Source organism: Haemaphysalis longicornis, unplaced genomic scaffold, assembly GCF_048455015.1.
Source record: "Haemaphysalis longicornis isolate Haplotype H1 unplaced genomic scaffold, Haemaphysalis longicornis Haplotype H1 scaffold_1, whole genome shotgun sequence".
NCBI classification, from domain to species: Eukaryota; Metazoa; Arthropoda; class Arachnida; order Ixodida; family Ixodidae; genus Haemaphysalis; species Haemaphysalis longicornis.
Genome location: NW_027526203.1, coordinates 25,752,024 through 26,040,381, shown reverse-complemented (window position 1 = coordinate 26,040,381; position 288,358 = coordinate 25,752,024). Strand labels below are relative to the sequence as shown.

The following is a 288,358-nucleotide window of genomic DNA, read 5'->3' as shown; positions in this document are numbered from 1 at the left end:
GATCGCGAGACGGGGGTTGAAACACTGGCTCCCCCGTGATTAGGAGCGCCAATCGAACTGACGAAACCTGTGCCGGAAAAATTTTGAAGCGGTACGAGTTTTGAGAGAGCATGAGGATGGAAGCCTCCTCACGGCATTGACGAAGGATTTTGTAGAGGGGGATTCGTGGGCCATGTATATAAATTTATGCGACACTGATGTCATCTTATCGGAAGTCATAATACCCTTCTTCACCATATCCAGTAGTAAAATAATGAGATTCGCCTTTTCGAGGTTTAATAATAGTAAAAGTAATACATGTATTCCATTTATTCATTTCAATCAAGATATTGTTCCTGATATGTATCGCACCGACATCCGCACGTTGTGGTGGCTCATGAGGAGCGATATGTCTTGAACATTACAGTCAGGACAGCAAATATTTTAATAACATTGTTTACCCCATTTGAGGCATAAAATGAAATATTACCCACTTAAACAGTAGCGAAATAAGATGGAACTACGAGCATTTACGAATTTAGGGAATGGAATGACACAGTCGGGGCAAGCAAGCACTGAACAATTAATTTCAACAAAATGGTGGTAATTGTCTTTTCAAAACATGTCCGGTCACAAAGAATGTTTGCTCAGGGAAGGATTTGAATGACCTCGAAAACAGGCAGTATCTGTTGGCTTATTACGTCCAAGTTCACACTTGATCCGCAACTCTGCCGCACTTCGCGCTGGGCAGATAATCTGGCGCTGGCGGTCACCGAGCTTGGTAACTGCGCTTGGGGCGGCAATAGTTCTGCGATGCTCAAAAGTTCAAGGCGCACCCAGCGAATCCTTTATATATACCACGCTATTGAATCTGTGCTGCAGTGAGTGTTCCGACGATGGCACCGCGCTTAACTCTTCCGGAAAGAAAATCCATCGCTTTGATGGGACGCACGATGTCCCAAAGAGCCATATCTGCGGCAACAGGGCGCCCATTGCCAACGGTCAATAGAATTGTTCAGGCTTTCGCTAAAGGAGGACCACTTGCCGATGCTCCCCGTTTTAGGACCCCTAGAGCGACGACCGATGAGGAGGATAGGCTGATAGTAGCAACGGCAGTAGACAACCCTTTCCTCAGCGCTCGCGAAATTCGAGACATGCTAGGGTTGGACGTTTCAGCCCAACTCATCCGGTCGAGACTTCACGAAGCCGATATAAAAGGGAGGATAGCTGCACAAAAGACCCAACTGGAAGCAAAGCACCGGGACCAGCGGATGGAGTTTGCTTCTGTTGTAGAAGACTGGACCGCGGATAACTGGAGGGCCGTGGTCTTCAGGGACGAGGCAGCATTCTGAACCCGTTGGGACCAGCAAAAATGGGTGTGGCGTCCTGATAAATGCCGGTAAGAATAAATTTTGCCTACTGATATAATTGCCCTATTGGGAGGTTTAACTCGCCGAAGCTTCTAAAGCGATGAGGCGCGCCGTAGTGGAGAGCTCGTATGGATTAATTTTGACCCCCTTAAAAAGGATCTTGAACGTGCGCCGAAATCTCAAACACACGGGCGTTCTCGCTTCTATTGACATACGACCGCTCTTTCCTGAACTTAATGTTTACATGCTAGACATGCATCACAGTTCTTGCTGGTATACTAGGTTTTTTACCACCATCAAGCAGGTATGACGACAAATATGTCTGGAAGGTGCGCTCCAGCGGCCGGACAACAGTCACCATGTGGGGGGCAATCAGCTACCAAGGTCTAGGACCGCTCCACAGCGTCACAGGACGGATGACGGCAGCAGCCTACGCCGACATAATTCAGACTGTCTTTCTGCCATACGTGCTGGATGGACCGTTCCCGGACGGGCTGTATTATTTCCAACAAGATGGCACGTCAGTTCACACCGCCAAAGCAATTCAAGATCTCTTCGAAAGCCTTGGGATAACAAACTTGTCATGGCCTGCCAGAAGCCCGGATTTGAACATAATAGAAAACGTGTGGGGGTTGATGAAAACCAATTTGTCTAAACAACCTGGCCTATCAACCTCAGACTCTGACGAGCTGTGGATCGCCATTGAGAGAGAGTGGGAGCGCCTCCGCACTGACCCGAGTTTCGTGGACGCGCTCTACGACTCTCTTCCCGGAAGGATTCAGAGCGTAAAGCTGGCTCGTGGAGCACAAACAAGGTACTAGGTTTCTAGTATCACCGTCATGCCCAGCGCAACGTCCTGAGCACTTGCACGCCAAACGGGTGCACGGACTGTATAACCCAAGTCATCGCAGACACAAACCAGTCGACTACCCCCGCTTCTTCAGAACGCTGACGTCAGCTCAGGACCTTGCAGACTTATTTAGACTGCATTTAGGTGTTTCATCAAAGTTCAAAGCTTCCACCTATAGTTCATTTGATCAGCCTTGGGTGATGGCCTAACAGTGTGACGTTTAGCAACTAGAACCCACAGGGCGGAATCATCCGGTCCTTATTTTCTTTGTGCGAGCCTAGATTATATTTCAATGTTCTTTATGCTACCATATTCCGAGAATTTGTTTGGTTCTGAATAAATAACTAAATTCAGTATGCTCTGACATTTTCTAGGTGTGAAAAACAAGCAAAAATTGCCGAAACGCCTCGCTGACGGTGTTTTTCAGTGCCTGGACATCGGTCAATGAAAGCTGGAACACTGCCTCGAGTTTATTGTCGTTGGCCTGTCGGCGGTGACGCGCGAAGCCGAGCGCCGATACGCGATAATGGTGCACGCGATACCGCGCACCGCATTGGCAGAACGATGACGCAATGTACAACTGTGCGCCAAAGCTAATGCAGACGGGAAACTAACGCTGCGCGCTGTAATGCAAGTGATCTCCGATATGCTTTCCCGGCCCGGCCTCGCAGGCAGCGCTTCCAACGGCGAAAGAATGTGTGGAAGCCAAGGCGACGGGCGCGACGGGCACAGCGAGCAGGGACACGGCCGTCGCGCTGATACGGGTCGCGCATGCTCACACTCCCCGGTCTCAAACCAGGCGCTATCACTAGATGTCTCCCGCGCAGTCCGGCGCACGCCGCTCGAGCGTTATAGACAAGCCTTTTACCGACTGTACATTTATTACTCCTATTGCATGTGTTAAAAAACAAGGATATTTTATAAATTCTTGACCACTCGCCCTCCCGCGTCCAATATTTGCCATATTTGGTCCGGCCCAACGCTACCTCCACTAGACCTCTCCAAAAGCTTGACGATCTAACTAGAGTTGTTTTACGTGCGGGTGTAAATATTGGTGCTCCTTTTGCCTCACGCGCTATATGAACCAAAATTATCCTTGCTCGTCGTAGTAACAAACAGATCAGGACACAGATCGGCCGTCGTCTTCGCTAAGCTAAAGAAACTGCTCCTCTCATAAACGATTAACTACATTTTTTCTCGATCCCAAAATAAAGTCTTCGCTTTCGTATATAGGGTGTTAGGTATAGTTTACCTAAAAGCAAAATGTTATCAACGGCATATCTCCCTGGTGAAAGCAGCAATCAGCGGGAGATACAAAACTCTTTCAGCATTTTATCTTGCTTTAGAAGCTGACATACAGTTTCAGAACAATATTACAATTCGATCTTCAATGTGCAGTGAGTTGAAACTTACTCGGAAGATATTCACAAATCTTTTTGCTCGTAAAGACATAGTAAGAACACTTGTGATTGATCGCGCCTATGAGCGGTTTGTTCCCCACCAAAAAAGCGGGATGATAGCCGAGGCGCCGGCTAACCAAAGCTGTTTTTCGATATCGTACCAGTAAGTAGCTTTGTAAATCTGGATCCGCTTTTTTATTCTCAATGCTAGGAATTGCTTCTCCGGCAGTTATTATGGTGCTTCGTCCTTGTTTTTTTGAGCGCTTCTGTATTCCACCACGATGAACACATACCAAGCGCCGTGTTGTCTACTTCTTCCTTCGTCCTTGTTTTTTTGAGTGCAAAAATAACTACCGGACGGTCTACTCCATCTTGATTGACAGCAACGCGATGTCGGAATTGCGTTTAAATTTATTAGCCTGGGCAAACGTTAGACACGACGCTACCACGTGCCTTTGGGGGCCGCTGTGGCTGTGAGCGGCCGCCGGTACTCGCGCGACCGCTTCCGTTTTATCACCTACGTCACGTCCAGCCGCCGGTAATGGCCGCCTTTTTTTTTTTTTTCCAGTTACGGTTCCGGAAATGTCAATTTTCACGAGCCGTTGGCGTCACCCGCATTCTTGTTTGAAATGCAGTATTTTGAATTTCGCATTCCTTTTATGTGTACTATTAGATAAAATCATCTTTACGTTGTCAGAAATTCGAGTGTAGTTGAGCGCAGCTGGAGGCAAAAGCAACCTCCATCGTCACAAAACATTAGTGATTATGTAAGGATAAATCAGTAGATAAAAACGACTTACAATTCGCGGACTCTCTTGTGTGTTGGCAATTCGAGCATGAGCTTCCCAAAGCCAGGGCCGCATCTGTCCTTGCGGCATGTTGCCGTTGTTGCGACTCAGGCCCCGTGATTATACACTGCTCTCGTCGGTCGCTGCCCAGAAAAAAAAGCGGCCGTGGACTGAATGGTCAGGCTTTAGGTGTGACCGAGGTCCAAGATGGCCATTGGGTATTTGATTGATTGTAGGTTTTAACGCGCCGACGCAACGCAGGGGATGAGGCGCGCCGTAGTGGAGGGCTCCGGATTAATTTTGACCCCCTCGGGATCTTTAACATGCGCCTAAATCACCATCGGGTCTTTGTTGCTCTCGCCACCACCGTCTACCAGGGGCAGGGCTGGTGACCACGTTTAGGATAAAGTCTGAAACTGGCTCGGCGAGACGCAGCGTGCCCTTTTTGTCGACCTGCTGTTCCCCAATTTCCTTGGTTAGAAATAAATACAGCCGAACAAATTTGTGTAATCGCGGAGGTGAAAACGGACCTCTTTGAGAAGGGACACGCAGTACGCTCAATCTGAGACCATACAATTATCCCATACTAACAACAGCCTCTCGGGCTCGACAGAAACGCGAAAAAGAAAGAATGAAGGTGTGACGAGCGCCAGAGAGGCATACTTTGCTGTGCGCCTGACTCACAAATCCCATTCATCCAGCTAAACCACACATTTCGTCCAATAAGTTGACCATACGATGCAATAAGTTGACAATAAGATGCATTCGAATTGGGTGTACGAAGGTTGGTGATCAGTTAGCAAGGTCACGGGCCGGCCAGTGATGTACTGGTGATAATGGGTGCGCAAACTACCGCAAGGCCATCCTTGTCAAGTTGCGAGTAGTTTTTTCCCTGCGTTTGCCGAAGTTCGTGACGCGTATGCTATTGGGGCCTCCCTGCTAGACTTCTTTTTCTGAACAAGAATTGCCCCAACTCCATATGGTGACGCACCTACAGACAAAAGGAGAGGCTTCGTCTCATCATAATGCGTTAGCACCATGTAGAGCTTTTCCCCCCGTCCACTGCGTTTTTTTTTTCTCAAGAAACTTGTACAAGTTTGCTGCAACAGTATACAGTAATCCCTCGTTATAACAAAATCGCTTCACTCGAAATATCGTTTTATTCGAAATGTCTTCTGGTCCCAACCCAAACGCATGCATTTTAGACCGCTTTACTCGAAGCGCACGAAGAGCTGGACCCGCTTGGAGCGAAGTGGCGAGCGGAAATGTCGCCGAGCGGCGGAGACCCAGCGGCGAGTAAGGTGGTCAATATGGCGGGTTAACAAGCTGGTGTTTCCCCTGAGATTTTCTCGAGAAGGTCAGGCTCTATTTGCACCATCCGATTTAAAACAAACGGTCCAAATGCATGGTAGGGTGATTGAATTTTGTTCATAGACATTGTTCAATGGCGTGGACGCGACGGTGCGTGAACACTGACACTCGTAGTGTAGACTTTGAAGTGTCGTGGAGAGCGGGGAGCCCAAAAACTGTTGTGTTGAGAACTTCATGGCTGCACACCTTTGGAAAAAATTGCCCGGTAATCATGCAAAGCCCCTAGTGCAAAACCAGTCAGTTTTCATGATTGTGCTGTGTACCCACAATGAGCGGTTATTTGTTTTTTGAGCTCAACAAACACAACGTCAGATTCTTGGAATATGCGGCGCTGTCTAGCGCGAAACTCTCGTACCGTTCCGTGAAGCCCCCCCCCCCCCCCCCCCCCAAATTGGAGCGGGGGTTGCTCGCGCCCGGCAAGAACATGAAACAGTCAAGCTCGCTGCCTTTTTTTGCACCTGAATAAAGGTCTGCTACACTGAATACGTTTTGTTTTAATTCCTCGCAGTTGTGGCGCAGTTAAAGCTCAACTACGTTAGTTTTCTCGAGTGGTCGCTTATATCAAAATACCGCTGATAACGAAATTTTTCGCCATCCCGCTGACTTCGTTATAACGAGGGATTACTGTATATTTTCTATCAACGCCACAAGGCCTAATAACGCTTGTAGACATATGCCGTATCCGCCGCGGTGGCTCAGCGGCTAAGGCGTTGCGCTACTGAGCACGAGGTCGTAGGTTCGATTTTCGGCCGCGGCGGCCACTTTTCTGATGGAGGCGAAAAGCAAAAACGCCCGTGTGTACGAGATTTCGGCGCACGTTAAAGATCCCTGGGTGGTCAAAAGTAATCCGGAGCCCTCCACTACGGCGCCCCTCACCGCCTGCGTTGCGTCGGCGCGTTAAACCCTACAATCAATCAGACATATGCCGTCAGTCATTTTTGGTGCCTTAAAGATGATTGCACCCCTTCCTTGGTCGTGTAAACACCGTGCACGGGCATCAATTTTGTGCATCAAAAACTCGAATGAGTTGCTGCTAAAGCGGCGTTTCTCTTGCTTGAGGGGCAGACCGTTCTCATCTATCCTTGACAGGAATTTGTCTAGACGTTGCGCTTGCCTCTTGATGCCCTTCCCGCTGATAATAATAGCGCGAATGTAGACGCTAACCCCCAGAACTCCGCTCAGAGTCGTTCCTAACACACTAGAAGATGGCCGGCACAGCGGATATACTCCAAGGAAGTCGTTTCGCCTTAAACAGGCCTTTTGTGGCCTTTAGGTTCGTCAACAAGTTGGTAAGCTTGGTAGAGGTTCAGGGTTGGGACGATGGTTTCCCGACGCAACCAACCTTACAAATACATCCGCTATCATCGGTAGTGGATACGCCGTCTTCTTGACCACCGCGGTAACGGTCGCCGCCGCAAACGCAAACGTTTCGTCTTCATCGCACCCACATAAAGGCGTGGCCGTTTCGGCGTGCTGCGTTGCGCTCCAAGATCCATTGTTTTAGTAGACGGTCGAGCTCTTCCCTGATGTCTTGCATTGGCTGATGATTCCCGGCTGCGGCGGCCGCTTTTATGATGGAGGTGAAAAGCAAAAACGCCCTTGTGTACGAGATTTCCGTGCACGTCAAAGATCCCCAGGCGGTCAAAGTTAATCCGGAGTCCTCCCCTACGGCGCTCCTCATCGCCTGTGCAGCGCCGGCCCGTTAAACCCTACAATCAATCAATCCATTGGCTGATGTCTTGCCCTGATGTGCTGCGTTGACTCAGTAATTTGTTTTGTTGGTCCCATGGACGCGAATGTGCAGGGCTGAAGGCCAAGCACACTCTAGAAAGTTACAGCCAGTTCCTTTCATCCCCAACCAAAGTATGTGCTCCTTCGCCTTGCACACCGCGCGAACTTGTGCAGAACCGAGGGAACGGGGTTTACGAAGTGCGAAAGTACAGGGGCTCCTCAGATATCTTTGGGGCGTTCTTTGTCTATGTTTGGCGGAACGTAGCCTCGCTATAATTAGGGATCACGTGGCACCCGCGTCAACTTCGAATTTTAGGGCCCTTCTCTCGACTCTCACGTCAGCAAGAAACTTAGGACGGCGTATTCTTCGGTTGACCGTAATGTGTCTGCTTAGAGGCTGTGCATTGACACGACGTTCCTCGTCTGGTTATGGATTTTTGCCTTTCTTCTTCCAGCCGATGCAGGCGTTCTTGATGCGTCCTTTTTTGCAATAATACCGCATTGCACTGTCCTGAACTTGAAGTGGCAGTCTTGAGGCAACCACCACATCGATAGCTGCGGCGTTGCTTGGGGGAAGCTTTGGTCACCTCTGTAACTTAAGCACAAGCTCCAGGCGTATGCATCGATCTTCCGCGTGATCTCCAGCAGCGCGGGAGGATGCTCGGTCGCGTCTCTCATCAGGCTCTACAACGCACTCTGCGAGGGATTGCTTCATTACAGCCTGCCTGCCCTCGAGCCTCTCACAAAGACCAACTCACAGATTCTAGAAGACTTACAAGTCAAAGTGCTTCGTGTGTGCCTTTAAAGGAGCCATGAAGAGAAAATACAACTTCGTGTAATTAGCATCTCACTCGGCTCCATTACAGCCCCAAAAGATGTTTTTGACGAAAAAAAGCAAGAAGCATTTAAAAACTTTCAAATTTTGCGCACAGTGACGTGTTATGAGCAAGAATGACGTCATACGGGCCAACAATAAAACATAATTGGCAGTGCGTTAACTAACTGCACGTTAGCATTCAAGTGATGCGGTCAAATGGAACTAGAGGCCCCATTAAAGACGTCCAGTCGTGTCTCGTCGCGATAGGTCAGTTAGGCGGCCGCCAATCGCACAAACAAGGTTCCGTGGCGTCATAGAAAAGTTGCGGGAAATTGGCTAGGGGGTCCCGACTGCTTCACGCGTTTTCTTTAATATCTCCGTTATTTGTTCGAAGATTGCGGTGATATTGGTATCATTGTTATCGGGACTAAACAGTCTTTCTAATAAACCCAATTTGTATTTTATCTTCATGGCTCCTTTAAGGGCCTAAAAATGCGTCAACCCTTGGGACCCTCAAGGAGAGTACGCGCCTCGCCTCTTTCCAACTGGCCTCTGCCAGCAAGAACTCATCCGTGCACGCCTGCGGTTCGTAACCAGGGCTATCAAACACCCGCTGGTTTGTGTCTCGGAAGCCAAAGTACGTGCCATGTTACCACCAGTGAGTGCACCAGAGTCCACCAAAGTATACCGAGTCCGCCATGGACATTTGCCTCCTGGAAAATACAGCTCCTGGCATTCAGAGCGAAGCCAAGTTGCCTCTGCCTGCTCTGAAATTTTTCACAATGGAGCACATTGCCGCTACCTGCCGAAATTACTCGCATTTTTACGGACGGTTCGGTGACGGATACATCGTTTGGCACAGGAATATGGATTCCATCAACACTCGCACAAAAATTTCCGCAAAACTTCGCCGGTCGTCACTGAACTGACTGCCCTGCGTGCTGCAGTGCAGCACAGTTGCAGCACAGTTGCAGCACAGTGCAGCACAGTGCAGCACAGTGGAGCAGCATGGTGCAGCACAGTGCAGCACGCGCTGCTCTAGTTGAGGAATGGGCAATCATTACCGACTCCCGAGCAGCCCTTCACCACCTAATGGGGCAGCCGCATGAGCAGCGCGTTCAAGAAATTATTAATATGCACACACGGGCGTTAAATAGTCATAATGTTATTGCGCTGCAGTGGCTTCCAGCTCATTGTGTGGTGGCTGGCAACGATGAAGCCGACGGAGCTGCTGCTTCCCCGCATTGCAGCTCCGTCGGCTTCGTCGTTGCCAGCCACAAGATATGGAAGCCACTGCAGCGCAATGACATGGTGGAGCGGCTCTTGCTTCCTCGGTTACTAAGAGCTCACAGCGTTCGCTGTAGACCGACCCCAATGAGACTATGTATACGTGCCGCGGCACGCGATAGATCCAGACAGCCGATTTCGGATGCCAACCGGTCTCTGCAAGCCAGATATAGGTGTACTGCATCGAATAACGCTCAATGTGGCCTACACTAAACATTTTCTTTGTATACTTCGCCAGACTTCCTCCTCCCTGAACGTGACCTGTGCAGTTCACGAGGACCTGAAGCACATTCGGTGCGCATGTCCTCGCAACGAACTTGAACGCACCTAAAAGCTTTCTCTTGGCCTGTTCGTGTCCGATCAGATCTCTTTGCGGAATCATCTTGGGCCGCGGTCACAACAGGAATGGCATGTCGCGCAGCAAAGGTGCTCATAACGTTCCTCCGGAACACTGGACTTGACCGTGAGCTGTGAACCCTCGGACAAATAACTTGCGTCTGATTGTGTGTGTGTGATTTTCGTGTGTGTCAGCGTGTTTGAACAGTCATGTGTACGTGAGAGATCTTTTTATACCTTTTTATATCACCTTCACCCCCTTCTGCAGTAGCAAGTCGGGCGAATAGCCTGGCTGACGTCTCCTGCCCATTAAAGAGCTTTCTCTCTCTTCTCTCTCTGCGGAGCTTGGCCCTCCCTGAAGACCTCGCCGCTTAGTCGACAAACTTTCCTATGACAGAGCCAGGCTGAAAGCACCTTGAAACGACAAATCCTTTTCCGCAAACAGTCCCTGATGAAGGTATTCATCGCTGATGTCGCAGAAGGACCGGTCGCGAAGCATGACGTCTTGAGGCAGCATTGTTGGACGTTGGAACGGATGTTTGTCCTTCCACCGGCGGTGTCGGTATTGCAGGCGTTGTCGTTCCCATCCCGAAGTTGCAGTCGGCTGTGCAACTTTTGAGTGCTGCGACGTATCTGCTGAGAGATTCTTCCGGCTGTTGGCACCTTCACTGGAAGACGTGCCGGCTGCACGGGTGTAGCCCGAAAGAACCCATTCCCGTTTGACCCCTTCCCGTTTGAACCCATTCCCGAAACGCCCTTCCCGCTTGACCCGTCCCGTGTGCGCCCGTTCCCGAAACGACCTTCCCGCTTGGGCGCTTCCTGTTTCAGCCCGTTCCCAAAACGCCCTTCCCGTTACAACCCGCTCCCAAAGCGCCCTTCTCATTTGAACCTGCATCGTTCTAACTCATTTGTATTTCTGAAAATATGCGCTATCGTCTTCGAAACTGTTCTCCAAAATGGGCTTACAAGCAACGGGTCATGCACTGAAAACTTGTATGCAGGAAATTTTCCGGAATCGACCGATATTTCCGGCCGATAAAAGTTTCTGAATGCCTTAGGCCGATACTGCCCTTTTGACACAAAATTTGTAGCGGCGAAAGTGTGCTAGAAAGATACCCAATATCTTGAGTAATGCACGGATTGGATTTTTCTGCAGTTGGTGTTCGTACGTGAAGCAGAAATTTATTTATCAGCCACTCGTATGCTCATTGTTTGGAGCGTAGCTTTGTCTTCGGGTTCGAGAGATCTAGATCAAAGATGTCCGTAGGAGAGACTTTAAAAAAGGCAAAAAGATGTGCATAAATTTGAGAATTGGCTACTATTGCCTTTCCTGCGTGAGTAATGGGCAGATTTTTTATTTATTTACCGATACTTTACGCCCTGGTCGGGCTCATGCAGGAGTGAACATAAACCACATCAGTATTGGTTGGCGTAGTTTAAAAACGCCCAACACAAATAAGTAAAAGACATAAATATGTTATAGACGCGAAGAGGTCCGAACGCAAAGGGGCCCGAACAACGATATGCATTCGTAATGTATTCCAATTTTAAAACACCACGATTCAACCAGAACACACATTTCCAATACGTGGGGAAAATTCTTCTAACGATACCGAGTTCCTGTTCGTTCAGGTAACTTATTCCAGTAAGAAATTGCACGAGGAAACAAAGAGAACTTTCGAATAGTAATTCAGCTGATTGGCTGCCTAATATTCTTACTATGATGTCTTCTCGCTAAACGTCTGAAAGGCCCTTTGAGGTAGTATTCCCGCGACAATTGTAAGTTTCTGTAGTAAAAAAATTTAGGCTAGAGACGACCCTGCGCTGCTTAACTTTCTGAAGGTTTGCTCTATTATGCAAATTGAGTATACTAGAGTGCCGAGAATAAACAGAATCAATAAAACGCAAAGCTAAGTTTATAATTTTCGCCACTTCTCATGACTGCGATTTTTTATAGCCAGATGTGACATATGTATCCAGATACATAGGGTTACTTTATTTTTATACATCTTTTTATCTTTTATAGTTTTCATCTGTTTCTTTTCGACATTGATGTACACTTGCGCTATTATAACGATTAAATGTGTTAGTCCGCCAAATACGATTTCTTTCAAAGTGAGGGTGTTTTTGCGATTGTTTATTTGTGCTTCCGCGGCGCTTTTCTGGGCTTTTTGATTTTATCATTTTTGGTAACGGAGTATCAGATAGTTTTGATTTATTTAGTTCACTTTTAACATTTGTTGTCTTTTCTGGAAGGGGGGGGGGTTCAAATACTTGTTTTTATTAGTTATTTACTCATCCTTTGAGGAATATCTTGAAGCTTGAGTTAAAGTTAGCTCTAGAGTGTGGATAAATATATGTTTGTGTATAAACCTTTGGTTGATCGTGTGTGTTAGTAGTTCCTCCTCACACTCTTTCGGTACACGGCCATGATGGCGTCGTTTTAATGTAATAAAACTTGAGGGCCTGGTGTTTTGGGGGTGGATCTAAAGAAGCTAGAGACGAGAGTCAGTCGACCTAACAAGTGCAAACGAGGGCAGACGCAGGGCGACCCTCGCGAACTAAATATATTTAGTTAAGTGCATTTAGGTATTTTGCTGTTTTCGTTTTCATAAGCAACATGTTTGTTAATTTGTTAATTTGGTAATTTGTTAATTGGTGTGTTAATTTAAAAGATTTATTTGTTCATTTCTTAATTGTTAATTTGTTTGTTAGGCTTTGTTAATTTAAAAGATTAAAATATTTGTTAATTGGTATGACTTGAATTGTAACCAAATGAAAAACAATATGAAAATGTTTTTACAATGTTTCATAGACATAGGTACGTTATTCCGGGAGCGGACTAAATAGGAAAATACGAAACGGGAAGGTTCTTTCGCCCCGGGTTGAAATGGGAAGGAACAAACGGGAAGGTTGAAATGGTAATGGGTTCAAACGGGAACGGGCCAAGTGGGAAAGGGCGAAATGGGAAGGTCGTTTTAACCGGGTTGAAACGGGACAGAACAAGCGGGAAGGGCGAAATGGGAATGGGTTCAAACGGGAGCCTCCCGGCTGCACAGCTTGAAAAGCCTTGGATTGAAGTGCTTCTGGAGAAGTGTGGCCATGTTGCCAAATCTGACTCTGAACGGTGCCGAACCGAGAAGGCGCGCTTGGTGGATCGTCGAAACGTCTCGCCAGAAGGCGCGCTGAGGCTGCTGGAGCGGCTGTGCGTTTCTCGCATCGGCGTACACAACACTAGTAATTGAGGAATCGTTGGATTGTAATCAACCCTTTACGTGGAATTTATAAATGACGAAAAAGCTTTTGTTCCAGTAAAAAACTCCCCCCACCTCCCCGAAGGGGATCGTGCGGAAATGCGAATGCATTGGGTGCACCGATGAGTGCGCTTCGGCAAGCAGTCACGGAGAAAGGCGTGCGCTCCACTGCATTTATATATATTTTTCCGAGTGCAGCGAGCGGAGAGAGGGTACGCGGAGAGGAGAGAGAGACCCGCGCAACACGCCCACCCCGCGCGCGAGCTCTCTCCGCCGAGCTCCGCGATGCGAGCGCCCTCACACGCCCGAGCGCGCTCATCCTCTCCACTCACTCTCCGCTACTCCGCCCGAGCTCCGCGATGCGAGCGCCCTCACACGCCGAGCGCGCTCCTCCTCTCCCCTTGCCCTCCGCTACTCCCGCCCGAGCTACCACGCGCTCCGGTTGCTAGGCGCGCCACAGCTGTTTCTAGGCGCACGCCGGCCAACGCACGACAACCCCCGACTAAGAAATGCATTCGCATTTAAAATCCCTGCAGCGATGGAAGCATATTGTGAGTAAAGGAGACGTGCATACATGGGGATCCTGGAGGATACATATTCTAGGAATGAAAGGTACAATGTCGTTTCTAACAAAAGAGGGAAATGCCCTATGGGCCTCGTGCTCTGGTATGGTGGCGTCACTGATGATGATGATGATGATGATGATTAGCGGCTTCTCCTTTGCAACGGGGTGGCGTTGTACAGCGGCCTTAGTAGTAACTCCACTGTACAATCACCTCGCCAAAAATTACAAAAAATAAAAAACGAAATAAAAACACCTTTATAAAATTTTTGTGCTAGTCTCACTTCTTTGTTCGCATGTCTTCACAGATTGTTCTCTGCTCTTTTCCAACCAACACTCTAACCTTCTTTTAGTAACCTCCACTGCTGTCCAATTCACTTTTCCGTTAAACTTAAAGGGACACTGAAGTGAATTTGTCAAGCTCCCGTTTTAGCTTGCACTGCGTAGACTGGCTCAAATTAACACACTTCTCATCGTTTATCCGGTGATAAGTCGGTAATTATTTTATAAAACCCAAAAGAAGAACAACTACCATGCGTGGTCTGCGGCGGCAGCCCCAACTAAGGGCTGTGACGTCGGAAGGAGGTGCACCGTGATTGTACGATGTCCAAGGTTAGCATTCAAGCAAGTTTCGGTTTCGGTTCTGTAAAACAACATGCTTGACATCCATTGTTATCTTTGCGTGGGCATTCTCGATATCTCAATAAACGCCATACCGCGCTTCTTCCATGTTGTCGGCTGTAAAAATACCAAGATAAGCCTCCCAGGACGGCTTGGAATCGTAGCAATCACTAGCCGAGGCCTACGCAGTGGATGAACGCCCTCCGCGTCACCGCAGGCGCTCAAAAGCCCTGCGCTTTTCCCCCACATTTAGAGCTTGCCTCACTCATGCCTGTATCGTAAAAAGCGTGTTCGCACCAAGCCAAGGGGCTGCTGATTCTGGTCTGCGCCCACTGCCCGCAAGCAGTCGGTACTTCTGGCAACAGCATGCCAACGAGAACTCGATAGCGCGTGCGTGTCAGTCTGCGGGCGTTCTGCGAACTCGCTCGTGGCGCAGTGAACGTTATGGCCAAAAAATGAGGAACCCAGCATAAAAAACATCGGCCGAAAGTGAAAAAATCAACTGACGAAAAAACTAAGAATGTACCCTCAGAGATTCGAACTTGCGACTTCCAAGATAACAAACGTAGCGCCCCAAACCACTCGACCACAGGCCAGCTTTTTTTTTTTACAATAACTGGCAGCGTGGGCACATTTGTGGGGCTATGGAGAGGCCTCTGCATAGCGAGTGAAGGCGAGGTGGTCATACTGCACATGGATTGCTCGTGTTCTTGCTGCTCGTCGTGCCTTTTTATAGGTCAGATGTATGTTACGTGTAATTGGAGCCACTCTGATGTGTTGTCGAATGGGTCCAGGAATGCGTGTCTTCTCGTCTTGCTGTTGTGGGGTCGAATACCCTAGACGGCGGAGGGTCACTCTTCCTGTGGTGGTGAGTTGGAGGCGTGTGAATTGAGAAATTCGGCGCGCTTCTTGGATTTTTTCCCACGTATTTTGGACGCCCAGTTGTAGTAACTTGTTTGCTGCCGTTTTAGGTGGCAATCCTAGTGCGGCTTTGTAGGCTTTCCGTATCGCGGTGTTCAGTTTGTTTTGTTCGGAGGGTTTTAGAGCTAGGTAAGGAGCACCGTATGCAATCCGGCTGATAAGGATGGCTTGGATTATGCGCAGAGTGTCTGATTCTTGGAGGCCAAATCTTCGGTGAGAAACTCGATGGATAGGATGTATTAATTGTGAGAGAGTACGTTGGAGTGGCAAAATTGTTTGGACACCCGACCCGTCTTTCCGAATATATAGTGAGCCCTATAGAATTCGGAGGTGGGGGACGTTAAGAACGGGTTGATTACTGATGCCGAGTTCAGGATCCGGTATAGCGTTGGCGCGCCATTTAGGTGTTCGTTTACATAGTGTAAGTAAGGCAAATTTTTCGGGCGCACATTCCAACCCCCGGGCTTGCAGGTATTGTTGTGCTACTTGGATGGCACTTTGGAGGGCGTCTTGTTGCTCACCTATGAAGCCTGTAGGAGTCCAGGGTGTGAGATCATCGGCGTATAGGGCGTGTCCCAGGTTGGGGATAGTTGTCAACAGAGGAGGTAGATCCTTCATGCCGATGTAGAACAGTAGTGGAGATATCACTGAGCCCTGCTTTAGGCATAGTTTGGAAAGCGTCGGAACACAGCTGCCCGATTCCCAATGTTGCAGTGCGATTGGTTAGGAATGAGGCAATGTAGTCGTACAGACGTTGGCCGCAGTTACTGGAGGCCAGACCTTGGAGGATTGCTTAATGAGTGATGTTTTCAAATGCTCCTTTGATGTCTAGAGCCAGGACCGAGAATTTGTGATGATTTGTAAGTTTGTCAATGATATATTCTTTCAGTTGAAGTAGAACATCTTGGGGTGAGAGATGTGAGCGGAATCCATACATCGTATCCGGGAAGTAACCGTTGTCCTCTATGTGGGGTGAAAGTCGGTTGTGGACCATGTGTTCCAGGAGTTTTCCAACTCAAGAGTTTAAGGAAATTGGTCGTAACTTTTTTGTATTTAGAGGTTTTCCCGGCTTAGGTATGAGGGTTATTTCTGCGTGTTTCCATTGTGGTGGTAGGGAGCCAGATGTCCATTGATTGTTGATGTACTGTAGTAGGTTTTCAAGGGCTATTGGGTCGAGGTTGAGAAGTAGTTTGTTCGGAATTTTGTCTTTTCTTGGGGTGGTGTTTGTTTTGAGGTTACGCACTGTGGCTTCCATTTCGGCTATTGAGAAAGGTTCATCTAACTCTGGATTTGGGGTACCGGTGTATGGTGGGATAACTTGCTTTTGGTTTGCCGATGTTGCTTTGAGGGGTTTCCCTAATTCTTGTATGAGGTCTTGCTCAGTGCCTGGATGGTTGTGTATCATTCTACGTAGTTTATGCGCCGTAGTCGCTTTGGATTCTTTTGTTCCCATGAGGGAGCGGAGAAGATGCCAGGTGCGACGGGTTCCCAGGGTTCCTTTAAGTTTATTGCAAAACTCAGACCAGTTTTGCTGACTTAATTTACGAGCGTAAGTATCTGCTTCGACCGTGAGTTTGGCGAACCGAATCCGGAGCTTACGGTTTGTTTTGCGTTTTCTCCATCGTTTAAGGAGTCCGTTTCGGGCTTCCCAGATGTGGAGCAGGTCGGCATCAATGGCTGGGTTATATTCAGTTAGCGCTAACTCTTTGGTATGTTTGGAGGCTTCTGTGAGGAGCTGTGTGGTCCATTCTTCTATATCGTCAATGGGATCGGTGGGGAAGTTTTCACGATTTTTTTAAATGCAGAGCATTTCAGTAACTCACGATGTCACCCGCGTTGGCGTCCGTAGTCCGCACGCTCACTGCGCATGCGCGTGGAGTCGAGGCGAAAGCGAACACATCTCTCGCGAGGGGCATTGGATTGGATTCGAACACTCTCTCGCGAGGGGCATTGGATTGGATTCGATTGGATTGGCTTGGCTTGGCTTGGCTTGGATTGGATTTGGATTGGATTGGATTGGATTAAAGTGGATTGTGTTGGATTGTGTTGCGTCATAGCCGCGGCACGTTGCGTCATCGCCGCGGCCGGCAGACGCGCTTGGGCCGGTGCATGTGCAGTACTCTCTCTTCCGCGGTTTCCTCTCCTTCGGGCGCGCTGCGCATATAACCGGTGTGCCGTTCTCCGGCCAAGCAACATCCGCGGTTGGCTCTAACACCTAGAGTCCACGCCGCTTTACAAGTACGCCAACGTCGTCGACTGGGACCGGCTTACGCAGTCCCCTCAACGTATATAAGCGGCGGAGCACGCGTTCGGAATTCAGTCAAGGGCGTCTTTGCATGGCTTACGCTTGACGTGACGCTTCGCTTGACTCGAGTAGATGCGACGCATTTACTCGAGTTCCCCCCGTGGGAAGATGCGGGCGGCTTTTTTTCTAGTCAACAGAAAAGAGTAAACCGCAGTCACGACCGTTACAAAATCTATAGAAACAGCCGAAGAAGTTGCTATCGCCCTAGCCGCTACCACTTGCGAAGACTACACAGTTATGCTGACAGACTCACAAGTTGCATGCCGCAATTTCCTGATCGGATGAATACCTCTACCAGAATTGGCTATACTAAAACAAATTAAATGACTTCCTGGACTACAGATTGTCTGGTCACCTGGCCACGAAACCAGTCGGCACACGCCGCTGCCCGCGCGCATACACACCAGGCCGTTTCCCGAGACGGCGATAAACTACAAGATTACATCCTCTAGCCTACGCTCCTGAGAAAATACTTCGACCAACTCTCCCACTTCCTTGCGCGGGCGCCAACAATACCAAGCACCCCACCCACACCTATTCAGAACCGAAGATACAATACTCCGACGACTACAAACCAACTTTTACCCCCACAATACCCTACTCCATGGATTGTACCCCCACCCTCTACCCCGCATCTTGCAAATACTGCCCCTACCCTGGCACGCTATACCATCTGGTATGGGGGGTGGGTTAACAGTCAACAAACCCCTTTCCTTACTCCTAATCCCTAAAATACATACGAGCAGTGGGTGGCACAGCTGACAAGCTCCGACCTCTCCTCCAAGCGTAGCCTGGTGGAGAGGGCCCGGGTGGCCAGCGCAGGCCCGGGTATCCCGGACTAGAGGAAACCCCCCACCAGGCGGGTGCCCAGACATCAGCACCTGAGGCTCGCATAAATAAAGTTTATTCCTCCTCCTCCTCCTCAAACAATAACTTTATTTACACATAAATATACACGTTATGCAGACGATTACACATGGTTCAGGAGCAAGGTAGGTATAGCGCTGGCCTGTGGCTTGGAGGTCGTCCACAGGCCAGCACCTTGCAAATATAAGTTATATAATGTATAACCAGTTTACACTTTTATTTAGTTTTAGCATTTCAAGCAGCTTAGGTGACTATTTGTTGTATAGCGCTCGTGCAGTAAGCGTCACCCAAATTTCCACAATACCTCACGTCTCGCAATTGCATTTCTTAGACGTAAAAGCGTTCGCAGATGTAATGTGCTGCTGACCGCTGTGCTTGTTCTCCCAGCGGAAAAAAAGTGCTTCCTGCTTCCTAGTTTTACACTGTACGGTAAAAGTATCAGTTGATTTTATTTCCTTAGTACCTATATTGACTTTGCTGACTCTTCTACCACCTTCAAGTGGCCTTAGATTTTCCTACTATCGTACCAGTCAGCGACGCTTGTGATGATGATGATGATGGTTTGTGTTTAATGGCGCAAGGCCGACGAGGGCAAAGAGCGCCAGAGAAGTTATTTAATGAAAAGAAGTGATTACCACAAAAGGTTGGTATAAAACGTGTAAACTGGACATAGTAAGATCAATAAAGATGATGGTGATGGCTGGTGTATAGGGCCAGATTTCATGATGCGTGATAGGAAATGAGGTTTAAAAACTTGACGTCTGACAAATATTTAAAAACGCGTTTCACAGAAACCATGGCATCGTCACCTAGAAACAGGGATGGGTGTAGGGGAATATATTGTCTGTACAGTTGTCTGAAGTGTTTGTGTCGTGTTGTGTCAAGTGCCTTGCATTGTATGAGTATGTGGACCACGGATAGGCCCTCCCCACACCTGCTACACAGGGGTCTTGGAGATCCCGTGAGCAGGTGCGAGTGCGTCACATGTGTATGGCCTATCCGTAATCTAGCTAAGGTAACTTCAATGTGCCTGTTGTGTGAGTCAGTTGTGTATGGTCCCAAGTGTGGTTTTATTACGTGTAGTTTGTTGTCTGTCTGTTCGCTCCAGTCTGCTTGCCAAGTTTTACGGAGTTGTTGTCTAATGTGTGGCTTGAGGTCTGTGTACGGTAGTGTTGCCATGTCTACTGTGTTTCGGAGTGCAGCATTGGCGGCCATTTCATCCGCCACTTCATTACCGCCAATGCCAGAATGGCCTGGCACCCAACACACAGTCACCCCAAGGTTTGAGGAATAAGCTACTATAATTGTTTTGAAGACAAGATTAATGACATGGTTTTTTGATGACTTTCCGGATGATAATGCACGGACGACGCTCAACGAATCTGTATAAATGACGGATGTAGGAATACGATGTTCAACTATGTGACTTACAACCAGAAATATGCCATATCCTTCTGCCGTAAAAATACTTGTATTAACATTCATTGTTCTACATGCTTCAAAATTGGGCCCATGCGCAGCACAAGACACCGCAGTGGACGTTTTAGATGCATCGCTGAAAAACTCTGCAGCCTTGTATTTATCCTGTATATACATGAAATGCTGCAAAATCCCAATTTTTGGTGTCCTGTTCATATTGTATTTTAAGAAAGACAAGTCACATGCAACAGGACGAAGATGCCATGGTGCTACAAGATCGGTGATAGATGACTTGAATGTGTTTACAAAGGAGACCTCATGAATAGTGACCTCGTCCCTTACTCTGAGCGAGAAGGGAACAGGAATGGATGGGCGATTTAAAAAGAGCTTTGATGTGGATGTATCATTAAAAACCGGTTTAAAAGGATGGTTGTCCATTGATGAAATTTTAGAGGCATATAACAAGTCAACATAGGTTCGCTGGTGTGATAAGCACCATTTGTCACACTCTGCGTAAAGACTCAGTACAGGGCTCGTACGGAATGCGCCACAAGAGAGGCGAAGCCCCAAGTGAAGCACTGGGTCGAGCATTTTAAGTGCTGTTTTAGTGGCTGACCCATACACAACACTCCCATAGTCCAATCTAGACCCCACTAGGCTTCTGAAAATACGTAACAGGAGTTGCTTATCCGTTCCATATGACTGGTGGGACAAGATTTTAAGAATGTTGAGAGCCTTTAGACATTTATGTTTCAATTGTTTAATGTGAGGGATGAACGTAAGCCTTTCATCCAACACCACACCTAAAAACTTGTGTTCCTTCCTCACAGGAATCGATACGCCATTAAGGATAATGTCTGGGTCCGGATGGATCCCACGCCTCCTGGAGAAGACAACACAGGTGCTTTTTTCTGGGTTAAGTTTAAAACCGTTCTTGTCTGCCCAGCTGGCAAGTTTTTTGACACCGAGCTGGACTTGACGCTCACAGATGGACATATTACATGATTTAAAAGATACCTGGATGTCGTCTACATACATTGAATAAGAAATTGTAGGTGGCAGTGCCTTCCCAAGGGAGTTCATCTTAACTATGAACAGAGTGCAGCTTAGCACTCCACCTTGCGGAACGCCGTTTTCTTGCACATGAACTCTTGAGAGTGCGCTACCTACTCTCACGCGAAACGTTCTTTCGGACAAATAACTAGCAAGGGTGTTGAGCATATGGCCCGAAACACCGAAAGATTTTAGGTCACAGAGGATCCCATAACGCCAAGCGGTGTCATAGGCCTTCTCAAGGTCAAAAATACCGTTGTGCAAAACTGCTTGTGAATGAAGGCGTCCTTTATATAGGACTCGAGCGCGACGAGTTGGTCGTTGGTGGACCGCCCCGCCCTGAAGCCTGCCTGGCAGCTCTCGAGAAGACCATTGTACTCAAGAAAGTACATGAGTCTCCTGTTTATCATCTTCTCGAGGAGCTTGCACAGGCAGCTTGTGAGGGCGATGGGCCGATAGCTAGCGGGAGAGGAAGGGTCCTTTCCTTCCTTCAGGAAAGCCACTACTATGGCCTCTCTCCAAGAGCGAGGAATGTGCCCCGAAAGCCATATGTTGTTGTATAGATGTAGGAGTGTTTCAAGAGTGTCTGGGTGTAGGTGTTGTATCATGGTGTATGTGATTTTGTCTGCACCTGGAGCTGAAGGCTTACATGCGTTCAGAGCAACCTTCAGCTCATGAATTGAAAAAGGAGAATTGTAAGAAGTGTGCGACTTGTTGTTATCACGCAGGGACTTCTTTTCTATAGATGTCTTGTGTTTCATGAAAGTTTTTGTGTAGTGTGCTGAACTGGACACGTGTTCGAAGTGTTGTGCAAGTGTGTTAGCCTGGTCTTCCAGTGTGTTCCCTGTTGTACTAACAAGGGGCAGGCTGTGTGTCTGTTGTCCTTTTAGTTTTCGTATTCGTGTCCAGACTTTGTGTGTGTCGGTGTATGAGTTGATAGAAGTGAGGAAGGTGCGCCAACTCTCCCTTTTCGCCTCACGACGCACTCGCTTCCCAAGAGCCTTTGCCCGTTTAAACGAAATGAGGTTATCTGACGTGGGGTACCGGCGAAGGACACCCCACGCCTTGTTCTGGGCCTCTCGCGCCCGCCTGCAGTCCTCGTTCCACCAGGGCCTCCTTGGGTTGCGGGACGCACTGGAGGCCTGGGGCATAGACTTTTCGGCGGCGTCGACTATGTGCGCCGTGACGAGTTGGGCTGCTTCCTCAACGTGTAGGTGTTTTATGGTTGTGTGGTGTAGTTTAGATGTTTCTGTGAATGTACTCCAGTTTGCTTTTGATTCATTAAACCTGTTATGGGAAGATGGACTGCATGGGCCTTTACCTATGTATGTTAGGGATGTGGGGAAGTGGTCACTACCATATGGGTCCGTGCCCGCGCCCCACTCAAGACATGGAAAGAGAATTGCAGAACCAATAGCCAAGTCGAGATGTGAGTACGTATTATGTCCTAAGTTATGGTATGTAGGCTGTTTTTGGTTGAAAAGGCATGCTCCTGAAGATGTAAGAAATTTCTCTATCAGGCGACCTCGGGCATCCGTTCTGGAGGAGCCCCAAAGAGAGTTGTGTGCATTAAGGTCGCCTGTTAGGATGTACGGTTCGGGCAGCTGGTCGACCAGCGCCTCGAAGTCAGAGCTCAAAAGTGTGACATCAGGAGGAATGTATATGGAGCATACCGTTATCAACCTATTAAAAATTATTGTGCGTATTGCTACAGCCTCAAGGACGGTGTTGAGAGCGACAGGGTGGCATGCTAAGAATTTCCGGGCTATTATGGCTACACCGCCCGAAGAGTGTGTGCAGCCATCCCTGTCCTTTCTGAAGACCATGTACCTATTTAAGAAATTTGTGTGCTTGGAATTCAAATGCGTCTCCTGAAGACACATCACACTTGGCTGATTAGCATGCAGTATTTCGTATACATCGTCAAGATTTTTAAGAAGGCCTCTACAGTTCCATTGAATTATGTTTTCTCTTCCCATTATTTAGTGTGAAAGCTACTGGAGTGTGTGTGTTTGTTTATGAGTCGTCTTTCGGGGCTGTGACTCTCGCCTTTTTTGGCTTGTCGGGAGGCTTTGGCGTCGGGACGCGTTCCTTGCGCTGCGTTGCAGGCAGGAACAGCCCGACATCCATCTCGTCGTGGGATGTCCGAGGGGTGCCCGACGGACCGGGCCCCCTGGACTTGGCCCCCTCTCGGGAGCCCTTCGTTTGAGCCGCCACCGTCGAGGGCGTCCGGGGCGCCAGAGGTGGCACAGGCGGTGCGGTGGCGGTGGGAACCGGTGCGGGGCCCGTGGTGTCCATCACCTCTGTACCCTCCAACGCACTGGAGGGCGGGGAGACAGAGGCGGGAGCGGCACCGGTCCCGACGGAAGAGGTTGCCACCACAACCGCTGCTGCCTCAGCAAGCGGCGTGGTGGCGGGTTGGGCTGCCAGAGGCAACCCAGGGGGGGGGGGGGGGGGGGGGCGAGCGAGGGACCAGGTCAGACTCGCTGAACTGGGTCCCTGTGGAAACGAGACGCCGCTCCGCCCCCCGGCGAGCCGCGTCGGCGTACCTCCCCAGGGGGAAAGAGGCGAACCTCTTTCGCGCCTCTGGGAAGGTGATGTTTTCAGTGACTTTGATGTTGATGATTTTCTTTTCTAGTTGAAATTTTTCGCACTTGCGGGAGTATGCCGCATGCGGCCCCCCGCAGTTTACACAAGTCAGAGTTTCGGCTGAGCAGTTTTCGCTCGGATGATCGTGCGCCGCGCACTTTGCACACGTTGTTCGGCCACGGCAAGAGTTCGTACCATGCCCGAACCGCTAGCACTTAAAACAGCGCCGCGGGTTCGGGATGTACGGACGGATGGAGCAACGGATAAAACCTGCATTGATGTGTTGTGGAAGAACTGCGCGGTCGAAAGTCAAGATAATGTGTTTGGTGGGAATCTCCTTGTCGTCTCTGCGGATAGTGATGCGTCTCACGGCAGTGACGCCCTGATCCTTCAAGCCGGCAAGGAGATCCGCATCCGTTTCGTTCAGGAGGTCTGTCTCTGATATCACACCCTGCGAGCTGTTGAGGCTCCGATGGGGTGTGACCCGGATGTCTAGATCAGCCAGTCTAGTCTGAGCTAGAAGCTTCGTGGACTGCTGCTTGTCATTTATTTCGATGAGGAGTTCACCGGACCTTTGTTTTTTGCACTTATATGATTTTCCTACTATGGCTTCAAGATACTTGGCGATCAAGAAGACTGACTGAGATGCTAGAGGGTGGGTTGGAATGAGCGATTCCATCACAAGAAATCGAGAAAAATTATCCGGTTCAGGAAATGTTAAAGATGGCAATTGGGGAAAAGATACTTCGGTGCGGCCCCTTTTCAGGGACCGATCACGTTTGGGGGGGGGGGGGGGGGTTTGAAAATGCCATATAGCATAGTATAAAAGCAGGGAGACTGGGGTACTTTCTTCTTTGACCTTACCCTGGTAGCCAAAGAGGTCCCGGAGCTCCCTGCCTGGTGAACAGACAGGGAGCCCATCCGCCGGAGCTTGACCTGGGCTCCGACGGCCACCGTTCGTGGTTTCTAACCCTCCACCTATAAACACATCGCCACGGTTGGATCCAGCTTATGTTTGGGGGCTCGGGGTCCGTGGTATCGCCAGTACCGTCACCAAGATTGCTCAAGGTGCCCCGTGCGGGGCAGCGACGCTTGTGCAGCGCTTGTGTGGAGCGACCTGAACTTGGAGCTTGATACAGTGTACAAACTAACAAAGTAAAGAAAGGCACATTCTTCCATTCACAAGCGTGTCGTGGCTTAGCTTCAACTGAGCGAACGAATTGCGACGACTCGTCGGCGGCAGGCGGACTAAACGCTGGGCCGACTGGCTCTGTCGGAATGTCGGCGAGCCGTGCAGTAGCGCAGTCAAGCCAAGTCATTTCCTCCGGTCGTCACGCGAAAAACGCCACAGAAAATGGGCGAGGATGCAGAGAGGAGGACAGCATTTTCGAATTGATTTTTCTACTAAATAAATTCGCGTAAACGCACTCAGGGTGGTCGAAACATATGGCGTATGGACTCCGGACTACAATTTTCGCTAGTAATCCCGCAATGTTTACATATAACTTCAGTGTCCCTTTAAAGCCAACGGCTTCCGGAAGCCATGGATCTCTCCCTCACTAAGGACTAGACGGATACTTTTGCACTCCGTTACAATATGTCGCATGGTTTCTGGCTCCCTGCCGCAGCCTGCGCACAGGTCTTCCTGTGCCGGCTCACGGATAAGAGTTTTGGTCCGCAAGCGTTTCAGCGCCATTTTGTGGACAACGAAGGCATAACTTCTGAATTCCGCGCGAAGACGACGTCCCGAAGAATGGTATTCAGCGCAGTACGATTATCAGCAAGAGAAAGAACGAATGGCCGCTATTCTGTTGCAATGTGATGCGAACAGCCAAACGTTACTTTAATAAACAGAAAATGGTTCGCAAGGGCGACAGAAAAGCGGTTCATCACACCAAAACCTAGTTGTAGGGTGGTGCGACGATAATTGGAACACTTTAAAAAAAGCCGCCCGCATCTTCCCACGGGGGGAACTCGAGTAAATGCGTCGCATCTACTCGAGTCAAGCAAAGCGTCACGTCAAGCGTAAGCCATGCAAAGACGCCCTTGACTGAATTCCGAACGCGTGCTCCGCCGCTTATATACGTTGAGGGGACTGCGTAAGCCGGTCCCAGTCGACGACGTTGGCGTACTTGTAAAGCGGCGTGGACTCTAGGTGTTTGAGCCAACCGCGGATGTTGCTTGGCCGGAGAACGGCACACCGGTTATATGCGCAGCGCGCCCGAAGGAGAGGAAACCGCGGAAGAGAGAGTACTGCACATGCGCCGGCCCAAGCGCGTCTGCCGGCCGCGGCGATGACGCAACGTGCCGCGGCTATGACGCAACACAATCCAACACAATCCACTTTAATCCAATCCAATCCAATCCAATCCAAATCCAATCCAAGCCAAGCCAAGCCAAGCCAAGCCAATCCAATCCAAGCCAATCCAATCGAATCCAATCCAATGCCCCTCGCGAGAGAGTGTTCGAATCCAATCCAATGCCCCTCGCGAGAGATGTGTTCGCTTTCGCCTCGACTCCACGCGCATGCGCAGTGAGCGTGCGGACTACGGACGCCAACGCGGGTGACATCGTGAGTTACTGAAATGCTCTGCATTTAAAAACTTCCTGAGCGATTCACCGCTCTATTCGCGCTCAAACTTCACATGAAGGTCGCATTTTGTGGTCTATTTTGTTTGACTGCGTAGCCTCAGTGAAATCAGACATAGCTAGTTCTGCGTCTTTAGGATAAGAGCCTAGGAAACGCCCCGGAAACGCGTAAGAGACCATTGTCTTCAGCCGGGCGTAGTGATGTTTTACGCAGGTTGTGCCGTTTGCTCAAGCGCTGAGGGATGTCAGCGGTACGCGCCCGTCGTCGCACGTAGCGTTCACGTGACACAAACGACGGCGGTGAGTTGCGGAACTGCCCAGCCGGCCGGCGGTCCGTAGGCGAAGCAGGCGTTGTGCGCTGTCGCTGCACTGAATTACGCGAGCCGCACGCTGCGTTGTATTATACTAGCTAGCCATTGCTAGCCTGGCCAACTGTTACTGCTATTATTTCTTATGGCCGTGATGCGCTGCAAAGCCGTCCGGGCTAACGTACACGGCGAAGTAGCCGTATCTGCATTAATTTGGCTTATCTGGGCATAACCAGCAGCCGTACACTCATCGTAAGTTTTACACATGGGTGCATACCAAGCTGCCTGACGTTACAAAGCGAACCCGCACGCCGACGCCGATAACGCGCGCTCGTCGCTTCGCTTTGGCGCGTCAGGTACGGTAAAAAAAATTGGCGCCAATCCACTCGGTGAATGTGGTTCGAAAGCAAAGCTGTAAACGGCACCCACAACGATTACCCATGCGACATCACATAAATACACTCACGTCGCTCTACAAATCGTGAAACCAGAGAGAGGTGAAATGTACTTAACCACACCCTGTATTACTTCAAAGAGATATTCTTGCTCAGGTTAAATTATTGCATGAGGAATGAACGGTGGTTGGTTGAGTTGTATTGGTGCAGCACATCAGTGGAAACTTTTTTTATAAAATAAAAACTCAAACCCGGTGTGAGACGATCTCACTTCTCCGTCTTTGCCGTAGCGGACGGAAGCGATGAGATCGGTTGCATAGACGGTGGAGGAGGAGGAGGAGCGGGAGGAGGAGGAGGACGAAACACTTCTATTAGGACTTCTGAATGGCCAAAGTGCGGTCCAGGGGAGTGGTTCCTTCTTCACTGTAGCCCATATTCAGTCCGCGCCGCCTGTGCCCTCTCCACCAGTTGAAGCTGGGTAGGTAGAGAGGGGCTGGATAGCAGCATCGCCCATTGCTCTTGTTAGGTAGTTGACAGAAGGAAAGGAGGGGCTCAGGGCTAAAGTTGCACACCCCGATTATGTAGCAGGGTGTTCCTACTTATGAGCAAAATTTACATGCAGCGTCTTAGCGATTCGGATGCATTAAGTGAACACGCGTCCGGTGTGGGAAGGAGCCGGATTATATGAGCCGTAGGGTAGTTTGTTCTCCTATGGAAAGGTCAGGGTAAGCCAAAGGTAGAGTCTGCCTCAGATAGCGATAATTCTGGTTTATGTCCCTGAATGAGACAAGCGGGTGACTGCCCTCGTGCAGTTCCATAGCACTGGGGGTGAAAGTGCAGGCTTGGTGGGTGTATTCGTTGCCTTCCATGGAAGCGCGAGCAGGTGTCCAGATGAGCTGAATGGAACCATTTGGGGAGTGGTTATTTAGCACACGCAGTGCAGGTGGGGACACCAAACCCGATAGGTAGTTCCGTTGGGCTTGTTTGGAGTTTGTGACTACTTTACAAACCCCTGGTTGAGAGCCAAGGCGATGGCTGCCTCTTCTGCTGCCATCATGTCTTCGGTCTTGAGTGAGGCACAGCAAGGAGGTTGGTTGTGGAGGTAGACACGATGATGACGTACTGCTACACTGTATGTTTGGAGGCGTCTGTGTAGACAACTGTATGATCCCCACCGCGGGTGGTGTTGAGCGCTTGAGCCCGTGCTTGTCGGTGACCCTCGTCGTCTGAGGGGTTCATATTTCTAAGCAAAGGGAGCATATTTTTTTCTTGTCGCCAAAAGCCCAGGAGTACATCAAGCGGAGTGATATTTTGTGCTGCCAAGCCAATCTGGTGAAAGATTTGGCAACCCGCCGCAGTTCTGCTCATTCGGAGCTTCTGGATAGAAAGATGACCACATCTCAGTTTTTTAGAGCCCCGTGCTAAGCAGCCTCTCTGGGCGCCCTCATGGGAAGACAAATGGCTTGCTCAACCGCCATTCTAATCATTATATAAAGCATCTTTATGTCCTCCTTGCCGAGAAGAAGACAGGGGGTTGACGTAAGTGATTCTGGAGAAGACGAAAGCTAATCGAAAGGTATCGTAATCCTTGAGGCCTCGCTTCTTGGTGGTAACTCGCCGGATCATGTGTATGATTTATTAATGTTGTGTTTGACGCACTGCAAGGAGATGTTACTCTTGGTGTTGTCCTGAAGATGTAGGCCCAGGATTTTGATGCTGGGGCATGGAGTGATGGCCTGGCCATCAAGGAGTATTTGAATGTGTTTCTTGAGGTATCGTCTGGCGTGAGGGCGGACAAGGGACTTGAAATTTTTTACGCGAACACTGGAAGCCACAGGCCCAGTGGCGTCGTACTAGAAGTGAGACGCCATGGGTTAGTGTGTGCTTCGTTTAATCGCTATCGCGTAGCATTTAGCGAGAATGCAGGGGTTAAAGCCGTAGATGTGCTTTGTCAGTGCATCACTTGTCTTCCCCGCCTCCGCGTGGGCTCTTAGCTAAATCGGTAAGACTACGGGCTCCTGGTTTGTTACTCTGTTAGTTCCAGGTTCGATCCCTGGCGGTGCAGTAAATTCTTTTATTTCTTTCCGGGAGTTTTCTGGTGACACCAACGGTCGCGAAAGAACCCTTGGGGGGTAGAGGTAGAAAGCTTTGCTTTAAAACGCGTCTTTCGTCGGCAGATAACAGCTTTGCTTGAGGCGGGGTGAGTGCGCAGTGCATTGAAACCTTCGAATTTGGTCTTCGTTCTACATCGTATATCAATTCCGGCGTCGCAGGCATTGCATACAACTGTTCCACACTTGCCGTTTTTTCAAGCGTTTGCTCTCTTTTCTCTGGTCATATTTTGGCTAGTTTCATTAAACACGTATTGCGCATATGCACCTATTCACTCTGGGCTGTGTGTGTTCTTGTCATGTTTCTTAGACCACACAGCGGCCAAATATACCTTCGTCAGGTGTCCGTTCTCGGGATGCGTTTATTTCGCGGGCCCGTGGGGCAACAGGTGTGTTTGGGCTTTGTATTACGTTCATTTCACTCTCGCTGTTCGTCCTGATTTTACGAGACAAAGGGATTCAGGCTATGTGAGCACCATTATCATTTTTGTTATACAAAACAATAGCCGAATTGCATTAAGAATGTGCCTAACCAGTGTTCCGCAACTATAAAGACGCATATATTTAGTGTTGCTAATAGCGCGACCGCACGATTGCTGAATAGAATAAGAGAACTTCTTATGCTGTAAATAGGTGGCATGCGCTGGAGTCAATACTACTAGTTGCAGTGAAATTTACAGACTATTCGCAGGTCATCTGTTATTGAAAACAGTTTGTGTACTATTTCCCCTATCCCCTGTGCAGATCTACAGCATGGGTGGCCTACACTGGACGAGGTGCCATCAAGACAAAGCCAACCAGCCAGCTGCATTCGTCATACCAGACCTGCTGTAAGCACTTCATGGCACAGGACTTCATAGATCCTGCCCTCACAGGACTCACAAAAATGGCCGTGCCAACTGTTATCCCAGAGTTATTCAGTTGTATTAATGACTCCCTGCAGTGCTTCTTGCTGCCTCATTCATGCTCCTAGTGGGTACGGCAAATATATTCCATCTTTTTAGCCTTCCCAGTATCACCCGGAAACCGAACGCAAGTCTCGGCAATCAATAAGGCGTTACAACTGCAAAGCCTATCGTGTACACAAGGAACAAACTGATTTTTTTTATCTCTGACGTGCCTCTTCTCGTTAAAACCACTCACAACAGCGTCCAGTCTCCAAACTCCACTCGCAAATTATTGTTGCTGCTAGCACTATCATTGTGAAACAGTGCATCCACGAAAACCCTTTTACAATATGAAGACTGCCAGTGTAAGAGGTCATTTTAAAGGCCTTTGTTTGTCACCGTTCGTGCCGCGTGTTGTTGGAGCGGCCTAGATGGAAGAGAACCATGGTGGGCCCTACGTTGTCAAATGATCTCATAACATTCTCAGCAAGGATGGTTCTCTTGCTGCGCCTTAGAAGTTCGTCGGTACTTAGTGTAAGTGTTTTTTTTTCTGGCGAATTGTGTACTCGCATCGCGGTAAATAGATGCACCTGTTTTAAGTGCAGTGTACGCCAACTGTGTAGTGTGGTGGTCCTTTTTCGAACTCTTTGTTTTCTGGTGAAGAACAGCTTGCAAGTATACGCAGTGCTCCCATGATGTGCATCGTAAATCAAATTGCACTGTAATTCTTCTTCTTGTAATCAGGCAGATAAAATGTATAATGCCATGTTGAATGGACATATGCGGTGTAATCCGCGAGCATATAGGCGGCACAGACACTTTTATGTTCTGTCATAGCACACGTTGGGTTGCGAAACATGCCTGATGTAAAGTGTACTCTAGTAGCATTCCTCACTGCCTGGTGCCTGGTTGTGAGATGCAAAGCATAGTAATGTCAAGTTCAGTTGTGCGTTTGTGCGCGGAAATGATGAAATTGTGCTCGACTGCGTATTCGAAATGGCAAAAATGTGGCACGTGGTACCACAAATGTTGATGCGTTACCTTAACGGGACTCTGTAACGTGTCGCCATTGTCTCATACACAAGAAGCATAAACTGCTTCCCTGCTTCTTATATTATACTGTTCGTATTTACAGCCGAAGACGTGAATTTGTGTGCCTTGATCGAGCCTGGAACCTGTCGCTTGACTACGTACACGTACCTAAAATATCCCCGCCTGGCCCTTTGCCTTTACTGGGAAGGCAACGCTTTGGGAAGCTAACCCGGCTTCTTGGGAAGTTGCACCCTTTCATGGAACCAATAGGAAGTTGATTTTTTTTCCTCTTAACGTTTTTGCGTGTGCATGTCCACACAAATGTGATTTCTGTTCAATTACTGCCACTGATTTGAAGTTGCCCAGAGGCAATAGACTATCAAATAAGAAAAGTCATCGAAGCCTTTTTGGTAAGCAGGGTGCAAGTGATTCCCTTCTTTCATATCCTAACTGGAGAAATTGCCGCAGTAAAAGAATTATCTGCAAAGATTGTGGTTGTAAACATATCCCAGGGTCTAGATTTTGTTATGGTTGATATTTGTGTATGACTGCAAGAGCGCACACAGTCTCAGGGTGTCGTAAATACAAGTAAACCGGTGGATGGCTGATTCTTGCGGGTTCTATGCGTTTTCAATTACCATGACGGTAAATCCTTTGTGTGGTTGTGTTACCTTTACTTGTGCATTTTTTTCATTCCCGGAAACGTGTTTTCCTGTCACTACTGTGTATATTGTCGCTGTTGTGAATTACTCACTGTTTATTATATATGTGCATTTCAAAGAATGATGACAATTTGAACTTGTTCCGTTTAGTGCCATGCCATAAATATTTCTTCATTTATGATGTGTCTATTTTATGTGGCTTGGCAAGATGTGAACACACGACAGAATTCGTAACCCTCTGTAAACGGTACTGTAAATTGGAATTTCACATTTCAAAAAAATATAACAGTTCAGATCTACGCCTCACAGCAAAGCGATGCTGGTAGCATGCGTTAATTTTACCCAATGTTCAGCAAGAAGGACGCAGTAGTTTCAGCACATCCTGACTTACTTGATTCTGTCATCAATCCTGCAACGAAGAAGTCTCCATTTCTTGCCTATGGGCCGCAGATAAATTTAATGAACAAATTCTTGGAGTGGGTTTATTGTTCACTTTATGTGAACACAAACTTGGCAGTGATTATTCCAGTCAAAACAGCGGAATCACATTGTTATCATTCAGTAGCCTCGAGAGACCAAAACATATTTTTTTGTTTTAAAAGCATGCGGACACTAAGCCTGAGAATGATATATTCAAATAAACGCTAACCAATGCATGAAAGCGTCTAAATACCGTACCGATGCCCGTCGCCGTGAGCATCGCTTTCAAGCCATTGAAACTACCCGCTAAAATCGGTGTCTGCGAAACCGAAAGTGAACAGTTTGTTGTTTGTCTGCCCGCTTGGTGCGCCAGTCAATTCGGCCGCAGGGCTCTGTGGGAGTGTCCTCTCGTACTAGTATTTCTTTCTCTATGGGGTGGACAAGGAGACACAATCTCACGGAAACTATTTACATCATGCCTACAGGGGGTGTTTAGGAAGCTTCATTGAAAGAAGTCACGGGTACGGGTGCAAATAACATCGCCTTATTCAGCGATTCGGGATAGTACCTTCAAACAATGATCCAGAAACTGTACTCACAAAGCCTTCTCACATGATTAAAGATAAATATGATTCAGACGAAAGTACGTAGTGTTAAGTAGACAGGCTGAAATTGCCCCCTTCAACATAGGCAATGAAATACCAGAAGAGGAGGATGACTACCTATCTTGCAAGTTGTGAGTGCCTATCGGCGGGGCTGCATTCAGGCATTCTGCAAACACTCCGAAGAAATGAGCAGTAGAGTGCCTCGATCACTACGAAGAAAGTATACAACAAACGCGTACTCCCGGTGTTACTTTTAGCTTGGAAACTTAGGGACAAAAGGCTTAGAGGACGCCTAAGCATATGTCTCAGAGTTGTGAATGCGAAAGCATCGTTGTCGCTTTCTGAACGCCGCTCAGTGCTCCCTCCGTTTTTGCGCTGTGGCTGTCGTGCCGCTGTGCGAGTTCCTCGGGGCGCGTGCTTGTTTGGGGCCGAACAGCACACTCTCATCCAAGTGCACGTGGCGTTGCCTACCAGCGCGGTCCTTTACTTGTGTTTTTATTAATGCTAGAGTCTGCTCGAGCCATGAAACGCTTCGCAGTCGTGTGGGAGCCCTTTTCCGGTTGCAGACGCTAATGGCGGACGCCAATGCTGGACGCCGGTACTTCTAGTTACGTTCTAACGCCGGCTTCTTCGCTCAATGAACCACATAGTCTTTCGCCTTTAAAAAAGATTAGAAAATTGCACTTTGTGATAGCATAGCTTGGGTCCGATTTCTCCGTTTTCGGGCGACGGGCGCAAGCCCCCTTTCAACTTATTGCATTATAGGTTTTGCTAACAGCGAGTTTGAATCACAATGCACCGCATTTTACGGCACGTGAACTTGGCATCTTTGTTCTTTGAAGCAAATTATCGACGCTTCACTATGCACTACTAATCAGGAGCGAGACCAGCACAGTGCTCGTTAATGACCGCCTTGACGAACGAATTGATGTGGCCGTAGCAGCGAATTGCTGTTGGGCTCGCCTGAGGCACAAGGAAACAACCAGAAAAATGTAACATCACCCATTTTTTTCAAGTCAAAATATTACGAGAACTAAATTCGTTGGTTCAGACCCATTAGCGGAATCACGGCACAAGAGCATATAAGACGTGCAAAAGAAGGACTGCAGGCTTCTATTAACTATCACGAGCAAGTTCCTTGTGCATACGTATGACCAAGTCTCTACGGAGGAAGTAGCAAACGGTTCCGTCCTCTTCCACCGCCATCACGATGTCCGGGTCATCGAAGCCCGTCGCCTTTTGTAGGTAAGGGTAAGTAACGGCGTCTTGTAGTGCTCCTTGGGTGGTGTTCGTCGTCTGCGTGCTGCTGGGGCTACCGAGTGAGGGGTCGCGCGTCGCCGCGTTTCGCCCGGTGTCGTTCGATGTGTCTGGTTGTGGACCGGCCTTCTCGCCCGTCTGCTTGCCGCGCTGCTTGCCAGGGGGTGCCAAGGACGGCTTGGCAGTTTTCGGCTTATTGGACACCATCAGGAACAAGCTGCTCGCCGGAGATGGGCGGAAAGGCAGACGGTGCAAGAATGGCCGAGAAACGTTCTGTCCTCCTGCAGTCAACGCTTGGAATGAGCTGACGTGGCAGAGGGCGCTGCTGTTGATTACGATGATGTTGATGATGGCCTCGATGCGTTCGGCAAGGGATAAAGAGTTGAGCGTGGTCCGGTTGGATCTCGTATATAGGTTTCAGTTATTTATTTTCCGAATAGATACATATCCCTCACTCACTCCAGAGAAGAAAATAGGGGCGTATGAAATGAACTGTCCCGTGATAAAAACCCGAATGGCCCAACAATTATGACTTCCTAAAGCTACCTGTCGCAGACACATTGAATAAACTTGTGAATCTCCCCTTTTACGTAACCCAGTTTTGCGGCCCCAAAAGACAGAACAAATGGCAAAAAAAGGGTCAGTCAAATACGGTTAAAGCGTTAAAGGACGATCCACACGACGCAGCAAATAGCTCTTTTGAACCGCGGTCAGCGCATCACGTAAGAGGACATCATCAATGAATGAGTGAGTGATTTATTGAAATAGAAAGTGGAGAGAAGTGGACTGGGGATATTTTGAACTCACTCGAGAATTCACCAGCATACAACCCAGTCCAAAGGAAAGGCCGAGAGGGGGAATGTAAGGGGATGGGTGAGAACAAGTGGGGACAGAGAAAGAGGCAGAAAGAAAGATGAGTGCGTGAGGCTGGCCGCAAGGCGTTGGGCTACAGCTGTTTGATGATGTCGGTCTCCTAGAGGAAGGCCAGGACCAGTCGGAAGGCTTCCCACCGGATGGAGTTGAGGCCCGTTGGGAAAAGCGGGTCCATCAGGCTGTGGCTGGGCAGCCCGAGACGCTGGAGTGCGGCCAGAACCTCAGCTGTCGGGGCATCGTGCTGGCGACAGAGGCAGAGCAGGTGCTCCAGGGTCTCCGAGTTCTGGGCAGTCAGCATAGGCGACGACCGGCGGCCTTGTTAGGACATCATCAATTTTCGCGTATACCGCCGCCCAACAGCGCAAGACCGGCAAGACGGGCTTTTTCTCTCTCCCCTCTTTCGCAGTAAAGTTGATAATTATCATTATGATAACGGACCTTTTTCCAGTAGCGATCTGCGCATGCGCAGGCTGCCGGTCCGCCATTATTGGCAGGCGCCTCGGGCAAAATAAACAAAAGGGCGCCCCTCAGATTTCTGCTAAGGGAGTGGATAGCTGCACGTTTTCTTTTTTTTATCTTTGGACACCTCGTGGTGGGTTCGTACGTCCCCACAATAATGACTTTCTAAGAAAAGGGCAAAGACGTTTGAGGCAGACCATGCTGCCAGCACATGGCTGCCAGTGAGGGGGTAATGAAAAAAAAAAGAGGGGCGCTTTGAACACTGCACGAGAACGTGCGCCTGCTACAGTGACATTCATATGAAAGGTACGGGTGACGGGTCAGTGCGGGAGGGACTGCAGGACCAGGATAATTTGTGCACGAGTTCTCCGAAAGCCAAACTTTCTTGGGGGCGTGCCTTACTGCCATATTTAGTTCGCCGTGGCGGCCGCTAGAAGGACCGGTACTGGAAAAAGGTCCATTTTTTGGGTGGACCACGAGGGAACCTGCGCTAGGTAGGAGGCGCTCCGAACACCGTACACTGATCGCCGCCTAGGAGAGCAGCGCAGAAACTTTTAGTAGTACGGAAGCAGACGATCCGCCCGTTACCGTGAGTGTATCGGCCTGCGCGCGGGTTGCGCATGAGCTGTTTTAACATATTTTGTGCCGTGTTTGTCAGGGGAGAATGCCGCCGGTCGTTTCGCGGTATGGATCTGCGAATTTTCTACGAGAACGTTTGACGGATGAAGGGCGGAAGCCGTGTACAGCAAGCTACGTGTACGACGTGGAGCTCCGCTGGGCTTCCGCAGCTCCGAGTTCATGTTACCCACCTCTGCAAGTAGACAGTAAGAAGCTCCTTCAAATGCAAAAAAATCCAAACGCAACTGACTTGCGCACGGCGAGTTTTAGAGGGGCTTCCCCAACAACCCGCAACCAGCCTGCGTTGCTCGGGTCGGCTCGGATGTTGGGAACTTAAGGCTTAGCATTGTGGCGGATATTTGATCGCCGCTATCTGTACAATTGCGAATGACAAACCCTCACACAACTTTTTACCACACTATCATCCCCTTTCCCGCATGTGGAGCTTTATTTTCGCAATAACTGCATGCGTTTTGAGTCGATCGGTGACAGGCAGCTGCCGTGGCCTGCTTTGATTCTTCCGCACAGGTAGCGCCATCGTTCGGCCACTCACCACACTTTGTAGTCACGACCACGGCCGGATTCGACGCTCCTTTCGCGCGCTCCTTACGGCCTTTGCATTACCGGCGCCGCGCATACATTTTTTTCTGACGGCGTAGTGCGGCGGCTGACCGCACGAGGGCAGCAGCACCTCACTGTAAGTAAGGTCCCTGAAAGAACTAAGGTAGCGCCAACTGCTCCCTCCTTCTCCGCTGCCCTCCTCTTTTTTCTCTCCCCTCACCCGCGGCGCCGCCGTCCCTTTAACTCCGCGGCGGGGCCGCCATATTTGTTGGCCACTTGAGAGCAGACGCCCTCGCTACGCTTCAGGGCGCTCGCTGCAGTTTGCTCTTGTTTTCGCGCCGAAATCGCTCTTTGGTAGCATTTATAGGATTTCTAGAGCCCCGTTTTACCAACAGGCACTGAGTGATAGTGTTTTGTTTTACATTTTTGTCTACAAGGGGATATTTGCGGGGCGGATGCCGCTGGCGCATACGCACAGCGCGGTTTTTGTTTACGTGTGCGGCATTCTGTAACACCTCAGGATAGCTCGTGAATGCGAAAGGATCGAGCGTGGACATTTCAAACTGCGTGACTGTGGTCGTGCAATCACTGCACAGAGGTCTTGCGCACGGTTCGCGGCAGTATACAGTGCGCTTCAACCGCAAATGCCGTAGTTCGAGCGCTGCGCTGGCGTCCTTGCACTCGCCTTTCTTGCGATAATTGTGTATCCTCAGCGGCGTTCACTCTGCGCCCGCTTTTACTAACGACCTACAGCCTACCTTAATTACGCGCAGTTTAGAGTGCTTTGCCGTTTTTGTAGAAATGTTTCCTTCACCTTCATGTCGTTATAGGCTGCTGTGAGTAGACTAAAAACATACACATGCTGTTGTACGTGTGTGCACGTACAGCGACGTGAAAAGCCCCTGCTTCCCCGACTTCGCAGCCGGATACACTAAACTACACTCGCGGCCGTACGTTCATGTGCGAACCTAGTGAAAAACGCAGACTTGTAATTCTGGGAATACGCGCCAGAGAAGACTGCGATCAATCGATCGGGTAAACTGAAATTACAGTCCATCTAGGTACAAATTATGTAACTAGTTACTGCAGTTAATTAATCATGCAATACGTTTTTTACCCGGGCGCGGTCGTTTACAGCCGCTATTAATGGAGGCGCCTGTACAGAATTGTTTTGTGCTGGAATATATTCTGGCAGATTTGTACATTGCACTAACACAGGGATACACCCGAAAGAAATTCGAAAGAGGACCAATGTCACGATGATTATCAAGAGAAAACAATAAATCACAAAAATGAATTGGTGCCAGCAAATAGATATTTTATTGGAACAAACGTCCGTAATGACGTCGTGCAGGTGGCTTGTGCTGCTGACGTGGCTTCCCGTGAGAAAAAATGTTGGGAGTGGCATTTGGGTTTAGTTTTTTTAACGCCAAGCTTCTCCAATATCCGTTGCTCAAGTTGATCCGTGAAATAATCCTATTGAGAAGGGAAAAGAAATGTCGCCACCGAGTTTGAGATGCGCCACAAACACTCCGCAAATATAGGCAATAATGCATTGCAGAAGGGAGTTAGTGACCGTTCTACCGTAGCATGGTCAAATTCGTGTTCGCGCATCTGCTCACTGCCGCGCCCGCTCAACTCGCTACACTAAACCCGTTTAGCAAGCGCTTTGCTGGACAACAATACGTCTGCTGAAAATAATATAGTCGCCCAGTGTGTTTTGGTTCAAATCGCAATGACTGGATACGCTGCGCCATTGACTACTAAGATGAAGTAAGCGCGCACACTGCAAATGTACGGCATCACGTGTAATGCAAACGTAAGTCGTAATTAACGTTCCTCTGTGCATACACGGAAGAAAGGGCGTACAGCCGTTACGGTGCGAATATGCATTTGAAGTGCTCATTCAAACGTGCGCGAATTTAATAAAGCGATAACAGAAATTGCGCATCAAACGTACGTCAACGGTGCGGTCACTATATTAGCTGACCTTAAATTGTTTTACCTAGCCGCAATTTTTTTTTCTCGCAACAGCCTCAATTTGCGCCGCACCGACCAAGCCCATATTACGCAGCAAATCACTCCGATGTCATAACAACGGGATTATAATACCACCCGGGTAGCTAACACACAAAACATGACTTCACGCCAAAAAGAGCGTACACGCACTCGGAACGCACACGATACATGGTCAGACGCAAGCTGCCGTCGGCCAAAACAAGCATGAATTCAGGTGAACAATTCTCGCGTCACGAAACCCTTACGACAACTGACTGAACATGCTACGCCGCTGATATTGATGCTGGAAGTTAAGCGCGCACATGACAAATACACGGCCTCTTATCCAAACCAAAGCTTACGACGGGACGAACTCGGCGCTGCGCGCAATGCCTACTCAGAACAAAGCGTGGACGACGGTCGCGAAGGGAATACGCATTTCTTCGTAAGTGACCGCTCAAGCTCGCGCAGAATTTAACAGAGCAAGAACAAGCATTCAGAAACTTACCTCGCAAAAGAGTGATGGTAGCGTCGGCCTGAAGTATGCCCGTTCAAATCTATGCAACCAAACTTTTCTCCTTTCTGCGTCGCGTTTCCCGGACGGAATAACGAAGTCTTGTGCCCTGCCTGACGATATTCGCGCTGCCTAAGGCACAACACATCGACACCGAGAAGCAACCTAAAACGACACCGGTGCGACATTTTTTCGAAGCGAGCAGCTAATTCCGGTACTGAAGCACGGTGGCGACGGTGGCTCGGAAGCCAGCAATGGCGTCGCAGCGGCGGCGTTGCGCAATGTCCCAGCCGGCGAGGCATCGGCGAGGCGACCCGGCGGCGGAGCAAAAAAAACAAAACCACGTGACTTTTCCCTTGGCCAATGGCGCGCGGCGTTCGCCGGCGAAAAAGAAAATGGCAAAAAACGAAGTAAGAGAGGAGCGCGGGCGAGGGCGAAAGGCGGCGAGATCTAAAGATGGCGCTACCTTAGTAATTTTAGCGACCTTAACTGTAAGCGCTGTAAGCTCCGCCGGCTCCGCGTCGCCGCGTCTCCGGCGTCGCTGTCTCTTTGATTGCCACGTGCGGATCGTCTCATCTCGAACGCGGTCTTCTCTGCAGCTGTTTGTTCGCGGACAGACGCTTGGTGTGTAAAACGTGACTTTCCTGTGCGCGCACCATTGCGCAGACTTGTTCGTCAACGATATGAGTGTTGACTTTTTTTTTACTGCGTTCGATGACCTCGGGTAAACCAGGCCTCAGACACGCTCAGGTATGCTCACTGCAATAGTGTAGCCATGGTTTATTGTTGCGTGCCACTGTGCAACTCACAGCAAGGGAAGACACCGGGTGTGTCGTACCACCAATTTCCTAGCGATGAGGAACTGTGTTCGAAGTGGAGGAAAAATGTTTCACGTGAAAACCTCGTCATCAATGACAAGTCCGGATCGACTGTAGTGTGCAGCAAACACTTCACGGAAAGTGACTATGTTCCCGGATGTCGTATCCGGAAATTGCGTCCAGGAGCCGTGCCCACGGTCTTTGATCAGTATCCTTCGTATATGGCCCCGGCTACGAAAAGGCCGCGTAAAGAACCTGCAGCTCGTGGCCCCTCGGCCACCTCGACCACCTCGGCTCCTCGCCAGCCGACGAAACGGAAAGCGGAGTCACCGCCGTCTACCTGTGGGGAGTGTGCTCCGCTAGAGGAGCGTACTGATGAAAGGTGTAGCACTTCCACGCAAACCAGCAATAACGATGCTAAGCTGGCAAGTCGTTACCTGACGATTGTAAAAAGGCTTCGATCACAGGTTGCCTATCAGCGCTCAAAATGCGGAAGTCTCGCCCAACAACTTGCCAGAGAGCAAGAAAAGGTGAAACTCTTTCACGAAGACAAACACTGCACTGCAGTCAAAAAGATTGTCACTGATGCGCAGAATGGTGACAAGAAAGCTGTTTTTCTCCGCAACCAGATTGAGGTCTAAGGCATGGAGCGACCCAGTTATTCAGAGGAAGTTATAAGAGATCGAGTGCGTGATTTGGCGCTTTATTTCGCCAAAAGGCTACGATCACGCACGAACATCTGACCTTTTGACAGTTCCAGCGAAGTGTACGCTTCAAAGGTATGTGGGTCCCAGCCCAACATCTTCAGGCATGAGCAATGCCATGAGAGAAAGGCTGCTTCTTGAGGCCTCCATGCTGAGCAGCAAGCAGCACATGGCATCTTTGATTGTGGACGAAGCTTCCATTAAGCCAAAGTGTGTGTACGACAGGAAGGCCGACGCTGTTTATGGTTTCAAGGACAAGCCTGCTAACAGTGCAGCACGCACCTCAGGTGAGGCGCTTGCAAACAGAGTATTGTGCTTCGTTCTCCACGGTGTCACCAATTCCTTCAAGATTCCTTGTGCCTACTATGGTAGGGACTTGTTTGCATGGACCAAAGAGGTAATCGCTGCAGTGGAATCATGTGGATTCCTGATTGTCAGAATCGTGACGGACAACTACTCTGCAAACGTAACTATGTTTACGCACATGGGTAATGGGAATTTGTCAACTGTTGTCACTCACCCACACGATCCAAATAGGGTCATGTTTCTGAGTTTTGACCCTTGTCATGTGCTCAAGAACGTGCGCAGCCAATTCCTGGAACGTGAGCTTCATGACAGCATTGGGGTCATCTCTGGAACGTTTGTCCAAAAGCTGTACGACTTTCAGAAGGACAAAACTGTAAAACTGGCACGAAACTTGGCCAGGAAACATGTTTATCCATCAAACTTGGAGAAGATGAACGTGCTTCGGGCAGTTCAAGTATTTTCTCCGCAGGTAACTGCAGCCTTGTGCCATCTCAAAGAGAACCGTGGTGGGGACCCCAGTCTCTACAGTTACAGAGGATCCAGCCAAACCATTTTCTTCATGAACATGATGAAACAGTGGTTCGACGTTCATGACACGATGTACAAAGGGAGTGACCTCAAGAGGCCAATATCTAACGAGGATGACCCTAGACTCCTGTGGCTTGAGAAGGAGTTCACCGAGTACATAAACGAGGTACAAGATGCCTCGCTTGCATCAGGAAAAGGTGCATTCACAGAGCAAACGTTTCATGCTTTGTTGTTTACGTCGAGGGCCACAGTGGACGCAACACGATTCCTTTTAAGAAGGGGTGTCAAGTACGTCTCTACCAAGAACTTCAACACTGACCCTGTGGAGGCACTCTTTGGCCGGCTAAGGTCCATGTGTGGGGGCAACGACGTGCTAGATGCACGTTCAGTGACGGTAGCCCTTGACAACATTGTGAAGGGCAAAGCCCTCTGTTCGAAGCAAATGGAAGTGGAGGACGCCGATGCTGAGGAGCTAGCGCTGAGTGTGCCACAAGAAGTGATTGCAGACCTTGAGAACCTGAAAGGACAGCTGTGTGATCCATCGCCGTCTGTCACATACTCTGGTCTGGTGTACGTTGGTGGATACATTGTGAAATTCGTCAGTGAGTTTGAGTGTGATGCTTGTGTTACGATGCTGACGACTACGAACAAAGCTGATCCTTTGTATGTTCTGTTGCACAGCCAGGACAAAAGTGCACTCCACTACCAAAACCGAATGTTTTTGACACTGTTGGACAACATTGTTACTTTCTTTGAAAAAGCTGCTAGCAAACTTCCACGTACAAAAGTGCATGAAGTGCTGCAACTTCTGGTTACCCCACACCTCGAACAATCACCCATCCTCCTCTGCCCAGAGGGTGTAGACAGCAGCCACGCAAGGCGCACAGCTCGTTTAATTGCGGACAAATTAATCAGACTTCTTCTGGTTAACTACACCAAGATGGTGAGCGATAGAAATGAAAAACCCCTTGCGTATGTGCACAAGCCGTCTAGAAAATATTTCAAACTGTGATGAGTATGTCCTGGAGGATCACTTTACCATGTAACATGCATTTGTGTTATTTGTATTGCTAGCGTGGAGTATGTCATGGAGGTTCGCTTTATTTGTACCATGCATTTGTGTTATTTGTGTTAATTTGTATTGCTAGCGTGGGTTTGAAAGAAAAAGTATTTGTGTTCACCTCGCACAGAAATTGTTTTTTATTCAAGTTCTAGTCAACCTTACGACTAAATAAATATTTCTTTTTCTTTCAGTGAATTTTGTGTGCTAATTACTGTTACTTGTGACAACACGCATGTGCGAAAATCCAGGCAAGCTGCCAGAATGGTTGCGACTGGGTAAGCGGTGCTCCCAGAGGTCGACTATAACCTTTTAACCTGATCGCATGCAACGACCGAGCTAAATTATGTGTATCAAAAAAAAAAAAAAAAAGCTTCCATCTCCAAGAATTCAGGCGCCGCAGTCGGTTCTATTCGTCGTACTCAGCGCTGCGGCGCGCACACCGCGCCTGCGAACGCGCTTGGAGGCGGCGGCGGCGACGGTTAAGGTCCCTGAAATTACTAAGGTAGCGCCATCTTTAGATCTCGCCGCCCTTCGCCCTCGCTCCTTTCCTCCTTCGTTTTTTGCCATTTTCTTTTTCGCCGGCGAACGCCGCGCGCCATTGGCCAACGGCCCGTGACGTAATACCTCGTCCCCGCGTTCTTTGTTTTTTTCTTCTCTTCGCCTGCACTGTCCATTTAAATTCGCCATTTTAGGCTCAGCTGCCTCGGAGCAGGCCTTCGCCAGCGTATAACAACCGATAACAACCGAATACTCGGTCAGCTGCTCGTTTCAAGCAAGTGTTGCGTCCGCGTCTCTTTATGTAGCTTCGCGATGCCGAGTTGTGCCTTCGGCTGCTCGAATAAGGTCAGCGCAGTCACGGCCAGCTCGGCTGTAGCAAGCTGTAATTTATCAAAGCCCGCACATGAATCAATGTTAGCTGTACAGCATGAAAAGGATTCACAATTGCGCTTGTTAGCGTGCTTCTGGCCTTGGAATACGGTAGTTATTATAGAATTGGGCGCTACAGCTAATTGTAAGCTGAGCGCATTCTTTAACTGCGCGTTCTTTGTGCGAGCCTGTTCCAGATATGCCCGACAGGACCGTACTCGAAGTAATTGTGAACGCCAATCGCACGAACATTACTATGCCACGGACGCACTGCCAAAAGTACAGCCGTCTTGGGCGAGGCCAACGAGGAGACGCGAGAACTTTGACCTTGACAGCGGCCTATAAGGACGTGAAGGTGACATATATTTTGCAACGGCGTCAAAGCACCGTAAAGTGCACGAAATAAAGGTGGCATGAATGTCAGTAGCTAATGCGGGGCGCATACTGAGCGCTGCCTAATGATCTACAACTAACGCAAAAAACGCGAACGCAAAAAAGCATAGAGTTAATACTACCGCAAAAAAGCCATCGCAGCGCTCGAACTGCCGCGAACCAAGGTCACCGCGAACCATGCGCAAGCCCTCTGTGCAGCGCTTGCACGACCACAATTTAATCACGCAAATGCAAGAACGGAATTACTGTAACAGAGCAATTTGAAACGACCACGTTCGATTCTTTCGCGTTCACGAACTATCCTGAGCATGCCGCACACGTAAACAAACACCGCGCTGTCCGTATGCGCCAGCGGCATCCATCCCTCAAATATCCCCTTCTACACAAAAATATACAACAAAACAGCCTCACTTAAGGGCGTGTTGGTAATATATGGGGCTCTATAAATACTATGTAACAGAGCAGTTTGAAACGTCCACGTTCGATCCTTTCGCGTTCACGAACTATCCTGAGTATGCCGCACACGTAAACAAACACCGCGCTGTTCGTATGCGCCCGCGGCATCCACCGCGCAAATATCCCCTTCTAGACAAAAATATACAACAAAACAGTCTCACTTAATGCGTGTTGGTAAAACGTGGCTCTAGAAATACTATTAATGCTACCAAAGAGCGATTGCGGCGCGAAAACAATAGCAAACTGCACGAAAAACTGCAGCGAGCGGCCCGAAGCGTTGCGAGGGCGTCTGCTCTGAGGAAGCCAACAAACATGGCGGCCCCGCCGCGGAGTTCAAGGGACCGCGGCGCCGCGGGTGAGGGGAGATAAAAAAGAGGAGGGCAGCGGAGAAGGGGGGAGCAGTTGGCGCTACCTTAGTTATTTTAGGGATCTTAGCGATGATGATGATTAGTGGCTTTCCCTTTGAATCGGGGCGTCGGTTGTCAGCAACCGACTTGCCTGTTTTATTACGTTTACTTGCCCTACTCCCTGCTAACCTATAGATTTGCTTCCTCCCTCCCATCTCTCCCTCTTTTCTGTTTTAAACTCATCGCCCCCACCCCCCTTATTTCTCCCTTCGCTGTTCTAAATTCTCGTCCGCATGATTAGTCCGCTTGCGTACCCATCCCTTCCCTACTTTTCCTCCACCACCACTCCAGTCGCCTCTTCGTCACCTCTATGGCCTTAAAGTTGAGGTTCCCCCTCGCCCCAAATCCCAAAGCCTCCGCCAGCGTCGTTTCCCCCTCACCCCGCGGTGGCCGTATCTCGGTGCAGCTCCTGACAATATGGTCTATAGTTTCCCGATCACTGCCGCAGCATGCACACGTTTCATCCTGCTGCCTGTAGCTACCCGTGTATACCCGGGTTCTTAGGCACCCTGCCCGTGCCTCGAAGAGCAACGCACTGCCTCTCGTATTGCCATAGAATCCCTCCTTCTTAATTTCCCGTTTCTGTGCCCTATAAGTCTCCAGGGTTTTTTTCGCTTCCATTCTCTGTGCCCACTTCGTCGTCTCTGCTGCATTTACCTGCTTTTTAACTGTTGTGTAAACCCCGCTTTCCCCTACCGACTTTCCGTACGGCTTGGTCAGCTGTCTGGTCCTCCGTCTCCACCTCGTGTCCACGCTCCTCAAATACAGGTACTTAAACACCCTCGCGGCCCATTTTTCGTCCTCCATGTCACGAAGCCGCTCCTCAAACTTTATCTTGCTCTGCGCCTCCCTCGCCTCGAAAGACGACCAGCCCATATCCCCTTGTACCGCTTCATTTGTAGTTTTACTGTGGGCCCCTAGGGCCAATCTGCCTACCGCCCTCTGATTTATTTCCAGGCCAGCTTGGGTCTCTGGCTTCATGCACAGAACCGAATTAGCGAAAGTTAATCCTGGTACCATGACCCCTTTCCAGACTCCCCTTACCACCTCGTATTTGCTGTATCCGTAGAGGGCTCTATGCTTCATTATAGCCGCGTTCCGTCTTCCTTTCGTCTTAAGGTGAGCCTCATGCGCCTGCGTGTAATCTTCGCTGTTGTTCAGCCATACTCCTAAATATTTATACTCTTTTACCAATGGTATTTCTACTTGCTGCACTGATACTGTTTTGTGCTCCTCGCCGTCATTAAAGACCATGATCCCCGATTTTTCTCTGCTAAAGGATAGCCCTAGGTGCGTCGATTCTTCCACGCATATATCCATCAAGCCCTGCATACTTATCCGGTTGTCCGCCATCAACAATATGTCGTCTGCATACATTAGTCCCGGAACCCGTTGTTCCACTACCTGCCCGTTTTTCATGTAGGATAAGTCGAACCCCATCGTGCTGACTTCTAGCTTCCTTTCTAACCCCGTCATGTAGATCTTGAACAGCAGCGGAGAGAGAGGACATCCTTGGTTCAAACCCTTGTAGGTGTATACAGCCCTATTGTATGTTACCCCCTCCCACACTATTTGCACTTGGTTCTCCCGGTATAGCTCCCTGAGTAAGCTAATGAATTCTGCCCCAACTCCCTCGTCCTCCAGGATACTCCAAAGCCGCTCCCTGTCTACATTATCATACGCCGCTTTAATGTCCAGAAAGGCTAACCACAAAGGTCGGTTTTGCATCTTCGCCACCTCTATGCATTGGCTTACCACGAATAAGTTGTCGTCTAGTCTTCTGTCCTTTAGAAACCCATTTTGAAGCTCCCCTAATATCCTATTTTCTTCCACCCACTGCTCTAGTTCGAACTTCACTGCCTGTATTGCTAACCTGTACAGCACTGACGTGACGGTTACTGGCCTATACGAGCTTGGGTTTGTCCTGACTCCTTTGCCCTTGTACACTAAGTTCATTCTGCTCATTTGCCACGAGGCCGGTGTTGCCTTTTCTTCTATCCTTGTTCTGATGGCTTGCAGTAGTTTTCCCTTGCTCTTTGGTCCTAACTGGTTAATCAACTCCATTGGTATCCCATCCGTGCCTGCCGCGATATTCTTGGGGACCTTTTCCTCTGCTCTTTTCCATTTCAGCTTGTCCCCATCTATCTCCAGACATTTCGGCCTACCCGCCACGACATCTCTCTGTCGCTGCGGGGCCTCTTCATCCACCTTACCGAACTTCTCCTTGATGATTTTGTGCAGGTATGCTAATGCTTCCTCTCCCTTGAGCATCTGCCCCTGCTCGTTTTCTATAGTACCGCCTTCTGTGGGACTCGTACGTTTCCCTAATGCCTGCACATGGTTCCAAAACCTTTTCGGCGCGTCTCTACCCCTTCCTCGTACTTGCGCAACCCATCGCTCGCTGTCCCCCTTTATTTTCGCCTGCACTAATTGCTGCACTTCCTGTTTCATTTGCTTATACTGCTCCCATTTTAGGTCCACCTGCTCCTGATGTCTCCCCATCCTCTTGGCCTGCCTGTGCTCTCTAGACGCCTGTTTACGCCTCTCTATCGCCGCCTTTATTTCTTTGTTCCACCAGCTTTTGGGTGTTTTTTTTCCTCTCCATCGATTGGCCCCCTCTGCCTTGACTATTTTTTCCTGCATAGTCTTGATGAGCCTGACATATTCCCACTCTTCTCCAGGATTTCTTTCTATGTCAGCCTCTATGCTTTTGGCTATATCCGCAATTTGTTTGTTGTTTAACTTTGTGCGCTGCCCCGGTCGACCCGTTTTTTCGCCCCCCAGTTTCCCAAAACTCAGGTTTATGCGCTTGTGGTCACTGCCCAGACTGTGGCCCCCTTCCTCATCTATGGTCATTCCATCCAACCATTCATAAAGTTCCTCTGAAATAAGGCAGTAGTCAATGCTCGACTGTCTCCTACCACACTCCCACGTTATTTGTCCCTCGCATTTTTGTTCCCTATTTACTATGATCAGCTTCTGGTACTCACACATATCTAGCATTAGATTTCCGTTGAAGTCGGTGTACCCGTCTAGATCTTCAATGTGGGCGTTCATGTCCCCTACCAATAGTACCTCCCCGGAACGTTTCAAATCTTCGATGTCCTTTTTTAGACACGCCACCAGTTTTTCGTTTTGTTCTTTGCTATCCTTACCCGCCCACAGGTAAGACACCCCTAAAGCCATCTCCCTACCCTCCACTATCCCTTTCATCCACACATGTTCTTTACAGTCTTCTTTCACTCTCTTCCAATTAGTCCCCTGCCGTACCAGCATACCTACTCCTCCGCCTTTTCTCAATCCAGCCGTCCTGTTACAACCTTCCCATACATACTCTCCGATTACCGGAGGTTCCTCCAAGTCCCGTAGGTGCGTCTCGGTCACAGCGATATCTTCCTCTTCTAGCTGCTTAGTAATCTCCATCCACTTCTCTCTTTTCCTGCCACCCTGCATGTTTATGTACGCGATATTCAGTTTTCCCCCTCTCTTCTTTACACGCCGTCGTCGTCCCTTTCGTTTACCTGCACCGATCTGCACCGACCCCGCTATCTCCTTTTGTTCCTTGCATTTGTCTACGCCATCTTCGCAAAGGTCTGTGGGCCCCCTAAAAAAGCCACAGTTCGCGCCGCGTGTCGTCTTCCGATGGCTGCTCCCACCTGCCCGTTGAAATGCACTCCGTCACGCTGGAACGCCCTTTTCCGGCCCATCCATCGGACATCCCTGTTGATGTCTACGACAGCGAAACTCAGCTCCTTGCCCAGCTCCCGTATGTCTCGGTTCACCGCTACCACTTCCCTTTCCACATGTACCTCTCTCCCAATTATCTCTGGTACTGTGCTCACGACGACCTGCACATGTGGGCACAGCGCCCGAAGTTCGTTCACCTCCTTTTCTAGCTGCTTGCGCACTCCCGCGCCCCTTCCCTGCAGAACGTCATTGGTTCCTCCTGCGATAATCACTAGGTTCTGCCCCTGCATATTTTCCCACATTTTATCCTTTGCCTTTTCTAACACTACCCTGACTGTCTGCCCCGGGAACACGCCAACCGGCACTCTCTCGTCCTCTCTCACCCGGCCTCTAATCTCCATTTCTGAGTACCGCATGTTGGAGTCCCCCGCCACGATCACCATGCGTCTCTCTTCCTTTTCCTGGCTGCCCCCCGGCGCGGCCACCTGCTCCCGCGCCGGCTGAGTCAGCGCCAGTCCGGGATCGTCTTTCGGTGTGGCGCCTTTGTCCTCCTCCTTTCCCTTCTCGGGGTCAAGCACTTCCGACCCATCTGCCTCGTGACCTGCTTCATCGTTTGTCGGGATGTCACCCTTCGTCGCCATTTTGACCTCCATTTGCGCCAACCTCGCTTCGAGTGCCTTCCTCTGCTCTTTTTCATCCTTCAATTCCTTCTGTAGCTCGCCTACCTGAACTCTGAGCTGCTCCTTTTCTTCCTCGAGCCGGTCGAGGCGCGACGCTAGCACACACACTCTGCACATGAAGTCCTGCCCTTCCGCGTCCTCGACCGACTCGAATCTCGTCTCCTCGAGCGGGTATTCGTGGTCGCACCCCGTGCACATCACACCCGGCTTCTTCCTCTGAGGCATGGTACTGCTCGTCCAAGGCGTGCCCAACTCTGGCTTACTTCACTGCCGCGTTCTCGCGCGCTCCCCTCCAATCTAAAAGTAAGCCGCAACGTGCGATTTTTTCTTACAGCGTCAATTCTTCTTTCACGAATTACTAACGCTTACAAACCGCCACGTGCAACGACCGCGCGACACCTCTGATTCGGTCACTTCCCTACGCTAACAACTACCGCCCCTTTCAACTAACCTACATATCTCTCTAAAACATGGTCACTCTTAAAAAGGAATAATAAATTTGAAACACTTATCCGGTTTCGTCGTCGATGCCTCCGCCGCGCTCTGTACGTCCGCACACCTCGACAGCTCGAACTCCGCGCGCGACGGTGACCTAGCAGCGCCACCCCCAACTTTCGGCGGCAGGCAGCAAGACGCTGCGAAGGCCGTAAGGGGAGCGCGGGAGGAGGAGAGTCGAGTCCGGCCGTGTCACGACGGGGCGATCCGGAAAAAAAAAAAAAAAAAAAGAGGAGGTGGTTTCGCACAGCAGTGGTACACTAAAAAGGGCGTGCAGATTACTAACACAACGAATTCGTTTAGCGCACTAAGGGCTGACCTCTCGAATAGCTCCACCGACGATCAAGCATCACAAAGCTTTATTTACATAGTGGTACATCCTTTCTTTTCTGTGGTGGTACGCCGATATGAGGAAAACAATGCACGTATGCCGGACGGTGCATGTTTTTGAAGGGTAACCACATGCAGATATATGGTGACAAGCGACGTGAAAAACGTGCGTAACTCAATGTGTACAACAAACAGATTGCGTGGGTGAAAGTTTCAAGCGAAAAAAGAAGTCTAGCAGGGAGGCCCCAATAGCATACGAGTCACGAACTTCGGCAAACGCAGGGAAAAAACTACTCGCAGCTTGACAAGGATGGCCTTGCGGTAGTTTGCGCACCCATTACCACCAGTACATCACTGGCCGGCCCGTGACCTTGCTAACTGATCACCAACCTTCGTACACCCAATTTGAATGCATTTATTTTTCCCCACACAGTACACCCCTAAAACATGTAATAGTGGAATACGCTCACAACCAAGCCCTACCACCCCCCTCCACCAATAGCGTATCCAATGGCGAAGGGGGGGGGGGGGAGCGGCTGACCTTACTTCAGCGCAACCCCCCCCCCCCACCCCCCTCCGAAATTTTCCCGGCCGGCGCCATGCTGCCTGTATGCCTGGTACGTCGCCTGTGAACAAAGTCGCATATTCTTGAACAAGCCGCTAAGAAACATTCACGACACAGTGCCTGTGCTACGCATGGATGCTTACACAAAACGAACGCCTCAGTCAGGATGATTGCGAAGGAGGAAGAGGAGTGAAACTTTATTGTATGGTAAGAATAAAAGAGAGTTAGGGCCTGTGGCCCTCCGCACAGGTGCAGTCTCTATTCCGGGACCCCATTGGTCAGGGTGCAGCCCCAAAAGCGATGGCGCCGTTGGGAAAGCTAAGCGCACGGGACGCCAAAGGCGTGCGTTGTGTCCCCCTTATGGACGAAGCCCCTTAGGGGCTCGGGCTGCCAGCGTCTCATGCCGTCGTCTCATGCCGTCGTCTCATGCCGTCGTAGTATCATGTAGTCACGGTACTAAAACACCGGGGCACTCGTTTTCCAAGCCTCGCGCTCGAACGTAACGCGTATTAAACGAACACACCGGGAGACTCGTTTTCCAACGCCTCGCGATAGAACGCTGCGTGCTTCAAAGACACGAAACTTACAGCGAAGCTGTATACTTGTACCCCCAAATGGTTTCACATCCGTTGGCAAAAAACGCCTAGGCGCCAAGAATTACTGCATGCTTCGCCCCTCCCCAGGTTTCACGTTAGTGGAGATGGCTCGGTATTTTTTGCGCGGACGTGTCACCACGCGGGGAATAAGTAGCCAGCTGAGTCATTCTCAGCAGAGGAGGTTGACTCGTCACGGTATGGCCGGCGGTAGCAAGGAGCTGTCGGTACTAACTGGCGGTGGAAAAACATCCCCCTCGCGAGGGGCACGATCAAATGCAGCGCATTTCCGCGGGGGGCGCGCCTGCAAGTCGTATGGATTACGTATTGGTTGTTGTTGTAATTGTTGTCTTCCAGCGTAGACATTGTCGATGAAGTCGCTGGTGAAACGTGCCGTGAACCCCCTGCCGCGGCTATGACGCAACGTGGCGCGGCTATGACGCAACACAATCCACTTTAATCCAAGCCAAGCCAAGCCAATCCAATCGAATCCAACCCAATCCAATGCCCCTCGCGAGAGAGTGTTATAGCGCCAAAATCGCGCCACCACACGAACGCGTGATGTTGACGTCACGATCACGCCACAGACGTTAGCGACCGGAGGACGCGCGAACGGCGAACCGACCGCGGCGAGAGAGCGCGATGCAAGCGCCCCCACCTGTTCTTGCGCGCGAACCGACTGTTGATCATCGCGAACCCAACGCGGCGAGAGAGGGTGTTGCGCACGTCCCCACCTGTTGTGCGCCCGAACCGAACGCGGCGAGAGAGGGCGTTGCGAGCGCAGAGAAGGCGAGGAGGACGTGGGGGAGAGGGCGCACCTGTGGCCGACGGTTGAATGAGTCAAGGATATAAGGCGTGTTCATAACCTTCCATTCTGTGTCGGCTTTGTGGTGCAGTACTCGGACATGGCATGGAGAGTGATTTGTGTATATGCGCCAAATAAGGAAGTGGATCGCCGCCTTTTTTTTGAAAGTTTGAAAGTGTATTTAAACTGCGATAGGCACGTAATATTTCTTGGCGATTTCAACTGCGTCTGTTCGAGCGCTGATAGAGCAAAAAAACCGCCGACACATGATTTGAGTGCGATGGTTTTAAATAGCCTAGTGCATGAGTTTGGCCTGGAGGACGTCGCGTGTGTTCTGTCGAACATGAATGCACCACAGTACACACATTTTCAACGTGAAAGTCATGCAAGATTGGACAGAGTTTACGTATCACTGGGTCTTGTGCCTCTGTGCGAGGCCTACAACGTGAAACCGCTGTCCTTCAGCGACCACAGCATGGTGACGTTTACAATAGGTCAGAAGCAAAGGAAAACTCGCTTTAGCTGGGATACCTGGAAATTCAATGTAAAACTACTGAATGATGAACCATTCACAACTGGTGTAAAGAAAATATTAGAGGAGGCAATCGGAACAGAAAGTGGGTCACTTATCACCGTCTGGGAACAGCTAAAAAGTGACGTTAAGATAAGTGCAATAGAAAGATCGTTCGTCATACGCCATAAAGAAAAGGAGGAGGAAACACAACTACAAAGCCAATTGCACTTCTTGCTAGGCATTGAGGCTCAACAGCCTGGCACTTTTATAAAAGAAATAAGAGAAGTTAAAAATAAGTTGGAGGTCATTGACATAGAGAAGTACAGGGGTGCCATAGTGCGCGCACGCGCAGAGCGACTCTGGTTGGGCGAAACGCCAACCAAACGTTCCCTGAGTGACGAAAAGGGTTATGCGCTAAAGAATGAGATTAAAGCTATTCGATACAATAATGTGGTTTCTAGGGACCCTGAAGTCGTGGAGCGCGCGTTTTTTGAACATTATAAGGAACTGCTGGGAACTGAAAAGCAAGGCAGTAAAGATTACGAGCTAACTTTCTTGCCGTCAATGCAAAAGTTAAGTGATGATGACAGAGCAAGCATGGAGGCGCCGATCAGTTTGCAGGAGATAAATAACGCCATCGACGAATTATCCATAGGGAAGTCACCGGGGCCAGATGGATTGGGAACCGAGTTTACAAGTTCTTCAAAGAAGATATAGCATTAATTTTGTACAGGGTCATAACGGAAGCATATGAATCCAAGAGAACACCGCCTTCGTTCCGGAATAGTCATATTGTGTTAATTCCTAAAACTGATGATCCTGAAAAGCTGTTGGCGGTAGAGTCGTATCGGCCAATCAGCTTAACGAATGTTGATTACAAAATTTTCATGAAGGTTTTGGCTAGAAGATTGCAAGGAGTAATAAAAACAATTGTTGGAACCCATCAAACATGTGGAATTCCGGGACGATCTATTTTTACCAATATTCATGTCGCAAGAAGTGTATTAGAGTGTTGCGACGCTCTAGGGGGCCACGTGGCGATGATCCAAATTGATTTGCAGAAGGCCTTTGACCGTGTTGCGCATAACATTCTTTTCTCAGTGTTAGAACACGTTAACGTAGGATCCGTCATCCTCGAAGGTGTAAAGATGTCGTACACTCAGTGCTCAGCTCGTGTTACTGTAAACAAAAAAGTGGGACGAAGTTTTGATATACTGTCGTCGGTGAAGCAGGGGTGCCCCTTGAGTCCCTTGTTGTTTGCGATTTATCTTGAACCCTTTTGTTTAAAGATTCTTCAAAATGAAAGTATACACGGATTCCGTTTGCACTGCAGTGAAGTTAAAATTTTGTCATATGCCGATGACATCGCTGTTTTTTGTAGTGATAGGAAAAGTGTGAGGGAGGTGGTGAACGATCTAAAGCGATTTTGCGAGTTGTCTGCCAGTGCAGTTAACTGGAACAAGTGCATAGGATTTTGGCATGGTGACTGGCAAAGTAAGCCAGTGTTTTTCGAGAACATGCCTTGGACGACAACTCCGGCCAGGTATCTGGGCATCCCCCTTGAAAACTACCAGGATGCTAGAGAGTACTGGGACGGAGAAACTGATAGAGTTAGAGCGAAATTAACACAATGGGGGGGAAGGGATCTGTCAATGTTTGCCCGTGCATCAGTATGTAATGTGTTTGCTGTTGCCAAGGTATGGTACGTCCTACAGGCGATTTGTATGTCAAGAAGGAACATACAAAAGCTGCACAGAGTGTTTGCGGTGTTTTTGTGGGGCTCAAGTTGGGAGCGCATGAGTCGAACTAATTTGTTTCGCTCGGTGAAAAGTGGTGGATTGGGACTGGCACATTTGTTTATCCGACAAATAGTTTCTAGGTTTATGTTTCTGAGAGATCAGAGAGATTGCTTTCTACGTACTGTGGTACAAGCCCGACTACGTGATGTCATTCCAGACTATGTAGTTTCAACTTCTGAAATGCGATGTGTACGTGTGCGTGGGTTCTTGCGGGAAGTTGTGGATGCTTTTAGGATTTTAAGGGTTAGGTTTTCCTTGGAGTATTTGAGTAGTGTACCGCGAAAACGTTTGTACAAAGATATGATTGATGTGTGTCTGCCTGTTCCGGCTTATCGTCAGTTATATGCAGTGGGTTCAGGAAAAGATGTTCTAAAAAGAGTGAAACGAATGCCAGTACGTTCATCTGTTAAATCTTTCTTCTTTAAACTTCATAGCGGCACGCTTCCAGTAAAACCCTGGCTGCAGGAAAAAGGACTATATGTACACTTATGGACACTTAACTGTAGACTATGCCAAAAGCTGGAAACAATTGAGCACATCTTTCTGGACTGTTGGGATGCGGTGTTTCACTGGGACATCCTCCAACGAACCCTGAAAAAGGACTTACCATTAACGCCTTATGGCATTCGCTTTTTGCCCGTAAACAACGATGGAGGCGTGCCCTATGATATGTTCATGGCACTTAGTCTGCATTCTATGTGGAAAACTCGCATGGCGGTTCAAAATGCCGAAGAGGATGCTCGCACAGTGCGAGAGTACTTCATTGAAAGCGTTGCTTATATAAGAGAAGTTTATCGAGTGATGCCGGAAGAGCCTGAGTGGTTACCCATTCTGGATGTTCTAGCGCAATTTAAGATGTTTTAAGCCACTCCCTTCAGCCGATTGGTGGCTGGAGCTAGTAATTTGTGTACTGTACAGTGCGTGTTGTGTTGTCGCCAAGCAGGCAATAAAGAAAAAAAAAAGCTTTGTGGTGCAGTGAGTAGAGTACCATGTACCTTGCGTTCCGCCCGCAGAGTCGTTGGTTCGAAACCTGGCGCTGGTAAGTATTATTTTTTCATATAGTGTAGGGGGAGCGATGCGGACTACGGACGCCAACGCGGGTGACATCGTGAGTTACTGAAATGCTCTGCATTTAAAAAATTAATACATTGCCGCCAATGCTCTCCGTCGTCATCGCTCGCTTGTGGGCCGCTGCTGACCGGAAAAAAAAAAAACGAGTGACAGCGACGGCCCGTCGCCTGCCGCTGTCGTCGACCCCGGGGGCCCGTGTATAATTTTTTAGCCTGTCGCTGTCGCACACACTATCTGCTAGCTGTACCCGATGAGTTGGGGTTTTTACGTCGCTCGACGCCGCATGCGATCACCCCTTCACCCCTCGCGCTGTCCTCCAAAAAGCGCGCTGCATATCCTGGTGTTCAATGTGGGCTGCCATGGTGGGCAGTCTGGGCTGTGGATGTAATAAATATTCGTAAGGTCGTTGTTCTCCGCGCTCAGCCGCGCAAAAGTTCGCAACGTCAAGATTCGCTGCAACGAGAAGTCGGACTGCATGCCTCGCCCATCGCACCTGAATGCAGCGCTATCGCTGCTCGACCTCGTGCGGTTTCGACGGAGAGGAGTGGAACGTAATATTCGCATCGAATCCTTCCTGATTGTTGCACTGGTAGACACAGGAATATCTTACTTTACATGGCTTTCTGCGGGGAACGTCGCGACAACCGCCGCTGCCGCTAGCGTTCGCAGCCACTTTAGTTTGAGCGTCTGCTGCAGGTACTACCAAAAATAAAATGGCGCTCCCACTACGGCGGCGCTACCTGTCAGTCAAAGCTCCAGCGCAGGATCTGGCAACGCCCGCGTCACGTGGGCGAGGCCGGACCTACTTGCGCCAATAAAGAGCGACGCGCGTACCGCGGCGGTTTCAAAGTGCTTACAAGCACGACACTATATATCCGTATGCTTTTATTTGGAACGCCGATCCAGATAATTTAGCTGCAAAAATATGTGGTGCACTGTTCCACTTATATACTTAATGCGCGCGTGTGACTCTTACTATTGCAATGCCAGCCATCCTTATCACATTCTTTCACGCGTATGGAACTCTGTTTACTGCAAAAACACTGTTCTAGGGACCGCTGGCGGGCTGTATTTGAAGCCCGGTTTGCCTGGCCGCCACTCATCGTGTCGCCTTCGCGTGTACGAACGCCGGCGGCTGCGTGAGCACGCCCGGCACGCTGGTACCGGGTGGGCGTTGAGTGGACGTCGAGAGGCACACCACGGCATTAGCCAGCGTGAGAAACGGCGCATGCACCAACCTTCAGAAGTCACGCACCAGCAGGAAACGGTTGCAGCCCCACAAGCTCCGGCGGCGAAGAATGCACTGGCCACGAACGGTGGACTGGTGAACCGTTGCTTTATGGTACCAGTACATGGCATTACCGACAGAAAGCACTACGCCACAGTATTTTAGAATGCACACTCGCCAATTTCCTCCCTGCAAGTGTAACTGCTGCGTCTTCGCCGATTCTTCAGAGGATAAGAACTGCAGACTTCTTGGCGTTGAACCGGAGGTCCACCCATGTCACCTCAGCCAAGCAGGTTTCTAGCAGGGTCTGCAATTCCTGCGAGCACTCAGCCATGACTATAGGGCCGTCTGCAAATGCAAGTCCTGACAGGTTGTAGAGCTCATCCACCCCAGTAGCGCTATATCTGAGCCCCGGAACCCTAGGCCACACTGGAGAAGCATCCGCTCAATGTTTTGGACATACAGGATGTACAGCAGCGTAGAGACTGGGCAGCCTTGATGGAGGGCCCTAAAGACATTTGGTCTGACTGGGTCGGCTCAAAGTGCGCTGCGACTGTGTTTCCCTTGTACACTCGTTGAACCGTCCGCAGAAGTGTTTCTGGCGTGATGTTTCACGTAATACACTCACTGTAGAAGGCACTCCAATACCTTATCCCACAAGTTTCTCGCTGTCACATTTGATCGCTCAATTTCATGGGCTCCGTGTATTCAGCAACTAAAAGAGCGGCTTCTGTCTTTTGTGCGTATTCTGCGTATGCTTGGCGGAAATTCTGGGGCTGCTCTGTGTCCTCCTTTGCCTAATTAAAGCCCTCTTTGTCGGCCTCTTGCGTTATACCGTGCGGGCTTTACATCAGCTGTCGCCTACAAACCTGAGGGTGACAGACTCATTGCTGACAAGAGCTCTGCGCACCTGCCTGGGTTTACCTAAATTCACATCGACAGTTTGCATTCTATGCTAAACTCGCTTCTTTTACGTCACAGTGCTACAACATCAAGAGGTGCTCGAACGTCTATGCGCCATTTGACTCGGTGTTCTGCGCATCGTTTGGCAGCCATTTCCGCACAGCATGTAACACACCTGCCTCCGGCGAATTTTCAAAGACCTTTCAAGCCAGCATTGGCACCATGCATACCAGCGCCGTGAAAAATACGCATCACGATTCCTGGAATCAGCAAAAAGTTGATCACACCCGCGCTCAAGTTCTTCACACTCAAGTATACATCTTCAGCACTTACAACGGGTATACACACACTTATACGGATGGCTCGGTTCTCCCGGGCTCATCTGCCATCGGCGTGTGGATCCCGTCAGCCCAGTGCACCATCGAGGGAAAAGTAAGCCACAAAACATCCTCGATTGCTACCGAACTGGCAGCTGTAAGGGCTGCACTTGATTACATCAGCGGGCATCATGCCCGGCAATGGGTAATACGTATTCCTCAACTCCCGTAGTGTCTTACAAGCCCTCCGAAAGCTGTCCAACAACCGCAGTCAGCTGGCATGCGAAACTTCCGTAATTGACGCAATGGCAGTGCGCGCAAGTCTTCGCATGCTTCTTCAGTGGCTGCCCGGTCACTTGGGAATACAAGGCAACAGATGATATCTGACGCAGTCACCAGCGCAGGCCACTTGCATGCCTACACGACCCAGCTTCCTTACTTTCCACGCAGCCTCAACAAGCGGTGTGAAGGAGTGCTGCACCGACTGCGCCTGAACGTAGCGTTTACGCGAAGCTTTAGGTTCAAGATAGGTTGAGACGATTCACCACTGTGCCCGACTAGCACCGTGCGCGAGACTATACATCACTTGCTGTGCATCTGCCTTCCACTTGCTGCTGCGTGCAAAACTGCAGCAAGATCCCTGTGTCGTGTACGACGTAGAGGCAGCCTCCAACTCTTTCATTTTTCTGAAACCTGGGCCAATAGTGATGATAGTAACTTGGGGACTGAATGCCGCTTCGCTTCCTACGGGACTCTGAATTGAAAAATCTGTTTAGATCGTCAACGATGCAAGTGTCTCAAGATATGGAGTCTTTTGCTCTGTGATGTTAATATATTTTTCTTTTTTTGGTTTGGTGGTCTTCCCTTTCTTGGCACCATTTAGTTTGTATTTTGATCTAGAGTTTACCTTAAAGATTTCCTTTTCAAATTTCGTTTCTGGAGGGGGAATTAAAAATTTGATAAAATAGTAACAAACAAAATTATCAAATAATGTTAATAACACAGAAGATTAATAAATAACAAAAGCAACAAAAACAGACACACCTAAAAACAAAAAAATGGCTCGTGGTGGATCCAGCCTTGAAAGTCACCACCGTCCCAAAAATTTCGGGGAGAGGGGGGCACCCCACCCTCCCCCGCGTACGCCAGTGACTCGGCCCACCCGCTCAGTCATTTCTTCAAGATGCCCATGAAGGGGCAGTACTTCACGCTGGTTATGGTGAGGGGTCGACAATCCACAATTGTCTCATCTAGTACGCGAGACATGGGTGGTGCCAGGATCCAGAGCCAAACAATGGACCTATCCCGCGGTACGTCACGCGGCGGCCGTGACATCACCACGAGCGCTCGTGCTGCGTATGGCCGGGAGGGTGGTTGGCAAAACATTCGGACCGGTGCGCGGGGCGTATGCAGTGAGGCTGCATTAGATGCGCGCAAAAGTGGAGTTTTTGTTTATGTGTTGGCTTTTCTGATGCCGGTGGGCTGCTGTGTTCTCGGCTACGCAAATCTTGCGAGCAAAATCAACACCATCAGACTTTTCTGAGTCCCCAAAGAGGTAAATTCGGCGTGTATTGGGGATGCGCGCAATATGTGCCGAAGAGGGTGGCCGCCACAGCAGCGACATGATCTGCTCTTACTCATGGCAACATTTCCCATTCTCGAACATCTGCTGTTCTTCAAAGTGCAGTCATACCGTCTACATTGGCACTCCGTGCTGATTAGTGCAATGAAATGATGCTGTTTATCAACCATCTGCTATCATGCAGCATCAGCAGAAATAGTTCTGGGGGTGGCGGGCAGGGGTAAATTTTCTTGCTGCGAAATATTGTCATGTTCTCATGAGGTAGAGTACTGTATTGAAAAGACAATGAATGCCAAACCTGCTTAGGCGATGCGAAATAAATGTTTCGACAAGGGATCCGCGATAGCTGCCCGCCGCCAGATCAACGATGACAAGTTTGGTCGTACGGGGGAATCTATTCAAGACGAACGAAATTCATTGCTCGTAAGTGCAATAAATTTTTACCTTGATAAATTGTTTATGCCTTGAGGATGCGACAAAGCAGAGATGCTTGCCGTGCTCACATGTAGCATCGTTCCTTCGAGACGGGCCGCTCACGCAACTCGAAAAATCTGTTTTCCCTAAGCAAACGGACTCAGTGAATGTATTCTTTTGTTGCGGCCTCCCGACGCTGGTGTATGCAGCGGGCGTACAAGGACATTAACTTTAACTATCATGAAATAATGACTACCGATAATTATTTCAGTGCCACTGTCACAAGCCATATGCACTAACCGTATGTGGCTGCTATGTTAATCTCACAATGACGATGAACCGTTTCGCGATTTCACTGGGGAAAACGTAGAGCACAACATCATCGCAATATTTTTATTGGAATAATTTTTGGCCTCTGCTCTTTACATTTGTTTTGTTGCTGCTTATTTTACTTTTTCATCCTTCCATGCTTTACGTTTCCTTTTTCCCCTCGGCATGACATCGTGCGTACGCCCCTGTCTCCGGGAGACGCAAAGAGGCCAAGAACAGGGAGAGCATACGCTGCCCGAGGCACCATGCTGAGCTTAAGGGGACCTCGAAAGCAATAATAAATGAGCTTTCCTTGGTATGTCTGAACACAAAGAATCTTAAGAAAACATTCTTGGAATGCGTCGCAACAGCACCAACCATCAGAATGCTTCGTTTAGGCTGCTCTGTCTCGCACTGATTATCGGAAAGTGTCACCCGTCAGTTGACCGTACGGTATACGAAAGTGTTGGGGAGGTTGTATATGCGGAAAGCTACATGGAGGTGCGCCGGCCGCAGCTAGAATAGCTGGACCCCCCCCCCCCCCCCCCTGGAATGTAGGCGGCCAGTGAAGGCCCGAACCAACGGCAAATCGTACCTCTCGGGCGCCGCGCGGCCAGGGCGGGCCATTGGCGCAAGAGCGTTCTGCCAACCGCTGCCGCACTTCGCGGCCACCCGTCGCGCATGTGCGGTTTGTGACGTCACGGTGTTTACATACAGGGAGAGGGGTCAGGTGTTTTTTGATATTGGGCACTGGGTTGCTTCACTGTGCCATTTGTGAGCTGCTGCGAAGGCTCGTTTTTTCTGTCCAGGTCCGCCATGTGGATGCACTCTCTGCTGAGCCGGACCGAGCGCAGCCAGACTTGGAGTACACGCAACATCACCGATCGGCCCACTGACTTGGTCCGTCCACTGAATCGGGCTGTTCTGAGCTGACGATGTAATAAGCCCTGACAGACAGAGCAGCCAAGGTTGCTGAGCAGCTGCGGCTGCTGGCCACCCGCCCTGCCTAACAGGGCGCTATTTGAACAAAGTGTTTCTCTCTCTCTCTCTTTAGCGGCTCCTCCTAAAGCAACCGCATAACTGCCGTAACCATTCATTGGTGGATTACCTAGCGATGCTCTGTCGGTGTCACTGGGTTCCACACACTCACAAAACAAACTTTGCGATCTGTCTCCGTAGCGGCGCTGCGCCCTGCTGCCGTCAAGTAATGGGAGGGTTGACGACGGTGAATTTCGCAGCTTGTCTCTGTGTCTTACAGGAGCTCCGTCTTGTTGTCCCGCAGTGCCCACTTGCTAGGGGAGTGGGGGGATGGTGGGGGGGGGAGTAGTGGTCAGATGATAAAGAGGAAGGGGGGAAAAGAACGGAAAATAAATAGACTGGGGATATTATTGAACCATCAGCATTCAACCCAGTCCAGGGGAGGAAATGTAGTGGGAGAGAATAGGATAGGAAGAGAAAAGTAAGAAGTAAAGAAAGGATAGACAGAAGAGGAGTGAGGGGTTGCCACCTTGGGACCACCGCACACGAAACACATCACAGGGCACTGGTCAGTCTGACGTCGTGTGGCATCCGAGACGGGAGCGGTGAAGCGTGGCAGCAAGGCTGCGATGTGAAGTGTTGTCCACGGTGGTCCCGAACCTTTGGAGTTTGCTGGGTGATGATTCAAGCAAATAGGCGGGTACTGGCGAGCGGGAGCTAACGCTCGACGGCGCCCAATGCAGCAGAGTGCATCCTCCCTGTTCTGTGAGAGTGGCAGCAGCAGCCAAACTTCCCTCCACGTGATTGGTGGCGGCAGCGCCACACCCTTTCTCCGGCTCTAATTAGCGCTGAGCGCTGACGCCACTGCTTCCACCCTCCATCATGCTTTGGCTGCTGCTGCGCATCACCTTCTCTCTCCACCCGGGTTTTGGTGGTGGATATTTCTCAGCTGGAAATGACCCCCGTGGGCTAGAGGTAAACAGCATCGCGGTAAAATATTGGGGCTGCAACATGATGAAGCTACACCTTGTCAGTGGAGGGCCACAGATTAATTTATACCACCTGGGGATCTTTAATGTGCAATGAACTTCAGGACCTCCTAAAAACATTGGAATAAAACTTAAGTCGGCCAAATAAGTCATATAAAATATGATAGCAGTAATACTTACAGATAAGAAATCAGCCTTTATGATCAGGCAACATACTTGATCGGGTGGAAGACGTCCTAGCCCAATTTAGAAGAAATAACTGGTGTCTGCTTGGACATCTATAATGTGGAGACCTGACGAAGAGTGGGCCACCAAGGTAATAGAGTGGCTCCCGAGAGATGAGACCAGAAGTAGAAGAAGACCAGTAACTCGGTGGAGGGAGGAAGTGAGGTAATTTGGCAGCAAAGAATGGATTCGGACAGAGCAAGATGGAGGAGGTTGGAGATCAATGGGAGAGGCCTTCATGCTGCAGTGGACATAAAATAGGCTGATGATGATGATGTCAATATAAGCAGAGCAGCAGAAAGTGTGAAAAGAGGTTACAAACACAGTAACAATGCTGGCAGAAGGAAATCAATGTGCACAACCTAAATGGAACTCGTCTTAGAGACAATGATGCAACACTTTCAATTTACACCTATGCCTTGGAAGCGTGCAAAAGAACTGCGGGATGATACAAAAGGGAGGAGTTGCCATGCTCATTAACATGGAACAAGCTGACAGGGAGTACAAGAAGCCTCTGGAGAACACTAGTGGGGGAAAGGCGCATGCAGTAGTGAGGGAAATCACATTGGTAAGAGTGGCTTATCTGAGGACCAACGTCAGGTGGTGGAAAGAGTAAACTGTCTCAGTAAAAGGTAAACTGTTTCACAAAAAAAATAAGCAAGTTCAAACTTCAAGTTTATCAGGCTTGCTTCCAGCAGCATGCCCCCTGGCAGGTGCAACAGCTATTTTTGCTTGTTTAGGCTTAAGCCCCTCACTCAATGCGCTTCTGCCGCTCTGCCAAGTGGGAGCATTTTTGAAATGTGCCGCTTCAGCCTCAGATTCGTCGCCCATACTACGTTCAGCTTTTGTATTTCCTGTTCGCATAATTTCCTGCACTAGAATTTCCCTACTCTACCCGGATTTCGTTCCCTGTGGCTTTGGGTAGCTGAAACAGGCTTTCAAGCACTGTCGAAGGGTGCTACTGCACATCTGTCTTCCGCGTTTTTGTTGCTTTCCTTTTTTAATAGCTTAGTAACACGTGTTGCAATGCGCAGGCTCAATTGCCGGTGGAGTGGTACGTGCGCCGAAGCATCGCGGTCCATGGAAGCAACGAATGTTCAATTCAATATGGAATCTCAGTCAAGGAAAGCGAGAAGCACGGGGGCTGAACCTGGCGAAATCCACTGAGGTGTCACCGCATGCACTGGAGTGGGGTAGACAAAAACTTCGTGTTGTGAACTGTTGTGTGTTATGATGCAAAAAGCATTAGAAACAATGCAGGAATGGTGAAAAATAATAAGTTATAATAATTTTCTTGAAAATTTGGTGAAGGTGCATCATGGTTTACAGTGAAACCCCGATTATATGACCCCCGCATTACGACGGATCAATGCGGTCCCTGCAAACTCTCTATAGAAACAATGCATTAAAAACCTATTATACAATGATTGGTTGCACGTGGTCCGCTAAAACGATGAGGGACGCTAACAGGGATACACTCGTGTTTTTCCCATCTTTTACGCCGCCTTGTCCCGACCTTTATTTTTTAACCCCTGTTCGATACTGCTTCATGTGCAAAGGTAAACAGTTCGCGGCGGGCCCAACCCCTTGCTAAAGAGACTCACACAATCAGGCAAGTACTGGCGGCAGCAGAGCGCCAATGCACAAACTGTGATAAGCCAAAGTTTAGGTGGCATTGAGCCGCCAAACGTGAACACATACGTGATAACTCACGGCAATCTTCATTCCTTTCTTTCTCGCCTTTTCTCCCACCTCCACCTCGTCCTTTCGTTCATATTGCCACCCCGAGGTCGCGGCCTTGGGGGTTTAACACTTTCGCCTATTCCCCTCTCAAATTGTTCGGCTGTGTCGACCTCTACATGCGCGAACACGGAGAGAGAGAGAGAGAGAGAGAGAGAGAGAGAGAGAGAGAGAGAGAGAACCTGTACATTCATCAGGCAGTTATTAGTACCAGCGGTCCAACTAAAACAGTCATCTTATGCAACACGACACAGCGCTAGGCTTTCCACACATCATGTTCAAAAATCCCGCTCCAGTCTCAAGTTTTCTGATTAGCAGTGCCATCTGGCCAGGCATTGCATTAAACCGGATTGCTCTTGATGACTGCTGAAATTCTTTCACCTTAATTTTCTTGTAAACAAATGCTTCTTGGATTTTCACAACTCATCCCAACGTGCAGTTTGAACATGCAACCGCTGTCTATTTAGGTCATGCAGTCATTCTGACAATTTGGCTAACCAGGATGGCAGACAGTGCCACAGCACCTATGTATTAGCCTTAAAAAAATCATACCAATTCAAACAACGAATCAAACCAGAGGAAATCACTAAGGTTTCACTTTTGAGACAAAAATTAATTTTCTCTTGTGCAGCCCAACTTCTGTCCCAGTAAACCAGATTGGTGTAAAAACTGCCCTAGATGGGTAATGGTTGCATGTTCAAGTGTCATATAAGGATATGTGAAGCTGAGCTTGCTTCTAAGTAGATTTGGCAGCTCTGAGATTCATGTTAGTATTTTTGCCCGGGTGTCGAACTGGAACTGAACCTAACCAAAAACCGGAAACGAACCAGTATTTTTGCCAAAACTGAACCTGAACCCGAACCGTTATTTTTTTAAAGCATGCTGAACCCAAACCAGAACTGAACCGAAAAAAAAATGTGCTACCGGATTGCAACTAAACGGTTCAACCATCTACTGTTAATATGGTCATGGCCATTCCGTGATTTTTTGTCTCGCACCATCAATTTTGTAACTTCTCACGCACTTTCCCCTTGACTGATTGATTGTAGGGCTTAACGCGCCGACGCAACGCAGGCAATGAGTATAGCTTCTGGCGCCATTATAAGAAATCAACCGGCAACAGTTACGCAAGGTTCCACTAGATAGGTTCCACGTTCTGCTTGCAACGCACGTGGAGTAGGGAAACGCGGTTCTATAAACGTTGAAGTAGGGCGCCTCGATTAACGCACGTCTTCGCCGTACGGCAGCGTTCGCATCGAGACACCCGGTTTGGAGCAGTGGAACGCGGGAAATTTAAAATGATTTAAGCAAACCTTTGGCGTCTTTACCTTGGGAGGAGCGCGACGCAAGAGGAACAACATGAGAGGTGAGCGGGAAAGCGAAGGGAGGCATTTACTTCGAAAAATCCGATAAAGACTATCGTCTTTTGACGACATTTGCAACGAAAGTAGCAGATACGCGGTCAATTTTTTTAGACCACCTGGCGATCTTTAACGTGCGCCGAAATCTCGTACACACGGGTGTTTTTGCTTTTCGCCTCCATCAGAAAAGAGGCCGCCGCACTTTCCCCTTCAGATCAGTCAACACTATCAGTGCTCTCTTCATCGTGATAACATGAGGAGGGGTATGTGCACCAATGTTGCAATGGTATGCTACTACTGGCTGCGCGAGCAGAATGCAAGGCTGAGCAAGTGAAATTTCACGATCTCGGCAGCCTGCAGCAAATATGAAACATCAAGTTTGCCCTTTCCACACTCTGACTGTGTAAGGGCAATGTGGCTGCAAGGTTTCTGCACTGTGCAATGGCAAAGGCCAACACCCGAAATGTGCATACTTGTTGCATTTCATAATTTTCTTTAAAGAGGTCACACACCAGGAAAGTGTAAATACTTGACAAGTGCGACCCGCAAAAACTGCTCGGTGGCTGAGCCGTTGGCTGTTGACCACAATGAAGCGGGTTCGATCACTGCACCCAGCTGCCATTTTTCCGATGTAGATGAAAAACAAAAACTACCATGTGTCGAGGTTTCGACATGTTAAAGATCCCCAGGGAATTTGATTGTTTTTCGTGCCTGCAATATATGGCATGCCTCATAGCACAGTCCTGAGTAGCTTCAGCGCATCAAACACCAATATTTTTTGGGAAGTCGGTTTCTACGGGAAAACAAAAACGACAGGGCCCATCACATGGTTTTCAATCACTCCGGGCAGAGTTCCCACCCGAGTAATTTCTGCTCTTTTTGCTGCCTTCAGCCATTGAAAAGCAAAACACCAAAAGTTAGATTTTGCTCTCCCTTCCATTTTCCGACCTTTCACAACCAAACGTGTCATCACTGCGAAGGTAGCAAGCGCTGTGGTGGCTGGTATAAACGTCAGTGTTTCAGGACCCGCAGAGCAGACAATTCCCATTTTTTTAACGTATCCAAATAAGGACAATAGATATACAGTCACTCAAGGGTCAAACAATCAAAGCAATCAAACAGTCACCTAGGTGGTCAAACAATCAAATACACAGGTAGAATTTATGTGGCCGCTGTAGGATTTCTTTTATACTACAAGTGATGAAAAAAAAGTACACCGCTGGTATTTAAATGCGTCCCCTGCTAATCTAAGGAGGTGACTTGCCAATACGCAGGCCCAACTCTAGGGGTTTAACGTTAAAGGTGATGGGCATTCCGGAAAGAACATTGCGATTTCAACAAAAAAGAAAAGTATATTCCACAGACAGCACGACCCTTTGCGGTTGCTTTAAGTAGCCCCTAGGACAACATAATGGTTCGGTGGGAAAGTAGGTGATAAATCATCACTACTTCATCTGTTTTCCTAAGTACTTGGGCTTATTGCCTACTTGGGCTACTGTTGCCTTTAAAATTGCACAACTTTTTATTGGGAAGAAGCAGTATATTGAATGAACCAAAATTGTAGTATTTAGTTTTTATGGTCGCTTTAAACTACAAACATTTTTTTCGCACTTTGGTAATAATCGCAGCGGATCCATGGCACGCCAGTCGCTACACAACGACGACGACGAATATGGGAGCTCCTCATGCGGCATAAGCCCACACACAAGCCTGGACAACTCCGGGCAGTTGCTGCGAGGCCTGCGCTCAGGGTTTTCTGTCTTTGCTGGACGGATTTGTGCGTACCTAAACAGCTCTGCTGTTAAACATCGTACGGATGACAAATATCCACAAACCTACCCTGTGTAGTACGCAAATTCTTTACTTTGTGTGAACTAGTTTATTATGACCTCACCAACTTAGCGAAGAACTTGGGATGCTTTAAATCTTCCTCAATGACTCTGAGCTTTTTCCGGATAGGAATTGAAGTTTTCAATGTAAAAATTATGTGAACAGCTTAGTCCTACTTAGGCGGGGCACCAGGAATCGACGTCCTTGTCAGTGATTGCATTCCCTCTTCTGTGTTTCACATTCGATGGACAATAGCGGCGTACACATAGATTCTTGTCATAATCCTTGTGATTCGGTAATAATAACTCACTGAATTGGTTCGCAACCTGGTTCGGGCTGTGGTTTAGTAGAACCAAAACTGAACCAGATTGAAATAAATTCCCCCTAACCTGAACCATACCCAAACAGTATTTTTTTCGGTTCACCACACTGATTTCTGCTCACACAACTGGATCACTTGAGAAGGAAAGAACGAGCTGGTAACGTCGCTTGAACAGCTGCGCCGTCATTTAAGACTCGCGATAATTTTTGCAACTTCAACACGCACATGAAGCATAGTGGGTGGAAAAGTAGGAGCAACAGTGTCGTGACTTAAATTCTGCCTTAGCCATGAAAGAAGGCACAGGCAAACAGGAGAAATGAAGAAGGTGAAATTACAGGATCAATGCGAGTATATATGAAATGATTCTGCATTTATTGCAACTAAAAACTGTGAGCTACAAAGCACATCAATGTTGAGAAAGAGCAAGGGCCCCCCTCAGAGTGCACGAATGGAAGGGAGTCAAAAAATGTTCTTAGAACCTATGATGTACGCATCCTCCAAGTTATTAGGCCAGTCAGTGGTTTTGGGAATATGGTCCACATTAGATGGTGCCATTACTTTTATTGATGCACACCAAAACTCAACAAAGCTAAATGATCCTCGGACAGTTCATGTCCCCACCAGGAATAAAAATACCACAGGGGATAAGAAACAACTCTAAGCCATAAACATCAAAAACAGCAAAATAGAAAACTATGAAATTGCTACAACAGTACACAACAACTGCATGCAAAATGCTCGAAATGCTTGTAATGCGAAATGCTCGAAAAGCAAATCCGGCAGCAAGCACAGGCACGACTGGCCCCGTTCACAGGAGTGGCTCTGGTGACACCTGGGCGTAGACCGTGTCTCCGACCGTGATCCTGCCGGGGGCAACGCGGTAGGTGCTGATGCCCAGCAGAGGCTGCGACTGGTACTGCTGGCGTCCCCTGTCCAACTGGTCCACTCGGTACCTGCCCAGCAGCCCCAGCAACAACGGCTCACTGCAGGGCAGCCTCACAGGGTGGCCACACAACGCCACTATGCACAAAGAGCTCGGCACGCTTACTTGCGCAATGTCGTCAGGGGCTCCTTGTCTGTTCTGACTGCAGCCACTTGGTCAACCGTGGTCAAAATGCACCTGTTGAATGCAACCACAAGTGTGATGAGCACTTTAAGCATTATTCAATAAAACATGCGAAATGTTTTCCCACTTTCAGTCCATTAGCAGCATGTGCCCCTTAATATTTCGTTACCGTGGGGAATTGAGCAATTTTAGGGGACTAAAAACTTTTTTTTTCTTGAAACACATATTGATTAGGCACTATTTTAAGCAACATAAAGTGCAGATGATTTAATACCCTTTCCAACAATACTGGTTTTTATCATTTTTTCACTCATCATAGCAGCGAAAAAAATATAAAAATCAAAATGTTTGTCAAGTTGTCGTAGAAAATGATAAAAAGCAGTTGTGTACAACAAACCACCAATAGTATAAAAAATTTTGAATATTCATTTCATAGGGACCCTTTCAAAAACTTTTCCAAGAAAAAAAGTTGACGCACTGAACAGTTTGCCGGATATATATATATATATTTAGATATATATATATATATATATATATATATATATATATATATAAATATAAAAATGTTAGCACGCATGGTGCCGTGCCATGCTGTGAAGCCCAACCCTCATTTCAAAATGCACAATTTTGGGTGGTTTTCTGGAAGAAATATGGTGGTTTTACATTATCAGTGGCATCAATTGTCACTCATGTATATTGTCTGTATACATGAGTGACAATTGTCACTCTGTATTGTCACTCATGTCTACATAATCAACGAACAAATAAACTCTTTTTCTGATTCTGATTCTGATTCTGAATTTGTCCCCACGTGACGTAAAAACATCTTGTTGATGACTGACTTTGCATTTACGGCCAGCACAGTATTTTGGACAGGAACACGATGCAGAAAAATCTGCATGGAGTCGAAAACGAAACTTGATAGTTGATGCTTGTTGATGTACACTGTCACTTATTTCTTAAAACATAAATATGCAGGTTATTATCAACTTCTGACTCGCTATTGGAGCCCTGCTTGCAGGAATGAGGTGCGATGCGCTAGAATCATGCCCTGCAAGCTCCCACCGAGTAGCTGTTTTCAGCACTATGTTTTCAGCCTCCTGCTTTGAGCACCTCCTAACATTTCTGAAAAGAAACAATACCGTTCTACTAAGAAGCAACACTAGACCTCCGGAGATACCCTTTTATGGAAACGAAACTGGTTGGCGAACAGCTGGCAGTGTGCAAGGCTGGTTTGAAGAGCTCTCCTTGTTGGAACTGATATTTGGCGAATGGGTGTTATCTTTTGACTCGCATTGGAAGTTTTTATCGCAGAAATCGGGCTAGGGCGGTATGAAATCACGAGCGGCATGCTTTTTTTTGAGGAACAGTAGTGTACGTTGAAGGCGCCATGGCAGATAGCCTTGAAGTTGGATAACTGCAGCGTAGCACAAAATATGAATTTCGGAATGCAAAAACGAAACGGAAGCTTTTGTAAACTGTTTGCGAGTGGTCTTGCGGTAGCTACAACACGTACGGCTTAGAACAATGTGCACAAAGGCAATAAAACTGACTAAAATCATAAAACAACATTGAAAACAGGCACTGCTTGATATGTTCCGCCAATTTGAGGTATTATTACTGTCAGAGTACAAACCTGACAATGGAAAATCATATCTTCTGATTCAACATTCTTCCCCTGATAATAAAACCATATGTTGATGCAGATTAATTACAAGCGGCACGCTTTCTTTGGTAGCAGCGATGCGTGATGACCACGCCCCTTTTCCACACCAAGGTGATGCAAACATGTGTCAAAAATCATGTTTTTGTTGAAAAAAATGAAAACAAGACTGATTTTGAAAGGGCGTTTTCTGAGGTAACTCCAAATAGCTTTACTTGCTCCAGAAATGCTTGAATGATATGAAAAGGGGCTCCCAAGGTATCGTTCAAATTGAACGATTTTCAATAGGCACCGTAACTAATGTAGAAGAGGCCATGCAGACAAAACACAAGTTGGGTCCATTTGAAAGATTGTCTCGTTAGAATCATACTGACACCACTTTTAACACACACTTTGCTGAAATAAGCTATATATAATTAGAAAAAAAATGAATGGCCATGCAAACTACTAGCTCATTTCCTGCAAAAGAACCTGTGAGGTTGTATGCCCAGCTGTGCGATTTGCTGAGGTCGGCAAAAGCCAACTCAAATTATGCAGGGTTTATAACCTAGCTGGCCGAATGAGCTATTTGTGCTTAAAGTTAGAGCACATTCTTTTGTAATAGCAGTTAGAATTGTGGGGTGAACAATCTAAGTTATGAACGAACACCTAAACACCAAAGCAGTTAGGGCGGCACTTTGCTGGCTGACACTAACACAGCTAACGCATTGGACTTGTCTGACACAACACTGACCAACTGCCATAAGCGGCACGGTCACTCACGTGACCATGTTTATCGAGTCATAGCTTACGTTTTAGCAAACAATTAGTATGAACCCTAATAAAAATATGGCAGGTATAGGACCTGGCCAGAAGCAAAGTGCGAAGACTGGCACTTCACCCCTGCGATGCAATGGGCTAGTGGTGACTGCCCCCATCCTGCTGAGGTCCATGACTGGGCATGAAAATAATTTTTTTATGCCTTCCTAAAGATTTTATCTTGGTTCAAATACGAAAGATGCAAACAAAAGAAGTGCCTTCTAGCACACCCATCGAGGTAACATGTTGTAAATAAAAGATCCTATCTACCTTGTGCTAAGCTCAGCGTCCCTGATAAATTTAACCTCCCACTTCTGCTGAGACTGGTGCCTTTTATTTCACCATCTTCAAAGCTCTCCTTCCCCTGCAGAGATAAAAAACATACTACTTGGATAAAGATAGCTAATGTCGTCCACAACATGGCATGCCAAGCTAAAATTTTTGTGCGTATTTGGCAACATGCTAGATAGAAGAGAGAAGGCAAGATAATGGCATGAATATTGGGGTGACACAAGCATCGTACCATGCCAAACGTTGCAGTGAAACTCCGCTTCAGGACAAAATTTGCGTATTATCCACACCCCCTCTTTACTTGTAAGGTACACAGTGTCATGTCTTCTTGGTAGATTCACTGTCAAATCTTTTTTTTCGATTTTTCCTAAGTAAACTTAATGTGCATTTTACAATCACGGGTGTGTCAGTATCATGCACATACAGTATATTATGGCTATTGGGTTTCAACACCTGATCGTGGTTACCAGGGAAGACATTGAGTCGTCTGAGGAAGCAGGTTTACTTGTGACCATTCTCTGTTGAGCCCTGGCTAGTGGTGACTGTCCCACCCCACTGGACCCGATCCCCTATCCTGCACAGCTCGCGCCTTGCATTGTTGTAGTTGGGTCATTTCAGATAAGATCGAACAAAGCATGGCTGGTCGACCTCTTCAATTTGCTTGAAAATTTTTTACCTCATTCCCGCATGTATTTAATGTGCGGATTCACAAATATTTTCGGCGGAAAAATTTTTGGCCGGCTGAAAAAAAATTTAGAACCCACCCACGTGGACCCCGGCCGCTACCTGCCCATGCGCCGCGGCCAAATTTAGCGACGTCTACCAAGAAATATACTAATCAGGCGGGAATGGTAATTTTTATGCTTGATCTACGCCTGGTGTACATTGCGCGCCCAAAATATCGTCGGCTAGAAAAACATATATATTTTTTAATAAATTTCCAAATCTTGCTCAGATTGCATTTTGTTGTGTACTTTGCGGGCCAGTATTATCGTAAGTAATAGAGCTAGAGCGTTCAAATTTGAGTGAGGGCTGCTCCTGGCAAGCGCAAATAAGGGCCGTAAATATCGTGTCTATGCACGCTACGGTTAAAAAGTAAATGGCGCACAAGTGTGAAGAAAAAACTAAAACACTCCGAGTTCAGAGGCCTATTAAAAAAAACACTTCTTCGATTTTGCTGAAATTCTCCCCAGATGTTCACCTGTGCATGTACTTCAATGATCATTAAAAACATGTTGCATCATTTTGTTCCTGACCCGCCTACAGCGTGAGAAAAAAGCCTGGTCGGCCAGGTCTTCACAAGATCCTGAAACATGAAACAGTGAGCAACTTCCATTGAATGTGCAGACATGTGATAATTTTTTTTGTACCAAAGGCAAACGATTACTTATTGATAGCATTACAGAGAATTCAGAAGCGAAACTGAAATTTTTATGTGAATTTTGGAACGAAAATAAACAATCTGCGCTCCGCTTAACGTGTACTCTTCGAATAAAAAACGGAGGAACTCCAGATTCACGCTGATTAAAAAAAAAACGCTTCTTCGAGTTTTATGAATGATGATGATGGTTTAAGTTTAATGGCGCAAGACCGACATGGGCAAAGAGCGCCAAATACAAAGTTATTTGATAAGGAGGGAAATCGGATAAAATCAGATAAATACTATGAGCACGTCTGGTGTAAAGGGCCAGGGTGAAGAACGTGAGTGGTTAAAAGATAAATACGGTAGCTGGTGTATAGGACCAGGGGTAAAACTATGGGTGATAAGAGATGAGTTCCAAGAAATGAACTTCAGATAGGAACCTTAAGGTTCGCTGAACAGAGAACATGCCTTCATCTCCTAAGAAGTATGACGGGTGTAGTGGAATATGTCGTGTGTGTAGTTGTGGGAAGTGTTTTCGTCGTGTAATGTCGAGTGCCTTACATTGTATGAGGATGTGGATCACGGATAGGGCCTCTCCGCACCTGCTGCACAGAGGTCTTGGAGACCCCGTGAGAAGGTGCGAGTGCGTTGCATGAGTGTGCCCTATCCGTAATCTAGCCAAGGCGACTTCAGTGTATCTATTACGTGTGTCGGTGGTGTATGGTCCCAAGTGTGGTTTTATTACGTGTAACTTGTTGTCTGTTTGTTCACTCCAGTGTGTTTGCCATGTTTTGCGAAGTTGTTGTCTGATGTGTGGTTTCACGTCGGTGTAGGGTAATGTGGTTATGTCTACTGTATTCGAGAGTGTAGCATCAGCAGCCATTCGGTCTGCTGCTTCGTTCCCGGCTATACCACTGTGGCCAGGGACCCAGCAAAGAACCAGTTCAAATTTGCGTACATACACCGACATAATACCCTTGACTATTAGATTTACAACGTGATTTTTTGAAGACTTTGTTGACGACAACGCCCGCACGACACTGAGGGAGTCTGTATATATAATTGATTGTGGGATGTGACTTTGAAGGATATGATTAACAACAAGAAGTACACCATAAGCCTCTGCCGTAAAGATACTGGTATTGCTGTTAAGAGTTCTAGTGACATTAAGGCCGGGCCCATGCGCCGCGCAGGACACAGAGGTGGCAGTTTTAGAGGCGTCCGTATAAAATTCAGAAAATTGATACTTCTGCTGCAAGTACAAGAAGTGCTGCAGAATTGCACATGTGGGAGCTCGGTTTTTATCTACATGTGTGAAGGATGTGTCGCATGATACAGGGCGGAGATGCCATGTGCTATAAAATCTGTTTGAGAACTTTGTATGGTGTCTAAAAAGGAGACAGAAAGCTCTGACGCTTCCTCTCTAACTCTGTAAGAGAAGGGCGCAGAGAACGATGGTCGGTTTAGGAGTAGTGCAGTCTGAGACGTATCATAAAAAGCCGATTTAAAAGGATGGTGTGGCATAGAGGAAATTTTAAAAGCAAAAAGAAGATCTGTGTATGCTCGCTGACGTTGTAGGTTCCACTTATTACACTCCACATAGAGGCTTTCGACCGGGCTAGTCCGGAAGGTGCCACATGCCAACCGGAGCCCGAGATGAAGCACTGGGTCCAGCATTTTGAGGGATGTCTTACTTGCTGACCCATAAACAACGCTTCCATAGTCTAATCGTGAACCTATCAGGCTGGTAAAAACACGTAAAAGAAGTTGTTTGTCAGCCCCATATGAAGAGTGGGAGAGAACCTTGAGTATATTCATGGCCTTTAAGCATTTATGTTTAAGTTGTTTTATGTGTGGAGTGAACGAGAGCTTTTCGTCAAGGACTACACCTAAAAACTTGTGTTCATTTCTGACTGGAATTGAGACACCATTGAGTTTGATGTCTGGATCCGGCCGAATGCCGCGCCTTTTCGAAAACAAAACACAAGTACACTTCACTGGATTAAATTTAAAACCGTTGCTATCTGCCCAGCCAGCTAGCTTGTTAACACCAAGCTGGACTTGGCGCTCGCAGATAGACAGGTTACAAGACTTAAAGGATAATTGCACGTCGTCTACATAGATTGAGCAGGAAATGGTTGGTGGCAGAGCCTTCCGAAGAGAGTTCATTTTTACAATAAACAACGTGCAACTCAAAACTCCACCTTGCGGAACACCGTTTTCCTGCACATGAACTCTAGAGAGTGCAGATCCAACTCGCACGCGAAACGTTCTTTCAGAGAGGTAACTGGCAAGCGTGTTCCACATGTTACCCGACATACCAAAGCACTTCAAATCGCTGAGGATGCCGTACCGCCAAGCAGTGTCGTACGCCTTTTCAAGATCAAAGAATACTGTCATACAGTACTGCTTATGGAGGTAAGCATCTTTAATATATGACTCTAACCCAACGAGTTGATCGTTCGTAGATCGCCCCGCCCTAAAGCGTGCCTGACAGCTCTCGAGAAGACCGTTGTACTCTAAGAAGTACACGAGTCTCCTGTTTATCATCTTCTCGAAGAGCTTACACAGGCAGCTTGTCAGGGCAATGGGGCGATAACTGGCGGGAGAGGAAGGGTCCTTCCCTTCCTTTAGGAAAGCCACTACTATGGCCTCCCTCCAAGAGCTTGGAAACTGCCCCGAAAGAAATATTTTATTGTAGAGGTGAAGAAGTGTTTCAAGTGTGTCTGCATGTAAGTGTTGTATCATTGTGTATGAAATCCTGTCTGCACCTGGAGCTGAAGGTTTACAAGTACCGAGTGCGACCTTCAGCTCATGAAGTGAAAAGGGGGTGTTATAGGATGAGTTCGACTTATTAGTGTCTCGCAAGGACTTCTTCTCACATGATGCTTTGTGTTTAATGAAAGTGTTGGTGTAGTGTGCTGAACTGGACACGTGTTCGAAGTGTTGTGCAAGTGTGTTAGCCTGGTCTTCCAGTGTGTCCCCTGTTGTACTAACCAGGGGCAGGCTGTGTGTCTGTTGTCCTTTTAGTTTTCGTATTCGTGTCCAGACTTTGTGTGTGTCAGTGTATGAGTTGATGGAAGTGAGGAAGGTGCGCCAACTCTCCCTTTTCGCCTCACGACGCACTCGCTTCCCAAAAGCCTTTGCCCGTTTAAAAGAAATGAGGTTATGTGACGTGGGGTACCGGCGAAGGACACCCCACGCCTTGTTCTGGGCCTCTCGCGCCCGCCTGCAGTCCTCATTCCACCACGGCCTCCTTGGGGTGCGGGACCCACTGGAGGCCTGGGGAATGGACTTTTCGGCAGCGTCGAGGATGTGCGCCGTGACGAGTTTAGCGGCTTCCTCCACATGTAGGTGTTTTATGGATGTGTGGTGTAGTTTAGATGTTTGTGTGAATGTGCTCCAGTTTGCTTTTGATTCATTAAACCTTTTATGGGAAGATGGACTGCTCGGGCCTATACCTATATACGTTAATGAAGTGGGGAAATGGTCACTACCATATGGGTCCGTGCCCACACCCCACTCAAGACATGGAAAGAGAACTGCGGAACCAATAGCCAAGTCAAGATGCGAGTATGTATTGTGTCCTAAGTTATGGTATGTAGGCTGTTTTTTGTTGAAAAGGCATGCTCCGGAGGATGTAAGAAACTTCTCTATAAGGCGACCTCGAGCATCCGTTCTAGAGGAGCCCCAAAGAGAGTTGTGCGCATTAAGGTCACCTGTTACGATGTATGGCTCGGGCAGCTGGTCGACCAGCGCCTCGAAGTCAGAGCTCAGAAGTGCATCATCAGGACGAATGTAAATGGAGCATACCGTTATCAACCTATTAAAAATTATTGTGCGTATTGCTACAGCCTCAAGGACGGTGTTGAGAGCGACAGGGTGGCATGCTAGGGATTTCCGGGCTATTATGGCTACACCGCCCGAAGAGTGTGTGCAGCCATCCCTGTCCTTTCTGAAGACCATGTACCTATTTAAGAAATTTGTGTGCTTGGAATTCAAATGCGTCTCCTGAAGACACATCACACTTGGCTGATTAGCATGCAGTATCTCGTATACATCGTCAAGATTTTTAAGAAGGCCTCTACAGTTCCATTGAATTATGTTTTCTCTTCCCATTATTTAGTGTTGGAGCTACTGGAGTGTGTGTGTTTGTTTATGTGTCGTCTTTCGGGGCTGTGACTCTCGTCTTTTTTGGCTTGTCGGGAGGCTTTGGCGTCGGGACGCGTTCCTTGCGCTGCGTTGCAGGCAGGAACGGCCCGACATCCATGTCGTCGTCGGATGTCCGAGGGGTGCCCGACGGACCGGGCCCCCCGGACTTGGACCCCCCTCGGGAGCCCTTCGTTTGAGCCGCCACCGCCGAGGGCGTCCGGGGCGCCAGAAGTGGCACGGGCGGTGCGGTGGCGGTGGGAACCGGTGCGGGGCCCGTGGTGTCCATCACCTCGGTACCCTCCAACGCACTGGAGGATGGGGAGACAGAGGCGGGAGCGGCACCGGTCCCGACGGAAGAGGTTGCCACCACAACCGCTGCTGCCTCAGCAAGCGGCGTGGTGGCGGGTTGGGCTGCCAGAGGCAACCCAGGGGGGGGGGGGCGGGGGAGGGACCAGGTCAGACTGGCTGAACTGGGTCCCTGTGGAAACGAGACGCCGCTCCGCCCCCCGGCGAGCTGCGTCGGCGTACCTCCCCAGGGGGAAAGAGGCGAACCTCTTTCGCGCCTCTGGGAAGGTAAGGTTCTCAGTGACTTTCACCTTGATGATCTCCTTCTCCTGTTTGAATTTCTCGCATGTTCTAGAGTAGGCCCCGTGGGGCCCCTGGCAGTTAGCACACATGAGGGTTTGCTATGGGCAGTTGTCTGATGGATGATCGTGTTGTGCGCACTTGGCGCATGTTAGTCGACCACGGCAGGCGGTAGTGCCATGCCCAAACCGCTGGCATTTAAAACACCGGCGGGGGTTGGGGATGTATGGCCTGACGGGGCAATGAATGAAACCTGCATGTACTGATTCAGGAACTGTGGAATGGTCAAAAGTCAATATTACATGTTTTGTTAGGATTTCCTTGTTATCTCTACGAATCATGATACGCCTCACTGCTGTCACACCTTGGTCCTTAAGGCCTTCCAACAGATCGGTGTCAGTTTCATTCATTAGATCTGACTCAGAGATCACACCCTGGGAGCTATTAAGGCTGCGGTGGGGTGTGACCCTGATGTCGAGATCTGCGATGCGAGTTTGAGTCAAGAGATTTGTAGCTTGTTGCTTGTTATTCACTTCTACAAGAACTTCTCCTGTTCTGAGTTTTTTGGCTTTGTAGGACTGACCAGCAATGCCCTCAAGAAATTTGGAGATCAGGAAGACAGACTTTGTGGCAAGGGGGTTCGACGGATCAACAGATTCGATTACCAAAAACCTAGCATAGTTGTCCGGCTTTCGGAAACTCGTCGTTGGCAACGGAGGAAAGGATACTTCGGTGCGGCCCCTTTTAGGGGGCCGATCTTTGGATTTGGAAAATTTGGAAGCCATATATCATAGTATAAAAGCAGGGAGACGGGGGTACTTTCTCCTTTGACCTTACCCTGGTAGTCAAAGAGGTCCCGGAGCTCCCTGCCTGGTAGACAGGCAGGGAGCCCATCGGCCGGAGCTTGACCAAGGCTCCGACGGCCACCGTTCATGGTTTCTAACCCTCCACCTATAAACACATTGCCACGGTTGGATCCAGCGTATGTTTGGGGGCTCGGGGTCCGCGGTATCGCCAGTACCGTCACCAAGATTGCTCAAGGTGCCCCGTGCGGGGGAGTTTTATGAAGCTTTCCACGAATATTTTTCTCTAAACGCACTTGTGTGAGCCATAGAAATATCGTGCATCATTCTAAGCACAGCGCAGATACAGTCATGCGGTGGCGAAACCGCTGCAATGTATGGTTAAACGTGCAATCTGAAGGTCTTCGGGTCTATTTTTATAGCTTCCTCTAGGTTTCCGCAACCACGGTCACTCTTTGTCTTACATTATCAACGCTCTTTTTTTGTGCGCACTGCTGCCGTGATGCGGTATATTTGGTTCACAAGATCAGCTATTTGACAAGGTGCACGCGGTCTTGTTTTTTAATTCGCCTGGACGTAACTTTCGTTCGCCTGAAATCAAAGGTTCAACAGAAGCCCGTCCGGTCGGCAGCACACATGGTAAGTATTAAAAACGAACATCGGCCACACACGACCCTGGCGTGGGTAACGTCTCCAGGTAGCACGCCCCTCTTCGGTCCTCCTCCGGACACACTGGTTCAGTTACCGAATTAGCGACCAAACAGGAATGCAAACGCCCTTGAGCCCGGTGGGGTCCGGGACGACACATGTGGGATCTTCATTTTTGTGTTTGAGTCGAGTATTTTTTGGGCTTTTTCAAGCGTATGCGGCGGCGGGGACTTGGCTGACAGAAAGAGCGAAAGAGGGGACTGGAAGAAAAGGTGCTGCATGCGTTCGAACGGTTACAAGTTTTCAGTTCTGTCACACTGGGCGAGTGCCTTGCGCTGCCTTCCCACTATTTGACTACGGTCGCATTTTAATCTTCATTTCATCACTTTTTATTATTCCTTTTAAGTATTCTGATTCTATTATTGTTTTTGTATATATTTAGCTTGTTACTCAGTCTCTTTTGTCATAGTTTTGTGGTTGCAAGCGATGACGTCTGCCATGACTGTCCGCATGCTTGCTTGGGTTTAGAAAAAATCAGGCTGTGGGTAGACGACAATCTGCCACTGTACTCCAAGGTGGCTTATGTGAGTGACGGAGCTGCCAGTCACTTTAAAAACAGGTACCAGCTTCATGAGTTGCGAAAGAGCGACGTGCCTGAAACGCAATGAATATTCTCTGCAACAGGGCACGGAAAGAATGCCTGCGACGGAGTTGGGGGAATCGTCAAACACCAGGCGACACTTTACAACATAAGAGAACCACTAAGAACTGCGATTCAGACGGCAAAAAACATGGTAACTGTGTTGTCTGAGAAGATCAAGGATGTTCACTTCATATACCTCGAGGGGAACTAAGTTTCCAGCTATCGCGAAACAAAAAAAGGAAGAATGGCGAACAGTGGGTGCCTTTCCCGGCATACAGTACTGGCACGTCTGGCGTTTAAGGAAGTCATCAGAAGCAGATATATGCGAACTATACGCAGCGCGGACTGTTTGTGCCCCTTTGAGGAAACTGTGAACATTGATGCAGCAAGCAATGTGTAAATAAACAGCTAGTAGCTGCACGGTATTAATGGGGTGCCGATGAAACTCTGTCATGTCAAACGTTGACTTCGTTTGTGTCACTTGGCTATTCTATTCTCCTTATCTCAAAAAATATTCTGCCCTTTCTACAAAATAAATAAGGGAAATCTGCAGAAAGTCACAATCGTCGTTTTATGTCTCAGCTCCTTGTGACGAGCATGCTTGACAAGGCTCTTTTGCTTTTCAGTGATCCAAATGACGCGAATTTTTTTAATATCTCACGCAATTAAATTAGGAGGAAAATATTCGTGGAAAGCTTCATAAAACTCGAAGAAGCGTTTTTTTTAATGCGCGTGAATCTGGAGTTCCTCCGTTTTTTCTTCGAAGAGTGCACGTTAGGCGGTGCGCAGATTGTTTATTTTCGTTCCAAAATTCACATAAAAATTTCAGTTTCGCTTCTGAATTCTTTGTAATGCTATCAATAAGTAATCGTTTGCCTTTGGTACAAAAAAATTATCACATGTCTGCACATTCAATGGAAGTTGCTCACTGTTTCATGTCTGAGGATCTTGTGAAGACCTGGCCGACCAGGCTTTTTTCTCACGCTGTAGGCGCGTCAGGAACAAAATGATGCAACATGTTTTTAATGATCATTGAAGTACATGCACAGGCGAACATCTGCGGAGAATTTTAGCAAAATCGAAGAAGTGTTTTTTTTAATAGGCCTCTGAACTCGGAGTGTTTTAGTTTTTTCTTCACACTTGTGCGCCATTTACTTTTTAACCGTAGCGTGCATAGACACGATATTTATGGCCCTTATTTGCGCTTGCCAGGAGCAGCCCTCACTCAAATGTGAATGCTCTAGCTCCATTACTTACGATAATATAGGCCCGCAAAGTACACAACAAAATGCGCTCTGAGCAAGATTTGGAAATTTATTACAAAAAATGTATGTTTTTCTAGCCAACAACATTTTGGGCGCGAAATGTACACCAGGTGAAGATTAAGCATAAAAATTACCATTCCCGCCTTATTAGTATATTTTTTGGTACACGTCGCTAAATTTGGCCGCGGCGCATGGGCAGGTAGCGGCCGGGGTCCATGCGGGTGGGTTCCAAATTTTTTTTTCAGCCGGCCAAAATTTTTTCTGCCGAAAATATTTGTGAATCCGCACATTACATACATGCGGGAATGAGGTAAAAAAATTTCAAGCAAATTGAAGAGGTCGACCAGCCATGCTTTGTTCGATCTTATCTGAAATGACCCAGTTGTTCCTTCAGGTATATCATGTCTGCTTGATAGTTCTCTTCATCTGTTGTGTAGTGGGGTAAATGGCCACCATGGATGGGCATCGGTGGGATAGAGTTTTCTACACATCACCATGGGAATCAGGGGAAAAGTATGGTTTTCTGCTATGCTTTGTAACTGGTTGGCTTCTATATAAAACGTTTGGGCGAATGTGAAAATACGTAAAAAGCAGAAAAATAGACTATAAAAGTGTTTATTTCAATAGACAAAGAATAAAAACATACTAGCAATAAAATAAGGCTCCGTTATCTGTTTGTTCTGTAGCTGGAGGGTTAGGGGAACATTATTAGAGTGGAACCCCAATAATACGACTTTCAAAGGACCGCGCAAAAACGTCGTATGACCAGAGTGTCGTATGATCAAGGTATGGGTAAATGCTGTTCTGGTAGATGGTTTCACACAACAGCTGGTGGGCTAAGAACCTAATCAAACTACTATAATTAAACTACTATATTTAGCGCATTCTCGCGTAATTTGGAAACCCCTATCTAAAATCTCATGTTTCAAAAAAAAAAAGAAAAAAATGGCTACTTTGTGCCCCCTCCCCTCTACGGCGCCTGTGCTAGCCCACCAGCCATGCACCGCGTGCCACATGACCCCCATGCCATCTTGCACCTCGCCGAGATAAGCTTGGAAGGCTGACAAGCCCGCGCAGACTGAGAGGGGAAAAGGTGACAGTGTGAAACTGCCAAGGCCAAGTGAAACAAACAATAGTACGCTGCGGCGATGGAAGAAAGGCGGGAAAGTAAGGAACGGAGCGACAATGTGCTTTCAAAGGCACTGCTAAACAGACATCAGGTGATAAATGTGGTAAAGGCCGGAAAGAAAGGACTGTGGGGCAATGCAGAGGTTGAAACAACGCACACGGGGAGAGAAAGAGTCGTGAAAGGAAGAAACTTGAATCCAGTGGGCGAGGAAAGCGGGTGTTTAGTCATCGCCATGGGGTTGCGGCATATGGGTTTTCACGTTCGTCAGCTCTATGGGAGTTTCAAATGCACGGTCCACCAGCCACCTGGACTTCTGCGGCTGCGTGGGGCCATCAAAGGTTAACTCCCACCTGCCAGTACCCGCTTGCTTGCTTGCATCCCTTCAGCAAGTGGTCGGGTGCACCTGTGGACCTTTGCACATCAAGCAGTGTCAAATGGGGTTAAGGATAAAGAAAGGTTGGGACGAGGCAGCGAAGTGGTGTAAAAGGTTGGAAAGATGGCAGCTTATCCCCGCCAGGGTCTGTCGTATGAAGCGGACAGCGTGCACCTAAGCTTTGTACAATTGGAGTTTTTAATGCATTGTTTTTGTTGGGAATTTGCCGGAACCGCGGTGATCCATCGCAAGAATCAGATTGTAGTAAAACTGGGGGACGTATTATTAGGGTTCCACTGTATCTGCGATCACCTGTGATTGGCTGCAGGTCTGATGGGCCAAGCCAGCTGTTACAAAATACTTTTACCTCTCGCAATACTTCACGAAGACACATTTCAATAGTTCAAAAGAATAAATTTCAAAAGAATAAATTAACAGAACAGTCTGCCAATGTTGTGTATGTACAAGAAAACATAGCTAACTGATCAACCGATAGCGAATTACGTGGTTAACCGATAGCTAACCAACACTTTCAGATGAACTGCGTCAGTGTGGTTGGCCAGAGTGCAAATGTTTTGTTGTACGTATACAACATTTACAGACTGTTCTGTTAATTTATCCTTCTAAAAGAATAATAAAATGATTAAAATGTGTCTTCGTGAAGTATTGCGAGAGGTTAAAGTATTTTGTAACAACTGGTTTCACCTGTCAGAACTGCAAAAGGTCACAGACAATCGCAGACAATATTGTTCCTCTAAACCCCCAGCTACAAAAGCGAACAGAAAATGGAGCCTTATATTACTGCTACAGCGTGTTTTTATTGTCCATCTTTCTAAATATATAATTTTATCATTGATTTTTTTGCACTTTTAATATTTTCACATTCGCTAAAACATTTCAAGCCAAGCCAATAACAAAGCAAAGCGAGAAACCATACTCTTTGCGTAGTTCCCATGGTGGCAGGTGGTTGCAGTGTTTCTTCTCTAGTATATCTTGTAAGAAACTATGATTAGTGGTGTATGGACCCCTGCATCCCGTTGGCTGCTACACATATATGATGATAAAAACAAAGTTTGAGTCAGTCTAACTTTTGGCTCAGCCACAATGTGTGTCCATTATAGCTGAGTGTCTTGCATGAGTGTGCCAGTCATAAAATCAAGCTGATAAACCACATTTGGTGCTAAGAACAATGGAATCTCCTATAAATATTCATAACAATCCCCCACAATTAGGACCCGGGTGGTCTCGAGGCAATGAGCCAAGCCTTCCAAGAGTGATGACGAAACCAAGTCAAAACCAAGCTTCGCAATTCTCTGCTGAGATATCAGGCTCGTGTAGTTGGCAGCGTTACAAAGCTGCATCGAAATGTTTCCAGGATTTTTGCCAGTAAGGCAGTAGAAGTCAGCATTGCAGCTTGGTGAACACAAAACTGTGCCATTCATACAGCGTTTACATTTTCTCGTTGTTTTGTAAAACTTGTCAAGGGGGCATTTTCCTGAACAGACTAATGCTGCAGACTCTTATTGACTTTTGAGCCAAACAAATTTAATTCAAGTCATCTCTGCGTGGCTTATAACAGCCACAATAGCACACAAAAGCCACATCAGACACGCAATTACCTAGTGGTGCGATGTGAAACAGCCTGCTCTGCGTCCCTGATTCTTACACGTTCCCAGTGATCCTGCAGAAAATGATGCTTGCTCGAAGGCTCTTCCCGGCACACAACACACACTTGCACTTTTCCCATGCAGTTACACTTGCCTCTGTGTGAGCCTCGCAATTGTCGACGAAGAGGGCGGGCTGGAAGTTGTCCCGCCCAATGTTGGAGCCCGGGGGAAGCCTCGATAGCAGCTCATCCAGGGACGCCTTCGAGAGCACATGAAAGGCGGACTCGTCCTGGCAGGCTACCTGCAGGCAAGGGGAAAGGTCACTTGGTACAACAACAGGCTCACAGCTGATTAACAACTACTGGCTTCAGACTTAAACGTGCACCAGACAGCCAAAGTATGCAAAGAATATGTAACAAACTCTGAGTGCCCACAGTCATCACAAAAGCTTTCCCGAAGTACGTTTTCTCTGAAAGTGGAGCTGGCAGCACTGTTTCGACACTTGTCTCTTCCTGCTGGAGGACGAGAGCCGCTGGAGTGCCGCCATCTCCTTAGCCTTGGGTCAACCCCTTCTCACGCCACACTTTTCGGTTGCTGATAACCCCACAGTGCAGAGCCACACCCTTCTTCATATGCTACTACGACAATAGATAACCGGTCTCAACTGCTCCCTCGCTTCTTGTGCGTTACTGCAGGATCATTTTGCTACTCTCAGCATTTGCAACCCTCTGTGTGCAACCTTTTTTTCTAACAACAACAACAAAAAAATTAAACCAGCCAGGACACTGGCCTTAGAACCAAAGCAAAAGTAATCATTGCCACAGCTTATCACTTTCACCACCACTATTAAAAAAACTGATGGCATAATTTTTAAGCTTTCCTCACATTGCTATCATTGTGTTTTGAATTCTACAATACTACAGTAAAAACTCGTTAATTAGACACCCGTTAATTCGGAAATTCGGATAATTTGGACGGCTCTATTGGTCCCGGCTAAAGCGCATGTTAGTCTATGGGACCAAACCTTCTTTAATTCGTCAGAATTCGGCCCCGAACCGCTTAATTCAGACAAATGCTGGTCTCCTGATCAATGAAGAAATAATTAATGATGTCACGGGCGCCCAGGAAGAAGACGATTCTGACGAAGAGTCATGGGAGGAGGTGCAGCGGCGACCTCATCGCACCTCACGAGAAGTCTCGGAGGCGCTTTTGATATTGGAGGACGTTTGCCTGAGCAGTCCCGACAGTTTGCGTGATGCTGGCACTTGAAAGAGTTAAGAAAAATTGTAATTGCAGCCGGAATCTGCGCGAAAAAGTAGACGACTATTACAAAATACTTCAGCAAATAAAGGTATGCTTCTCCAACGTGATTTTAATGTTGTTTTTCCTGTTCATTCATTAATTCGGCATTCGGATAATTTGAACATTTTTCCCGGTTCCGTGAGATTCGAATTAACGAGCTTTTACTGTATTCCTAGATTCCCCAGAAAAATGGTTTTACACTGCAACTGTTAATGGGACCCCAGCTGCGTTTGGTGGTGACAATAGGCACAAAACTGTAAGGCCACCTTTAAGACAGTGCCTAAGTTTTGAGAAGAAGCTTTGCACAAGTCGGCATAAAAGGATGCTATACTTGAGTACAACTCAATATTTACAACAGAAGTTGCCCCTGCATCTCACCACTGCAGCCGACTGTTTCTCTACATGGCGCAGAGAAGGTGTTATTGTGAGTATTTTTAACGTGATGTAAGATGTTTCCGGGATTTTTTAGATCTAAGCTGCTTATAAACTACAGCAGCGACAACAAACTACTAAGTGAGAAAAAACAGATGATGCCATGCATTAAGCGCTATCTCCTTTCAAAATGCGCATGCGTTGACATCTGGGTCCATCACTTTGGCGGAGTAACACACTATGTGAGCTATTGCCATCTTGTACACGACTACAGTGAGTCCCACCCCCTTGGCTAGTCTCTCTTGTCTCGTTACATTTACTTATCACAGAGCAAAAGATAACTGTTTTCTTTTTATATTTCTTAATTAGGAGCAGTACTATATGTTTGGCCATAAACTATCATTTTTACGGTGCCTGGCATCGCTTCTTCAGCCACCAGTGTAAGGTTAGCCAGGCACTGATGGGGCAGCCACGTAACTATATAGCACATGTGTGCGCTGGGTTCGACCAGCCACACAAAAAAAAGGGAGACAATCAGGTCACCGATGTGCAGATGGGACGCATGTCTCTGCAGGCCGCAAGGTCAGGCGAAGTTGGTGAGATTATTGGTTTTGCATGCAAGCCTTCATGTATGTCATGTATGTTATTTGAAAGAAAGAAAGAAAAAAAAGTTGTGGTTTTTTGGCACAGCAACCTTTCGGTTATAATGCACCAGACGCAGGGTAGAATAGTTATGCGACGGTTAAACAATGTTATTCAAGGTGTTGTGAAGATTAAAAATATTTTAAAAAGACTCAAAGATGCACATAGATAAAACCGGTGTAGAAGGCCAGTGTCCTCAAAAAATTTGAAAACGTTACTAAAATCCACCAACGGTTTATCACTAAGTAAAAGTGCAGGGTGTAAAGGGATGCAAATGGTGTATAATGCTTTGAAATGTCTGATGCGTGCTGCTTCAAGGTGTGGGCAGCTTATTAAAACATGAAGTACAGTAAGAGGATCTCCACAGTGGTCACACACGGGTTTCTGTTCTTTCTGGATCGGGAAGCCGTGTGTGAGCACAGTGTGACCTATTCGCAGTCGGCATAAAATAACCTCATAAAAACGATTTCTGTGTCTGCAACTTTTCCATTCAGATAGGTATGGTTTCACTAGGCGTAACTTATTTTTAGTCTGTCTGTCCCATTCAGTTTGCCAGTACATTGTAATGGACTTTCGTATGGTGTTCCGAAGGTCCTGGTAAGGAACCTTGGACTTTGTTATTGAATGAATGAAAAGTCTTTATTGTGGAATGGCTCTTTGGCCTAATAGGAGGGGAAGAAGGGTGTCGGAGAAAAGACAGAAACAAAGAAAGAAGAGAAAGAAGTGCGTACACACATGCGTGTACACGGTATACATTTGCAATCACATGCGGCGATCGATGCCTGCCTCGTGAGCGAACGCCCAGAGGGAGAGCAGGGTGTCGCGGCTGTTGTTGCTGGGGGTGGTCCATTGATGCAGAGTGCTGATGTGCGGTGGCAGGTACTGGGCACGGAGGTCCCGGTAGCCAGGGCACTCCCACAGCATGTGGGTCACTGTTGGGCACACTTCCATGGTGCATGTGGAGCGGCTCACTATGGGGCCCTGTTCGTGGTCGCTGTCGTCGCTGTCGTCGTCGGTAGCCCCGGGCCTGCATCGGTGGTGGGCCCGCCATTTGGCGAGCACGTCTGCTGTTAGTGCGGCCCCCGCACGTGTCTTGTGGATGAGGACCTGAGCCCCCCGGGGCAGTCCTCGGGGCAGGGGGTGGTGGTTGGTGGGGACGTGCTGCCAAAGGGCGCGCCTTCGCTCCTTCTTGGCTGCCAGAATTTTGGCTTTTGGGTCGGGGTCGTCTGGTGCGGGCATAGTCTGGGTCACCAGGGCGGAGCGGTCGTCCATTAGCTCGCTCGCCAACGCCTGTGCGGCTCCATCGCCAATGCCACCGGCGTGACCTGGTACGCAGTCCACCCTCACCTCCACTCCATATTGCTGGTACAGCACTGTGCTTGCCATTTTGATCCTGTGAGCAAGCGTGCCAGTCCTGGGGGTGCGGCCAAGGATTTTTATGGCCTCTCTACTGTCTGTGTAGATCCCCACAATCTCCCCTGTCTGCCTCAATCCTCGACGGGCCTCCCCACAAACCCCGTCCACTGCACACAGGATGGCGGACAGTGAAATCTGGTCTGGGCTGGGTCGGTGCTCATGCACGTGGATTTGTCTGCATGTGCCGATTGGGGAGATCGCAGCTAGCCTGGCTCTGCGCGTGATGGGGTCCCAGGTGGCTGCTGTGAACACAGAGTTCCGGGTTCTGTCAGTACAGGCAGCTGCTGCTCTACGCTCCGCTTCATGATCCTGCTGATGGCACTTTTTGGAGAGTGGACTTAGTTATTGCACAATGCTTAGTATCGTACTTTGTTATTGCACAATGCTTAGTATCGTATGCTGCTCTATCGACAGTTTCATTTTCTGGAATGCCAATGTGGCTTGGTATCCAACAAAAGACGACACTAACCCCTGCCGATGTAAGGCGGCACAGTCGATTTTTTAGCATACCTACAGCCGCATTCTTTGGACAAGGCAGGTCAAAGCACGTATGGCGCTTAAGGAATCTGTAAAAATTGCCACTTTTATAGTACATTTGCTATTACGTCTTCAATAGCTGAGGTTATACCAAAAACCTCTGCAGTGAAGACACTGCCCTCATCAGCTATCCTCTCAGCTACAGTAACTGCCGACGAGTTTACAAAAGCATAACCAGTGTGACCAGCAGTTTTTGAACCATCAGTAAAGTAGTGGCAATAGCTACTGTATTTATCCTTAAGTGCAAGAAATTCTTGGCGCAAAAACTGGTGTGGAAAAGCTTTCTTGTCGTATTTTAACAGCGACAGGTCACATTTGACAGCACTATAGTCCCAAGGGACTAAAGCGTCCGAGAAACTCAGAAGAGTTGGCGAGCATGTCTTGAAAGAGTACAGAGTCATGTGCTCCTCCAAACGGAGGGCAAGAGGGCGGACCACTCTTGGTTTGTTCTCATAGAGCTTCATGTATGTTATTTGAACAGCACAGAAAAAATATTTCATCACTACTTACTCTAGCATTTTTACTGGGTGCAGCTGCTACGAAAATAGCATGTTTATGAGTCGGATCGAGTCAGACAAGGCCAACTAACACCCTGCCTGGCTTGTTTATCGATCTCAAAAGTGAATGGTGACACGCAATCAGACTTGGGTATCCCACTCAGTGTATCACTTTGATCAAAGGGACGTTGAAGACAAAAGCGAAGTTGGTTTAAGTAGACAGACTGGCATCCCCAGAAAATGAATATGCCAGTATCTGGGGCAGTACCTTCAAAATAACCTCATAAAAAATAAAAAAATGAGGCTATCTGTCGTCCAGCAGAGATGACGTAAATGGCGCCTAAGTGGATGTGCCAAGAGTCACGTGACGAACAACAGAGCGAGAAGCACGCACGTAAGCTCTCAAAGAAACACGTAAAATCTTTCTTTGTACGTAAACCTTCATAAGTCATAAACAACTATAAATGTACAGGTATAATTCAAGCAGCGCAGACATTCGCAAGCTGCCATGCCGCGGCGCTGGTGGCAGTTGTGATGGTTATTGCACGTTCGACGTAATCACATGCCTGTTACCTCCAACTCTACATGTGCCAAGGCTGCGCTGCGTTACCCCATCTGTCGAGCCATATATTTAAATAGAGAGTTTTAGCATAAGCAGCTGCACGCAGAGTTAGCGTAGGCTATTTCTTTGCGTTGTTCGCACGTACGCTAGGAGGCTTGCATATCTCCTTGTTTACTTCATGGCAGCAAGTAGCGCACCGACCCTCCACGGTTACGCTCTTCTGTAGACATACTGTCCGTCTCATAGAACAAGATTTTTGCTCGTGTGTTTTTGAATGTGCTGTGTGGTTTGCACAATGCCCTCACGTAACGCTGAATTGCTGCGACAGCCAGGCTGGCGGCCGAAGCTGCGTGTGTGTTGAGGCCGCGTTCGCTTCACGATGAAATGCGATGACATGCTCCTGCGGGTGGACTGTGCTTACTATGTTGGAATTATCACATGATGATTCAACCGCGCACCGGGTATGTATAGTGCCCGCGATTTTTAAAAAATCTTCTCGACTTGCGCTGGAGTGAAGCGATTTGTTTGCCCCCGTAAATCACAAGAAGCGAGTGCTACCCTTACGACGGCCAGAAGGCAATCAACCGCTCGTTAATTTTGCGCTTTGGCCTCAAACAGCATGCCATGACGATGTGTTTGTTCGAAACCCATTTCCTAATTGACTGGAAGTTGAATAAAATGTATGCGTCAAACCGTATTTTCAGAACATTAAGCTACTAAATTAAAGAAAGTACTTGACAATCTGTATCTTTTATCTGTATTGAGCAATACTATTTTCTGCATCTGGAAGAATATCTCAGAAATATCTCATTACATCAAAACTATATGCCGCTCAGTACATGTATTTTAAGCACCCAACCCATATATTGCGGTACTTGTATTCCGGAAAAAGTTTTAAAGTAACTTTGCTGGCCCTGCTCTGCTGCAGAAAAACGCAAACTTTCAAGCTGCACCAGACGGAACGCGTTTTCAGGTTGAATTTTTTCGCACAACGCCAAAGCAGTGTAAAAAAGCCTGACACCTGTAAGCTTTGCACGAAACGAGTGTATGCTGGTGTATGTTAGCTGAGGTGTAACGCTACTTGTGTACAATTTATGAGCCAAAAAGAAGTTTCCTGTCAGTGTAGTGGCGTGAGTGAGGAACTAAGAGTTATTATTACTTGTTGGCTCGCAGTAAGGTCATACCCGCCACTAGCACACATCACTCTTTTCAATGACTGGAGGGACCAATCAAAGACACTTCATGTATTCACAGCCCATTGAGATAGCTGCATTTCTTCACGGAAATGTACACCAAATTTTTGTTCCACTGCTTTGCTATCTTGTCTTAATCTTGAATTTTATGTAGAATTTTCTTATCAAGCACCTGTACACGAACAGCCAGACATGTGAAGTCCTGACTATCCAAGTTAACTTTTTTTTTCAGCTTTGTTTTAGAAACTGTGCACATACTAAAGAAAAAATTTTGTATTTAGAAATATCGCTTCAATCTGGGGTCAGTTTTTACTGTTCTTTTTCGAAAATATCCTATTTGATTTGCGGGCCAGTCTTTACTATTTGTATTCATTTTCAGTCCCACATTTGACATTACACACTACTGCTAAATGCTCAGATGTGACAAGTATCAGAACAGAGTTCTAAATACTCAAAAAACGTAACTTGTTACTTTCAAGACACCCTAAAGTACAGTTTATGCTGCAATTTACTGTTAAGCAACCACCACAGTAAACATGTACAGCAACATTTCAACAACACATCTCAGATTACATGAATTAGGCATGATACCAATTAGAAAAATTTCCCAGCTGAAGTGCATTGCACCCAACGGGCGTGTCTGTGTGGGGTAGCTTAAAGAAGGAGCTTTCTTATTCTTCTATGCTGAAAACATCTCTCGAAGTACCAACAACTTTGTCAATCTACTTTCTTCCTCTCCGCAGTAAGGAGTCACTGCTGCCTGCTCTTCAAGAGCAAGATTCCTGAAGGAAAAGAACTTCTGGCAAATAGTCGTTGCCGATTCATCGTAGTTTCTATTTATTGGGCTAGATGGTAGCGAAGATATTAAAGGAGCCATGAAGAGAAAATACAACTTCGTTTAATTTGAAAGAACTAGGATTCAGTATCTCACTCAGCTCCATTACAGCCACAAAAGATGTTTTTTAACAAAAAAAAGCAAGAGTATTTAAAAACTTTCAAATATTGCGCCACAGTGACGTGTTATGATACAGAATGATGTCATACGGGCCAACAATAAAACATGACTTTCAGCGCATTAACTGCACTTTAGCATTCATGTGATGCGGTCAAATGGAACTAGACGCCCCATTACAGACGTCCAGTCATGTGTCGTCGCGACAGCTCAGTTAGGCGGCCGCCAATCATACAAACAAGGTTCTGTGACGTCATAGAAAAGTTGCGGGAAATTGGTTAGGGGGTCGCGACTGCTTCACACGTTTTCTTGAATATCTCCGTTATTTGTTTGAAGATTGAGATGATATTGGTATCATTGTTATCGGGAGTAAGCAGTCTTTCTAATAAACCCAACTTGTATTTTGTCTTCATGGCTCCTTTAAACACTAGACTGAAGAACTCCTGGTACTACACGTAGCCATTCACTAAAGGCATGCTACCGTTTTTGGGTGCCAATATCAATGCTATAGGTGTTGCCGATGTGGATGTCAGCCTATTTTCCTCAGGTGGAAACTTGAAAGTCATCAATGCCCTCAAATCTTAAGCATTGTGAGACAGGGGCTTGTTAGCCTGACCAGAATCCTTCAATGCCTTTACTGGTAACGAAACTTCGGCACCAGTCTCATATAGGCACAGAGTCCACCGCTGCAGGCACCACCGTCGCTCAAAGGGCATCCATTGATTGATTGAGTGATTGTGAGGTTTAGCGCGCCGACGCAACGCAGGCGATGAGGCGCGCCGTAGTGGAGGGCTCCGGATTAATTTTGACCACCTGGGTATCTTTATCGTGCGCCGAAATGTCGTACACACGGACGTTTTTGCTTTTCGCCTCCATCAGAAAAGCGGCTGCCGCGGCCGGGAATCGAACCCGCGACCTCGTGCTCAGCAGCGCAATCAAAGGGCATCCAGCCGCCCTGCATGCCGCAAGTCGCTGCAATGTTTGCCCGGTATCTGCATGTGAATGCTTGCTGCGTTTGGTCACCCCACTCTGACTTCACTGCAGTTTTTAACCTAATAGTGAGCAGTATATTGACTAATCATAAACGTACACCTCCTGCATTTTATGAGTGATTTTTTTTTTGTTTTTCTCAGATTGGCCCTGACTTACTCCTGCTATGGCCGATGACTGCACCTGTGTCCTCGGGCTTTAGCGTACCATAATGCTTACTGATTGTTTTTATTTTCCACTGTTTTTTCTTGACGTATTATACTGGCAAAACGAAAAAAGAAAAGAAAACTATATGAACGGAATAAAAAAAATAATGTAAGCAAATATGTGTCGTTCAGGGTAAACAAAAAATAAATCTATTAACTGAGCAACAATGCGCAGAAAACATGGCAGAAAGAGAATAATACTCGAAGTGAAAGCACAATAATGTTGTCAGTTGGGCAACTTCATACATAGTTGGAAGGATTCAATGCACTCCAGAAAGACAAGGGTTTAAAACATGAAATGGCATGATGCACTGTGTCTTTTGGCAGAAACGCTTTTAAAGACTTGCAAATATGAAATTGCAAAGAGAAAATTAAAATAAATCTTATCTTATCTTATAAATTTACTCCTTGCGATGAGAAACACACAGGTAACTTTAAAAAGCTTTTGATGCACCAGCCTGAGCAAAAGGTAGTGCAAATTTGCAAGCAAGCGATTAAAGCACAGCTACTAAGTTGCTGATCAGACAAAATAAGGGTTTAAGTTCAGCGAGTGTTGTACAATGATAGGTGCAGGGGGCTCCCAAAAGGGTACATTTCGGTTGATCACTTCCCTGTCAGTCTGATTTTCTTCCCTTTCCTGCTGGGTATGTTGCTCTCTTCATCACATGCAATTGCAGTTTTTTTTTTCTCCTGAGAAGAAAATGAAGGCGGCGCCGAACAAGAAAGTGAATCACTTAATTAACCGCCATTCCCATAATCTACAGCCAACAGAAGTGGAAACAGTCCGACTGTCGAACAAAACCTGTTCGGCAATGCCCATGTAGGCATCGTACAAGCAATTTTATCTGCTGTAAATTGTATAACGTGCTCTTAGACAATTCGGCGCAGACTCAAAAATGTTGTTTCACAGCTGGTCTTGTTGTCAGCATTTGTGATTGCGGCTTTGACTTGTTTAAACAGGCTGGCAAGCCATCAAACTTTTCTGGAATGGCATTAGTCCTCAGAGATGGTTTGTCGCGCTACAGTGACTGTGCTGCCCATCGCTACGAAGGGCACCCGAATTCTTCAAAACGAAACTGAAACCATCTTCTTCCTACTATCTGCTGCCATCTGGCGTGTTTCCCACCACCGGCAGACAACACTGAGACAAACCCTCGCCCTGGTGGGACTATGAACCCGGGTGTGGCAGCTGGTTGCACACCACTGCCTTTTTACGGCATGGACTTGTTGATTGTAACCACCTTGTGTATTCTAGTTCAGTTCATAAAGTTTCGGTTTTAATCATCAGTTCGGTCGTCATCTACCAGGAAAGCAGGCGTTCTTGGTGTGAGTCGAGGGCTGCCTGTGAGGCCTGCATAGCAAAAATGCAAGGTTTCGTCGCCACTGGATCAACCCACGCTTTCGGACGTCGTCGGAAGTTTATGGACGTTTAAGCAACGCTCCAGTGCTTGAGGATACGTCGTTACTGCAAGGCATCTTTCTGCTTCGCCGCGACAATCGCCTACACCAAGCACGGTGCACGCTACAAGCGCTCTAACTCCCGACGGCACGGCACGCGAAACGCAAGGTGGGCTCATATTACGTTTCTCCGCACGGCGTGCGTCCACGAGACTCAGGCGCTGCATGAAATACGAGCCTTCCCGCAACTGGCATGGACGACGTTGAATCAACATGCCGGGGCGCCAGCGCGGGAGCTGCGAGTGGGGCCAGACCACGGCGATCAGTCAAGCTCTCGTTGAAGGTGAAAGAGCAGTACGAGGCTGACCGGGATGATCACTGCACCGAAATCGACGCAGCTTGGTCAAATGTTGAATGCGTCTTGCGAAAGCTATCGGGCGCGAAGCAAAGGGAGTTTGAAACCACCGAGGACACGCTTCGTGCGAGCTTCGCAGGATATAAAGACGCAGCTGCCAAATACGAAGCTTTCTTGGTGACCACGAACTGTCCTGAAAGCTTACTACAACGCGACCAACAAAGGGAAATCGACGCCAAGCGTGAGGAGCTCGTCATGGGAGGTCTAGACAAGTTCCGTGCGGTTCGCAACACTGCGCAGGACACAATGTCGCAGAGCTCTCGGTCCACCCGTTCCGAGCACTCTTCGTCATCCCAGCAAACCAGCTTGTCTACGATTACCGTAGCGGCGGCACAGGCACGCGCGGCAGGAGAAGCGGCCAAAGCGAAGGTGCTTTTCAGTCGAAAAGAAGCAGCCATGAAGGTGGAGAGGGCCAAACTCGACGCTGAAATCGAGATTCTGCACCACGAAAAAGAGGCAGCTGCGGCAGACGCGCATGCGGGTGTTCTGGAGGCTGTCGGGGAGCAGGATGGCGGGGAGAGCCTTCGTGCGCTCCCCTTGCTTGATTCAAATAAGCGCACCGAGGGCTACGTTCTGGCCCAAGCCACCACACATGACCCAAGGCATGTCTCTTCGGAACCTCGCATGACTGAGGCCGATCACGGAGATGTCCATGATGAAGTGAATGTGCATGCACCGATTGAGGAGCGCCAGACTAGCCGGCAGGCGGATCAGCGATCAATGAACAGCTTGGCCGCAGGCGGCACCAGTTCCGAAATGACCGGCATCGTAAAATTTCTGTGCTGGAAGGACCTCCTGTCAACTAGGATGACACAGTTTGATGACCACCCCAATGGTTTTCGGGCATGGGCATCCTCCTTCAAGGCAATGACGAGTGGCCTCGACCTTTCTGCCCAGGAAGAGCTAGACTTGCTCATCAAGTGGCTTGGGCCGGAGTCATCTGCACAATCTAGTAGGCTACGGTCCGTGTATGTGCAAGACTACGAAGCAGGGCTAAATGCTGTCTGGAAACGGCTGAACGACGCCTACGGCAGCCCTGAGGTCATTGAAGATGCCCTCATGAAGCGTCTAGAAGACTTCCCGAGAATACCCTATAGGAACAACGTGAAGCTCCGAGAACTCGGCGACCTCCTCATTGAACTGGAGACAGCGAAGGCTGACCCATACCTTGCTGGTCTAAAGTACTTGGACACAGTACGAGGTGTCAACGCCATCGTTGCACAGCTTCCACCTGGGCTTCAGGAGAAATGAATGTCGGCGGGATCAAAGTATAAAAAAGACAATAACACCGCATTCCCACCATTTTCATTCTCCTCAAAATTCATTAGAGACGAAGCTGCAATGTGGAATGACCCGATCATACTCCATCAGCAGCATACTTTGTCTGACATCCAACCAAGGAGAAAGAAGCAGGCTTCCAACGCCGTCAAAGGAAAGACAACAGTGTCCTCCAGAAAAACTGATGTGGATTCAAAGCCTGAAAGCTGTTACGCGACAACCCTGAATTCCGACGGACAAAAAGAAAAGGAATTGAGGGACCTAAGTAAGTGGTGCCCCATCCATGAGAGACCACATTCTCTCGAAAAATGCCGTGTGTTCCTTGGGAAGACCTTCGCCGACAGCATCACCTTTCTGCGAAAGCAAAGGATTTGCTTCAAGTGCCTGAAGTCTATGGGCCACTTCTCAAAGCAGTGTGAGACAGGCATTGGGTGCTCTGTGTGTGACTCTACCAAACACCATGTAGCGCTTCACCCGATGGTTACGCGCACATACAGCCCTTCTAAAACTGCAGAAGGAGAAGACAACACTCAAGAGACAGGAGGAAACGTCACTGCTACGCGCACCGAAGTGGGTGACAAGGGCGATCAAAGCAAGTCTTGTGCGAGGATCTGCCTGGTGAACGTAACCCACGAGTGTCAACCGCACAAGGCAGTAAAGGCTTACGCCATTTTAGATGATCAGAGCAATCAGTCACTGGTGACGTCGGAGCTCCTAGATCTCTTCCTTGTTGATGGGGTACCCACAGGCTACACTTTGAGGACATGCTCTGGAATAACGGAAGTCACTGCAAGGTTGGCGAACGGCTTCTCGGTTCAAAGTGTGAGTGGTGACGTCGACCTGAAGCTTCCACCGTTGCTTGAGTGCAATGACATTCCTAACAGCAGGAGCGAAATACCAACACCTGAAGGTGCTCGGTGCTCCCCACATCTCCAGTCGATAGCCTGTTTCATCCCTCCGCTGGAACCGGAGGCAGAGATATTGCTTCTTCTTGGCCGGGACATTAGGGCCCATAAGGTGTGTCAGACATGCAACGGTCCGCACGATGCGCCTTACGCCCAGAAGCACGACTTAGGCTGGGTGATAGTTGGGAATATTTGCATCGGCCGAACGCCGAAGCCAGGTACCATCAACGCACTGAAGACTCACATCTTGAGCAACGGATGTCCATCTCTTCTAGAACCTTGTGACAACCATTTTGTGGTGAAAGAGCACCCTACTCTGGCTTTACCCGGCAAGCATGATCCCACGCTGGATTATGGGTTGGCAGCGGAACCGAAGAACTTTGCCTGTATGCTGTTCCAAACGACTAGTGAGGACAACGAGCTCGCTCCCTCTATAGAAGATAGAGCATTCCTTGACATAATGGAAAACGAGTTCGTCCAAGATCAGTCTAACAGCTGGGTTGGTCCTCTTCCGTTTCACATACCGAGATCCCAGCTGAGCTGCCAAACAGGCAACAAGCCTTGTCCCGCATCCTCGGACTACGTCGCACTTTGCGTAGGAATCCCGAAATGAACGCGCACTTCGTGGACTTCATGAAGGAACTGTTTGTGAATGGCTATGCAGAACCTCTTCTACTGCTCGCTGATGGCAAGGAGTGCTGGTACTTGCTCTTGTTCGGGGTCTACCACGCTCACAAGCCAGAGAAGATCAGGGTCGTCTTCGACTCCAGTGCTCAGTACAAAGGAGTGTCTTTGAACAGTGTCCTTCTCACAGGTCCGGACCTCACAAACAGTCTCATAGGAGTGCTGATACGCTTCAGGAAGGAGACAGTGGCACTGATGGCAGACATTCAGCAAATGTTTTACAGTTTCTTTGTCCGTGAAGATCATCGCGATTTTCTTAGGTTCTTGTGGTTCGAGAACAACGACATGTCAAAAGAGATTGTTGAATACCGCATGAAAGTGCACGTCTCTGGGAATATTCCATCGCCCGCTGTGGCTACCTATGGACTTCGGCGAACGGCTCGACAGGGCTCACTGCTGTACGGGGAGGAAGCAGCAAAGTTCGTGGAAAGAGATTTCTATGTCGACGATGGCCTCAGTCAGTTTCCACTGAGGAAGACGCCATCAACCTGCTGCAAAACACACAGGAGATGCTGGCAACGGCGAACATACGACTGCATAAGATTGCTTCAAACAAGGAGAACGTGCTAAAAGCATTTCCGGTTGAAGATCACGCAAAGAACTTAAGAACTCGACTTTACTGCAGAGACGATGCCCGCGCAACGCAGTCTTGGGCTCCTTTGGAATGTGCGCGAGGACACGTTCGTATACCATGCTCCTCCTCAAGGCAGACCCTGCACGCGGTGTGGTGTTCTGTCCACTGTTAATGGCCTCCATGACCCGTTGGGTTTTGTGGCTCCAGTGACAGCACAGGCAAAACACTTTTTGCGTGAGATCACAGCGGAAGGATACGACTGGGATGCTCCGCTTCCAGCTCACAGAGCGCAAGATTGGGAAGACTGGAAGAGCTCGCTTGGGGCACTGGAAGACCTGCAGATCCCCCGGACTTACGCAACTTCAACAATGCTTGAAGCTGAGCAAAAGGAAATTCACAGCTTTTGCGATGCGTCCACAAAAGCCGTCGCAGCCGTAGCATACCTCAGAGTTGTTGACAAAGAGGGTACGCAACATGTGGGTTTCATAATGGGAAAAACAAAGCTGGCACCCCTGGCCGAACCTACTGTTCCAAAGCTCGAGTTATGTGGAGCTGCCCTTGCAGTCGAACTGGCTGAACTCGTGCAACGTGAGCTGGACATTCAGCCGGATGCAGTGAAGTTCTAGATCGACAGCAAGGTCGTTTTAGGCTACATCTACAATGAGACCACAAGATTCTACGTTTATGTGGCAAATAGAGTGTTACGTATACACAAGACCACATGGTCAGAACAGTGGAAATACATCCACACGAGTGAGAATCCTGCGGACCACGGCACAAGAATGGTGTCAGCGATGAAGCTCGAGCACACGACCTGGCTCAGTGGCCCCCATTTTCTCCTGCAGGGCGATGAACCAGCCCTACCCAATCCAATCAGAAAATCCCATCTCCAAGTGAGGACAGAAAATTACGCCCGGAAGTCAACAAGCTCAGCAGTTACGTCATCCAGGCAAGTCGGTGCGGAGCGCTTCCTTAGGTTTTCGAGCTGGAAAACCTAGGTTCGCGCAGTGGCATTTCTTCTTAGGGCTGCACAGCATGTCAAGGGTCTGACCGCGCAGGAAAGTGCCGCCGAATGTCTTTCTACAGTGAGAACTGTAGTAATTCGTGCTGTTCAGCAGGACTGCTTCTCTCAAGAAATAAGCCTCCTCGAGGACAAAAGACCTGTTCCCAAGAAAAGTCCCCTTCGAAGACTCGACCCATTCATTGATGGTGTGATGAGGTAGAGGACAGTGGTGGTGCGCGCATTGGAGACAGCCTCAACGACGACGAAGTTAAACCGTTAAACGTGGACAATCACTTTGCGGGGGTATGTTCCGGCTAGGTGTCGCCCGAAGAGAACTTGCATAATAGCCGAGGCAATAATGTGACGGCGGAGAATTTGAAGAGAGCGTGTCTGGGTGACAGTGGATGATTCGGGAGAACACGGTTATGAGGGCTACCCACAAGACGCGGTAGCCGTGCTCCACCGAGGCCGTCGTCAGGACGCCCGGAAAACCAGCAAGGCTGCAGTGCCACCCGTGCCTTATCTGTGTCGACCGCGCGTTGAATCGCCGGAATCGACTGTGTGACGTCTTGTCCCCCTCCCCCCCCCGTGTCGATCTACCAACAGCCTCCGAGAACTGGGACTGGCCAACACCTTATCATTGAGTGCGCCCTAACAAGTGAGACGTTTTATCGATCACGGGTGTCCCTTCAAGCGTAACTGTGAACTCTTGATTCCTTTACGCGCATACAGAGCTTGGTGTCTGTAGGATTGACTTTAGTGTTGCAGCCTATTTCTAGCGGTAGCGTACTGTGATATCGTTAGTAGCTCGTCTCGTCTCGATAAATGGCCTAGCCACCAATACCATCACAGATGGGAACGGCCTTGTGCGATTCGGTGGCCGCCTCAGCAGAGGGGATCTACCCAAAGAGGAAAAGCATCCTCTCATCATACCAAGCCGACACCACGTCGCCACGCTGCTCACACGTTTCTACTACGAGCAAGTGCAGCATCAAGGCTGTGGGAACCTGGGTTACGGCGGCCTAGCTTGATTCTCGAGATTCGGCCGCGAGGCTAACTCCGCTGAACACCACCACGGATCGACAACTTGGCGTAGCGGCAGCGAACAGCAAGGAACACAGGACACAGAATTCGCCCACTCCGACGCTTATTGCAATGCAATAAGGGGACGTCGAGCGCGTCGCTCTACACCGCCAAGACCACCTTAGCCAGGACGGGAGAGACAGGCGCGAGGGCGGACAAAGGAAGGCCAAAAAGGAGCGAGTCGTACTTACGGCCGCTCCCGACGATGGTTCGCATCCAAAGAGACTCTCCCTCCGTCGTTCGCCTCGGACCAGGCCACCGGAACTTCCGGGCAAACCTGTCACGTGAGGGGTTCAGCCGCGCCCCCTCGCTCTCACGGGCATCCTCCCGGAGGGGGAAGCGCGCCACCGCGAAGAGAGAAGTACCACCCTTCTCGCCTCCGCGGCGGGCCGAGAGAGATCAGAAAGATGGCGGAGCTCCGCAATCCCCACAAGGCCGACACTTTACTGAAGGAGCAGTCAGGTCAGCTGGTCTGTGGATCATCGGCGGCAAGGGACGCATCTTGTCCATCGTAGGGAAGTGCGTCACGTGCAAGAAAGTGCGAGGCAGTCACAGGAGCAGAAGATGGCCGATTTACCAGTAGACCGGCTGACCACCGAGCCCCCTTACCCCAACGTAACCGTCGATGTCTTCGGACCATGGCTGGTTGTTGCTCGCCGTACAAGAGGTGGAATGTCCAACACTAAACGCTGGGCGGTGTTGTTCACGTGCCTAAGTATTCATGCAGTGCACATCGAGGTGATCGAGGCGATGGACACGTCCAGTTTCATCAATGCACTCTGAAGATTTCTCGCAATCCGGGGACCCGTCAAACAAATCCACTCTGACTGTGGCACAAACTTTGTGGGAGCGTGCAGAGAGATGGGAATCAACCCAAATGATCTGGGAAGCTTGACACTGGGGAAGTTTCTCAACGGAAAGGCTGTACGTGGGTATTCAACCTTCCGCATGGGTCTCACATGGGTGGAGTTTGGGAGAGAATGATGGGTATCGCTCGTCGAATATTGGATTCCATGTTGCTTCAGACGCACCATAACCGTCTGACCCACGAGGCCCTTACGACCTTCATGGCAGAAGTCTCAGCTATCATAAACGCAAGGCCCCTCGTTCCCGTATCCTCTGACCCGGAAAACCCCATCATTCTCACACCAATGGCGACCTTGACGCAGAAGCTGGGAGCTTCAACTTCAGGCTTTGGGGAAGCTCTACCAAGCAATCTGTACCAACGTCAGTGGCACCAGGTGCAAAACTTGGCCAGTGAGTTCTGGAAGAGATGGCGCACCGGGTATTTGACTACCTTGCAACAGCGAATGATGTGGCAGATCGCTCTACCTGACCTCAAGGTCAGAGACTTCATCTTGCTCAAGAAGAAACAGGTCAATTGGTGTGAATGGCCGGTTGGGGTCGTCACTCAGTGCATACTGAGCGCCGACGGGCACAGTCGAAAGGCTGAAGTCAAGACAGCAAAAAACGGGATCGTTAAGATGTTCATCCGTTCCATATCAGACATTGTTCGTCTGATGACTACCTGATATCATTGTGGCGCCCACGAAGCGGTGCACCAGACGGGGAGTGTGCTGCCCATCGCTACTAAGGGCACCCGAATTCTTCAAAACGATACCGTAACCATCTTCTTTCTACTGCCTGCCGCCATCTGGCTTGTTTCCCCCCACTGGCAAACAACACTGGGACAAACCCCCGCCCTGGTGGGACTATGAACCCGGGTGTGGCAGCCTGCACTTCAGAGATGATGAGCTAAGGTGTGGCAGCTGGTCGCACACCACTGCCTTTTTATGGCATGGACTTGTTGATTGTAACCACCTTGTGTATTCTAGTTCAGTTCATAAAGTTTCGGTTTTAATCATCAGTTCGGTCGTCATCTACCAGGAAAGCAGGCGTTCTTGGCGTGAGTCGAGGGCTGCCTGTGAGGCCTGCACAGTGACACTGCATCACCATTGGCAACAAATTCATCCGCACGGATGACGTCAGTGGCGTCTAACTGCTTCTCACACAAGTGCAAATACTTGGAGCCAAAGCAGAAGTCATCCGTTTCTTGTCACGGAATGGCCCAGTTCCATCTATAATGTTGTCCTCCGTTGCTGGGTAAACAGAACAAGGAAACTCCTACCGTTGTAACCTTGTACCCAAGGCGCCAAGCCCGGGACACAACACGTGTTTGGCATCGTCCTTTGCACGCACTAATTAAGTTGCATAATAACAAACAGCGTGAGAAGTTCATCGCATGGCCTTTCCACACCAAAAACACTCCCAACTGACCTCGTCCTTGTCGCCTTGGCCAGCACTCTACTACCCGTGGAGTGCCCTCAAACAGACGGCGGTGCCACCGCGCGGCGGCCAAAGGCAGCATATGAAGCTCACCCTTAGCGTTAACGGAGCAGTTTCATGACCAATAAAGCATTAAAAGACTCCGGCCTGGAAGAACTGAACGGCTGAGTCAACGCAGCACCTTGTGGCCAAGGGTGCATCCACTTGCTGTGCAGATCGCCTGGTCAGCAACAAAACATGCACTTTGCAGCCAGCACAGTCAGTGGCAGAGCGTTCATGCGCACACGAAGAAATGGTGGTGCGGGGTTGAGTGAAGGGGCAAGACAGACCATGTGGCAATACTCAAATAAAGATGTGCTACAGTTTTGTTTGGGTTGTAACAAACTGTTTGACCTGCAGAATTACTGAATGTACCGAATAAGTTGCTTCCCACAGTGCACTGTAACCAGGTCCTTTGAAGTGGTAAGTTACATTACTAACCAGCCACAAACCTTACAGTAGCGTTCAGATAAGGCTTGAATGAGCCCCTGCTTTTAGCAAGGTGAGGTCTATTTAGTTCACCCGCACAACCTGGGCCAGTCCCCTAGATGCTACACTCTCCTACTCACTTTTACACTGCAGCTTGAGGCATGTGGATTGCACATTTGATAAATGCTGAAATCAGTGCGTATGCAAGTGAGTGCGAACCAGGCTCAGGGCATTCCCTGCACTCAAGCAAGAACAGGTGAGAGAGAGTCACAGGACAATCACAGAAGATGTGTTAGAGCTGGTTTGGCTTGTAACAGTCCCAGCATCAAGCTTGCTCCAGAAGGGTAGGCTCAATTGGACAGACACACCATAGGTGGCGTAACATGCCGAGAATACACATACCGGGGTTGGGCAGTTCTTGCCCCGATCGAGGGCATCCTGGTCAAGAAGAATTTTCACGAGGCGTGCGCTGTCACTCTGGAGGTAGTCCCTGAACCACTGTGACGCCTCTTCAGACACCTCGACAGCGTTGTAGCTGAAGGTCCGCATTCTGTGAACAAGATGTGAGCAGTTGGCATTGTACTCACACAGTTTAACTATGGGTGAAAGTTGTCATGTAAATAAAATAAATGACAACCACCGGAGGCTCTGGTTAAAGTAAAGTTTTACAACAATCCGCAATTCACCGTATCAACTCTTAGAAGTGAAAAAAATTTGATTAGTCAAAATTTATGATTTTATGTTGCCTATAAAGGCAGACCAACAGCAGCCTCAGCTGCAGTTCAATGTGACTTACATCTATGAGTAGTCTTAAAAAGGAGCCAGCATGATTGGAAGGCCAAGCGTTATAGGCCAGGTTATGAGAAGGGATGAATTCCAGAATTTTTCTTCAACCGCAAAGCTTCTGAAAAAGCTGCATAGCTTTTTCTTTCAAGCTGCATCGTTGTGTCGCTGCATTTCAAGTACAGTGTAGATGTGGTTATCAGGTACGCACGAACTAAAGGGTGCCTATTTTTTTTTTCTTTGGGTGTCTACGTTTGAGGAGGGCAAGGGGTGCACGCTGCGTCAGATGGCCGATTTCATCCTTCCTTTTTTCTTTTGCGACCTTAAGACGATGCTTCAGCTGCGCCGGAAGATCAGCAGACCCGCCGATAAACCGCACTACAAACGGTATTGTGCTTCGGCCAACCGCATCTTAAGCGGTATGCTTATGCATTGAGGTCTATGGGAGGCAAACCGGTGGTCGCAAAAACCCGCGTTATATCCGGTCCCGCACTATAAGCGGTTACGTTATAAATGGTCTACACTGTAGATGTCAAATTTTCCCTATATTGGTCGTTTAAAGGTTGATATATGAAAGCAAATAGTTCTTTCGGAGTGATCACATGAGCCTGGCAGCATTCATGAAGCGATCTCTGCACTGATGGTCAATTCCAGTAATTGTTTCAGAGCCAGTTTCTTTGCTTTACAGCAGAAAGTGCATGTTGCACTGGTCAATCTGGAGTGTATTCGTATGCTTCACTGGTCCCGTTAGATCATATTGTTCTTTAAAGCATGCCCTTTCTTGATCAGGGCAATGAATTGGAGTTGACTGCAACTCCAAGATATCATCATCATTACTTGCGCTATTGGGCAGCTAAATCTGGCCACTACCTAGTGTTTTCGCATTTAAAGGTCTGTCACAAGGCTGTGGCATGTAGCCCAACGTGCAGCAGTGACTCTTCATACTGGCAACATGCATTATACATGCTATGCATGCTAAAAATATGAGAAGCATTGATAAAATTGAAGTTCATATTATTGGAACCATTAATTTGAAACAGGCTTCGTGATAGGCATCAAAATGAGTGCCCGTCCCTCAAGTTTAAGGTAGAATATAAAAATTGTGTTCAAATATAGTACTTCAGAACAAAAAAGGCGCCATTCATTGGGAAAGTTGCAGCCTGAGCACTGATCCACTTTCTGCATATGAAGGGACACAATGCCAACAAGATTTATGCCGAGCTGGTGGTGGTACTATATGGTGATGAGATTGAGTTTGAGTGCATTTTGAGTTCTGAGTACGTTCTGAGTACATTTTGAGTTTTGAGCACATTTTGAGTTTGAGTACATTTTGAGTTCTGAGTCCATTTTGAGTTCTGAGTACATATGAGTTTTGAGTACATTTTGAGTTCTGAGTCCATTTTGAGTTCTGAGTACATATGAGTTTTGAGTACATTTTGAATTCTGAGTACAAATGAGTAGCCTAGGAGGCACCTATGGTTGGCTGTTAAGTTTCATTTGTCACTTTGGGCTCACAATTCCGGTTACCTGCGGGTACGGCAGCATTCGCAATGCGCATGAACGGTTGGTTGGGAGGTTGGGGGGGGGGGGGGGGGGGGGGGGGGGAGGGCGTCTGATTTAGCGGCTGGGCGTGTGAATAGTAATCGGCTGGTGAGGTCATAAAAAATGGTTATCGCACCTTTTCCTCTTGATGGATCCTCTAAGAAGGTGGGAGAGGGTGGTGGGAAAGCACACGGTGGCGCTTCCTTGCTGGTTGTTCGCCTGCTTCTGTTAACGGTTTTATATGCTAGGGTCAAAAAGGAAGAGGTGAGTGCCGGGGGAAGAGGGGTGCAGCGGCTGTCCCCTCCGCTGTTTCAAATGAGCTGTCAAATGAATTGGCTGGGTGACGCCCGTTTAGATAGAATAATGACCGCATTACGAGATAGACTGGGTGAAAATTCAAACTGATGTCGCTAAGGCATGTAAGGTATCAAAGTGAATGTCCCGATTAACGGAATCACACTAAGTAAATTAAAAATGCTTCCTGTGTATAGTCATCAGGCAGTCATAATAAGTCATAGATTGGGTTAAAATTCAAAATTATGCTGCGAGGGCGTGTGGGGATTCATATTCAAGGTCTATCTCGGGGACAACTTTCTGTGGCAATGCAGTCAAGGCTATGGAGCCGGACCACGCCTTTTCACTGTGCACCTGGAAGTAGTTCAACAAAAATAATTGGCTGGCGGTAACCTCGGCAATTCAAGAATATTTAGTTCCTAAGTTTTAGACTTGCATTGATAATGCCACTAAATTGCTAGGCAGAATATATGAAACAAAGATCATTTTTTTACATTTTCGGATATCTTTGGTTGCGGCTGTCGCCGCTGGCGTCGCAACGGTTCCCTCTCGAAAAAAAAAAAAAATATGGCGTTTTTGTTGACGGCTTTCAGCTATAGTTTCATACTAATATCAGCTCGCCACTTCATTCTCTGCATAGGATTTGTAAAGCTTCGCTGTCTAAACAAGCGAAGCGAGTGGTTTGCAAAGTGTACGGCCAAGTCAGACTGATGCAACCGGGACTCTCCGCCGTTTTCGCAATCTGTTCGGCTAGCCAGTTTCCCGGCGTAAGCGAGCGTGTGCATAAGCATGTGTGCACGCTGCTCTTTCAGTATACCGCGACCGCGCTATGTAAGTACGCCGCACATGCCGGTGCTGCTGCCCAATAGAAGAGTTTACAGATCGGTGCATTTTGTCAAAACTGCAGCGTTTACAAAATTCACTTCTTTTCTGAACGATATAGAGTCCACAGTAGGTCTGAGTTCTCCAGTTCACATCCGCTCGGGCCGTGTCCAGTCAAAGCGTTGGCCTGTGTTTACAAACAAATGAAGCGTGTGGAAGGAGACGCTAATGTTGCTGCATGCTCGGTGATCGTGGTTCAGCGCACTCAACTACGGAGCTTATGCGAAGAAATGAACTGTATCAATTGCGTATCGGTCACGCCGAAACTGAAACCGAAACTAGTTTATTGGGAACTACTTCGTGCAGTAACACAGAGCAGTTAGCTTCCCCCTCCCCCTCCCTCCGTAGCTTTCACTCCATTGCCACAGAAAGTTGTCCCCGAGTATAGATAAGGGGAACAACGTGGGATAAAAATGTGTTATGGATATATTACGACCTAGTCATGGCTAGTCATAGATTGGGTTAAAATTCGAATTCAGTTATAGGCGTGTGGCGTATAAAATTGAAGGTCTCGATGAGGGGAATAACGTGGAACAAATGCGAAAATGCTTCCTGATTATTATCGTGACATAGTCATGGTAAATCATAAATTGGGTTGAAATTCAAAATGACGCCAATAGGGTGTGCGGGGCGTCAAATTGAAGATTGCGATGAGGGAAATCACGTGGTACAAATGTGCGGTATGGCTATATCATGAGATAGTCATGGTTAGTGATTGTTTGGGCTAACGTTCAAATTGAGGCCCCTAGGATGTGTTGGGTATCAAATTATTGGTCTCGATGAGGGGAATCACGTGGGACAAATACAAAAATGCTTCCGGGTTATAGTCATGACATAGCCATGGCGAGTCTTATCTTGGGTTAAAATTCGAACTGACCCCGCTAGGGCTTGCAGGGTATCAAATTTACGGTCTTGATGAGGGGAATAACATGGGACAAATAAAAAAAAGGCTTTGGGGTTGTAATTTATTTATTTATTTTATTTCAACATACCGCAGGCCCTTCAGGGCCCATTGCAGGAGTGGTTACAAAGAATTTAAGTTTTCATCTTAAGGATAACATGTGGGCATTCAAAAGGCAAGAAACAATAAAAATATAGAATACACATGAACAGAAGCATGCTATACAGTGTAAACGTCTAGTCCACAAAAAGAAATTATATAAAACTAAATATGCAATTTTTACTTTTATCACGGGTTAAAATTCTAGATCATTAATGGCTCTTATGAAACACTCTACAGATGTGCTGTTGATGGCGTCCGCCGGTAATTTGTTCCACAGTCCGATGGCTGATGGAAATGAAGAGTACTTATGTGTGTTTATGTTGCTATTAGGTTGCCTGATAGTCTTATTATGATTTGTGCGCGAAGAATGCCTGAAGGGAGCTTGGAGGTAGTTAGTTTGGGGTATTTTATAATGGTCGTGGAACAAAAGATGAAGGAACTTTAGCCTGGATATCATTCTGCAGTCTGAGAGAGTTCGGAGGTCTGCCTGTTTTCGTAGATCAGAAAGACTAATAAACCAGGAGTAGTTGGAGAAGGTAAAACGCAAAGCCAGATTCTCTACGCGTTCAACTTTGTTAACTAAATATTTTTGGTGAGGGCTCCATATTACGTTGGCATACTCTAGAGTTGGCTTAATTAGAGATTTATAGGCATTAAGTTTAACCATTACGGATGCCTGGCGTAGGCGCCTTCTTAAGAAGTTTAGCTTACCTAGTGCTTTACTACATATGTTGTCAATATGGCTTTCCCAGGATAAATTACTAAAAAAGGGACACCTAAATATTTCACCTGGCCAACCTTGACCACTTCAGTATCCTGAATTTTATATTAGAAATTTAAAAGAGTTTTCTTATTGGTGAAACTGATGCTGAACGTTTTGGTTTTGTTCAGTTTCATGCCCCAGTTTTTGCACCACACCTGGATAGAAGTTAACGATTTGTTAAGTTTTAGCAAATCTTCTGTGTTACTAACTGCTGAATACAACACACAGTCATCTGCGAACAGTCTAGTTGTAATAGATGAGTCAACAGAGAATTGGATATCGTTGATATAAGTTAAAAATAAAATTGGGGCAAGGACTGAGCCTTTCGGCGCACCAGAAAATACATCTAGAGTCTTCGAGTTGTGTTCATTTAAAGCAACATATTGTTTTCGGTTTTTTAAATAGCTCTGAATCCATGAGACAACTTCAACTCCTATTGCATTTAGCTTTGTTATAAGATCCTGATGGGGAATGACATCATATGCTTTAGAGAAATCTAAAGAGATTGCATCTAATTGTCCTCTTTCATTTTGTGTGTCGGCAATATCGTTAGTAAATTCAGCAAGTTGGGTAACCGTTGATAGACCAGCTCTAAAATCATGTTGAGGCTCGTAAAGCAGAGAATTAGATTTTAAATGGGTCATAATTGCTTTGAAGATAATATGTTCAAGCATTTTACAGCATGTGCTTGTCAATGAAATTGGCCTATAATTATTAAAATCTTGATTTGACCTTGATTTATGGATCGGTTTTATTTTTGTACAGCGCCAATCATCTGGAATTGTGGAGGTGTTCATCGGGGCTGTGTAAATATTGTACAGGTATTTTGAAGTCCACCCAGCGTATTTAAATAGAAAGTTATTTGTTATGCTGTAAGGGCCAGGAGATTTTTTTAAGTCGAGCTTGCGTACAAGGCTGAGGACACCTTCATCGCCAATATTTATTTTAGGCATAGGGTTATTAATAGCTTAAGGTTTTAAAGGGGTCCTGAAATACCTTCCGCCGATGCGTGGATGTCCTTGTAACCAAATACAGCAATGTATTAGCAATTTCCTTCCGCAAGAATTTTGTTGAAGCGATGAGTATTAGCTGAGAAATCGTAAATAAAAAACCGCGCATTATCGACACGCCGCGCTTCCTCCTCCTTTCAACTTACTCTCCGCTGTTGACGGCGAGCGAGCCTTCCCTCCCATGATGCCGCGGTCCTCGGCGGTGACGTACTTCCGCTATTGCGCTGCTCACACAGCCGTCTGCTACGGGCAAGCTTTGTTGACACCATGAATACCACACTCCGCTCAAGGCTGGAAAAGCGAACGAAAAATCTGGCCCCATGTGTGCGGCGGCCTGGCCTTGCCCTTTCGCGGTGTACGTTGCTGCAGAACTTTGCTATCGGCGGCACGCGACTTTTTATCAGCGGTGAACTCGCAGCCGCACGGGGAGTATCCTGCGCTCGCTCCCTTGGATGCACAGCGCACTGTTTATCCAAAAAGCGCCGTATCAGATGTGGCCCCGCTTGTGCCGGGTCTTATTTTGTGGCGGTGGTAATTCCTGCCGGCGGCATGTGAAAAAGACATTTTAAACCGATACAGAACCCGTGCACAAAACGCCAGTTCAGCTTGGGGCGACGCGTGGTGGAGAGCGGCAACGTTGCCAAAAATTGCTCCGCCGCGGCTCTGAGCTTTCTAGCGCTGGAGCGAGCACCATTTCTTTGACAATATCAAACATCGGTTGCCCTGGCAACAAGGCACAAACCGCTCTAGAAGTCAGTTACGGTTGCGTGATCCCGGTTCAGCTTGGGGCCCCACCTCGCGGCATATGGGCACTACAGGCATACTACTCACTCCCATTTGGAAGTGCGAGATGCGTTTGGCATTACAGGAGGCGATGGTGTGTGTGTTGCGGACGCCTTTGTTTCACGATGAAATGCGACGTTGTGCTTCTGCGGGTGGATAGTGCTTCCCATGGTCTGGATTATCTTTCTCAAGCGGCGTACGACTCAACCTCGCATGGCGTATGTGCAGTGTGCGTGGCTAAAAGCCATCTCGGCTTGTGCGCCAGAGTTAAGTGACTTGCTGTTCGTCCCCGCAAACCGCGCGCGAGGTGAGTGCCGAATTTACGAGGGGCAGGAGGAGGCAACCCATCGTCTGTCAATCGCGGTTCGGACTTGCAACGCATATTGTGACGTTGTGTTCGTTCGAAACGCATCTCTGGATTGTTTGGAAGTTGAATAAAATGTATGCGTCCAACCCGGGCATTCGGCTCAGGGCGTTCTCTGCGATTGCAAGAAAGAAGTGCCACGGGGCTTCAACGCTTTCTTTATGGAACGTACTCAAGTAAGAGAATATTCATGTCGTGTTATGGCCCTATTGCATTCAATACAAACGGTTAAGCGTTTGTTTACACTTGTTTCGTTTGTCGTAAAATGTCCAAGCACTCCGGCACTCCGCTGGCAGATCAGCCGGCGAGCCGACGCTCAGCAGACGACTCGTTTCTTTTCCGGAAGTGCGTGAAAAAGCCGCCCAATAGCAGGATGTCTAGCTCATGACGAACATCTGGGAATCGATGATGTAGACATGTGAAGATGGCGGCGTCCAAAACACGAAGGAAAGGGTGAGAAAAAAGCGACAAACATTGCAACAAAAGTGTGAGCTTTCCGCTGCGCGTAAAAGAGTAATACTTGGCACGGATGATGTTGACGACCCAATCTAACGATTTCGATAGTCAATTTAGTGTGCTCAAAACGCCTTTCAGGGCCCCTTTAAGGCTACTTGTGAGCAAGAACAGGTAAATACTGATTGAAAAAAGCTATTAAACTTTTCAGCTATGGTTACAGGATCAGCCACTGTAGCATTAGGCGATTTTATTTCAGTGACTGAGGTCTTTTCAGCAGATAGATAACGTCAACACTTATGCGGCTTGTGGCGCCTAAACGAAGGCAGCGTGTTCATGAAGAAATGCTCCTTTGCGGTGCGCACTTTGTCTCGCATCTCAGTGATAAGGATTCCAAGCTGGCTTTTGTCGCCACGCTTGAGTTGCCTTTTAATCTTTCTTTTTAGGTGAATTACTTGTCTCGTCACCCAAGGGTATTCCCGGTTAACACGTTGCTTTCTTACCGGTATAAAGTGTGCTTCGCAAAACGAGACAATCGCCTTAAAGCGGGACCACATCGTGCATACATCAGCAATAGCATAGAATTGGGCGAAACAGGATTCTAAGTATTTCAAGATAGCTGCATCATTTGCATGGGTGTAGTCTTTTAAAAAAGGTGGTTTTGGGCTTTTTCCTTCTTCGCGAAGTTGAAAAATGGCAGGTTAGGTTTAGCATCATGTGATAGGAGATACCAGTCTCTACTGTGGTCGTACAATCTTCTAACGAACTACTAACAAGCATAAGATCAAGTGTAGAGGAATACCTAGTGTTATCGGTAACAAGTTATCAGTAAAACTGAAGGCAGTGAACAGTAAAGAATCGGCACTTGAGGTTTCCTTGCCATCATGCATCAGGTTAAGCCAATTGATACCTGGTAGATTAAAATCTCCCGTAATAATTATTTTTGAGTGAGAATTAGTGTGTCGACCTAAGTAATCATGAATTACTTCAATATATTCTGGACCAGATTTAGGTGGCCGGTATACATCCCCCAAAGTAATTGCTTTGTCACAATACGAAAGTTTGCACCACACACTTTCATGGTTGGTGATGTCAGGCATGCGAGAAAATTTAGTGTTGTTTTTTATGGCAACAGCTACACCACCACCCCGTGAGCCTCGATTGTTGCGGAGTAGCTTATACGACGAAGGAACAAGCTCAGAGTCCTGCACACCGGCGTGCAACCAAGTCTCCATTATGACTATATAACATGGGGATTGTGGGTTAAAATTATACTTTCAAGAAGTGCGAATTTATTTACTACGCTGCAAGCATTAGGGCTGATAACTGGGAGAGTTTTTATATTTTCCTGTCATTTGCCTTCAGGAGTTCCTAGGCGTTTCTGTGAAGTCACGCGAATTTTGGTCTGTTCAATGCGACAGTTGTTTTCAGCATCCCAAACATATAGCTTGCCGTCAATTTTTATTTTGTTATAAACAAGCGATACCTTTGCTCTTTTTACTTTATCACCCATGGCAGATTTCCAAAGTTTTGCGGGTGTTTCCCAAACTGTCTTTGAAATATCTTCAGAAATTGAGATGTTGGAACCTTAGAGCTTATTGCAACAGGAGAGAATTTTGGTTTTTTCGGCGAAGTTATAAAGCCTGAGCATGACAGGTTGCTGACGCCCGCTTTGAGGGTAACCAATTCTATGAATTCGTTCTATGGAGGCTACATCGATACCTAATATGTCCTTAAAAATGTTCTTCTTCACTTTTTGTTCCAATGACTGCGTATCCTCCTTCGGATCCTCACTAACTCCGTAAATGACAAGATTATTCCTCCGGCTCCGGTTCTCTAAGTCGTCTATTTTTGCCACCGTATCCTGAACCTGCTTACTAGTTGACTGACAGGTCTTCGCAGATGAAGACAACTAAACCATTCGTCCTGTTTTTGCAGGCTTTGCTGTGCAATGTACCAGCTGCTGTTCACGCTTCAAGTACGGGCCTTATCGGAAGCTACAACGGTGTTAAAACGCTTCGACCTACATGGGACTTGCCTATCTACGATGGACTGGCGCATGCGTGCGGAACCCAGACAGTGGAAGCGTTGACACCCCCCGGAGTGGATTACATAAAACCAGTCTTCACAGGGCCTTCTTGTGGGCACGGCACAACTTCGCAGATGAAGACAACTAAACCATTCGTCCTGTTTTTGCAGGTTAGTAAATTTGGTAAATGTTATAGAAGTGAAAACAGGTTCATTATCGTTGTGCCGTGCCCCGAAGTGCTTGCTACAAATGCTTTGGAGTGTCTTTTGATGTTATTGTTGTTAGCCGGAGATGTTGAGCTAAATCCCGGACCCGAGGAAATAGAAAAAATGCTTAAAGAGCTCATGAAGGAGCAGAAGGGGATTGCTGAAGATATCCATAAGAATAAAGAAAACCAGACCGTGTTTTCGAAGTAACTCGACGAAATCAACCAAAAAATTTCCCAAATAGACACAGTCCTCACAAATGTAGGAAAAAATACGGGAAAGATTGCTCAGTTGAAGGAACAGCTAGCTATGCGAGATGTTTTAGCTTCTCAACAGCGTAAGTTGGCTGACTTTGAGGATCGCAGCCGGCAAAATAACCTAATTGTATTTGGGATTCCTGAGCCACCCAGTGAAACCAATGACGACTTAAGAGCGAAAGTTTTTAGAGGTATATTTGAAAACCGTCTAAATGTGACAGTTAAAACAATTGAGCAAATAGACAGAATTGGGAAAAAATGTGAGGATAAGACGAGACCGGTAATCATGCGATTTTACGACTTCAACAAAAAGGCTAAGATATTCAAGAACTGCAGCAAGCTAAAGGGCAGTGATATTTCCATTGCAAATGACCTCTCACAGGTTACTTTGCAAAAACAACGAAAACTATGGGAAAGTACGAAGGTGGAAAGGGCAAGCGGAATTAAAGTTAAGGTGGTGCATGATAGAATTACAGTGGGAAAAGACACGTTCGTTTGGGACGAAGCCAAGAATTGCAGGGTTAAAATAAGCAAGGAAAGCCCTGAGGCAAATGATTCCGCTTGACGATGTGATAACGACGCGGGAGAGTTAATCTTCATCAACATAAATGCGCGTAGCCTGGCAAATGCGCGCAGCCTGGCGCGTAGCCTGGCAAGAAGGTGTTCGAGCCTGGCGTAGCCTGGCTCGAACACCTTCTTTTCGAATATAACCCAGATATAGTCATTATCACGGAAACCTGGCTGCGGCCAGAAATTCAGGACTGTGAAATCATACCCTCAGCCTATCGTATGATCCGAAAAGACCGCGATACGCGAGGATGGGGCGTTGCTATTATTTTTAAAGAACAAATAAAGCTTGTACCCATGCAAAACAGCCCCGATAATGAGAGTATATGGTGTTCAACTGTTCTGTGTGGAGTACCCTGGGTGCTGTTTACAGGCCACCCAATGCTCCAGTGTCGTTCTTGAAATCAATCCAAGACTTCTTGTGTACTAGTGTATCCAGTAATACTCGATTAATTATAGCCGGCGATTTCAACTTGCCTGGTATAGAGTGGGATAAATTTTTAAGTAGCTCTACCGACATTAAGAATAGTGAGATTTTGTTTGAAATAGCATTCACACATGACCTTTACACAATGTGTCCGTGGTGCGACTAGGGTTGGTACTACATCGGAATCAGTACTTGATCTTGTGTTTTTGGATGGTCGATTGTCTGAATTTGACGTTGAAATTAATGATGGTCTTTCCGACCACAAACTTGTTTTGGTTTCCATAAAAGATGCGTTGCCAGCTAAGGTGGCTAAAAGAAAAACTTTTACCTATAGAAACTTCTCAGGGGCTGATGATGTCAGTATCCTTGATTACTTAGAGATGTCATTGTATTCATTCGATGGGGTGATTGACGTTGATGGGTTGTGGAGCCGCTTTAAAGAAATGGTTAACCATTGCTTGGAAAATTTTGTTCCTTTTCAAGTAAAAACAGTTAGAAAGCATAACCCCTGGATTAATCGTGAAATTATTCATTTAAAATGGAAAATAAAGCGCAAGAGAAAGAAAAAGGACAGGAATCCATTGGAAGTTAGGAATCTTTCGCTTACTCTTAAGCAAAAATTAAAAACTGCGAAGGAAAGATATTTTTCAGAAATGCTTACACAATTCATGAGCGTCTCCCCTCAGCGCTTTTGGCGTCACATTTCCCCATCACAGGAGAATGTCCAGTATATTACCATTAATGAATGCATCATCACTGATTGGAAAGAATTAGCCGAAAATTTTAATGAATACTTTCACTCTGTCTTCGATCGTCTTGCGGAATCATCCGTGGGAACTGGCTCAGAGCTTAATGGTTGTCTACAATCCAATATGTCGAGAGTTGTTCTGTCCGAGCAAGGAATATTGTCACTATTATTGGATAACGACACCGAAAAGTCTCCTGGACCGGATGGTATTCCGAATGAATTTTTAAAGCGTTATGCGGAATGGGTTTCTAAATATTTGCTAATTATATTCGAGGCATCAATGAAGCAACAGAAGTTGCCTCCTGACTGGCTTATAGCTAGAATTGTACCGGTACACAAAAGCGGCAATAGGTTCAATATAAAAAATTACAGGCCCATTTCAATTACTTGCACAATTTGTAAGATATTCGAACACATCCTATCCAAACAAATCTTCACTTACCTGGAAAGCTCAAGTAAATTCTTTCCGAATCAGCATGGCTTTCGACGTAAATTATCAACTACAACCCAGCTTGTTCAGACTATCCATGATTTTGCCAAGCTTTTAAATGAATCAGGCCAAGTGGATGCAATTTGCCTAGACTTATCAAAGGCTTTCGACCTTGTACCGCATGCTGAGCTTCTAGTTAAAATCACTGCTTGAAAATAAATGCGTGCCGGTATCAATGAGCAGCATGTAGGCCTCAATAAGTGCTCCGCTGTTGACATTCTTTTTATACGAAACAGGCAATCTTCAGTCACTTTGTACAATCTAACACAATGCTAAAATAGGCCCTAATTCCTCAGGAACCAGTCATTCTTTCTGCCGACCCCTGAGCCAGTGCAGAAAAAGCCCCTAAAAATTCTGTGTGGGAGCACATTCCATACAGTGATGTTTGCTTTTCATTGTAACGCCGAAGCTCCTAAAACAAAATGCTACATTTTTCCTGCATGACAACACAGCTGTGCCCTAAAGGACATAACCAAATGATGTCTTTTTGTACGACACCAAAGCTGTGCAGAAAAGCCAAACCAATACCTTTCTGCGCAAAGCACTCCTACAGAAAAGCAAAATTACAAAATATCTTGTTTATTCCTCTTTTATGTAGACCCTTGCAAATGATTCAATATAGTGTTGCACCCAATTGGGTGAATTTTTAAATTTTTGTTGTTTCAGGCACTGCAGGCTTGCGGAAAAAATACACTAAGGCAATGACAAAATATAGGAAAAAGAATGCTCTACTGTTTGCTATGAGAAACAAGTACCTAGAGAGGGGAATGATTGACTGGTTTCCTCATGAATGATAGTGTCCAGGGGGGAGGAGAAAGACAGCGGCTGCAAGTTCGACAAGATGGGTGTGCTTGGGTAGCTGAGTTAGCACAGTGGCCAAAGCAGATTTGGTTGACACGGACTGGCCACGAAGCTTTGGGTACACCACTTTTTCTACTAATTCAGCCAAGTAATGTGCGATTTATGGTGATTCATTAAAAGTTGGGATGCCGACTACAGGCCATTCCACCCTGCAAAGGTGGATGACCAGTGAAGTTGTGTAGCACCTGGGGGGTACATATATGCGTGTCCATTGTGTGCAGAGATGCAGCACAGCACTGCAGAGTAAGAAATCGTTGGCAAGTAACACACTTTGAATCTTTTAAATGCATAGCATTTTAGTAACTCACAATGTCACGCGGCGTTGGCGTGCCTTGTCGTAGTCCGCAGCCAGGCCACTACACTATAAAAGAAATAACAGTTTCCGGCGCCCAGTTTCGAACCCATGACGCCGCGGGCGGAACGCAAGGTGCCCGGCGCACTACCGACCGAGCCACGAAACCGACACAGATTTCGATGCACCGAACGCGCCTTATATCCTTCACTCATTTCTGGTTTGTTTCGAAAGCGCCACAAGTTGCCCCGCGCCTCCGAAAGATGGCGACACGGGTCCCGCGATCGAGACATACGACTTGCCGGCGCACCCCCTCGGAAATGCTGTGCATTTGATCGTGCCCCTCGCGAGGGGGATGTCTTTTTACCATTAGATTTTTCAGGAAAATACGCAGCAACATGTTCATTGCACCCTAACACTTCACGACGTCTCTAATGTTGCCAACCACCATCAAGTCATTCTTGAAGCACAGTCTGACACACTGTATGACTGGGTTCCAAATGCCTGCCTAACCTAGTCCCTCTGAAAATTTGCATACGCATCCTTGTGTTTGTCCAATTTACTGGCACGGTACCTGCCTCCTTTCGCCGCACTCTCTACATCGTGAAACTGGTCTTCCTGTTGGGTTCGTCACTTGCGGGCAGCCTCTCAGGCACCTTCACTGCAACTCACTTCCCACCACTGCTGATTACACTCACATCTACATTCACTTCATTTTGCTTCAAAAGGGGCCAGCTCTTTTTCCGAGGCAGCTGAATCTACAATCACATCAAATATAACACACTATGTTCTGCGGACTGCTTCCAAACTGTCGTTTTGCTGTGACAGGTGCCAGCACATACCTTAGTGTTTTTTTTCTGCCTTCTCATAGAGTACACTTGGGACTTGGGACACTTGTGACTCAAATAATGGAGCTGTGGTTACATCACTTGTAGCACTAGCATTATTGTCCTCGGCTCCAAGAGATCAGTACGCAAGAAACAAGCGTTACCATGGCTCAAATCTTTCAAATACGACCAAAAGAAAGCACACACGACACTATTCGTGGGCAGCCTCAGTTGGTACACCGAATTCTTCGAGGCTCCTCACCTCCTCGCGTGGTCGAGCGGTTGAGAGCCGGCCTTTTGTTTTGAAAGTCTGTGGTTCGAATCCTGGCAAAGCCTCTCTCTTTTTTTTTGTGGCGAAGGTTTGATCAGTTGTTTTTTACAGGGTACAGACAGGGTGCCAGAGTACCTTGCCATTCAACCAACAAATGATGTTCGATGGTAACCTCACTATCAAGGCAGCGCTGAAATTTGTTTTGCTTACAATTTGAATTCACGAACGTGCAGTCGGTACGCAACATGAAGGTTAAATCAAGTAGCAAGTAAAGCAGTTGTTCGAGGTGCGTCTTTGTTTATCATTCTATCTTATTTTGTTCTGATTTGACCGTGACGGCTCGAGATGCATTTCGCAGCATTTCAATATTTGCCCGCCAACATACTTAGCAATAAATAAAGATGTCAAGTGATTTTTTTTGCTAAAGCTGAAGTCTTGATAATTGCAGTTCAACAAGCGACAATAACTGCTCATAAACGACTTCAACAGGGTGGCATACGTGTCCAAACGCCCGCCGACGCAGCGACTGGCGCGCAACTTTGCTGGTCTCATGCGGTTACCCGCCCTCTCCTGCGGGCCCGCGCGTTGACGCCGAACGACGCCGACGCTCGTGCGAAGCGCGACTTCGCGTCCATGTGGAAACATATGAGGGGGGAAAAAAGAAAAGAAATACTCGCATCGCACATGATTTTGTTTCCCTTTTGCCTTAACCCGTAGTGGTCCGCATTCGATCTCTGACCTCAGCGAAGGAAATAAGGTCTAACTAGAGAACACGAGGAAAAAAAATACATTCTGCGTCAGGTTAGGCATCGCTAGATTCTTGGCTTATACAGCAAACATGTGATCGTTTTGCCGTCGATGGTTCGAGATAACCACGCTAGTTTTGAGCAACGCCGCTTTCGAGCCACTCTGGGCACTGTACGTCCAACGTATCTTGAATGAATAAAGCTCCGTACAGTTTTTTTTTGCAATCAAAACCGGCATGCATGAAACCAGCTGATCAGACACCATTTGCTGTTGTGTAAAGGTAACTTACAAATGTTGTATTCGTGGGTTCAGATCTCATGATGTAGTAGTTTTTTTTTTGACGTTGTTGGAGTGTTTTAAAAGCTATACTTCACGCCTGTTTTACAATTCACGCGTTGAGAGCAGTCGGTATTGATTTTTGCTCAAACGGCCGAACTGATACCGTTCACTGAAGCCAGGGCCAACGCAGCCATCATTAAAGATCATCTGCAATCGTTAATAATGATTAACAACTAACATTGACTCTGGCCTGTCAGTGGTCAGAAGCCATTTGGCCGGTTGGGTGAAAATCAAAAAAGACTGCTGTCACCACGCATCAGTTGTGTTTCCTCTGGACAGAACTTTAGTGACAGTTGAAATTAAAGCGCCCGGATAAGCTCGCTAAGGTGGCTCAGAGGTCCGAGTGAAACCGACGTGAAAGTTTCGCGGATACGTCCGACGTATTTTTAAGAAATATTGCGGGTACGTCTGATGTATCTTTAAGAAATATTGCGGGTACGTCCGACGTATCTAAAAAATTTTGCGGGTATGTCTGTACGTACCTTTAGACACAGCGAACAAAATAACATTGTGAAAGGAAAAGTTGACTCCCTGATCTGCGAAGAAAGCGCTTTGCACATGCTTGCACCGCCGCGTGTGGAGGTGGCAACCTTTCTACTCTTGACTCTTTTGCCCTGCCATCGTCTGTTCATTATGAGAGCTTTTTTTTTTCGGAAATGGTGTCAGGTTTACCAGTCTGTGGATGCCTAAGAATTGTTGCACGCCACTGTTCAAGTGAGATGCCTCACAAAATGCGGAACTGTGCTACCATGAGCTGCTATCAAAAGAAAACTTTCAATATGACCGGCTGCGAGACATTTTCTTGACAAGGAAGTGGGGTGATTGGGGATATCGAAACGTAAAAAAGACAAGAGGTTGAGATTGCGAGAAAGCATTCTAAGCCGAGTAATACTATTATTTAAAGCGTTACATGTTGCACTAAAATTCACGCAGGCAGAGGCAACAAAGCACCCCAAATGGGACATTCAATGAATTAGGGGAATTCATTCGAATGTCCCGTTTGGGGTGCTTTGTTGCTCCGCTGATGGTTTAATTTGTTCTTAGCTCCAGGACCGTTGCGTCTTTCTTTTACTTCACCGCAGACAATTACACGGTAGAAAGCATACACAAGTTGCTGCTTCCAGCTGCCGTGCCGACTCAGTTTCCGTCCTATCCAACCTACATGTTGCCGTCTCGTGCCAAGGAGAGCAAAACTCTGTTTAGTGCTCTCTCACGTCATCAGTTCACGTAAGCCAGAATATCAGGGGAACCAGTGTTAGTGGCATATAAGAGAAAAAGAGAAATGCCTTTGTATAGAACAACGCAACACTGAACGTGCAGCCAGTAGATACCACTAAGAAAATATAGCTTCGGGCAAGCCTTCAGACTGTCAGAAACACTTGGAAAGTGAATTGAAAGCTGAACAATGCCAGATGACATTTGACCTGGTTACATGAACTGCAGAGACGGAAGAAAAACACGCTGTTTCGAAGTGAAAGTGCAGAGACTAACCAAGTGCTTGGAAAAACAGTTCAGCAATATGGGGACAACCGGGCTGTGCAAGCTCTAAAGACCCTTCAGAATCCGCACAAGGAGGAAATAGGAATGCGGAATTTGTCGAACAGATTATCAACATCGGTGAGGTGCGGCCAACTGTGGGAATGTGTGTTGTCGAAGGGGCCATGAAGACAAAACAAAAGTTTCGTTCATTCAAAAGATGGCCTCGTTAGAACCATACTGACACCACTTTTAACGCCCACTTCGCTCAAACAAGCTATATAATTAGGAAGAAAGGAAATGGCCATGCGACCCACTAGCTCATTTCCCGCAACAGAACCTATGATGTCATACCAGCCAGCCCTGCAATTGGCGGCAAAAGCAAACGCAAATTAGGCAGAGCTTAAAAGCTTGCCCAACGAGCAATTTGTGCTTATACCTATGGCACATTTTTTAGACAGCAGTAAGAATGGTGGGACAAACAGTGGAAGTTACGAAAGCACACATGAACATAGAAGTACCTATGAATACTGCTGTTGGTACTTGGTTTAGCTGCACAGGACTGCGGGGCTTCGGGGTTGTCTCAGACGACACTGGCCAATTGACGCACGCAACGGTGTCTTACATGACATATTTGTCGAGTGAGCACTATGTTTTTCGAAACGATTATTTTCTCCCTGAACAAAAACAAGCCAGGTTTAAATACGGTCAAAAACAAACCAAAGGCAGAAAACGGCTTGCTGCGGTATGGTGGCCTATCTAGATTCACTAACGGTAAACAAGGCTTCACATTCGGCTTCAGAGCAGTCGGTTACTGTGATGTCATTGCAGGCCATAAAGACGTACGATTTAGCGGGGAAATCAAAATTTTAACTTAAATTGAGTAAGTTCTCAGTGAATAAAACATCGTTTGCATCCGGGCAAGTGCGGGGGGCAGTATAAAACACGAAATCTTTCGTATAAAACAAACTTCTACTGTATTTTGTCTAAATGGCCCCTGTAACGGTTACGGTAAGGTGTGGGAAAGAAAACTGCTGAGGCTGCTATGTCGAAGCATGCTACAAAAGTTCGTAAGATCTGCAGGACAGACTGGCGTAACAAGCCTAATAAGGGAATGGCTCTAGGGGAGAGACAATGCTTGCAGTCAGAAAAAGAGTCATGCTGCAGTCTCATTACTCACGAATGGACAACTGTGCAATATTGAAACAAGAATTAGCCTGATGCGTGCAGCATGAGAGGTGGCCCTTTATGCACGAGAGAAGTTAATGGAATGTGCAAGGACTAGCCCACTTTCTGTGCGAGGCAAAAGCTTCACCATTTTCACCGACTCATTGGAGCCTCTAAAATATCTGATGAGGAGCCTAGAGCTGGCAATTCGGCATGTAACGTCGAAGTCACCTGCGCATGGTCCCAGGGCATGCGCGCGGCATCGGTAATGGCACCGCACAGGAGGCAGCAACCTGGTACGTTCCGCTCGTCCCCCCTTGCTGTAGCCCTCCAAGCTGCTCTTTGACCCAAACGAGCAACGCAAGCGGCTAAAAGAGCAAGCGACATGGGAACTGGGGGCGAAGGTGCCGCACAATCCCCTTCCACTTCCAAAAGGGCGTCCACGTGGTATGAAAGAGTTAATCTATAAGGCGAGGACAGCTGCTTCCCTGACTAAAGATGTTCCAGCTAAGCGGTAAGCACACGCCGCTTCAAAAAGAACTGGTGGCACTGACCGCACAGCAGATGCTGACGACACCGATCAAGACGAGGAGGGCGACCACACAGCCACTGTGACATGCTGCAAGTGTGACGCCCGTGCCTGTACAACGGTCCAGTGCCTACTGTATGACTTTCCCAGTCTTTCACCACCGAGGAATATGCACAAGGGTGCCGGCATTACCTCATTGGAGGAATGGACATCCCCACCCCCTCAGCTGGATGCAGCAAGCGCGGTCCTTCCTTTCGTTCGAGTTCTTGCGCGAGGCAGGCCTGACCAGACGACCCTTCCTGCTTTTCCTCTTCCCCAACTGGGCTACGAAGGCCCCTAAATCACCCGGAAAGTTTCACGCTCATTCATGCAGCAGTGTTGATGATCACTTTCATAATAGCTGGCAAAAGCCTTATAAACGCTACGAGTCTGAAGCGCCCAGTAAATTTTTTCATTAAAACTGGAAATAATATAACTGTTGCACGCTGCATCACAAAAAAAAGCCTAAGTCGGTGCACGATTTCATATCGAGGCATTCATTCAAATAGCTCTTCCGTCCCTGCAGATTAGTCTCGGGACGGCTCACCTGCTTCCGTGGCCTTTCTCTGAAAGAAGGGGTCGTGGGTGGCTCTGGGGAGGGATAGAGCGGAAAGTATTCATTGCCCATGGATTTCGTGACTGAGATTTTGAAAGGTGTGCCTGACTGCTGCTTTTTGTTAAAGGCCCCTTACACTACCCCCTCCTTAGCAAGCACTTACGCGACATAGATAGGAGAGATAAGAAAAAGCAGGTAATGAAAACGGCACTCTCACAAGTTCAACTAAAAACCTTCAAGCCCGTCAAAAGGAGTCGCATCACAACAGAATTCCTCAAAGAAGCTCTCTTGGTTTCTGTTTTTTTTTATTTCAAAAAAATCTTCTCTTTGACCAATTGCCTCCTCGGGATGTCGACAAAGACGCCATTGCGGGGAGAATTCGCCATAAAATTAGGCAACAAGCACTGAAGGAAAGTACGCCACGACCCGACCAACCCATTCCTTTGGACATTCTGCAGGGCCTACAAGACCTACTCTGCAAAGTGCAGACTGGCTATGCCATCACGCCAGACATAAGAGACCGGTGGGAATGGATGCGACGATTTGGCAAAGAAAGACCAGACCGCACCATACCCACACCACCACCTTTCCATCCATGAATGCTATGTCACAACAGCAGACCCAGCGTTAAGCACCTTACATGGGAATGCGACAAGATGGATGAAGAAAGGTGGAGACACAAACCACACTATGTTCGGACATACGAAGAGTGGATTAAGCCACAGCAAAACCAAAAGAAAACGTACATGTCCCTCTGGTCTTTCACAAAAGGTGCCAACTTTCTTCAGTGGACTTGCGGGGCAGACATAAAGACACCACCAAGTCACCAGTCGATTCCCTTGGAAAATTACTTTCCCCCAAATGACCTTCACTAAGTGGTTCATGTGCGGGGCAGATGTGTGAAATGAACCCATACCACCTGCAAACTTTTTTCCTCTCTTCTCCTCTTCCCGAACATGAGGCGTTTGACCTCTCCTGTATGAATAAATTAATTCATTCATTCATTCAATTTTTTTTCAACTGCTAGAATTTCAACATGTGGCATGTAAACATAACTGTATGCCGCCACTAAGGAAACGCACCTCGCCACATATACCTCTGAACTCGACTACAGCGTGAGCGATAGACAGGGAAGGCTGACAAAAATTTTTGCAATTGATTCATGCCCAGAGCGACAGAAATGAGCAGTGGCACTGCCTTTAGTCCACTGCCAGCATTGCTAAGGGGACATCAGGTTGAAGCACATGCCTCTGCTGATGTGCCCGTCACACACTGGCTCAACGGGTCTTATGACTCCCACTGCTGCTTGTATACATTGTCACATGGAGTGTGCAGCCAGTGCATGGCATCAAAAGAGGAAGGAATGAGACTGGCGTCGACGAAACTCCGACACTGGCGGACAACACAAGGAGCGAGAGGCAGTCTACGACGCAGATAAAGCGAGTAAAAACATGACCACTAAGACGGTTAGAGAACTAAGCATGATGTACAAAGGGCACGTGAGAAACACATGCTGCGGACTTGCAAAGCCAGAGCAAAGCGTGTGCATCAGGCCGAGCCTCAGGTTCACGAGGGAGAAAGACAAGGTGCCTTATTAACATTCCACACACGAATGCTCAACTATTTGCTCAAATTATACAACACATCCTCAGGAAAAAAAGCTTTTTTTTTCAGACACATTCAAATCATGCACACAATGACCTTGAGCACAATTTCTCAGGTTGATCATGATTGGTGGCATAAGTTATATTTCCAAGCCCTCCACCACAGCATGCCCCACAGCCCAGGTGAAGCTTTGTCACATAAGGCATTGCTAGTAGGGACCCGAAGCCTACAGTAAAGCCCGCTCATATCGAACTGTGCGAGGATTGTAAAATAGTTCAGTATAGCAAAAATTCGATAAAGAAAGTGAAGCAAAAAAAACTTATATGAGGGCAATCTTGCCAACGGAGTCAAGAGCTAACGCTGAGCTCTTACCACCCTGCAGTTCACTATTGATACGACACTTTCTTGGAAAGAAAACAATCATTTACCAATCATTTATTGGGGCAGAAGAACTGCGTGAGTGCAGCCTGCTTCTTGGAGCGCAACGCGTTGCTGGTGACTGCTTGCTCCACGGTATCTAAACAGTCTACAAGCACAAGACTGCTGCCCTCAATGGCACTGTAGTATCGCCGTAGCAGGGCCACGGCAGCGACGGCTTTGCTCGTGCTCAGAAGCAGTACGGAGTCCTCGGCATCTTCGACAGAGCGGAGACAAGCATGGATACAAGCGAATAACGGCGAACCCCGCGAACCGAGCAAGAAGTGCGCACAGCGAGTGGCACGGACTTGAAGTTCGGTGACACCGCAGCCCGCAGCGCCCAATGTATAGCTTTTGGTTCCAATGGCATGCATGCGTGGACCTGGTCCACTTTGCCACGGCCTGGCCACGGCCGGTTTAGACGTGCCCGAGCTCGCGCAGGAGTCGCAAGCGACACCCGCGCCACCACTGCGCGCCGATGTATTGCGGGGCAGCCTGCCACATGCCTAAGGAGAGCGAAAAATCCCACGCGGAAGAGTTGGATTTTTTACCAAAATATACAAGGGTTCGATATAGGATAATTCAATATATCAGTGTTCGATATAAGCGGGCTTTACTGTAATAACCATTGCTTTTCCTCTGTTCTCTTTCACTGCTTGTTCCTTTGTACTGTGCCTGTTCCTGCTTCACAAACTTGCACTTATGTATTGGGATTTCGGTGAGCCACACCCTAAGTAATCAGGGAGTGAGAATGAAAAGCTGGCTTAGTCTTCAATTTGAGATCATAGGACTGCAAATTATAGATGCAACAAGCAGTAAGCCAGCATATGTTGGGGCTTTCTTAGACCGTGGTTAGGGCACAAAACCCTGCGGTATTGTTTTGCTTTCACCAATGGCGTTTCATTGCACTGTTCCTTTACCACAACTTGTATCCAAGGCATTTTGCAATATACAATTAGGTGCAACGAAACTGCAGCGAAAGAACATGCAAGAAAACACACCGGACACCTACTGTAAAAGCAAGACTGTCGAGTGAAACAGGGACATCTAAAAGCTTTAACTATAGATAAACTTTCCTAACTTCTCGGGATACTTTACGTTAACATGTTTAGATCTATTAAAAACACAAACAACACTTACTTTTCTCAAAGCAGCATTTGGTTTTCAACATGGGACCGTTCTCGCACGAGAGCTGGAACCCTTAAGTGTTGAGGTGCTGGTTCCCCCTGTAATACGCCAAGACAGATTTGAGGCACAAAAAGCCTTTTGCATCAGCGTCCATGTAAAGAAGCTGTTGTACACCCAAATTTAGTGTGCTTGAATAATTTACTGCTTTTCTAAGCAAAAAGGTAATGGAATTTAAAGTTACTCAAAGGCTGTTGCCAAACTCTAAAGCTCCCTTACCAAGTGATAGCCACTTCTATACATTTCTTTAATCATGGACTTGTTTTTTTAAGGTGACAAAATATTGCCAACATTAATAACGGCATCTGCATAGGCTGTATAGTCGATGTGCTTATTGCTTGACTATACTATACACTATACTTTAGTCACCACTGCTTCCCTGCACAGTTGATTTTAAACAAAAATCTGTTTTTCAAGACGGGTATGTTAGCCTTGCAAAAGTTGAGTACCCCAGCTGTTTCTTTTTTGTGCACACCTTGAGAAGGCGCCATCCTAACTACTCAGGTTTCGGACTGGTATCGCTTAAAGCTCAACAACCAAATGTTTCATCAAAACTGCAGCCCACAGGCAAGGCTTTTCAAAGTAGCGACAAAATATTGCACTGGCTTTCAACTGTCGCATTTCCCGACGTCAGACACACAGCTGGCAGCGATCCTGTTCACCCTGTCATCTAAGCACTGCCTCCAGGTTTTCCGCGGCTTGTATGTACAAGAGACCAACTTAGGCCCACCAAGAAAGAGCTTCCCCACGTAGCTGTAGAACCCTGTTGTGGTGCTATCAGAGCACACATCTCGGTTGTATGGGTGGTTGTGGTTGCCGGGAGAGGAAAAGGAAAGGAAATGCACAAGGGACATTTTGAGCTCGGCAGGGAGCTTACCTGCAAGGGATATCCTGTGGTACATGTATAGGCATCATGGAGGTGTCGGTAATACTGAGTGTTAAGCGTCTGCGTATGAGATGCACATACAAAGAATTTGCAAAAAAACACTACGTGTTTAGTCTATAAGTGCAACTGTAAAGAAATGCAGTTGTTAAACTCATTGTAATGCTACGGCCGAAGGAAAAGATCAAAGCCGTATGCTGGACGTGCACACAAATGCATTTGAAATGTATCTGTTTTTTTTTCTATGAGGTGCATTTGACAGCACAAAAAATAAAAGGACGCCCACCAATGAGACGACAAAGAAAATAATGGTGAATGGGAGAACATTCGCAAAACAGGGCCCACTACTGTGGTTTATGGAGCTGGCTAGTGCTGGACACATGAACCACTCACGGTGTACCACAGCTCGTGTGTGGTGCAATCAGTCGCACCATTCACCGCAGGTGAAGGTTCTCAGGCTTGGCAGCGTCTTGCATGGCAGGATCAGCCACTAGCTGACACGAGACACTCAGGAACACCTCGAGCGCCAGAAAGGACGAGCCAGAATGTCAAGGACAAGAGTTAGCAGCAAAGCAGTTTGAGCCTGAGCAAAAACAAGCAAGGCACCACGAACTCAGGTCCCACCACAACAGGAAGCCAGAGCGGGATGAAACAGCAGGGCCCTGAAGTCACTTGACCCATCCAGGAGGCCAGGCCCAGGTGGCCAATGGCAAGCGTCTCGGAATCCCGTGGCTCATCGATCAAACATGTGGCACCGAGATCCGCCATTCCAACCATGCCCTGTCCTGGCTGTGCTTGTTCTCCCCAGGCTGCAAGATCTTTTGTGTAGAACCTGCATCACTAATCCTGCATCACTGCATCACTAATATCCATCACTAATGATGCATCACTAATGCTGCATCACTAATATCCTGCTACACTTAGCATGCAACACTACTAGATTTCGACAGTTGCTTACGGCAGAGAACTCAGTCTTGAAATCTGTGTGTAACTTTTCGCATGCCCCCTGTTAGCCCTTATGAATGCTCATGTCGCGTGATTTCACTTTGCAAGTGGTAACGTACTGTATTCATGTATGTGCCCTTTCAGTACATTGAACACTGAAAGCAGCTCAAAGACGGAGTGGAAGGAAGAGACAAACACGAGCACTGCCCGTCCCTCATTCGCGCTGTTTCCGGTGTGTCCAGTTCACACTAACTAGCTCAACATAGCACTCTAGTACGAAGAATTGAACATGCTTGAATTTTGAGGTTGAGCTTTTCTCACCATTCAGGATTGAGAAAGTATTCACATGTATATAACATGCAATTTTTCCAACTAGTCACATGTTCTGCAAAGTCTGCATCGCGCAAATAAAAGCTTCTTTTCCAACCACTGGCCTGGTTTGTTCACAACAAAGAAAACGTTCCTTTTCCCAAACTCTATGTTAGGAGAAAAACAGGGCAAGGGTGGCACATACATTGAAAGAAAAAGTGCAAAATACTGCTTCGACAAAGAAAAACAAAAAAAGCTTGTTGTGGTGGAAAAACCGCTGAAATAGCAGGGACGAAGAAAAAAGCAGTCAACGCTCGAGCACTTTCCCCACCAAGATGAATTCCAACTAGCCCAACTTTTCGTGCTGCGGCAGAGAAGTTCAGGAACCACATGACACACTGCTACGTCACATCAGCCTGACAGGAAACTTCAAGGCGCTTTTCTGAATTCTCCCTGTGTGCATATTACTGAAGCCTCACTTACATCATTCGGTCACATCAACGTGACACTAAGGTAGAAGCTTGGGCGTGTTGGTACGACATTCTTTTGAACAGCGCAAGTAGACGAGAACGAGAAGTGGACAGGACACAGCGCAGACTAACAACAGGCGATTTATTGCACGAAAATACTTAAATACTTATCTCCGTTGCAACAAAGGAGGGGAAGGGGGTGGGCAAGATACACATGGGGGAAGGGGGTAGAGGAAAGATACACATCCATTTTTCGAGCCAACACGGCGGATCACGTTCACTAACAAGATAAAAAGGCGATTTCTTTGTCGGTTAGCATTACAGACAGGCAGCTGACGCACACGTCTTTGTTGGAGAGGATTTCGTAGGCTTCAACTATCTCTCTCGTCAGTCGATTATTGCTTTTATGAATTATATAGCAATCACATACTTTACAGTGTGCGCCTAGATGTCCTTTATCTTCTTTCTTCACATTATTGCAATGCTCCCGTAATCTGTCATTTAGACATCGTCCTGTTTGCCCTATATACTTCTTCTTGCATAATGGTATTGAGAATACCACGCCTTCCGAGCAATCCACAAACTGCGGGCGGTAGTTGTTAGCGTAGGGAAGTGACCGAATCAGAGGTGTCGCGCGGTTGTTGCACGTGGCGGTTTGTAAGCGTTGGTAATTCGTGAAAGAAGAATTGATGCTGTAGGAAAGAATCGCACGTGGCGGCTTACTTTTAGATTGGAGGGGAGCGCGCGAGAACGCGGCAGTGAAGTAAGCCAGAGTTGGGCACGCCTTGGACGGGCAGTACCACGCCTCAGAGGAAGAAGCCGGGTGTGATGTGTACGGGGTGCGAACACGAATACCCGCTCGAGGAGACGACATTCGAGTCGGTCGAGGACGCGGAAAGGCAGGACTTGATGTGCAGAGTGTGTGTGCTAGCATCGCGCCTCTACCGGCTCGAGGAAGAAAAGGAGCAGCTCAGAGTTCAGGTAGGCGAGCTACAGGAGGAGTTGAAGGATGAAAAAGAGCAGAGGAAGGCACTCGAAGCGAGGTTGGCGCAAATGGAGGTCAAACTGGCGACGAAGGGTGACATCCCAACAAACGATGAAGCAGGTCACGAGACAGATGTGTCGGCAGTGCTTGACCCCGAGAAGGGAAAGGAGGAGGACCAAGACGCCACGCCGGAAGACGATCTCGGACTGGCGCTGACTCAGCCGGCGCGGGAGCAGGTGGCCGCGCCGGGTGGCAGCCAGGAAAAGGAAGAAAGGTGCATGGTGATCGTGGCGTTCCAGCGTGACAGAGTGCATTTCAACGGACAGGTGGGAGCAGCCATCGGAAGACGACACGCGGCGCGAACTGTGGCTTTTTTAGGGGGGCCCACAGGCCTTTGCGAAGATGGCGTAGACAAATGCAAGGAGCAAAAGGAGATAGCGGGGTCGGTGCAGATCGGTGCAGGTAAACGAAAGGGACGACGATGGCGTGTAAAGAAGATAGGGGGGAAACTGAATATCGCGTACATAAACATGCAGGGTGGCAGGAAAAGAGAGAAGTGGATGGAGATTACTAAGCAGCTAGAAGAGGAAGATATCCAGGTATACGCTGTGACCGAGACGCACCTACGGGACTTGGAGGAACCTCCGGTAATCGGAGAGCATGTATGGGAAGGTTGTAACAGGACGGCTGGATTGAGAAAAGGCGGAGGAGTAGGTATGCTGGTACGGCAGGGGACTAATTGGAAGAGAGTGAAAGAAGACTGTAAAGAACATGTGTGGATGAAAGGGATAGTGGAGGGTAGGGAGATGGCTTTAGGGGTGTCTTACCTGTGGACGGGTAAGGATAGCAAAGAACAAAACGAAGAACTGGTGGCGTGTCTGAAAAAGGACATCGACGATTTGAAATGTTCCGGGGAGGTACTATTGGTAGGGGACATGAACGCCCACATTGAAGATCTAGACGGGTACACCGACTTCAATGGAAATCTAATGCTAGATATGTGTGAGTACCAGAAGCTGATCATAGTAAATAGGGAACAAAAATGCGAGGGTCAAATAACGTGGGAGTGTGGTAGGAGACAGTCGAGTATTGACTAGTGCCTTATTTCAGAGGGAATTTATGAATGGTTAGACGGAATGGCCATAGATGAGGAAGGGGGCCACAGTCTGGGCAGTGACCACAAGCGCATAAACCTGAGTTTTGGGAAACTGGGGGGCGAAAAAAAGGGTCGACCGGGGCAGCGCACAAAGTTAAACAGCAAACAAAGGGCGGATATAGCCAAAAGCATAGAGGCTGACATAGAAAGAAATCCTGGAGAAGAGTGGGAATATGACAGGCTCATCAAGACTATGCAGGAAAAAATAGTCAAGGCAGAGGGGCCAATCGATGGAGAGGAAAAAAACACCAAAAGCTGGTGGAACAAAGAAATAAAGGCGGCGATAGAGAGGCGTAAACAGGCGTCTAGAGAGCACAGGCAGGCCAAGAGGATGATGAGACATAAGGAGGAGGTGGACCTAAAATGGGAGCAGTATAAGCAAATGAAACAGGAAGTGCAGCAATTAGTGCAGGCGAAAATATAGGGGGACAGCGAGCGATGGGTAGCGCAAATACGAGGAAGGGGTAGAGACGCGCCGAAAAGGTTTTGGAACCATGTGCAGGCATTAGGGAAACGTACGAGTCCCACAGAAGGCGGTACTATGGAAAACGAGCAGGGGCAGATGCTCAAGGGAGAGAAAGCATTAGAATACCTGCACAAAATCATCACGGAGAAGTTCGGTAAGGTGTATGAAGAGGCCCCGCAGCGACACAGAGATGTCGCGGCGGGTAGGCCGAAATGTGTGGAGATAGATGGGGACAAGCTGAAATGGAAAAGAGCAGAGGAAAAGGTCCCCAAGAATACCGCGGCAGGCACGGATGGGATACCGATGGAGTTGATTAACCAGTTAGGACCAAAGAGCAAGGGAAAGCTACTTCAAGCCATCAGAACAAGGATAGAAGAAAAGGCAATACCGGCCGCGTGGCAAATGAGCAAGATGAACTTAGTGTACAAGGGCAAAGGAGTCAGGACAAACCCAAGCTCGTATAGGCCAGTAACCGTCACGTCAGTGCTGTACAGGTTAGCAATGCAGGCAGTGAAGTTCGAACTAGAGCAGTGGGTGGAAGAAAATAGGATATTAGGGGAGCTTCAAAATGGGTTTCGAAAGGGCAGAAGACTAGACGACAACTTATTCGTGGTAAGCCAATGCATAGAGGTGGCGAAGATGCAAAACCGACCTTTGTGGTTAGCCTTTCTTGACATTAAAGCGGCGTATGATAATGTAGACAGGGAGCGGCTTTGGAGTATCCTGGAGGACGAGGGAGTTGGGGCAGAATTCATTAGCTTACTCAGGGAGCTATACCGGGAGAACCAAGTGCAAATAGTGTGGGAGGGGGTAACATACAATAGGCCTGTATACACCTACAAGGGTTTGAAACAAGGATGTCCACTCTCTCCGCTGCTGTTCATGATCTACATGACGTGGTTAGAAAGGAAGCTAGAAGTCAGCACGATGGGGTTCGACTTATCCTACATGAAAAAAGGGCAGGTGGTGGAACAACGGGTTCAGGGACTGATGTATGCAGACGACATATTGCTGATGGCGTACAACCGGATAAGTATGCCGGGCTTGATGGATATATGCGGTGAAGAAGCGACGCACCTAGGGCTATCCTTTAGCAGAGAAAAATCGGGGGATCATGGTCTTTAATGACGGCGAAGAGCACAAAACAGTATCAGTGCAGCAAGTAGAAATACCATTGGTGAAAGAGTATAAATATTTAGGAGTATGGCTGAACAACAGCGAAGATTACACGCAGGCGCATGAGGCTCACCTTAAGACGAAAGGAAGATGGAACGCGGCTATAATGAAGCATAGAGCCCTCTGGGGATACAGCAAATACGAGGTGGTAAGGGGAGTCTGGAAAGGGGTCATGGTACCTGGATTAACTTTCGTTAATTCGATGCTGTGCATGAAGCCAGAGACCCAAGCGGGCCTGGAAGTAAATCAGAAAGCGGTAGGCCGATTGGCCCTAGGGGGCCACAGTAAAACTACAAATGAAGCGGTACAAGGGGGTATGGGCTGGTCGTCTTTCGAGGCGAGGGAGGCGCAGAGCAAGATAAAGTTTGAGGAGCGACTTCGTGACATGGAGGACGAAAAATGGGCCGCGAGGGTGTTTAAGTACAGTTGAACCCCTTTATAAGAGACACGTACCGGGGACCGGTTTCTGTCTCTTATATGAGATGTCTCTTATAAGCAGGGAACCGTGTTTTCACTTACTAATCAGACCCAAGTTCAATGTGGGCACCGTATGACTAAAATAAGCTGAAAAGAATGCTACAGCATGTTGCAAAAGGCTCATTCTAATTTATGTTTGGCCCCCAGAATTTATGAAACAGTTCTGAACCTTTGTTTGCTTCATGAATGACTGTATTTACACCGTTCTTTACAACCGATTCTTCAAGCTTTTTTTCTTTTCACAGTTTTTGGAAGATGAATCGTGGATGTTGAGTTCACAAGCCTGATGAATAGCCAGAGTGCACAGCTTCTTCCGCTGTGTGCTCATGCTATTCATTACGCCTGCAGGACTCAACATCCGCGATGCTTCTTGATTGGGAGCTACGCGAGTGGGAGAGCCCGCACGTGCGGTCGCGCTCAAATGGATGGCAGTAAGCTTCAACCACTTCTGGAAGTTGCATTTCCGCTGGCAGGGCTTCTCATCGTCATTTCATAGCTGACTGAACCACTGTGTGTTTGCTGAAGTTATAATAAATAGCGACTGCAGGAGTCTGTTGTCCACCTGTGTTTCCACAATGGAAGCAACTGCAAAGTGAGTGGTGGCACTGCATCTGAAGTTAAAATGTCTGTTACAAGCGAGGTTGATGATTAAAGTTCAAGGATGACTTGTCCCTTATAACCAACTGTCTTCTACATCTGATGTCTGTTATAAAAGAGATCAATTTAATGGGAAAGATAGGGCAGCCAACCATGTGGGTGAATAGTGTGTCTTATACCCATTTGTCTCTTATAACGAGGTTCAACTGTACCTGTATTTGAGGAGCGTGGACACGCGGTGGATACGGAGGACCAGACAGCTGACCAAGCGGTACGGAAAGTCGGTAGGGGAAAGTGGGGTTTACACAACAGTTAAAAAGCAGGTAAAGGCAGCAGAGACGATGAAGTGGGCACAGAGAATGGAAGCGAAAAAAACCCTGGAGACTTATAGGGCAGAGAAACGGGAAATTAAGAAGGAGGGATTCTATGGCAATACGAGAGGCAGTGCGTTGCTCTTCGAGGCACGGGCAGGGTACCTGAGAACCCGGGCATACACGGGTAGCTACAGGCAGCAGGATGAAACGTGTGCATGCTGCGGCAGTGATCGGGAAACTATAGACCATATTGTCAGGAGCTGCACAGAGATACAGCCACCGGGAGGTGAGGGGGAAGCGACGCTGGCGGAGGCTTTGGGATTTGGGGCGAGGGGGAACCTCAACTTCAAGGCCATAGAGTTGACGAAGAGGCGACTGGAGTGGTGGTGGAGGAAAAGTAGGGAAGGGATGGGTACGCAGGCGGAGTAATCATGCGGACGAGAATTTAGAACAGCGAGGGGAGAAAAAAGGGGGGTGGGGGCGATGAGTTTAAAACAGAAAATAGGGAGAGATGGGAGGGAGGAAGCAAATCTATAGGTTAGCTGGGAGTAGGGCAAGTAAGCGTAATAAAACAGGCAAGTCGGTTGCTGACAACCGACGCCCCGATTCAAAGGGTAAGCCACTAATCATCATTATCATCATCCCGTATAGCAATTTCCGGTGGGGCTCCACTACGTAGAACATATAGCATCGTCCATATAGGGACCGGGCAGCTGGACGGGTGGCGTCACCACTCGGCGCTCGGCTCGTCAGTGGAATGAGCCGGTGCATTGGACTACACAGCCTCCCGTTCTTTTTGTCGTGTTTACTTCGGTGCTTTGTATGTTTTGGTGGCGTTGTGAGCAGACATGCGAGATGAAACGAAGTCTACACAGGTGTGTTGGGTTCTTAGATGCAGTAATGACTACGTAAACTTGTCAGACGCGTGTAAAGTTGGGTATCGGCTGCAATGGCATGATCGCTTTTTGCAGCGACCTGCGCTTGGCTCCACCCGTTCTGAGCTCGAATGAAACTACTATTATTAGTATTATTTTTTTCTTAAATGCACTAACGGCTACGCAAACTTATTGGATGCTAGTAAAGTTGGGGAAGGGCTAAATTGACACGAGCGCTTTTTGCAGCGCTCTGCGCCTGGCTCCACGCGATCTGAGTAGTAATAAAACTATTAGCAATATTAAAATTCCCTTCTACCAATTTAAATTATCTTCGCTGGTTTCAATGTCTACGGTTTCCACGCCAGCCTTAGCGCTGGGATACCTCGATACGTGTGCTTTAAATAGAAAGGCACCTGCATACGAGATGGATTACCGTGTACGTAGAAATGTTGCAGTAGTTTGCACTTTCTGTAACCGTAAGCTTTGTACCTTCGGTTTTGGCGAGCGACACTGTGACAGCATGGGAGCCTGAAAGCCGAAGTGGAAATCCCACGTTTGTGGTGGTCATTTTATCAAGAGCCAAAGTTATTCACCAACTCAAAAGCCCAAGCTACAAACCATCCCTCCTCCCCTTCCCGTTTCACCACCGGCGTAGAATAAATGCTGCCACCGATAGTTAAAAAAAATGTGGCAGTGTTAACGTCAGCCGGTGTTTTTTAATGCTAAAGTATTCTTTACAGAGCACCTAAAAAATCGTGTAATGCCTGGTGAAGACACCAAAAACGCGCGATTAGTTGCCTCAAATATGGGTGCATGAGCCCGAGTCCTCCACCACAGACATATTTCTGACACGCTGAAAAAGTTTAGATTTGGAGAGGGGGCATTGAAGTTCAAAATTAAACAGAAAAATCATCTCGCCCTCCATCTAATGATTATGATGGTTGAACACAAAGCTTTCTTCGTGTGAAATCGAATGGGAAATGGTCAAAGTCAAAGACGCTGCGATTAAAATATTAAACTGCGTGCTTGTCAAATTCGACGCTTAATAAGTCAAAGTTTAAATCCAGAAGGCAACCAAGGAAACCCATACGATAGATCTTTGCGATAAACGATCATCGTCGTTAGACGGAGGTGTGCATGACTTTTCAATCGTAGGTGGCAGCTTGTAGACCGACCGCAGCATTCAGTTGTGAAGCTGAATACAGGTTTCAGGCACCCTCCTGTCTTGCCTCCTTCACCCACGCAGGAATTAGTTTCTGAAAAACCATTTACCAACTAGCCAGCAACCATTGCAATTCTTGTAAAGCAGTGCTTCTCCACGACAAGCAATAACGTTCTACTATCATGCGGTATTAATATTTATTCTATCAACGATTCCCGATGACTGTAGTAAGAGCATTTCTGTGAAATTAAACACGTTTCAGCCGTCGGTAATGAAGTTACGGAAGCGTCGTCCATCACAATTTCTGTTTTGAGGTAAATCTTCAAAGACACCCCCAAACTTTGTCTTTCGCTTGTGCACGACGTCGACGCCGTTTGGTCATCAACTGCCAAAGGCCAGCGCCGCAGCATTCCTAGATCGGTTGCACACCCCGGCTTTGTGGGAGCATTTAGCGGCAATATACTCCTCGATTCGCGAAACTGCATGCAGGCATGAAAAAAATTGCATGAAGCAACGAACTTTCACTTCCAGCTTGACTTCCAGCTTGGCGCATTGAGCGTCGTCTGCTATTTGTAAATACCGAGTATGGGGGTAAATACCACACATGGCATCCCTCGTAAACGTCACATCCACGCTCAAGATTTACCGATTTGAAAAAATGCCCGTGGGGTTACGTACGCTTTGCAAGCCGCACCGCAGAAAAATGACAGAAAGCCATGCACAACTACGCTGTGCTGACCGCCACCGGCATTCCACTGACGAGCGGTTTGCCACGGGCGGCGCTGTCCGCTGAAACGACGGTGGTGCCATACAACGGCCGCCCGGTCCCTATAGCATATGGCCAGGCCTCGCAAGCTTGGACGTTCCCTGGTTTCCCTATAGGCGGCGTAAAAATCGACGCCCCACGTGACCAACCTACAGCGCAAATTTCGACCATCAAATCCACCAGACGGCGCAAGCGAAAGGTTACTTTTGGTATAGATTACAAAACATTCATTCCGTGACTCAAAGAGCCCACACAGTTCGCTTACAATGTGTTATTTAAAAATATTATTAACAAGGTCCACATCAAACATCCGTTGAGCAAAAATGTACGCAACTTTTTACGTACAGCCGACTGGTGCACCACCTCGTTTCTGAATTCGCAACCACAAAGCCGCCAATTCAAATTGAAACCGCTGCAACGGTTCACCGTTTCTATGTGCGCGGAGCACTGGTTTCGTGACTGTTATTGCTGTTATGTGCTTTTGCGTCCATCAGTTGTTGAGAGGACTGGCAAAACACGGGAATTGAGTGCTTGTTGAGTGACAAATGTGGGAAATTCCGCATCGGAAGACAGCTGTCGAGGCCAGAATATTTGATTCTTCCAACAGAAGGTGAGTGTTATGCACTCCGCTAGAAAGACTGTGCAAACGAAACCGTTGTCGCCGTCCTCATTCGTGCCCTTCGTTCGAAATCTTTGCGCAAGTGAACGAGTTGTTATGGCAAAAAAAAAATGTTGTCAAGAAAGCGACGTACAATTGCAGCGATCGAAATGAAATGATGTCCTGGCCTCTGTAAACTTGCGGATGTCAATAAACGATTTGTTCTCACTTGCTGCTCACTGTGGTCTGTGCCAGTCGAGGCCATCTGGTCACCTGGCGTAACATCAGTTCACTAGCGCGGCGCAAGTAAACACGCGACCATCGTGCCAGCCAGGAACCAGCAGGAGCAGCCACGGCCGGACTCGACGCTCCTTTCGCGCGCGGGAGGAGGAGAGTCGAGTCCGGCCGTGGAGCAGCGATACTGTAGCAGCGAGCCGGCGGCCGCCGTGCGAGGGCAGCCATGTTATTAAGGAGCTCAAGCGGCCTGTGCAAAAAGCATCCGCCATGTTTACAAAGCCGTGTTTACAGCGCCATCAAGCGGGCGTACTGGGTAGTTCATGACGCCGCCACTACGCTTTTTCTGGCACTTCAGGCAAAGCTAGACCTTTGCTTCTCTAAAATCCTCCCTGTTCTGTGATATGACATCCAAGTCGTGTGATACCAACCTGTTCGTATGTCTGGGCTTCGGCATTCGCGCAGATGAAGACGGCAGACTGCGTAGCGTATTGAGTGCTGTCTCGGCTGGCGTGCACGCCTTGAAGCTGCAACAAAAGCTACTTGCGTAGCGTGGGTCCTAACACCGAAAACACGGCAAGGAAGACTCCGAAGCCTTTGGAGGGGGCTGGTGGACGCTTCGGTGTAGCGATTTGCGTGGCGTATGTAGCACCAAAAACACAAAGTACCACCATAACAACACGATGAAGATGTAAGGATACTTGAGAGAGCAGTGGTGCGGCGCAAAGTGCTTCTTTTTCACGCTGTATTCTTCTAAATCTAGCCGCGTAGCAACGAGCATGAGCACGCCGAGTTAGTGGGCGCAGCCATTTGCATTAACCAAGTGACTGTAGCTATGACAACAAATAAACAATTAAAAACTTCCTAGACGTGACGTTAGAAGGTCACGTGGTGTGCGTCTAGCGACCTCAGTATTCTAGTTCACTCTAACCACAGAACACTCTAACCTCAGTTAGAGTGTACTAGAAGTTTTAGAGTGGCCCGACCGGTGGCCCGGAGCGGTGCTCCTTTCGCGTAGAAAATAGCGGCGGCGCTGTAGTCAACGACAACTGAAAGCGGCGGCTGGCCGCGCGCACGGCCGCGCGCCCGGCCGTATTGTCGGCGGCCAGGAAACGCTGCTACTGTACGCGCGGAGCGCTTGAAGCTTGTTGCGAGTAGAGTTCCTGTGCTATATAGAAGAACTCTAGTTCCGAGGGACGTCCGACTGTTTAAATATATTGCAGATGCAGTGGAGTGTGAGTAGCGAAATGAGAAATGAAGGCTGTGGCGCATTTTCCGTTAATTTTGCCCTTTCCGATCGACAACAATAAAAAAAATTACGGTTTTATCTACCCTTTGGGGCAGTATTCGTAGCGGATTGTAAATTAAGTAATTGCAGCGACATTTTCGCTATTACAAATTCCCTAATAAAACTTTTTTGCGTGAAACGGCCTAATATGAACGAGTTCATGATTGCTTTAGGATCCTGTCCTTTTTATGCTGCTGGATGGACATAAATATGAGGCCTGGAATGATGGTTTTTCAGAAGTTTTTTTTTATTGTGGGGTAATTTACGTGAGCTGTTGTTATAGCAGTGAGCAGTGGTCCACTTGTAATAATTAGGGATTAGCGTGGTGTTAATCATGCTGTCGCCTGACCCAGCAGAAAATGACACACGCAAGCGAAAAATTGTTTTACTTAAGGATTATCTTAGCTGTTAGCCCAGTTGTCCCAAAACCTTGTTTTTTTGCAACTATTCTCCCAACATTCTATTTTTCGTACTGCCTTTAACCTGGTTCAGTGATTGGTTGATTGATTGATTGATTGATTGCAGTGATTGGTTGATTGATTGATTGATTGATTGATTGATTGATTGATTGATTGATTAATTGATTGATTGATTGATTGATTGATTGATTGATTGATTGATTGATTGATTGATTGATTGATTGATTGATTGATTGATTATGGGGTTTAACGCGCCGACGCAGCACAGAAGATGAGCCGCGCTGTAGTGAAGGGCTACAGGTTAATTTTTTCGACCACCTGAAGATCTTTAACTTGCGCCGAAATCTCGAGCAAAAGGGGGTTCCGCTTTTCTTCTCCATCAGAAAAGCGGCTGCCGCAGCCGGGAATCAAAGCCGCGTCCTTGAGTTCAACAGCGTAATTCAGCTAAGAAAAGTCGAATCATAGAAACAGAAATTTTATTCACAAGTATACTGAGAGAACAACTACACGCACATAAAACCAAAGCAAGACATAGCTAAGATCATTAACAAATTTTATATATTCATCGCGACAAAAATAAAATAAAATGCGGGAAACTATACACAGTCTATTATAAAAGAAAGTTCAAAGTTCAAATAAACGGAACTAGTACTAAATACACATTTATATTGCATTTTCGATGACAACGAAAATGAAATGTAACGCAAATAATCATACACAAAATCTATTCAACAAAGAAAAGTACAAGAACGCTAGCATAGAGATTTATCTGGGACAAAAATACTTTGCTTACATTTTGGGGCCAACGCGTTTTCAGAACTTCGCATGTAATCACAGGACTTGTTTATACTTTTTACATAGAAATGCATCCGTGTCACGACGTAGAACCCAACCAAGTTTGCAGTCAAGGTATCACTGTGCTGGCCGCAACCAATACCGGTGAAGGGGAAAACTTTCCCGATACCGAACGTGAAAGATTAACTCGATTTTGGAATCTCGAAATATCTGTCAAATCGAAACTTTTTTCTCTCCGTGCATATATAATTACCTCCCATAGGCGGTACGCAATTACCCCCATTTCTCTCGAAAAGTTTTTTTTTTCCTAGGACCACGGATATCTTGAAATTTTGACAGAGAGGACACAAGGCAAAGTTAGCACAAGCAGCTCCCTGTTCGAACGCTTAGCTCCCACTACTACGCGCCAAACGCGGTCGTGAATGGCAAATTTAGGCGAAGTACGCGCTGTGCAAAACCGACCTCCCCGTTACCGGAATGCTGTCTGTCGCTTACATCGTTTTGAGATAGCTACATGTGGACAACGCAGCTGATCATGCGGGCGACGAGGAGCCTCCAGAAGTGCCTACAACAGAAGAAACACCAAACATGCAACGTCTGTTTCACAGCACGATAGAAAGTAGCGTTGGCGACCAACAACCGATGTGATGCATTGTGCAGCTTGAGAACGAATGCACTTTATAAGCGACCCCAAACCATCCACCGCCGGCGGCGGCGGCATCCGCAGTGCTCCTCTATATTTAAAAAAGAAACAGCATCCGGCGCCAGGTTTCGATCCGAGGACTTTGCGGCCGCAGCGCGACGCACTACCGACCAAGCCACGGACGCGACGGTGATATCAGTGTTAGTGACGCGCCTTATATCTTTAACGCATTCAAACTACGTCGTCAGCGGCGTGCGTTGGCGACTCAGCGGCGTTATAGCGGCTTGATAACTGCGTGGTGTACACGTGATACTACAAACCCGATGGAAGAGATGGAAGAGAAGGCGGCGAGGCGGTGGGCTGCGGGGGCCGAGCGCAAGCGCCGCAAGCGGGCCGACAACCGTGCATTCGCACTTTCACATTCTCCCCCTCGGGGAAATGCGGGGGAATTTTTGGGATGCAGACGCGAACGAAAAAAGGCGAGGATCATATAAGTTCTTTCTTTTGCAATATTATTTCCCCGCGAATTATTTTCACTTTATTAGGAAAGCATATACTATTTGCAGTGGAGCTATAAGGAGCACCAGCTGTTATATCAGTGACCTGGCCACAAATTTTTGGCATTCCACATATCTTAAAATTTTCAGACAATTTTCCGACTTTGAGTTAACGGGAGCTGTATATCAAGAGCGTTTTCAGAATACGCATCAGGAAATGTGAAAGTATCGTTAGGTGGAAGGCGTCGATAATATGATGTTGAGTCATACTAGTTTAAAATTTTCACAAGCGGAATTACAACGTACGGCGTTTACTCTCTAAATTAGCTGCCCAAAGGCGTAAATTCGATTTCGTGCCACGGCGGCCGCTTTTCTGATGGAAAAGAAAAGCTAGAAACGGCCGTGTGTTCAAGATTTCGGCGCAGGCTAGAGATTCCCAGGTGGTCAAAATTAATCCTTAACCCTCCACAACGGCGCCCCTCATCGCCTGTGTTGCGTAGGCGCGTTAAACTTCATAATCGATCAATAAATCAGCTGCCCAAGCGCCCAGCACCGCAGCGAGCAGCGCAAATCTTGCCGCGCGCAGGCTAGGAGCAGGGGCCGGGAAGCGGCGGCTGTTCAGTGGTTGAGGACAGCAGCGCCGCCGCTATACCGCTTTATTTTCTGCGCGAAAAAAGTCAGTAGTATTAACTCTATGGGGAAAGTCGACCCGGCGGAGCATTGGGAGAGGCCGCCGCTCGGGCCACTCTAAAACTTCTAGTACACTCTACCTCAGTGCCAGAAATTCCGCCGTTCTCTCTGGCGGCGCCCTAATCCCCGGTTGTCTAGGGTGCCTCGATGCGCGCCCGCTCTGCGGAGGGTGGCGCCACTCTTTGAAGGGGTCGCCGCCGCCAAGACCGGTTCTCGGGAGGCGCCGCCGCCATTTTCTTGCATCCCGCCCCCGCCGACTCCCGCGCTAGGCGCGCGAAAAGCGGCGCTCTTCACAAAATCTCTTTGCAGAATGTCTGGGTGCTGCGTTCTCTTGTGTTCTAGCAGCGCTAAAAATCTCTGGAGCATGTTTCGTTTCCTAGAGACCCAAAAAGGCGGCTTCTGTGGACGGTAAAGATCAAGCGGGACAAGTGGCAGCCGACGAAGCACTCCTGCATATGCAGTGCCAGTACCCGGCTTCCAAGCAGTGCAAAATCTATTTGAAGCTATTGTAAGCTTGTCTGTGTGGCTGTTTCTCGATACCAGACGCACGGTTTTACGTGTTTATGTTGGAGGTTTCATCATGCTTTTGCGGCCTTTTTATATTTTGATCGATGCAAACGGACGTGGCCTCTTAAAGCGGGGGGTCGATATAAAACGTGTGGCGCTTTGCATCTTTAGTCATTTCACTTTGTATCACGAAATAAGGCGCTCGTTGTAAAAAGGTGTGCGACCTTTCTCAGTCCCGAAGCGTCACCCCAGGTGCATCACGCTTACTTCCCCAAAAGCCCATTTTTGGCAGTGTGAATGATATATCCCAAAGCGTAAAACTGCATGCGACGCGTTATGCTCGTGTTTCTCCGTGTTGTCTCAACTTAAGTTCTGTTATAAATCTTGTTGTGCGCAAAAATATAATATTTAGGACATTTATTGTGCGCAAAAATTATAATATTTAAGACATTTATTGTCGCTTATCATGCCATAAAAGTAGCGCATGGAGGTGAAAAGAAATGTGTTAATTACACCTCTATTATGTGAATCATGTGGGGATGTGAGCCGATACGCGTGGATGCCGGTTTGTTTGATTGGCTTGATTTCACGTCATTTATTCTTATTTCTCGGGAGCAAAAGGCACCTATATTGACAATTTAGCGTGCAGGCTCACTTTGAAAGATCCTGTTTTGAACAAATCCGTGCAGATGGATGGAAGAAGCTGAAGCCAAATGCTGTGCTAACGCCTTTCCCAATCAGAGGTCGGCATTTACCATTTCATTCACTGCGTGTTTTCGTATAAGTGCGTACATTACTATAAAAATCGGTCCAAAGCAGCGAAAGCCACCCGGAGACAGAACGCAGCCTGAGCCCACATCCAACAATGAAGAGGTGGACAACCCCGCTGAAAAACTTCACGCATCATCAGACAGCGGAAATCCTCCCCGAGTCAACTCATAAGAGACGCGATCGGTATCACAGGAGACGGTATCACAAGAGACGTCATCGGTAAACCTCCAACTCAACAGCCCAGGTGTCGAAGCTTTGAATGTCGAAATTCCAAACTCGACAAATAAAACTCTCACAGCTAGTGAGACACAAGGGGATTGAGCTGAGTTGAAAAAGCAGTTGGCAGACCTGGAAAGAAGATACACCGCACTTCAAGAACATCACACACATGCTGAGAACGCAATTCAAAACCTCAAAGAGCAAGTTCGAAAACATTCGAGCGTAATCATCATTACCTGTATTATAACTGCAGTGAAGTGTGTTCGTATCATTTTGTACATAATGTATTATGTATCAGCAGTGGAGGATGTCGTTCATAACTTTGTGCATAGTGTATTTTTGCTTCAAGGTATTAAATGATTTTCCTACATCCGTGTAAGCCTTTATGTTTAGATTGCAGCCCAAGGACGCTGGTTCGATTCTCGACCGCGGCGGCCGCTTTTCTGATGGAGACGAAAATACAAAACGCCCGTTTGTTCGAGATTTCGGCGCATGTTAAAGATTCCTAGGTGGTCAAAATTAATCCGTAGCCCTCCACTACGGCACCTCATCACCATGTAGCGTAGGCGCTTTAAACCTCACCAATCAATCAATCACGTTCAGATTGCACAGTGCATGCATGACACACTTTGCCGCCAGGCAATCCTATATATGTGAGTACCGAATAATAGTTTCAGTGGCTGTAAGCGTGCCGGACATTCACACTTGAATATGCAGCAGTTACCTTCCTCCGTGTACTCCGCCTACTTTCTGCTATGTTTATATATAAACGCAACGACAGCAAGTTCACGGCGCCGGTATGACACGACGGCGTGAAGTTTTCCGCCGTGTCACCTATCGTAAAAAAAGAAAGGCATTCACCATACCTTCGCTTATCACCTCAAAATAGAGAATCCTTCACCAAAACCTTACTCTTCTGTTCATCTACGCTAGAAAAAGAATGTATATCAAAAGTAAAGCCAAATCAAGCTCACGCTGTTAGCGAGACCAGCACTATCAAGGCGCGTCACGCAGCAAACGCGCGCCCCGCGCTTAGCGTATGCAAGAAAATGGCGGTCGCGCTAGCAGACGACGCGGTCGTCCTCACCCTCAGCGGAGCGGGCGCGCATCGAGGCACCCTAAGGTTTTCCTGTGTTGGCGAGGGCACAGTAAACATTTGTCTACGCACCTGGCAACAATGAGTGGTTTAAAAAGAAGTTGTCAAGACCCTTTGCAAAAAAATACGTGTTGTATAAAGGTGTTTCTGGCTCTGAAATTCACGAGGTCAGAAATAAAGCCATCTAGCTAGGGTGACACTAGAACTTAATAGTGTAATTATAAAAGAGATGATGTTTTTTAGGCTATCTTGCTCGTTCGTAAATAATTTAATGCAAAAATTTTTTTTCTGCGTTTCCCTCGCTTAGGCCACAAATGTTACGGGTGAGTTTACTAGTGGGTTTGTGACCCACTGGGAATTGATCGGTTATTCGGTACGTGATTGGTGAGGTAAGAATGAATGTACCGGGGAGAAGTAGCGAGAGAAACAAGCTAAGTGCATGCTGAATGTTTATCCTAAGCGTATACAGGGGCTCTCAAATATTGAGAATCGCCTTGAGCTAAAGCTTGAAGTCGTAATTATTTGCGCAGCAGCTCCAGGCATTGCCGATTACCGCGTCGTCAATATATCTACTACATGCGCGATGGCAACATTTCCTGGAGCAGCAGCGACGGAGAAATAGGGAAGGGATGGAGGAGGGTGGGCGCGTATTTTTTCGGGGACCCAAAAAGTATTAGCCGCAGAACAAGACTTAATGGACTTGTAAGTAAAAAAAGGGAGCTCAACTGTTTGGACTCTTTATTGAAACAAAATTGAATTAGTATGACTCAATTAACATCGAATCTAGAAAATCATTATTTTTCACTTATCAACTGTTCACTTATCAGCGGGAGAAAAGTTAACTGGCTCTTATCGGAGTGACAACCATTAGGTCATGCATACATTTCGTTGGGAAACTGCCGTAGTCAGTAACTCTGGCCGAAGCGAACCCAAAAGGGCGAGCGTGCAGGCGGAAACAGTACACTGAACGCAGTTTAGTAGGTTTGCGACGCCGCCCATAAAGCTTTGGTCTTTAATACTGGCTCATGAAGTTCAAGCTCCCCGTTTTGCGGACTTTTGTAGCTCGAAGACGCCTTCGTGTAGCAGACGACGCCGAGGTGCGTTTCAGTTCACCTCCACCTAAAACAGTAGTTCGCATCGGCATGGCCATCAAAAAACCTGGGAACTTGGCGCCCCCAAAGCGAACGGGCTGCTGCAATGGGTTTTGGGGCGATAGAGCAGGCACAGTAGGTTATATAGGCCAGCAAAGGTTTGTCATGGGGCCCTATTCTCGACTGCACAAATTGCCGGCAATTCAGGCAATTTTCCGGAAGTCTTTTCTGATTGGCTTTCAATTCTGGTCACGTGCTTCCGGTTGACAAAGTGTTTGTGTGTGCTGTCGTCATTTTGACGTTTCATGTCGTCTGCGGACACCAGTTCTAAAGTTTGCCTTATTTCTCGTTACTAAAGGCACATAATTCTTGGTCGGCAATGAAAAACCAGACAAAATGCAGCGGACATGACAACGTAAGCCTGTCTTTGCTATTCAACAACAATACTGCTTGTAATACACACCCCCTCTGTGATTGGCTGAGAAGGCGTGACGTAATTTAAACAGTTGGCGGGAACGATTACGTCATGCATTGGCAACTTCAGCCTGCGTAAAAGTGACGTAATGCTACGTAACAGCTTGAAAATGGCGGCTGTTTTTGTCGCAAAATACAAGCAAAATAGGGCACAATATTGCCCCGGCTTACGGCGCCGCGAAATGTGCGGCAATTTGCAGCAGGCGCAGTTTCGCATGCGCGCTGTTTAAAACATGTTTCCTACCGAAACAAATTATAGTTTCAACTGCTTCCAATTCAGCGATCATGGAACATACAAATAACATGCAGTATTTTGCTTTTATGTTTGGCAATGAAATAAAAATTATTTGTTTGGCGTAACCGCAACATAAGAGGGCAGTACAAGCCTCTCCATGACAAAGAGAACCCAATGCATGGCATTTGTCCATGCTTGTCTGGGTCACATGATCGAACTCAAGAGAAAAATAACAATGAAAAGTGACTATTTAGTTCATTACAGCGCTGATTGCAGTCGAGCTTGACGAATGAGTGAATCGGCGACATCGGTGTGCTCCGCGGTTATCAGGCGTAGCGCTTCGCTGCTCTTATGTATCATAGAAGCGATAGTCGTGGCCGTCTTTTTCTGTGATCACGCCATAAACTTGTAACATAGCAGCAGACGATGGCGTGGCGGCGGTGGCGGCAGGGAAGGTGATAACGCAACAAAGCTTGCATTGAAGCAGAGAGCCCAGCTATGTTAATAAAAGTGATTAAAAGAAATAAATAGATACGGTAAAAAAATTGTGTGATGTTCTTTAAGCTCGACATCCGCCTTTCGCTCGCTTTTGGATCAACGTTACTCGATCGCCTTGTGGTGTTGGCGGTAAATTTGACATCCAGAAATGTGTTTTTCTTGTCAGCCTCAGCTACCGTCTTAATTTTTATAGTACATGCCAAGTGTTTTTATATCTTTCTTGCACAATATTTAATACCTTGGTAGCAATTTTTATGATTGACTCGTCAAATTACACTGCATGTCGTCATAGCTATAGGTGCAGCACGTCACTGATTGCTTACGTCGTGCCTACGCAAAAAAACATGGGCGAAATGCCGGCAATTTGTGCAGTCGAGAATAGGGCCCATGGAGACGTATATATTCTGCCTACTTGATTTTCAAAAATGACCATTTTGATTCTCCTAAAATATTTTATAGCACTAAATTCTTGTTTAAGAAAAAAAAATGTGCCCTTTAGACATTTTTTTGTAGATGCAAGTAAATTGCATACAAGAAGTTTGGTACTCTAGCAAGATGATGTGTTCGAAAGGCAATTTTTCTAATTCAAAAGAGTGGTTGATGGGATGAACCTTCCGATGAGTTCTAAATATTCCTCACCTTTTAGTACCACTTGGACTTAGTACGTAGTTCTGGGCGCCTTAGTGTTGTTTTTATACGAAGCTAGGGCGCCCTGAGTTGTCATTCCAAAATCAGAGCTTGATTAAAAGAATACATTACATCAGGAGGCGGTGTCAGCCTTCAACCCAGCGTCTGGGGCCCTATTAGCCCTATTCTCGACTGCACAAATTTACGGCATTTCGCCCATGTTTTTTTGCGTAAGCACGACGTAAGCAATCAGTGACGTGCTGCACATATAGCTATGACGACATGCAGTGTAATTTGACGAGTCACTCATAAATATCGCTACCAAGGTATCAAATATTGGGCAAGAAAGATATAAAAACACTTGGCATGTACTATAAAAATTAAGACGGTGCCTGAGGCTGACAAGAAAAACACATTTCTGGAGGTCAAATTTGGCGCCAACACCACAAGGCGATCGAGTAACGTTGATCCAAAAGCGAGCGAAAGGCGGATGTCGAGCTAAAGAACATCACACAATTTTTTTGCCGTATCTATTTATTTCTTTCAATCGCTTTTATTAACATAGCTGGGCTCTCTGCTTCAATGCAAGATTTGTTGCGTTATCACCTTCCCTGCCGCCACCGCCGCCACGCCATCGTCTGCTGCTATGTTACAAGTTAATGGCGTGATCACAGAAAAAGACGGCCGCGACCATCGCTTCTATGACACATAATAGCAGCGAAGCGCTACGCCTGATAACCGCGGAGCGCACCGATGTCGCCGATTCACTCATTCGTCAAGCTCGACTGCAATCAGCGCTGTAATGAACTAAATAGTCACTTTTCATTGTTATTTTTCTCTTGAGTTCGATCATGTGACCCAACAGCTTAATTACTAGGACAAGTATGGGCAAATGCCATGCATTGGGTTCTCTTTTTGTCATGGAGAGGCTTGTACTGCCCTCTTATGTTGCGGTTACGCCAAAAAAATAATTTTTATTTTATTGCCAAACATAAAAGCAAAATACTGCATGTTATTTGTATGTTCCATGATCGCTGACTTGGAAGCAGTTGAAACTATAATTTGTTTCGGTAGAAAACAGGCTTTAAACAGCGCGCATGCGAAACTGCGCCTGCTGCAAATTGCTGCACATTTCGCGGCGCCGTAAGCCGGGGCAATAGTTTGCCCTATTTTGCTTGTATTTTGCGACAAAAACAACCGCCATTTTCAAGCTGTTACGTAGATCTACGTCACTTTTACGCAGGCTGAAGTTGCCAATGCATGACGTAATTGTTCCCGCCAAGTGTTTAAATTACGTCACGCCTTCTCAGCCAATCACAGAGGGGGTGTGTATTACAAGCAGTATTGTTGTTGAATAGCAAAGACAGGCTTACGTTGTCATGTCCGCTGTATTTAGTGTGGTTTTTCATTGCCGGCCAAGAATTATGCGCCTTTAGTAACGAGAAATAAGGCAAACTTTAGAACTGGTGTCCGTAAACGACATGAAACGTCAAAATGACGACAGCACACACAACCGCTTTGTCAACCGGAAGCACGTGACCAAAATTGAAAGCCAATCAGAAAAGACTTCCAGAAAATTGCCTGAATTGCCGGCAATTTGTGCAGTCGAGAATAGGGCCCCTGGGCTAATTGTGTTGCTAGCGCCATGTTGTCCCCTGGTGAGGCTAGAGGAACATTGTTGCGTTATTATTGCCATGGCAACGCTGCCGCCTAATTGGCCTTGAAGGCGTTATAATTGTCATGGCAAAAATGCGAGGGAGCGCAGCTTGCGTGGGAGAGGTGATGCTCTCCTGTCTCATGCCGGTTTGTTGCTGCACAACTGTCTCAAACAGGAGCGCCGACTTCCCTCTCTCCGGCGGGCTCTTAAAGGAGCCATGAAGAGAAAACACAAGTTTGGTTCATTCAAAAGATTGCCTCGTTAGAATCATACTGACACAACTTTCAACGTAAACTTCGCTCAAATAAGCTACATAATTAGGAAACAAGGGAATGGCCATGCGACCCACTAGCTCATTTCCCGCAACAGAACCTATGATGTCATTCGAGCCAGTTCTGCGATTGGCGGAGGCCACCGAAAGTAAACGCAAATTAGGCAGATCGTATACAAGCTTGCCGAACGAGCTATTTGCTCTTAAATTTAGGGCACATTCTTTTTAAAGCCGTAAGAATGGTGGTAAGTGTAAGTTACGAAAGCAAATGTAAACATAGAAGTACCGCTTCGTACTGCTGTTGTTGGTACTGCGCGCACTATGCTTGTTTAGCTGCACAGAACTGCGGGGCTTTGGGGTTGTCTCAGACGACACTGGCCGATTGATTGACGCGACGGTGTCTTACGTGAACATATTTGTCGAGCGAGCACTATGTTTCACTAAACCATTTTCTCCCAGAACGAAAAAAAAGGCAGAAAACGACACGCCACGGTATGGTGGCGCCATCTGAGTTCAGTAACGTAAACAAACGCGCGAGTACCTCAGTGCCAGCGCCAACGTACAGGGTGGAGACACCATTTGAACGGTGCCGTGCCGCTGCAGTTGGGTCAACGTGCACAACGCGTTGTTCTCGTTTCCCACGAGACCCAGCAACGCGAAACAGATAAGATGATTCAAACTTTGCCAGTTTACCCCGTAGCTGCGATAATTTTAGCGCAGTTTTGATTCGACTTGTTTCGGCAGCGAGCGAGTGGACCAAAATGGCGGCGCCAGCGCATACGTGTCTCCACCCTGTACGGCGGATGCGTAAATTGAGGGACCCTAGGCTGCAGAACGGTCGGTTCCTGTGATGTCATTTGGGACCATGAAAACGCATGATTGAGCGGGAAAATCAAATTTTTTACCTAAATTTATTAATTTCTCAGTGAATAAAGCATCGTTTGCATTCGGACAAGCGGTGGGGGCACTATAAAACACGAAATCTTTCGAATAACACAAACTTGCATTTTGTCTTCATGGCTCCTTTAAAGTCCTTCACTCGCGGAGCACAATGTAGATGGCGCAGCGAATGGCGCAGAGCTAGAGTTCCTGTATATAGCTCCCTGCGGGAGCTATATAGCTCAGGAACTATACAGGAACTCTATACAGGAACTCTACGCAGACCCGGCGTTCCCCGTGCGCCGGCGGGCGCGTTGGCGGAACGCATTCCGTCGGCTTTTGTCGTCTCCTTCGGCGACGGTAGTTTTGGGCACTCAGTGCTTTGGGCCTGCTTTGACGCCGTTTCGCATTCATTGCGCACGACTTGATTAACTTCGCACGACTTGATTAACTTATTCGACAGCACCTTCTGTGTAACCAGGACCCGAAGGAATTGAGTGGTCGTACGGCAATGATACGTTAAGGATTGGTTTGAATGGCGGGAAAACAAAATGTAGAGACCACATATAGACATATGGCTGCTATACAAACACTACCTTTTGCGCAGTGCTTGCCGAAAATGCGCCTCCGTTTTGTAAATTTGTGAACCCCAATTCAGCTGTGTTTTAACAGGTTTTACAAAAGGCGAAAGGAGCAACTGGTTCTGATCAATAGCAATTATAAAACTTCCCTCAGCTTTCTCGCAGTTCTCCAACTTACGTCCAAAATGTGCTAGAACACGAACCAGCACTCACACGCTCATCAGAAAATAACAGAAACGCGATAACACCCCCCGCGACAGCCCGCGACGTAGCAATCTGCTCAAGATCAAGGCCCTGACAGTGCGGTCTTTTCACAAGCCTTCATTTCGCGATATTTGAATTCGTCCGGACCCTATATCTCTGTGGTGATGACTCGCAGAAAGAAAAGGTTTAAGGAGCCGGTTGTTTTGCTGGTCAGCCGCTTAAAGAAAAAAAAAAAAAACGCTGGGAACCCTGGTAGGCTCAAAATTGCAGCCATTCAAATCGCAGCATTTTATTTGGAGTCCGCGGCGTTATCGACGAGATAACACGATTGTAGAGCGACAGTGAACATCGGGCGGTAAGTTGCGGCACGAGTTACAGTGAAGAATGCGTTTGATACTCTTGGGTGCCTTGTCAAGCGGACAGTGTTTTTGTATACTTAATACAACAGGGCAGCCGTCCAATTCAGTCAATAGCACAGAAATGTGCATCATTGCCGTTTGCCGATGGAGACTCGAGGGCTCGTGCGCCGCTGCTTTGGCCGTACATGCAGCGCCACCTGGCAGCCTTCGCGGCATATTTTGCGCGTACGGGCCCCAGCGAAGTCAGCCGCCGCCGGTAACAAAGTGTTGCGGAATGGCGCCTGTGCGGGCGAAAAAAAGCAAATCGATGTACTGTTGCGTCTTCGGATGCCATAACAGCTACACCAACACTGCTGGGAAGTTGCCCAAAATCAGTTTTTATTCGTTTCCCTGGAAGCCGTATGAAGAGGAGCGCCGGCTGCGCTGGATTAGAGCTATTCGTCGTGCAAGGTAAACAAGCGCGTTTGGCCTCTGCTGCATTCTCGCCAACCTGCAGCAACCAATCCTGAATTCTAACAAGCTCGACAATGTAAACAGTACTTGACCATGCATACACCAGAATAAACTTCCACACTTTGCCCCAGTAATTGTTGTGTATAATACATTCAGTGAAATAAACTCACCAAGGTGTAGTACGACATTGCAGGTGTTGTGATTATTTACTTTTGTTTTCATTTTCGCTGTCAATGCATCAAACCACTGTAACGAGGCTTAAAGCGGTACGTGCATTTTAAAAGAATAGGCTGAAGTACTTTTGAAACTTTATTCAGACAGAAGTAGTCTGGCGTACAGAGGCCACAGGCAGGCGTACTGTGCCTGACAGCGGTCTACTATGCCTACAGTTGACATTACAATCAAAGAAGAAAAAAATCTCGCGCCAATCCACCCCGTGAATGTGGTTGGAAAGCAAAGCTGTAAACGGCACCCTCCACTTACCCAACCATTTATTACTTCAAAGAGATATTCTTGGTAAGGTTAAATCAATGCATGATGCATGAACGGTGTTTGGTTGAGTTGTATTGGTGTAGCAAGAGTGGAAACTTTTTTTTATAAAATAAAAGTAAGCTCCAACCCGGTGTTAGACGATCTGACTTCTCCGTCTCTGCGCCGCGGACGGAGGCGACGAGATTTGTTGCAGAGAAAGAGGAGCAGCAGGAAGATATACTTCTCTTCAAATTTCTGAACGGCCCAGAGTGCAGCCCTGGGGAGTTATTCCTTCTTCTGTGGGGCCCATATGCAGTCCGTGCGGCCTGTGTTCTGTCCACCCGCTGAAGCTGGGTAGGTAGAGAGGGCCTGGACAGCAGCATCTCCCATTGCTCTTGTTGGGTTGTTGAACGAAAGGTAGGAGGGTGCTCAGGGCTAAAGTCGCACACCCCGATTACTGGGCGGAGTGTTCCTACTTCTGTGCAAAATTTACATTCAGCGTCGTAGCGATACGGATGCATTGAGTGAACACGCGTAGGCTGTGGGAAGGAGCCCGGATTCTATGAGCCGTAGGGCAGTTTGTTGTTCTCTGGAAAGGTTAGGGTAAGGCGAAGGTACGGTCTGTCTCAGAAGGCGATAATGCTGGGTTATCTCCCTGAACGTGACAAGTGGGTGACTCTCCTCGTCCAGCTCGATAGCACGGGACGTAATAGCGCAGGCTTGTTGGGTGGGCGTATTCGTTGCCCTCCATTCAAGTGTGAGGAGGTGTCCAGATGAGCTGAATGGAACCGTTTGAGGAGTGGTTTTTTAACACGCGCAGTGCAGGTCAGGACACCCAACCCGCCTGGTAATTCCAGTAGGCTTGCTGGGAATCGGTGACTACCCTCCGAACCCCTGGTTGAGTGAGAGCCAAGGTGATGGCAGCCTCTTCTGCTGCCGTCATTTGTTGGGTCTTAAGCGAGGTACACACAAGGAGGTTGGTTCTGGAGGTAGCCACGATGATGGCGTGTTGCTGCCCTCGATGTTAGGAGAAGTCTGTGTAGATAACTGCATGAGCCCCACCGAGGGTGGTGTTTAGCGCTTGAGCCCGTGCTTTTCGTTGACCCTCGTCATGTGAGGGGTTCATATTTATAAGCAAAGGGAGCATCTTTAGTTTTAGTCGCCAAGAGTCTGGGAGTACGTCAAGCGGAGTGACATTCTGGGCTGCCCAGCCAATCTGGTGAAGCATGCGGTTACCCACCGCAGTTCTGAGTCGGACCTTCTGGTTAGAAAGATGGCCTTCTATCAGCTCTTCCACCGTGTTATGGAGCCCGTGCTAAGCAGCCTCTGTGTGGACACACTCATTAGAAGACCAATGGCCTGCTCAACCGCCTTTCTAATCATTATATAAAGCATCTCTATGATTTCCTCGACGAGAAGAAGATAGGGGTTTGTGGGCCCCGCACGGGGCACCTTGAGCAATCTTGGTGACGGTACTGGCGATACCGCGGACCCCGAGCCCCCAAACATAAGCTGGATCCAACCGTGGCGATGTGTTAATAGGTGGAGGGTTAGAAACCACGAACGGTGGCCGTCGGAGCCCAGGTCAAGCTCCGGCGGATGGGCTCCCTGTCTGTTCACCAGGCAGGGAGCTCCGGGACCTCTTTGGCTACCAGGGTAAGGTCAAAGAAGAAAGTACCCCCGTCTCCCTGCTTTTTCCTATGCCATATGGATAAATCAAACCCCCCCCCCCAGACGTGATCGGCCCCCGAAAAGGGGCCGCACCGAAGTTCCCTTTCCATCCCTTCCAACAATCCACAGTCCGAAACCTGACAACTATCCTCGATTCTTGGTTATCGAGGCAGTTGACAAAACAAACCCTGTTTCATCCATGTCCGTATTCTTGATCACTAAGTTCCTGGAAGGCATCATCGGAAAATCGTTCGATGCTAAGAAACTCCGTACCGGTGAAGTCCTAGTCAATGTCAAGACGCAGCAACAAGCCACTAACCTCCTTTCGCAAACCTGCATGGAAGATCTGCCCATCACAGTCACTCCCCATCGTAGCCTCAACAGCTCTCAGGGTGTGATCTCGGAGACCGATTTGTTGAATGAGACCGAAGCTGATCTGTTGGAAGGCCTGAAAGATCAGGGTGTAACTGCAGTGAGGCGTATCACCATCAGACGAGACAATAAGGAAATCCCCACAAAGCATATAATCTTGACATTCAACAAATCAAAACTTCCTGAACACATCAATGCTGGCTTCATTAGGTGTGGTGTACGACCGTACATACCTAACCCGCGCCGCTGCTACAAGTGCCAGCGATTCGGGCACGCTACAACTTCTTGTCGCGGCAAAACGACCTGCGCGAAATGCGCCGCACATGACCACCCTACTGAAAACTGTAACTCCACTACCTTCACCTGTGCAAACTGTCAGGGGCCGCACGCAGCATGGTCCCGCAGCTGTGAAAAGTTTCACCAAGAAAAAAAGATCATCCACGTGAAAGTAACTGAGAACATCTCCTTCCCCGAGGCGCGAAAGAGGTTCGCCTCTTTCCCCTTGGGGAGGTACGCCGACGCAGCTCGCCGGGGGGCGGAGCGGCGTCTTGTTTCGGCGGGGACCCAGTACCACGAGTCGGACTTGGTCCCGCCTCCGCCCCCCCCCTGGGTTGCCTCTGGCGACCCAACCCGCCACCGCACCGCCTGCTAAGTCAGCAGCGGCTGTGGTGGCATCCACGTCCGTTGGGGATGCTGCTGCACCCTCTGTTTCCTCCTCTCCACCGGCCCGAAGCACATGCGAGGGCCCGGAGGAGATGGAGCTGGATGAAACCGCAGCAGTTCCCACCTCCGGCGCACCGCCTGTGCCACCTGGGGCGCTCCTGACGCCCTCGGCGGTCGCGGCCAGAACGAAGGGCACCGCAAAGGGTGCCAGGTCCGGGGGGTCCGGTACCGCGGGTACCCCTTCCAAATCAGATGATGACTTGGATGTGGGACCCTTCCTGTCTGCTTCGCAGCGGAAGGAACGGGTCCCTCCATCTAAACCTCCAGAGGAGGTAAAGAAACCCCGTCCAAGAGTCCAAGCCCCGAAAGACCCTACATAAATAGTCACACTCCAGTAGCTCTAATACATAATAATGGGAAGAGAAAATATCGTTCAATGGAACTGCAGAGGCCTTCTAAGTAATCTTGACGACGTCTATGAGATCCTGCATGCTAATCAGCCAAGTGTAATGTGTGTTCAGGAAACACACCTGAATTCCAAGAACACAAATTTCTTGAATAGTTACCTGGTATACAGAAAGGACAGGGTTGGCTGCACACACTCTTCTGGCGGTGTGGCCATAATCGCCCGCAAGTCCTTAGCATGCCACCCTGTCACCTTGAACACAATCCTTGAGGCTGTAGCAATACGCTTGATAATATTTAATAGGTTGATAACGGTATGCTCCATATACATTCCTCCTGATGTTTCACTTTTAAGTTCTGACTTCGAGGCGCTGGTTGACCAGCTGCCCGAACCATACATCCTGACAGGCGACCTTAATGCTCACAATACTCTTTGGGGCTCTTCTCGCACAGATGCCCGAGGTCGCCTTATAGAGAAATTCCTTACATCTTCAGGAGCATGCCTTTTCAACAATAAACAGCCTACATACCATAGCATAGGACACAACACATACTCATGTCTTGACTTGGCAATTGGCTCCGCAGTTCTCTTTCCTCTCCTCGAGTGGGCTGTGGGCACTGACCCATACGGTAGTGACCACTTCCCCACCTCACTCACATACATAGGTAAAGGCCCATGCAGTCCATCTTCCCATAATAGGTTCAATGAAGCACGAGCTAACTGGAATACATTTACAGAGACATCCAAACTACACCACACATCCATAGGACACCTACACGTTGAAGAAGCTACCCAACTGCTCACGGCGCATATCCTCGACGCCGCCGAAAAGTCCATTCCCCACGTCTCTGGTGCCCCGCGCAACCAGCGGAGGCCGTGGTGGAATGAGGACTGTAGGCGGGCGCGAGAGGCCCAGAACAAGGCGTGGGGTATCCTTCGTCGGTACCCCACGTCGGGAAACCTCCTCTTGTTCAAACGGGCCAAGGCATTAGGAAAACGTGTGCGCCGTGAGGCAAAACGAGAGAGTTGGCGCTCATTCGTAACATCCATAAACTCTTACACTGACTCCCGCAAAGTCTGGACACGAATACGCAAACTAAAAGGACAACAGACACACAGCCTGCCCCTGGTTAGTACAACAGGGGACAAACTGGAAGACCAGGCTAACACACTCGCACAACACTTCCAACACGTGTCCAGCTCAGCACACTACACTAGCACTTTCATTAAACACAAACAATTGGCTGAAAAGAAGTCTTTACTTGATAATGATAAGGCAACCTCCTCTTATAACTCGGAGTTTTCACTTCATGAGCTGAGGACCGCTTTGAGCACTTGTAATCCCTCAGCTCCAGGCCCAGACAACATCACATATACAATGATACAGAACCTACACTCTGACACTCTTCTAACACTCCTCCACCTATATAACAAGATATGGCTTTCGGGGCACATTCCTCGCTCTTGGAGGGAGGCCATAGTAGTGGCTTTCCTAAAAGAAGGGAAGGACTCTTCCTCTCCTTCCACTTACCGGCCCATTGCTTTGACAAGCTGCCTGTGCAAGCTCCTCGAGAAGATGATAAACCGTAGGCTCGTGTACTTTCTTGAGTACAATGGTCTTCTCGAGAGCTGCCAGGCAGGCTTCCGGGCAGGGCGATCCACAAACGATCAATTAGTTGCACTGGAATCTTACATTAAGGATGCCTTTATACACAGACAGTACTGCATGACCGTATTTTTTGATATCGAGAAAGCTTATGATACGGCATGGCGTTATGGCATTCTTGCAGACTTAAAATCCTATGGTGTGACAGGTAACATGCTTAATACTCTTTCAAGTTACCCGTCTGAACGAACATTTCGTGTCAGGGTCGGTTCGGCACTTTCAAATGTTCACGTGCAGGAGAATGGCGTGCCTCAAGGTGGCGTATTGAGCTGCACCTTGTTTATAGTTAAGATGAACTCTCTCCGAAAGGCACTGCCGCCAACCATATCCTGCTTGATGTATGTAGATGACGTTCAAATATCTTTCAAATCATGTAACATATCCATTTGGGAACGTCAGGTCCAGCTTGGGGTAAATAAACTTTCTCGCTGGGCAGATGAAAATGGATTTAAACTTAATCCTTCTAAAAGTACCTGCGTTGTATTCTCAAAAAGGCGGGGCATCCTGCCCGATCCCGACGTAAAACTCTTTGGTGACTCGATTCCAGTAAAAAGAGAACACAAGGTTTTGGGTGTGGTGTTTGACGAGAAACTCTCATTCATACCCCACATAAAACGACTTAAACAAAAATGCCTAAAAACAATGAATATTCTAAAAGTCCTGTCTCACCAATCGTACGGTGCAGACAAACAACTCCTGCTTCGACTTTATGCCGCGTTGGTAGGGTCACGGCTGGACTACGGAAGCGTTGTGTATGGGTCAGCCACAAAAACAGCACTTAAAATGCTCGACCCAGTGCTTCACTTAGGGCTTCGCCTGTCTTGTGGGGCGTTCCGTACCAGTCCTGTCCACAGTCTTTATGCAGAGTGCGACAAATGGTGCTTAGCGTACCAGCGAACTTATGTTGACCTCCTATATGCCTCTAAAATCTCACCAATGAATAACCATCCCTTTAAACCGGTTTTTAATGATACGTCCGCAACTAAACTCTTTTTAAACCGCCCATCCATTGCTGTTCCTTTCTCGCAGAGAGTGAGGGACGAGATGACTATTCATGACGTCTCCCTCTTAGACACATTCAAATCATCTCACACTGATCTTGTAGCACCATGGCATCTTCGTCCTGTGGCATGTGACTTGTCTTTCATACAATACAATAAGAACAGGACACCAAAAAGTGGGATTTTGCAGCATTTCATGCATCTACAGAATAAATACAGGGCTGCAGAGTTTTTCAGCGATGCATCTAAAACGTCCACTGCGGTGTCTTGTGCTGCGCATGGGCCCAATTTTGATGCATGTAAAACAATGAATGTTAATACAAGTATTTTTACAGCAGAGGCGTATGGCATATTTCTAGTTGTTAGTCACATAGTTGAACATCATATTCCTACATCCGTCATTTATACAGATTCGTTGAGCGTCGTCCGTGCATTATCATCCGGAAAGTCATCAAAAAACCATGTCATTAATCTTATCTTCAAAACGATTATGGTAGCTTATTCTTCGAACCTTGGGGTGACTGTGTGTTGGGTGCCAGGCCACTCTGGCATTGGCGGTAATGAAGTGGCGGATGAAATGGCCGCCAATGCTGCACTCCGAAACACAGTCGACATGGCAACACTACCTTACACAGACCTCAAGCCACACATTAGACAACAACTCCGTAAAACTTGGCAAGCAGACTGGAGCGAACAGACAGACAACAAACTACACGTAATAAAACCACACTTGGGACAATACACTACTGACTCACACAACAGGCACATTGAAGTTACCTTAGCTAGGTTACGGATAGGCCATACGCATGTAACGCACTCGCACCTGCTCACGGGATCTCCAAGACCCCTGTGTAGCAGGTGTGGGGAGGGCCTATCCGTAGTCCACATACTCATACAATGCAAGGCACTTGACACAACACGACACAAACACTTCAGAGAACTCTACAGACAACATATTCCCCTACACCCATCTCTGTTTCTAGGTGACGATGCCATGGTTTCTGTGAAACGCGTTTTTAAATATTTGTCAGATGTTAAGTTTTTAAACCTCATTTCCTATCATGCGTAATCACATCTGGCCCTATACACCAGCCATCACCATTATCTTTATTGATCTTACTATGTCCAGTTTACACATTTTATACCTAGCTTTTGTGGTAATCACTTGTTTTCATTAAATAACTTCTCTGGCGCTCTTTGCCCTCGTCGGCCTTGCGCCATTAAACACCAACCATCATCATCAAGATAGGGGTTTGTCGTAAGTAACTCTCGAGAGGACAAAAGCTTCAAGTAATCGAAAGGTACCGGATTCTTTTAGGCCTCGCTTCTTGGTGGCAACTCGCCTGATCACGTGTATGATTAGATTAATGCTGTTTTTGAGGCGCTGCAAGGAGACGTCACTCTTGGTGTTGGCCTGGAAATGTAGGACCAGGATCTTGATGCTGCGGTTTGGAGTGATGGCCTGGTCATCAAGGAGTATTTGAATGTATTCCTTGATTTGGCGTGAGGGCGGACGACAAGGAGCTGTGATTTTTTACGTGAACACTGGAGGCCACAGGCTTTAGCACATTGGCGTACTAGAAGTGAGATGCCATGCATTGGTGTGAGCTTCCTTTAATTTTTGTAACTCTTAGCACATGAGCAAGGTGCGCGCAGGGCCCCTAGACGGGCGTGAGTGGTCGTGTGACGCTTTCATGTGGCATTCAGCGAGAAGGCAGGGGGTAAACCCGTAGATGTGCTTGGTGAGTACACCATTTGTCTTCGCGTGTTCGCGTGGGCTCGTAGCTGAATCGGTAAGGCAACGGGCCCACGCTTTGTTAGTCTATTAGTTCCAGGTTCGATTCCCGGCGGTGCCAGTAAATTCTTTTATTTGTTCGCTGGAGTTTTCTGGTGACACCAACGGTCGCGAAAGAACCCTTGGGGGGTAGAGGTAGAAAGCTTTGCTTTAGAAAGACCCGCCGCGGTGGCTCAGTGGCTAAGGCGTTGCGCTGCTGAGCACGAGGTCGCGGGTTCGATTCCCGGCCGCGGCGGCCGCTTTTCTGATGGAGGCGAAAAGCAAAAACGCCCGTGTGTACGAGATTTCGGCGCACGTTAAAGATCCCCAGGTGGTCAAAATTAATCCGGACCCCTCCACTACGGCGCGCCTCATCGCCTGCGTTGCGTCGGCGCGTTAAACCCTACAATCAATCAAATCAAAGAAGAAAAAAGAAAGATGAGAACAGGAGCAACGTTATACAATCATTATAAAAAGACAAGATAGAGAACATGAAGTGTGCTACAGCAGCAAAATAGTGGGCACACACAGGTGGTTGCCTTTTAAAGCAAAGCTTTTTACCTCTACCCCCCAAGGGTTCTTTCGCGACCGTTGGTGTCACCAGAAAACTCCAGCGAACAAATAAAAGAACTTACAGGCACCGCCGGGAATCGAACCTGGAACTAATAGACTAACAAACCGAGTGCCCCTTGTCTTACCGATTTAGCTACGAGCCCACGCGATGACGGGGAAGACAGGTGGTGTACTCACCAAGCACATCTACGGGTTTACCCCCTGCGTTCTCGCTGAATGCCACGTGAAAGCGTCACGCGACCACTCACGCCCGTCTAGCGGCCCTGTGCGCACCTTGCTGATGTGCCAAGAGTTACAAAAATTAGAGGAAGCTCACACCAATGCATGGCATCTCACTTCTAGTACGCCAATGTGCTAAAGCCTGTGGCCTCCAGTATTCACGTAAAAAATCACAGCTCCTTGTCGTCCGCCCTCACGCCAAATCAAGGAATACATTCAAATATTTCTTGATGGCCAGCCATCACTCCAAGCCCCCGCATCAAGATCCTGGGCCTACCTCTCGAGGCTAGCACAAAGAGACGTCTCCTTGCAGCGCCTCAAAAATCGCGCCAATCCACCCCGTGAATGTGGTTGGAAAGCAAAGCTGTAAACGACACCCATATCGATTACCCTTGCGACATCGTTTAAATTCACTCACATCGCTCTACAAATAGTAAAACTAGAGAGAAGTGAAATGCACTTAACCACACCATTTATTACTTGAAAGAGATATTTTTGGTAAGGTTAAATCAATGCATGATGCATGAACGGTGTTTGGTTGAGTTGTATTGGTGTAGCACAAGAGTGAAAACTTTTTTGATAAAATTAAAGTAAGCTCCAACCCGGTGTTCGACGATCTGACTTCTCCGTCTCTGCGCCGCGGACGGAGGCGACGAGATTTGTTGCAGAGAAGGAGGAGCAGGAGGAAGATATACTTCTCTTCAAATTTCTGAACGGCCCAGAGTGCAGCCCTGGGGAGTTATTCCTTCTTCTGTGGGGCCCATATGCGTTCCGCGCGGCCTGTGTTCTGTCCACCCGCTGAAGCTGGGTAGGTAGAGAGGGCCTGGACAGCAGCATCTCCCATTGCTCTTGTTGGGTTGTTGAACGAAAGGTAGCAGGGTGCTCAGGGCTAAAGTCGCACACCCCGATTACTGGGCGGAGTGTTCCTACTTCTGTGCAAAATTTACATTCAGCGTCGTAGCGATACGGATGCATTGAGTGAACACGCGTAGGCTGTGGGAAGGAGCCCGGATTCTATGAGCCGTAGGGCAGTTTGTTGTTCTCTGGAAAGGTTAGGGTAAGGCGAAGGTACGGTCTGTCTCAGAAGGCGATAATGCTGGGTTATCTCCCTGAACGTGACAAGTGGGTGACTCTCCTCGTCCAGCTCGATAGCACGGGACGTAATAGCGCAGGCTTGTTGGGTGGGCGTATTCGTTGCCCTCCATTCAAGTGTGAGGAGGTGTCTAGATGAGCTGAATGGAACCGTTTGAGGAGTGGTTTTTTAACACGCGCAGTGCAGGTCAGGACACCCAACCCGCCTGGTAATTCCAGTAGGCTTGCTGGGAATCGGTGACTACCCTCCGAACCCCTGGTTGAGTGAGAGCCAAGCTGATGGCTGCCTCTTCTGCTGCCATCATGTCTTGGGGCTTGAGTGAGGCACACGCATTGAGGGTGGTTTTGATGGTAGCCACGATGATGGCGTATTGCTACCCTCGATGTTTGGAGGCGTCTGTGTAGATAACTGCATGTACCCCGCCGAGGGTGGTGTTTAGCGCTTGAGCCCGTGCTTTCCGGTGACCCTCGTCATGTGCCGGGTTCATATTTCTAAGCAATGGGATCATCTTTAGTTTTAGTCGCCAAGAGTCTGGTAGTACGTCAAGCTGAGTTACATTCTGGGCTGCCCAGTTAATCTGGTGAAGCATGCGGTTACCCACCGCAGTTCTGAGTCGGACCTTCAGGTTAGAAAGATGGCCTTCTATCAGCTCTCCCACCGTGTTGTGGAGCCCCGCGCTAACCAGCCTCTGTGTGGACACACTCATTAGAAGAGCAATGGCCTGCTCGACCGCCTTTCTAATCATTATATAAAGCATCTCTATGTCTTCCTTGTCGAGAAGAAGACAAGGGGTTGACGTAAGTGACCCTCGAGAGGACAAAAGCTTTAATTAATTGAAAGGTACCGGATTCCTTTAGACCTCGCTTCTTGTTATAAACTTACGACTTGACCAGACGGAATTGCGTCGAACCCTGGACTACCTCGCTTCTTGGTGGCAATTCGCCTGATCATGTATATGATTTCATTATAGCTGTTTTTGAGGCGCTGCAAGGAGACGTCTCTTGGTGCTAGCCTCGAGAGGTAGGCCCAGGATCTTGATGCGGGGGCTTGGAGTGATGGCTGGCCATCAAGAAGTATTTGAATGTATTCCTTGATTTGGCGTGAGGGCGGACGATAAGGAGCTGTGATTTTTTACATGAATACTGGAGGCCACAGGCTTTAGCACATTGGCGTACTAGAAGTGAGATGCCATGCATTGGTGTGAGCTTCCTCTAATTTTTGTAACTCTTGGCACATCAGCAAGGTGCGCACAGGGCCGCTAGACGGGCGTGAGTGGTCGCGTGACGCTTTCACGAGGCATTCAGCGAGAACGCAGGGGGTAAACCCGTAGATGTGCTTGGTGAGTACACCACCTGTCTTCCCCGTCTTCGCGTGGGCTCGTAGCTAAATCGGTAAGACTACGGGCTCTCGATTTGTTAGTCTATTAGTTCCAGGTTCGATTCCCGGCGGTGCCTGTAAGTTCTTTTATTTGTTCGCTGGAGTTTTCTGGTGACACCAACGGTCGCGAAAGAACCCTTGGGGGGTAGAGGTAAAAAGCTTTGCTTTAAAACAGCTATAATGAAATCATATACATGATCAGGCGAATTGCCACCAAGAAGCGAGGTAGTCCAGGGATCGACGCAATTCGGTCTGGTCAAGTCGTAAGTTTATAACAAGAAACGAGGTCTAAAGGAATCCGGTACCTTTCAATTAATTAAAGCTTTTGTCCTCTCGAGCGTCACTTACGTCAACCCCTTGTCTTCTTCTCGACAAGGAAGACATAGAGATGCTTTATATATTGATTAGAAAGGCGGTCGAGCAGGCCATTGCTCTTCTAATGAGTGCGTCCACACAGAGGCTGGTTAGCGCGGGGCTCCACAACACGGTGGGAGAGCTGATAGAAGGCCATCTTTCAAACCTGAACGTCCGACTCAGAACTGCGGTGGGGAACCGCATGCTTCACCAGATTGGCTGGGCAGCCCAGAATGTCACTCCGCTTGACGTACTCCCAGACTCTTGGCGACTAAAACTAAAGATGATCCCATTGCTTAGAAATATGAACCCGGCACATGACGAGGGTCACCGGAAAGCACGGGCTCAAGCGCTAAACACCACCCTCGGCGGGGTACATGCAGTTATCTACACAGACGCCTCCAAACATCGAGGGTAGCAATACGCCATCATCGTGGCTACCATCAAAACCACCCTCAATGCGTGTGCCTCACTCAAGCCCCAAGACATGATGGCAGCAGAAGAGGCAGCCATCAGCTTGGCTCTCACTCAACCAGGGGTTCGGAGGGTAGTCACCGATTCCCAGCAAGCCTACTGGAATTACCAGGCGGGTTGGGTGTCCTGACCTGCACTGCGCGTGTTAAAAAACCACTCCTGAAACGGTTCCATTCAGCTCATCTTTACACCTCCTCACACTTGAATGGAGGGCAACGAATACGCCCACCCAACAAGCCTGCGCTATTACGTCCCGTGCTATCGAGCTGGACGAGGAGAGTCACCCGGTTGTCACGTTCAGGGAGATAACCCAGCATTATCGCCTTCTGAGACAGACCGTACCTTCGCCTTACCCTAACCTTTCCAGAGAACAACAAACTGCCCTACGGCTCATAGAATCCGGGCTCCTTCCTACAGCCTACGCGTGTTCACTCAATGCATCCGTATCGCTACGACGCTGAATGTAAATTTTGCATAGAAGTAGGAACACTCCGCCCAGTAATCGGGGTGTGCGACTTTAGCCCTGAGCACCCTCCTCCCTTTCGTTCAACAGCCCAACAAGAGCAATGGGAGATGCTGCTGTCCAGGCCCTCTCTACCTACCCAGCTTCAGCGGGTGGACAGAACACAGGCCGCGCGGAACGCATATGGGCCCCACAGAAGAAGGAATAACTCCCCAGGGCTGCACTCTGGGCCATTCAGAAATTTGAAGAGAAGTATATCTTCCTCCTGCTCCTCCTTCTCTGCAACAAATCTCGTCGCCTCCGTCCGCGGCGCAGAGACGGAGAAGTCAGATCGTCGAACACCGGGTTGGAGCTTACTTTAATTTTATCAAAAAAGTTTCCACTCTTGTGCTACACCAATACAACTCAACCAAACACCGTTCATGCATCATGCATTGATTTAACCTTACCAAAAATATATCTTTGAAGTAATAAATGGTGTGGTTAAGTGCATTTCACTTCTCTCTGGTTTTACTATTTGTAGAGCGATGTGAGTGAATTTAAGCGACGTCGCAAGGGTAATCGATGTGGGTGTCGTTTACAGCTTTGCTTTCCAACCACATTCACGGGGCGGATTTGCGCGATTTTTTTGAAGGAGGCGAAAAGCGAAAACGCCCTTCTGTCAAGATTTCAGCGCACGTTCAAGATCCCCACGTGGTCAGAAATAATCTGGAGCCCTCTGCTACGGCGCATCTCAGAGCCCAGGTGTAGCTTCTACGCGTTAAACCTCATAATCTGCTCCCTGCGTCTTGTTTTACTTCTTTGCAAGGGCTTTTAGAAGGTGCGTAAAATAAAAACATTCCAGCTTGGGAATGTATTCGTCCAGTAATTTGTCATTTCGTTTAACTTCAACGGTGATGCTTTGTTTTTTGGAATACACAAAAAACAAGGCATCAGTGAGGTTTAATACGTACAGCATCACCATGAGCTGGGTGTAATATTCGTGGCTGCTCTTAAGTGTCAGCTTGTCGTCCACGTATTGAATGAACTTTACGTGGCTGATGCCTTTCTTATAGTCTATGAGCATGCTGTCTGCAAAACGAATGGGCACTTAATTGCGACCAGGCGGGTTGTTTCACCGGTGATAACGAGCCCATCGGGACTGCCACACAACCACGGCTGCTCTGCCACGAGTCCGACCTGCCGAGGAAAGTGAGGCAAGATAAGTTCACATTTGTTGAGAAGTGTGCGGAATGATTACCTTATGTATAGGGAGTTCAATGGCCATGGACAGCTCCCTCCTGGCTTCGGCTTCGGTGTCTCTGCCTGCAAAAAAAAGAAATGTGTTTATGTGGACTGAGGAGTTTCCGCGTGAGAAAGTTTGTTCAGCAAACTTCCCTCTTCTTGGTAATATGACCTCTTTCATGAAAGTTAGTTTATTTACGTGCATTTAGGAACCTTATTTACTGCAAGTAGAAGGGACGGATAGAGCAAATGTTTAAGCTTGTGAGCCCATACGTGAATCCTTACCGTATACTTGCGCCCAGAATGGGCGTGGTGCAGCGAGTGCATTTGCAAGTGCTTCAAATGCTTGCCTCCTTGTTTTGATGCGGTGGGCCGTCGTGCTTGTGATCCGGTACTTCCGCTCTTGGTGCCATCTGCAGCAAAATATGCCATTTTGTATAAAAAACACAACACGCTGTGAAGCATATTAAGGTTGCAGATATAACAAACCTGTCTACAGCACCCTGGCCCCGGGTTAAAAGCGCGATCTCCGCTAACTCCTCCACGCTTTTTTCCACAAACGTTTTGTAAAACGTTTTCTCTCTCTGCTCCACTATAGCGAGCAGGTTACACCTGTTTATTTTCAGGGGTACCGTGCTCACCACCTGCATGGTTAAATACGTCTCTCGCACTTCCCCGAGCAGCGATCTGACCACCTCGACGCCGAGATTGAGACAAATTTCGTCTACAGCGTCCGTCGAAGCGCTGGTTGAATTTTGCATTTTCGTCGTTGCTGCCCTAGCACGCGATCATGTCCGCGAACGCGCACCTCACGCCCGGGAATTGTGCATGTACCGTTTTCGGGCACAGTGGTTTGAGCACTGGTGCAGGCAAGGGGCGACCTGCACAAATCATTCTCAAGTTGAATAATGCAATACAAAAAAGCGCTCGTACTTCAATGTTGAATAACTTGAACTATTCAAGAAAGCGCGCCTTGTGCTTACTTGCAAACAGTTCCTTTATATCCTTCTTCGTGTCCAGGGTCGGTCGCGCAGAAGGTTTTCCCCAAGCACGCGGCAACTCCGTGCAGGATTTTTCTTCGTGGCTGTTTATGTAAACGGCCACCGCCGCCGCGTGTTTGCACCAACCGCGGCAGCCAGCCTTGCAGGAACAGCTGCCTCGCAAAATGTGCCTTGAGTTCGGCGACAACTACATAAACAAAACAAATCACCATGTACGGGAAATAAACACATAAAGGTATCTCCAATACAATTCACTCACCTCCAGCCGCGCGTCGTAGTTGCAATTGCTCTTCATCTGAGGGATGCACCTGGCCACGATTTCAGACGGCGCCGTCTCGCTGAGAATATCTTCTTTAACGCCGTACACGTGGTTGCTGGCGTAAAGTTTGATGCCGCGCCTGAAGCAACTGCCCTTGAAATAGTCCTCAGGGCTCTCTATTTTTCTAAAGCCGCAATACAGCACGCACGATCCGCTTGGCGCCGTCATGCTGGCCTCGCGCGGAGCCGGCCGAGCCATAGAGAAAGACTGGCCGGGCCGCCGAGCTGCGTTGCACGGAACCGGCGGCGACGGCGGTACGCGCAAAAAATGCGGCGCTGTGCGGGAGGGGGCGCCACTGGTTGCAATTCAGTGGCGCCACCATACCAGCGCACGAGGCATTGTTCGTGCGCAGAAGCAGCATAAATAATTAAGAATGCGGCCGGAGAGCGGGCTAACAACAGAGGGTAACTTTTGAGCTGCATCGATTTGTCGTAAGCAGAATCACGCTAGACTGTATGTTGTGGCGTTGCATATTACTCTTGCTCATTCTTTGGTGCTTCTGAAGTCGTCGTCGTTCAGTTGCGTCTCATATCTGCTGGGTTAGTAGAATATTTTTAGCCGGTCTTCATAATGTCGGAATAAACACTCCCTGATAGGGAATAAGCGATCGCCACGTATGCGGTGGCCTGCAAATATCTGCGCCATCTATTGCGGCTGAGCACGGGTGTTTAAATTCCGCGCGTGAACTCATTCCTCCTGCATAGTAGCACAGACATAAGACAGACGTCGCTGCTAAAGAAAAGACGCCTCTGGGGAGAGCGAAGAAGGGAAGAGCCATGTACATAGGCACAGCGACGAGAGGGCGAACGAAGGAGGAAGAGAGCAAAGGGAAAGCTGGGCGGCCGGCGGCGCGTAGACATTATCGGCCCGAGCAAATGATTTTTTCTGGGCCACAGTCGGCGCTCCTCTTTATATCTTGCTCTGTGACTGTCTCTTTCAGGCGGGCCTTCGCCAGAGCTGTCGCCAGCGGCCAGGGTAGGACCAGGGGCGGTATTCTCGTAACTGTCCCTTTCGAAAACGTCCCTTTTGCGTCCCTTTCATCGTGACGTACTTCCGGTTAAGCAGTGGGCCTTTTATTCAAATAGCGTAACTGTTCTTGCAAACGCATTTTAAAGAAGTGAAACCGTATCAGAGTATCTTTTATGTGTTTATTGTTCCGCCAGCGAACTGCGACGAAAAATCATCTGCTCCAAATCGTCTCCACGGCTCCTAGCTCCGCCGTGCTTGCATGGCGTCACATCCGGGTGTTCGCTTTTAGCCAATCAGGGCTCGCTCAAAAGGGACACTTTTGAAAGGGACACAAAAGGGACAAAACACGGGAATACCGCCCCAGGCCTCTCAAGCTCGGACGTTCCTGTCTTCCCTATAGGCGGCGTAAAAATCGACGCCCCACGTGACCAACCTACAGCGCAATTTTCGACCATTAAGTCCACCAGACGGTGCAACCGAAAGGTTACTTTTGGTAGAGAATACAAAACATTCATTCCGTGACTCAGAAAGCCAACAAAGTTCGCTTATTAATGTGTTGTTTAAAAATATTATTAACGAGTTCTGCATCAAACATCCGTTGAGCAAAAATGTACGCAACTTTTTACGAACAGCCGACTGGTGCACCACCTCGTTTCTGAATTCGCAACCACAAAGCCGCCAATTCAAATTGAAACCGCTGCAACGGCCCACCGTTTCTATGTGCGCGGGGCACTTGTTTCGTGACTGTTACTGCTGGTATGTGCTTTTGCGTCCATCAGTTGTTGAGAGGACTGGCAAAACACGGGAATTCAGTGCTTGTGGAGTGACAAATGTGGGAAATTCCGCATCAGAAGACAGCTGTCGAGGCCAGAATATTTGATTCTTCCAACAGAAGGTGAGTATTATGCACTCCGCTAGAAAGACGGTGCAAACGAAACCGTTGTCGCCGTCAATACCTCATTTGTGCCCTTATTGCGAAATCTTAGCGCAAGTGAACGAGTTCTTATGACAAAAAAAAATGTTGTCACGAAAGCGACGTACAATTGCAGCGATCGAAATGAAATGATGTCCTGTCCTCTGTAAACTTGCGGATGTCAATGAACGATTTGTTCTCACTTGCTGCTCACTGTGGTCTGTGCCAGTCGAGGCCATCTGGTCACCTGGCGTAACACCACTTCACTAGCGCGGCGCAAGTAAACATGCGGCCAGCGTGCCAGCCAGGAAACAGCAGGAGCAGCCACGGCCGGACTTGACGCTCCTTTCGCTCGCGGGAGGAGGAGAGTCGAGTCCGGCCGTGGAGCAGCGAGCCGGCGGCCGCCGTGCGATGGCCGCCATATTATTAAGGAGCTCAAGCGGCATGTGCTAAAAGCATCCGCCATGTTTTCAAAGCCGTGTTTACAGCGCCATCAAGCGGGCGTGCCTCGGTAGTTCACTACGCCGCCACTACGCTTTTTCTGGCACTACAGGCAAAGCTAGACCTTTGCTTCTCTAAAATCCTCCCTGTTCTGTGGTAGGACTTGTTTGACTTCGGCATAGGGACCGGGCGGCCGTTGTATGGCACCACCGTCGCTTCAGCGAATAGCGCCGCCCGTGGCGAACCGCTCGTCAGTGGTGGAATGCCGGTGGCGGTCAGCGCAGCGTTAGTGTGCATGGCTTTCTGTAGTTTTTCTGCGGTACGGCTTGCAAAGCGTAGATAACGACAGGGACTTTTTTCAGATTGGTAAATCTTGAGCGTGGATGTGACCTTTACGAGGCATGCCATGTGTGTGATTTACGCCCATGCTCAGCTTTTACAAATAGCAGACGATATGCGCCAAGCTGGAAGTCAAGCTGGCAGTGAAAGTCCTTTCCTTCATGCAATTTTTCCATGCCTGCATGCAGTTTCACGTATCGAGGAGTATCAGCTAAATGCTCCCACAAAGCCGGTGTGTGCAACCGATCCAGGAATGCTACGGCGCTGGACTTTGACAATTGATGACGAAACGGCGTCGTGCACAAGCGAAAGACAAAGTTGGGGGTGCCTTCTAAGATTTACCTCAAAACCAAAATTGTGATGGACGACGCTTCCGTAACTTCATTACTTACGGCTTAAACGTGTTTAATTTCACAGAAATTCTCTTACTACAGTCATCGGGAATCGTTTACAGAATAAATACCGCATGATAGAACATTATTTATTGTCGTGGAGAAGCATTGCTTTACAAGAATTGCAGTGGTTTTTCAAAAACCAATTCCTGCGTGGCCGAAGGACGATAGACAGGAGGGTGCCGAAAACCTGTACTCAGTTTCACAACTGAATACTGCGGTCGTTTTACAAGCTGCCACGTACCCTTGAAAAATCATGCACTTCTCCGTCTAACGACGATGATGGTTTCTCGCAAAACTTTCTCGTGTGGGTTTCATTGGTTGCCTTCTGGATTAACACTTTCACTTTCTTTTCCCAAGCTTCGAATTTGACCAGCACGCAGTTTGGTCTTTTGACCGCAGCGTCTTTGCCAATTCCCATTCGATTTCGCGCGAAGAAAGCTTTGCGTTCAACTATTGTAATCATTAGACGGAGGGCTAGATGATTTTGCTGTTTAATTTTAAACTTCCATGCACCCATCTCAAAATCTAAGCTTTTTCCAGCGTGTCGGAAATTCGCCTGTGCTGGAGAACTCGGGCTGATGCACCCATATTTGAGGCAACTAATAGCGCGTTTTTAGCGTCTTCACAAGGCATTGCAAGATTTTTTTAGGTACTCTGTAAAGAATACTTAAGCAATAAAAAAACACCAGCTGACGTTAACACTGCCACATTTTTTAACTACCGGTGCTAGCATTTATTCCACGCAGGTGGTAAAACGGGAAGGGGAGAAGGGATGGTTTGTAGCTTGGGCAGTTGGGTGGGTGAATAACTTTGGCTGATAAAATGACCACCACAAACGTGGGAGTTCCACTTCTGCATTCAGGCTCCCATGCTGTCACAGTGTCGCTCACCAAAACCGCAGGCACAAAGCTCACGGTTACAGAAAGAAAGAAAGAAGGTGTTCCATCGTTAAGGCTGGCGTGAAAAACATGGCCATTTAAACCAGTGAAGATAATTTTTAGTGGTAGAAATGAATACTAATATTAATAGTTTTATTCCTACTCAGATCACACAAAGCCAGGTGCAGAGCGCTGCAGAAAGCGCTCGTGTCAATGTAGCCCATTCCCAAACTTAGAAGCGTCAAATATGTTTGTGTAGCCGTTAGTGCATTTAAGAAGAAATGAATACTAATATAGTAGTTTTATTCGTTCTCAGAACGGGTGGAGCCAAGCGTAGATCGCTGCAAAAAGCGCTCATGTCATTGTAGCCGATACCCAACTTTAGAAGGGCCCGACAAGTTTACGTAGCCGTTGCTGCATCTAAGAACCCAACACATCTGTCTAGACCTCGTTTCATCTCACATGTCCGCCCACAACACCACTAAAACATTCAAAGCGCCGAAGCAAACAAGACAATAACAACAGGAGGCTGTGTAGTCCAATGCACCGGCTCATTTCACTGACGAGGGGAGCGCTGAGTGGTGGCGCCACCCGTCCAGCTGCCCGGTCCCTATTCGCCGCGAGATCGACATGTAGGTGGCGACAGCGTCGCGCTGCTAGTGTGGATGCTGCGCTGAGCGGGCCCGTAAGAACGCACACTGTGGGCGCGCTTCGTGCCTTTTTCCCGCCGTATGTAGGCTCGAAAGGTGAAAACAAGAGTGATATGCTGTAGTTCGGTTCCTCAACGTTCAGTGCGTAGCATGGAAGCGGCAGAAAGTTTTCATTACTACGCCAAAAAAAAAAAGCGACGACCCATCGGGAATCTCAGAATGGCCGAAAAAGTGACCATGAACTTGTGCTATGGCTTTGAGCCATCAATAAAAGCATAAAAAGAAATAAATCAGGAAGCCTCGATCTCTGAAATTTAGTTTACAACGGCAACCTCAATCGCTTTCACTGGTATGACGCATTCTTGCATTTGCGGGGTGCCCTGAAATGGTGACACTACTTAACTGGCCCGACATTCTTTCTAAGAGCTTGCGATGTTTTTTGTGTGTTCAAAAGGCAACATAAAATTACTGAATTTTGATCAGCGCAGAGATATAAATGTAACCACTCTAACGGGTCTTTTAAATAAAATTTAGGGACTCTGAAGGAAGGTTTGATTAATAATGGTGTCGGATCACTTATTTACGGCTTTCTTCGCAAGTGAACTTGCGAATTGAATTGTCAACGCACGCAGTGCAATCAACATCTCATATTTAGCTAGGTTTTCGCAAAGTGACAAGCAGGTTTACAGAGTGCAAACCAAGCTTCTGGGACCTCACAGTGAGCATCTGTTACGGCTGCTCTGTTGACCATTTGCGTTCCTTTTAAAATCTAGCAGGTGCCTGCAACAGCGAGACTTGTTAGCATTCTTACGTATAAGGTCACTCACGAACCCTAAAGATGGAAAATGAAGTTGCCCTGTTGCAGATGCAGTAAAACATTTCCTTTTTATTTCTCGTTGCGAATCAGCGCAAGGGGTTCCCGGTAGGTACTTTGTTTTGTAAACTGAACATCGCCTTTGTCTTGGCATTTAATTCTCGATGATTGGTTAAAAAACGCAATTCTGTGCATTTCGTTTTTTGTTGTTGTTGTTTTTCGGGAAGGGGGGGGGGGGTCTGCCAACGTTGCAGGAGCAGCGAGAAGAGAACGCATGTAACGCGAAAAGCGAAACTATGGTTATCAGTATTACTTACAATGGAAAGTACGCTAGGCGCCCTGTTCGGTTGCGGTGAAAAAGCAGTACTTTAACACGTATTTTCCAAACTGATTAACCGCCCTTTGGTCCGATATTGTCCAGGAATTGTGGCTCGCCTTTTTAAAAATTGTATTGAAAGCAAGCATTGTGGGAAAAAATTAAAAAACAGCGAGTCATGGCGCACACCCCTCCCACATGTGGGGAACAACGTGCATTATATTACGCGATTAAACTTCGGTCCACCTTACGAGGTTAAGACGTGACCATATTAGACATTTGGTTATGCTGAGTGAGACACATTTCTGGACAAGGTGATGTCGGGATTTGAAAATGATATATCTGAAAATGACACACGAATGCCACATGACAGACGCAAACAACGGCCGCTGATTATAGCGTTTCTAGAGGAGATGCGCAAGCGCAAGCTGGGGTAACTATGTCATTGCTTACTGCCAAACGAGCACACATATTGGTTGTTTTGTCGTGTGCAGCACGCGTCTTGCGACGCACGCAACGTGAAAAAGCAGACGACGCGAGAGCGCCATCCACACTAGGAGCGGTTCGTCCCGCCATCGCCAGAGGCCGACTCTGTTGGCGCTCGGGGCGAATAGACAGTTCATGTATTATAGTGACTTTTTGGCTAGATTTTTGGAGTGTGAGGTCGTGCCTGTTTTTTTGTTTAGTGTGATATGTGTGTTCATTCGCTATGATCCCGTTCGTTTGAGGTTTTGTTTTGTAAATATATTGTGTGGACATCGAATGCCTCAACCCGAGCCTCATTTCTCTGCCGCGTGAGACGCGTGACAGCGAGACAGGACGATAATGTTTGACACACAGCTTGTTTCCTGATTTATGGATAGGCTTGACTCTGGCTGTTTTCCAGTCGTCCGGAACCTGGCCCTCGCGCACCGATTTTGTAAAATGAACATGGAGGTACTTCGACATCCATTCAGCGTATCTCTTCAAGAACGCGTTAGGGATATTGTCCGGTCCAGAAGATTTTCTGATATCAAGGTTCACAAGCATGTTCAATATGCCCTGTTCACTAACAACAATATCGGGAATTCGCGGCGAAATAGATTCAAACAGCGGTAATACAGAGTTGTCACAAGAAAAAACCGATTTGAAATGATCGTTGAAAGCATTTGCAATTCGAGCATTGCCGTGCGTGAGAATACCGCCAACATTAAAAACATCACACTCTTTCGACGTGGGCGAAATGCTCCTCCGAAATTTCTCGGGACACGAGGCCAAGTAATTTGGCAAGGGCTCCCCAAAATAACGCTGATTAGCTGTTTGAATTTGATTTTTCAATTTTACTGAAAGCTTGGCGATTTGTTCTGAATACGTTACGTCCAGACTTCGTTTTTTCTTTAGACGCTTCATCTCCCTTCACCTCAGTGTCACCCTAGAAATCCACGGATTTTTTCGCTTCGGGTTTCTAGTTACCAAAGGCTCAAATGATTCTATGCATTCTTTGAAATGTCCTTAAATCAGTTCCGTAAATTATGTATATCAGTTTCATTATTCGCAAAATCGTCAAAGTTGACTGAAAGAAAATCTATAATAGCAGTATCACCTGCACGATCGAAATTGGGGAAATATAAAAAGGTTAATTTCTTGTCTAAAACTGTGTCATTTGGAGTAAATAGCACAGCATGATGATCTGAATTCCAGGAAATATCTCAGTACTTGCTTTAGGTGTAATTGCCTGGTTAACGAAGAAAAGATCTAGGGTTGACTGAGCGGTACCTTGAATTTTGCGTAGCCTTCAACTAACTGAAGGAGGTCAAAACTGTAGCAAATATCAAGCATAGCTTCACCGTAACGGTCGCGCTACTTCAAGGCAAAGCTTTTCCAATCTACATTAGATAAATTATAACCTCCTGTCATTATAATCCGGTCATTATGCTTAAAGGGGCCCTGAAAGGCGTGTTGAGCACACTAAATGAAGTGGCGCAATCGTTAGATTGGGTCGTCAAGGTCATCTGGGCTAAGTATTACTCTTTTACGCGCAGCGGAAAGCTCACACTTTTGTTGCAAAGTTTGTCGCTTTTTTCTCACCCTTTCCTTCGTGTTTTTGGACGCCGCCATCTTCACATGTCTACATCATCGATTCCCAGATGTTCGTCATGAGCTAGACATCCTGCTATTGGGCGGCTTTTTCACGCACTTCCGGCAAAGAGATGAGTCGTCTGCTCAGCGTCGGCTCGCCGGCTCATCTGCCAGCGGAGTGTCGGAGTGCTTGGTCATTTTACGACAAACGAAACAAGTGTAAACAAACGCTTAACCATTCGTATTGAATGCAACCGGCCATAACACGACATGGATATTCTCTTACCTGAGTACGTTTCATAAAGAAAGCGTTGAAGCCCCGTGGCACTTTCGTGCAATCGCAGAGACCGCCCTGAGCCGAATGCCCGGGTTTGACGGATACATTTTATTCCACTTCAAAACAATCCAGAGATGCGTTTCGAACGAACACAACGTCACAACATGCGTTGCAAGTCTGGACCGCGATTGACAGAAGATGGGTAGCCCCCTCCTGCCCGTCGTAAATTCGGCACTCACCTCACACCCGGTTTGCGGGGACGAGCAGCAAGTCACAACTGTGGCGCACAAGCCGAGATGGCTTTTAGCCACGCACACTGCACATACGCCATGCGAGGTTGAGTCGTACGTCGCTCGAGAAAGATAATCCAGACCATGGGAAGCACTATCCACCCGCAGAAGCACAACGTCGCATTTCATCGCGAAACAAAGGCGTCCACAACCCACACACCATCGCCTCCTGTAATGCCAAACGCATCTCACACTTCCCAATGGGAGTGAGTGGTACGCCTGCAGTGCCCACATGTCGCGAGGTGGGGCCCCGAGCTGAACCGGGATCACGCAACCGTAACTGACTTCTGGGGCGGATTGTGCCTTGTTGCCAAGGCAACCGCTGTTTGAGATTGTCAAAGAAATGGCGCTCGCTCCAGCGCTAGAAAGCTCAGAGCCGCGCCGGAGCATGTTTTGCCAACGTTGCCGCTCTCCACAACGCGTCGCCCCCAGCTGAACTGGTCACCTGATTGAAGCGTTTTGTGCACGGTTCTGTATTGGTTTAAAATGTCTTTTTCACATGCCGCCAGCAGGAATTACCACCACCGCTACATAAGACAAGGCACCAGCGGGACCACACCTGATACTGCGCTTTTTGGATAAACAGTGCGCGGTGCATGAGGGGCATGAGGGACCGAGCGCACGATCGTCCCCGAGCGGCTGCGAGTTCGCCGCCGATTAAAAGTCACGTGCTGCCCTGCAGCAACGCACACCGCGAAAGGGCAAGGCGAGGCCGCCGCACAAATGCGGCCAGATTTTTCGTTCGCTTTTCCAGCCTTGAGCGGAGTGAGGGATTCAAGGTGTCAACAAAGCTTGCCCGTTGCAGACGGTAGTATTACAGCGCGATAGCGGAAGTACGTCACCGCCGAGGAGCGCAGCATCACGGGAGGGACGGCTGGCACGCCGTCAACAGCGGAGAGTAAGTTGAAAGATGGAGGAAACGCGGCGCGACGATAATGCGCGGTTTTTGATTTACGATTTCTCAGCTAATACTCATCGCTTTAACAAAATTCTTGCGGGAGGAGATTGCTAATACATTGTCTTATTTGGTTACATGTACATCCGTGCATCGGCGGAAGGTATTTCAGGACCCCTTTAATATTCAATTTCAAATAATTTTGCAATTCATTCAGCACATCAACAGCAGCGTTTGGGGGCCTATAAATACCTCCTATAACGTAACGGACGTCGTTGTGGTAAGTTTTACAAAAAATACCTTCTATTCCTGGTATATCTGCCATTCTACATATTTTAAGGTTTTCATTAAAAAGTACACAAACACCGCCGCCTTTACTACCCCGCTCATTTCTGTATGCGCTGTAGCAAGACGGAACAAACTCACTATTGTAAACCGAGTCGCTTAGCCACGTTTCCGTCAAAACAGCAATAGCTGGATAATGAGAAAGGATTAATGCTTCTAATTCAGTCGCCTTATTATGAGCGCTTCTACAATTTACATTTAGTATTTTTAATGGGGCGGAGTGCTTGTTTTTTTGTTAATTCGATTTTTTGTTCAGCCTAAAGCGTGACCCTTTTCCTTCGTTCCATGCAAACAAGACGTCATCAACCTTAAGGTTATCATAAACTAGTCTTGTCTTACAGCCGCACAGTATTTCTTCCTCTGAACTTTTCCACAATTGCTTCCGTGTTTCTCGAACTCGTTTGGAAAAGTCTTCCTAGTGACAATGTGCTTCCCTTTAATTTAAATGCACTCGACAAAACGTTAGTTTTTTCCCGGTAGTCAAGAAATTTTATAATCACCGGTCGTGGCCTGTCATTTGTTTTTTTGCCAAGCCTGTGACATCTTTCAATGCCCGTTACCGTTATTTCTAATTTCTACTGAAAAATATATTCCTGTACTTTTGCTTTCAGATCCTCACACTTTTCTTCCGAGGGCTCCTCTATGCATTGTCAATGATATCCCACTTAAAAGCGCTAAAAACAGAGGGTGAACTAAAAGACAAATCTATGCACCTCATCTTTCCTGAGCTCGGAGAGCAGTATGTAGGTTGGCCAGTGTTCAGAAGACATACGTTCTTGGACAAAGTAAAATTCTCTAAAATCTGGCCTCTCGCATCAGTCTTTTCACTTCCCCAAAAAGAAAAGTGGGCATTAAAATCGCCAACTAATAAAAACGACTCTGGCAATTGGTTTAGTAAGTCTTCTAAACCTTGCAATGTTATTGTGAGGGTTGGTTGGAAATACACACAGCACACTGTAATTGTTTTGAACGCTAAAAATGTGGCAGCCACTGCTGCTAACCTAGCTTTCAGTATGTGTTCTAGTCATAGGTCGGAAAACAGAAAGAACTCACTCAAACTCAATCACAATTTTTTTTATTCATGCTGTACTCAATTAAACTCAGACTCAAAAAGTTCGTCTGTTCACAAAATCACTCGTACTCAATCATCAAATACTCATTTGTAATCGTACTCACTTGTACTCAAACTCATTTGTCTTCACGAGTATTTGTACTCAATCAGCACTCATGAGTACTGAATCTGTACTCATGAGTACTCAATGAGTACTGCTGCTCATGAGTAGTACTCATGAGTACTACTCGTTCTGCACTCATGAGTACTACTCATTCTGCACTCATGAGTACTACTCATTCTGCACTCATGAGTACTCAATCTGTACTCATGAGTACTCAATTTGTATTACTCACGAATAATCAACTCATCTGCACTGTTAGCTAGGTCGTAGCTCGAATTAAAAACTAAGTAGAAAAAATAAATTGTTTAATTGATTAGAAAAACACAGGTTACATATAAATCAGGACAGAGGAAGAAAACGTCTGACGCGGTGCACTGTCGTTGGGCGACTTACTGCGCGAAGGCAAGTACATGTGAGAAAGCGAAACGGAACGTAAGCACTCGCGTTGCGTCTCGCGTCTCCTCTTGTTCTCAGGCCGGGTCGGACTCAGGGGAGCTCGGGGCTTAACGGTGCAGCCGTGGCCGTAAACTGCGTTTTTCTGCGTGTCTTCGGGTGGCAGCTTTTGTCGTCCGTTTTCTTGTTTGCACGACTGTTTGCACTACTGTACTCAGGTGTGCATATACTCAAGAGTGCAAGCACTCGCAAAAACAGAATTCATGAGTATTGTACTCATGAGTACTGTGAACTCATGAGTACTGTGTACTCATGAGTACTCAAACTCGTGAGTACTCAAACTATGAATACTGTACTCATGAGTACTCATACTCATGAGTAGTGTACTCATGAGTACTGTACTCACGAGTAGTGGACTTACCCCTGTACTCACTCGTCATCGTACTCACTGTTTTTTCTGGGTGTGTGATCACTCATCATCGTACTCACTCGTGAGTTTGAGTACAAATGAGTACAAATGAGTGTACTCACGAGTGAGTACGCCGACCTATGGTTCTCGTGGTGCGATACGACTTTGGGCAATTATTGCAACACTCCCAGAGAGTCAGCACGCCTGCTCTCGGTCGCAATGGAAGACCTGGTACCTTTTTAGTACGGTTTCGTGCTTAGTGCCCAAGTTTGTTTCTTGAACGCATAAGGTCACAGGTGAGTGTGTGGCCATTATGTCCTTGATGACATTTAGGTTATTCAAAGGGACACTGAAGGGAATTTGTCAAGCTCCCGGTTTTACTTGCACTGCGTAGACTGGCTCAAATTACCAAACTTTTGATCGTTTATCCGGTTGATAAGTCGGTAATTATTTTATAAAGCGGGAAAGAAGAAAAACTACCAAGCGCGGTCTGTGGCGGCCGCACCAACTAAAGGCTGTGACGTCGGGAGGAGGTGGCACCATGATTGGACGATGTCCAGGGTTAGCATACAAACAAAGTTAGGTTTCGGTTCTGTAAAACAACATGCTTGACATCTGACGGCAGCGTTGGATGGGCACTCTCAATATCTCAGTAATCGTCGTACCGCGCTTCTGCCATGTTGTCGGCGGTAATATGCCTAAGATAAGCCTCCCAGGACGGCTTCGCATCGTAGAAATCACTAGCAGAGGAATACGCAGTGAATGAAGGAGCTCCACGTCACCGCAGACGCTCAAATGCCATGCGCTTTTCCCGCATATTCGGAACTTTACTCACTCATGCCTGTATCGTAAAAAGCATGTTCGCACCAGGCCAAGGGTGTGCTGATTCTGGCCCGTGCCCGCTGCCCGCAAGCAGTCGGTGCTTGTGGCAACAGCATGCCAACAAGAACTGGCTAGCGCGTCAGTGTAAAGCGTGAACCGCATGGAGCGTTTTCTGCTCGCGAAAATGCGCCGCGCACGCCACAGGCGCGTTGACGCTGCCACGTCCGCACGCTGCGCGCGCTGCGGCCGGCGGCGGCAACATGGCGGCGGCTTTGGCAGCGAAGTGGTGTCGGAAGCTTGAGTGACCACTTCTAAGCCCTCTCTAAAATTTCGCTCAAGGCACGAACTAAGTTGCTTGTGCAGTAAAAGAGCTTATAATGTGGGTGAAAACGGTACTATGAAACATCATCCCCGCCGCTAGTGAAAACGCCCATTGAATATCTGCTGGGGTGGTAAGCCTAAACATCCCGGACGGAGCCAGTCGGCTGTCTCGAGCGCTTCGAAACCGCCGCCATGAGGCGCGCGGCTCTACATTGGCGCAAGTTGCCAGGCTCCTCCCACTGCCGCGCGCGACGCGCGTCAAAATCTAGCCAAGGCAGATGCTGCCGTGGGCGCGGAATCGCGGACACGGCCGTCGGAAAAACTCACGCGCAACGCCGACGCGCGAGAATCGCGTGAAAAAACGCTCCATGCGGTTCGGCCTTAAGTCTGCGCGCGTTCTGCGAACTCGCTCGTGGAACAGTGAGCGTTATGTCCCAAAAATGGTGAACTCAGGTTAGAAAAAACGTCAGCCAGAAACGAAAAAATCAAGTTACAAAAAAAAGCAGGCACCCTCGGGGATTCGAACTTGCGACTTGCAAAACAAAAATCCTAGCGCTTCAGACCACTCGGCCACGAGCCCTTCATTTTCTTTATTGCTGGTCATTTATAAATAAACAAACACGGTACCGACAAGAAAAGGTACCAACAACGAAATCTGGTTCAAAACATGCTATGCATAAGGCGGCCAACCGAACTCCGGCTTGCCCTTGCCCTTGTTTTCACAACTGCGTGTTGTAACAGTCGTACACAACCCTTACTCTCACATTTTCTTTCTGAGCCTGGTTTGGTCTCACACACCACAAAAACACTTCAGGTTGGCACAACAACGCTGCCGAACCTTTAGTTGGTAGTTAATATTTGTGGGCTTTAAAGGGACACTGAAGTGATATGTAAACATTGCGGGATTACTAGCGCAAATTGTAGCCCGGGGTCCCCAGGCCATGTTTCGACCACTCTGGGCGCGTTTACGCGAGTTTATTTAGTAGAAAAACTAATTCGAAAATGCTGTCCTCCTCTCTTTACGTTCGCCCATTTTCTGTGGCGTTTTCGTGTGACGTCAGGAGGTGCCGAGCTCGCAATTGGCTGCGCTACCGCATGGCTCCCCGGCCTTCAGACAGAGTCAGTCGGCCCAGCGTTTCGTCCGCCGGCCGCCGACGCGTCGTCGCAATTCGTTCGCTCAGTTGAAACGAAGCCAGGACACGTTTGTGAATGGAAGAATGTGCCTTTCTTTACTTGGTTTGTTTTTACATTGTATCTAGCTCCAAGTCAAGGTAGCTTCACACAAGCGCTGCACAAGCGCACATGCGACGCTTCGCTGACTGGTACGCCAGTAGGAAAATATAAGGCCTCTTGAAGGCGGGAGAAGAGTCAGCGAAGTCAATATAGGTACTAAGGAAATAAAATCAACTGATATTTTTCCCGTACAGCGTAAAACTAGGGTGCGGGAAGCACTTTTTTGCGCTGGGCGAACAACCACAGCGGTCAGCAGCACGACTGCGCATCTGCGAACGCTTTTCCGTCTACGAAATGCAATTGCTAGACGTGAGCTATTGTGGAAACTCGGGCGACGCTTACTGCACGAGCGCAATACAACAAATAGTCACTTAAGCTGCTTGAAATGCAAAACTAAATAAAAGTGTAAACGTGTTGTACAATATATACCTTATATTACCGAGGTCGGCTGAGCCGGTCTCGTGGCCTTGTGGTCGGGGGCGCTAGGTGTGTAGTCGCTAGTGTTTTGCAAGTCACGAGTTCGAGTCCCCGCGGGTACGTGCTTTTTTTTTGTAAGTTAACTTTTTCGTTTTCTGCCGATGTTTTCTACATTGAGTTCACCTTTTTTTGGGGCCGAAACGTTCATGGCTCCACGAACTAGTTCACAGAACGCGCGCAGGCTGGCACTGGTGCGCTAGCGAGTTCTCGTTGGCGTGCTGTTGCCATAAGCACCGACTGCTTGCGGGCAGTGGGCACAGGCCAGAATGAACAGACCCTTGGCCTGGTGCGAACACGCTTTTTACGGTACAGGCATGAGTGAGGCAAGCTCCAAATATGGGGGAAAAGCGCATGACATTTGGGCGTGTGCGGGTGCGCGGAGGGCGTCCATGCACTGCGTAGGCCTCGGCTAGTGAATGCTACGATTCCAAGCCGTCCTGGGAGGTTTATCTTTATGCATTTTCACAGCTGACAACATGGCAGAAGCGCGGTACGATGATTACTGAGTTATTGAGAATGCCCATCCAACAACGCCACCAGTTGTGTTTTACAGAACCGAAACCGAAACCGAAACTTGTTTGGTTGCTCACCTTGGGCATCGTCCAATCACGGTGCCCGCTACTCCTAACGTCACAGCTTTAGTTGGTGCGGCCGCCGCAAACCGCGCATGGTAGTTTTTCTTCTTTCGCGATTTGTAAAATAATTACCGATTTGTCAACCGGATAAACGATGAAAAGTGTGCTAATTTGAGCCAGTCTACGCAGTCCAAGCAAAAACGGGAGCTTGACAAATTCACTTCAGTGTCCCTTTAATTACGCTTAATGCACCCATAAGCGACAAAACCGCGTCATCATAATCTTGTTTGGCGTACCCTGCCTTCAGTTTGTTAACATTTTCTGCAAAGTAAGAATCCACTGGCCTGGCATTCTCATCACTGTTTCTGACATCCATTCTGCTACGCCCTATAGCATGAAGGCCGAGGAGTAAGAATACATCGTAAGGAGCCTCATCACATTCAACTTCAAGAAAACGTATGCCTTTCGGTGTCAGAGGGAGGTCCTTTTTTAGAGTCCTCTGGAGGACGTCCCAGAAGAAGACGGCGTCCCAGCAATCGGCAAAAAACATGTTCCTCGCTTTTTGGCTTTTTACACAGTCGACAATCTTTGCCCCACGGCAAAAACAACCCACTCGCGTCAAGCCACGTTAGGACTGGTAAGGTCTCAGTGTGCAATATTAAAAAAAAATGTTTTCACTCCGGCGGGTATGACCATTTTCTTGACGCGTTTGAGCACGTCATGCTTATGACCTCCGAGATATTTCATATACACTGGTTCGGGACACAGGAGTTCTACCACATCACACGATAATCGTTTTTGAAAAAGAGAATTTTTTTTTTTGAAATTTAGCATTTTCAACATTCCTGTCTATTGAAGAATAATAAGAAAAAAATGTGCTGTTATCCTAACAGGTTCAAAAGTTATGATTATTTTTTAACCCCTCCGAGACGCATCCGAAACCGAAACTGAAGGTTTTCGATTCCGCAGCATCTGCCATATCGTCATAAATATTTCTTCTTATATAGGTTACGGAATGCTAATTTGCTTAGGTACACTCTAAGCTTATGGGCACATTTTGCGGGATATTGTACACCTGATTTATTTCAAATTTCCACAAAAGGCAGTGGTTGGCACGCTCTTGTTCACGTTGCGCGCATTTGCGTTGCCTTGCGTTTGTGTCTGGTTGTCCGTGCTTTTTCGTATACCGTTTTACGCTCGTAGATTTAGTTATGGCCTTGCAAGGAGACAGTTATAGTATTTATAGTCTGCAGTTGCAGTTATAGTACCAGGATGGCGTGCCTGACCCCTGACTGTCACCGTGTGATGAAGGCCGCATGTGAGTCAAGTGTAAGACACAAAACAGGCAAAAAAATATGTGCGCTTCAGCTCGGTCAAAAGGAGATCGTGCCGGTTACAAGGAGGGAGCAAGCGATGAGCCTGGCGTATTTTAGGCGCATGGACTGTTTTTGATTATACGTACGATAGATCTAAACCTTCAAAGCCATTTTTCTCAAAAGTCGATTTTTTTCATACGTCAGTTACGCGAACAGTGGTAACTTTGCCTCTAGTAATTATGTTAGTATGACAACTGGCGTGCTGTTTCTTTATATATAGGTCAATGCAATGAAGCAGAATGACTGGAAATTATTGGGAACTTTTTATATTATGGCCAGTTGTGTGAAACCCAAACGTGCCGGATATGAAATTTTTCAGTCTTTTTATGATTACGCAACTTAGCTTGAATATGTGATATTCGTGGATGTTAGTTGTACAGGTTATTGTCATCATTACGTTCCTGCCAAGTCGCGTTTGAATCGCACCTACCATTTTGTAGTTATGGCTGTTCCCGCAATATGCATATTTTCGCGCATTTTGATTTATATAAATTGTTTGCTACACATTTTTAGCCATTTTATTATTTTAAAGTTTCTAACTGTATAAGCTTTACACGCAAAATATATAAATGTAACGTTTAGGCTGCACTTGTAAATTTTTTTTGAAGGTGGTGACCTACCTTAAAAACCTGGAGGACATTACCACCTCGCCCAAAAACCCACTCATTGCGTATCTCTTAATATCTGTCGTAGTTACAATGAAATTTGGCACCGCAGAACCCAATCTGATCTGCATGTACGTTCGAAGAAATGGGTTTGTCTCGTCGCGCAAATATCAAAATCTCGACACCAATTGTCTAACGAACAGGTTCGACAACCCCAGCCCGCCCCCTTTTAACATGCGAAACAAGTTGCTGCGTTTCGTTCGCTCGAAGCATGATTGCCACACGAACATGGCAAGCAGCCTATGAAACTTTTGGATGTTAGCCCGTGTAAAATACAGCGCTTGCATGACATGGCATAACTTTGCTATCAGAAACGTGTTGCAAATTGTCGCTCGGGCGAAAATGGATGCATGCCGGCCGGTCCACACTACCGCTTGCGCCTTCATATCGCGCGCTCTCTCTTGCAATAAAGCGTGTTCTCGCGGTACCTATCGAGCGGTACTCCCAGATATTTTGTGCGCGTGATTGTCCACTCGACCTCTTCGAACACGCCGGGCATATTTTGCCATTCGCCGTGCCATGTCCCTATGCATTTATTCAAGTTTACATTACTGCCTGTGGTTTCGCAAAATCCCTTCGTGACCGACAGAACATTACACACACTCTCCCGATCGGCACAAAATACGGCCACATCATCCGGATACGACAAAACCTTCACCTCACATGCCCCTAGTCGGAATCTACGTATTTGCTCGCTTTGAATAATTTTTGCACACACGTGGTTCTAGGTATAACGCGAACAACAGTGGGGAAATGGGGCAACCCTGTCTGACTGACGACTTACCTAACTTGTATTCGCTCTGATAACTGTTTATTAACTATGAGATTCGTTGTGCAATGCTTATACGCTACTCTGATTCCTTCTGTTATTACCGACCCAAGTTTCACGTATTCCAAAACAGAAAAAAGAATGTTGTGGTTAACTTTGTCAAACGCTTTTTCCATATCGATTTGTAACATTGCCACATTCCGGTCGTCAGCATCGCCACACTCAAGAACGCTCCGGGCTGTGTGAATGTTCGTGTAAATACTTCTTCCTTTTATGCCACATGTTTGATGTGGGCCTACCAACAATTGAACTACCGACTTGACACGTTTTGCCAAGACTTTCATTAGCACCTTATAATCGATGTTTAATAATGTTATGGGGCGATATCCCATCACCTTTATCAGTTGTTCTAGCTCTTTGCTCTTTGGTATGAGGACCGTGTGCGCTCGATAAAACGACGGTGGCAGAATGCCTCTCTGTAAACTGCCTTCAAAGACTACTTGCAGCAGCCCCGAAAGTTCGGTTTTGAACATTTTATAGAAACTAACGTTCAATCCATCTGGTCCAGGCGATTTTCCGTTGTTTAGTTCGTCTATCGCTTGCTCGATCTCTGCCTGACTGATTTGTACTTGTAGTCTTTCCGTAGTGTCATTGTTCAGTTGAGGTAAAAACTTTAAGAATTCCGTCTCGAATTTATCCTTTGGTGGCTCTTTGTTCCAAAAAGTTCCATGTAGTGTCCAGTGAACGCATTCATGCATTCATGATAGCTTTTGTTCTTTCTTTATCGCACCACAATATACTATTCGGCTTATCTCTTGCTTGCGTGCGTAACTCTTCTCATCTACCAGTGCGCGTTTAGTGGGCTGCTCCCCCCCCCCCCCCCATAACTTTTCCCCTCTCGCCCTTATTGCCGCTCCTTTGTACTTCTCGGCATCCTTGGCTTCTATCTCAATTTTGACACTTTTGATGTCCGAAGTGAAGCTTCCGGGCATCTTATTTTTTCTTCCTTGGTGAGCTGGGCCAAGAGGTTTCTAAGCTCATTTTCCTCCTTTCTCTCTTCGCGGCAGACCTGACTAGAGCGTTCGATACCTATCATCTTGACGTTCTGCTTAAAACGTTCCCACGCTTCCCAGCAATTTTCGCTGCTTTTGTCATAATTGTCGCGCATCAAACATTCTCTAACTCTCTTTACAAATGAACCACCCTGAAGCAGTTTGGCATTCAGTTTCCACAGCTCCCAATTAAAATTTGACTTTTTTTTTCAGAACACATCGACAACGTAACCAGGCAATGGTCGCTGAATGACTGTGGTTCTACGTCATAATTATGGCATAGTGGTACAAGCTCTGATGACACGTATATTCGGTCCAGACGCGCATGGCTGGACCCCTGAAAGTGTGTGAAAGCCAGGGTCCCTGCACCACTCAGAATACTGTTTGCGTTGTGTAGGCTCTGCTCAGCGATCTGCGCCTCTAGGAACTCCGCACTTGCATCTGCTAGCGCGTTCGGATTGGCCCTGTCACAAGTGCGATATACACAATTAAAGTCGCCCATTACTATAATGCTTCTTTCACATTAAAAAAAACTTTGTCACTTCAGCGAAGAAGTCCCAGCGGCACTTAGTCTTTGTTTGGGCACACACACAAATCGCCCTGAACTCTTTGTCTCCCAACAAAAAATCACACACGACAAAGCGCCCCAATACACAAGACACCACATATTGAACTATCATGTTAACAGACTTACGCAACCATAAAAAACAGCCTGCGGAATTCCCTAACGCGTGACTCACGCACACTGCGAACATCGGCCACGAGCCAGCACTACGGAAGTGGGATATATAAGGTATATAATGAACAACCAGTTTACACTTTTATTTAATTTTAGCATTTCAAGTACTTTAGGTGACTATTTCTTGTATAGCGCTCGTGCAGTAAACTTCCCCCAAACTTCCACAATATCTCACGTCTAGAAATTGCATTTCTTAGATGGAAAAGCGTTCGCAGATGTGTGGTCGTGCTGCTGACCGCTGTTGTTCACCCAGCACAAAAAAATGCTTCCGGCTCTCTTGTTTTGCGCTGTACAGTAAAAGTTTCAGTTGATTTTATTTCCTTAGTACCTATATTGACTTCGCTGACTCTTCTCCCGCCTTCAAGTGGCATTATATTTTTCTACTAGCTTAAAGTCAGCGAAGCGTCGCATGTGCGCTTGTGCAGCGCTTGCGTGGAGCGGCCCGGACTCGGAGTTTGATACAGTGTACAAACTAGCAAAGTAAAGAAATGCACATTCTTCCATTCACAAACGTGTTGTGGCTTAGTTTCAACTGAGCGAGCGAATTGCGACGACCCGTCGGCGGCCGGCGGACTAAACGTTAGGCCGACTGACTCGGTCGGAAGGTCGGCGAGCCGTGCAGTAGTGCAGCCAACTGCCAGCTCATCTCCTCCTGACGTCACACGAAAACGCCCAGAAAATGGGCGAGGGTGCAGAGAGGAGGACAGAATTTTTGAATTGATTTTTGTACTAAATAATTTCGCGTAAAAGCGCCCAGAGTGGTCGAAACATGGCCTATGGACTCCGGACTACAATTTGCGCTAGTAATACCGCATTGTTTACAAATCACTTCAGTGTCCCTTTAAAAGTTCTCTGCAGTTCCTGTGAACTATGAATGCCATGTTATTTTCTTTGAATAATGGGGTGAAAGATCATGTTTTTGGCCCCGTGATTCAATGTTTGTTTCTTTTTGTATATTCTAGGGAGTTCCGCCGCCATCCGACGTAGATGGTACAGACCCTCCTTCACTCGTATCCATCGTCTCTTGAGAGGCTCGTGCGGCTCGCACAGGTGTGGTAGTGTTAGACCTCGCCGTGTGGGACGAGGCCTGTGAGGCTGCCGAACCGGGGGTCTGTGCATGCCTCTTTGGTGGTGGTGGCTCAGCGCTAGCTGCTTCCACCGGGGGTGCGGGGGGCCTTGCTTCAGCCTCACTTGGTGTGGCCTCAGCAGGGGCCGATGACCGCTGTGATGCTGCGCCCTGTTGCACCACAGTGGAGTATGGACGGGTATGCGCTAGTGACAGTCGCCTCCGTGCTTCGCGAAATGTTACTTTTGCAGTGACTTTCAATGTAACGATTTCTTTTTCTTTTTTCCACGCTGGGCAGACACTAAAGTACGCTGCGTGGTTGCCCTCGCAGTTCACACAAGGGTGTTTCAGCTTCACAGTTTTCAGCAGGATGTTCATGGGAGGCACATTTTGCACAGTTGTCTTGGCCCCGGCAGGTTAGCGAGCCGTGACCGTATCGCTGGCATTTGTAGCATCGGTGGGGATTTGGTATGTACAGCCGGTAAAAGGCTTGTCTATAACACAGCTTTCGTACTCTCAGCCCTATCTTGCCCCGGCGGAGCGGGATTTGAATAAAACTACTGCGGAATTCTGAAGTCTTAGCCCTTCGCTTTTGCCTCCGACATGTTTGGAACGAGTATGTTTCGGGAGTTTTCGGATGTAGCTGGTTGAAGTTGAAATCGCTGTTATAGACAAGCGTTTTACCGGCTGTACTGTCTCGGTTTCATCTTTGTGTAGCCTCTCTCCACGGATTCTGGAAGTATGTTGGATGCGAAGGTAAGGACGATGTGTTTAGTCTGGATTTCTTTGTTTTCTCTTTTGATTTTCATTTTATACACATTTGTGACGTTCTGTTCTTTCAGACCTTCCAGAAGTTCCTCCTCAGACACGTACTTTAGGGCGTCATCGGAGATGACACCGCGGACCGTGTTGAGTGATCGGTGTTCGCTTACAGTTATAGGGATCTATCCAAACGGTGTTAGTCCGGGCAGTTTGTCACACTGGTGTTTTAGAGCAGTTCGAGTAGGAGGTCTCCATAGCTAGTTTCTTGACTTTGTAGCCTTCGCCTAGGGTGTATGTTAGAGTCTTGAAACTAGAAACGGTGAGACGAGTCGTGCAGTTTTTTCTGCGTGATTGGTGTGCACCACGTGGAATCGAGGGAAGTTGACGTTTTTTGCGAAAAACTTAGCGGTTGCATCGGTGCCCTCTCTTTTACGAGATGGATCAGGTGGGCGAAAAAAAGAAACGGTAAAATGAAAAATTTGTTTGGGCATGGTGCCAACCACCCACTATGGAGCCCAACAAGGGGACGCGACAGGAACTCGCGAGCAAGTCCTGCTCACGCCAGCTGCACACCACGACTATAACGTAATATGGCTGAACTCAGGGTTGTCCGCTACACAAGGTTAACCCTTGCCGCCAGGAAAAAGGGAAACTGGGAAAGAACAAGTCGACAGGAAAGTTGTTAGAAAGAAGACAGGAAAGAGAAAGGTGAAGGGGAGGACAGGAAAAGGCAACTGCCGATTCCCCCCGGGCGGGTCAGACCGGAGGTGCCGTCTACAGAAGCGGAAGCCAAAGTGGTGTGCTGCCTTTGCCAAGGGGCCTTAAAGATCCAAGCACTCGGCGTCGGCTCAACCACCAGGATCCTCTTGTCCCCGGTTACGGCGCTGCCACGCACGGCTGGACGGGGGTGCTTGGGGTCCGTGGTGTCGCACAGTACACGCAAACATCTGCTTTAGCAGATGCCCCCTGCGGGGTGTTTGCCTGGGACATCGATACATTTACCGTTGCGTATCGTATTTCTCGACGTACTCGCTGCTCCCTCGCTCACGTCGATTCCCATCTGTGCGCGGGACCCGCCAATTTACCTGCATTGCTCCACCTCTCGATGGCTAGATGGCGAAGACGACTAAGCTATAGAGCGTATTCATATGCATGCAGGCAACCATGCGTGTGCCGCCATATCTGTGGCCAAGCGTCTGTTGCTAGGTGACGTTGTGCGCACGGCCCGTAGATCAGGCCCTCCTCTTCTCCTCCGTGCCTTCATGGCGGTCAGGCAGGTCGCGGTCCGCGATATGAGCTTTTGTTTTCGTGCAAGGCGTGTGCGAGTGGCTTGATAGTCTGTTGCACCGTGATAGCGTTGGTGACGCAAAAATTCATGGTTCCGCTCATGAGTGTGACAACCTTATCTGCAATTCAACCCCAGCCTCTGCGCACACCTACGAGCGAGTGCGAGTGCGAGTCGGTCGGGGCTCAAAGGTTGCATCGTAAACGCATTGGTCGTTTGTCAGCATGAACTGCATCATTTCAAACTGATGCCCACTGAACGCAAAGTAATAACTCGACGCTAAGTACTGTTGAGTACAGTGCGATCTACCAATCGCCAGACCCGTATCAAGTCACCGCCGCTGATCAGCTGATGGGCAGCCGCCGCGCTCTAATGTCACAGGTGAGTTGTTTTGCTGAGTGTGAAACATTTAGCGCACGAGAAACCCAGTGCCAATGTGTCACCCGTGCCATCTTGAGGGAAGCCGCTTGTTGTGCTGTTTTTTTGGTAACGACTCGAACATAAGCAGCAACGTGTTTTCTTTTTGTTTTTTCTCGTGCGGTGATTGGATCGCATGCAGCGATCAATTTACTTCTGTCGATCTCAGCGCAGGGCATGAAGCCCTGTGTTTCGATTGTCCTTGGGTGGAGTGAGGAAACCGGCGAGCATCAGTTAAAGGTCAAAACCTCGGGTACTTCTATCCTGCGCACTTTTGAGGCCGCTATCTTTTAAAGAAATTGCTGTTCGATCACGCCGTCCGGAAACGAACGTCGTCTCAAGCTGTTGTTTTGCGCCAGCAGCGCTTAGCGAAACTTACTATTATGTGTTTTTAGGGGCAGCAGAACTGCCATTTCAGTCTCCGGACAAAACTTGTAGCTTTTGCTTGGTTTAGAAAAACTAATTGTGCCTTTCTGCTTCACCCCGCTATTTAGCCCGTTTTTTCCTTTCTCTTTCATTGCAGGCATATGCAGCTGCTAGAAAAGAAATACGGGGCCCTCACAGAGCTGGTGTGCGTCCTGCGGGGCAAGCCTCAAGAGTGCCGTTTTTTGTGGCATCCGTGAGCAGCAGCAGGTTTAAATACAGTGATGGTGTTTAGCACACTTCGAAACTGATCTACAGAAATATTCAGAAATAAATAGCGAGGTCGACTGGTGCCCTTTTATGTGCATTTAGGTGCCTTTCCAGCTACTGCTATTTCAATTTACTATGACTGTGGAAAATGAAAAAAAAAACATTCTGTTCACGCTTTTCATGTGCTAGAACATTAAAAAAAACATTTTAGTCATGCTCTTCATGTGCTACAATATTTTTTGCGAGACGTGGTTTCTAACCAGGAAATGATAACTCATGGCTATCGCCTTCATTTTGGCTAATTCAACTGTTATGAAATGGTGATCTGTACAGTGAGCACAAGGACTTCATTGACTTATCGGGCCACATTTTGTCACACTGCGAAAAGTTGCGCTTGTGTTCCACTTTTTGGGAAGTGCGTTCATTGCTTAGAAAAGGAAAAGTTCACACATGAATTGATAGGCGTACTTGAAATTGAATGTTTAATGATACATGCATTAGAGACCCTTCAGTTGCACTCCCAAAAAAAGAAATCGAGTATCGAAACCGTGCTATGTAGCAGGGAAGGGGCGAGATGACGTGTTGGTTTCGGTGTGCTTTTAGCCTTTTCATTGGTTGTAATCACATTGGTATGTTTATTCCTTGAATAAACAATCAGTCACAGTTCAGTGCTTTGTCCTGCCTTCGTTAATATTGCTTTGTAAGACCCACTTTTCATTATGCAATACCAACTAGCTTACCAACCCATCTTCTTTGTGCACCACCAAAGCTTAACACTGGTGTTTCCGGGCATCAGCAGCAAGGCTTGTTAACTTGTTTTACTTACACCTACGGTAACTGCTAACAGCAGCTTGGGACACTATTAAAAATGGCATGATGAGAACTTGTATATCAAGAAACATTTTATTACATATAAATAAAACACCCCCCAACAGTTCACAATGTAATTACCCATCAGTTAAATATTAGTGATAGTTTGCAGTAGGTCACAGGAGCACCGATGCAGTCTGTCGATTCTCTGTTGTTGTCACTTCTGCACTACTACTTGGAGCTAAACAGAGACAAGGAGCCTTGCTGGGGTACAAAAAAAAAGTACACCCATCTCCCCGAAGGGAACCATGAGTAGGATGCGGAGCGTCATGGGGGTTCCGTTTGCGTTTCTGTTATGTTTGATTGCGTCAGCGCACTCGCTGACAGGACTGTTGCTTCCATCCTACTTCATCTGAAGAAGCATGGAGTCAAGCGAAGCAAGCGCAGCACTGAACGCGCGCTCCCCTTTATATTCACAGCTGTAGGAGAGGAGACTACGACAGAGAGAGCCGCGCATGCGCACGAGAGAGCCGAAGCGAACGGAGGAGGAGCGCGCGCAGACGGTAGGAGAGGAGGAGAGGAGCGCATGCACAGATGGTGTGCGGACGGTCGCCACCGGTCAACAAGTGACATACCCCCGAGCATAAGACACTCCGCATCTAAAACACGGAAACACCATTTTTTCCCATTCCATTCTGTTTTTGTGTGTGGGTGCTTCCACTTGTAACCTTCCATTCTTTGTGTTACGATTGATACACATAGCCATGCCCTATTGTGCACAGTTAATCTAAAGCAAGGGTGTGAAACACCCGGGCCACATGTGGCCTGCAGACCTTTTGATTTTTTTTTACCTTTTGATGTATTAAAGGATCACCGTAAAACAAATATCAGTGCCTAGATTTTAGTCATCCTGGAGATGAGTACTGATATGTTTCTCGAATGGTAACACCAAATTCCATACAGAAATGACCAAGCATATTTACAATGTGTGGGAAAGGACTTGTTTCGTTCGAACGGCAGCATTAGGTGACCATTTGTTACACCCCCCTCCGCCCAGCCTTTCTTGCATTGCAACCTTCCCATGCGGGACTGAACTTCTTGACTGTGGCTTGCTTGCTCATTGGAGACCACTCATGTCACTAAGACACACAATTTTTTTTGCACAAAACATTAACAACTCTTTAAAACTTGCATACTACGACGACAATCATCAATGTCAGTTTTGACAAAAAAGAGAAAGAAATACTGACATTGGGCAGCATTACAAACACCCTGTATTTTTCGTGAAGACACAGAACTAAGCTGAAGAACGTTTACTAGAGCAGCAGCAGCAGCATAAACTGGACAGTGGTGTAACAACTGACACAAAATAACCTACCTAAACCATTGGAATCAAAATCACGAGCGTAACAGTTCAAAATTGGGCTTGATGTCTGCATCTGGACTTCCATTGCTTTAAGCTCGCAATGGGTGCTGCCATTCACTGCGTGGAATAGCATCACTTTCACATTATGGAAAATTCAGAGGGCTTATTTTACACATTACGGCACATCAAAACTTTCACCGCCAAGATATGAGGTAAATCGTCGGTCAACAGTCCAGGAAACAGCTTTTCATGTCTACAGGAGCAAAATCCTCATAATGTTCTGTTTGAACAGAAGAGTGCATTCATACAGATGACCAGGGCTAAAATCTTCATGACAGAACATAACCGCAAATCACACAATGAAAACCAAAACATCTGTGCATTTAGATACTACAGCGAAACAAAAATTGCATCAATAAGTCAATCATCACGAATTGCACTACCTGGTACAGTAGCCTGTGCAGTGTGCTGTTATGCCCATCGCTGGGTAGTCCCTCAATCATACTTCCAATAAATACACATGGTTTGCGGCGATTTTAAATGCCCACCACACAACATTTTTTGCACACCTTTTACACACCACACTAACCATGCGTTGCATCCTGGCCGTCTTAATGGTCATGTTCGCCTTCTAACCACAGGCATTGGATGCCTGCTGCTCTTTTCACTGTTGCCCAGTATCGGCATTTCATTGCGGCCATTCCCATTCCATCCTCTTCTATGTGGCTAAGGCGTTGTGCTGCTGGGCCCATGGACATTGCAGGTTCGATTCCCAGCCACTTTTCTGACCGAGGCGAAAAGCAAAAACGCCCGTGTGTACGAGATTTCGGCGCACCTTAAAGATCCCCCCCCGCCCCAGGTGGCCAAAATTAATCCGGAGCCTTCCACTACGGCGTGCCTCACCCACCTATTCCCACACAATGAGGGAAACTGCTAGACATTGTTGTCTCAGCCAAACTGATGCACACGGCTTGCTGGAAAGTGCCTATTCGAATGGCACAACTGACTGGCTCAGATTTGCTAGAGCTGCGCACACAGCTACAATTTTGTCTAGCTGGGTGAGCCTCTCGTTGTGCTTCACAGTCACGAGATCAATTGGAATAGTGCTTGACAGGATTCGGTATCGTCCTCTAAGTAGCCCAATCACCCGTTCTACATGAATGCGAACATTAGCCAATTTTCGAGTTTTTTGGACGTCCCAAGCCGATAACTGCGATTTCCCCCTAGTGAAAGCTGGCATTTCTAGCTTGGCTGAGTGGATGCCAACAGCATCACCTATTGTGAATCCTCTGTCAGCCAACACTGTGTCACCTGGTACAAGGTTATTTAAGATGCCGCAAGACTCGGTAAGGCGCTTGTCGCTGGTCCGACCTCGCCAACCCTCGGAAATGAAAGTGACTGCACCTTGCGGCGCGATTCCAATTAGGTACTTGGCAGTATTATGGTGCTTATAACGCGACCATGTTTGCGCTCTAGGAAGAATGGAAGAGGGCCGCTCCAGAAATATCTCAAAACAATCAATAATTACGGCAATATGATTTTTGAATGCATTGCGAAATGAGACTGGCATGGTCTTGCGAAGTTCTTCACGCTCTGGCCAACGTACGAGGCGATGGAGGCGTACATGCATGACGTTGATCCAACGCTCAAAGATTCGCGAGGCTGTGGGTTGACTTACCTAAAAGAGAGAGAGAGAGAAACAAAATCGCGCCAATCCACCCCGTGAATGTGGTTGGAAAGCAAAGCTGTAAACGGCACCCATAACGATTACCCATGCGACGTCACCTAAATTCACTCATACCGCTCTACAAATTGTAAAACCAGAGAGAAGTGAAAAACACTTAACCACACCATTTATTACTTCAAAGAGATATTCTTGTTAAGGTTAAATCAATGCATGAAGCATGAACGGTGTTTGGTTGAGTTGTATTGGCGTAGCACAAGAGTGGAAACTTTTTTTTATAAAATTAAAGTAAGCTCCAACCCGGTGTCAGACGATCTGCCTTCTCCGTCTCTGCGCCGCGGACGGAGGCGACGAGATTTGCGGCAGAGAAGGAGGAGGAAGAAGAAATACTTCTGTTGAGATTTCTGAACGGCCCAGAGTGCAGCCCTGGGGAGTGATTCCTTCTTCTGTGGGGCCCATATGCAGTCCTGTGTTCTGTCCACCTGTGTTCTGTCCACCCGCTGAAGTTGCGTAGGTAGAGAGGGCCTGGACAGCAGCCTCTCCCATTGCTCTTGTTATGTAGTTGACGGAAAGAGAGGAGGGTGCTCAGGGCTAAAGTCGTACGCCCCGATTACGGGGCGGAGTGTTCCTACTTCTGAGCAAAATTTACATTAAGCGTCGTAGCGATTCGGATACATTAAGTGAAGACGCGTAGGCTGTGGGAAGGAGCCCGGATTGTATGAGCCGTAGGGTAGTTGTTCTCTGGAAAGGTCAGGGTAAGGCGAAGGTACGGTCTGTCTCAGAAGGCGCCAATGCTGGGTTATCTCCCTGAACGTGACAAGCGGGTGACTGTCCTCGTGCAGCTCCATAGCACGGGAGGTAAAAGCGCAGGCTTGTTAGGTGGGTGTACTGGTTGCCCTCCATTGAAGCGTGAGGGGGTGTCCAGATGAGCTGAATAGAACCGTTTGGGGAGTCGTTTTATAACACGCAGTGCAGGTCAGGACACCCAACCCTTCTGGTAATTCCAGTAGGCTTGATCGATGACTACCCTCCAAACCCCTGGTTGAGCGAGAGCCAAGGTGATGGCTGCCTCTTCTGCTGCCGTCATTTCTTGGGTCCTAAGCGAGGCAGAAAACTAAAGTAATGATCAATAACCCCGGGACAGCACAGCAGTTTGAGATAGATGGCGAGGCAGTGGAAGTGGTAAGCGAAGATATATACTTAGGCCAAGTTGTGACCCCAGATCCCAACCATGAGGCAGAGATAATTAGAAGAATCAGAATGGGGTGGGGTGCATATGGCAGACATTATCAGATAATGAATAGCAACCTACCATTGTCGTTGAAGAAGAAAGTGTATGACAGCTGCATCTTACCGGTACTCACCTACGGGGCAGAAACTTGGAGGCTCACTAAGAGGGTTCAACTTAAATTGAGAACGACTCAGCGGGCAATGGAGCGGAAAATGATAGGTGTAACATTAAGGGACAAGAAGAGAGCGGAGTGGGTCAGGGAGCAAACTGGTGTTAAAGACATATTAGTAGAAATTAAGAAGAAGAAATGGACTTGGGCAGGGCATGTAATGCGAAGGCAAGATAACCGCTGGTCATTAAGGGTAACAGAGTGGATCCCTAGAGAAGGCAAGCGCTGCAGGGGGCGGCAGAAAGTTAGATGGGCAGATGAGATCAAGAAGTTTGCGGGGATAAATTGGTCACAGTTGGCACAGGACCGAGGTAATTGGAGAATATTGGGAGAGGCCTTTGCCCTGCAGTGGGCGTAGACAGGCTGGTGATGATGATGATGATGAAGCGAGGTACACGCAAGGAGGTTGGTTCTGGAGGTAGCCACGATGATGGCGTATTGCTGCCCTCGATGTTTGTAGGCGTCTGTGTAGATAACTGCATGATACCTACCGAGGGAGGTGTTTAGCGCTTGAGCCCGTGCTTTTCGGTGACCCTCGTCATGTGAGGGGTTCATATTTCTAAACAAAGGGAGCATCTTTAGTTTTAGTCGCGAGGAGTCTGGGAGTACATGAAGCGGAGTGACATTCTGGGCTGCCCAGCCAATCTGGTGAAGCATGCGGTTACCCATCGCAGTTCTGAGTCGGACCTTCTGGTTAGAAAGATGGCCTTTTATCAGCTCTTCCACCGTGTTGTGGAGCCCAATACTAAGCAGCCTCTGTGTAGACGCACTCATGAGAAGACCAATGGCCTGCTCGACCGCCTTTCTAATCATTATATAAAGCATCTCTATGTCTTCCTTGCCGAGAAGAAGACGGGGGGTTGACGTAAGTGACTCTCGAGAGGACAAAAGCTTCAAATAATCGAAAGGTACCGGATTCTCTGAGGCCTCGCTTCTTGGTGGCAACTCGCCTGATCATGTGCATGATTTTATTAATTCTATTTTTGATGCGCTGCAAGGAGACGTCACTCTTGGTGTTAGCCTCGAGATGTAGGCCCTGGATCTTGATGCTGGGGCTTGGAGTGATGGACTGGGCATCAAGGAGTATTTGAATGTATTCCTTGGTTTGGCGTGAGGGCGAACGACAAGGAGCTGTGATTGTTTACGTGAACACTGGAGGCCACAGGCTTTAGCACATTGGCGTACTAGAAGTGAGATGCCATGCATTGGTGTGAGCTTCCTTTAATTTTTGTAACTCTTAGCACATGGGCAAGGTGCGCACAGGGCCGCTAGACGGGTGTGAGTGGTCGCGTGACGCTTTCACGGGGCGTTCAGCGAGAATGCAGGGGGTAAACCCGTAGATGTGCTTGGTGAGTACACCACCTGTCTTCCCAGTCTTCGCGTGGACTCGTAGCTAAATCGGTAAGACAACGGGCTCTCGCTTTGTTAGTCTATTAGTTCCAGGTTCGAGTCCTGGCGGTGCCAGTAAATTCTTTTATTTGTTCGCTGGAGTTTTCTGGTAACACCAACGGTCGCGGAAGAACCCTTGGGCGGTAGAGGTAAAAAGCTTTGCTTTAAAAAAAGTCAGTTTCATGCCACGGGGTGGTTTCTAGGTTCCATCTTACACCAAATCGGAAGGCCAGGTCCTGGATGGGCACTCCAAGCCTCAACCTGACGAGGGTCAGCATGAGCTCCTGGAACTTGCTCAGGGAGTTCCTCGGCCCATGAGAAATGCCCCGTTCCAAGAAGTTGAACAGGGTAAGCAGGATGGCATAGGTTCGCTCTCCAGTGTAGAACTTGATCCGCCTGTCGTCGGATGCCAGCGAGTCCTCTGTCATTTCGAGCAAGTTCTAACGCCCCACTGTGTACTGGAGCGCTTTCCTCAATGCGGCATTCTCTGTTTCCAGGTGGTCAATGCAGTCAGCGGTCAAATCAGTTGGTGTACCGGTTTCCTGCGTGTCTGAAAGAGGGCACAAATCACTTTGCGTGCCATTTTCAATTCTTTAGGTCGAATTATTTTGTGGCGTGTGATGACTAATTCGGAGCTCCTTTCCGGACACGGTGTTTACTCCTGCACCAGCTGTACACACAGTGTCTGGCTGGGCTTCACTCCCTCTTAAGCCTGGAACAAAGTGGTATAGCAACATAACAGTTCTTTTTTTTTTTTAATCCATTTTTGAGAGCACATAGCTTGTTTTTACTTATATGAATGTTATCATACTTACTCAGAGCAGCAGGCGAGTGTGGTCTGGGCAGAACGCTTAATGCCTCGACATGGTCATCTGCAAGCAGCGGAACATTTTTCACTACCACTACGTGATGCACTCCAACTACAAAGCAGCCGACAGTGGTACTGTGTCTGCTTACATGGATGCATGTATGACCGGTTGAAAATCATGCACGCAAAATAAGACTCACCGATAGTGGCCGTGGAAAAATCAATATCCACAAGTTGTTCCAATGATATGCCTGTGGAAAAATAGCAGGCATTTGGTATGGGAAGGAAAGCAAGGAGATACAGGCAGTTCTTTTACCAGAGTCGTTGGCAGCCGTTTCGGTCATCCGGTTGGTGTCAAGTGGCTGCAGCACAGTGATGCTGGAGGTGTGCACTCCGCCAATTGCACTTGTGTGCTGCTGCTCACCAAGTCTGAAAGGAAAAGGAAAATGCCACTGAAAGGTGCCAAAGTGTGAAAATTTTTAAGGCCGGATTAAGAAAAATGAGGCCGTGGCCGCTTGCGCCGGTGGACCACTCTCCACCTTTACCTTTCATACTTTCTTGGTGCCTCTCTTTGTGACTCAGTTTACAGAGCACAAAAACACGTTCGAACGAAATAAGAATGCACGACAAGTGTCCATCCTGTGGCCAAGCACCTTGAAGCACATTGGTTCAGTTTGGTGCATCTCAAGAAAAAAGAACATGCAGCAATTTGATAGAAACACAGGCTGTTTTAAAAACCAATAACTAAGCTCATTGTGTAAATTAATTTCACCTATGCTTGTCCCAAAAAGCCAGTGGAGGGAAACAAAGATTGACAGGTCTCAATAAAGTTAATTTAGTGGGGGCCACATCTCCTTGTTTATATTTCCTTGGAAAAGATTGATTCGGCTAAACAAAGTGGCACAAGGGCCCCACGTATTTTGGATCTGACTTTCCTATTTCAGGCCACTTGAAGTTACGTATGTGTGCACGGCTTCATATATTAGGTAAGTTAGGGTAAATGGAATTCCTTTCCTTGCTTTTACAGATTAGTCCCTGCACTGCATTCTCTTTAGCACACTCTTGAATCGAGATCTGACGACTGTAGGGTATGTAGCACCAGTACCGGCAGACAAAGTGACATCATGAAGGCTGCAAATCCACAGTGAAGCAGCCAAAGTGTGTGATGGATGATAACCAAACCTTTTGTGTTTGCCTTGAAAAAAATCTAAAACCAGTAAACAAGGCTGGCTAGTGTGATAAAATAGCTATTTAAGGTTGTCGTAGCTTTGTTTTGCTCCAGCTCCAGGTAGTCCATGAGCATGGCTCATTGTACGCAGCTACAACGAACGTTTACACAGTAATAGGTCCATGGGGAAGCAGGGGTAAACACCTTATGCGCTGGCCATGCTAAGCGTACAAGGCACAGGGCTGGCTGCAATGCCACTTCAACTTCCTAGCTGTTTGCACGATCGACCTGCGATGGAGCTATCTGTCCCAGTCATGTCCCAGTTGGTTCAATGGTACGAACTGTACGTTCAAAGTAAATTTGGCCGAGGTGAAATTTGAGTGCAGTTGGCCTTTACTGTCGAGACAAAAAAAATTTGCAGGATAAGGGAGATAACAATGCTAAAACTGTACCAGCTTTGTCGGGAAGAAATATTTCCACGATGAGGAGAATGTGTGTGCGGTGTCACAACCACACACATACCCATACTAAAAGTGGAACCCTTTTTTAAAACAAATGAAAATCGTGAGTACAGTGTTCTGCATATGAAAGTAAACTGCTTGATAAAACAAATTCTTTGTCTAACACCAATGTGTGGACAGCAATGCATAGAGGCCTCCTACTAATGTAAATTTCCCAGCTTCCTTTTTCTTTTTCTTGTGAGAGCGTTACTTTTGCTCCCGAAAAAGGACACAAGTTTTTGGTAACTGCAAACGCCTGAAACCTTTGCTCCATCAGCGTTACCCTGTGCATTAGGAATAAGAGCTGACTTGACCTTTCCTGTGCTGGAACATTAGCACTGCAGCAACTGCTAACGTTCTCCACATACATTGCAGTCACCCAAACTGTGGTAGTCTCTCAGCATAATACTACACACTACTGTATGTCATTTGAAGGCTTAGTGAAACAGCTCTCTGCATTCATTATTGTGCAATTGCAACATAAGCTGGAAAGAGCCCCTTTGGTTTTTCTACTAACTCTTGGAAACTGATGTGAAAGACAGCCACACGTTGAAGGAGATCATCAATATTGTTGTTAGTGCAATATAGAGACACTGTTTTTTTTTCACTTTAAACATCGCCCAGTAGGATTTGCATAAGTACACGTACCTTGTTTCTGAAAGAGCTGTTGACTTTACATCACGGCCCATACGCAAGCTTGGTACCCAGTCTGGATGCGAGCAGTCCATCAAGTATGCTGGCTTCCCTGCATGTTGCAATAAGTAATGCTTCAGAACTTTTTACAATAGCACACTCTTGTAACAGGGTGATGGAGGAATACAGTCGCTCCTCGTAGCCAGAAAGCTACCATAATTTTTTTTTTAACTGTGCCAAACTGGAAATGTTTGCCCCAAGTGAGTTATGCGCAACACTAACTGCAAGGAGTGTGCTCTGCAACCTGCTTTATGAAAGTAAAGTCTTTCTCACACCTGGCTACTAGAGAGCGAGTACGAGTCATGGTATCGGCCCCACTGTACAACCGAGTGCCCCTTCAATACTATTCTCTGGGTGTGTGGCCAGTTATGTTCAGTGAAAAAAAAAGAAGCAATTGCAAACTAAGCCTGAAGTGAAGTTAAATTCATGAACTTATTCATTTTCGGACCCTCTGAATCTGTTCAAATGAATTGGTTCTAAATTTCCTAACACATGTGTGGCTTCTCTGCACGGCGTCAGCGACATGTGGTAAAGACAACACAAGCGATGCCGAAATTTTCAAGGACCTTAAGATTTCCGTGACAATTCCAGGTTTTCATTACGTTATTGTAGTATTCTTGCGTATTAAGCACACATAGTTGGCCAAATCCTTGGTTTATTGGAAGCGAGCAGTAAACGTACAACATAGCGCGAGCGCGCTTCTGTCGCTTCTTTCACTTCTCCGCGCATCACGCGCCATCGCTCCTGCCGCAAGTGTTTACATTTGGATTTCGTTAAAAAAAAATCGAACGGCATTCCGACTACGCATCTGTTGAAGAGGACGCAATGGCACGTTTGAGGACTACAACTACGACTGACTTGACTACAAGTGTTGGCGGACGTCACGCCGGTTTCCAAAGAAGACACCGCGAGACTTCCCGCCGAAGCTAATAAGCCAGAAAATGCCGACGTAGACGGGGATTTATCACGGCCTCCATTTCAACCCCAAGCCAGAGCGGCGCCTGAAACAGGCTGCTGAAACACTACACTTATGCACCCTAAAAATTGCAAGTATTAGAATTACAACTGACCATTATTCCACTTTCTCCTGAAAGCTCCAAATGTTTAAACGCCGCTTCGAAAGTGCGCGGACCGGTTTGAAACATTTTCATAAATCGAGTCGCAAAACAGGCACTGTTGGGACAACTATTAACGCTTTGTTCCAAGCAGCGACTCTGGTTGCACTTACCCGAGACGAAGTGGTCACTGCATACTCTGTAATGAGTAGCCGTCCTGTCGCGGGCATGTTCGAGGCGGCGAAACCATTCGTCGCGGCGCTTTGTAGAAAGCTCCAGCGTCCGGCTGCATTGCCCACGGATGATCGCTGGCACAGGGAAGAAGCCGACGTTTCTCACCTTCTCACTCTGTTTTTTTTTTGAATGCGACCTGTTCTTGCATCCAGTGACGATGCAGTTAACCATGACCGCTGGCGACGTCCAAGAACGGTTGCACAATAATTGCTCGAGCACTGCTAGCAAGTGTGCGGGCGAAGGATAGCGCGCTCAGAACTAACGGCACATCGGGATATCCGAAAACCCGCGCCGGCGTTCTAAGCAAGCGCGTATTTCCCGCGCTCCCGTTCGCGCATGCGCGTTCCGTAGTTTCGCCTTTCGCGTGTTGCTGTGTGGTGCCTATCTCTCGTCTATCGTTGAACGGTTGATGGTGCGCCACTAATGCGGTAGACCGTATGGGGGTTTGCTGGCTTAATGGCTAGTCCACCAGCTGTACTGCTCAGCTCTTACGGGCAGAGTTTGGACCAGGAGGCCCGGCAGCGCTACGAAGCGAAAGTAGCCGAGTGCGGCGGCGTATACCCTCTGTTGTTCACGGATGAGGAAACTTCGTTGATTTCGGTGAGCGGGCACCTTGTACCCAAAGTGGACGAATCAGACATTAAGGACTACTTAGTGCACGCCACCGGCTACTTGAAGCATGAAGAATTCAAAGCTGTGAAGTCGCTTGAATCGCACAACTACCTCACCAGTGGCTTCGTGCAAGAACCAAAACTGCGTCAAGTTGCAGAGCACGTCATTGTGGTCACCAAGGTAACTATTTTGGCATTTAAGATCTACACTGCGAGAGGAAATGGTGTTCGCTCCCTCAGTCCACGAAACTGATCATCTTCGTGGACTGGAGGCTCTGAAATACAGAATTAAGATTTAGCACAGCGACAACGTCCGTGTATTTCGCAGCGCTAAATCTTAATTCTTTCATATGTACCAATTCGCCAAGCAACACGTCTGTCTGAAATACATTGTTTTATTATCTTGTTGTCTATCTCTCCTTTGCCTCCCGTATCTTCTCCCCCTTAATTTTTCACATCAGCAGGCGTTCCGCTGTGCACCCCTAGGAACGAGAAATTATGCACTGGTGGACCTTCCTTTACATTGTCTTGTCAGTAAATTCACGAATTTTGCATGTTCTGTGTGCTAAGTCAAATATGCTCATTTACTAGCGGAAGAGGAGCTTCATAAAAATTGCTTTGTAGGACTGCAGCCTTGCCTCTGTTTTTTTTAAAGCCAGCAGACCTCGTGAGATATTTGTCACATTATTTTTCTGGTATCCACCAGAATGCTGCAAGCCATGCTGCAGTCACTTGGTCATATGTGTTGCATGCAAAATGATTCGATGTTATTGTGTTGATAAACATTATTGGAATGAAAGACGACGATGTTATGCCTTTTTCTGTTTCTCTTTAACCAGGTCAACCATTCCCAGGCCCTTTCTGCACGACAACTTGAGCTGTGGCTTCTGATTCGGCGTGATGGTCTTGTGAAGCTTGCCCACTGCACATGCATGGCTGGACTTGGTGAGGCATTCTCACACATAGGAGCTGTGCTGTACTACGTAAAAGCCGTTTCAAAACTCAACCGTGGCCAAGCAAGCACTGATGTGGAAAACATTTGGCTTCCTGCATTCATAAAAAAATGTGCCATGCACGCCACTTTTAAGCATAGACTTTGCATCTGCAAAGTCCAAGAAGAGACGCCTTGACACGAGCAGCCAGCCTGCAACAAAAAAAAAGGTGCAACTGGTGGACAAGCCAACAGACCAGGAATTCGCCTCATTCCTGAAGGAAGTCAGCAGTGCAGAACCGAGGGCAGCCATCTTCTCAGTGACTGAAAGCTACAACGACGAATTCATACCAACTACCGTCAGGTACTCTTCAGCTGTACTTGGAGGCCTGTCAAGAGATAGTCCAAAAGAACGGGATGCCGTAATTGAAGAGTGCCAGAAGTTCTCCGCAAGCTTTGCTGTTGAAGAAGATGTAAGTGCTTATGTATCACCAACAAATTTATTTATTTATTTATTTATTTATTTATTTATTTATGTATTTATTCAATACTGCAGGCCACAGGTGGCCCAAGCAGGAGTGGGGGTGTACATGAATTGTTACATTGAGATAAAAATACACATCAAGAGCAAACATAGAGAAGTGCATTGCACAAAAATGCAAAGGCAAGGGGGGGAAACACCAAGAGATGGACGTGTGATTAAACACGCCAGAGAAAAAAAGAAAAACAAAAGAAAAAGTGTGTTGGGGGGGGGGGGGGTGCTGGGGTGAGGGGTCATTATACAAATCTAGTGAAAGAACTAATCTTGTAACCGTTCAATGAAGGAACGTGCATTTCTTGACAAACATCAGAGTGAATTTTAAAGGGTGATAGTTCCTGGTTGGCCGGGATGAAAGAGGCTGCAAGTACAATGAAGGATCAAGTAGAAATTCGCGGTTCCAGAGTTGGTAGAGAAACTTAAGTCTAGCTAATTTCCGGCGAGCTTGCAGTGTCATTATGTTGTTTAGTTTCGTTAAATTGGTTGGGGAATCATTACGACAGTAACGGTTACAAAAGAAACGTACAGCAAGTTTCTGAATTCTCTTGAGTTTATTGATGTCCTGTTTTATGTAAGGATCCCAAACAATAGCTGCGTATTCTAGAAGGGGTCTTGGAAGGGGTCTTGACATTGGACGGTGAATTCTTGATTTTGTGCCTCAAAAGACCGAGTTTACGTTGGGCCGAAGCGCAAATGGTATCTATGCGTGTTGACCACGTAAGGTTGCTAGTAAATGTGACGCCGAGGTACTTAAAACTGCTAGCTTGGGATATTTGGACGCCTCTAATTAATTAAGTACTGGTATAAAATAGGTCTTTTTATTAGTTATTCGCATCATTACTGTCTTATCGTGATTTAGCTTCATATCCCAGGTGTCGCACCAGTTAGTTATGGCATTTAAGCTGTTATTTAGAGTAGTTTGTCATTTCTAGAATTTACAGCTAAATATAAAAGGCAATCGTCGGCAAATAGATGAATACCAATGCCTTCGTCGACACATGTAGTTATATCATTGATATATAACAAAAATAACAATGGACCTAGGACGCTTCCTTGAGGTACTCCTGAGTTTACTGGGACTTTTTCTGAAATATGACCACTTTTGTCAACAAATTGCTTGCGCATTTCTAGATACGAGGCAGTCCAATTAATTAGTTGATAGAGAATTTTGATCTGATTTAGTTTAAATAAAAGGCCTGAATGTGAAACTACGTCGAATGCTTTGCTGAAATCTAAGAAAATGACATCAATTTGGCTTGACTGATCGACAATTGATGAGAATGTGTGCACGATACTAACAAAGTGATTGTGGGGTTTAATGCGCCGACGCAACGCAGGCGATGAGGCGCGCCGTAGTGGAGGGCTCCGGGTTAATTTTGACCACCTCGGGATGTTCAACGTGCGCCGAAATCTCGCACGCACGGGTGTTTTTGCTTTTCGCCTCCATCAGAAAAGTGGCCGCCGCGGCCGGGAATCGAGCCCGCAACCTCGTGCGCAGCAGCGCAACGCCTTAGCCACTAAGCCACCGCGGCGGGTGCACGATACTAACAAGCTGGGTGGTTGTTGAAAGACCTTTACGGAAGCCGTGCTGAAATGGAGTTAAAATATTGTGCTGGTTCAAGAAATCAGTCAAGTAGTTCGAAAGAACGTGCTCCATGATTTTGCAGCATAAGTTGATAAGTGAAATCGGGCGATAATTTGTATGAACGGCGCGATCACCCTTTTTAAAGACTGGGACGACACGTGCAATCCGCCACACAGTGGGTACAACACCAAAACGGAAGGAAGTGTGGAAGGTAATTACCAGAAATCGAGCAAGTGATTCTGCGTAACGGTAAAAAAAATTGGAATATTATCTGGCCCTGGTGATTACTTTAGCTTTAGGTTGGGAAGCATGGAAACGATTTCCTCGTAACCAATAAAATTTGGACTCGCGTCGGTAGAAATAGATATCTGGTCGATGCTGTGTCGCCGATCAGTGTCGGAGAAAATGGACTGAAGAAGTGATTAAATGCTACTACATCCCCTTCCTGAAACAGGATATCGATTTCAGTTTTTTTAAGTTTACTTGTTAAGAGTAGGAAAATAAAGCTACTGGCCATGAGCACATCAACAGCCTGCTTGGCAGTATCCGAACTGTTTTATTTAAAATGGACCCCTCAAGGCTGAAGTGAGCAACAAAACAGTGCAAGTGACTGGGAACAGTTGCACGATTTTTCGTGCTCTAGGAGAAGCCAAAATAGTGGCAGTGAAGAAAGTATTTCTTGAAAACACTTGTCTTAAAGAAGTATAAATAATTTTGACACCCAAGGGAGAGGGAGATAAACATTTATTTATCGTAAAGGGAAATGAGTAAGACTGGTAGCGGTCAGCCTCCCAAGTCCAGGAGTCCGTGCTGATTCCGGTGCCCGGTCGACCATAGCTTGTTTTCGCTCCGGAGCCGAGCTGGTAAGCACAGACTCGCACTGCTCAGGAGATGGGTTGAGGAAGAGTTTAGGGTTGTCTGGGCATGAAAGCACTATGTGGTAGGCAGTGAGAGGAATGTTGCAAGAGCGGAGGTGATGTTATTCAAGTGCTTAAAGTTTATTTTGTTGGTATCATAACCAACAATATTCACGCAGAATAATGATCTGGTTTTTCATACACGAGGTATGCTTGCTTTGGACTACTATCAGGTACCACCATCTGTTCTTGGCTTCCTTGGTTGTCAATAAAACCCTTGCTAAAAGTTTCGGAAAAAGCCAGCTTGTTGCAGAAATGTTAAAAAAAGAAAAGACTAGCTTGACAGCGAGAAAAGTTGCTACAGTTTTGGGTACTTATTAATAATGTGCAGGTTTGCCGTGCTGTTGAGAAAGCAACAAGAGAGCAAGCCAAATCGACGATATGGTTTGCTTTCCGAGCAGGAAGAGTAACCGCATCCAATGCTCGAGCTGCATGCCACACGTCACTGACGCAACCATATTTAAGTCTCGTCAAGAAGATGTGCTATCCGGAGGCTTCTACCTTTTCCTCTCGGGCAACTGAATGGGGGCACTCCAGGGAGGATGTAGCCAGGAGGCAGTATGTGTCAACTGTGTCATCTTCTCACATCAACTTTGAGTGCACTGCATCTGGGTTGCACATCTGTTCGGAGTACCCCTTCCTGGCGGCATCACCTGATGGGGTAATTTCCTGCGAGTGCTGTGGCAAGGGTGCACTCGAGATCAAGTGCCCTTACACAGCACAATGTGTTGCGGACGTTTGTAGCGGGACGCAGGGTATTTTGACCCAGGGTTCAGGTGGCCGCCTTCAACTAAACCGAGGGCATCAGTACTTCTATCAGGTACAGGTACAGATGTTTGCCACTGGGCTGCGCTATTGTGACTTTGTAGTGTGGACAGTACAAGACTGCCACATTGAAAGGATACAGTTTGACTCTGCCTTTTGCGACGAGATTGTGAACAAATGCCAGCAGTTTTTTGAGCAAGTGTTGCTTCCAGAGATCCTCTTCAAATACTGGACAGGGATGGGGCAACAGCCAAAGGGGGGCGAGGACAAAGACGTGGGGTTCTGCTACTGTGGTGGCACCAGATTGGGAACGATGGTAGAGTGCCAGACTGCAGGGTGCAAAGGAAAATTTTTTCACCTTGCATGCACTAAACTAAAGTGTGTACCAAAAAAGAAAAACTGGCTTTGCAAGGACTGCAGGCCTAGGTACTCTGGAAAGTAAAATACGAGACTGACCACCTTTGCGATGCAACTTTATTTCAGAAGAGCCTGGAGAATTGGAACAAACATGCTGAACTCGCGTTAGAATCTGTATTGCAATCTGTTAAAAAGTTTTTGCAGCTAAGCAGAGTAAGCAAAACAACAAAACAATTTACTATGACAAGTCTCAGAGACTTTTCACTTTTTCAAGTAATGTCTTAAATTTGGTCATAGTTGTAAACATAACCCTTGTTAGTTTGCAGGGAATCTTCATAATAAGTAGCTGCAAGTCTGTTGAATGATATGTGGAACTGCACGTGGATTTTTTAATTTCTTGTTCTCCACAGTAGTGTCAGCTAAAGTGATGGGCATGAACAATGGATGTCATTTTCTTCGAAACAGTCCCTTACTTCTTGTTCTAAAGACATTTACAGGAACGTTAATGTGCACCCATAACCCAGCCAGTGGATATGTCTAGTACCAGTGGTCATTATGGTCACTACCTCCTGTATTCGCAGCATTGATGATTCTTGATTGTAGGGTATACCGCGCCGACGCAACGCAGGCGATGAGGCACGCCGTAGTGGAGGGCTCTGGATTAATTTTGACCACCTGGGGATCTTTGACGTGCTCCGAAATCTCGCACACACAGGAGTTTTTGGTTTTCGCCTCCATCAGAAAAGCGGCCACCGTGGCTGGGAATCGAACCCACGACCTCGTGCTGTGCAGCGCAACGCCTTAGCCACTGAGCCACCGCGGCGGGTTATATTTGCAGCATTGGTAAAACCATTTTGGAATACTGCAACTTGCCAAGGAATTTAGTCCTGTCAGTTTTACCTTGCAATCTGATTATACTCGAATTTTTTGCAGTTTGTTTTTAGTTGTAAATTAAGTGTATCAAGTCATTTTTTTTGCGTGTTTGCCATTCAGCAGAAGACTGCACTTACTGGGCACGTCTCGTATTGATAATCATTTGTCATCAACACATACTGTATTTACAGATTTCTTTTCTCACTCCAACAACTGCATCGGTGATGCAATTTTGTAAGCCTGCAGCTCGTCGTCTTGTTCAGTTGTTATTAACGTGCTATGTTAGAGAAATCACATCAATCTCAATTATCATTTTAATTTAACAGTGTGACATTATTTTGTGTATTTACCAGAAAACTATTACCTGTCTGTATAATGCCTTTAAATGCCTATTTCTTTGAACTGTTTCAACACTTTTCTGTGTATGATACTGTCCAGTTGCTGAGATTTTTTTAGCATGAGGAAAATGCAAATATCATTTTAAGCAGTGACACCACAAATGACATACTGTGTGCTGAACAAACTTTTTCTGCTGTTGCCCACTAACCTGAGCTTTGCAGGCTTTGCTTAGAGACCTACAAAAAAAAATAAGTAGCAGATAGTGAATTTTCACTATTGTAAACGTGATACCCAGGACTCTGCTGGGAAAAACTCGAAATTGTGTACATAGAAGGGAACTTAGTATCTGGCACACAGCATCACTGAAAAGCAATTTACATGCCCATCATAGCTAAAACATGCTAAAATTAACAGACTCACTGCTACATTGTAATTTTTTTTATTCTAAGCATCCCCTTTTACTCACGCCCCTTGCACTTACGGTAGATGCACTTGCGGTTGATGCACAAAGATTTGGAGTATTTAACATTCAATACACCTTTTATTAAAATGGGGTGGGGACTAAGAATTGAGCAAATGGGGCAGTAAAAATTGGAACAATTCATACGGTGAAAGGTGTTGGAGGGCCAGAGGCAGATGTGATGATAGTTCCAGGGTGCTTACTGCTCCTACCCTTGTTCTACTCTCCCCAAGTAGGAGCTGTGCAGTTCGGTCTCCCACTGCTCACGGCTATTAACATTGCAACTTGGTGTGGCTGTGCGAGGACGATGACATAGCATGTGTGCTAGGCCTGCTCTTTCCTGGCACCTGTGGCACTCTGAAAGGGGGGTGGGGGGGACAGCTACTGTTACCTGTCCTGGGTAACAGTAGCTGTAGACAAATAAGCTCTGACACGAATTTGTCTGGAGGTGTCTCCAAACCACAGATTCCCGGGAGGGATACAGGCTCAGGTCAGCCGACAGTGGTTGGAGATATCCGTGTAGGACACTGCTCTGTTCCTGCCCGACAGTGAGATAAAGCCACCGTCCAGATTGACGTGCGCTTGGTCGGTGAAGCCGCAAGCGGCGTTGTGTGCGGATTAACTCCTGGCCATGCCAAAGAGGGCAGCGGTCCAGATTAGATGTAACTTGCTGGTTCGTTTTCCGGGGTCGAAGCCAAAAGTTAGAGGTACGGACGCCTCTTCGGAAATGTGCCCTTGGGAGAAATTTAGGATTGCAGACTTGGAGGTTTTAATTAACAGCGATGCTGTTGAGAAAATCGTTTCTGTATGGTGTCCGCAGCTTCTAAAATACTACAAAAATGCACACCAATTCATGCCCGCGTGCCTTGATACGTGTGCATAGTTTGTCGCGGATAGTGGATAGGCCGCAGATAGTTGGCATGGCCGAGGAAAGGAAGAGGCCGGTGTGCTTCGACAGGCTCGGCGTGCAAAGCATCTGCTAGAGACGATAAGTCATGCTTACAGGGCGGCACAAGAAAACGTCGACCAAAACGACGAGCTCACTCTGGCGTTGCTCAACGTAACGTAATAAAATGCCATCCCGCCGACGTCAACCACGGCACCACAACGACACTAAAACTCAACTTTGTGTCCGTCAATGATCAAGTCTTGCACGTGAGCGCAAGCTTCCCTGATTTTTTTTACTGTTCTGATTTTTGTGAAGGCCACAATTGCAGTGCAATGGCTGTTGCTTCATACACCACTGGGGAGGTCATGTGGGGCGGGCCAGAGGCAATGGAGTTTCTCTGGTTATTGACTACAGCCACTAATATTACGTCGAGAAGAAAATAGTTGGCTGCGTCCCTGTAAACCACATCCTCACATTTAGCTTAGCGTTTGCGCAGGGCTTGGGCCCTGGCCTATCGTCGATCGTCGTTGTAATTGGGGTGCGTTTCACGAGAAGAGGGGGAATGAGGATGCAATCTGAGCGTTGTAGGAATAGCTACTTGTAAAGTCGTGGTGCAAGGAAGGTTAATGTCCAATGTGCTTAAAATGCGACTCCTTGTTTGGCTGTTCGCTAAAGCTTGTGCTGCCTTAACCTTTGTAGAAAGTGTACTTTTGAAACTGATCATGGTATGCAGAAAGAGAGTTTTCCTCCATGTTCAAGAACCTTTCCCACGCATGGAATGGGAGATAATGGCTGGAGAATTTCAATCGTAAGCTTTTTTTCAGGTTTAGGGATGAAAATATTTTTGCTCTTTTCCACTGTTTCGGAATGCGGCCTCTATCCCAACACATATTGAGCTAATGAGTGAGGGCTTCCAAAATGTCTTAACCTAGGTCACAAGCATTTGTTCCTGATGTCATTTTGCCTAAAAGCACATTTTGTTTTGTGCAAAGGGCCGTAATGGCAGCCGCGTACCTTGCCCGAAGTAATGTTGAGGAGGGCATTATTCCGGCTCTAGTAGGGGGGCAGTACCTTGGCAGCACAGCTTGCAATATGAAGATTCTGAATAACCTTCAGTAGTTCTTTGTCCGTGCTACCAAACGGATAGGGAATGACACTTATGGCGAATTCCATTGGGAGAGCAGGAGCACTCAAAAGCACTCTGAAAGTGCTCTCTCCTGAGCAGGCGTGTTTCAGCGGTCGAACAGGAGTAGGAGCACTGTCATCCAGTGGTAGTGCGACACCACTTTGGGTGCTCCGAGAGCAGTTGGGAGCAGTTCGATCTGCTCCCGCTTGAAAAGCGGAGTGAGCACAGTACGAAGAAAGTCACATGACCTTTAACGTCATATCCTCCCCCCTTTTTGTGTGTGTGTGTGCGTGCGTGCGTGCGTGCGTGCGTGCGTGCGTGCGTGCGTGTGTGTGTGTGTGTTTTGCTCCCTTGTATCGGGGAGCGCGGCGGTATCCATCGTGCATTTGCAACTTTGTGGAATGGGCAGCCAGCCCTACGATCATGCGAATGCTTCGCACCGCCTCACGTGCTTTACGCGGCTTTGCTCACACATGCTTTTCCGCAGAGATTGCTGTGATGCCTAAAGGCTGGAATACGTGGAGCAAACTTTCCCGACGAAGTTCGCGCAGCGCGAAATCTCCCTCGGCAGGACGCTGTATATTCGCCGGGCTGAGCTACCATAGTTACCCAATTCTAACGCGCCCCCGATTCTAACGCGCACCCGATTTTCCTGGCAAAAAAACAAACAAAAAACTTGCACCACCGTTTGTAACGCACACGGAACTTTATAACCCAGACAAACGAATGCCGGAGAAATGGGCGATTTATTTCCCAAAGTAATCTCAGTCATCTCACTCCTCGTCGCTTTCCGCTGACCACAACATCTCGTCCTCGGTGCCGCCAAGAGCGTTCGCGGTGCCACACTTCTGAACGAATGTTCAACCATGGTCGATGGGATCGTGGCCCATGCCTCGCACGCCCATCCCGCGAGCTTCTCCAGAGCCGCACGCTTCAGCTGACCGCTCGTTTTGAACGCGTGAGAGCCGCTGCTGCCATTGCACAAGTGCACAAGTGGAATGATTTGACGATTTGTGTGAACGCCGATAGAAAACCATAGGCGCTTGTGCTTCCTCCGTTCAAAAAATTGTTGCTAAACATGGAGGAAGTCTTCCTCCATGTTGCTAAAGGCTTTGGCTCCATCTTGAGATGGCGATGGCGATGGGTGGGACGAAATTTTCGCTGTTTTGGCAGTTCCGGTTTCGTATCCGATTCTAACGCGCATGCGATTTTTCGGCCTATTTTTCCGGAAAAAGGGTGTGCGTTAGAATCGGGTAATTACGGTACATGGAGTGACGACATGGCACGCGCCGCCGCGCCGCCGCTGGGCTGCTCTAAATTAAAGCCCCTACGCCGCGGCCCTGCCCCTAATGGAGGGGCTTTACTCTCACTGAACTCCATGCCCAGAATCAACGGTGCCGTTCAGTAAACAGACCCAGTGAAGGAGCTTCCCACTTTGATTGTACGTCATTTAACGATTCTGCGTGGGGCGGGGGTGTTTATTCTACTAAAATATTCGTTCTCAGTTCTCAAAAACGCTAAAGGCTGAAGAGAGAGCGAGAGAGAGAGAGAGAAAAAAAGAACGGCGCCGGGGAGATTCGAACCAGCGACTACAAGAACAAGTAGCCAGCAGTTTAACCTCTACTTCACCCCGAGAGATGGTGCATATGAGCAAAATAGCCTCTGTTACTTGTTTTTGTCGTATTTTAGAGGCCCTCGTAGTGATACCGCCTGTTCCTCACTCGTCAATCTTGCAGACAGGCCTCATATTGCTGCTACTGCAAGTAATGTAGCCGGATCGCCCTTATTTAACCTGATAAATGCTATCATGTATGCCCATCTCGGCGACACAAGCCAGGACAGCCGGTCGGGACCGTGTTTTCCCCTCGTCGTTTTTTCCTCTCCCACCTGCTCTCCGGGTGCGTGCCGCATTCATGGAAGGTGCAGTGGCCCTGCTCCCGCGGGCCCCCAAGTGTTCTGTCCCCTACTCCTCACTGCACGACACCACTGCTCCTGTTCTCTCAATGGAATTCCCCGTTAGGTTGCATCGATGTGTGGCTTGGCTCTTACCGAGATCGATTAAGCATCAGACGACGTTTCATGTCTTGGGTAGCTGCTTCTCACGCTGCAATCGCAAGCTGCATGCCAATTTTGTCGCAATAACTGAGTATTCTTTAATGTCTTGGTCAAGCCAATCCAGGCGACAAAATACGTTGCAACTGACTTTGTTCTTGCGGAGCCGCTGTTGCAAACCACTCTTGGCCTCCCACATGTGGGGAAGCTGCAAGTCAACCTGGCATTGGTTCCCTGCTTCAAATATATAATTAGTTACCTGCTCAGCATCTCGGCCTAGTTGATCCGCCTTTGCCTTGATGTCAGTTATTATATGTGGACCAATCACCGAGTGGACCAATCACATACGTGGACCAATCACTCCCTTAAGTTCAGTTAGGGCTGCTTTTAAAAGTTTTTTTCCCAACGATAATGGACTCAAGCATGTGATGGATTTTGTTAATTTCTGAGCATTATTCGGAATGTCTGCCGCGAGTGTGTTGACTCTGGGGGACCATGTGTCTCTGAGTGTGTTTGCCGTGGGAGACCGTAGCTGCCCAGCTCACCTTGTTGTTTAGGTTGGTTCTGTTGGCATGGATATGGCCGCCTGTCCTTGATGGTTTTGGCCCTCAGTGCTCGACAGCCGACGACGCAACGTCCAGCGCACACAATCCCAGCTCCGGGTGGAGTTGTCCTTGGTCGCCGGTCCACAGCTCACATTCCCTTGGCTTTGCTGCAACCGAGGAAAGGAGCCCAAATGGTCACTCTCCCCAGATGAGGCCCTAAAGAATTTTTTACTGCTCCTTTCTATTGTCCTCATCCTTCACGAATAGTCACAATCTGCGTATAGAGTGTAAATCCCGAAGTGCTAGGACCTGATTTTAATGAAGCCTGTCGCATGCTTAAGCTCCCAATCAGAGGTCAAGAAAAAAAAACGTTCAATGCATTACTGACCGCTAATCACTAAAACGCTTCAACAAGGCCGAAGCCACATGTAGCCAAAGCAACAAGCACGAAATGAACATCGTACTGTTAAACTAGGCCGTACAGCCAGTGTCTTCTTGGCAGGAGGCACTTATTCATGCGGCAGCATGTAATGCATTTCAGCTGCTGCTTGCATCAATCTAGAGTTTTGCTCCCGTGAGTACACCCCATTGTTTTTCTCAACAGCTGCGTAGTTTAATTTGACCCAATGCAAGTGCAGTTACTAATACGCCTGCAGTGCACTGGCCTTGAATGCAGGATCACACATGCTTGGTGCATTGCTACCGAGGTATGCTGCACGTATCAACTCAACTCAACAGTGTGTCACCTGACAACCTCCAAATGCACACCTGAAACACCTCCTTTAGTTCTTTCCAGGGTGCTCATTCTTCACAGTCCATCAACCGTTGGTACAGTCATAAATATTTTTAGGGGTTGGGGGTGTATGGAGGTATGGGAGAACGGAAGGAGCCTTGCCAAAACGAATGCTAGCACTTGCTGATGTGCAGCATAGTAAAATGTTCGGGGGAGGGGGTTCAAAACCCCTTCGCGCTGTACCTGGAGAATCCTATCGGCCATCTGGGAGGCCATCACTGATGTGTTGCTGGGGCATTCTTGGCTCGTTTCTCTCTCACAAAGGTGAGCACATGGCGGAGTTATTTGTGCACTTGACAGCAACTGAGGATTCACAAAGATTGTGAGCTGCTGATAATTGGCTGAGCTGTTGGGTTGACCTTTTTTCTGTGCAGCTTAGCAAAGGGGTCAGCCTCGCGTAGGATGTTTATTAGCACTGATGAGTGGCTGAAAGTTGGGACGCAAGGTATAGTCAGGCAGTGGATGTTCACACGTATTTAAAGAATTGGCCATCATATGGCTTATGTGAAGACTATAACATGCTTTTCATCACTATCAGAAGTGGGGTAGGTCCAGCCCCTTTAAGGGACAGTGGCACACCATCTTGCATTCGGGGCAGACGCAAACACCCACACATCAAAACGTTCGACAAGTACTCCTGTAATGATGCCAGCATTTACGGAGGTGAAGGATAAAAAAATCTAAAATGAAGTTTGCCTTGGAGGTGCAGTGTCCTTTGGCACTGCACATTTTTATACGTTTCAACACGAAAATGCATAATCAACATAAAAAAAAGTTGTACAACTGAAACTGAAAAGCAACACAGGCTGCATAAACTTTAACTTCTTAACAGAAGCAAAAATAGGCCAGAAACATGCATACGCTATGCCAAGTTTTTTCTGCAGCCTTGTGTGCCTAGTGGTGGCTGGATGGCTTTTTGTTGACTTCGCCGGACTTGGGGAGTGGCTGTTGAGAGCCAATGGTTGATCTCATGCTTCGGACCTGCAACAGTGAGTTGTAACATGTGAACTTAAACATTCTGCGATGCACAGTCTTACAACAGTCAGTTCACCAGTGACCACATAAAGTTGAAAACGGCTTGTGCTTGCTTTGTAGAAGGTTTGTACGAACACTTTGATTGACGATGAGGTTTAACACACTGACACTACACAGGCGATGAGGCGCACTGTAGTGAGGGACTAAGGTTAATTTTGACCACTTGGGGATCGTTTAATGTGTTCCAAAATCTCGAACATGGGCATTTCTGCTTTCCGCCTCCATTTGAAAAGCGGCAACTGTGGCCAGGAATCGAACCCGCGTTTGAAATGATTTCAAATATGAAGTCTGGACTAGAAGGTATGCAAGGCAACGTTTAACAAATACACATATGTGCAGACGCAAGGATGGTGAAAACAGAGCCTGCAAGCATATGAATGGTCTGCTTGTCGATTGGGAAGGTTGGTTGCTTAAAAAAAGAATGGTGCATAAAGCAACATGCTAGATACCATCTGTGCCCAAGGCATTGCTTAAAAATCAACTCGCCATTCCATGTAATAAATGCAGCTATGTAGTAAAAGCACAGAAGGGGAGGGAGGAATAACCGGGTGTTTTAAGGTGCACAGTAAAAATAGCGCAGTTAAAAGGAACGATGCAAAGATAGAACTAGCGTTACTCCGCTTTGTTCACTAATCAAAACGCCCAACTTTTTTTCATTCCTCAAATTAAGGTACTTCCGAAATCTGGGTCCTAGTAATTTTTCTGCGTCAAGACTTGCGCATTGAATCTACACGGCACCAGCGGAACGGGTTGGTCACTGCAACAGCAGATTTTCTCTGGAATTGGAGTCTGAAGAAAATCTCAGTGATGTCAGCGATTGTCAGTGTCAGTGATTGCCGCGATTTAAATAAAAAACAAGAGCGCGCCTGTTTTTTATCCCTCGTACGAACAACCGACAAGGCATCCAGCGTGCGACCGCGACTGGTGACTGCGAAGCGGATGGTGGCGCATTGCTGCCTGCCTAAGTTTTCATTCCAATCTACTGAAAACATGTTGGCACACGGGGGCGTGCACGAGTAGGCAGAGCGGTAAAAACGTTAGAGCCCACGTATGCGTACGACTGCGTCGCGATAGACCAAGTCACGCGTATGCTCGCGGAAAAGCGATCGCCCGAAGGCATATGCAGAAAATGTTGCCGTACGGAAGCCAAACTCGAGGGATTTGTTCAAAGATCGCTTGCGATCCGTCAGCGCTCGGGAGACACCACGGCTCGGGAAGCGGCCTCGCATTCGCTACCATCGCTAAATCGGCGTACGCGTGAAACACCTCTCCAAAGAAATTATTCGGTTTTTGTGCCCAACCATGCATTAGAGGGAACTTACCAGACAAAGTCGTGGATACGGTGCGGGTGCACTTACGTCGGCATCCACGGCGGCAGCCAACTGCAGTGTCGGACTTTTGCGCGCCGTTCCGGCCGTTCGCTGCCGCGGTTTCATCCTCCGGTGGTGCGAAGTTATCGATGGCAGGTAGAGCGCCACCACATAATGTGAATGCGATTAATAATATATCTCTTGACGCCACTACCGATAATTGGGTTGAAACATATGGGTTGAAACGCGGCAGACGATAAACGGGACACCGGTGTTTTTTTTTTCTCGAGATGCGGGCGCACAGCGCATGCGCTAGCACAGTGGCCACAGACATGGCGCCTTTCAGTGTGGCCAAGCGAAGAAAATCGCCCGCTAAACTTTTGAATGAATAGCGTCTATAGGTTGTTGAAACGGTGTGAAATAGGTGTTCAGTTGCAAAAAAAGAACAGCGGAGTTGGGGATCGACCTAGTTTCTTCCGGTGTTGCTAAGTTTTGTTACCTATTCATTTAATTTATTTAAACAATTCTGCGGGCCACGAATGGGCCTAAGCAGGAGTGGTAAATCAAAGCTCCTTCTAAAGAGAAAGATGACTAAAACTCGAAGCTTTCTCCCTTGCAATCTCCGGCAATGTCCGAAATCCAAACTGTTTTCACCGTGTCCGAATGACGCAATCGGACAGACGTCAGCTTTGATATCGACCACGGAAAGGGTTTTTTTCTTGAGGCTCTTGATGTGCCTTCGCTTATCACAATCAATCAATCAATCAATCAATCAATCAATCAATCAATCAATCAATCAATCAATCAATCAATCAATCAATCAATCAATCAATCAATCAATCAATCAATCAAGCTGTTTATTTGGCATCCACGCACTTACATAAGTCGGGAGCACGGGCAAAAGGCAGTAAAGCACGGACAAAAGCCAATGATGACAATCATATTGTCGTCATTGTTTTGTGAAACACATCGTTTAATGTTGGCTTTCCTGCAGTGCGCTTTGGTGACTGGACGGTGGCCATCAGTTAGGCATAGCACGTGCAGTTTTCCCGCTCATGGCAGTCCTTTCAACAGTGATTACTCTGCAATTTTTAGCGAAATGAAAAGTTCTTTTGCACAGCTAATATTTGGGGTGAATGCTTGCTTTGTGCACAGTTTCAAGTCGCGCACGCTGCGCGACTGGGTTCCTGAGCCATGGGAACTATCCAATATAAATGCATAGGGAATTAGATTTGACAGCGGATTACACAAAAAATATTCAGAAACCTGAAATGATGTACTTTTAGCGTGTTAATCTTCACGTTGACTTCTAGCTTTATGCCAAATATAATTTTCCTAAAGTGGTTTTTTTAGGTTCCCGAGAGGTTTTAATTTTGAGCGAGAAAGCTGGTACCGCTCGTAATATGCATAACAAAAAATTCTGAAAATACCAAAGCACTTCCTATGGGTTGCGAATGCAAAAGCATTAATATCCAGTTGGACGCCTGAGAGGTCTTGCTCCCCATCGCGTTGTGGTGTACTGTTTTCCACAAAGCAGCTCGAACGGTGTCATCTGTGTAGTTTTTTGGGCAGTTGTGCCGTACGCAAACGTGACATAAGGAGGAGTTCTTCCCAATTCTTATGTTCAACATCGACGTACATAGAAAGCATATTTGCCATCGCCTTGTTCAGGCGTTTCCTTAGCCTGTCCATTTGGGGGTGGCACACTGTGCCTCTTCGGTAACCCGTGCTACTTTAGCACAAGACTCCTTGCATCAGCTTCTCAGTGAAGGCCGTTCTGCGGTCCGTGATTACACCTTCATGTGCTCTAGTCGCAGTACAACCTGGTTGATGAAGAACTTGGCGACCTCTTGTGCAGTTTGCTTGCGACGAGCAGTGATCTCCGCGTAGGAGGTCATGTAGTGGGTGGCCACAACAATCCACCTGTTCGTGGCTCGTGACGTAGGGAACGGGCCTAGAAGGCCCATTGCGATCTGTTGAAAGTACCGCAATGGCCATGGGCTGCAGGAGTCTGGCGGGTCTCGCCGGCGGGTCTCGTCGGCGCCGTTTCTGGCCCAGTCGTGGCAGCTCCGGACGTAGTGCGTGACGTCGGATGTAAGGCGGGCCTGTAGTATTTTCTCTTGATCTTTTGGAGCGCATGTGCCGTATTGAGGTGCCCTGATGACGGTTCATCGTGACACGCACCCAAGATTTCGCCGTGGAGGCCGGCGGGGATGACGAGAAGGTAGTTTGTTCTCGTTGTAGGGTCGCTGTAGGGTCGGGACGCTTGAGCTAGCGGGCTGAAAATACCGAATCTGCCGTCCGCTTTGCCATCTTCACTAACTAGGCCACTTCTGGCGTCGACGCTGACCTCTGCCGAGCATAGACATCGTCATATGGAACTCAAACGGACGATTTAGCATGCACTTTAGCCAAGCGCACAAATGCCAGACATAGGGCGATGGTGAGGGCATAGAAAGCGGCTCATCGTAGCGTGGCTTGAAAGGGCACACAAGCGCTCGAAGCGGGCAGTGGCGTATGCCCTTGTTAGTATCCTCGGTGAAGTTCGATGCTTTCTTTAATGAAAACAATTCGGACTAAAGATTCATTTAGGCTCATTTGGTTGATACAATGGCATATACAAAATGTTGCAAGCTCAGCAAATCGTAGGGTGTGAATGGTCCCCGCGTTGCGTCGTCATATCCGGAGGCTTTGTGCGTGACGTAGGCAGTTTCGCATTTGCTTGTATTTGTAGGTTGTAAATGTTGAATAGCTTTGTTATTTGCGCGCCGATCCTGATAATTATTTTTGTGTCTGTGTCTGAACGACACGAAGAACCGATGTAGGGTCAGAAAAGTACCTGTAAAAAGCATTGCAGAGGTCTTTTAAGTTCTCCTCCTTGCCACTCGCCATTCACGAATGGAACAACTTGCCTTTCTGCGTAACAAGCAGTCCAACTTACGGAACGTTTTCGCCTCTGCTGGAAAGTCAACTGCGCACTTCGATATAAATGAATCATTACAACATCTAGTTATTGCAAATCATATTTCTTGGTGTATTTCTGACGTTACTCTACAGCTGCATGATTGTTGTGATGTATCGAAAGTTCGAAACTGAGCGCTTACACACTTAATTATACAAACCTGCACTGCATTCATCAAATTTTGTATAATGGTGCACGTTGTAAAATGTTGTATGTTAAATAATGTTGAAGTTTTTATTGTTTTGCCCTTCCTGCAATTATCGCTCAGAGGATTAGGACTATGAATAAATAAATAGATAAATAAACTCTTCTGTAACAGGGCGGCATAAAGGGGCACCAGCGCCACGCGTAAGACACGATTGGAGCGATTCGAAAAGCTCCTTCAGGGGCAAGATTGCAAAGCCATTCAAGAATATGAAACCAAACAAGGCGTCTCAGGCGTTCAGCTCTACATTCATGCTATCGCATTCAACCCATAAGTGCTCAGGCATCCTAGAAGTTTTTCTAATAGGCCGGCTTTCTCACTCAATGGGCCGGTTTTTTTCTGCTTCCGCGTTGAAACACTAATTAACTATGATGAGGTACCCAGGACTGGCGTTGGAGCGTTGTACTATCATCGAGTCCATCTAATGTCAGGCACTTGCACAACTTTGCGTGGAATGAAATGACGTTATCGAAGTGAAAGTTAGGTCAGCGCAAAGAACGAATGGGTGGTATTGGCACAGCATGTCATCCTCAGGATACATCAAACAAAAGGGAGTACACTGTGATTCATTCTCTTCCAAGGGCCGGTACGAAACGCCATAAAGGGAATTATTGCCATGAATAGTGAGTGCTTTGTAGTGCCGGAACAATTGAGCCAGATTACTCTAAACAGATCAATTTAATCTCTTCCTGAGCGTTACGAGAACGTCGCTTCCTCTCCATCAAGTCCCGTCTAAAAAAATTGCGACACCTTCGCACTAGTGGTGCGAAGACTGGGTAAGCAGCGAATCCGGCGGACCAATCAAGCTTATTCTGGGTTCGGCTAAGCTCATGCGTGGTCATGATTGGAGACTAGGCAAAGTTTTATGCGCGGTTATAACGCTTCCAGACCCTTTCAAGTTTTCTGCGTGGTGTCGTCGGTAGCCCCCCAAAGAACAAAGAACACTCGGTCATTAAATATGTACTACAATGTACGCGAGCTGGTAGCTCCAGATCTGCAACTCGCTGACGTTTCACCAAATTAGTTCGGCGGCGGCGCATCGCTTCTGTCTTGGCACTAGGGCACTCTTCCTGGTAAGCCGCTTTTTCTTCGGGCGTCAGAACTTTCTTCAGTCTTCCCATGCCAGCAGCACATACGCATGGAGTAGAGGAGGGGAGAGGTCTGTCGCCGCACCGGCTGTTTCGAGCTTTTACTTGCCTGGGACGTAACGGCCAAGCTTCGTCTTCACACTTCTCGTCCGTGGCTCGGAGAGAGGAAGGCTGAGCGCTCACATGCCGCGGACTCCACCCTTCACACGTGGGGTGCGAGGAGGTAACGTGGCTGGGTGTTCTCACAGGTGTTTGCTAGGCAACGCGAGGCGGCGCAAAACTGGGCTGAGTTTAGTGGTAACTCTACAAGGCGGAAGTAACAGCTTAAACAGCTCCACTGTTAAAAATATGTTTTGTACCCTTGTGATCGCAAAACTACTGAGTCATTCTGTTAATCACAACAGTCTCGTGTCCGAAATAAGTGGCGGCAAAAAGCATCAAGATTTAGCTTCGTTTCTGAAGTCTCGGGGTTTTTGTGAATGAGATAGGAGCTGCATTATCCATTTCCGATGACGGGGCCCCCTTCTTCCTGTGTGAAATTAGCAAGCACTCATTCTTGACCTGTCTTTGACATCAGTACGCCAGACATAAAAGTGCACTCACTCTATTTTTGTCCAGGTCAATAACACGACTAATTTTCACCTTGGGGGAAAGACTGAGTGTGTATTGCGAAGGTTTTACGTTTTTCGCTCACGTGATGAGCCCGTGTATTTCTTTCCCTTTTTTCAAATGTCCTTCCGAGAAACATTTTCTTCTTTGGAGGCAATGAACGGTCACTAAGGTGTATTGGGGCAAAGGGGACCAACAAAGCGCGGTAGAATGTTGTGCCAACACATGTTTCAACCGGCTCAGTGCATGGCACTACTCGTTCTCGCGCTCAGTGGATTTACCCTGCAATACGTGCACCATCTCTGGCTTACACAGTCGTTTGAGTAGCAGCCAACAGCTGTGTCCCTGTTTAGTAAGCGAGAATCAGCTGTGTGTATAAAAGTGGTTAGAGAAAACAATCTTCGTGTAGGCCAAGAACCGCGACTACAATACTGTGTCTCAACTAGAAGGGTAATAAATAGCGCCGCTTCGCCATTAGTAAAATTACATTGGGTGAGCGCGGCTTCCATTGAAACGCCAGTTAAAATACATCCTTAATAACTATAGCCTGTATTCAGGATTAGCGTTAAATTCTTGGAGTGTTTATGTCTAGCGATTATTAATTACTTCATGTCGGGTACGACGTGTTCCTTTCTCTTTGTTCGCTTTCGTTTCTTCGTATTCCAGCGCCAATTACTTCGGAAGGCAGCTAATTGCACTTATGCGACAGCTTCTCCAGAATGCGAGTTATCCCCGGCTCCCGTGCACTTGTATTCACGTGCCACCACTGAATGAGGCGCCACGAATGAGGCCAAACCGAGTTTTCAATGCATTTTGGCACACGTGGCAAGAAGTTTGTCCTCTGACGTTACAAAAGTGTATATCGATCTTTGGCGCCACAACATTTTTAAAGCAAAGCTTTTTACCTCTACCCCCCAAGGGTTCTTTCGCGACCGTTGGTGTCACCAGAAAATTCCAGCGAACAAATAAAAGAATTTACTGGCACTGCCGGGAATCGAACCTGGAAATAATAGACTAACAAAGCGAGAGCCCGTTATCCTACCAATTTAGCTACGAGCCCACGCAAAGACGGGGAAGACAGGTGGTGTACTCACCAAGCACATCTACGGGTTTACCCCCTGCATTCTCGCTGAATGCCACGTGAAAGCGTCACGCGACCACTCACACCCGTCTAGCGGCCCTGTGCGCACCTTGCTCATGTGCTAAGAGTTACAAAAATTAAAGGAAGCTCACACCAATGCATGGCATCTCACTTCTAGTACGCCAATGTGCTAAAGCCTGTGGCCTCCAGTGTTCACGTAAACAATCACAGCTCCTTGTCGTTCGCCCTCACGCCAAACCAAGGAATACATTCAAATACTCTTTGATGCCCAGTCCATCACTCCAAGCCCCAGCATCAAGATCCTGGGCCTACATCTAGAGGCTAACACCAAGAGTGACGTCTCCTTGCAGCGCCTCAAAAACAGCATTAATCAAACCATACACATGATCAGGCGAGTTGCCACCAAGAAGCGAGAACTAAAATAATCCGGCACCTTTCGATTAATTGAAGCTTTTGTCCTCTCGAGAGTCACTTACATCAACCCTCTTAATGAGTAGAAAGGCGGTCGAGCAGGCCATTGGTCTTCTCATGAGTGCGTCCACACTGAGGCTGCTTAGCATTGTGCTCCACAACACGGTGGAAGAGGTGATAAAAGGCCATTTTTCTAACCAGAAGGTCCGACTCAGAACTGCGATGGGTAACCGCATGCTTCACCAGATTGGCTGGGCAGCCCAGAATGTCACTCCGCTTCATGTACTCCCAGACTCCTCGCGACTAAAACTAAAGATGCTCCCTTCGTTTAGAAGTAAGAACCCCTCACATGACGAGAGTCACCGAAAAGCACGGGCTCAAGCGCTATACACCACACTCGGTGGGGATCATGCAGTTATCTACACAGACGCCTCCAAACATCGAGGGCAGCAATACGCCATCATCGTGGCTACCTCCAGAACCAACCTCCTTGCGCCTACCTCACTTAGGACCCCAGAAATTACGGCAGCAGAAGAGGCAGCCATCACCCTGGCTCTCACTCAACCAGGTGTTCGGAGGGTAGTAACCGATTCCCAGCCAGCCTGCTGGAATTAACTGTTGGGTTTGGTGTCCTCACCTGCAGTGCGCATGCTAAAAAAGCACTCCCCAAACGGTTCCATTGAGCTCAACTGGACCCCCCCCCCCTCACGCTACAATGGAGGGCAACAAATACGCCCACCCAGCAAGCCTGCGCTTTTACCTCCCGTGCTATGGAGCTGCACGAGGACAGTCACCCGCTTGTCACGTTCAGGGAGATAACCCAGCATTGTCGCCTTCTGAGACAGACCGTACCTTCGCCTTACCCTGACCTTTCCAGAGAACAACAAACTACCCTACGGCTCATACAATCCGGGCTCCTTCCCACAGCCTACGCGTCTTCACTTAATGTATCCGAATCGCTACGACGCTGAATGTAAATTTTGCTCAGAAGTAGGAACACTCCGCCCAGTAATCGGGGCGTGCGACTTTAGCCCTGAGCACCCTCCTCTCTTTCCGTCAACTACCCAACAAGAGCAATGGGAGATGCTGCTGTCCAGGCCCTCTCTACCTACGCAACTTCAGCGGGTGGATAAAACACAGGTGGACAGAACACAGGACTGCATATGGGCCCCACAGAAGAAGGAATCACTCACCAGGGCTGCACTCTGGGCCGTTCAGAAATCTCAACAGAAGTATTTCTTCTTCCTCCTACTTCTCTGCCGCAAATCTCGTCGCCTCCGTCCGCGGCGCAGAGACGGAGAAGGCAGATCGTCTGACACCGGGTTGGAGCTTACTTTAATTTTATAAAAAAAAAAGTTTCCACTCTTGTGCTACGCCAATACAACTCAACCAAACACCGTTCATGCTTCATGCATTGATTTAACCTTAACAAGAATATCTCTTTGAAGTAATAAATGGTGTGGTTAAGTGTATTTCACTTCTCTCTGGTTTTGCTATTTGTAGAGCGGTGCGAGTGAATTTAGGTGACGTCGCATGGGTAATCGTTATGGGTGCCGTTTACAGCTTTGCTTTCCAGCCACATTCACGGGGTGGATTGGCGCGATTTTTTCTTTTTTTTAGTCAGCAGTGTTTTGTGTGTTCTTGTCCTTCGTCTTGTTTCAAATTCGAGCTGCTTCTCTCCAAAAATGTACCTACTAGCACAGATCAGAGCCATTCTACAGTGCTCATCAGTAGTTCCCAGTAGTGCATATACTCGTGAGCACAGTATGCGCGAGTACTGTACTCATGAGTACTACTAGCTAGAGAATGTACTCATGCGTACAGTACTCATAAGTCCAGCACTCGCGAGCATTGTACTCACGATTACATGCACTATTCAGTAGCAGTCATGAGTAATATAATCGCTAGTACATGTACTCACGTCTGTTCTCACTCGTCGTGGCATTCACTTTTTTTCTGCTTGTCTATTCATCATCATCCTACTCACTCGGGAGTTTGAAACTTATCATCCTACTCACTCGGGAGTTTGAGTACCAATGCGTAGAAATGAGTATACTCATGAATGAGTACACTGACCTGTGCCCTCGAGTGACCGTTTTTGCAGCATGGAAGGGAATATGTGATATACAAAAATAGGAGGTAGAATAGGAGGTAGAAAGACGCCTGGGCGGCACAACTGGCAAGCTTTACTTCGAGCCACATATAAATGAATCTCGCATACGGTGCTCAGCGTGTACGTCCAAGCCCTGTACCCATAGCGCATGACACGAGACGCAGCAAGTAAAATGAAAGAAGGGTTGATTTGCGACGCAAACAAGAGTGTCGAACCAGCATGGGCTGAGCACTTTCTTTCCCCCCGTCTGTGTCTTCTCGTGCTGAAAAGGCGAAGAACAACACGGAAGCGTACATAAACTGTGAAGTATATTAGGACGACAATCGGAGGTGGTCTTGCCAATTTCAAATGCATTACTATTTTAACTCATCTCATGCACTCAGTACCAAACTTCGCGATGAAGTCGAGAGTGGACTGAATGAATGTGTCGATGCGACCTCGTTGGTATGCCATCAATGAATTCGGTTTAAGCGATGGGCACAACTTAACAAAAAAATTGGATTTTGACTGGAGAGATGCGCACTACAACTACGCTTTATTTCGCAGTGACAGCTATTTTAAAGCTCTGAAAATATAAGTCACAATGACACGGAAAAAAAGAAAAAATCGCGCCAATCCACCGCGTGAATGTGGTTGGAAAGCAAAGCTGTAAACGGCACCCATAACGATTACCCATGCGACGTCACCTAAATTCACTCGCACCGCTCTACAAATAGCAAAACCAGAGAGAAGTGAAATACAGTTAACCACATCATTTATTACTTCAAAGAGATATTCTTGTTAAGGTTAAATCAATGCATGAAGCATGAACGGTGTTTGGTTGAGTTGTATTGGCGTAGCACAAGAGTGGAAACTTTTTTTTATAAAATTAAAGTAAGCTCCAACCCGGTGTCAGACGATCTGCCTTCTCCGTCTCTGCGCCGCGGACGGAGGCAACGAGATTTGCGGCAGAGAAGGAGGAGGAAGAAGAAATGCTTCTGTTGAGATTTCTGAACGGCCCAGAGTGCAGCCCTGGGGAGTGATTCCTTCTTCTGTGGGGCCCATATGCAGTCCTGTGTTCTGTCCACCTGTGTTTTGTCCACCCGCTGAAGTTGCGTAGGTAGAGAGGGCCTGGACAGCAGTATCTCCCATTGCTCTTGTTGGGTAGTTGACGGAAAGAGAGGAGGGTGCTCAGGGCTAATGTCGCACGCCCCGATTACTGGGCGGAGTGTTCCTACTTCTGAGCAAAATTTACATTCAGCGTCGTAGCGATTCGGATACATAAAGTGAAGACGCGTAGGCTGTGGGAAGGAGCCCGGATTGTATGAGCCGTAGGGTAGTTTGTTGTTCTCTGGAAAGGTCAGGGTAAGGTGAAGGTACGGTCTGTCTCAGAAGGCGACAATGCTGGGTTATCTCCCTGAACGTGCCAAGCGGGTGACTGTCCTCGTGCAGCTCCATAGCACGGGAGGTAAAAGCGCAGGCTTGTATGTGGGTGTACTTGTTGCCCTCCATTGAAGTGTGAGGGGGTGTCCAGATGAGCTGAATAGAACCGTTTGGGGAGTGGTTTTATAACACACGCAGTGCAGGTCAGGACACCCAACCCTTCTGGTAATTCCAATAGGCTTGATCGATGACTACCCTCCAAACCCCTGGTTGAGCGAGAGCCAAGGTGATGGCTGCCTCTTCTGCTGCCGTCATTTCTTGGGTCCTAAGCGAGGAACACGCAAGGAGGTTGGTTCTGGAGGTAGCCACGATGATGGCGTATTGCTGCCCTCGATGTTTGTAGGCGTCTGTGTAGATAACTGCATGATCCCTTCCGAGGGTGGTGTTTAGCGCTTGAGCCCGTGCTTTTCGGTGACCCTCGTCATGTGAGGGGTTCATATTTCTAAACAAAGGGAGCATCTTTAGTTTTAGTCGCGAGGAGTCTGGGAGTGCATGAAGCGGAGTGACATTCTGGGCTGCCCAGCCAATCTGGTGAAGCATGCGGTTACCCATCGCAGTTCTGAGTCGGACCTTCTGGTTAGAAAAATGGCCTTTTATCACCTCTTCCACCGTGTTGTGGAGCCCAATGCTAAGCAGCCTCCGTGTAGACGCACTCATGAGAAGACCAATGGCCTGCTCGAACGCCTTTCTAATCATTATATAAAGCATCTCTATGCCTTCCTTGCCGAGAAGAAGACGGGGGGTTGACGTAAGTGACTCTCGAGAGAACGAAAGCTTCAAATAATCGAAAGGTACCGGATTCTCTGAGGCCTCGCTTGTTGGTGGCCACTCGCCTGATCATGTGCATGATTTTATTAATTCTGTTTTTGAGGCGCTGCAAGGAGATGTAACTCTTGGTGTTAGCCTCGAGATGTAGGCCCAGGATCTTGATGCTGGGGCTTGGAGTGATGGACTGGGCATCAAGGAGTATTTGAATGTATTCCTTGGTTTGGCGTGAGGGCGGACGACAAGGAGCTGTGATTGTTCAAGTGAACACTGGAGGCCACAGGCTTTAGCACATTGGCGTACTAGAAGTGAGATGCCATGCATTGGTGTGAGCTGCCTTAAATTTTTGTAAGTCTTAGCACATGACCAAGGTGCGCACACTGCCGCTAGACGGGTGTGAGTGGTCGCGTGACGCTTTCACGTTGCATTCAGGGAGAATGCAGGGGGTAAACCCGTAGATGTGCTTGGTGAGTACACCACCTGTCTTCCCGGTCTTCGCGTGGGCTCGTAGCTAAATCGGTAAGACAACGGGCTTCCGCTTTGTTAGTCTATTAGTTCCAGGTTCGAGTCCCGGCGGTGCCAGTAAATTATTTTACTTGTTCTCTGGAGTTTTCTGGTGACACCAACGGTCGCGAAAGAGCCCTTGGGGGGTAGAGGTAAAAAGCTTTGCTTTAAAAAGAGTAAGAAAGAGACATTTAAAATCGTGACGGCAGCGGGCGCACTCTAATCGTCAAGATAGTCAAACTCGCACGCAAACAGGTCAGCGGAAGGCTTGCCAACGCATCTCTCTCCTGTGTTGGTAATAACGTAGGCCTCGGAAATTTCCCCTTCGCACTGTTTGCTGTAATTTTAAGTACTTTCGTGTGTTGCAATTATTGCGCGCAGGCTTCGGTGGTGCATTGGGTCTTGCAATATAGCGCCAAGGTACTTCCTGTGCCGCTTTTCGCTGTCGCGCCATGCTCCAGCAACTGGTGACTGAAGCACCGCCCCGTTGGCGTAATATAGATACTGCCACAATTCACGGAAATTTTTAAACCACGTTCTTTTAACATGATAGAAACGGAGTGCGATGCGCTTTTGCACAGAAAAGTGGCCTTGACTCACAACGGTAGACCTTCCGGCGCATAGCATTCAGTATTTTAGGTGCGCTGAAAGCTATACGCCCACCGGCACGCTGCGCACCCTTCTTGATGAGGTGCGAAATGCCATGCAGGTAGGAAACAACGGCAGTCTTCTGGCTGGTTTTCGGTGTGCTCTCCCTTTCCACGGCTCCAACATGCGGCTCAACCAACAGCATTCGCGATAACCCATGAAGCATCGATGCGGGCTAGCCCGCCGCAGACAGCCTCTGTACTTGTGACACAAAACTTTTGTGTATCTTGTACCTGCAGGACCTTACTAGCGCGTTCCTTAAGGCCACAGCCGCTATTCCTCTCATCACCCACTTGTAGGGGCCGGAGGAGAACGGAAAGAAGGCCTTCTAGGAGCGGGGACAGTACAGCCAACAGACAAGGTCCGCTGAGAATGCGAGGTTCAAGTCGAGGAACCGCAGCCGGTGACCATTTGTCAGGCAGTTTAGAGTCACCTTGAATACATCCAGGACCTGGTTTGCGCACTCTCTATCCAAAATGCCGGAAGCCGACTTGAAAAGGGCAAGAAAGTTGTCTACAAACCGGAGCAGGCGCACAACATCAAGGACACCGAGATTGTCTTGTAGCTGCCGGTCAAAACGGGACATCAGCATATTATCCAGTATTGGAGCAAGGCAAGATCTAATGAATACCCCTTCCTTTTGATGGTAGACAGAACTATCAAATTGCACAATCGACGACTGAAGACTAGATTTTAAAATCCAGAGAAAGCCCTTTTCGGGTTATCATCTCAGAATGTGGTACCTGGCGGCGTGTATTGAATTACTACCTACAGCGGCGCCTCAACATGGTTAGCGTTGACGATCCATTCCTGGTGCGTAGCCCGCCCCAGCTTTGAGAATTACTTGGTGGCGTGCGTTGCTCGAAGGCGAGCGGCGTATCGTTCGATGTTAAGGATTTATACTACTCCTTTTGCAAAGAAATGCTCATGGAGGTAGTCAGTGAAGGAATTGATAGCATGGAGCTGTACGCTTCCAGAATAATTGGCGTTAGTGTGGGAGGCTTTTGCCAGCTTCTGAAGTCTTATCTTCAGTCGTCGATTGTTTTATTTGATGGTACCTTCTACCAGAAAAATGAAAAATGAAGTGAGTTAGCTAGTTAATTGGTTAGTTATTTATAGCGAATACCTGCAGCGCCATTGTGACATTCTTTTAGGGGGTTCACAATTGAAAATGAGTCATACAGTTACAAAAAACCGGCATAACAGTGAAAAAGCAAGTTACGAAACAGCACAGTTGGAGAGGGATTGCTATTACAGTATAGAAAACAACGTCCTCAATGGCAGTCTGAAAATTATTTGCCGTGACTATGCCACTCGGGAGAGTATTCTAGTGTTCTATTCTGTTTGAAAAAAAAAGAATACTTATAAGCATTGAATCGCCGCTGATATGGTCTAATTTTTCTTGGGTTATGCCGTCTCGAATTTACGTAATGATGCGCCTTTAGGTAGATGTTTTTTTTTAATTCCTACTTTTTCACCACAAATAGTATGAATAAATTTCACCTAATATTTTTCTACGTACTGCCAGTGTTTTCCATCCGAGGTTATAAACAATAGTTATACAACTGTAACGGGCCTTGCGTTGCTCCATTACTGAGTGATATGTTGATGTCCCGTTTCGACTGGCACCTACAAGACAACCTCGGTGACCTTCATGTGCGCGTGTTCCGGTTTGTAGACGATTTTCTTGTCCTTTTGAAGTCGGCTCCCGACGTTTTGGATGAAGTGTCCCCAAGAGGGGTCCCGGATGTGCTCAAGGTGACTGTAAACTGCCTTGCATTAACCATGGAGCTGCCAAATGATCCCCGGCTGTGGTTCCTCGACTTGGAGCTTACCTTCTCAGCGGCTTACGTCTGTTGGCTGAACTCTCCCCACCCAAAGAAGGCTTTATTTCCGTTTTCCTCCGGCCACCCCAAGTGGGTGATGAGAGGAATAGCAGCAGCGGCCTTAAGGAACGCGCTAGTAAGGTCATGCCGGTACAAGATACACGAAAGTTTTGTGTCACAAGTAGAGAGGCTGTCGGGGGAAGGCTAGCCCGTATCGATGCTTCGTGCTTTATCGAGAATGCGGTTGGGTGAGCAGCATATTGGAGCCGTGGAAAGGGAGAGCACATCGAAGACCAGCCGAATGTATGTTTTTTACATGAGCTTTTGTACATGAATTCCTGTATATAGTTTTCTATCGTGCCACATCATGTTCAATTGTATGTAGAAGTGTGACTTTTCATTTATGTGCATAAATTGGTGTTATTAGTTTCGGTTCCTACTTGTCGTACAGGGCCACTTTCGTGAGTTCCAGGGGTGGCGAGGCTTGTCAAGTGGTCTTTAGGACTGCTTTTTCCGTGCCGCCCTCAGTTTTTTGTTACCCTGTAGCAGAAAACTGGAATAAAGTATGATTGATGATTGAAGACTGCCGCTGTTTCCTACCTGAATGGCATTTCGCACTCCATCAAGTAGGGTGCGCAGCGTGCCGGTGGGCGTATAGCTTTCAGCGCACCTAATAAACTGGATGCTATGTTCCGGAAGGTCTACCTTTGTGAGGCAAGGCCACATGTCTGTGCAAAAGCGCATCGCACTCCGTTTCTATAATGCTAAAAGAACGTGGTTTATAAAATTACCTTGAATTTTGGGAGTGCCTATATTGGGCAAAGAAGGCGGTGCTTCAATTACTGGTTGCTAGAGCATGGCGCGACAGCGAAAAGCGTCATAGGAAGCAACTTGGCGCTATATTGCAAGACGCAATGCACCACCGAAGCCTGTGCGCCACAATTGGAACACACGAAAGTATTAAAAAAGTCAGCAAACAGTGAGAAAGGGAAATTTTCGAGGCCTATGTTATTAACAAGACAGGGGAGAGATGCGTTAGCAATCCTTCCATGGTGTGTTTGCTTGCGAGATTGACAATATTGATGATTTGTGCGCGCCACTGCCGTCGCGCTTTGACACGTTTCCTTCTGTTTTTCTGTTTATCTCTTTCTCTTTTTTTCAGTAGCATTGTGACTTGTATTTTCCCACCTTTATACTCGCTGTCAGTGCGAGATAGAGCGCAGTTGTTAGCGCACCTCTGTCCTGTCAAAATATCGTGTTTTCCTTAAGTTGTGCTTGGCGCTTAAGCCGAATTCATTGGTGGACTGAATCCTGTATGACTAGGAGGGAGATTAGAATAAAAAACTAGTGCCCTTCCACTATATGAATATGGATGACCTGCGAAGCTCTCAAAGCTGCAGTGAACGCAGTACATGGAGTACATGAAACAATACACGTTTGTTTGTAATTTCAGCTTATCCATACTTCCTAGCCAATTAACTGATTCAAACTTGGGTGGACCCTAGCTTTATACTAGCGGAAAACATGGAGCTGTCTGTTACGCAGATGCCAGCGCACGCGTGAGGTGTGCAAAGCATTCTTAATTGGTAACAGAGGATCATCACACCATCTGCGTCACTGCTAGATAAAGAAATAACTGACTTGGCCACATAGGAGAAGTTCATGTTTGACGTAAAGACCGCGTCCGTGTTACTCAAGAGCTTTCACAGCCTGTTTTATCTGTATTCCACGTGTCGCCATGAGAACCCAGACAGGCATGCTGACTTTCTCCCCCCGTAAATATTCTTTATTTCAAAAAATAAACAGTTGTTAGTAAGCGCTCGTGCCTGTCACCCTTATCTTTGTGTCGCCATAGCGCTGTTTTATCTATACTGTCTGTTTCGCTCCCGCGTAGTAGGAATCTTACTGTTTGTGTGACACAGCCACCCAATCCGCTCGACTACCGAGCACACCGGACAGGTTGCATTGGGCCAACGGACGTCCACGATTAAACCTCCCGCCAGCACAATGGACATGAAGAAAAGCTGAAGAAAAATTTTGGGCTCACGCCATCGTTCCAACCGGGAAGGTTGCTCTTTAAGCGGAAGGATTCGCAGCTTCTGGGCGATGTGGAATTTGAGGCGGCCTTGGCGGCGGCGGCTTTTGGTCGTCTTTACTGCCATTCGCGCTTCTGTGTATTATCCGCAATCATTTGATAACGGCGCTTTGATAACGTCATTTGCTAACGTCAGCCGATTGCGCAACTTGTGAAAGGCGCATCGGTGTTGCGACGGGAATAACAGTTGCGATAAAAGTTGTGAAAGAGGCGTCGGCGGGGGCGAGGGAGCGCCCGAGTGGCGCTGAGTAAATCGGCTTCACTGGAATGAAAACTGAGGGAGTGAGGGTTGGGAACTTAGACATATACTGCTGCGCAGTAAAAAGAGGCGGCGATGATTTAAAAGAAACGTTCTTGACATTCGGTTTCCAGCACGGAAGCCTTGTTCACAATGAGGACGCCAACAGAAGTGGTTCGTTTAAATGGGCTTGAGTAATTGCTGCAAATGGCGTGCATAGATCAGGTTTAGATTTCCGCCTTTGCGATAACTGTGTTGGATGTGGTCTGTATCATTAGGGATTCCTGCTCTAGCTGCGTGGTGTCATTGTGTTTTGTTGCAAGAATTTTAGCAATCTATCAGTCAGCTAGTCGTCGTTCGTGAACACGTGTTCCGCTAAAGCGCTGTTGCGAGCACTCTTACCCTTTACAATACAAGCATGCTGCTGCAGTCATGTCTTGAAATTTCTTAATCACCCGATATAAACACCGTTGCCGGATGCGCAATGTCAAAAAAGATTTTCTAAAGCCAAGCTTTCTATGTCTTAGTTGTGGCGGTGTCGGGAAAATGCACTGCAGGGAAGCCAAAGTTACTGCAGGAAAGCCAATTACCAACAACTCGTTTCCACAAAACGCACTTCAATAACACACCGCATAAACAATGACGTGTCTTTATATGCATGACTCACTGCAGGAAAGTCAACTTTACTGCAGGAAATCCAACTGGCAGATCACGCCACATGCTTAACCAATAGGAAGCCCAAATCAAGGACAACGCAGAGTTAACCAAATCAACGCATCCAGACGACCCAATCACAAACTAGTACACACAAAATCATAGCATATCATCAGGTTAGCGTTGGACTTTCTTCCAGACAATGGCATTTGTTAAAGCGAACTTTTCTTGAACTTAGTGGTCCATGTGTCGTAACGAAAACGCACTGCAGGAAAGGGAGCTTTACACAATGGGAGGGCAGAGGATGATGATAATGACAATGAAACAAGATAAAATGCTCCCTGTGGTCGTAATCAAACCTGAGTACCTCTATCATTATGAAGCCGACGTCCATCCGAATGCGCTATCGTTGCATTGGGGTCGCTCGCCATTTTCTTGCGGAGCGCTGCACTGGTGTTTGGTTTGTTTGGACTGAGGCTGAGTTGAAGGCAATAAAATTGAAGTCCTTTAAAACAACACAAACTACACTTCTAGTGCATTCTCTCTTCAAGCAGTTCAAATACCCTCCGTGTAACGACTATGATGAAGGGTGGGCGCTCATCCTTCTTGTGATGGATGCGTTTGATGTCGTCTGAGTGTGGAATTTGACTGGCAGGCAATTTGCACTTTGATCGTTGATACTTTGACTTTGATTGCAATGGCTTGGGCTTTGACACTTTGCTATGTGATTATCGCACGGAAGAAAACAGCGTTTCAAACATCGTCGTAGTTAGGCGCAGAGTATTTGAACTTTTTCAACTTGTCGGCGTCTCTTTTCTGTTTCTAAGGTGCGCAATATAGCTTGAATGGAATATTGCTACGGTAAAGACATGTGGCCGAATCGCAAGTCACGTCTGTAGAACTGGGAATGGGATTAAAATCGTGCGTATTTCTGCAGTCGAGATGAACATTGCAAATGGTTTACATAAGACTTGAGCTCTGCACGTCCAAGGTGAGGTTTACAGAGCACCATTTTTATTTGGAACTCCCTTCTGCTCATCCAGGTCTACGAGGAGCTCATACGGAGGTACCCTTCGGACGAAGAGCTCGATTACGGCGACCTGTAGGAGCTACAGCGGCTGGACATGTTCGTTAAGGAAGCGCTGCGACTCTACCCACCCGTGGTGTTGCTCGTGTCCCGCCACTGCCGAACCGACACCACCATCCTCGGTCAGTTTTCCCCCGCTGGATGCGAGATCCTCGCGCCGGTCTGGCACGTCCACCACGACGCGCAACACTGGCCCGACCCTTTCTGCTTTAGCCCGGAGAGGTTCGCTCCGGAGGTTTCCAAGGATTACCACCCAGGAGCCTACATGCCATTTGGTATTGGGCCTAAGTCCTGCATTGGGAACAGGTTCGCCTTGCTCGAACTAAAGGCGGCGTTGTGCAAGGTTTTAAGAAGTTTTGAGGTCCTTCCATGCGGCCGAGTGAAGGATCCAATGGAACTAGTAGTGAAGACCGTGCTTGCTGTTCCCGCCATCCCGATTCAGGTGAAGCTGCGGTACAGGAAGACGGCGTTGCACGTTTTATAGACCTCAGGAATTATTTTTCCTGACATTTGGACTAGGAAAACCCAACAGAGAAGTCACCCCAGCGTGAGTGCTCGATCACATTGGTTCAGGCTGAAAAAACCTCTCGCGATCAACACAAGCTTTGCCTGGTACTGAAATTCCAACCCTCAACGTACCTTTGTAATGCCTTCCAGAAGGACATTCTCCTCCCTCAGCTTGGCAGCTGCCACCTTCGGCACCACCTACACGAATACGCCTCAAGAAGATTGAAAGACCAGAACTATGAAGGCGTGCGAACATTTTCATCATCTCAAAGGCCTACACGTTAACCTTCCCTAAGCACTGCAAAAGTCACGAAATCTTGTACCCTGCCATATTGAAAGAACGCCTACCTTGTTCGTCATGAAGGCCGCAAATTAATACAAATGAAGCTGCGGTGTGAAGCAGCACAATTTTGTAGGCTCTTGTATAAGGGGTTTTGTTGTTAAGGAAGAATTCAGTGCTTGTCGTAGCGGAAGGTATAAAGGAGACCGCGTGGCCGAATACGCTTGGAGTAGTTTCTAGTAGTTTGATAATTCTATATTGCTATTACACCTCTGAGGACACGCATGTTTCTTTTCCGTTCCTCTGTTTTTGTATTGAATACGGGCACAGCAACAACATCTAGGGCTTTGGTACGGGAGGTATTAAGCTTCCCGAACGGCATAAAACCAGATTGAGTGTTCAAATGCACGACTCCACCCCAGACTCACGAAGCAAAGCGAGGGGATGGTGGTGTTCACTCTTAGCTCATACATTGTAGCCTGCTGGCCCTACTTGGAATATGTATAGGCTGTAGCATATATTCTCACTCAGTCACAAAGGACGCATGGTTTTGTATACTGCCGCGAACTACACCCTCTGGTTTGTATATTTGTGTGTTCTGGTTGCCAGCTGTGCTATTTAAGTTAGGAGGGAAGCGGCCGTTTCCGTTGCTATTGTATGCCGCGCAGGCTATCGCATTTCATAGGGAAAGTGTTTCGCCTTGTCGTCACTTGGCTGGAATAACCATCTTTGACCTCCAGTGTTCTCGGAGTACTTCGACTGTTCCAGAAACAATCACGCAGAAAGATAAATTCTCGCTGGGCAGAGCGCCGCGTTATTCGTTTCGCCGTCTTCGATGCTGAACTTAACATGGGATGAAATAACACGTTCCTGTCCTAAACGGCAATCCGGGAAACCGCGCAGATGGCTGATTTCGAGCTTGTCTACTGCCGAAAGCCGGCAACGATGCTCGACGCCATGCTACCGCACGTTGAAGACGATAACCTCAACGCCGACATTCAAGGATACCGAGAGTGGGTGAAGGAAGCCCGCCAGATTGCTCGCGAACATACTACGGACGAGCAGCTGACAGATGCCGGACGCTACAACTACTGACGTGGAGTCGCCGGGTACCACCCACGTGATTTTGTGTGGGTTTCAACTACAATCCGACGACGCGTACTAAGCCAAAAGGTCCTGCGACTGTATTTCCGGCCCTACCAAAATCAACGACGTGTTCGCCAACTCATCTACGAAGTTGTCCATGACGGTGACTCTGGCAAATTGCAAACGCCCCCGCGGACCGTATTCATTCACTTGGTTCGCCTCATGCACTACTACGCAAGATGACACTTTTTAACGCGATAGAGCTATTAGGCTCATTTCTCAGTTTTTTTTCGTGCCTGCTAGCCATCCGCTATCAGCCCTGCCCATCAAGCGTCTGCGGAAGTAGGTCACCGATTCTAACAGGAAACTAAAACTGCAGTAGCCAGGTACGAGGGCTCGCCCGAATCAGGAGTACAAAGTAGCGGCAAGTCAACTGTAAAAGGAAGGCAATGAATCTACGGCCGCGGCGAAAGAAGAGATACTGTTAAACCTGGATCTAACGAAGTTGACAAAAGTTCGCAATTTTTCTTTACATCCAGATTTTAATTACATGCAGGTTTCGAGTTTAGGCTCGCGGGAATTAATCAAAAACAAAGCCAAAACGCTAGGCATCAGTGAGGATTAACTAACCCTTCATGAAGTTAGTTGACGAAAAAAAAACTGCTTGAGTTGCGCCTGCTGCGCTCGCACGAGCTTAGGTACTACACGGTGCTCCAAAGAAGCAAGGAAAATTACCCCCGTATTAACAAACGTAACTTAAGTATCACGTTTGCCTTCCGAAACATTTCGGCGCCCTAACGCTTTTAAAGAACCAAAGATGCTGAAAGGGTGCTTTTTCCCAAACTTGATGCTCTTTACCGCACTCAAGACAACGTTTAGTTGTGTAGAGGATGGTACCTGGGATACATTACCAGGCGGCGATGTTCTTCTTTCCCGCAGGTGGAGACGGCATTTAATATTGTGCGCTTGCCTTGAAAAAAAAACACATATTTCTTTTCTGGAATCAGAACTCGCCACCGACGAACCGATACCACAGATAGCGGTGTAGACGCGCGACTAAACGCCAACAGGACGGCCTGGCACCTCAAAACTCGTTTCGAACCGAAACCGCCCTGACACGGAGGAATTCATGGTAGTTTCAGGTATGGGCGATCAGAACTCGCCACCGATGAACTGATACCACAGATAGCGGTGTAGACGCGCGACTAAACGCCAACAGGACGCACCTCAAAACTCGCCTCAAACTAAAACCGCACTAACACGTGGGAACTTTCGAAAAAGGTGTGGGCGAAAAAAAAAGTGAAGTGTAGTTACATATTCAGAACAGGCAGCAATCGCTCTAGCGATCCCTCACAACTCTAGCCGATACATAACCAGCGACTCCAAGGTCGCCGTACGTACATACAGGAAAGCACGGATATCACAAGTCACCGCAAGAATACCTCAACAGCTACGAGCAGCAAATTACCGGACAATTAAACTCATCTGGACTCCTGCACACGAAAGGTTTAAGGGCAACGAACAGGCTCACACATCTGCTTGCGAGATCGACAGGTGGCTGGGCCCTCGGCGCGTGCAGCTCAGCGCTAGCGGGTCACGTGACTAGGCGAGGTCCTAACGCCTGATATATAAAAACAGTACGCTGACTGAACTTACTGGAACGAAAATACAAGATCGCACAGGAAAGCGGTGCTTGCGGGCGCTTGGTCCTATCAGCCTCGCGGTCGAGCGCGCCCTTCAGCGCAAGCGAAAGGAGGAATACAGCTATGTGAAGCAAAGGCCAGCTTTCGCGAAACACGGTGCTCATAGTCTTTGTTTAGAAATGTTAACCTGAACAATTTTTTTCTTGCGTTAACAGCACGCACAGTGGAGGTACATAGTTAATTAACCTTAACAATTGCTGTTGTATTCAGGGCGTTGAAGAGAATTCGCATATATAGGCCAAAAAATGGAGCTTTTTCCCCTCTGACTTGTATAACGACCTCATAAAAATTTTCGACCAAAGGCATGACCATGCGCGGTACAGGCATTGCGTACAGCCGCCGAATGTTTCTATAATATCGGGGCCGTTTGGAGCGGCCAAACGGGCAGCGCCGAATCACGGCAGAAAGCGGCGAAACGAGGAAAAATAGATGGCACACTTCACATGCCCAGAATGGTCCCCCCTGTGCAACCGTCGTTTGCTATGCTGTTCCCACAATCACAACACAACCGCTTTCCATTTGTAATCAGTCACCTATCTTAATGAAGAAGACAGCGATTTCTAGTGCTCTTTTTCAAGGCATGGAGATAGGCGGCTGATTACAAGAGGAAAGGGGTTGCATGACACTTGCGGGAACACCCAAGCAGACAACGGTTGCACCGGAGGAACCAGTCTTTGCGTTCCAACTGAGCGGTCTACATTCTCACTCATTTCTCCGCTTTCTACTGTTATAAGGCGCTGACCCACCCACCGGTCGACGCTCCTGCGATATTAATAAAAAATTCGGCGGCTGTACGCAATGGCTGTCCCTGAAATGGTCATTCCTTTGGTCTAAAATGGTTAAGAGGTCCTATGGTTTTTAGATCAGACAGGTTATAAGGTGAGGCTGCAACGAGAGCCACTGTGCTAGTCATGAAGGCTGAAGTACTGGAGGCACATTATACTCTAAAATTTACATTTTTTGCAAAACATTTTTAAATAGTTGCATAGCAGTGCAATAACTTCGTCTTTGATAATAATTTCGGCCAATAAAACTTTATTTAGCAGCAATTAAAGTACTCCCTTTTGAGTAGCTCCGCCAGGTGGAAATACCCAGAGTACGCTGCTAACAGTGACCGCGAGTTGCACACGAAAGGTGTCGCTAATCGTTGGGGATGATGCCGAACCTCAGAATCGCAAATAAGTAAGAGGGGATCTGAGAACGGCAGCTCGCTCAAAACATTTATTTCTGCAGGCATGACTACCACCGTCCAGCAAGTGGTTATGTGCTTGATAATAAACAATGAACGGACACTGCTCCTTGCAATCATGCGCAGCATGCATTTGTTCAACTAGCGTGATGGGTTGCCTTCATTCTTGCGCGTCTGGTGCGCATGTCTTTTTTCACTAATGCTACATGCTGGTCTCTCTTGACAGCTCATTTCTCGAAGATGCTTGTGACTGATGATGCCTGAGGTTCTATGCTTGTAGCGCAGTGCAGCACGATGAGCACGTGCGGGGATAGCTTACTCGTTCTCTATTAGAGGGCTGTATATACTAAACGCCCGTTACATTCCCCAGTAATTACGAAGTACCACAATGAACCGCGTGTGAATCAAAGTTGAATTGATGTCAACATGCGTCGTTGCCATGGGCGCGGGACTAGGTGGTAAACTGAACAGATGCGTTTCATGTGCACTCGGACAAACGGACATTCGCAATTTTCACCTTTTGCTGAGCAAAAAAAAGACAAAGAAAAAATTGAGGTAAGCTTGCCCTCATGCTCAAAAGTTCAATGGCGAAGCTGTTTGAGGTGAGCATTGGCGGACACACAGTTAAGTTTCAGTATCAATATTTATTTTCGCAGTTGTGGTGGGGCTAGTACTCGTCGTCATATGCATAGAAGAGGTCGTCGTCTTCTTCGCGGCGAGTGGTGGATGCGAAGTCATCCTCTGCTCTGTAGACTTCCAACGACTCTTCGCCATCGGCTCGAAGCAGCGGCAACGGGATCTGCTAGTCGTCTGGAAAAGGAGTGGCACACTCGTAGCCATGTCTTCAACTATCCATAATGGCTTCTAGAGAATGCGGCAGCCGCGGTGAGCTCCCCCAAGCAGGGTGTCTGTTCATCCTTCGCATTAGCGCTGGAGTTTTAAAGACCATAGTCTTTCTTGGGCTACTTACACCCAGAAATTTTGGTCTGTCTGTATGTCTGTCTGTCTGTGACCCGGCCAAAGTGAAACTAAGTCTGAGCAATAGTCTTATATACACACAGCCAAATATAAACGCCTAAGTCCTGTTTATATGTTCATACTTGTCAACATTGTAGAACAAGAACAAGGCATTACGCAAATATAAGACAGAAAATTAATACACAAGGGATGTTTACAGTGCTTATTTACAAATAAATTGATGGTCGCTTGATTTTTGCGAAATGCAGTCCACTGAAGTCTACATCCACTGCAGAAAAAAATATTAACAATGTCGCCTACTGTCGCACGCACAACTATAGCTTCTGGCAGACTTTTAAGAAATCAAGCGGCCACAGTTACGAGAGGTTCCACTAGAGAGGTTCCACGTTTTGCTTGGAACGCACGTGGACTAGGGAAACGTGGCTCTATAAACGTTTAAGTAGGGCGCCTCGATTCACGCGCGTATCCGCCGTACGGCAGCGCTGGCATCGAGGCACCCGGCCTGGAACAGTGGAAGGCGGTAAACTTAAACTGACTTGAGCAAACCGTTAGCGTACTTACCTTGGGAGGGGCGCGACGCAAGAGGAACAACATAAGAGGTAAGCGGGAAAGCGAAGGGAGGCATTTACTTTGCAAATGTCGACAAAGGCTATCGTCTTTTGTCGACATTTGCAACGAAAGGAGCAGATTCGCGGCGAATTTTTTAAAGCAAAGCTTTTTACCTTTACCCCCCAAGGGTTCTTTCGCGTCAGTTGGTGTCACCAGAAAACTCCAGCGAACAAATAAAAAAAATCGCGCCAATCCACCCCGTGAATGTGGTTGGAAAGCAAAGCTGTAAACGGCAGCCTTAACGATTACCCATGCGACGTCACTTAAAATCACTCACGTTGCTCTACAAATAGTAAAACCAGAGAGAAATGAAATGCACTTAACCTCACCATTTATTACTTCAAAGAGATTCATGGTAAGGTTAAATCAATGCATGATGCATAAACGGTGTTTGGTGGAGTTGTATTGGCGTAGCACAAGAGTGGAAACTTTTTTTTATAAAATTAAAGTAAGCTCCAACCCGGTGTCAGACGATCTGCCTTCTCCGTCTCTGCGCCGCGGACGGAGGAGACGAGATTTGCGGCAGAGAAGGAGGAGGAAGAAGAAATACCTCTGTGGAGATTTCTGAACGGCCCAGAGTGCCGCCCTGGGGAGTGATTCCTTCTGCTGTGGGGCCCATATGCAGTCCTGTGTTCTGTCCACCTGTGTTCTGTCCATCCGCTGAAGTTGCGTATGTAGAGAGGGCCTGGACAGCAGCATCTCCCATTGGTCTTGTTGGGTAGTTGACGGAAAGAGAGGAGGGTGCTCAGGGCTAAAGTCCCACGCCCCGATTACGGGGTGGAGTGTTCCTGCTTCTGAGCAAAATTTACATTCAGCGTCGTAGCGATTCGGATACATTAGGTGAAGACGCGTAGGCTGTGGGAAGGAGCCCGGATTGTATGAGCCGTATGGTTGTTTGTTGTTATCTGGAAAGGTCAGGGTAAGGCGAAGGTATGGTGTGTCTCAGAAGGCGACAATCCTGGGTTATCACCCTGAATGTGACAAGCGGGTGACTGTCCTCGTGCAGCTCCATAGCACGGGATGTAAAAGCGCAGGTCTGTTAGGTGGGTGTACTGGTTGCGCTCAATTGAAGCGTGAGGGGGTGCCCAGATGAGCTGAATAGAACCGTTTGGGGAGTGGTTTTATAACACACGCAGTGCGGGTCAGGACACCCAACCCTTCTGGTAATTCCAGTAGGCTTGATCGATGACTACCCTTCAAACCCCTGGTTGAGCGAGAGCCAAGGTGATGGTTGCCTCTTCTGCTGCCGTCATTTCTTGGGTCCTAAGCGAGGTACACGCAAGGAGGTTGGTTCTGGAGGTAGCCACGATGATGGCGTATTGCTTCCCTCGATGTATGTAGGCGTCTGTGTAGATAACTGCATGATCGCTACCGAGGGTGGTGTTTAGGGCTTGAGCCCGTGCTTTTCGTTGACCATCGTCATGTGAGGGGTTCATATTTCTAAAGAAAGGGAGCATCTTTAGTTTAAGTCGCGAGGAGTCTGGGAGTACATGAAGCGGAGTGACATTCTGGGCTGCCCAGCCAATCCGGTGAAGCATGCGGTTACCCATCGCAGTTCAGAGTCGGACCTTCTGGTTTGAAAGATGGCCTTTTATCAGCTCTTCCACCGTGTTGTGGAGCCCAATTCTAAGCAGCCTCTGTGTAGACGCACTCATGAGAAGACCAATGGCCTGCTCGACCGCCTTCCTAATCATTATATAAAGCATCTCTATGTCTTCCTTGCCGAGAAGAAGACGGGGGGTTGACGTACGTGACTCTGGAGATGACAAAAACTTCAAATAATCGAAAGGTACCGGATTCTCTGAGGCCTCGCTTCTTGGTGGCAACTCGCCTGATCATGTGCATGATTTTATTAATTCTGTTTTTGAGGCGCTGCAAGGAGATGTCACTCTTGGTGTTAGCCTCGAGATGTAGGCCCAGGATCTTGATGCTGGGGCTTGGAGTGATGGACTGGGAATCAAGGAGTATTTGAATGTATTCCTTTGTTTGGCATGAGGGCGGATGACAAGGAACTGTCATTGTTTACGTGAAAACTGGAGGCCACAGGCTTTAGCACATTGGCGTAGAAGTGAGATGCCATTCATTGGTGTGAGCTTCCTTTAATTTTGGTAACTCTTAGCACATGAGCAAGGTGCGACAGGGCCGCTAGACGGGTGTGAGTGGTCGCGTGACGCTTTCACGTGTCATTCAGCGAGAATGCAGGGGGTAAACCCGTAGATGTGCTTGGTGAGTACACCACATGTCTTCCCAGTCTTCGCGGTGGCTCGTAGCTTAATCGGTAAGACAACGGGCTCTCGCTTTGTTAGTCTATTAGTTCCAGGTTCGAGTCCCGGCGGTGCCAGTAAATTCTTTTATTTGTTCGCTGGAGTTTTCTGGTGACACCAAAGGTCGCGAAAGAACCCTTGGGGGTTAGAGGTAAAAAGCTTTGCTTTAAAAAATGTTGCGTTATTATCTCTCTGGGCGGTTGGCTTGTCAATAGAAATTAAAGACATGTCACAAGAGATTGCTGACCTGTCTCAAGGCGGAACTGAGTCAGCAATAGAGGACTTCATGCTCTCTGCAAATGAAATTCCTACTTCTTCCACATGGGCTCTCACTGTCATGGGGAATGGAGCACGTGAAGACGGACGTGCTGCGTACAAATGAGCGGATGAAATGTCGTTGAGAGTAACATTAGAAGGGTAATTGTTTATGGAGGTCACCTTAATGGCATTCCGCTGTGAAATGAAAGTCCAGCTGTGTTCAAGGCTCCACTTATCGCACACTGCATACATAATTTCAATGGGGCGCGTCCGGAAAGCTCCTGCTGCAGGGCGTAGCCACAAGAAGAGCGCTGGGTCCCACATTTTCAATGCGGTTTTACAGGCAATCCGATAGACGACACTCCCATAGTCTAATCGTGGGCCAACAAGGCTGGTGAAAACACAGAGTATTTGTTTGTCTACTCTACAAGAACAATGTGAGAGGACCTCCAGGATATTCAGTGTGTTTAAGCATTTATGTTTTAGATGTTTTATGCATGGACTGAATGTGAGTTTTCGTCACAAACTACGCCAAAAATTTGTGTTCTTTCTTGAGAGGAATGGAAACAATTTTAGGTTTAATAACAGGTTCAGGATGGATGCAACGCCGTCTTGAAAATACAACGCAATTAACCTTTTCTGGATTAAGCTGTAACCATTCTTGTCGACCCAATTAGCAAGTTTGTTAACACCAAGTTGGACTTGGCGCTCACACATAACAGATAGAGGATTTAAAGGACATTTGAACACCGTCTACATACATAGAGTAAGAGACTATTGGAGGCAGTGCCTTCCCAAGCGAGTTCGTTTTTACTGTAAACAGTGTGCAACTTAGAACTTCACCTTGACGCGCCCCGTCTTCCTGGACATGAACCCATGAAAGTGCAGAGCCCACCCTCACAGGGACGTTCTCGTGACATGTAGCTTGCAAACGTATTCAACATGTTGCCTGACAAACCGAAACACTTAAGGTATCTAAGAATGCCGTAGTGCCACGCAGTATCGTAAGTCTTCTGAATGCCAAAAAAATCGCGCCAATCCACCCCGTGAATGTGGTTGGAAAGCAAAGCTGTAAACGGCAGCCTTAACGATTACCCATGCGACGTCACTTAAAATCACTCACGTCGCTCTACAAATAGTAAAACCAGAGAGAAGTGATATTTTTGGTAAGGTTAAATCAATGCATGGTGCATAAACGGTGTTTGGGGGAGTTGTATTGGTGTAGCACAAGAGTGGAAACTTTTTTATAAAATTAATGTAAGCTCCAGCCCGGTGTAAGCCAATCTGACTTCGCCGTCTCTGCGCCGCGGACGAAGGCGACGAGATTTACGGCAGAGAAGGAGGAGGACGAGAAAATTTTCCCGCATTTCCCCGAGGGGAAGAATGTGAAAGTGCGAATGCACGAGTTGAATTTGCGCGGTTCGGTAATGTTCGCGAAAGAGAGATCACACACACACACAACTACAAAGAAAGAAAGATGCATTTATTCACAGACACCTATTTGTGTTGTCGTTGTACTTGATTGCTAGAGCGGATCTCAGCTTTGAAATTTCGTGTCAGTACTCCTTTAAGCGGGTGCATTAGCCCTTCTCGCGCCCGATTCCTGGCCAATCTCCCACGTGGGTATGTGCCATGTCAGCGGCCAGGCAGCTCGCGCCCATCTCTCCCCGTTGCCAAGGAAGACGAGGAGATTCCTGGCCAATCCCCCACGTGGGTATGTGCCATCTCCCCCCGTTGCCAAGGAAGACGAGGAGCGCGCGCACCCACAGCTTTTGCTATGTGGACGGATGGCGGTCGACGGAATTAAGGGTCGCTTATAAAGTGTATTCGCGCTTAAAAGAAATACTTCAGTTCAGATTTCTGAACGGCCCAGAGTGCAGCCCTGGGGAGTTATTCCTTTTTCTGTGGGGCCCATAGGCATTCCGCGCGGCCTGTGTTCTGTCCACCCACTGAAGCTGGGTAGGTAGAGAGGGCCTTGACAGCAGCATCTCCCATTGCTCTTGTTGGGTTGTCGAACGAAAGGGAGGAGGGTGCTCAGGGCTAAAGTCGCACACCTCGACTACTGGGCGGAGTGTTCCTACTTCTGAGCAAAATATACATTCAGCGTCGTAGCGATACGGATGCATTAAGTGAACACTCGTAGGCTGTGGGAAGGAGCCCGGATTCTATGAGCAGTAGGGCAGTTTGTTGTTCTCTGGAAAGGTCAGGGTAAGGCGAAGGTACGCTCTGTCTCAGAGGACGATAATACTAGGTTGTCTCCCTGAACGTGACAAGCGGGTGACTCTCCTCGTGCAGCTCGATAGCACGGGACGTAATAGCTCAGGCTTGTTGGGTGGGCGTATTCGTTGCCCTCCATTCAAGTGTGAGGGGGTGTCCAGATGAGCTGAATGTAACCGTTTGAGGAGTGGTTTTTAAAGCAAAGCTTTTTACCTCTACCCCACAAGGGTTCTTTCGCGACCTTTGGTGTCACCAGAAAATTCCAGCGAACAAATAAAATATTTTACTGGCACCACCGGGACTCGAACCTGGAACTAATAGACTAACAAAGCGAGAGCCCGTTGTCTTACCAATTTAGCTACGAGCCCACATGAAGACCGGGAAGACAGGTGGAGTACTCACAAAGCACATCTAAGGGTTTACCCCCTGCATTCTCGCTGAATGCAACGTGAAAGCGTCACGCGACCACTGACACCCGTCTAGCGGCCCTGTGCGCACCTTGCTCATGTGCTAAGACTTACAAAAATTAAAGGAAGCTCACACCAATGCATGGCACCTCACTTCTAGTACGCCAATGTGCTATAGCCTGTGGCCTCCAGTGTTCACGTGAACAATCACAGCTCCTTGTCGTCCGCCCTCACGCCAAACCAAGGAATACATTCAAATACTCCTTGATGGCCAGTCCATCACTCCAAGCTCCAGCATCAAGATCCTGGGCCTACATCTCGAGGCTAACACCAAGAGTGACGTCTCCTTGCAGCGCCTCAAAAACAGAATTAATAAAATCATGCACATGATCAGGCGAGTTGCCACCAAGAAGCGAGGCCTCAGAGAATCCGGTACCTTTCGATTATTTCAGCTTTTGTCCTCTCGAGAGTCACTTACGTCAACCCCCCGTCTTCTTCTCGGCAAGGAAGACATAGAGATGCTTTATATAATGATTAGAATGGCGGTCGAGCAGGCCATTGGTCTTCTCATGAGTGCTTCTACACAGAGGCTGCTTAGCATTGGGCTCCACAACACGGTGGAAGAGCTGATAAAAGGCCATCTTTCTAACCAGAAGGTCCGACAAAGAACGGCGATGGGTAACCGCATGCTTCACCTGATTGGCTGGGCAGCCCAGAATGTCACTCAGCTTCATGTACTCCCAGACTCCTCGCGACTAAAATAAAGATGCTCCCTTTGTTTAGAAATATGAACCCCTCACATGACGAGGGTCACCGAAAAGCACGGGCTCAAGCTCTAAACACCACCCTCGGTAGGGGCCATGCAGTTATCTACACAGACGCCTACAAACATCGAGGGCAGCAATACGCCATCATCGTGGCTACCTCCAGAACCAACCTCCTTGCGTGTACCTCGCTTAGGACCCAAGAAATGACGGCAGCAGAACAGGCAGCCATCACCTTGGCTCTCGCTCAACCAGGGGTTTGGAGGGTAGTCATCGATCAAGCCTACTAGAATTACCAGAAGGGTTGGATGTCCTGACCTGCACTGCGTGTGTTATAAAACCACTCCCCAAACGGTTCTATTCAGCTCATCTGGACACCCCCTCACGCTTCAATGAAGGGCAACAAGTACACCCACCTAACAAGCCTGCGCTTTTACCTCCCGTGCTATGGAGCTGCACGAGGACAGTCACCCGCTTGTCACGTTCAGGGAGATAACCCAGCATTGTTGGCTACTGAGACAGACCGTACCTTCGCCTTACCCTGACCTTTCCAGAGAACAACAAACTACCCTACGGCTCATACAATCCGGGCTCCTTCCCACCGCCTACGCGTCTTCACTTAATGTATCCGAATCGCTACGACGCTGAATGTAAATTTTGCTCAGAAGTAGGAACACTCCGCCCCGTAATCGGGGCGTGCGACTTTAGCCCTGAGCACCCTCCTCTCTTTCCGTCAACTACCCAACAAGAGCAATGGGAGATGCTGCTGTCCAGGCCCTCTCTACCTACTCAACTTCAACGGGTGGACAGAACACAGGTGGACAGAACACCGGACTGCATATGGGCCCCACAGAAGAAGGAATCACTCCCCAGGGCTGCACTCTGGGCCGTTCAGAGATCTCAACAGAAGTATTTCTTCTTCCTCCTCCTTCTCTGCCGCAAATATCGCCGCCTCCGTCCTCGGCGCAGAGACGGAGAAGGCAGATCGTCTGACACCGGGTTGAGCTTACTTTAATTTTATAAAAAAACGTTTCCACTCTTGTGCTACGCTAATACAACTCAATCAAACACCGTTCATGCTTCATGCATTGATTTAACCTTAACAAGAATATATCTTTGAAGTGATAAATGATGTGGTTAAGTGTATTTCACTCCTCTCTGATTTTGCTATTTGTAGAGCGGTGTGAGTGAATTTAGGTGACGTCGCATGTGTAATCGTTATGGGTGCTGTTTACAGCTTTGCTTTCCAACCACATTCACGGGGTGGATTGGCGCTATTTTTTTAACACGCGCAGTGCAGGTCAGGACACCAAACCCGCCTGGTAATTCCAGTAGGCTTGCTGGGAATCGGTGACTACCCTCCGAACCCCTGGTTGAGTGAGAGCCAACGTGATGGCTGCCTCTTCTGCGGCCATCTTGTCTTGGGGCTTGAGTGAGGCACAAGCATTGAGGGTGGTTTTGCTGGTAGCCACGATGATGGCGTATTGCTACCCTCGATGTTTGGAGGCGTCTGTGCAGATAACTGCATGATCCCCGCAAGGGAGGTGTTTAGAGCTTGAGCCCATGCTTTCCGGTGACCCTCGTCATGTGCCGGGTTCATATTTCTAAGCAAAGGGATCATCTTTAATTTTAGTCGCCAAGAGTCTGGGAGTACGGCAAGCGGAGTGACATTCTGGGCTCCCCAGCCAATCTGGTGAAGCATGCGGTTACCCACCCCAGTTCTGAGTCGGACCTTCAGGTTAGAAAGATGGCCTTCTTCAGCTCTTCCACCGTGTTGTGGAGCCCCGTGCTAACCAGCCTCTGTGTGGACGCACTCATGAGAAGAGCAATGGCCTGCTCGACCGCCTTTCTAATCATTATATAAAGCATCTCTATGTCTTCCTTGTCGAGAAGAAGACAGGGGGTTGACGTAAGTGACTCTCGAGAGGACAAAAGCTTCAATTAATCACAAGGTACTTGACCAGACGGAATTCCGTCGAACCCTGGACTACCTCGCTTCTTGGTGACAACTCGCCTGATCATGTATATGATTTAATTATAGCTGTTTTTGAGGCGCTGCAAGGAGACATCACTCTTGGTGTTAGCCTCGAGAGGTAGGCCCAGGATCTTGATGCGGGGGCTTGGAGTGCTGGCCTGGCCATCAAGGAGTATTTGAATGTATTCCTTGATTTGGCGTGATGGCGGACGACAAGGAGCTGTGATTTTTTACGTGAACACTGGAGGCCACAGCCTTTAGAATATTGGCGTACTAGAAGTGAGATGCCATGCATTGGTGTGAGCTTCCTCTAATTTTTGTAACTCTTCTCACATGAGCAAGGTGCGCACAGGGCCGCTATACGGGCGTGAGTGGTCGCGTGAAGCTTTCACGTGGCATTCAGCGAGAACGCAAGGTGTAAACCCATAGATGTGCTTGGTGAGTACACCACCTGTCTTCCCCGTCTTCGCGTGGGCTCGTAGCTAAATCGGTAAGACACCGGGCTCTCCATTTGTTAGTCTATTAGTTCCAGGTTCGATTCCCGGCGGTGCCAGTAAATTCTTTTATTTGTTCGCTGGAGGTTTCTGGTGACACGAACGGTCGCGAAAGAACCCTTGGGGGATAGAGGTAAAAAGCTTTGCTTTAAAAATCGCGCCAATCCACCCCGTGAATGTGGTTGGAAAGCAAAGCTGTAAATGGCAGCCTTAACGATTACCCATGTGACGTCACTTAAAATCACTCACGTCGCTCTACAAATAGTAAAATCAGAGAGAAGTGAAAAGCACTTAACCATACCATTTATCACTTCAAAGAGATATTCTTGGTAAGGGTAAATCAATTAATGATGCATAAATGGTGTTTGGTGGAGTTGTATTGGTGTAGCACAAGAGTGGAAACTTTTTTATAAAATTAATGTAAGCTCTAACCCGGTGTAAGACGATCTGACTTCTCCGTCTCTGCGCCGCGGACGAAGGCGACGAGATTTGCGGCAGAGAAGGAGGAGGACGAGAAAGAAATACTTCTGTTCAGATTTCTGAACGGCTCAGAGTGCAGCCCTGGGTAGTGATTCCTACTTCTGTGGGACCGATATGCAGTCCGCGCGGCCTATGTTCTGTCCACCTGCTGAAGCTGGGTAGGTAGAGAGGTCCTGGACAGCAGCATCTCCCATTGCTCTTGTTGGGTAGTTCACGGAAAGAGAGGAGGGTGCTCAGGGTTAAAGAAGCATACCCCGATTACGGGCCGGAGTGTTCCTACTTCTGAGCAAAATTTACATTCAGCCTCGTAGCAATTCGGTTACCTTAAGTGAAGACGCGTAGGCTGTGGGAAGGACCCGGATTGCATGAGCCGTAGGGTAGGTTGTTGCTCTCTGGAAAGGCGTGTTTTTTTGTAATTTCGCCTCTGAAAAGGCGAAGATACGGTCTGTCTCCGAAGGCATAATGCTGGGTTATCTCCCTGAACGTGAGAAGCGGGTGACTGTCCTCGTGCAGCTCCATAGCACTGGAGGTAAAAGCGCAGGCGTGTTGGGTGGGCGCATTTTTTGCCCTCCAATTAAGTGTTAGGGGGTGTCCAGATGAGCTGACTGGAAGCGTTTGGGGAGTGGCTTTTAACACGCGCAGTGCAGGTCAGGACACCCAACCCGACTGGTAATTCTAGTAGGCTTGCTGCGAATCGGCTACTACCCTCCGAACCCCTGGTTGAGTGAGAGCCAAGGTGACGGCTGCCTCTTCTGCTGCCGTCATTTCTTGCGTCCTAAGCGAGGTACACGTTTGGAGGTAGCCACGATGGAGGTAGCGACGTTCTGGAGGTAGCCACGATGATGGCGTACTGCTGCCCTCGATGTTTGGAGGCGTCAATGTAGATAACTGCATGATCCCCAGCGAGGGTAGCATTTGCCGCTTGAGCCCATGCTTTTCGGTGACCTTCATCATGTGAGGGGTTCATAATTCTAAGCAAAGGGAGGATCTTTAGATTTGTCGCCAAGGGTCTGGGAATACGTCAACCGGAGTGACATTCTGGGCTGCCCACCCAATCTGGTGAAGCATGCGGTTACCCACCGCAGTTCTGAGTCGGACCTTCTGGTTAGAAAGATGGCCTTCTATCAGCTCTTCCACTGTGTTGTGGAGCCCCGTGCTATGCACCCTATGTGTAGATGCACTCATGAGAAGACCAATGGCCTGCTCGACCACCTTTCTAATCATTATATGAAGCATCTCTATGTCTTCCTTGTCGAGAAGAAGACAGGGGGTTGACGTAAGTGACGCTCGAGAGGACAAACGCTTCAATTAATCGAAAGGTAGCGGATTCTTTTAGGCCTCGCTTTTTGGTGGCAACTCGCCTGATCATGTGTATGATTTGATTATTGCTGTTTTTGAGGCACTCCAAGGAGACGTCCCTCTTGGTGTTAGCCTTGAGATGTAGGCCCAGGATCTTGATCCTGGGGCTTGGAGTGGTGGTCCGGCCATCAAGGAGTATTTGAATGTATTCCTTCGTTTGGCTTGAGGGCGAACGACAAGAAGCTGTAATTTTTACGCGAACACGCGAACAGGCCACAGGTTTTAGCACATTGGCGTACTAGAAGTGAGTTGCCATGCATTGGTGTGAGCTTCATTTAATTTTTGTAACTCTTTTCACATGAGCAAGTTGCGCACAGGGCCGCTTGACGGGCGTGAGTGGTCGCGTGACGCTTCCATGTGGCATTGAGCGAGAATGCAGGGGGTAAACCCGTAGATTTGCTTGGTGAGTACACCACCTGTCTTCTCTGTCTTTGCGTGGGCTCGTAGCTAAATCGGTAAGACAACGGGGTCTCGCTTTGTTAGTCCATTAGTACCAGGTTCGATTCCGGCAGTGCCAGTGAATTCTTTTATTTGTTCGCTGGAGTTTTCTGGTGACACCAACGGTCGCGAAAGAACCCTTGGGGGGTAGAGGTAAATGCTTTGCTTTAAAACCTAGCATAGTCGTCCGGCTTTAGAAAACTCGTGGTTGGCAGTGGAGGAAAGGGTAATTCGGTGCGACCCGTTTTAGGTGGCCGATGGTTGGATTTAGGAAATTTAGATACCTTATGGCATATATATGAAGCAGGGGTGGGGGTACTTCCATCTCAAACCTTACCCTGATAGCTTGAGAGGCCCCGGAGCTCTCTGCCTGGTAAACAGACGGGGAGCCCATCCGCCGGAGCTTGACCATGGCTCCGACGGCCACCATTCGTGGTTTCTCACCATCCACCTATAAACACATCGTTACAGTTGACTACAGCTTATGTTCGGGGCTCGGGGATTACTCAAGGTACCCCGGGCGGGCTCTGCTTCCCGACCGACAGAAAGCGATCGCTGCGGTATGTACCGTTCTCTATAAGTAATATTACTTCTTTGGGGTATTGCTCTTTTGGACATATTTGCTACCACCGTGAAGGGATCTCTGAGGGAGCCAATGCCTAGGGATAAACAAATACGAAAATTCGGTAGAAAACAAATTCAAAACAAATACAAAAATTCGGTAGAACAATAAGAACAGCTAGAACAAACTACACCGATTATAACCACAAGGTATATTACAACATGTCATCTAACAACGCAAGAACTGTATGAAATGAGGCAGTGAAATGATACATATTATACATTGATATTTTTGCTCAAAGCATTAGTAAATTTCGTGGTATTCGGTTCAGTAACAATGTTTGATGGTAGAATATTCCAGTCTATTGTGGTACGAGGAGGAAATGATTCGGCAAAAGCAACGGTATGACATGTGATGCGTTTGATTTTTCATGAATGATCTCGACGCGAAAAAATGGCGGCGGGTTCACACATAAATTCGTTATGAAGGCATGCATGGTAGTACAGTCTATGAAATAATGTTAAGCGAGATATGTGGCGACGATTCGATAAGGTGTCAAGTTCAGCACGATTTTTTAATTCGGTTACGCTGGTATAGGGTGAGTAATCAGAAAAGATGAAGCGGACAGCACGGTTTTGTAAAGCTTCTAAGTCATTTATTAGATATGCCTGATTAGTGTCCCAATGGCTGCCGCGTACTCTAGTTTAGGGCGTATTAGTGTAATATATGCTAACTTTCGTAAACGCGCGGGTGCATGTCTGAGGTTACGTTTAAGAAAACCAAGCGAACGGTTAGCAGACGCGAGGATATGGTTAATGTGATTATTCCATGTCAAGTTACTGGTTAGATGTACACCAAGGTATTTATAGGTGGAAGGTCTGTCCACGAGGCTGTCGTTTATTATGTAGGATGCTGAATTTTGGGAGGCGTGATTAGTAAAGGACACTAGTTTTTTTAGCAAGGTTTAGAGGAGTTAGCTAGGTTGAGCACCATGTGTTTATAGCATTAAGGTCAGATTGTAGAATATCGTGGTCATGGTTAGATTGAATTTTACGGTATAATACGCAGTCATCCGCAAATGACCTTATATTAGATTTAACGCAGTCTGGTAGATCATTAATATAAACTAGAAAAAGCAAGGGCCCGAGTACATTTCCCTGAGGAACACCAGATGTTACGGGGACTAGAGAGGAGTTGTGATTGTTAACTGATGTAAATTGCATCCTGTTAGAAAGAAAGTCTTTTATCCATGTTATAACAGCAGAGTCGATGTTCAGTAGCGCAAGCTTTTGAATAAGTCGATGGTGAGGAACACGATCAAATGCTTTTGAAAAGTCTAGGAAAATTGCGTCGACTTTAATTTTAGCGTCTACGGATGAATGTATTTCTTGAATGAAGCCAGCTAGTTCGTTGAACTTCATTCGCAAGCGCTTCCAGGTAAATTACGGCTGCGTGAAAAAGTGTTGTTGGTCCCTTGTTCTGACAATTACTGCACGTGGAGTCAACCAGAGACTATTCACCATTCACTTTTTGCATCATCATCATCAGCAGCAGCATCAGCCTGTCTACGCCACTGCAGGGCAAAGGCCTCTTCGTTAGATCTCCAATTATCCCGATCCTGTGCAAAATGCGACCAATTTATCCACGCAAACGTCTTGGGGCCCAATTCTCGACGGGCAAAATTCACAGTAAGCTGTGATTTCGCAGGAATTTTTTTGATTGGCTTTCAATTTTGGTGACATGCTTCCGGTTGACAAAACGGTTGTGTGTGCTTTCGTCATTTTTTCGCTTCATGACGTCTACTGGCACAAGTTCTAACGCTTGCCTTGTTTCTGTTTACCGAAAGTGCATAATTATTGGCCGGCAATGAAAAACTAGAAGAAATGCACCGGACATGACCATGTAGGCCTGTCTTTGCTATTCAACAACAATATGGATTGTATGTCACTCCCTCTCTGTGACTTCCTGAAAAGGCATGATGTAATTGAAATAGTTGGTATGAACGAGTACGTCACACATTGGCAAACTGAGCCTGCGTAAGAGTGACGCAATTTTAAGTAAGAGCTTGAAAATAGCGGCTACAGTCACCGTGAAATAGGTGCTGTGAAAGCTCCGTGAATATTGCACCAGGCGCAGTTTTGCCCGACGGCTGATTTAAAAGTCTTTTCTAGTGAAAGAAATAATATATTTGACTGTTTCTAAGTCATCGAAAAGGGCCCATACAATTTTTTTATATCTGGCATGAAAATAGCAACTATTTTTTGCCCTAACAGTAGCATGAGAGGGCAGTAGAAGCCTCTCCATTACAACGAACCCAAAACATGGTATTTCTTCATACTTCTAGTAGGCTCGTGAGTCACATGATTGATTTCAAGAAAGAAATAAGAAAAAAATTGACTATTTTATTAATTACGGCGCTGAGTAAGGTCGGGCTTGACGAATGAGTTAATGTACGGCATCGGTACGCTCCGCTGTCCTTACCACGTCATTCAATTGATGGCCATGGCCAAATTTTTCTGTGATCAGGCCATAATCATGTAACATCAGCAGTCAATATCGTGGCGGTGGGGACGGCCGTTAAGGTGATAACGCAACAAAGCTTGCATTGAAGTAGACAGTTCGACTATGTTACTAAAAGCGATTGAAAGAAATAAACAGATACGGTAAAAAAATATTTTCTGATGTTCTTTAGCTGAACATCCGCCTTTCGCTCGCTTTTGGATCAACGTTACGTAATCAGCTTGTGATGTCGATGCCAATTCTGACCTGAAGAAATGTATTTATTTATTTATTTTACCCTCAGGGAATACAAGCATTGTAGAGGGGAGGGGCTCACATAAAAGAGCAAAGTTGATGTCAGAAGCACGCGACAACTGTTTAACCATTGTAAACACACAAAAAAAAATACAGTAAAGAAAGTAGAGCAATTGCACTAAACGCAGCCGTACACGCAAACACTTTTGGAGCAAAAGAAAAGCAAATGGTAAACGTACATCATTCGCCGTAAAAGAACACAGAAACGGCCGTTCGACACAGGCATACAATACACTAATAAAGAAAGAAACAATCCACAACGAAAACGAAAAAACACTCCTTACTAGGAAGTAGAAGAAAAAAAACAACTAAAAAAACTTACAACAAATTTGAATTTGACAATGCTTCCCGGAAATGGTCAGGGTTAGTAATGCAAGCTAATGAAGAAGGCAGGTGGTTCCACTCACGGCACGTTTTCGGTAAAAAAGAATGGGAGTTGGTGACAGTGTTTTGGTGCGGGATATGAACTTTGTGACGATGGTCAAGACGTTCAGATATGAAACGTGCGGGTTGTATCCAGGGTGATTTGAGTACATGGTTGTTATGATACACTTTCTGAAATATGCACAGACGGGACAGTTTTCTACGTCTAGCGAGAGGAGTTAGGTTCAGGCTGGATTTCATAGAAGTTACACTGGCCGTACGATGATAGTTAGAAAGTATGAATCTCGCAGAACGGTTTTGTGCAGCTTCAAGTTGGTTAGTGAGATTAGTGTATCCAGGATCCGAGGTTGACGAAGCATACTCAAGTATGGGGCGCACGTAAGTAACATATAGCTATTTTTGAGAGAAGAAGGTGCTAAGGTAAAATTTCGCTTTAAGTATCCAAGCATGCGGTTAGCATTAGATGTTATAAAATCAATATGTCGGCACCACGAGAGATGGTTAGTTATGTACACACCAAGGTATTTATACTCTACTACGGACTCTAATGGGGCACTGTTAAGAAAATAACCAGGAAAAATTAATTGATTACGGGATATCCTCATCACTTTACATTTAGTTATGTTGAGCTCCATATGCCAGAGTTTGCACCAAGTAGAAATATTATTAAGATCAGACTGTAGGCATTGAACATCAAAGAAACTAGTAATCTTACGATAAAGCACACAATCATCAGCAAAGAGGCAAAGAGAGAAGAAATATTACTAGGTAAGTCGTTAATGTATACTAGAAAAAGTAAGGGTCCTAGAACAGAGCCCTGAGGTACACCTGAGCGTACAGGTACCTCAGGGGAGTTAGTTTGGTTGGCAGACACAAACTGAGTTCGGTTAGAAAATAATACTCCTATTCATTGTAAGACTTAGGGATCAATTTTCAAATTACGTAATTTGAATAGGAGAAGTTGATGATTAACTTTATCGCACGCTTTGGAAAAATCTAGAAAGACACAGCCAGTTACAAAAGAGGAGTCAAGAAATGCATGCAAGTCATTGGTAAACGTAACTAGTTGAGTTTCACAAGAGAAGTTTTTTCTGAAACCATGTTGGGAACTATGAAAAAAACTGATTAGACTCGAGAAAGTTAACCAAATGAGTGAATATTATGTGTTCGAGGATTTTACAAGGGATTGAAGTAATGGATATGGGACGGTAGTTTGAAGGGTTATGCGCGACACCTGACTTGTAGAGTGGAACCACCCTGCCGGTCTTGAATTCCCTGGGCAAGTAAGTCTAGTCAATAGATTTGGTATAAATGAAGTACAATATAATTGAGCTGTACTCCTTAGCATTCTGAAGAATTTTAGAGTTAATGTCGTCAGGACCGCAGGATGACGACCTTTTTAGTTTAGATATTATGGCTGCAATACCAGCGGGATCAAGAGCCAGTGGGTCCATAGGGAAAAAATTAGACTCTTGCATGTGGGGGAAATCACTCACAAAGGGGTCGGAAAAAAATTGGCGCCAATCCACTCGGTGAATGTGGTTCGAAAGCAAAGCTGTAAACGGCACCCACAACGATTACCCATGCGACATCACATAAATACACTCACGTCGCTCTACAAATCGTGAAACCAGAGAGAGGTGAAATGTACTTAACCACACCCTGTATTACTTCAAAGAGATATTCTTGCTCAGGTTAAATTATTGCATGAGGAATGAACGGTGGTTGGTTGAGTTGTATTGGTGCAGCACATCAGTGGAAACTTTTTTTATAAAATAAAAACTCAAACCCGGTGTGAGACGATCTCACTTCTCCGTCTTTGCCGTAGCGGACGGAAGCGATGAGATCGGTTGCATAGACGGTGGAGGAGGAGGAGGACCGGGAGGAGGAGGAGGACGAAACACTTCTATTAGGACTTCTGAATGGCCAAAGTGCGGTCCAGGGGAGTGGTTCCTTCTTCACTGTAGCCCATATTCAGTCCGCACCGCCTGTGCCCTCTCCACCAGTGGAAGCTGGGTAGGTAGAGAGGGGCTGGATAGCAGCATCGCCCATTCCTCTTGTTAGGTAGTTGACAGAAGGAAAGGAGGTGCTCAGGGCTAAAGTTGCACACCCCGATTATGTAGCAGGGTGTTCCTACTTATGAGCAAAATTTACATGCAGCGTCTTAGCGATTCGGATGCATTAAGTGAACACGCGTCCGGTGTGGGAAGGAGCCGGATTATATGAGCCGTAGGGTAGTTTGTTCTCCTATGGAAAGGTCAGGGTAAGCCAAAGGTAGAGTCTGCCTCAGATAGCGATAATTCTGGTTTATGTCCCTGAATGAGACAAGCGGGTGACTGCCCTCGTGCAGTTCCATAGCACTGGGGGTGAAAGTGCAGGCTTGGTGGGCGTATTCGTTGCCCTCCATGGAAGCGCGAGCAGGTGTCCAGATGAGCTGAATGGAACCATTTGGGGAGTGGTTATTTAGCACACGCAGTGCAGGTGGGGACACCAAACCCGATAGGTAGTTCCGTTGGGCTTGTTTGGAGTTTGTGACTACTTTACAAACCCCTGGTTGAGAGCCAAGGCGATGGCTGCCTCTTCTGCTGCCATCATGTCTTCGGTCTTGAGTGAGGCACAGCAAGGAGGTTGGTTGTGGAGGTAGACACGATGATGACGTACTGCTACACTGTATGTTTGGAGGCGTCTGTGTAGACAACTGTATGATCCCCACCGCGGGTGGTGTTGAGCGCTTGAGCCCGTGCTTGTCGGTGACCCTCGTCGTCTGAGGGGTTCATATTTCTAAGCAAAGGGAGCATATTTTTTTCTTGTCGCCAAAAGCCCAGGAGTACATCAAGCGGAGTGATATTTTGTGCTCCCAAGCCAATCTGGTGAAAGATTTGGCAACCCGCCGGAGTTCTGCTCATTCGGAGCTTCTGGATAGAAAGATGACCACATCTCAGTTTTTTAGAGCCCCGTGCTAAGCAGCCTCTCTGGGCGCCCTCATGGGAAGACAAATGGCTTGCTCAACCGCCATTCTAATCATTATATAAAGCATCTTTATGTCCTCCTTGCCGAGAAGAAGACAGGGGGTTGACGTAAGTGATTCTGGAGAAGACGAAAGCTAATCGAAAGGTATCGTAATCCTTGAGGCCTCGCTTCTTGGTGGTAACTCGCCGGATCATGTGTATGATTTATTAATGTTGTGTTTGACGCACTGCAAGGAGATGTTACTCCTGGTGTTGTCCTGAAGATGTAGGCCCAGGATTTTGATGCTGGGGCATGGAGTGATGGCCTGGCCATCAAGGAGTATTTGAATGTGTTTCTTGAGGTATCGTCTGGCGTGAGGGCGGACAAGGGACTTGAAATTGTTTACGCGAACACTGGAAGCCACAGGCCCAGTGGCGTCGTACTAGAAGTGAGACGCCATGGGTTAGTGTGTGCTTCGTTTAATCGCTATCGCGTAGCATTTAGCGAGAATGCAGGGGTTAAAGCCGTAGATGTGCTTTGTCAGTGCATCACTTGTCTTCCCCGCCTCCGCGTGGGCTCTTAGCTAAATCGGTAAGACTACGGGCTCCTGGTTTGTTACTCTGTTAGTTCCAGGTTCGATCCCTGGCGGTGCAGTAAATTCTTTTATTTCTTTCCGGGAGTTTTCTGGTGACACCAACGGTCGCGAAAGAATCCTTGGGGGGTAGAGGTAGAAAGCTTTGCTTTAAAAGAATTGGCCAAGCTATTGTTAAGTACAGAGGCACAGAAATGGTTCGGAATTGGTTCTCCCGACATGTCTACCAGATAAATGTTACAGTCCTGCTTCGGCTTCACAGTGCTCCAAAAACGCTTAGGGTTAGTTTTCAATAAGGAGGGTAAGGTTCCGTAGAAAAAACTACTTTTAGCCGTTTTTAAAGCTTTTGCGTAGGATGCTGCTGCTAGCTTATAGGTAGGCCACCGCACCGGACTTGACAATTTTTTATCCGCATGGGAGAGCCTGGCTCTCTTATTAGATAACCTTTTAAGATATCGCGTATACCAAGGAGCATTAGTATTGATGTACACATTCCTCAAAGGTATGTATTTATTGATTATTTTCTAAAACCTTACATCTGTAAGAGGACCATAAGTCTTCACTGCTTTGTTCCATGCCGGATGGCAGCAAAGTATCCATAAAAGCGCAAAGTTCAGCGTTTGTAGCCTCGAAGTCAGCTCTGTCATAATCTCTGATTAGCTTTAGCCGCTAAGGTTTTCGATTGGAAGGAAGAGAAAAAAAAATCGCGCCAATCCACCCCGTGAATCGCGCCAATCCACTCCTCAAACGGTTCCATTCAGCTCATCTGGACACCCCCTCACACTTGAATGGAGGGCAACGAATACGCCCACCCAACAAGCCTGCGCTATTACGTCCCGTGCTATCGAGCTGCACGAGGTGAGTCACCCGCTTGTCACGTTCAGGGAGATAACCCAGCATTATCGCCTTCTGATACAGAGCGTACCTTCGCCTTACCCTCACCTTTCGAGAGAACAACAAACTGGCCTACGGCTCATAGAATCCGGGCTCCTTCCCACAGCCTACGCGTGTTCACTTAATGCATCCGTATCGCTAAGTTGCTGAATGTAAATTTTGTTCAGAAGTAGGCACACTCCGCCCAGTAATCGGGGTGTGCGACTTTAGCCCTGAGCATCCTCTCCCCTTTCGTTCTACAACCCAACAAGAGCAATGGGTGATGCTGCTGTCCAGGCCCTCTCTACCTACCCAGCTTTTGCGGGTGGACAGAACACAGGCCGCGCGGAATGCATATGGGCCCCACACAAGAAGGAATAACTCCCCAGGGCTGCACTCTGGGCCGTTCAGAAATCTGCACTGAAGTATTTCGTCCTCCTCCTGTTCCTTCTCTCGTCGCCTCCGTCCGTGGCGCAAAGACGGAGAAGTCAGATTGTCTTACACCGGGTTGGAGCTTACTTAATTTTATCAAAAAAGTTTCCACTCATGTGCTACACCAATACAACTCAACCAAATACCGTTCATGCATCATGCATTGATTTAACCTTTCCAAGAATATCTCTTTGAAGTAATAAATGGTGTGGTTAAGTGCATTTCACTTCTCTCTGGTTTTACTATTTGTAGAGCGATGTGAGTGAATTTAAGCGACGTCGCAAGGGCAATCGATATGATTGTCGTTTACAGCTTTGCTTTCCAACTACATTGACGGGGTGGATTGGCGCGATTTTTTTGAAATTGGAAGTTATGCAACACCATAGAATCTCTAGATTAGAATGAAGCATGATTAGAAATGACTCCAAATGGTCACTAACAGCAATTAAAACACCGCCACTGATTTTACAACCACGGTCACGTCTATACACCACGTACTTTTTGTTGCACTGAAAGAACTCATTGGACACTATTTTACTTGATAGCCATGTCTCGGTAAGTGCAACAATATCAGCCTCGAAGTCATATATTAAAGCACTAAGGCTTTCCTTTTTACTGTACAGGCTATGAATGTTTGAGTAGAGGACGGACGCTTTATTCTCATGTTGAGGACCTCCACCGCTCGCGCACTCCTAGCTGCCGCTCGGCCGTCCATACACGGGTCCTGAACGCGTCAACCGTGAGGATGATACAGCAGGTGTTGAGGCAAAGGGTTTCGCCTTAAGTTAATGCACGCGACCAGCGCTAGCGTTGTACACGTAGTTCTTACCGCCAAGAGAGAGCCTATTGTGGCGCAGTTTGTAAGAGGTGTTAAGAACTTTCCCGTACTCAAGCAATTTCTTGCGGGCAGTTCTTGTGGCTAGTGAAAGGTCATCTCTAATATAATAGTCGGTATCGCCCAGGAACGATCGCTTTGACTGCACCAGCTCTTTTGTTTTGTAAGAAGCAAATCTTACTACAATAGGCCTCTTCTTATCTGGATTATATAAGCCTATCCTATGAGCGCGCTCAATATTTTCTGCGGCGATTTCTAAGCCTAGTTTTTCAGAGGCAAACGACAAAATCCTCTGTTTTGATTCCTGCCAACTTTTCTTGGGATTGTCTTGGCAGGTTCAGCTGCCGTCTTAATTTTTATAATGCATGCGAAGTGTTTTTATATCTTTTAGGAGCAGTACGTGATACCTTGGTTGTGATCTTTATGAGTGAAGAGTCAAATTACATTGCATGTCGTCATAGCTACACGTGCAGTACATCACTAATAGCTTACGTTGTGCCTACGCAAGAAACATGGCGAATTCACAGTGAATTTAAACAGTTGAGAAGAGGGCCCCACACTTTATGCTGTCCTAGCAACTATTCATAAAGCCACCGCCAAGAGATATGAGAGTGCGAAATACTTTCCGCCCTTTCCTTTTTGTTAGAATCGCATTCGTCGTTACGGAATCGCCCATCACGCTAACCTCGAAGCCTTAACGCCTGCGTACTGACGCGTTCAAATACCTGCGCGTAATACCAATGGAGCACATTTTGATATTTGTAGCAAAACAGAATAAAACTACAACAGCCACTACTTCCAATGAATTAGATTAGGTCACCTAGAATAATGTGTTAGCTGTCACCTTATCGAACATGTTAGCCACAATTTTGTTAAAACTAAGCTTTAGTTAACGCTTAGTCATTGCATAATTGCTCTGACACTGCAATTCATTTTGCGATAGCTACACCGGATGTGTGCATCGCAATAAGTATTTCACCGTACCGCCTGACCCCCCGGGCACCGTTCCGTGCGCTACATTGCGGAATCTTAGCACCAATTTTGCCGTTAAAAATTTAAAGGAAAATTTGACGCCCGAAGCACCAGACAGAAGTTTTTACCTCTACCCCCCAAGGGTTCTTTCGCGACCGTTGGTGTCACCAGAAAACTCCAGCGAACAAATAAAATAATTTACTGGCACCGCCGGGAATCGAACCTGGAACTAATAGACTAACAAATCGAGAGCCCGTTGTCTTACCGATTTAGCTACGAGCCCACGCGAAGACGGGGAAGACAGGTGGTGTACTCACCAAGCACATCTACGGGTTTACCCCCTGCGTTCTCGCTGAATGCCACGTGAAAGCGTCACGCGACCACTCACGCCCCTCTAGCGGCCCTGTGCGCACCCTGCTGATGTGACAAGAGTTACAAAAATAAGAGGAAGCTCACACCAATGCATGGCATCTCACTTCTAGTACGCCAATGTGCTAAAGCCTGTGGCCTCCAGTATTCACGTAAAAAATCACAGCTTCTTGTCGTCCGCCCTCACGCCAAATCAAGGAATGCATTTAAATACTTCTTGATGGCCAGCCATCACTCCAAGCCCCCGCATCAAGATCCTGGGCCTATCTCTCGAGGCTAACACCAAGAGTGACGTCTCCTTGCAGCGCCTCAAAAACAGCTATAACGAAATCATATACATGATCAGGCGAATTGCCACCAAGAAGCGAGGTAGTCCAGGGTTCGACGCAATTCCGTCTGGTCAAGTCGTAAGTTTATAACAAGAAGCGAGGTCTAAAGGAATCCGGTACCTTTCAATTAGTTAAAGCTTTTGTCCTCTCGAGCGTCACTTACGTCAACCCCCTGTCTTCTTCTCGACAAGGAAGACATAGAGATGCTTTATATAATGATTAGAAAGGCGGTCGAGCAGACCATTGCTCTTCTAATGACTGCGTCCACACAGAGGCTGGTTAGCGCGGGGCTCCACAACACGGTGGGAGAGCTGATAGAAGGCCATCTTTCTAACCTGAAGGTCCGACTCAGAACTGCGGTGGGTAACCGCATGCTTCACCAGATTGGGTGGGCACCCCAGAATGTCACTCCGCTTGACGTACTCCCAGACTCTTGGCGATTAAAAAACTAAAGATGATCCCATTGCTTAGAAATATGAACCCGGCACATGACAAAGGTCACCGGAAAGCACGGGCTCAAGGGCTAAACACCACCCTCGGCGGGGTACATGCAGTTATCTACACAGACACCTCCAAACATCGAGGGTAGCAATACGCCATCATCGTGGCTACCATCAAAACCACCCTCAATGCGTGTGCCTCACTCAAGCCCCAAGACTTGACGGCAGCAGAAGAGGCAGCAATCAGCTTGGCTCTCACTCAACCAGGGGTTCGGAGGGTAGTCACCGATTCCCAGCAAGCCTACTGGAATTACCAGGCAGGTTGGGTGTCCTGACCTGCACTGCTCGTGTTAAAAAACCACTCCTCAAACGGTTCCATTCAGCTCATCTGGACACCTCCTCACACTTGAATGGAGGGCAACGAATACGCCCACCCAACAAGCCTGCGCTATTACGTCCCGTGCTATCGAGCTGGACGAGGAGAGTCACCCGCTTGTCACGTTCAGGGAGATAACCCAGCATTATCGCCTTCTGAGACAGACCGTACCTTCGCCTTACCCTAACCTTTCCAGAGAACAACAAACTGCCCTACGGCTCATAGAATCCGGGCTCCTTCCCACAGCCTACGCGTGTTCACTTAATGCATCAGTATCGCTACGACGCTGAATGTAAATTTTGCACAGAAGTAGGAACACTCCGCCCAGTAATCGGGGTGTGCGACTTTAGCCCTGAGCACCCTCCTCCCTTTCGTTCAACAACCCATAAAGAGCAATGCGAGATGCTGCTTTCCAGGCCCTCTCTACCTACCCAGCTTCAGCGGGTGGACAGACCACAGGGCGCGGGGAATGCATATGGGCCCCACAGAAGAAGGAATAACTCCCCAGGGCTGCACTCTGGGCCGTTCAGAAATTTGAAGAGAAGTATATCTTCCTGCTGCTCCTCTTTCTCTGCAACAAATCTCGTCGCCTCCGTCCGCGGCGCAGAGACGGAGAAGTCAGATCGTCGAACACCGGGTTGGAGCTTACTTTATTTTATCAAAAAAGTTTCCACTCTTGTGCTACACCAATACAACTCAACCAAACACCGTTCATGCATCATGGATTGATTTAACCTTTCCAAAAATATCTCTTTGAAGTAATAAGTGGTGTGGTCAAGTGCATTTCACTTCTCTCTGGTTTTACTATTTGTAGAGCGATGTGAGTGAATTTAAGCGACGTCGCAAGGGTAATCGATATGGGTGTCGTTTACAGCTTTGCTTTCCAACCACATTCCCGGGGTGGATTGGCGCGATTTTTTTGTGTAGACGCTCTTTCATTCGTCTACAGCAGCACTCCCCTCCGGTACGAGTAGCAGTAGAAGTAACGTAGTGATTTGGATAGTCAGTACAAGTGCACCTTCGAAAACAAACAAACAGATCTGAAAAAGACAAAACTGCAAAAGAAACAGAAAGAATGATCGCTGGACGAATGAGGCAGTGTGGGGTACCGACCTGCCTTTCTGCGCGTGTCATCTGCTTTAACGCTGTTTTTGCTTCCGAAACAAATTCGGGGGATGCAGTTTCTTGCAAAAGGATTAAGTGCGCATCGTAACAGTTTTCTCTGATATATCTACTATTATTTGTATATGTAAAAATCGGAACTTGTACAATCTACCGTCCTTAAAAACTGACCACGCCACTTTCTTCCTTTGCATTGATAACCCGTTTGGTTGTGAAAGGTGGAGCAAAGAAAATATTGACCAATATCCACCTTTCGGTGCTTCTTTCGATTATTCGGTTTTACTTGTTTTCTGCGTAATATCAGAGTCCTTGAATGCCTTTCCGGTCATGAAACTTCGCCGTCACGCTTTGGGAGAGCTTCGTAGGCTGCCGCGCCGCGGCGCTGGTGTTGATCGGAGGGCAGCCGGGGGCGCGGTCAGAGCGCGTTTGGCAGGGAACGGACCACGGAGTAAGATAAAACAGACTCTCGCCGCCTTATCAACAGTGCGCTTTCGCTTTACGTGTCGTGGGCGCTCAAATGGAGTTATCATTTTGTGAGTGGCGAAAAAATTAGGTGGGAACAGTCATGCTGCTACTGCGTTCCTGCCTGCCGGTCTGGCTACAGAGCAGCAGCCGTCGCCCGATGCCCTCCGATCTGCGGTGGCGCCACTCGCGGTAGCCTTTGTCCCCGTACGAAACTTGGCCGGGAGTTTTATGACCAGAGTTGCATTGAAGGACTCTGGTAATATTTTAAAACCACGAGATCTGCATTTCCTTTTTTGGTTCCTTTTCTCTGTACGCACCTTTCTTTTAAATATTGGCGCGTTTGATTTATGCCATGGGGTAGACTATTGCAATAAAAAAAAATCGCGCCAATCCACCCCGTGAATGTGGTTGGAAAGCAAAGCTGTATACAGCAGCCTTAACGATTACCCATGCGACGTCACTTAAAATCACTCACGTCGCTCTACAAATAGTAAAACCAGAGAGAAGTGAAATGCACCTAACCACACCATTTATTACTTCAAAGAGATATTCTTGGTAAGGTTAAATCAATGCATGATGCATAAACTGTGTTTGGTGGAGTTGTATTGGTGTAGTACAAGAGTGGAAACTTTTTTATAAAATTAATGTAAGCTCCAACCCGGTGTAAGACGATCTGACTTCTCCGTCTCTGCGCCGCGGACGAAGGCGACGAGATTTGCGGCAGAGAAGGAGGAGGACGAGAAAGAAATACTTCTTTTCAGATTTCTGAACGGCCCAGAGTGCAGCCCTGGGGAGTGATTTCTACTTCTGTGGGACCGATATGCAGTCCGCGCGGCCTATGTTCGGTCCACCTGCTGAAGCTGCGTAGGTAGAGAGGTCCTGGACAGCAGCATCTCCCATTGCTCTTGTTGGGTAGTTCACGGAAAGACAGGAGGGTGCTCAGGGCTAAAGAAGCATACCCCGATTACGGGCCGGAGTGTTCCTACTTCTGAGCAAAATTTACATTCAACCTCGTAGCAAATCGGTTACCTTAAGTGAAGACGCGTAGGCTGTGGGAAGGACCCGGATTGTATGAGCCGTAGGGTAGTTTGTTGTTCTCTTGAAAGGCGTGTTTCTTCGTATCTTCGCCTCTGAAAAGGCGAAGATATGGTCTGTCTCCGAAGGCATAATGCTGAGTTATCTCCCTGAACGTGAGAAGCGGGTGAATGTCCTCGTGCAGCTCCATAGCACTGGAGGTAACAGCGCAGGCTTGTTGGGTGGGCGCATTTTTTGTCCTCCATTTAAGTGTTAGGGGGTGTCCAGATAAGCTGAATGGAAGAGTTTGGGGAGTGGCTTTTAACACGCGCAGTGCAGGTCAGGACACCCAACCCGACTGGTAATTCCAGTAGGCTTGCTGGGAATCGGTTACTACCCTCTGAACCCCTGGTTGAGTGAGTGCCAAGGTGACGGCTGGCTCTTCTGCTGCCGTCATTTCTTGGGTCCTAAGCGAGGTACACGCTTGGAGGTAGCCACGATGGAGGTAACCACGTTCTGGAGGTAGCCACGATGATGGCGTATTGCTGCCCTCGATGTTTGGAGGCGTCAGGGTAGATAACTGCATGATCCCCACCGAAGGCGGCGTTTAGCGCTTGAGCCCGTGCTTTTCGGTGACCTTCGTCATGTGAGGGGTTCATATTTCTAAGCAAAGCGAGCATCTTTAGATTTCTCGCCAAGGGTCTGGAAATACGTCAACCGGAGTGACATTCTGGGCTGCCCACCCAATCTGGTGAAGCATGCGGTTACCCACCGCAGTTCTGAGTCGGACTTTCTGGTTAGAAAGATGGCCTTCTATCAGCTCTTCTACAGTGTTGTGGAGCCCCGTGCTATGCACCGTATGTGTGGATGCACTCATGAGAAGACCAATGGCCTGCTCGACCACCTTTCTAATGATTATATAAAGCATCTCTATGTCTTCCTTGTCGAGAAGAAGACAGGGGGTTGACGTAAGTGACGCTCGAGAGGACAAACGCTTCAATTAATCGAAAGGTAGCGGATCCCTTTAGGCCTCGATTCTTGGTGGCAACTCGCCTGATCGTGTGTATGATTTGATTATTGCTGTTTTTGAGGCACTGCAAGGAGACGTCACTCTTGGTGTTAGCCTTGAGATGTAGGCCCAGGATCTTGATGCTGGGACTTGGAGTGGTGGCCCGGCCATCAAGGAGTATTTGAATGTATTCCTTCGTTTGGCTTGAGGGCGAACGACAAGAAGCTGTAATTTGTTCGCTGGAGTTTTCTGGTGACACCAACGGTCGCGAAAGAACCCTTGGGGGGTAGAGGTAAAAAGCTTTGCTTTAAAAAAAATCGCGCCAATCTACCCTGTGAATGTGGTTAGAAAGCAAAGCTGTAAACGACAATCATATCGATTACCCTTGCGACGTCGCTTAAATTCACTCACATCGCTCTACAAATAGTAAAACCAGAGAGAAGTGAAATGCACTTAACCACACCATTTATTACTTCAAAGAGATATTCTTGGAAAGGTTAAATCAATGCATGATGCATGAACGGTGTTTAGTTGAGTTGTATTGGTGTATCACATGAGTGGAAACTTTTTGAAGCAAAGCTTTTTACCTCTACCCCCCCCAAGGGTTCTTTCGCGACCGTCGGTGTCACCAGAAACTCCAGCGAACAAAAAAAAACAATTTACTGGCACGCGGGGAATCGAACCTGGAACTAACAGACTAACAAAGCGAGAGCCCGTAGTCTTACCGATTTAGCTACGAGCCCACGCGAAGACTGGGAGGACAGGTGGTGTACTCACCAAGCACTTTAACGGGTTTACCCTCTGCGTTCTCGCTGAATGCCACGTGAAAGCGTCACGCGACCACTCACGCCCGCCTAGTGGCCCTGTGCGCACCTTTCTCATAGGATAAGAGTTTAAAAAATTTAAGGAAGCTCACACCAATGCATGGCATCTCACTTCTGGTACGCCAATGTGCTAAAGCCTGTGGCCTCCAGTGTTCACGTAAACACAGCTCCTTGTCGTCCGCCCTCACGCCAAACCAAGGAATACATTCAAATACTCCTTGATGCCCAGGCCATCACTCCAAGCCCCAGCATCAAGATCCCTGGCTTACATCTCGAGGCTAACACCAAGATCGACGTCTCCTTGCAGCGCCTCAAAAACAGCATTTATCAAATCACACACATGATCAGGCGAGTTGCCACCAAGAAGCAAGGCCTAAAGGAATCCGGTATCTTTCGATTAATTGAAGCTTTTGTCTTCTCGAGAGTTACTTACGTCAACCCCCTGTCTTATTACCGACAAGGAAGACATAGAGATGCTTTATATAATGTTTAGAAAGGCGGCCGAGCAGGCCATTGGTCTTCTCATTAGTGCGTCCACACACAGGCTGCTTAGCACGGGGCTCGAGAACACGTGGAAGAGGTGATAGAAGGCCATCTTTCTAACCATAATGTCCCACTCAGTACTGCAATGGGTAACCGCATGCTTCACCAGATTTGCTGGGCAGCCCAGAATGTCACTCCGCTTGACGTACTCCCAGTCTTTTGGCGACTAAAACTAAAGGTGCTCACTTTGCTTAGAAATGTGAGCCACTCACATGACGAGGGTCACCGAAAAGCACGGGCTCAAGCGCAAAGCACCACCCTCGGTGGGGATCATGCAGTTATCAACACAGACACCTCCAAACATCGAGGGCAGCAATACGCCATCATCGTGGCTATCTCCAGAACCAACCTCCTTGCGTGTCCCTCACTTAGGACGCAAGAAATGACGGCAGCAGAAGACGCAGCCACCACCTTGGCTCTCGATCAACCAGGGGTTCGGAGGGTAGTTATCGAATCCCAGGAAGCCTACTGGAATTACCAGTAGGGGTGGGTGTCCTGGCCTGCACTGCGCGTGTGAAAAAACCACTCCCCAAACGGTTCCTTTCAGCTCATCTAGACACCCGCTCACGCTTCAATGGAGGGCAACAAATACGCCCACCCAACAAGCCCGCGCTTTTACCTCCCGTGCTATGGAGCTACACGAGGACAGTCACCCGCTTGTCACGTTCAGGGAGATAACCCAGCATTATCGCCTTCTGAGACAGACCGTACCTTCGCCTTACCCTGACCTTTCCAGAGAACAACAAACTACCCTACGCCTCATACAATCGGGGCTCCTTCCCCCAGCCTACACGTCTTCACTTAATGTATCCGAATCGCTACGACGCTGAATGTAAATTTTGCTCAGAAGTGGGAACACTCCGCCCCGTAATCGGAGTGTGCGACTTTAGCCCTGAGCACCCTCCTCTCTTTCCGTCAACTACCCAACAAGAGCAATGGGAGATGCTGCTGTCCAGGCCCTCTCTACCTATCGAGTGTTACGAATCGGCCAACGCCGCCGTATTTTCCCGCATGAGCCACCACGTGGGAATCGACCACGTGCGCCCGCGTGTCGGTGAATCGTACTTTCCTGTCTCGCCATCCCGGGTCAGTCACCTCGCTTTGCAACGCGCCTCCGGCGGCTGCCAGCGGCACGCCCAGGCATTCTTCACGAAGTTTGCCACACCTTTCAGGCAGCTGCGCGTCGGTGAGTCCCGCCTTGACATCCCCGGCTCAGACGTTTCGCTATCGGCGCGATCATCTTTCGATAGCGCGACCCCGGCACCTTTCAAGGACACTCTCTCCCCCCCTCTCGGACGCCACGTGGGACGAAGCCATGGATGACTCACGAACTATGGAAGGAGCGTGTGGGTATTTTTGATGTTCGTGGCGTGTTACTCTTGGGGGCGTTTTTTTGGGTATGAATAGAAGCAGCACAAATGCTGAAAATCATTCCTGTCTGAGCAGCGAATCCATGCGGTCACTCTGCTCGAGTCCTGTATTGTAACCTCGCCCGCCAGGGCATTGTATGTTTTTTTTTGGCTTCGGCTCGCCTCTCGCTATGAAGTAAACAGCTTCGTTATCCTACTGCTCTGAACGTCTTCACGGCTGCAACAGCGGCTGGCCGCTCGCACCATACACGCTACCCATCGTATGTTGGAGGCCCCGGAGAACGGATCGGGTGCCCCCGCCCGGTCGCAACACCAGCTTCAGCGGGTGGACAGAACACAGGCCGCGCGGACTGCATATGGGCCCCACAGAAAAAGGAATCACTCCCCAGGGCTGCACTCTTGGCCGTTCAGAAATCTGAACCGAAGTATTTCTTCCTCCTCCTCCTTCTCTACCGCAAATCTCGTCGTCTCCGTCTGCGGCGCAGAGACGGGGAAGTCAGATCGTCTAACACCAGGTTGGAGCTTACTTTAATTTTATAAAAAAAGTTTCCACTCTTGTGCTCACCAATACAACTCAACCAAACACCGCTCATGCTTCATGCATTGATTTAACCTTAACAAGAATATCTCTTTGAAGTAACAAATGGTGTGGTTAAGTGCACTTCACTTCTCTCTGGTTTTGCTATTTGTAGAGCGATGTGAGGGAATTTAAGTGACGTCGCATGGGTAGTCGTTATGGGTGCCGTTTACAGCTTTGGTTTCCGACCACATTCATGGGGTGGATTGGGGCAATTTTTTTTGATAAAATTAAAGTAAGCTCCAACCCGGTGTTAGACAATCTGACTTCTCCGTCTCTGCGCCGCGGACGAAGGCGACGAGATTTGCGGCAGAGAAGGAACAGGAGGAGGAAGAACTACTTCAGTTCAGATTTCTGAACGGCCCAGAGTGCAGCCCTGGGGAGTTATTCCTTCTTCTGTGGGGCCCATATGCATTCCGCGCGGCCTGTGTTCTGTCCACCCGCTGAAGCTGGGTAGGTAGAGAGGGCCTGGACAGCAGCTCCTCCCATTGCTCTTGTTGGGTTGTTGAACGAAAGGGAGGAGGGTGCTCAGGGCTAAAGTCGCACACCCCGATTACTAGGTGGAGTGTTCCTACTTCTGAGCAAAATTTACATTCAGCGTCGTAGCGATACGGATGAATTAAGTGAACACGCGTAGGCTGTGGGAAGGAGCCCGGATTCTATGAGCCGTAGGGTAGTTTGTTGTTCTCTGGAAAGGTCAGGGTAAGGCGAAGGTACGGTCTGTCTCAGAAGGCGATAATGCTGGGTTATCTCCCTGAACGTGACAAGCGGGTGACTCTCCTCTTGCAGCTCGATAGCACGGGACGTAATAGCGCAGGCTTGTTGGGTGGGCGTATTCGTTGCCCTCCATTCAAATGTGAGGGGTTGTCCAGATGAGCTGAATGGAACCGTTTGAGGAGTGGTTTTTTTAGCGTGCGCAGTGCAGGTCAGGACACCCAACCCACCTGGTAATTCCAGTAGGCTTGCTGGGAATCGGTGACTACCCTCCGAACCCCTGGTTGAGTGAGAGCCAAGGTGATGGCTGCCTCTTCTGCTGCCATCATGTCTTGGGGCTTGAGTGAGGCACACGCATTGAGGGTGGTTTTGCTGGTAGCCACGATGATGGCGTATTGCTACCCTCGATGTTTGGAGGCGTCTGTGTAGATAACTGCATGACCCCGCCGAGGGTGGTGTTTGGCGCTTGAGCCCGTGCTTTCCGGTGACCCTCGTCATGTGCCGGGTTCATATTTCTAAGCAAAGGGATCATCTTTATTTCTAGTCGCCAAGAGTGTGGGAGTACGTCAAGCGGAGTGACATTCTGGGCTGCCCAGCCAATCTGGTGAAGCATGCGTTTACCCACCGCAGTTCTGAGTCGGACCTTCAGGTTAGAACGATGGCCTTCTATCGGCTCTTCCACCGTGTTGTGGAGCCCCGTGCTAACCAGCCTCTGTGTGGACGCACTCATGAGAAGAGCAATGGCCTGCTCGATCGCCTTTCTAATCATTATATAAAGCATCTCTACGTCTTCCTTGTCGAGAAGAAGACGGGGTTGACGTAAGTGACTCTCGAGAGGACAAAGGCTTCAATTAATCGAAAGGTACTGGATTCCTTTAGACCTCGCTTCTTGTTATAAACTTACGACTTGAGCAGACGGTATTCCGTCGAACCCTGGACTACCTCGCTTCTTGGTGGCAACTCGCCTGATCATGTATATAATTTAATTATAGCTGTTTTTGAGGCGTTGCAAGGAGACGTCACTCTTGGTGTTAGCCTCGAGAGGTAGGCCCACTATCATGATACGGGGGCTTGGAGTGATGGCCTGGCCATCAAGGAGTATTTGAATGTATTCCTTGATTTGGCGTGAGGGCGGACGACAAGGAGCTGTGAATTTTTACGTGAACACTGGAGGCCACAGGCTTTAGCATATTGGAGTACTAGAGGTGAGATGCCATGCATTGGTGTGAGCTTCCTCTAATTTTTGTAACTCTTCTCACATGAGCAAGGTGCGCACAGGGTCGCTATACGGGCGTGAGTGGTTGCGTGATGCTTTCACGTGGCATTCAGCGAGAACGCAGGGGGTAAGCCCGCAGATGTGCTTGGTGAGTACACCACCTGTCTGCCACGTCTTCGCGTGGGCTCGTAGCTAAATCGGGGATTCTGCTTCCGGCCGCGCTAGTGTGGGGACGCGGGATGATTGGCTCCTCAGGAGCGGTGAATGCGGCCATGTCTGGCCGCGGAAACAGGTTTTTTGGACAGGAATCGGAAGATTACCCCGTGAGTTTGCCAATGCTGCCAACAGGTCAGTGTGTTTTAAACAGAATTTTTTAAATGCAGAGCATTTCAGTAACTCACGATGTCACCCGCGTTGGCGTCCGTAGTCCGCACGCACACTGCGCATGCGAGTCGAGGCGATAGCGAACACTCTCTCGCGAGGGGCATTGGATTGGATTCGAACACTCTCTCGCGAGGGGCTTTGGATTGGATTCGATTGGCTTGGATTGGCTTGGCTTGGCTTGGATTGGATTGGATTGGATTAAAGTGGATTGTGTTGGATTGTGTTGCGTCATAGCCGCGGCAGACGCGCTGGAGCCCGCGCATCTGCAGTGCTCTCTCTTCCGCGGTTTCCTCTCCTTCGGGAGCGCCGCGCATATAACCGGTGTGCCGTTCTCCGGCGAAGCAACAAGTACGCCAACGTCGTCGACTTGGACCGGCTTACGCAGTCCCCTCAACGTATATAAGCGGCGGAGCGCGCGTTCGGAATTCAGTCAAGGGCGTCTTTGCTTGGCTTTCACTTGACGTCACGCTTTGCTTGACTCGAGTAGATGCGACGCATTTACTCGAGTTCCCCCCGTGGGAAGATGCGGGCGGCTTTTAAATGCAGAGCATTTTAGTAACTCACGATGTCACCCGCGTTGGCGTCCGTAGTCCGCACCCTACACTATATAAAGAAATAATACCTTCCGGCGCCAGGTTTCGATCCCACGACTCTGCGGGCGGAACGCAAGGTACACGGCACTTTACCGACTGCTCCACGGAGCCGACACAGAATGGAAGGTTACGCACGCGCCTTATATCCTTCACTCATTCAACCGTCAGCCACAGGTGCGCCCTCTCCCCCGCGTCCTCCTCGCCTTCTCTCCGCTCGCAACACCCTCTCTCGCCGCGTTCGGTTCGCGTTCATGTGGTGGCGCGATTTCGGCGCTATAACACTCTCTCGCGAAGGGCATTGGATTGGATTCGATTGGATTGGATTGGATTGGATTGGCTTGGCTTGGCTTGGCTTCGCTTGGATTTGGATTGGGTTGGATTAAAGTGGATTGTGTTGGATTGTGTTGCGTCATAGCCGCGCCACGTTGCGTCGTAGCCTCTCCACGTTGCGTAATAGCCGCGGGAGGGGGTTCACGGCACGTTTCACGTTTCAGCATCGACTTCATCGACAATGTCTACGCTGGAAGACAACAATTACAACAACAGCAACCAATACGTAAATCCATAAGACTTGCAGGCACTCCCCCCGCGGAAATGCTCTGCATTTGATCGTGCCCCTCGCGAGGGGGATGTTTTCCTTTTCACCCGAACCACCTAGTAGTAGTAGTAGTAGTAGTAGAAGAAAGGAGCGGCGCCATGCGTTTCCTTTTTTTACATGCGGACGTTCGTGCGAGGCCTTATCGCGTCGAAGATTTCAGGGACACTTTGGCTCGTTTGGAACTGCTCCACGAGGTGCTTGCCTTGGGGGCGTATCAAAAGAACCACGTATGGGCCGTGACATTCAGGGACGAAGGCGGCGTAAAGCGCATGCTCGCGGCCACCGACGTGAAGGTGAGGGAGCGCCGGTGCCTCGTCATCGATCCGGCGGATGAAATTGCACTGGATTCTGTACAACGTTGCAGACGAGGAGGTGCGAGCGGCACTGCTACCGTACGGGCGTGTCGTCGACATCGGACGCGAGAAGTGGTGGGTCAAGGGCATGAACGAGAAAGGTTCGACGACGCGGTCGGTGACCCTCAGGCTCAACGCCGGCGTGAGGATCGACGACCTGCCGCACAAGCTCCGGGTTGCGGGCGGCCAGGCGCTTGTGGTCGTGCCAGGCAGGGCCCCGCAGTGCCTCCGCTGCTCGGGGACGGGCCATATGAGGCGGGACTGCAAGGTGCCTCGCTGCACGGTCTGCCGCAGCTTCGGTCACGAAGCGACACAGTGCGTGCGGACGTATGCACATGTCACCGGACCTGTCGGAGACGCGGACGCGGCCGAAAACCGTATGGACGAGGAGGAGGCGGAGGCGGCCGCGGCCGGTGGAGGTGGTGCGTCCGCACCCGGGGACCCTTTGGCGGAACCAGGCGTGGAGGACGTAAATGCTGCGCCCGCGGAGCAGCATTCGACCTCCCAGAACGACCCTACGCCAGTGGCACGTGTGCTGGACGCGAAAAGTGAGGAGTGTGTTGGGGCGGGTTCGACGAACACCGCCTTAACTCGTGAAGTGCGTGACGCCGGCGACGGTGACAGAGACGACCCGGAAGCCACCGTCAAGCGGCCGCGTAAGGAGGACGACAAGCGTGAGGACTCTGGTGACTCCGGCAACCCCATGAAACACAAGTTGTCTTGAAGACGTCTTGAAACAGCCTGAAACAGCTACAATCGTCTACCTCTACGTGAAGACATCTTGCAAATGTTTACCGCTGGCAGTTTCGAGAAGTTTATTTGTAAACGTGTAAAAGATGTCTTGCTGAGAACAACACAAGCATATGCTACACAAAGAGGTTTTAAAAACGTCGCTTGAGAGAGGTTTATCCGGAGACATGGTAAAGAAGTGTTACCCGAGCCTATTTGTTTGTTACGCGTCTTGACACTTTGAAAACCACTCACGATAAATTTACTAGAAATGCTTTCCTTGACATTTGCGCTTAAATACGTCTGAACACGACCCATCTCAAAACAAATTTAAGCACACAGATGCTCTACACTTCTATAGTAACAAAATCCCGACATCCATTCAGCAAGAAATCACCTCCATTTTTTATCTCTCTACTATGCTTTTTTAAAAACATCCAAGCCAGATTCTTTTTGTGATCCATTTTACCCGCCGTGGATCTTCAAATCTGCCGATTCAATGAAATCACTGCGGCTATTTTTTAGGTTTAGGCCTCGATTGTTGTAAATATTGTGCTGCTGAAACCACATTACTTTTATTTGCGCTATCTCTGGTCCTCCTCGCAATTCATGAATTGCACCCTATGCGGTACTGCGAGGGCTGGGCGTGGAGGCTGGGGCATTCAGGTGGCATGGCGAGGCGAATGGGAGTTATTTAAAGGAACGCATTTATTTGAACATTATACAACACGATTGACCACACCGGAGGCGGGCACAAATGAAGCACAAACAAGCAAGCATGTCCCAGACCTCGAATGGGCCTGGAGCTGCGTGGCGTCATGGCACTGAAGGTGACGCTAGTGATCCCCCAATGACTACAGCACATGTGGCTGGCTGCTCGCACCCCGCCCCACCAGTTTGGTTGACCACGTCTCGTGGACAGTAATATCCGCACATTGTCCACAACAGGCACAACACTCATACACGCGGGGGAAACACTGCCGCACGCTTCACTCGTGCACCAAGTCATCTGGGTGGCTAGACAGCCAATAAGCGCATTGTACCGTTTAAGCTGTGGCTGCACTGACTACAGAGGTGAGTCTACACTGTCCTGCTTCCTTGCACTGGCAGTTTCATGCACACTGAAGCATGGTAAGGGCCTTAGCCTTGGCTTCGAGGTTCGTGAAAGGCGTGCCAGTTGTCCTTGGACAGAAGGTTGCAGACACCCTCTCAACCAGTCTCATGGAGCTGCATGTGGCACACAGTATGCCACAATTGCTACGCAGGAAGTCCTTGCTCGTCTTGTAGCCAAATGCTGAATGGTCGGTGCTGCTGCAAAAACTTTCAGGCATGGGCTTTTGTCCAGCTGAAGTACATCGATGCCACTCACGAAGTGGTCAGCCAGGTGCGGCACAAGTTGTCCTTAATCTCTTATGGTACCACAGATGGCTCGAGTTGGGCGTTGGCTGCTGCACAGCTCGCGCCTGGTTGGCGCTGTTGACGGGCTTGGAACCTGTAGGTGGCTGGCTCACGAGCGTTCTTCCCTTTTTCTGTCCATGGCCAAAGTTTTCGGCATGCTGGGCTTGCTGTTGGTAGAGCACTGCACGGGCCCGGGCCGGCCCGAAAGCCCGGGCCCGACCCGGCCCGCGGGCCGGGCCGGGCCGCCCGAAGTCGATTTTTGGTGGGCCCGGGCCGGGCCCGGGCTCAATGCCGCGGGCCCGGGTCGGGCTCGGGCTTGACGCCGTGGGCCCGGGCCGGGCTCGGGCTCGACACCGTGGGGCCGGGCCAGGCTCGGGCTTGAATTCATAGGCACGGCCGTTAATAGGTCCGACGTGAAGTGTAGAAAAGAGCATCAAAATGAATATTCTTGGTTTATTTTTGCGCGATTCTTGCTGTTAGTTGTACGCATTGTTTTAAAAAACGTGTTTTGCTAGGTCTGATGGTCACTATACTGCAATTTAATTGACATTTCTTGTACTGCATCAAGATTTTATATTTTGGTGTATAACATACCAAAGATACGATTACAAGTAATGCCCAAGAGGGGAAGGAATTAATTCAGATACCCCGGAGCTGTGCACCTATGTCTATGTATGTACACGTGTGTTTTAGATGTCGCACCAATCAAAATGCGGCTGCCGTGGCCGGGAATCGAACACGCGTGCCAGAGAAACACCACCGCTTAACAACCACTGCAGGTGAAGTATTTCAACGCATGTACATACTCGTTGATTCAAATGTGTATCAAAAAATTTCAGCAATACCAACTTGTGCCGAGACAACCACGTGAAGTTTCCAAGAGTCTGGTAATCAAAGGTGATGGTGTATCTCGTCTAAGAATACGAGCTATTATTATGCCGATGTAGCGTGAACTGCAGACGGTGAAATCTAAACTACGTGCACTTCTAAACCCTTATTTTTTGCGTTCAGGTCATGACGTGCTTGTACACACTAGATGCTCCGTCTGATCGCCCGTAATATAATAAACAAACTTTCTTCAGCGTCAAAGACCGGGCCTGGTCACACACGCGCAGGCCCTCCCTAGGCCAAAAAATAAATTACCGGGCCGGGCCGGGTCTGGGCTTGAGATGGCGGGCCCGGGCCGGGCTCGGGCCAGACTCACTTATGAATGCTCGGGCCCGGACCGAACTCGGGCTAGGTGTTACGGGCCCGGGTCGGGCTCGGGCTTCGCGAAGCGGGCTCGGGCCCTAAAATCAGGCCCGTGCAGGGCTCTAGCTGTTGGCTGGGCTGAAAGTAGTTGGCAGGTGGTTCACCGACGGTATGACCTCTTTCTGGCTGTTGAAGGAATTCTGTATGTGCTTGACTTCCTTTGTGAGAACTGGCCTGACAGAACTTGGTTTCGCCACCCACCCGTGTCGAGCATACGGCATCCGGGAGGCTCAGAAGGAAGCGGAGGGGCCACAGACGCCGTACTGTTTGAATGGAAGCTCCTGGCCTTTACTCGTTTTGAATTCGCACAGAAGTTGTAGAGTTAGCGGCTGCTTTGCTGCGATGAGCAAGGCACGGATGATGGCTTTGATTGTAGCTCATTACATTCCCCTTTAAAGCCATGGTTCATTAGGGTCCCTGAGTTTTCAGGAACTGCTTGCCTTCTCCATCGTACCGGTATGAGCGCCGACTGTAGGGCAACACGCTAGCAGGTAAACACGGAGCTTCATATCAATGATATGGTCAAGATCATCGCTGTGGCAAGCAAAAACAGCTCTGTGTTCGGCCAATGTACCTTTTATAAATGCGTGCTGGCTGCGAAGCGGGACGATGGAATATTGGGATGATGGCGCGCGAACACCGCGTCGGATGCGACGGTGTCATGCGACAGTGGCACTTCGTGAGGGTAATGTTTGGGCTACTAACACTTGCCATGGCGGCTGCTCTGGCAAAGGCAACGGATCATGTTGCAGGCAGTCTTTGGCACTGTGTCTGGCAAGGTTAAGTACCGTGGCTGGGTCTAGCGTCAAAGGCACCGCGGCGGACGAGGCAGAAGCCTTCGGTTCAACCGGGGGGGGGCTAGCTTCATGCTGCTGCCGAATGTCGGCTTCCAGTCGCCGAATTATCTCTTCTTTGAAACCGGCAGTGTCCAGCTGTCGCCGTGCCAATTCTTTCCGTATGAGGTCGATGAATAGGCGCGACATTGTCACTGAGACGAGCCGCTCCCACACAATGCCCGGCATGATATGCCGCCGAGCCGGATACACGCAGGCGGTCACACACAAAACACAATCTTGCTGGAGCGTCGGCCAGCAAGCAAGCGCAGACGCGCACAAGAAGGCAAGCGAGTGAACGGTGCAAAACGCTTGGGCGAGGAAGACAAAATGGCGCACTGGTCCAACGGCGAAGGCCGGCTTAGTTACAGCGTTGGCGTACTTGCGTGGCTGCGTGGTTGCACATAGGCTCGGGCATCGACTGCGCAAGATGTGAGGGCTGGCGTGAAGGCTGGAGCATTGAAGAGGCATGGCGAGGCGAATCGGACTGCAATGTTTTGTGGAACTGTGGAGTTGAACCTGGTTGAACCAGTTGAACCACGCGCACTAACGAGCGCGTCCCAGACCTCGCTTGGACTGGAGCTGCGCTGCGTCGGCGTAATACGCCTCGAGATTCGCGATCGCTGCGCCGCCTGCCGCCGCTTCTCCGCGGCGTTTGTGGGATTAGCGCTGCGTGGCTGATAGGTGGTCATGCAGTGTTTTGGTTCTCTTTCGCTTCTCTTTGCCTTTCCGCGCACTAAATAACTTGTTATGGTGACGTCTGTAAGCTAACTGAACGTTTAGGGCGCTTAAAAAAACAGCTGCGTCTTGGTAGAGCGCTTGAACGCCAACAAGAGCTACCCGGGGAGGCGGTTCTGCGCGCTTCTTGGCCGCTCTTGCGGTCGTCGGCGACGGCAGCAGCATATCACCGCTGTCGCCTTCGAACACGTCAGAACAAGTGAATTCTATTTATTGTCACCACCTCGCTTAGACCTGACATTGGCACTGTAAGAGGTTGGTTCGTTTTGCAGCGCAAACAACAAATGCGGCTTTGCTTCGAATATGTACGTCGTAGAAAAATATATTTCGGGGATGTGATAACCCAATAGCTGACAAAAACTTGTGCCTTTTATGGGAATATAAGCCACGCGAAAATGTTAAGTACACTCAAAGGTTGTGCATTGTCAGATATGTGCCCACTCATGCCGTATAGTAAGAACCAAGGTATATGTTAATGAAACCACGGGAAAATGAATGGTCTGCAAGTCTGGAATATATAGAATAGTCGTACGGGAATAAAAAAAAAACCGAGAGCAGCTTCTGAAATGCTAAAGACGTTTGTTTGAGCAAGGTAGTATTTACCAGACCAACTAGATGCGAAATGCACTGATATTTCGCTAGACATGGGGGTGGGGGGGGGGGGTGAGGAGGAGGGCGCTCAACTATCGTTTGTTTACAAATGCGGAGCGAAATCAACGAATGAACGTTTTAGTAATCACACACACAAGCTGCGTGTTCACTTTTCGTTTGTTTTTCGCCTTCAACGATCGGCTGATCACTCGGCGGACGCATTTTTCGAAGAATACAGGGTAGGCAGTTCACAAGAAATACGAGGTGTCGTTGAAAGAGTTGATTGATTGATTGCAGGGTTTAACACGCCGACGCAACGGAGACGATGAGGCACGCCGTAGTGGAGGGCTCCGGATTAATTTTGACCACCTGAAGATCCTTAACGTGCGCCGAAATCTCGTACACACGGGCTCGTTTGAAGAGTGTCGTATATGACAAGGGTTTCTGATTTCGGTTTATGCTAGATTCTGTAGTCTCCCTGTGTCATACGACGATGTTTCGAAGAAGCGTTTGGTCGCGGTCGCGAATTACTCTATAAGCCCATCTTCGCGCTTCTCGTGGAGGATAAATGTAACAGATGAATCTTTGCGAGCGCTCACCTCGGGACAAGACGACCCAGCATTAAATTTGTCGTCGTGTGCTGACTCCGGAGTGTAATTTTGCATTATCCATCGTACTTCTTTGGTACAACGTTTGCGAAATTTATGCCGCATTGGCTTGTTCAGGGTACTGAGTAATATCTGATATGTGATATTGGCAGGCGTAACTTGCGTGCTGTCAGGTATGAGTGCTCCGCTAGATTTTGTAGTGCATAAAGTCGATTTACATCATAGTGTGTATGGCCGCAACATGACCATCGGAGGAAACACTGCTTACAGAGACACTGCCACTAAATTTCAGGGCAGCGGAATTGCAATCAGCTGCATGCAAATGCTCGCTTCGGGACGCTGGCCTGTGGCACACGCCCGGCGCTCATATAGATCTTTCTAAGATCGCGTCATAAACGTTTATACTCTCGTGAACCCACCAGGCTTGCAGAGTGCCTGCTCCACGTTATTCGGTATTTCGAACGGGGACAAACGGTAAATCGCCGTCTTGAACGAGCCCCAAAAGCAACGGCGACAGGGGGGAGCGGGCCGGGGACTCCCGCTCCTGCTTTCGAAACGGGCCGCTAGGGGGATTTCAGTGGCGCCCCTACAGGCCGCGCTCGAGGCGTATAGGGACCGGGCAGCTGGACGGGTGGCGCCACCACTCGGCGCTCCCCTCGTCAGTGGAATGAGCCGGTGCATTGGACTACAGAGCCTCCCGTTGTTTTTGTCGTGTTTGCTTCGGTGCTTTGTATGTTTTGGTGGCGTTGTGAGCAGACACGTGAGATGAAACGAAGTCTAAACAGATGTGTTGGGTTCTTAGATGCAGTAATGACTACGTAAGCTTGTCAGACGCTTCTAAAGTTGGGTATCGGCTGCAATGGCATGAGCACTTTTTGCAGCGATCTGCGCTTGGCTACACGTACCCGTTCTGAGTACGAATAAAACTACTATTAGTAGTATTATTTTCTTCTTAAATGCACTAACGGCTACGCAAACTTATTGGATGCTTGTAAGGTTCGGAATGGGCTACATTAACACGAGCGCTTTTTGCAGCGCTCTGCGCCTGGCTCCGCGCGATCTGTGTAGGAATAAAGCTTTTAGCAATATTATTATTGATTTCTGCCTCTTTAAATTATCTTCACTGGTTTCAATGACTACGGTTTCAGCGCCAGCCTTAGCGCTGGGATACCTCGATACGTGTGCTTTAAATAGAAAGGCACCTGCATACGAGATGGATTACCTTGTAGCCGTAGAAATGTTGCGGTAGTTTACACTTTCTGTAACCGTGAGCTTTGTGCCTTCGGTTTTGGTGGGCGACACTGTGACAGCATGGGAGCCTTAAAGCCGAAGTGGAAATCCCACGTTTGTGGTGGTCATTTTATCAAGAGCCAAAGTTGTTCACCAACTCAACAGCCCAAGCTACAAACCACCCCTCCTCCCCTTCCCGTTTTACCGCCTGCGTAGAATAAAGGCTGGCACCGATAGTTAAAAAATGTGGCAGTGTTAACGTCAGCCGGTGTTTTTTAATGCTTAAGTATTCTTTACAGAGTACCTAAAAAAATCGTGTAATGCCTGGTGAAGACACCAAAAACGCGCGATTAGTTGCCTCAAATATGGGTGCATGAGCCCGAGTCCTCCACCCCAGACACATTTCCGACACGCTAGAAAAAGTTTAGATTTGGAGAGGGGGCATGGAAGTTCAAAATTAAACAGAAAAATCACCTAGCCCGCCGTCTAATGATTATGATGGTTGAACACAAAGCTTTCTTCGTGCGAAATCGAATGGGAAATGGTCAGTCAAAGACGCTGCGATCAAAAGACCAAACTGCGTGCTGGTCAAATTCGACGTTTAACTAGTCAAAGTTTAAATCCAGAAGGCAACCAAGGAAACCCATACGATAGAGCTTTGCGATAAACCATCATCGTCGTTAGACGGAGGTGTGCATGATTTTTCAAGCGTAGGTAGCAGCTTGTAAACCGACCGCAGCATTCAGTTGTGAAGCTGAGTACAGGTTTCTGGCACCCTCCTGACTTGCGTCCATCAGCCACGCAGGAATTGGTTTTTGAAAAACCATTTACCAACTAGCCAGCAACCATTGCAATTCTTGTAAAGCAATGCTTCTCTACGACAAGCAATAACATTCTACTATCATGCGGTATTTATTCTATCAACGATTCCCGATGACTGCAAGAGCACTTCTGTGAAATTAAACACGTTTCAGCCGTAGGTAATGAAGATACGGAAGCGTCGTCCGTCACAATTTCTGTTTTTATGTAAATCTTCGAAGACACCCTCCAACTTTGTCTTTCGCTTGTGCACGACGTCGGCGCCGTTTCGTCATCAACTGCCAAAGGCCAGCGCCGCAGCATTCCTAGATCGGTTGCACACACCGGCTTTGAGGGAGCATTTAGCGGCAATATACTCCTCGATTCGCGAAACTGCATGCAGGCATGAAAAAATTGCATGAAGCAACGAACTTTCACTTCCAGCTTGACTTCCAGCTTGGCGCATTGAGCGTCGTCTGCTATTTGTAAATACTGAGTATGGGCGTAAGTAACACGCATGGCATGCCTCGTAAACGTCACATCCACACTCAAGATTTACCGATCTGAAAAATGCACGTGGGGTTACGTTCGCTTTGCAAGCCGCACCGCAGAAAAACGACAGAAAGCCATGCACAACTACTCTGGGCTGTCCGCCACCGGCATTCCACTGACGAGCGGTTCGCCACGGGCGGCGCTGTTCGCTGAAACGACGGTGGTGCCATACAACGGCCGCCCGGTCCCTATAGCACTAAAGGTGGCGCTAGTGATTAGCTAGTTATTATGGCCTAGGCTCGCGTTCACAATGCACACATCAAGCAGCATCTTCCGGAGCTAAAAAAATGAACAGCTATGCACCCAACTGGGAACATTTGGGATAGCGAAAGTTATTTTCCACCAAAAAGGCTCGCTAGCGTTCAGCGAAGCAGACGACCCTATTCCACCTTTCTGGAAAATAACTCGTTGCTTCCTTGCTCCACACGGTGCCGAAGATAGGCAGAGTGCCCGATAACGCATGGGAAAAGTACCGAAGACTTAAAGATGCATTTTGAAAGGCGCACTCCAATTGATTCAATCCGAAATTGTAGAACCGCACCGCTGCAAACTTCAAAAAGCGCGCGCTGAGTGCTCACTCAAAAAAAAAAGATAAAAAGCCGTTAAACATTGCAATAAAGGAGTAATTTGTTGCATTTAAAAAAAAACTTGGCTTATAAAACGTTTTTTGCTTTTTATTAAGCGAAAATATTTTACTTTTTAGTTTATGCATTTGTGGTAGTAGTTTTCAGCACCACCAGGGGTTCCTCTGTCGCTTCAATTCAAACACAACAACCGTTGGTCGCGTTTGTCGTTCCAAAGAGTTGCTCTTGCGTTTGTAAGGTTGTTTCCGCAAAAAAGAATGCTTTTGAGAGAGTAAATAGGTAAATTGTGTTTTAAATGCATCTCCAAAATACCTTGCTCAAGCCTTTGTATGCGTGAAGACTGCCACGGTTCCCCAAGCGTCCGGAAACGACTCGGCACGAACAAAGGAGAGTAGCTACTAGCGTGATAAGTAGTAGCAGAGTTTCTTGCGGTCATCGTTAATGAGCTATCACTGCACAGTACCGTAGTTTGGCGAATTCTGTGCGCAGCACACGCCGGTGCCCAGCACCACAATTTGTGAAGAAGTACACGCTTGGGCTTGCAAACTTTTGGCATTACCTTTCTCGTTAAAGAAAACTGTTGAAATGGTACAAGCAGTACAACGAATGCACAGGCTATCAGCCGAGCTCGCGCTGAGCCTTTATGGACTAGTGATGCACAAAACTTTAATAAATTTCGGTGGTGTCACAGCACAACGATGGGGGGGAGCAACTGTACTTTTTTTTATAGTTGGCGCCTTTCATGCTGTACCCCCGTTTTTCTTGTTTTTCGCTCACATTCTCAGATTATATATGACGCACTGGCCGAGAAGAAATAATAGTAAAAGAAAGCGTCTGAGAACACGTTGACCAGACAGAGTTGTAGTTTCTTCCAGGCTCGACTCATTGTCTGTTGTCACTGCTACCAAGATGACACTAACAAAAAAAAACGCAAGAAGTTTGTAGTAAGTCCGCATGTACGCAATGTTTCTCACAGATTCCGGAAAATAGCCAGTAGATAACACATGTCACTACAGAGACTGAATCAGAAATCGTTTGTAAGGTCCCTTTGATGTGATAAAATCCTACATAGGTCAGTGCGTTTAAGAGCATAGTTTAGCGTATGGACATTACAAATACTAGACAGTTGTTGCGCATTATGGTGCGTCCACAAACTAAAACTCAACAATACAATAATCCTACTCATAACTCCAAAGAAAACAATGGAAATGACGGAGGAATTGTCGTTGTTCTGAACACAAATTGTTGGAGTTAATACACCATGTTTCCAAAAACCCGTATGAAATGTATGTCGTGCGATTTTGTAATCTGGACCAAAAATAAAGCTGGAGTGGGGCCAATTTAAGACAATTTGCATTGCCACTGACCGTTACCATATCTCCATGCTGCATTTATTGTTGATGTGATCAGTTGTCTTGAGATATTCATGATGGGCATATTTAGTAAATTTCTGTCTGAGCTAAAAATGAAGCTAATAGACTGCACATTTGCCTTGCTGCTTGTTCCATTTTAGTTGTCTCCTGTCACATAAAACAGTATGACAAAAGGAGAATGGCATATTATCTAGCTGCAAATGTGTGTTTATGGAGAAAGTTTGCAATGGTATTGCTAGTGTCTGACATACTTTAGTTTTCTTCTGCTAACTCACATTTGAGTTATGAATAGTACCAGACCTTCCCAAAATATTGTGTGCATGTTCAAGGCACTGCCCTAGAGTTTTATTCATTCCAATCCTTTCACTGTAGCAGGTTTGAGATTTTTGAATAAGATAAGCTCATTCACAGGCAAAGGCCGGTGAATGAGCTTTTGACTTCTTTTTTGTCCTTGTGCAGTAGGATATTTTCATGTTAGAGTAGTAAAACGCCTCTGCATCCTTGTTTACCTCGAGATAAGTTTTGCTTACCTTAAGTTTCAAACTGCTTTAATTCTCAGTGCTTTAGTTGTGTACACTTTATTATCTCGCATTTTTGCCGGCATCTGGTCGGTGCGTTCAGGGCGCCTTTTCAAGCCCTGGATGTCAACAAAGCTGCCAAGGAGGTGTCGCTGATCAACCTGTCCATGTGTGAGTAGGCCAAGCCGCGCTTGCACAGGGTCAATTAGGACGTTTCTCATTTACAGAAGGTAACCACTTTTTGTGTATAGCTGATGTTGCAGTTGGAATTTTCCTTGCAGACCCGTGATGTGTTTACAGTGCAATTAACCGGTTATGCTGGGTGCATCAGGTTTTGGCAGGATGTGGTATGCAATTTGTGTGCACTAAATGAGAGAGAAGCTGTGCAATTTGTGCTCACTGCCCTTCATGTTACCGCTTTGCATAGAGCTGCCCTTGTGTCTAGTTTTCTTGTCTTCAGGTTTCACCTAGGAATATTTATAACTACGTTCATTGGGTTGTCCTAGGTTGTTATATGTACTCTAGAGTGGCTTAAAGTGGCGTCAAAATGATGTTAGGGCAGGAGATGACAAAGGCTTCAATTTCAGCGTCGTACCTGGGAGATGAAGTGGTTGCTGTTTAGCCAGCTGCAGGGCAATTCGACGGGCTTGCAAACCTCAGAGCTTTGTCACTTGTGGCTTAGCAATGTTTATCACACCGTTATATCCTATTTCCTAAGGTAAATGCGTGTTTTCCCCTTCCGAACTGCTATTTGCACCTATTGGTCCAGTAATCATAAAATGTCCCAGGTGGTGGCCTCTGGATGGGAGGGCCCTGGTTGGTCTCCTGCTCTGGTGGCCGAGGTGCAACTGGAAATCCTGGGCAAGCGCAGCAAACAACGGACGGCCCCACTGTGGGCAGCTCAGCTGGCCTGGGCCATCGTCCGAGGTGACCTGAAGGGCCACACCCTGGCCTATTCGGGCGGCTCTGTGCGGCAGCGACGGCTCGGCCTCAGCAGGCGCCATGCTAGGGGAGGTCACCCGGCAGGCGCTGCTGTAGTGTGCTGTATCCTCAGCCACAGCCGAGCTGGTGGGTGTCAGCCTGGACCTGACCCCAGTGCTGTGCCCTGCAATGCTACTCCCGGGTGGCCCTGCTGCGCATCCGGAGGGCGACTTGTGCTCACTCGTGGTGCATGGAGTGCTGTATCGGGGCGCCTGGCTGCGGCCGCAGTGGGAGCCCAGACACAGGGAGCTCAAGGGCAACGAACCAGTGATGTGATATCTGCGCCGAACCGTGCCGATAGGTAAATCCTGCTACATCCTTCTTCATTTCAAGCAATCTGCGCCAGTCTTGTACCGAAGCTTCGTTTCGCCGGGTTTCCGCAATGTGTTGGCTCTGGTGGGAGGAGTCCTTTACGCCACGGGTGTTGAAGGCATGTTTTACGTAAAATGAAGTGGAAGGAAGTTTTTACATAAAATGTGCTGAGTGCCTTCTGCACGACTGCCTTTCATTTTGCAGAGCCTGCGCTTCTTAAGCCCACAGCTGAGGAAAGAAAAGTCCTCTAGAGCTCATTTTAGGGTGCTGCAAGTGATCTAACCGATGAATTGACTTTGATGGATGAATACATGCTCGTCCAGCTTGAACATGTTGATCAGATCCGTCTACACGAATTGACGAGTATTGGCAGCAGAGTTTTGAGAAGAAGGAGGCTAACAACAAAACCAAATTCCCTCTCTTGGCTTGGCTAGTGAAGGCATTGGTGTGCATTCCACATAGAAAAGCGGTTGGGGAAATGGGCTTCAATAAGAACTGCCGGCACGTTAATGAAAGGGCTCAGTGTGCGATACAAACTGTTCATGGCATCAGGCACATTGTTTCGTTCTTCAAGCGCTTTGACGGAGATGCAAGTCGCTTCAATGTGACACCAGAGGTTTTGAGAGCAGTACAAACATCGAGCAAAGACTGCCAAGAGCGCATTGCGGCTGAAAAGCTCAGGCAGCTAAGCAGTGGTGTCTTGACCCAGCCAAGGCTGGTCCTAGTCATGATGCCCGAGACAGGGTCCAGCAAGAAGTGGAGACCACAAAAATAACATGGTGGCGAATACGGAGCATCTAATTAGCCTCGACATAAAGTCCAAGAGCTTCGGGTATGTCGAAAGTGGGCAGTCTCTTTTACCTGAGGGTAAAGCTAGAATGGTGGCAGCACTGGACAAAATGGCACAAAAAACAACTTTGGACCTGCCACGATAGTTCTACTTTCATGCGTATTTAACCAGAGAAACGTGGGTTTAGCACAAGTGTCTGTTTTGTTTCGTTACATTTTCTGCTTACTTAAACAAGCTCAAAGGTGTTTTCAGGGAATCTAGTCATATTGTGTTTTATTGCCATGTAGTCGTTTTAGCTTCAGGATGTTGTTTTCGTGTACATCAAACTGTCCACTGAGTGACTGTGTTTCGTTCATTCTGGTTTCATGAAAAGTTCTGTAGCCTACCGAATTGAATGCTACCCCGATAGTCGTTTTTTAAATGAAAGTCAAGTTCCTTCATGATCTCTTGGCTCATGTGGTGTATGTACACATCGCATGAACTCTTTTGGTGCTTGTCCTGGGGCATTTCATAGTCACTGCTAAAAGACGTCTGTGCGGCAGAAACTTGTCTGTACCGAAGGCATTTGTTTAAACATTTCTGTGTGCCCAGGATGCTGCTTTTGGGGCTCCTCTTAGTTGTTTTCCTCCCCTTCCAGCAGCTCTCAGCCGTCCTGTGCCCCATGTGGGTTCCAAGCAGAGAAACACCACCTGGAGGTGGCTGACAGCCCTGCCTGCTGGCCATGGAGAGTGGCCAGATTTAACAACAGGGAGGCGAGCTGCTCGCCGCACGGCGGAATCTTCGGCTGCTGGACCAGCTGCTGTTGCTGCCGGGCTGTGCCAGGGAGCGGGACAAAGTCCACAAGGTCCTGGGATGCCTCAGGAGTCATCCCCACGCCTCGCCTCGCCTCCCAGCCCGGTTGATTTGGAACAACATTGAGGAACTGAGGGTTTGTTTGTTTGTTATCTTCTCTTGTGCATGTGTGTGCGTCTTTTTTAATACCCCTTTTTAAGCGTCACTGAAGTGATTTGTAAATATTGCAGGAATACTAGTGCGAATTGTAGTCTGGAGTCTCTAGGCCATATTTTCACCACTCGCGGCATTTACGTGAATTTATTAGGTAGAAATAATCAATTCAGAAATGCGGCCTTCCTCCGCATCCTTCTTGCTGATTTCCTGACATTTTGTGTGACATCAAAACAAGATGGTTTGGCTGCACTACTGTGCAGCTCGCCGACCCTCCGACAGAGTCAGTCGGTCCAGCGTATAGTCTTCTGGCCGCCAGCGGGTCGTCTTAAATTGTTTGCTCAGTTGAAACTAAGCCATGCCCCGTTTGTGCCTGGAAATATCTGCCTTTAGTTTGTTAGTTTGTAGACTGTATTCTGTTTTAACTCACTCCACACATGCGACACTCCGCTGACTGGTACGCTAGTGAAAAAAAATCAAAGGCCAATTGAAGGTGGGAGAAGCTTTATCAAAGTTAATAAATGTACAAAAAAAGAAAACAGCACATAAAACAAGGACACAAGAGAAGACAAATAGACACAAGGGTGCAGACTAGCAAGTGATTTTTTATTTAAGTGAAAAACACATCATTAAGGAAACTGCGGTAACCTAGGGCACAGAACAAAGGTAAACAACCAAAACCACAGCCAAAAGACTGAGCGCAACACGGGGGGCAAAGAACCCTACACTAGGCATGTGCAATCGCTTCGCACATAAACAAAC

At 47.8% G+C, this 288,358-nt stretch overlaps 1 protein-coding gene across 1 annotated transcript; it reads right to left on the bottom strand.

Moving 5' to 3' along the window:
- Positions 1 to 67,662: 67,662 nt before the first annotated feature.
- Positions 67,663 to 196,763, bottom strand: LOC144159791 (mitochondrial amidoxime-reducing component 1-like). The gene is made up of 9 exons (XM_077691496.1): positions 196,597 to 196,763; positions 165,878 to 166,061; positions 164,512 to 164,572; positions 164,347 to 164,464; positions 102,640 to 102,787; positions 83,629 to 83,775; positions 83,487 to 83,548; positions 68,137 to 68,208; positions 67,663 to 68,041 (listed from the first exon to the last, which is right to left on the bottom strand). The coding sequence occupies exons 1-9, from the start codon at positions 196,761 to 196,763 to the stop codon at positions 67,897 to 67,899; spliced, it is 1,104 nt and encodes a 367-aa protein (XP_077547622.1). The 3' UTR covers positions 67,663 to 67,896.
- Positions 196,764 to 288,358: the final 91,595 nt, after the last annotated feature.

What these genes read in the sequence shown, in the direction of transcription:
- LOC144159791 (XM_077691496.1), bottom strand. Translation starts at nt 196,763, where the DNA reads ATGACAGAGGACTCGCTGGCATCCGACGACAGGCGGATCAAGTTCTAC. An exon ending in ACTACGACGCGCGGCTGGAG is followed by an intron (nt 164,573 to 165,877) that starts GTGAGTGAATTG and finishes TTTCCTCGGCAG; the next exon opens with GTCGGACTCGTGGCAGAGCA. An exon ending in GTTTCACATCGCACCACTAG is followed by an intron (nt 68,209 to 83,486) that starts GTAATTGCGTGT and finishes TGCATTCAACAG; the next exon opens with GTGCATTTTGACCACGGTTG.